Here is a 253962-nt window from a genome sequence, read left to right on the forward strand (position 1 = left end):
GCCGTGGGAGGGTAAAGACAGGCATCTACCACAAAGCGGTGCCTCCAAAGAGAGCGTCAGTCAGACGTCACCTTTCTTACCTCTCATCTAACCACGCGCATTCGGTGACATCCCATTCGGGGTCGCCCTGCAGCGGTCACGTGCAGCAACGGACAGCGGGGTGGGGGGCTGAAACCCATCCTGCTGTATGTACTGCCAACCAAAGGTCTGCTGTGACACCGACTCAGAGCCGGATCGCTGGCCGCCACAGAGATAAAGCAGCCGTCCGCGCCAGCTGAGGAACGCACGCGAGGAGCTGTCTGTAATAGGAAAACGTCCTCAATAAAAGTTGATCTGTCACTCTTCCTGGCCTGCGTCTAATTCCGCAGGCATGAGTCAAAGAACGTCCCAGCAGTCACAAAATCCCCATCTTGCCCTTTCAAAAGCTGCAGAGGAGGAAAGGAATGACTTACGCTGAAAGTGGAGTCCTGGGGACCCTCCTAGGGGACAGCAGTGGGGACCAGGACCAAACAGGTGGCTTCAATCTTCCTTCTAAAATGTTATATGGCCTGACCGGCGTGGCTCAGTGGTTGAGCGTCGACCTCTGAACCAGGAGGTCATGATTCCATTTCTGGTCAGGGCACATGCCCAGGTTGTGGGCTCGATCCCCAGTGCGGGGCGTGCGGGAGGCAGCACAACTCATCCTCAGTCTATGATGAAGGAACCGAGGCTGAGAGGTGAAGTAATTCGTCCAGAGTCACACAGCAGACATGTGATGGACCAGGATTCAAAGTGGGCCACCCAGCTCCTGAGCCTGAACACGCACCCCTACACCCCATCCTGCACCATTTCAAAGTGGGGAACCGGGGGCAGAAAGGGCCAACAGTGACTCTCGGGGGGCGTGAGATGGCAGGCCAGCAGCACTCAGCAGAAGCCAGGGGTTCCTAACCTTTTGGGGGTCACCGGTCCTGGGAGACTCCAGTGAGGGCTCTGGAACGGTCTCCACAAACACACACATGGGCACAGCACACACAACTCCCCATAGTCCGTGGACGGTCTGAAGTGCGCGGGACCCCGATCAGAAATGTGCCTGCTCCCCTCCCCCGATCCTGGAGGAATTGCACCTCATGCAGCCTTTCAGAATTTTTGATTCATTAATTCCAATAACCAAAATGTTTAGAAGAATAAAACACCTTTTTTTTCAAGACCAAAGACCCTACATCCTTGCCCCGCCGCCACGCCTCCCCATACAGAAGCATTCGGAGAGTAATTCTGAGAAGAAACCAAGGTTTGATCCCAGGAAGAAGTAGCATTGGTGGCAGGCTGGCAGCGCCCGGGATGATGGGCTGCGAGCGTTCATTCATTTGCTCACTCAGTTTATGAAGGGCCTGCTAGGGGCCCGGTGGGTGGGATACAGGGGGGACAAAACCCAAAACCGAGAAGACCCCTGCCCTGCTGAGCTTCCGCTCCAGCAGAGGGCGACAAAGAACAAAAAACGGACAGAAAGCAGCCGGTTAGGCAGTCAGGATAACACAGAGGAAGGGGGTCTATATGCCCAGTGCAGAGAGGATTGTACTCAGGCGGTCAGGGCAGACCTGGTGAGGAGGTGGCATTTAGAAAAAGACTTGGAGGAGGTGGTGGAGCTGGTCACGTGGACAGCTCGGAGGGACAAGCGCCTCCGGTTCAAGGGGCTGCTGTGTAAGGGCACAGGACAGAATATGCTGGGTGCACGCTAAAGACAGGTGGGGCTCTGGCCGGGGTGGCTCAGTGGTTGAGCGTCGACTTAGGAACCAGCAGGTCACAGTTCCATTCCTGGTCAGGGCACATGCCTGGGTTGCGGGCTCCATCCCCAGTGTGGGGCGTGCAGGAGGCAGCTGACCAATGATTCTCTCTCATCATTGATGTTTCTATCTCTCTTTTTCTCTCCCTTCCTCTCTGAAATCAATAAAAATATTTAAAAAATAAAATAAAAGGCCATGTGGCCCTGGCCAGTGTCACTCTATGGTTGTGTGGCGGCTATCGCACAGCAGGGTCGCAGGTTCAATTCTCGGTCAAGGGCACATACCCACCCCCAGTCTGGGCTGCTGTGTGAGGCAACCAATCGATGTGTCTCTCTCATATCAAGGTTTCTCTCTCTCCCTCCCCCCTCCTTCCTACTCCCTCTAAAAAGCAATGGGGAAAATATCCTCAGGTGAGGATTATAAAAATAATAATTAAAAGGCCGATGTGGCTAGAGGGCAAAGAGTAAGGTCAAGGTCAGCAGATGAGCTCAGAGAGGCACTGGGACTGGTGGCGAGAATCAGAAGCAACCAATGAATGTATAAATCAATGTTCCTCTCTGTCAAATCAATCAATCAATCAATCAGTAGAAAAGGAGAATCAGGGTGACGGGTGGAGGCATGATGGCAGTATTCCAGAGGAGAGGTACGGGCAGCTCCAGCTGGCTGGCAGCAATAGAAGTGGCAAGAAGTGGGCGGAGTCTGCATTTACTTTAATGCGGAGCCCATGGCATCTCAAGACAGACTGTGGCTGCGGTGAGAGAGGAGAAGGATGCGTGTAAGTAAGGGTTTGGGCCAGAGTGGTGGGGGCGAGGGAGGGGTACAGTCCCTGAGAGGCAGCAGGCCTGCGGGCATGACGGGATGTGTGGAGGGGACAGTCGAGATGGATGTGCAAGCCAGGCGCACGAGGGTGCTCAGGGGAGAGGGTCCGGCCAGAGACACCAAGGGCAGCAGCTGTCAGGCCTGATCAAAGCCGCTGCTGCTGCCAAAGGAGAGAAAAGGCAAAATTAAAAAATTAATGTCTGGTTCACACAGAACGTTCATGCCTTTCAGAGGGAGAAACCATGAATATATTCATTGTGACTTCACAGAAAAGCAAGTTCTCCTGTACAAATTTGGTGTAGGCTGGAACTGAGGGGATCTTTCAGCTCTCAGTTGGGCCTCTTTCCCTTCATCCTATCCTGATTTGTATTTTTAAAGTATGAAACAGCCTGGCTGGTTGGCTCAGTGGTTCAGCATCGACCTATGAACCAGGAGGTCACCATTCTAATTTCAGTCAGGGCACATGCCCGGGTTGCAGGCCCGATCCCCAGTGCGGGGCATGCAGGAAGGAGCCGATCAATGATTCTCTCTCATCATTGATGTTTCTATCTCTTCCTCTCACTTCCTCTCTGAAATCAATAAAAATATATGGAACAAAATTTTAAAAGCTATTTTCTTTTTTTTAAAATATATTTTATTGATTTTTCACAGAGACGAAGGGAGAGGGATAGAGAGTTAAAAACATGGATGGGAGAGAAACATCAATCAGCTGCCTCCTGCACACCTCCACTGGGGATGTGCCCGCAACCAAGGTACTTGCCCTTGACCGGAATTGAACCCGGGACCCTTCAGTCCGCAGGCCGACGCTCTATCCACTGAGCCATACCGGTTAGGGCTTAAAAGCTATATTCATCTACCATTTATTTTATGCCAGACACCGAGCCAGGCCTCGTACTGGCATTATCTCATTGACTCAATGATTCAATACAAGGTCCCAGAAGCGTGCGGGTCCCAGAAGCGTTCGGGACACAGCAAGTGCTCAGTAGCCATGTTTCTCTCACTTAATCTTCTTTACAATTGTTGACCCTGAAGTGGGCCCTGAGCCAAAAACGTTTGGAAACCTCCACCGAAGTGTCTGCGTTTCTCTCCATTTTCTCACACAAGGAGGGGGTTGGGGGAGGGGGCTAACTGTCCCTTTCTCTTTCATTCAAACCAGGAGCAGCCTAAGTGCCCAGGACAGCGCGCCTTAGAAGAGGCTCTGGTGGCGCGGGCCAGGGGCAGGGCTGCAGCCAGGCGAGGCGCCGACAGGGGGCGCTGCCGTCTTCCCGGGGCCGCCTGCGCCCGAGGTCCCGCGGCCCGGCTTTGGGCAAATGCCCGCTCGCGATCCCCTGCGCCCCTCGCCGCGTCCGTCCCCGTTTTGCTCGCGTTCACTTCAAACTCCGCGGCGCCGCCTCCATCCTCGCACCCGGCCCACCGCCTCGCCGCCCGAGCCGCTCAGAGAGGCCGAATTGGGGGTCTGCGAAAGGGCGGGCCTTCCTCTGACTCCCCAAAAGCCTCCGCAGACGCCGCCCCGCCGGTCTCACGTGTGGAAGCTCTTTCGCTAAAACAACTCGCACGTGTCTCGACCGGGATGGAGACGCGGCCCCCCGCAGGGTTTCAGAATGAGGGGGACTGGAGTTGGGGCGCAGTGGGGACGCCTACACACACACACACACACACACACACACACACACACACACACACACACGAGGCCGCCTACAACACACACGTGAGGACGCACACACACAGCTTCTGTTGCCTCCCGGGACGGGTGCCGCCTGCGCGCTCTCGCCCTGCCCCCACTCCCACCCGCACCCCCACCGCGGACCCAAGCGCGTGCGGGATCTCCCGCTGACCCCTCTCCCCGCGCCAGTACCGGAGCGCAGCCCGCCTTCCCCGCGCCCCCGTGGGCACCTGGCAGCAAATCAACGCCATGAATCCATCCGAAGGGAAGGGCGAGAGGATCGAGTGGAATCGAATTGAACCTCCGCCCGTGGGCAGCGTTTCCTCCCCCGCCCCCACCCCCACCCGGCCTCCGCCCCGCCCCCACCCGGCCTCCGCCCTAACCCCCACCCCCACCCGGACTCCGCCCCCACTCCCACCGGCCTCCGCCCTCACCCCCACCAGGCCTCCGCACTCACCCCCACCACCGCCCCCACCCGGCCTCCGCCCCCACTCCCACCCGGCCTCCGACCCGCCCCCACCCCCGCCCCCACTCCCACCGGCCTCCGCCCCGCCCCCACCCCCGCCCCCACTCCCACCTGGCCCGGCTGCGGCTTGGATGAAACGCTCAACTGGGTTCGGCAGTTGCAGCCTGGGGCTGGGGTGAAGTCTTTCTCTGGAGCCCGTCCCAGGGCCTCTGAGTGGTGCCTCCTTTAGCTGGAGACTTTTCCAGACTCTAAAAGGGGAAGGAGCCGCAGTGTCACCTGCGGGAATTCCTGGAGACAAGAACCAGGAGCCTTTGGGGTGGTGAACACACCACCGAATGTACAGATGATGGGTTCTAGGACTGCACACCTGGAACCTATGTAATGGTATTGACCAATGTCACCCCGATAAATTCAATACAATAGAAAGAGAATAAAGAAACAGGAGCCCAGGGGGAGGGCAGGGCTCACGCGCAGCCCGGACGAGGTGATGGCGAGAAGGATGAGAGGACGGAGCCCAGCTCTGGTGGACGCTCGGTCCGGTGAAGGGATGACGCCGAGCTGGGCAGAGCGCCTCACATCTGGTCCCCAGGGCCGTGGGGGGCTGTGTGAGGGAGATGCCCGGTAAAGATGTGGTGCCAAGGCCAAAGGTAGCCTCCCTCCCGAGGTTGCTCAGACCTGCCTGCCACACCTGAGGCCGCTCTGGTTGCTACTGTTTCCTTTAGTCAACAGTCCTTTAGCAGGCCCTGCGCTAGGCCCGCAGGAAGGAGTCCTCCCCATTGGCCACCAGGCTGCAGGGGAAGGTCTTACACTGAGCACAGGGAAAGCCAGAAAGATGGACAGAACTGGAGTGCACCAACAGTTAACAAGAAAATTGAATAGAGAAAATGCTCTCCCCTCCCTTTCCCTGTAAGAATGGCGGGCTTGCCCTGACCGGTTTGGCTCAATGGATAGAGCCTCGGCCTGCAGACTGAAGGGCCCCGGGTTGGATTCCAGTCAAGGGCATGTACCTCGGTTGTGGGCACATCCCCAGCAGGGGGTGTGCAGGAGGCAGCTGATTGATGTTTCTCTCTCATTGATGTTTCTAGCTCTCTATCCCTCTCCCTTCCTCTCTGTAAAATATCAATAAAAATATATATTTTTTAAAAATGGCAGGCTTGAGCAGGAAGAGAGATTGGTCTTGGCGAGGGAACCCGCCATTCTTGTGTGGCTCCTGAATAAAAACCTCTTTCCTTCTGCACCAGCACGTGCCTCAGGAGTCCGGCTTTTGTTGAGTTCCTTGGTCCATTAGGAACTATTCGCCGTCTTTCATTATTGTTCCGTGCCTTTTCAGTCTTCTGGTTAAGTTTCTGTCTTCCAGGTTACAACAGTTTCATGTAAAGGTGATGCCACTACAGATACTCCAGCCCACACCTCAACATCCGGGCGATGTAGAGCGCAGGCCCTTCGATCAGGCAGGAAGAGCTTGTTGACTCCAGTTTAGGCAGGGTCTGCACCTAATCTCAGCCCGAAGCAACTCCAGACCACAACCCTTCATCTTCCCAGATGTCTCCCCAGGGCCTGTGATACCCAAAACATTTCTGGAACTAATGGACCCCACTGTGCATGAACCCCTCAAAGAAATGGCTTTGCCAAGTCTCCCAAGACCATCCCCTCAAAATAAAGTCCCAACTCCCTAGGCCCACATGCAGCCCCTTCTCTACATTCTGGCTCCCCTGGCACAACCTCCCAGCCCCCTGTCCTGTGTTCCGCATCTGGCCCTGCCCCAGCCCCAGGGAGAATTCACTGCACAGCTCTCTCCCCAGTAATGCTGGACATTGGACGCCATTTAGCACCTGTGGCCTTAATCCGGCATCTGGAAGGGTTCAGCATCTGGAGAAGGGGCTGTGCGTAAATTAATATAGAGTCCATTGACAAAACATAATTTTGAAAGGCGTATGGGGGCGGGCAGAAGATACCAAGGAGCTTGGCTGAAGAAACCAAGTTCTCCTTGTCTCAGGACCCCTTGCTTTTTATTAACACAATTAGTCCTAAGGCAAGGTGGAGACATACACATCAAAGGGTAGGGTTTCATCTACAGAGTGCATTGTCAGAATGGGGAATAGCCTAGGACTGTTCAGGTGTTTGGCCAGTAGGAAGCAATAACATGTAGATTAAGATGCCCTGAGCTGTCTGGCAGCAAACAATCATCCTTTTCAGGTTTGGGGAAATGCCTTTAGCCATTCCCAACAGGTGATAACATATGTGACTCAGCCCCTTCATCCCTTCAGCCCTACAACCAATATTAAGGCTGGTTCTTGCTAGGCACTGACTGCCGAGGGCCCAGGCCGCGGTGGGAACGCGGTGCAGCCCCGGTGGACGTTAAACCAAAGTCACCCCACACTCAGCCCTAAGGTGCAGGCCCATGAGGGTCCAGGGGTTGCCCAGATCCCTGCGGCTGCTTCCCCAGCTGCCGCTCCAGCTCCCCCGCGGCGTCAGAGGCCATGGGCACAGCCCAGGGATCCGGGTCCCATCATCCACGTGCCAAGAAGAACCTTCTCCACTCCTGCGACGTGACCTGGACGAAGCCTGGAATTTTGGAGGCCGTTGGGCCACCATTCCCGGGCTCTCCTGCCGCCCGGCTCACAGCCTCCCCCCGAGGAGCGCAGTTTCCTACCGCACGCGGCGCCCCGAGCGCGGGCGCTGCACAGAACAGCGCGGCGAGCTCGCGCCGCGCCCCAGAAGGGTCCTCGGGCCGCGGGTCCGGCCTGGCCCGGAGCCGGGGCGGGGCGGGACCAGGAGGTGGGCATGGGCGGGGCCGTGGAACTGGGCGGGGCCTAGTCGGGAGGCGGGGCCTAGCCAGGGGGCGGGGCCGGCGCCCGGGAAGGGCTTAAACAGGCGTCCCTGCTCTTGGGAGCGACCTCAACGCGTGAAGCGACGGCCGCCGCGCGATCAAGGGACGCGACTATGGGTGAAGACACCCTGTCCAGGGACCCTTACACCCGAGCGGGATGGGGAGGCCACTCGCGCGCTGCCACCCGCCCACCCACTCAGAGGGACCACGGAGGGCAGGAGGGGGAGGGTTCGCCGCCCACGCCGTCCTCCCTCGCGTCGCATCTCCGAGCCGGGCCGGCAGCGGTGGTTGGTGGGAGGACTCGGGAGTCCCAGTTAGACAAGTTAAGCTCACGGCAGTTTAGGGGCGTGCAGGACCCCCAACCCCGTGGGAAGGGCAGCAGCGTAAAGGGGCCGCTCCGGGCGGTGGAGCAGGCAGCCCCGACCGCAGGCGGCAGCGTCGGGCGGTGAGGGCGGGGTCCTGCGTGAACCCTGGCTCCAGCTCTCCCTCCCTGACCTGGGGCTTGTACTGCACCCCCCATGCCTCAGTTTCCCGGTCTGCGGAGGGAGGGTGCTTAATATTAAGAACCAGCCTTAATATCTGTGTGGCTGAACGGATGAATGTATAACTTACTGTGAAGATGTGGGAGGTGGGCCACTTCATCTTACGTGATCTCAGTAAGTAAAGACTCAGTAAATGTTGCCTATTATTATTTTTATTATTACTTATTCCGGTTTCCAGAAAAGGAAACCGAGGCTGGGTTTTCAGAACTTTGCCCAAGGTTGCACAGGCAGCAAGTGGCAGAGGCCAGAGCTACCCAACTCCCAGACTATTCTGGAAAGTTCTGTGGTGAAGCCCTTTCAAGTTATTTCTCATTCAGTGACCCAGTTTATCTTCCCTGCCTCTGGGGATCCCCACGCCAACCTCCTGGTGCCCACCTCAGGGTCCCTCCCTGTAACCGCCAGGGGGGCAGCACAGGAATGCTGGGTATCTCTGAAGCCCTGCACACATGGGGGTGAGGGGCCAGGCCCACACCAAGGGCTCAGAAGTGGGGTTCCCGGACTGAGCTCCTGGCTCCTTCAGATCTGTTCTCCGAGCTGAAGATGGCTGTGCCCTGGGGCCACATCGCCGCCAAAGCCTGGGGATCCCAGAAAGGCTCCCCGGTTCTCTGCCTGCACGGCTTGCTGGACAATGCCAACTCCTTCGACAGACTCATCCCTCTCCTCCCAAGAGGTGGGCTGGGCAGGAGGAAGGCCAGGGCCAGGGGCTGCGCTGTGGGGAGTGAGCAGGGGAGAGGCAGAGTCAGACACCTCTCCTCCCTCTTCCCTCCTTCTCAGACTTTTACTACGTGGCCATGGATTTCGGGGGTCACGGGCTCTCATCCCATTACAGCCCAGGTCTTCCCTATCACTATCAAAACTTCGTGGGTGAGATCCGGAGAGTCTCGGCAGGTGAGTAAGGGGCAGAGTGTGTGTTGGGGAGCGGGGGCACCCCCTCTCAGTGTGGGAGTGAGTGTGGTAGTCAGGAAGCACGGCTGGCCTGGGGGTGACCTGCATCAGGCCCCAGCTCTGCCTGGAATCCATGGGTGACAGGGAAGCTGGAGGAAGCCAGCTGGAGGGCTCACTTCCTCCTGCGGGGTCCCTCCCTGCAGTGCAGCCCGGGCCCCTTAGCCTGGTCTCCTGAGGGGGGCGCCCCAGGGGCTGGGACAGAGGTGGGGAAGCTGGCCCCCCACACCTGGCTCTGTGCTTTCAGCCTTGAAATGGGATCGCTTTTCCATCCTGGGCCACAGTTTTGGTGAGTGCACTGGGCCGGGACGGGGCAGGGCTCCTGCGGTGGGCTGGAGGGAGCGGGAGGAGTTGGTACTCAGGGCCCTTTCCCCTGCACTTCTGGGAACTTCAAGGGAAATGAAGGGTTCATTCGACATTGACCTTTGGACACTGTGGCCTTTGGACTCAGGTAACTCCCTGGAGGCACATATGGCCCCTTAGGTAGTTGTCTCTTAATTTTAAAATGTATATTCTTATGGAATTCAGAGAGGAAGAGGGAGAGAGACAGAAATGTCAATGATGACAGAGAATCATTGATCGGCCGCCTCCTGCACAGCCCCACTGGGGATCGAACCGTGACCTCCTGGTTCATAGGTCAACACCCAACCGCTGAGCCATGCCAGCTGGGCAGTTGTCTCCAAATTTGATGAGGGAAATCGGGCCCCCTGAGTGGTCAGGTCTGATGAGGGGGCCATCTGGCCCCAGGGAGGGAGCCCCAAGATTGACGGCAAACAGGGAGCCGCGTCACTGGTGGGAGGAGCTGGAGGAAGGGCTGCGGGTTGGGATTGCTGCCAGCATCAGCCCAGTGCTGTCTGTCTCCTAGGTGGCACTGTGGGCGGAATGGTGAGTGGAAGGCTTTGCAGTGATGACCTCGGCCACCGTGGGTGCTCCTCCTAGTGGGGTGGGAGAGCAGGAGCGGAAGAAGAAGTTACCTGGCACAGGAACGGCCCTTGGGGTCACCGGGGTTGGATCAGCGTTTTGTTAGCTGTGCCAGCTGGCTGTGCAGATCCCAGCAGTAATCACAGTGGCAAACAGGAACCCAGGACGCAGCCACCCTCGGGGTTTGGAGCTGGTGCTGGGTGCGGACGGGGTGGGCAGGGGAGAGGAAGGTGCCCTGAGGGATAGAAGGTCTTGTTCCGGCCTCGGTCAGCAGCCTTGCCCCAGCCTGAGAGATGTTTGAGGAAACAGCAGGGGAAAGTATGAGTCCCTCTCCCTTCCAGGTCCTCTCCTCTTCATTCTTCCCTTTTTGTGCCGCATCGTAGTTTGCCTGTATGTTCCCCGAGATGGTGGATAAACTTATCTTGCTGGACTCATCCCCTTTTGCACCGGACTCTAATGTAAGAATGGGGCTGTCACGGGGGGACCCAGGTCCCAGGCAGGGCCCTGGGCACTGTCTCCTTTGGTGGGTAGAAGGGGGTGGGGGGGAGTGGCAGAGGGTAGACAAGAGGAGTCCGCCTCCCTCTCTCTCACTCTCTCTCTCACACATACACACACAGACACACACAGAACGGAGCTATGCTCTACATTGCTTGGCGTGGGGAGGGAAAGGGACACAGTGTCCTTTGTTATCAGTTTTGGAAACCCTGTGTGTGGCCTGGGATCTGCACAATGCCAGGTCACCCACCAAGGGCGGGGGCAGAGCAGGAGCGGTGGGTGAGGAAGCTCTGGGACGCACCGGCTGGCCAGCCCGCTGCGCTCACACTCAGCCAAATGCCTGTGTGCCCTGCGCACAGGACGCAGCAGCCCTGGGTGTGGACGGAGGGGAAAGTGCTGACCCCTCCCCCACCGCCACCAGTGACAGCAGCCAGTGCTGTCCCTGCATTGAGCCCTGCCCTGCCCTATGCCTGCTGTGTGACCCGGGCACTCACTCCCCCTCTCTGGGCCTGTTTTCTCACCTGTTCAAAATGACGGGTTGGGCCCTGGCCAGTGTGACTCGGTCGGTTGGAGCATCAGTCCATACAGGAGAGGTGGAGGGCATTCATGGTCAGGGGACTCGGAGCCCTGGGGGGCGCCCTGCAGCTCTGACGTTGCCCTGCTCCGAGGGCTCGGCTCTTCGGCTGTGGCACAACTCCTTCGTCAGCTTCAGTTTTCTTGTCCCTTAAGTGACCACAAACTCCGTAAGGTAGGAACCATGGTGTCTTTGCTATCGCCACACGCCCAATCCCGGCATAGCAAGTGCTCGGTGAAGGCTCGCTGCATCGTCCGTGGTTATCGTGAGGGTCCCACGAGATGGGTGGCCGCCACTCTCGCTGTTTGATCTACTTCACCCGCTGAGTAGACAAACACAGTGCCCGATCCTGCGCAAACCCGCACTGGGTCAGAAGGCATCCCCAGGGGCTGCTGAGGGCAGAGCCTGGGCTGGAGGAGGGGTGGGTCCCTCGTCTGCATGGGGGGCGCTGCCCAGAGAACCATGAATATGTAGGAACTGGAGAACCTGCTGACCTACAAGCGGAAGGTGCTAGAGCACACGCTGCTGCTGGAGCAGGCCGCCAAGGAGCCCTCGCATGCGCTCAGTCCTGAGGAGATGCTGCAGAGGTGGGCGCCATGGACACCATGGGCGAGATGGGTTGGGGGAGACGGTGGGAGGACATGGAGGGAGCCAGTCACGGGGCCGGAGGAAGGAGCTTCGGTGGCAAGTCCACACCAAGCCTGCTTCTCTCTGTGCCCACCTGGGCCTCAGGCTCCCTGGCACCATTGCAACTGCATCTGCCTCTCACTCTCCCCTGTGCAGCCACGCCCCCGCTCTCCCCTTGCGCACTCTCTCCTTCAGCACCTTTGCTCCCCCTGCGGCCCTCCCCAGACCTATCCCTGCACCTGGCTCACTGCCCTCCTCCTCTGGGCCTCAGCCAGATGGCACTTCCTCTGGCAGCCTGTCCTGACCCCTGCGCCCGCACAGCTGGCTGTCACATCTGTGCCTCCAGCACCTGTCTGAGCCTGGGTAGACAAGAGGAGTCCCACCACTCTCTCTCCCTCCCTCTCTCTGTCTCTCTCTCTCACACACACACACACACACACACACACACACACAGACACAGACACACAGAACGGAGCTATGCTGCTACATTGCTTGGGGTGGGGAGGGAAAGGGACAGTGTCCTTTGTTATTAGTTTTGGAAACCCTGTGTGTGGCCTGGGATCTGCACAATGCCAGGTCACCCACCAAGGGCGGGGACAGAGCAGGAGCGGTGGGTGAGGAAGCTCTGGGACGCACCGGCTGGCCAGCCCGCTGCGCTCACACTCAGCCAAATGCCTGTGTGCCCTGCGCACAGGACCCAGCAGCCCTGGGTGTGGACGGAGGGGAAAGTGCTGACGCCTCAGGGCTCCTTGACTATTTGGTGTCTGAGGAGTGGGAACACCCCACCCCCACGGATGTGAACATGCCCTCCACCCGCCTGCGTCCTTGCGGGGGGGCCTCCCTTCCCCTGCCCTCTCCTTCCCATCAGCCCCTCCTGACCCAAGGCATCCAGCACCCTCCGTCTCCCCAGGTTCCTGAAGAACAGACCTGTGGGCGAGGAGTGCGGGAAGCTGCTGCTGCAGCGGGGAGCCACCCAGGTGCCCACAGGTAAGGCGCTCTCCGCCCAAGGCCGCTCATGGGCTCGGCTCTTGGTGAGGAGCCATAGTGACTAAGCTGGTCCTGGACCAGGCGGTCCTGTGTGCTTTACGAGTAGTGTCTCCGTTCATCCTCCACTGCCCTCTGCTCCGCCTGACGGAAGTGGGGGAGGGTCCCAGGGGAGGTAGGGATGGACCCAGTGGATGGCTGGGGTGGTGACACTCCTCGGCCCCTGGTCCTCTGCTCTCCCAGCAGCCATGCTGCCTCCTGTCCCAGCCCAGGAGCAGGGGAAACTGAGGCTGGGGAAGGCCCAGTGACTTGTGCCCGCAGACAGTGCTGCTCACCCGGGAGGCCGCCCCTGTGGGCAGCATGGGCAGGCATCTCGGGACCAAACGCTGTGCCGGTGCCCGTGCCAGCTGAGTGTGACGGCAGCTTATCAAGTACCGAGGGGTCAAGAACCCAAAGCCGTGGGCGCTGGGCAAGTTGCAGAGTTAATCGGCTGCTGGGAGAGTGCCGATGGGCGTGGTGGGGGCGGTGGACCTGGCCCAGCCCGTTGTTCTTACAGGAGGAACTCGGGCCCAGTCTGGCCACAATTTTCAGTTGCTCCAGAGAAGCCAGAGGCCTGTTCTCTTGTCTTGTTTCCCAGAAACCAGAGGCCAAACGGACTGGACAAGACCTGGCACTGTTGTCCCTCGGCTGCCAGTCTGACCTGTCGGGGGGATGATCAGTTGTCATTTGAGCCTCTGCCTGGCCCTCCATGCAGATCCTCATGGAAAGAGGGAGTCCAGGGCACAGGGCTGGGCCAGGCTCCCCGATGTGCCCACACAGGTGCAAGACCCGGAGGGGCCCCTGGAGCAGAAGTGGGCTAATCGGGACGCACCGAGCCGATTAGGCCAGGCCAGGGTCACGTGCGGTGATGAGCACAGACGCTGACCCGGTGACTGGGGGTGGGAGAGGAGGAGGGCGGAGTGGCAGTTGCTGGATCAGGGTGTTGGGACCAGCCCCTCTGCAGGGGTCGTGGCCCTTTGGGTCCCGGGTTAACCTAAAAGAAGACGGAGCGGGTTCCCAGTTGCCACGGGCACGGGGTGGTGACATAGGGGGAGCTACACCCCTCCACCCCAGCCAGTCCCCGAGACCCTGACAGCCCCCATCCGTCGTGGAGCAGGGCAGGGGACTGGGACGGCTCATCATGGACCTGACCTCTGAACTCTGTGTTCGGTGCCTAGGGCTGCCGTTACCAATTCCAGACGGGGCGGCTTACCTCTCAGTCTGGAGGCCAGAATCCCCAGGTCAAGTGCTGGCAGGGCTGTGACAGACTCTGTGGACGCCTCTGTCCTAGCTTTCTGGTGGCCCTGGGCTGTGCGCACTCTCCCTCGGTGAGGCCAGCCCTAGCGGGATGCTGAGCATGGTGACCTAGGGGAGGTGCAGGGGTGGGCGGAGCTTACAGTGTGACCTTCAGGCAGAAGGGGCTGGGTTGGCCTCATAGAGAAGGTGACTTCTGAGCAGAGCAAAGTGGTGCAGGTGAGGGCGAGGTCACAGGACATCCAGGAGGGAGGTGGCCCGAGGAGAGGTGCCGCAAAGGCCTGTGGGAGAACCAGGGGGCTGTGAGCAGAAGGGAGGGCGGGTCCCTGGCTACCTTCTTATTTGCGTTCTGCCTGGGAAGGCCTAGGCCAGTGGTCGGCAAACTGCGGCTCACAAGCCACATGCGGTCTTTGGCCCCTTGAGTGTGGCTCTTCCACAAAATACCACGGGCGGGCACGCACGTACAGTGCGATTGAAACTTCATGGCCCATGCGCAGAAGTCAGCTTTCGGCTCTGAAAAGGAATTTCAATCGTTGAACTGCTGGTATTTGGCTCTGTTGACTAATGAGTTTGCCGACCACTGGCCTAGGCCCTAGGCCTCTGGGAACAGCTGGAGGTATTGGCCTGAAGGGGAGGACCCAGCTCTGGTTCCCTATTGACCGCACTGCCCGCCCCACAGGCTGCGTGGCCCCGGGGTTGCGGGCAGGATTGGTTTCACTTGTGTAGGTTAAACCCCAAAATTGGGCCTGGAGGGGATTTTGAACAGGTTGTTCATATATAAAACACAAAGGTTTTGTGTAAAAATGACATTTCCAGTTTCTGTTGAAAAATGGGAGACCTGGCAACATTCTGCGTTTCCCATGACCAGCAGCTGCTGGCACGGCCCGCCACGCAAGTGGCACTGCTGGCCGGAGTCTGCGACCTTGGCCTAGGCAGGCCCCGCAGAGGAAGAGGGAGGGAGCGGGTTGAAAGGTTTTCTGAGGTTTATTCTCTTACCTCTGACCTTGGGCCTCCTTAGTAGTCAGAAAGCCTCTGCCGGGGCCTGCTGGCTGGGGTGGCGACACTTCTCGGGCCCCTGGTCCTCTGCTCTCCCAGCAGCCATGCTGCCTCCTGTCTCAGCCCAGGGCTGCAACAGCGACCTCAGGGCCGAGGCCCCTTCGCTTGCAGATGAGAAAACTGAGGCCAGAGAGGGAGGGCCCAGGGCCTTCCTTCCCATTTCAGATGCCCACACCAGGCTGTCGCCTATACTCTGACCAACTGGTTAGGACTGGCGTTCCCACACCCCCGGGTTCAATCATTTCCTCCAATGGCTCAGAGCTCAGGAAAACGTTTGCTCACCCTTGGTTCACTGTAAAGGACACAGCACAGGCCCAGTAACATGGCAGCTACGGGGGGAAGGCCTGGGGCTCTCAGGCCTGCCTCCACCCCGCACATCTCCTGCTCCCCAGGCTGCCTCTCAGGTCAGGTGCTGTGCTCCAAGGGAGTGTATGGAGGTTTCATCACACAGGCCTGACTGATTAACTGGATCCCAGCTCTCCCCACTCCCCGGAGCACAGCTTCGTCTTTCAGGGGACCCCTCCCATCCCGTCACTCAGGAAACTCCAAGGAATCCGGGGCTGTGTCAGGAACTGGGCTCAGAGACCACAATCAGCACCAAAGATGCTCCTCGCACTTTTGTCAGTGAGAGTTCACACAGTTTCGTTTTTCTTTTCCAAACCACCAAAGGAAGTTCTACAACGTGGTGGCTATTGATGGACGGATGCATTGATGGGTCGATTGATGTTTTAGTTTTTTAAAAATTAATTTGAGAGAGAGAGGAAAGGAGACAAACATTGATTTGTTGTTCCGCTTAATGCATTCATTGGTTGAGCCTTGTATGCGCCCTGAGCGGGGATCAAACCCACAACCTTGGCGAAACCGGACAACCTCTAACCAGCTGAGCCACCCGACCCGGCCCTCCCTGCGGCCATTGCTCCAGGGGACATGGCCAGGCGGCTTATGTGGCACCCGCCCTCCCTGGTGAGGCCGAGCTGTCCACCATCGGGGTTGCGGCCGAGAACCCGGGCTCGGCCTGGAGCCGGGATCACTCGCCAACCTTTCCACCCTCCAACCTTCCTTTTTGTTCCATTTCTCTTGGACGAGTGGCGACGTGATTCCTCACTGTGGGGAACTTCATGGTGTTTGAAGACCCACAGGGTCACTTAAGGTTCTCGGGGACTCTGAGGCCAGGAGGGAGTTGTTCCTACGTCCTTCCTTCTGCGCTACCCTCTGAGGTGGCCGGGGAGGCCCCGGGGTGGCCACGTGGCCCGTGGCCCGGTGGTGGCGGATGAGCTCTGCCCCATCTGAATCCCCAGGGGAGGTCGGGGATGGTCCCTGCCAGTCCAGGCTGAAGAAGTGACCCTGGCGAGAGGGCCAGGCTCCCAGGGCAGCGGAGGCGAGGCCCCTACCCTGACCGGCACCGTCTGCTTCCCTCCCAGGCCTGGTGCTGAGCAGTGACCGGAGGATCACCGTGGTGAGTGCCCAGCCTTCCTCTCCCTTCCCGCTCCATCGGCCCCTCTGGTGGTGAGATACACACAGCACGGTATTTATCACTGGCAGCCATTTGTAAGGACACCACTCAGAGGCATAAACTCATGTTGCCAGGCAACCATCACCACCCCAACATGCCACATCTCCCCATATTAACTCCTTCCCCAGGAACCACGCACTCCCGCACCCCAGCACCTGGTGACCACGTTCTGTCAGTGGAGTCATGAGGGTGTGGCCTTCGTGTCCGGCTTATGTCACTGAGATACGTCCTCCAGGTTCACCCGTGGTGTGCCGTGTGGCAGAACGCTTCCTTTATGGCTGGAGAAGGCCCACTGCATGGCTACCCCATGCATCCGGGAGGGACACGGGAGCCTGTTGTGGAGAGCACCCAAGGCTATCTTAGTGGGAGAGTTGGAAATGGCCGGGAGGGGTCCGGGCAGAGCAGGGCAGTGAGTTTGGGGGCTGTGGCCAGCGTGTGTTCATAGGAATCGTGTCTTCACCGCCATGAACACAGTGACTTAGCGGGTCTTTCCGGGAGCCTTCGTGAATGAACCCACCGAGTACACCCTGACCCCCTCTGTCAGGCTGCGCGCTGAGCTCGGACACAGGAGACCCGGTGCCCTCAGAGGGCTCTGACTAGAGCACCAGCCCGACGGAAGTATGATGCCTCCTTCATTGCACCTCCCCAGTAGCCATGTGAAAGGAGCAGAGAGGAACCGGTGAAATCCCGGTGAATATTTTTAACTCAGGGTACCCAAGGTGTTGTCACCTCAGCACGTAGTCAACAGGAAACATTAAGGTAGCTGACTCCTTTCCTATTAGTCTTCCAAGTCCAGTGTGCGAGTCACACGGCAGCGCATCCGGTTTGGACCAGCTCCCCTTCCAGCACTACAGTCCCCGGCGGCGGGGGGTTGACTGGGGCAGCACAGGCCTAGACATCGCAGTGGTCAGAGACGGTGGTCAGGGCTGTGTGGGAGGCCAGCAGGGACTGGGCACCGAGGGGCACTCATTCTGCACTGTGTCTCCAGCAAACTTCTCACGGCAACTGTCCGAGCAGGCAGGCGGGCTGTGCTGGCAGAGCCAGGGCCAGGCTGGCAGGGCAGCACTGCAGGGCAGCCTGGGCCCAGGAGAGGGGGTGGGAAGGTGCCACACCTGAGACCTAAAATCTAGGCCCAGAAGCAGCCCAGACCGCTCTGCCTTCAGTCGCACGGCCACACCTGGCTGTAAGAGTCTGGGAAACATCGCCTGGATGGGCAGCCGCGAGCCCAGAGAGATTTAGGGGGAAGAGCCTCCGGCCTGTGCAGTGAGGCCTGTTGGGAAGGGCGTGTGATTGGGCCCTGGGCTCCGTCCTGGGGTAGGTGGGTGAGGTGCCCCACCAGGCTCCCCAGGGCCCTCAGGAGACAGGTCTCACACCCTCAGCAGTGCCCGGTGCCTGGCCAGTGGGTCGGAGCATCGTCCCAGGCACTGAAGGGTCAGTAGTTAGGTTCCTGGTCAGGGCATATACCCAGGATGCAGAATTCATCCCTGGTTGGGGTGCGTATGGGAGGCAACCCATTGGTGTTTCTCTCTCAAATAAATAAAATATATTTTTATTATTTTTATTTTTTTTAATATATATTTTATTAATTTTTTACAGAGAGGAAGAGAGAGGAGAGGGATAGAGAGCTAGAAACATCGATGAGAGAGAAACATCGATCAGCTGCCTCCTGCACACCCCCCACTGGGGATGTGCCCGCAACCAAGGTACGTGCCCTTGACCGGAATCGAACCTGGGACCTTTCAGTCCGCAGGCCGACACTCTATCCACTGAGCCAAACCGGTTTCGGCAATAAAATATATTTTTAAAAATATATCTTTTCATTGATTTCAGAGAGGAAGGCAGAGGGAGAGAGAGAAACATCAATGATGAGAGAGAATCATTGATCGGCTGCCTCCTGCACGCCTCATACTAGGGATCAAGCCAGCAACCCGGGATTGTGCCCTTGACCAGAATCAAACCCGGGACCCTTCAGTCCCCAGGCCGACACTCTGTCCACTGAGCCAAACTGGCTAGAGCAATGAAAAAAATATGTATTTTTAATGCCCGCTGGTGTGGCTCAATGGTTGAGCCCGGCCAGGAATCGAACCAGAAGGTCACGGTTTGATTCCCTGTCAGGGCACATGCCTGGGTGCTGGCTCAGACAGTCCCCAGTAGGGGGCATGAGGGAGGCAGCTGACCAATGATCCTCTTTCATCATTGATGTTTCTCTCCCTTCCTCTCCGAAATCAATAAAAATATATCTCAAAGCAGAAAACATAGCCTCGGGTGAGGATTAGAAATTACTCACTGTGGTTCCTGTCTCTTTAGCCCGAGCACTCCTTTGATTTCATGAGCAAGGAGCTGTGTGTGCACGCCATCAAGAAGTTGCAGGCCCACGTCCTGCTCGTGAAGTAAGTCTGAACCAGCAGCCGCGCCGTGAGCAGGGGAACCTGCAGGTCTCCCAGGCGTGCGGTCCCAGCCCCCCACGGCCACAGGCTGGGGAGGCCCTCGGCAGCTGGTGCGTGGCAGGAAGGCAAAGGCATCGCGGGGCTTGGGCAGCACACCTTCCAACAGGCGACGCTGGAGGGCACCCCAACCCTGTAGCCACCGGGGCCCCTCCCTTTCCCAGGCCTCTGCTGCCGCTCCTGTCTGCCTGTCTCCCCCAGGCCTGCACCTCAGGGTCTCACAGGGCGAACATCCTTTAATGTGGCCGACATGCCACTCCCCCCCACACACACTGCAGTCCTGCACCGTACACGCCCACGGCAGGATCTGTGACCCAGGGACACCTCTGTCTCTGGTGCCGAGCACAGGGCCTAGGAAGCAGGCACTCAGACACGCACATCCACACCCTGCACACCCGCCAGGGTGGCTACTCTCCCCTGAGCGCAGTGTGGCCAGCAGGATGGCCGGAGCCCCGGCCCTCAGAGCGACGGGCTGTCCAGTGGTGGGGCCACGGTGGCCAACAGTCTGGCGTCTCTCAAGCAGTTACCACAGGGCCCTCTGGCTGGCAGCCCCAGTCCAGGGGCAGCCCCAGCGAGGCCCACATTGGTGCAGGATGGTGCAGATTCCCATAACCACAAGGTGGGGCAGCCTAGATGCCGGCCCACCGCGGGCTGTTTCCGCCCTAAAAAGGAAGGACGCACTGACAGGACCAGAGCAGAGGGACCCTGAAAGCACTGGGCTCCGTGGAAGGCAGCGCGGAGTCCACACCACGGGACTCCCTTCCCCCGTAAGCCAGGGACGGAAAAAGGGGCAGAAGGTGGGCTGGACCTGCAGTGGTGTGTGGGAGGACACAGGTTTGGGGTTGTTTTTGAGGTGATGAAAATGCTCTAAAATTGACTTCTGGTGGATGCACATCTGAACATATTTAAAACCATGGGATTATGCACTTAAAATGGGTGAAATTATCTCAGTAAAGCTTTTTTTTTTTTATTTTTTTAAAGAAAGCTCAGCCAGCGTAGTTCAGTGGTTGAGGATCATCCCACGTACCAATGTTCGCCAGTTTGATTCCCCGTCAGGGCACATGCCCAGGACGGATCCCCAGTAGGGAGCATGCAGGAGGCAGCTAACTGATGTTTCTCTCTCTAAAAGTCAATTAAGAAAACCTTAAAAAAAAAGAAAAAGTACGGACTCGAGCCGTTCACTGGCTGTGACCACGGGCAAACTGGGACTTCAAGTGTGGGTGGGTACTGAGTGCCTGAATCTTGACTTAAACTTTAACTCAATGGGACCCAGCTGTGGACAGGGGGGAGGGTAGCCCCGGCCAGGGTGCAGGGCACTGCTGGAAGCGGACCTGAGATGAACCCTGGTTTCTTGCTTTCCAGAGCAACCGAAGGATATTTTGACGTGAGGGGAGAGTATGACACTGTCACGGGGCCCCTGCTTTTCATAACTGACACGCTGAAATCCACCCTAGGAGAGGTAGGTGTGGGGCTCAGGGTGGCTGGGGTGTGAGGGGGCATTATGCCCTCTGTGCTCCGCCATACTACCACTTCTTTTTTATTAAATATATTTTTATTGATTTCAGAGAGGAAGGAAGAGGGAGAGAGAGATAGAAACATCATAATAGAGAATCATGGATCAGCTGCCCCCTGCAAGTCCCCCACTGGGGATCAAGCCCACAGCCTGGGCATGTGCCCTTGACCGGAATCGAACCTGGGACCTTTCAGATCGCACGCCAATGCTCTATCCACTGAGCCAAACCAGCTAGGGCGCTACCTCTTCTTTAGATATCAGAGAGGAAGGGAGAGGGATGGAAGCATCAATGATGAGAACCACTGACTGGCTGCCTCCTGCACACCCCCTACTGGGGATTGAGCCTGCAACCCTGATGTGTGCCCTTGACCGGAATTGAACCTGGAACCCTTCAGTCCACAGGCCGACTCCCTAACCCAGCCGTGGGCAAACTACGGCCTGCGGGCCGGATCCGGCCCGTTCGGCTGTTCTATCCGGCCCGCGGAGCCGAAAGAGCGGAGAGATCTCTTGCTCTCCCCTCCGCTCCTTTACTTTGAATTTATATTAGTTCACACAAACACTCCATCCATGCTTTTGTTCCGGCCCTCGGGTCATATTTAAGAACCCATTGTGGCCCTCGAGTCAAAAAGTTTGCCCACCCCTGCTCTAACCACTGAGATAAGCCAGCTAGGGCACGCCATCTTTCCTGCACTGGGGCCCCTGGTCTGGCTCAGCCCCAGGTCCACCAGGTGACCCTCCGGGAGCTACCAGGCCTCACTCCCAGCTGTGGTCACATGCAGGTCGGCACAGAATAGACTGTTATTGGCAGACTCTCCGGATTTTATTGTCCTCACCCCCACCGGGCCAAGCCCGACTCAGGCAGCGGCCATCCCAGTTTCCTAGGGTCCAAATGGGAACAGATGACCAGTCCCCTCATTGCGTGCTGGCTGCAGGTGGGGGTGGGCCCCCAAGCTGGAGGGCTGGGACTTGTGCTGGGACTGTCCCTGGGAGCACCTGGCAGGAAACGGTCGTCGTTCCCCATGCACACCTGCCCCGGAAACGGGAAGCCTGAGTGGCTGGGTGGCCATCGGCGGCTCCCTCCCAGGCAGGAGCAGAGTGAAAAGCTGCTGGTTCTTCTCCTAGGCAGCCTGAGAGCCAGCAGCACCGCCACTTGCCCCGCCCAGCCTACTTCCCCAAGCTCACAGCTCAGCAGGCCCAGGGCCCCAGGGCTTGCACACTTCCCTCCCAGGAGGCCTTTCTCCTGGACTTAGAGCCAGGCCTGAGTCACCCAGGCACACTTCCAACCACCACAGGGGGGCCCCAGACCCCAGGAAAGCCCCACCAGACGGGCCCTTGGAGCCACGACCTGGGCGACCCCTCACCACCTGTCCCCTCCCTTCCCCAGCGGTTCCAGTATGTGGAAGTTCCAGGCAACCACTATGTGCACATGAACCAACCCGATCACGTGGCCGGTATCACTGGCTCCTTCTTACAGAGCGGGAACAGGATCCCAGCCCGGCTGTAGCCCTGGGCCTGGGCCACTCAGACCTTGTGCTCACCACTCACCACCGGACGCCCAGCGATGGGGCCGGGCCTCATTGATCTTGGGCAGCATGAGCTGGCCGAGCAGAGGGGGGGGTGAGATTTGTCTCCAACATTTGTGAGTTCACAGGGGAGACCGTGTCTGCATTCGGGTTGTCTGTGTTGTGGCTAGAACCCGGCAGTGAGCTGGGAGCGCAGGAAGGGCCGGATAGGCCGCCCGGCCTGCCGCCAGCAGCTCTTGCAGCCTTTCCTGTGCCGCCTGGATGAATAAATTGTCCTTTCCTCTCTCCTTTGAGGCTTTCATGGGTGCGGGGCTTGGCCACTGAGGGGAACGGGGAGAACATGGCGGACACTTACCTTTTGGCGGAAGATCCAGACAGTCTGGGAGGAGACAGGAGCAGAAGGAACCACTTCCTGGGCCGGTGGCTCCTGAGAGCCCAGTCCTCATGCTGGGCAGGCTCACCAGCTCCGGGCTCGGGGCTGCTGCAGACAAGGACTGAGGGTGGCACTGCCCTCTGCCCGCCGCCTGTGGGCTGACTCTTGGTGCTGTTTGACGTGGCAGATTCCGGGCCTGGGCAGTCGGGAAGCCTGCAGGCCTTCGTGCTCTCGCTGGCCACCCCCACCACCCTGTCCGTGCGGCTCAGTAGAGACGGAATTTGCGTTGGGCCCGCATCAGCTCAATCCTCTGCTTGTCCTCCTCGAACTTCTTACGCAGCTGCGCTAGATCTGGGGCGAGAAGGGGAGGGGGAACGGCCGCGATCAGACAACGTGCCCGCGGAAGCTGCACCCCATTGCCCCCATGAGCCCGCCTGGCCACACGCACACTCTCCACAGCAGCCTCTGTACCACAGCCGCACCCGAGACCCGCCTCCTGCAGTCTGGCCCAGCACAACTGCTCAGGGGTCTGGCTGTGGGTCCTACACCCCAGGTGCCTCTACAGCCCTAAGTAACCCAGAGGACCCCATAGCGACCTCTAGGGAGCAAAGTGGGACCAGCACACAGGTACTGCAGGGCTGGGATCCCCAACCCAAAGCCTGTTGGGAAGCCTTTGGCCACAGGCCTTGCCCAGGCAGCTGGGGCTCAAGCTAGTGGGGATGGCCGATGGGCTGGGTGGCCCAGGGGCTGGGGTGCGCCCTTACGTTCCAGCTCCATCTCGGTCTCAGGGTGCTGCCAGGCGTAGAAGTTGAGCAGCTCCTTGCGAGCGCGCTTCTGCTTCTCCCTCTCCAGCACCCGCAGGCTGGCTGCCTCCGTCCGGGGCAGCACAGGCCGCCGGCCACGGCTCGTCACCTTCACCCAGCCCTCATCGTCTGGGACCCCTTCCTCCTCCTTGGCCTTAGCTTCCTCCTGCAAGACATGACCCTGTGATGGTGCCGGGGACCCGCCTGCAGCCTCGGGAGCCGGTTGGGAAGAAGCTGGGCACCCAAGGGCACCTGCTGCCCACTCCGCCCCCAGCAGTGTGGGTGCCTAAGCGGGGGGAAGGGGAGCAGACAAGCCAATGCTGCTGCCTCCTCCAGCCTCGGACTGCCCCCTCTACAGACCTAGCAACTAGACGCCAGCAGCTCAGGTGACGGGAAGGGGCGTCTGGACTATACATGGTGACCAGGTCCGCGGCCTCCCCCACCCCTCAGGAGCCACCCCGCACCCATGGCACCGCCTTCCTTACAGCGACAGTGATGTGCGGCCCCTGTGAAGCCCTACCTCGGCCACCGCCCTGTCGTACGCCTCCATGAATGTGTCCACTTCCACTCGCAGGGCCTCCGGGTCCAGCACGGAGTCTGTGTAGTCACTGACCCACTCTGAGGGAGGGAGCGAGGCACACAACCTGCTCAGGCGCCCTGCCGGCCACCCCAGGACCCGCCGGGCCAGTTGGCTCCTCGCACCCGGGCCACAGGGACGGAGACTGGCCTGGGTTCTTCGGTAAGGAAGGTTCTGGTGGTCGCAAGCTGGGCCCCCCCTGTGCCCACCCCGTGCCAGGCTCAGACCTCCCACACGCTGCTCTCAGGGCAAGTGAACACAGCGATGCTGCCTCACAAGGACCCCCACCCACCCACCCAGGGCCCGGGAAGTAGGTACCCCCCATGCCCCCGGCAGCACTGACTGTGAATTCCGCTCTTCACGGGGTGACTCTCTGTTGAGACCAGCAAGGGGCCCTTCAGGGCTAAGGCAGCCGACACCCCATTCGGCTTCGGGAACACCACGAAGGCCACCTGGAAGCCCTGGAGGGAGGGAGATGTCACAGCGCTGGGTCCTTCCCGTTCTCCCAGCCACTCACACCCGGCACGTGGCATGCCCCTGCCCTCAGCCGGACTTGTCACTGGACCAGCGGAGAGGTGCAGGGCTGTCCCTGAACATGAAGATAACCAGGAGGTTGTCCTACTCCACAGGCGGGATGGCTGTGTGCCAGTTACCCTCCTGAGCCCCTAGTTACCCACCTGAGCCCCTAGTTACCCACTGTGCCCCTAATTACCCACCTGTGCCCCTAGTTTCCCACCTGTGCCCCTAGTTACCCACCTGTGTCCCTAGTTACCCACTGTGCCCATAGTTGCCCACCTGAGCCCCTAGCTACCCACCTGTGCCCATAGTTACCCACTGAGCCCCTAGTTACCCACAGTGCCCCCAGTTACCCTCTGTGCCCTAGTTACCCACTGTGCCCGATCCCACCAGGCCATTTTCCGTTATGGGAGGGACGGGGAACACCGTGCTGACCCCGGGCCAGGAATGGATGGACACACAGGGCACATATAGTTCTAATTCCACTGCAGCAGGGGGCGTGGCCCCAGGCCACAGGGCAATGACAGTGGGGCTCAGGGAGGCCCTCAGGCCGGGCGCAGAGATGGACCCTGAGCTTTCAGGACCCTGGAAAGAGGCAGCAGGAAGCCAAAGGAAGAGGCAAGTCTGGGGTAAGGCGTGGAGCGGTTTACCTGCCAGCCCTCCTGGACCACATGTCTGGCCTAGAAAGTCCCACGGCCACCCAGCTTCACCGTCCCCTCAGGGGGACCCTGCCCTAACCCGGTTGCCCCCATGCTGCAGACCCCAGGAATGGAGGCTCACCGGAACAGGCTTGGGGTGAAAAAACTTCGACTTTGGCTCCTTGGGGCTCTCGGTGAGCTCAGGATCCGCCACAATTCCACAGGGGACGGGGCCACAGGGGGAGAGGAGGCGGGCCAGGCACTCCTGCGAGGCGGAGGGAGCAGTGTGAGGGGCTGCAGGCCCTTCCAGGAGCCTCCCTCCCCTCTGCAGATCCGGAATCCCACATCTGTGCCCCAGCCGGGAACACGCAGGGAGGGCCTGGGCAAGCCACGGCCTCAGCACGGAGGTTAAAATCCTCTGTTCCTCTAATTCACCAGGGCCTCACATACCTGTACCCTTTACCGGAAAGAGCAACCCTCTCCTCTCTACCTGTTCTGCAAGTTTTCACTTCACTGTCTGCGAGGAGTCCTACCTGCCAGGTGAGACCCACCTGCTCTGCGCCTTCACAATTTCTCCTATGGCCCTACCTCTGTATTTGGAGGGTTCTCTGGGTAATCGCTCATATTCCCACACGTTTTAGTTCTCACAAAATTAGGGACTGTTCTCTGTTCCTCCCACCACCTTCTTCAGAGCACAGGGGGCCCAGCTGCAACCCTCCACGCAGCAGCTCCCCTGGCAGTGGGGGAGACAGTGAACAAGCATAAGCCAAGGCTGCATCCAATAGGAAAGAAACGGGGAGGCAGCACAGGGTGATGGTGGCAGAGGCCTTGGGTCAGTATCCTGAAGGCTTCTCTGAGGAAGGGAATGACAGTCAGGGCACAGCTGTTGGAGGAACTCTGAGAAGGGGCCACAGCAAGTGCAAACTCCCTGAGGTGTAAAGAGCTTGCTGCCTCGGCGGCACAGAAAGCTAGAGCTAAAATAGAGTCTGCGCCAGCAGAACACGCGGGGCCACGAGGGTCAATGGTAGCAAGTTTGGGTTTTACTTTAGGCCTAACTTTAGCCACTGGAGAGATTGGGGGGGGGGGGGCAGGGGGGGGAGACGACTAGAGGTAAGAGTGTGAAACAAAATCTGATTTAAGTCTGCCTTTAGCCCCGGCCGGTTTGGCTCAGTTGGTTGGGCTTCCTCCCGTACACCGGGAGGTTGGGGGTCCCACTCCCGGTGAAGGGCACGTGCGGGGGTTGCCGGCTGCAGGCTGATCCCCGGTAGGGAGTGTGCAAGAAACAGCACATCAATGTTTCTCTCTTTCCCTTCCCCTCTCTCTAAAAATCAACTAAAATATCTTAAAAACAAAGAGAAAAACAGACTTATAGACGCAGAGAACAGACTGGTGGCTGCCAAAAGGGAGGCTTTGGGGCACAGACCCGCCCAGGTGAGAGCTGAGGGGGCGACTAGGAACTGCAGAGGCAACGAGGAGTAGACGTGCTCCCCGAGGGGGAAGATGTGGGACACGCCCCGAGGGGGAGTGTGGACAGAGGCGGGTTCACCAAGGGAGGCGCTGGCCAAAGCCGGCTCGTCCCAGGAGAGTCTGTGCAAGGAGGCACGTGGGCCTCACGACCTGCGGGGGCACCGCCGACCCCGAGCCGCGTCTGGGCGAAGCCTGCCTGTACCCGGCCCCGCACCTTTCCCGCGGCCCCCCAACCAGCCCCGCGGCCCCCCACCCGTCTGGAGGCCCCCAACCTGTCCCGCGGCCCCTCACCTGTCCCGAGGCCCCCCCACCTGTCCCGAGACCCCCCACCTGTCCCGAAGCCACCCACCTGTCCCGAGGCCCCCCACCTGTCCCGCGGCCCCTCACCTGTCCCGAGGCACCCCACCTGTTCCGAGGCCCCTCACCTGTCCCGCGGTCCTTCACCTGAGTAGCCCGGGGGGCTCGGAATCCCCTTCTCGGCGTCCCGAGCCGCCAGCTTCCACTAGCGCGCCACCATCTTGCCGGCCGGAAACCGCGCGGGCCGCTGGGAGTTGTAGTTGGGAGCTGGGAGCTGCGTGTTTCCATGACAACAGCGCTGCGTGAGGTACCCACCCTTTCTTTGGCTACTGGCTTCCTTGCACAGAATAAAGTCAGCATATAATATAAATGTGGGAGTAAATGAGGGCGTGGACGGGTCGTTTAACCGGGATGTGATCTCTCTCAGTGATGTTTCTCTCTCTCCCTTCCTCTCTGAAATCAATATAAAATATATTTTTTTTAAAAAAGCACATTTTTAATTTTGATGAAAAATATTTTTTGGATACCCAATTGTCTTTAAAATATTTTATTTCATTTTATTTTAAGGAATATGAACATTTTCAATTTTTAAAAAAATTATTTTGGAGAAGGGTGAGAAATTTCGATATGAGAGAGAAACATCAATCTGTTGCCTTCCATATGCGCCCCAACCAGGGACTGAACCCACAACCTGGGTATGTGCCTCGACTGGGAATCAAAGCAGCAACTTTTTTCTTTCTTTTTTTTTATCTTTTAAAAATTTATTTTTAAGTTACAGATGACATACAATATATTAATTTCAGGTGTACAACATAGTGATTAGACATTTATATTTCTTACAAAGATCACTGTGATCAATCTAGTACCCATCTGACACGATTCACAGTTGTTATATAGCGCAGGGGGGCAATGTCCCTCAGCCTGGCCTGTGCCCTCTCGCAGTCCGGGAAGTGGGCCTAAGCTGGCAGTCGGTCATCCCTCTCACAGTCTGGCACCCATCGCTCCTTACCACCTGCCTGCTTGCTGCACCTTACTGCTCGCTCGCTGCTCCTTAGCACTGCTGTGGAGGCAGGAGGGGCTCCTGCCACTGCCCCTGCACTCACCAGCCATGAGCTCAGCTTCTGGCTGAGCAGTGCTCCGCCTGTGGGAGCACACTGACCACCAGGGGGCAGCTCCTGTGCTGAGCATCTACACACACACCCCCACTCCCGCCCATCAGTGCAGGACATAGCCATCAGTCGTTCCACTGTTTGGTTGAATTGCATATTGGACTTATATTAGATAGGATTATTTTTTTAAATTTCTCTATTGATTAAGGTATTACATATGGGTCCTTACTTCCCCATTACCCCCTACCTCCCATTCATGCCCCCACCCCCCTGTTGTCTGTGTCCATTGATTAGGCTTACATGCATGCATATAAGTCCTTTAAACCAGCAACTTTTCGATGTGACACTTATCCAACTGAATCACACCAGCCTGGGCTGAACCATTTATTGAAAAGATGATTCTTTCCCACACTGAACTGTCTTGGCACTCTTGTTGAAAATTAAATGACCAGATAGATGAGGCATTATTTCTGGACTCTCCATTCTATTCTATTGATCTATCTATATACTTTTTTACATTTTAAAATTGACTTTTTAGAGGAAGGGAGAGAAACATCGATTTGTTGTTCCACCTATCCGTGCACTCATTGGCTGATTCCTGTATGTGCCCTGACCGGGATAAAACCCGAAACCTTGGCAGATCAGGATGACACTTGGACCAACCGAGCCCCCTGGCCAGGGCTCATCTATATTTCCATCCTTACCCTAACACCACACTGTCTTCATTACTGTAGCTTTGTGGTTTCAGGTTTGAACTCAGAAGTGTGAGTCCTTCAACTCTCTTCAAGACTGTTTTGGTTACTAGGTCTGTTTCAACAATATTTTGCAGTTTTCAAAATATAAGTTTTGCATTTATTTTGCTAAAACCTTTTTAAAAATTTTTTTTATTGATTTCAGAGAGGAAGGGAGAGCGGGGGAGAGAGAGATAGAAACATCAATGATGAGAGAAAATCATTGATCGGTTGCTTCCGGCATGTCCCTTTCTGGGGATCAAGCCCACAACCCCGGACATGTGCCCTCGACCTGAATGGAACCCGGGACCCTTCAGTCCCCAGGCCAATGCTCTATCCACTGAGCCAAACTGGCTAGGGCTATTTTGCTAAATTTACATGTCAGTATTTTATTCTTTTTGACACTATGCTAAGTGGATTTTTTTAATTTTAGAGGCTGTTTATTAAAGCTGGGACAGTGAAACAAGGAAGGGCTGGGAAATGAGCCTAGGCTGGGCTGCTGTGGCTCACTAAGAAGTCAGAGAAAAGGGACCTTGGGGGCAGGTTCAGGGGGTGGAATCGTTTCCTTACTTTGGTTTTTAGATTGTTCATTGCAATTATTATCAATTGATTTTGTACCCTGTAACCCTGCTGCTTATTTGGTTCCAGTAATCTCTTGGAGGATTTCTTAGCATTTTCTGTATACAGACCATGCCATTACAGATAGATACTTTTACTTCTTTCTCTCCAATCTGGATGCTTTCCCTTTCACCCGAATTGTCCTGGCTAGAACCTCTTACACAATGTTAAATAGAAGTGATAAAAGCGGACATCTTTGTCTCTGATCTTAAGAGGGAAACGTTTCCATCTTGAACCCAGGGATTCATTCCACGGTGACCACAGAACACGCTCTAAGTTCAGTTCCTTTACATTTGTGGAGATTTGTTGTATGGCCCAGGCCATGGTCTCTCTTTATGTATGTTCCATGGGCGTTTGAAAAGAGTGTGTGTCCTGTTGTTGGGGAGTATTCTGTTGGTGGGATCCTGGTTGATGGTGTTAAGTTCTACATCCTTGCTGACTTTCTTCTAAATGTTCTACCAGTTGTTAAGAGGAGTTGGAGTCTCCACGTAAAAACGAGGATTTTCTGTTCTTCCCATTCTGCTAGGTTTTGCATCCTTTTGTAGCTCTGCTGTTCCGTGAGTACCTATTTAGGATTATGTCTTCTTGGTGCAGTGAGGCCTTTCTCATTAGGTAATGTCCTTCTCTGTACTGGTAATGTTTAAAAATATATAGTTTTATTGATTTCAGAGAGGAAGGGAAAGGGAGAGAGAGATGGAAGCATCAATGATGAGAGAGAATCACTGATGGGCTGGCTCCTGCACGGCCCCTACTGCGGACCGAGCCCACAACCTGGGCATGTGCCCTTGACCAGCATCCAACCTGGGACCCTTCAGTTGTCCACAGGCGGATGCTCCATCCACTGAGCCAAAGGGGCTAGGGCTGTACCTGGAGGGGGCCCGGCAAGGCCAGAGAGCAAAGTTCTGCCATGGGGAAGGCACCGGCCCAGGGAGGGAGGCCGAGCCCAGGCAGCTGGAAGGAGCAGAGGGAGGAGCAGGGACAGGAGTTCCCACCGGAAAAACAAAGCTTGGGAGTGAGCGGTGGGGGAGGGGAGGAGGGTCCTGGGCGGGCCCAACTAGCAAGAGCTCCCTAGCACGCAGGGTCAGTTGTAGCGGCCTCTCTACCCCACAAGCACCTCCGCTCCCTCCCCCTCTCAGCTCCTTTCATCAGACAACACTGGGGACATTGCTGAAGGAGGAAGAGGGCAAAGTAGGGGGTTTACTAGGAAAAGAGAGTTGGTGACTCTCCGCTGCTATGGCAACACTAGCTCACCTCCCAGCCCCTCCCCCAGACCGACAGAGGAGTCCTGAGAGCCCTGCCCCAGGTGTGGGGTGCTGAGGTCTGGGGTGCTGAGGTTTGGGGGTGCTGAGGTCTGGGGGTGCTGAGGTCTGGGGTGCTGAGGTCTGGGGTGCTGAGGCCTGGGGATGCTGAGGTCTTGGGGTGCTGAGGTCTGGGGTGACCACAGAGGACCGAGGAGGCTGCAGGGCCATGGAGAAGCACAGGCTCCAGGCTGCCTGGCCCCGGGGACGAAAGGGAATGTGACCTCCCTTGGGAAGGGGGCCTTGGCAGACATAATTAGTTCTTTCACCTGAAATCACCTGGGATTTAGGGGGGGGCCTGGATCCACTGGCTGGTGTCCTTGTTAGAAGAGGGGCGCACAGGGAGCCAGGCAGGAAGGCCCTGCGGAGCTGGAGGCGGAGCTGGAGCCAAGTGGTTACCAGCCCAGCCCCGCAGGGCCAGAGGCTGGACAGGTGAGAGGGGTCCTTCCCCAGCTCCTGGGTGGAGCACGGCCTGCTGGCGGCCAGAGTGGGACTGCTCACCCCTAGGGCTGAGGGAACAATGGGGGGGTGGGTGTGGGACTGCTAACCCCTAGAGCTGAGGGAACAATGGGGGGGGGGTGTGGGACTGCTAACCCCTACGGCTGAGGGAACAATGGGGGGGTGGGTGTGGGACTGCTAACCACTAGGGCTGAGGGAACAATCGGGGGTGTGGGACTGCTCACCCCTAGAGCTGAGGGAACAATCGGAGTGTGGGACTGCTAACCTCTCTCATCATTGATATTTCTATCTCTCTCTTCCTGTCCCTTCCTCACTGAAATTAAAATACATTGCCCTAACCGGTTTGGCTCAGTGGACAGAGTGTCGGCTTGTGGGCTCAAGGGTCCCAGGTTCGATTCCGGTCAAGGGCTTGTACCTTGGTTACAGGCACATCCCAGTAGGGAGTGTGCAGGAGGCAGCTGATCGATGTTTCTCTCTCATTGATGTTTCTAACTCTCTATCCCTCTCCCTTCCTCTCTGTAAAAAATAAGTAAAATATATTTAATAAAAATAAAAATATATTGAAAAAATTTTAAAGCTATTTTCATCTACCATTTATTTTATGCCAGACACCGAGCCAGGCCTCGTACTGGCATGATCTCATTGACTCAATGATTCAATACAAGGTCCCAGAAGCGTGCGGGACACAGCAAGTGCTCAGTAGCCATGTTCCTCTCACTTAATCTTCACATACCTCACAATTCCTAAGGAGGGAAGGACTGCTACGCCCCACCATAAAGGAGGACACGGTGCTGGGTCCAGAGTGGCCCAGCGAGGCCCAGCCAGGGTCGGGTCCGACACAGCCACTTCTCATTGCACACCTGATTCCAGAACATTCTGGGGAAGGATTTGGTGGCTGGTCAAAAACTATATGCACTGAATGTCGGTCCAGGTGAGACACGCAGCACCGTGCAGACTCCGTGTGGACTGGAGAACACTGACCCACTCCTGTGGGCCCTGGAGGAGATCGGGGGAGAGGCACCCGGGCGCAGAGATGCCAGAAAACCAAAGGCGGGTGCTACCACAGCTGCTGGGGGCTCCTGCCTCCAACACCCCCTTGCTGAGAGCCAGCTCTGCGCAGGCCCAGCCAGAGATGTGGACACTGAGGCAGAGAGAGGGTAAGTGGCCGGGACTCAGTCTAAGGTGACAAGTCAGTGGTGCTGACAGACTAGGCAAAACAGCCACAGACAAACAGAACCACTGCAAACTGGGTGAGTGGGGAAAGCAAACAGGGTGCCGGGTCAGGGACCAGGGTTGCACCTCTAGATGTTCAGGAAGCAGCTTCTTACAGTTTTCCATGAAATGCTTTATCATCCAATCCTACGGACAAGGAAGCGCCTTAAGACTTGGCAAGGTGGAAAGACGAGACATGTTCTTTACAATTGTTGACCCTGAAGTGGTCCCTGAGCCAAAAACGTTTGGAAACTTCCACCGAAGTGTCTGCGTTTCTCTCCATTTTCTCACACAAGGAGGGGGTTGGGGGAGGGGGCTAACTGTCCCTTTCTCTTTCATTCAAACCAGGAGCAGCCTAAGTGCCAAGGACAGCGCGCCTTAGAAGAGGCTCTGGTGGCGCGGGCCAGGGGCAGGGCTGCAGCCAGGCGAGGCGCCGACAGGGGGCGCCGACAGGGGGCGCCCGAGGTCCCGCGGCCCGGCTTTGGGCGGCTGCCCGCTCGCGATCCCCTGCGCCCCTCGCCGCGTCCGTCCCCGTTTTGCTCGCGTTCACTTCAAACTCCGCGGCGCCGCCTCCATCCTCGCACCCGGCCCACCGCCTCGCCGCCCGAGCCGCTCACAGAGGCCGAATTGGGGGTCTGCGAAAGGGCGGCTCTTCTTCTGACTCCCCAAAAGCCTCCCACAGACGCCGCCCCGCCGGTCTCACGTGTGGAAGCTCTTTCGCTAAAACAACTCGCACGTGTCTCGACCGGGATGGAGACGCGGCCCCCGCAGGGTTTCAGAATGAGGGGGACTGGAGTTGGGGCGCAGTGGGGACGCCTACACACACACACACACACACACACACACACACACACACACACACACGAGGCCGCCTACAACACACACGTGAGGACGCACACACGCAGCTTCTGTTGCCTCCCCGGGCGGGTGCCGCCTGCGCGCTCTCGCCCTGCCCCCACTCCTACCCGCACCCCCACCGCGGACCCCAAGGACGTGCGGGATCTCCCGCTGACCCCTCTCCCCGCCCCAGTACCGGCGCGCAGCCCGCCTTCCCCGCGTCCCCGTGGGCACCTGGCAGCAAATCAACGCCATGAATCCATCCGAAGGGAAGGGCGAGAGGATCGAGTGGAATCGAATTGAACCTCAGCCCGTGGGCAGCGTTTCCTCCCCCGCCGCCACTCCCACTCGGCCCTCGCCCCGCCCCCACCCGGCCTCCGCTCCCACCCCCATCCGGCCTCCGCCCCGCCCGCACCCCCGCCCCACCACAGCCCCCACCCGGCCTCCGCCCCCACTCCCACCCGGCCTCCGCCCCGCCCCCACCCCCACCCCCACCCGGCCTCCGCCCCGCCCCCACCCCCGCCCCCACTCCCACCCGGCCCGGCTGCGGCTTGGATGAAGCGCTCAACTGGGTTCGGCAGTTGCAGCCTGGGGCTGGGGTGAAGTCTTTCTCTGGAGCCCGTCCGAGGGCCTCTGAGCGGTGCCGCCTTCAGCTGGAGACTTTTCCAGACTCTAAAAGGGGAAGGAGCCGCAGTGTCACCTGCGGGAATTCCTTGAGACAAGAACCAGGAGCCTTTGGGGTGGTGAACACACCACCGAATACACAGACGATGTGTCCTAGGACTGCACACCTGGAACCTATGTAATGGTATTGACCAATGTCACCCCGATAAATTCAATACAATAGAAAGAGAATAAAGAAACGGGAGCCCAGGGGGAGGGCAGGGCTCACGCGCAGCCCGGACGAGGTGATGGCGAGAAGGATGAGAGGACGGAGCCCAGCTCTGGTGGACGCTCGGTCCGGTGGAGGGATGACGCCGAGCTGGACGGAGGGCCTCACATCTGGTCCCCAGGGCCGTGGGGGGCTGTGTGAGGGAGATGCCCGGTAAAGATGTGGTGCCAAGGCCAAACGTAGCCTCCCTCCCGAGGTTGCTCAGACCTGCCTGCCACACCTGAGGCCGCTGTGGTTGCTACTGTTTCCTTTAGTCAACAGCCCTTTAGCAGGCCCGGCGCTAGCCCCGCAGGAAGGAGTCCTCCCCATTGGCCACCAGGCTGCAGGGGAAGGTCTTACACTGAGCACAGGGAAAGCCAGAAACATGATGGACAGAACTGGAGTGCACCAACAGTTAACAAGAAAATTGGATAGAGAAAATGCTCTCCCCTCCCTTTCCCTGTAAGAATGGCGGGCTTGCCCTGACCGGTTTGGCTCAATGGATAGAGCCTCGGCCTGCAGACTGAAGGGCCCCGGGTTGGATTCCGGTCAAGGGCATGTACCTCGGTTGTGGGCACATCCCCAGTAGGAGGTGTGCAGGAGGCAGCTGATTGATGTTTCTCTCTCATCGATGTTTCTAGCTCTCTATCCCTCTCCCTTCCTTCCTGTAAAACATCAATAAAATATCTTAAAAGGAAAAAAAAAGAATGGCAGGCTGGAGCAGGAAGAGAGATTGGTCTTGGCGAGGGAACCCGCCATTCTTGTGTGGCTCCTGAATAAAACCTCTTTCCTTCTGCACCAGCACGTGCCTTAGGAATCCGGCTTTTGTTGCGTTCCTTGGTCCATTAGGGACTATTCGCCGTCTTTCATTATTGGTTTGTGCCTTTTTTGTCTTCTGGTTAAGTTTCTGTCTTCCAGGTTACAACAGTTTCATGTAAAGGTGATGCCATTCCAAATACTCCAGCCCACACCCCAACATCCGGACGATATAGAGCGCAGGCCCTTCGATCAGGCAGGAGGAGCTTGTTGACTCCAGTTCAGGCAGGGTCTGCACCTAATCTCAGCCCGTAGCAACTCCAGACCACAACCCTTCATCTTCCCATATGTCTCCCCAGGGCCTGTGATACCCAAAACATTTCTGGAACTCATGGACACCACTGTGCATGAACCCCTCAAAGAAATGGCTTTGCCAAGTCTCCCAAGACCATCCCCTCAAAATAAAGTCCAAACTCCTTAGCCCCACATGCAGCCCCTTCCCTACATTCTGGCTCCCCTGGCACAACCTCCCAGCCCCGTGTCCTGTGTTCCGGATCTGCCCCAGCCCCAGCCCCAGGGAGAATTCACTGCACAGCTCTCTCCCCAGTAATGCCGGACATTGGACGCCATTTAGCACCTGTGGCCTTAATCCGGCATCTGGAAGGGTTCAGCATCTGGAGAAGGGGCTGTGTGTAAATTAATATAGAGTCCATTGACAAAACATAATTTTGAAAGGCGGATGGGGGCGGGCAGAAGAAACCAAGGAGCTTGGCTGAAGAAACCAAGTTCTCCTTGTCTCAGGACCCCTTGCTTTTTATTAACACAAGTAGTCCTAAGGCAAGGTGGAGACATACACATCAAAGGGTAGGGTTTCATCTACAGAGTGCATTGTCAGAATGGGGAATAGCCTAAGACTGTTCAGGTGTTTGGCCAGTAGGAAGCAATAACATGTAGATTAAGATGCCCTGAGCTGTCTGGCAGCAAACAATCATCCTTTTCAGGTATGGGAAAATGCCTTTAGCCATTCCCAACAGATGATAACATATGTGACTCAGCCCATTCATCCATTCAACCCTACAACCAATATTAAGGCTGGTTCTTGCCAGGCGCTGAGTGCCGAGGGCCCAGGCCACGGTAGGAACGCGGTGAAGCTCCGGTGGACATTAAACCAAAGTCACCCCACACTCAGCCCTAAGGTGCAGGCCCATGAGGGTCCAGGGGTTGCCCAGATCCCTGCGGCTGCTTCCCCAGCTGCCGCTCCAGCTCCCCCGCGGGGTCGGAGGCCTTGGGCACAGCCCAGGGACCCGGGTCCCATCATCCACCTGCCAAGCAGAGCCTCCCCACTCCTGCAACGAGGCCTGGACAGAGCCTGGAATTTTGGAGGCCGTTGGGCCACCAATCCCGGGCTCTCCCGCCGCCCGGCTCACAGCCTCCCCGCGACGAGCCCAGTTTCCTACCGCACGCGGCGCCCCGGGGGCGGGCGCTGCATGGGACAGGCCGGAGAGCTGGCACAGGGCGCCAGAAGGGTCCTCGAGCCCGGACGCAGGTCCTGCCTGGCCCATAGCCGGGGCGGGGCGGGACCAGGAGGTGGGCAAGGGCGGGGCCGTGGACCGGGGCGGGGCCTACCGGGAGGCGTTGCCTGGGCCCGGGAAGGGCTTGAACAGGCGTCTGTGCTCTTGGGAGCGACCTCAACGCGTGAAGCGACGGCCGCCGCGCGATCAAGGGACGCGACTATGGGTGAAGACACCCTGTCCAGGGACCCTTACACCCGAGCGGGATGGGGAGGCCACTCGCGCGCTGCCACCCGCCCACCCACTCAGAGGGACCGCGGAGGGCAGGAGGGGGAGGGTTCGCCGGCCACGCCGTCCTCCCTCGCGTCGCATCTCCGAGCCGGGCCGGCAGCGGTGGTTGGTGGGAGGACTCGGGAGTCCCAGTTAGACAAGTTAAGCTCATGGCAGTTTAGGGGCGTGCAGGACCCCCAACCCCGTGGGAAGGGCAGCAGCGTAAAGGGGCCGCTCCGGGCGGTGGAGCAGGCAGCCCCGACCGCAGGCGGCAGCGTCGGGCGGGGTGAGGGCGGGGTCCTGCGTGAACCCTGGCTCCAGCTCTCCCTCCCTGACCTGGGGCTTGTACTGCACCCCCCATGCCTCAGTTTCCCGGTCTGCGGAGGGAGGGTGCTTAATATTAAGAACCAACCTTAATATCTGTGTGGCTGAACGGATGAATGTATAACTTACTGTGAAGATGTGGGAGGTGGGCCACTTCATCTTACGTGATCTCAGTAAAGACTCAGTAAATGTTGCCTATTATTATTATTATTATCACTGTTTACTCCGGTTTCCAGAAAAGGAAACCGAGGCTGGGTTTTCAGAACTTTGCCCAAGGTTGCACAGGCAGCAAGTGGCAGAGCCCAGAGCTAGCCAGCCCCCAGACTATTCTAGAAAGTTCAGTGGTGAAGCCCTTCCAAGGTTTTCCTCATTTAGTGACCCAGTTTATCTTCCCTGCCTCTGGGGATCCCCACGCCCACCTCCAGGGCCCACCTTAGGGTCTCTCCCTGTAACCGCCGGCGGGGGGGCGACGGTGGGGGGCAGCACAGGAATCCTGGGTATCGCTGATGCCCTGCACACATGGGGGTGAGGGGCCAGGCCCAGACCAAGGGCTCAGCAGTGGGGCTCCCGGACTGAGCTCCTGGCTCCTTCAGGTCTGTTCTCCCAGCTGAAGATGGCTGTGCCCTGGGGCCACATCGCTGCCAAAGCCTGGGGCTCCCAGAAGGGCTCCCCGGTTCTCTGCCTGCATGGCTGGCTGGACAATGCCAACTCCTTCGACAGACTCATCCCTCTCCTCCCAAGAGGTGGGCTGGGCAGGAGAAGGCCAGGGCGAGGGGCTGCGCTGTGGGGAGTGAGCAGGGGAGAGGCAGAGTCAGACACCTCTCCTCCCTCTTACCGCCATCTCAGACTTTTACTACTTGGCCATGGATTTCGGGGGTCACGGGCTCTCATCCCATTACAGCCCAGGTCTTCCCTATCACTATCAAAACTTCGTGGGTGAGATCCGGAGAGTCTCGGCAGGTGAGTAAGGGGCAGAGTGTGTGTTGGGGAGCGGGGGCACCCCCTCTCAGTGTGGGAGTGAGTGTGGTAGTCAGGAAGCACGGCTGGCCTGGGGGTGACCTGCATCAGGCCCCAGCTCTGCCTGGAATCCATGGGTGACAGGGAAGCTGGAGGAGGCCTGCAGGAGGGCTCACTTCCTCCTGCGGGGTCCCTCCCTGCAGTGCAGCCCGGACCCTTAGCCTGGTCTCCTGAGGGGGGCGCCCCAGGGGCTGGGACAGAGGTGGGGAAGCTGGCCCCCCACACCTGGCTCTGTGCTTTCAGCCTTGAAATGGGATCGCTTTTCCATCCTGGGCCACAGTTTTGGTGAGTGCACTGGGCCGGGACGGGGCAGGGCTCCTGCGGTGGGATGGAGGGAGCGGGAGGAGTTGGTACTCAGGGCCCTTTCCCCTGCACTTCTGGGAACTTCAAGGGAAATGAAGGGTTCATTCGACATTGACCTTTGGACACTGTGGCCTTTGGACTCAGGTAACTCCCTGGAAGCACAGATGGCCCTTAGGTAGTTGTCTCTTAATTTTAAAATGTATATTCTTATGGATTTCAGAGAGGAAGAGGGAGAGAGAGAGAGAAATGTCAATGCTGACAGAGAATCATTGATTGGCCGCCTCCTGCACGCCCCCCAACTGGGGATCGAGCCCACAACCCAGGCATGTGCCCTGAGTGGGAATCGAACCGTGACCTCCTGGTTCATAGGTCAACATCCAACCAGTGAGCCATACCGGCTGGGCAGTTTTCTCCAAATTTGATGAGGGAAATCGGGCCCCCTGAGTGGTCAGGTCTGATGAGGGGGCCATCTGGCCCCAGGGAGGGAGCCCCAAGATTGACAGCAAACAGGGAGCCGCGTCACTGGTGGGAGGAGCTGGAGGAAGGGCTGCGGGTTGGGATTGCTGCCAGCATCAGCCCAGTGCTGTCTGTCTCCTAGGTGGCAGTGTGGGCGGAATGGTGAGTGGAAGGCTTTGCAGTGATGACCTCGGCCACCGTGGGTGCTCCTGCAAGTGGGGTGGGAGAGCAGGAGCGGAAGAAGAAGTTACCTGGCACAGGAACGGCCCTTGGGGTCACCGGGGTTGGATCAGCGTTTTGTTAGCTGTGCCAGCTGGCTGTGCAGATCCCAGCAGTAATCACTGTGGCAAACAGGAACCCAGGACGCAGCCACCCTCGGGGTTTGGAGCTGGTGCTGGGTGCGGACGGGGTGGGCAGGGGAGAGGAAGGTGCCCTGAGGGATAGAAGGTCTTGTTCCGGCCTCGGTCAGCAGCCTTGCCCCAGCCTGAGAGATGTTTGAGGAAACAGCAGGGGAAAGTATGAGTCCCTCTCCCTTCCAGGTCCTCTCCTCTTCATTCTTCCCTTTTTGTGCCGCATCGTAGTTTGCCTGTATGTTCCCCGAGATGGTGGATAAACTTATCTTGCTGGACTCATCCCCTTTTGCACCGGACTCTAATGTAAGAATGGGGCTGTCACGGGGGGACCCAGGTCCCAGGCAGGGCCCTGGGCACTGTCTCCTTTGGTGGGTAGAAGGGGGTGGGGGGGAGTGGCAGAGGGTAGACAAGAGGAGTCCGCCTCCCTCTCTCTCACTCTCTCTCTCTCTCTCTCTCTCTCACACACGCACACACAGAACGGAGCTATGCTGCTACATTGCTTGGCGTGGGGAGGGAAAGGGACACAGTGTCCTTTGTTATCAGTTTTGGAAACCCTGTGTGTGGCCTGGGATCTGCACAATGCCAGGTCACCCACCAAGGGCTGGGGCAGAGCAGGAGCGGTGGGTGAGGAAGCTCTGGGACTCACCGGCTGGCCAGCCCGCTGCGCTCACACTCAGCCAAATGCCTGTGTGCCCTGCGCACAGGACGCAGCAGCCCTGGGTGTGGACGGAGGGGAAAGTGCTGACGCCTCCCCCACCGCCACCAGTGACAGCAGCCAGTGCTGTCCCTGCATTGAGCCCTCCCTGCCCTATGCCTGCTGTGTGACCCGGGCACTCACTCCCCCTCTCTGGGCCTGTTTTCTCACCTGTTCAAAATGACGGGTTGGGCCCTGGCCAGTGTGACTCGGTCGGTTGGAGCATCAGTCCATACAGGAGAGGTGGAGGGCATTCATGGTCAGGGGACTCGGAGCCCTGGGGGGCGCCCTGCAGCTCTGACGTTGCCCTGCTCCGAGGGCTCGGCTCTTCGGCTGTGGCACAACTCCTTCGTCAGCTTCAGTTTTCTTGTCCCTTAAGTGACCACACACTCGGTAAGGCAGGAACCACGGTGTCTTTGCTATCGCGACACGCCCAATCCCGGCATAGCAAGTGCTCGGTGAAGGCTCGGTGCCTCGTCCGTGGTTATCGTGAGGGTCCCAGGAGATGGGTGGCCGCCACTCTCGCTGTTTGATCTGCTTTACCCGCTCAGTAGACAAACACAGTGCCCGATCCTGCGCAAACCCGCACTGGTTCAGAAGGCATCCCCAGGGGCTGGGGAGGGCAGAGCCTGGGCTGGGGGAGGGGTGGGTCCCTTATCTGCTTGGAGGGCGCTGCCCAGAGAACAATGAATATTTAGGAACTGGAGAACCTGCTGACCTACAAGCTGAAGGTGCTAGAGCACACGCTGCTGCTGGAGCAGGCCGCCAAGGAGCCCTCGCATGCGCTCAGCCCTGAGGAGATGCTGCAGAGGTGGGCGCCATGGACACCATGGGCGAGACGGGTTGGGGGAGACGGTGGGAGGACATGGAGGGAGCCAGTCACGGGGCCGGAGGAAGGTGCTTCGGTGGCAAGTCCACACCAAGCCTGCTTCTCTCTGTGCCCACCTGGGCCTCAGGCTCCCTGGCACCATTGCAACTGCATCTGCCTCTCACTCTCCCCTGTGCAGCCATGCCCACGCTCTCCCCTTGCGCACTCTCTCCTTCAGCACCTTTGCTCCCCCTGCGGCCCTCCCCAGACCTGTCCCTGCACCTGGCTCACTGCCCTCCTCCTCTGGGCCTCAGCCAGATGGCACTTCCTCTGGCAGCCTGTCCTGACCCCTGCGCCCGCACAGCTGGCTGTCACATTTGTGCCTCCAGCACCTGTCTGAGCCTGGGTAGACAAGAGGAGTCCCACCTCTCTCCCTCCCTCTCTCTCTCTTACACACACACACACACAGACACAGACACACACAGAACGGAGCTATGCTGCTACATTGCTTGGGGTGGGGAGGGAAAGGGACAGTGTCCTTTGTTGTTAGTTTTGGAAACCCTGTGTGTGGCCTGGGATCTGCACAATGCCAGGTCACCCACCAAGGGCTGGGACAGAGCAGGAGCGGTGGGTGAGGAAGCTCTGGGATGCACCGGCTGGCCAGCCCGCTGCGCTCACACTCAGCCAAATGCCTGTGTGCCCTGCGCACAGGACTCAGCAGCCCTGGGTGTGGACGGAGGGGAAAGTGCTGACGCCTCAGGGCTCCTTGAGTATTTGGTGTCTGAGGAGGGGGAACACCCCACCCCCACGGATGTGAACATGCCCTCCACCCGCCTGCGTCCTTGCGGGGGGGCCTCCCTTCCCCTGCCCTCTCCTTCCCATCAGCCCCTCCTGACCCAAGGCATCCAGCACCCTCCGTCTCCCCAGGTTCCTGAAGAACAGACCTGTGGGCGAGGAGTGCGGGAAGCTGCTGCTGCAGCGGGGAGCCACCCAGGTGCCCACAGGTAAGGCGCTCCCCGCCCAAGGCCGCTCACGGGCTCGGCTCTTGGTGAGGAGCCATAATGACTAAGCTGGTCCTGGACCAGGCGGTCCTGTGTGCTTTCGGAGTAGTGTCTCCGTTCATCCTCCACTGCCCTCTGCTCCGCCTGACGGAGGTCGGGGAGGGTCCCAGGGGAGGTCGGGGAGGGTCCCAGTGGCTGGCTGGGGTGGTGACACTCCTCGGCCCCCTGGTCCTCTGCTCTCCCAGCAGCCATGCTGCCTCCTGTCCCAGCCCAGGAGCAGGAGAAACTGAGGCTGGGGAAGGCCCAGTGACTTGTGCCCGCAGACAGCGCTGCTCACCCTGGAGGCCGCTCCTGTGGGCGGCATGGGCAGGCATCTCGGGACCAAACGCTGTGCGGGTGCCCGTGCCAGCTGAGTGTGACGGCAGCTTATCAAGTACCGAGGGGTCAAGAACCCAAAGCCGTGGGCACTGGCCAAGTTGCGGGGTTAATCGGCTGCTGGGAGAGTGCCGATGGGGAGGTGGGGGCTGTGGACCTGGCCCAGCCCATTGTTCTTATGGGAGGAACTCGGGCCCAGTCTGGCCACAATTTTCAGTTGCTCCAGAGAAGCCAGAGGCCTGTTCTCTTGTATTGTTTCCCAGAAACCAGAGGCCAAATGGATTGGACAGGACCTGGCACTGTTTTCCCTCGGCTGCCAGTCTGACCTGTTGGGGGGATGATCAGTTGTCATTTGAGCCTCTGCCTGGCCCTCCCTGCAGATCCTCATGGAAAGAGGGAGTCAGGGCACAGGGCTGGGCCAGGCTCCCCGATGTGCCCACACAGGTGCAAGGCCCAGAGGGGCCCCTGGAGCAGAAGTGGGCTAATCGGGACGCACCGAGCCGACTAGGCCAGGCAGGGTCACGTGCGGTGATGAGCACAGACGCTGACCGGTGACTGGGGGTGGGAGAGGAGGGCGGAGTGGCAGTTGCTGGATCAGGGTGTTGGGACCAGCCCCTCTGCAGGGGTCGTGGCCCTTTGGGTCCCGGGTTCACCTAAAAGAAGACCGAGCGGGTTCCCAGATGCCACGGGCATGGGGTGGTGATATAGGGGGAGCTACACCCCTACACCCCAGCCAGTCCCCGAGACCCTGACAGCCCCCATCCGTCGTGGAGCAGGGCAGGGGACTGGGACGGCTCCATCACTGGACCTGACCTCTGAACTCTGTGTTCACTGCCTAGGGCTGCCGTTACCAATTCCAGACGGGGCGGCTTACCTCTCAGTCTGGAGGCCAGAAACCCCAGGTCAAGTGCTGGCAGGGCTGTGACAGACTCTGTGGACGCCTCTGTCCTAGCTTTCTGGTGGCCCTGGGCTGTGCGCACTCTCCCTCGGTGAGGCCAGCGCTAGCGGGATGCGGAGCATGGTGACCTAGGGGAGGTGCAGGGGTGGGCGGAGCTTGCAGTGTGACCTTCAGGCAGAAGGGGCTGGGTTGGCCTCATGGAGAAGGTGACTTCTGAGCAGAGCAAAGTGGTGCAGGTGAGGGCGAGGTCACAGGACATCCAGGAGGGAGGTGGCCCGAGGAGAGGTGCCCCAAAGGCCTGTGGGAGAACCAGGGGGCTGTGAGCAGAAGGGAGGGCGGGTCCCTGGCTACCTTCTTATTTGCATCCTGTCTGGGAAGGCCTAGGCCAGTGGTCGGCAAACTGCGGTTCACGAGCCACATGCAGTCTTTGGCCCCTTGAGTGTGGCTCTTCCACAAAATACCACGGGCGGGCACGCACGTACAGTGCGATTGAAACTTCATGGCCCATGCGCAGAAGGCGGCTTTCGGCTCTGAAAAGGAATTTCCATCGTTGAACTGCTGGTATTTGGCTCTGTTGACTAATGAGTTTGCCGACCACTGGCCTAGGCCCTAGGCCTCTGGGAACAGCTGGAGGTATTGGCCTGAAGGGGAGGACCCAGCTCTGGTTCCCTATTGACCGCAGTGCCCGCCCCACAGGCTGCGTGGCCCCGGGGTTGCGGGCAGGATTGGTTCCACTTGTGTAGGTTAAACCCCAAAATTGGGCCTGGAGGGGATTTTGAACAGGTTGTTCATCTATAAAACAGAAAGGTTTTGTGTAAAAATGGAATTTCCAGTTCCTGTTGAAAAAGGGGAGACCTGGCAACATTCTGCGTTTCCCACGACCAGCAGCTGCTGGCACGGCCCGCCGCCATGTGAGTGGCACTGCTGGCCGGAGTCTGCGACCTTGGCCTAGGCAGGCCCCGCAGAGGAAGAGGGAGGGAGCGGGTTGAAAGGTTTTCTGAGGTTTATTCTCTTACCTTTGACCTTGGGCCTCCTTAGTAGTCAGAAAGCCTCTGCCGGGGCCTGCTGGCTGGGGTGGCGACACTTCTCGGGCCCCTGGTCCTCTGCGCTCCCAGCAGCCATGCTGCCTCCTGTCCCAGCCCGGGGCTACAACAGGGACCTCAGGGCTGAGGCCCCTTCGCTTGCAGATGAGAAAACTGAGGCCAGAGAGGGAGGGCCCAGGGCCTTCCTTCCCATTTCAGATGCCCACACCAGGCTGTCGCCTGTACTCTGACCAACTGGTTAGGACTGGCGTTCCCACACCCCTGGTTCAATCATTTCCTCGAATGGCTCAGAGCTCAGGAGAATGTTTGCTCACCCCTGGTTCACTGTAAAGGACACAGCACAGGCCCAGTCACATGGCAGCTGCGGGGGGAAGGCCTGGGGCTCTCAGGCCTGCCTCTCAGGTCAGGTGCTGTGCTCCAAGGGACTGTATGGAGGTTTCATCACACAGGCCTGACTGATTAACTGGATCCCAGCTCTCCCCACTCCCCGGAGCACAGCTTCGTCTTTCAGGGGACCCCTCCCATCCCGTCACTCAGGAAACTCCAAGGAATCCGGGGCTGTGTCAGGAACTGGGCTCAGAGACCACGTATCAGCACCAAAGATGCTCCTCGCACTTTTGTCATTGAGAGTTCACACAGTTTTGTTTTTCTTTTCCAAACCACCAAAGGAAGTTCTATAAGGTGGTGGCTATTGATGGACGGATGCATTGATGGGTCGATTGATGTTTTAGTTTATTAAAAATTAATTTTAGAGAGAGAGGAAAGGAGACAAACATTGATTTGTTGTTCCGCTTAATGCATTCATTGGTTGAGCCTTGTATGCGCCCTGAGCGGGGATCAAACCCACAACCTTGGCGAAACCGGACAACCTCTAACCAGCTGAGCCACCCTACCCGGCCCTCCCTGCGGCCATTGCTCTAGGGGACATGGCCAGGCGGCTTATGTGGCACCCGCCCTCCCTGGTGAGGCCGAGCTGTCCACCATCGGGATTGCGGCCGAGAACCCGGGCTCGGCCTGGAGCCGGGATCACTCGCCAACCTTTCCACCCTCCAACCTTCCTTTTTGCTCCATTTCTCTTGGACGAGAGGCGATGTGATCCTTCACTGTGGGGAACTTCATGGTGTTTGAAGACCCACAGGGTCACTTAAGGTTCTCGGAGATTCTGAGGCCAGGAGGGAGTTGTCCTATGTCCGTCCTTCTGCGCTACCCTCTGAGGTGGCCAGGGAGGCCCCGGGGTGGCCCGGTGGTGGCGGAGGAGCTCTGCCCCAGCTGAACCCCAGGGGAGGTCGGGGATGGTCCCTGCCAGTCCAGGCTGAAGAAGTGAGCCCTGACGAGAGGGCCAGGCTCCCAGGGCAGCGGAGGCGAGGCCCCTGCCCTGACCGGCACCGTCTGCTTCCCTCCCAGGCCTGGTGCTGAGCAGTGACCGGAGGATCGCCGTGGTGAGTGCCCAGCCTTCCTCTCCCTTCCCGCTCCGTCGGCCTCTCTGGTGGTGAGATACACACAGCACGGTATTTATCACTGGCAGCCATTTGTAAGGACACCACTCAGAGGCATAAACTCATGTTGCCAGGCAACCATCACCACCCCAACATGCCACATCTCCCCATATTAACTCCTTCCCCAGGAACCACGTACTCCCGCACCCCAGCACCTGGTGACCACGTTCTGTCAGTGGAGTCATGCGGGTGTGGCCTTCGTGTCTGGCTTATGTCACTGAGATACGTCCTCCAGGTTCACCGTGGTGTGCCGTGTGGCAGAACGCTTCCTTTATGGCTGGAGAAGGCCCACGGCATGGCTACCCCATGCATCCGGGAGGGACACGGGAGCCTGTTGTGGAGAGCACCCAAGGCTATCTTAGTGAGAGAGTTGGAAAAGGCCGGGAGGGGTCCGGGCAGAGCAGGGCAGTGAGTTTGGGGGCTGTGGCCAGCGTGTGTTCATAGGAATCGTGTCTTCACCGCCATGAACACAGTGACTTAGCGGGTCCTTCCGGGAGCCTTCGTGAATGAACCCACCGAGTACACCCTGACCCCCTCTGTCAGGCTGCGCGCTGAGCTCAGACACAGGAGACCCGGTGCCCTCAGAGGGCTCCGACTAGAGCACCAGCCGACGGAAGTATGATGTGAGCCTCCTTCATTGCACCTCCCCAGTAGCCATGTGAAAGGAGCAGAGAGGAACCGGTGAAATCCCGGTGAATATTTTTAACTCAGGGTACCCAAGGTGTTGTCACCTCAGCACGTAGTCAACAGGAAACATTAAGGTAGCTGACTCCTTTCCTATTAGTCTTTCAAGTCCAGTGTGCGAGTCACACAGCAGCGCATCCAGTTTGGACCAGCTCCCCTTCCAGCACCACAGTCCCCGGCGGCGGGGGGTGACTGGGGCAGCACAGGCCTAGACATCGCAGTGGTCAGAGACGGTGGTCAGGGCTGTGTGGGAGGCCAGCAGGGACTGGGCACCGAGGGGCACTCATTCTGCACTGTGTCTCCAGCAAACTTCTCACGGCAACTGTCCGAGCAGGCAGGCGGGCTGTGCTGGCAGAGCCAGGGCCAGGCTGGCAGGGCAGCACTGCAGGGCAGCCTGGGCCCAGGAGAGGGGGGGGGAAGGCGCCACACCTGAGACCTAAAATCTAGGCCCAGAAGCAGCCCAGACCGCTCTGCCTTCAGTCGCACGGCCACACCTGGCTGTAAGAGTCTGGGAAACATCGCCTGGATGGGCAGCCGCGAGCCCAGAGAGATTTAGGGGGAAGAGCCTCATTCGTGTGCAGTGAGGCCTGTTGGGAAGGGCGTGTGATTGGGCCCTGGGCTCCGTCCTGGGGTAGGTGGGTGAGGTGCCCCACCAGGCTCCCCAGGGCCCTCAGGAGACAGGTCTCACACCCTCAGCAGTGCCTGGTGCCTGGCCAGTGGGTCGGAGCATCGTCCCAGGCACTGAAGGGTCAGTAGTTAGGTTCCTGGTCAGGGCATATACCCAGGAAGTAGAATTGATCCCTGGTTGGGGTGCGTATGGGAGGCAACCCATTGGTGTTTCTCTCTCAAATAAATAAAATATATTTTTAAAAATATATCTTTTCATTGATTTCAGAGAGGAAGGCAGAGGGAGAGAGAGAGAGAAACATCAATGATGAGAAAGAATCATTGATCGGCTGCCTCCTGCACGCCTCATACTAGGGATCAAGCCAGCAACCCGGGATTGTGCCCTTGACCAGAATCAAACCCGGGACCCTTCAGTCCCCAGGCTGACACTCTGTCCACTGAGCTAAACTAGCTAGAGCAATTAAAAAAATATGTATTTTTAATGCCCGCTGGTGTGGCTCAATGGTTGAGCCCGGCCAGGAATCGAACCAGAAGGTCACAGTTTGATTCCCTGTCAGGGCACATGCCTGGGTGCTGGCTCAGACAGTCCCCAGTCGGGGGCATGAGGGAGGCAGCGAAATCAATAAAAATATATCTCAAAGCAGAAAACATAGCCTCGGGTGAGGATTAGAAATGACTCACTGTGGTTCCTGTCTCTTTAGCCAGAGCACTCCTTTGATTTCATGAGCAAGGAGCTGTGTGTGCACGCCATCAAGAAGTTGCAGGCCCACGTCCTGCTCGTCAAGTAAGTCTGAGCCAGCAGCCGCGCCGTGAGCAGGGGAACCTGCAGGTCTCCCAGGCGTGCGGTCCCAGCCCCCACGGCCACAGGCTGGGGGGGCCCTCGGCAGCTGGTGCGTGGCAGGAAGGCAAAGGCATCGCCGGGCTTGGGCAGCACAGCTTCCAACAGGGACTCTGGAGGGCACCCCACCCTGTAGCCACCGGGGCCCCTCCCGTTCCCAGGCCTCTGCTGCAGCTCCTGTCTGCCTTTCTCGCCCCGGCCTGCACCTTAGGGTCTCACAGCGGCTAACATCCTTTAATGTGGCCGACATGCCACACACCCCCACACACCCTGCAGTCATGCATCGTACACGCCCACGGCAGGATCTGTGACCCAGGGACACCTCTGTCTCCGGTGCCGAGCACAGGGCCTAGGAAGCAGGCACTCAGACACGCACATCCACACCCTGCACACCCGCCAGGGTGGCTACTCTCCCCTGAGCGCAGTGTGGCCAGCAGGATGGCCGGAGCCCCGGCCCTCAGAGCGATGGGGCTGTCCACTGGTGGGGCCACGGTGGCCAACAGTCTGGCGTCTCTCAAGCAGTTAGCACAGGGCCCTCTGGCTGGCAGACCCAGTCTAGGGGCAGCCCCAGTGAGGCCCACACTGGTGCAGGATGGTGCAGATTCCCATAACCACAAGGTGGGGCAGCCCAGATGCCGGCCCACCACGGGCTGTTTCTGCCCTAAAAAGGAAGGGCGCACTGACACGACCAGAGCAGAGGGTCCCTGAAAGCACTGGGCTCCGTGGAAGGCAGCGCGGAGTCCACACCACGGGACTCCCTTCCCCCGCAAGCCAGGGACGGAGAAAGGGGCAGAAGGTGGGCTGGACCTGCAGTGGTGTGTGGGAGGACACAGGTTTGGGGTTGTTTTTGAGGTGATGAAAATGCTCTAAAATTGACTACTGGTGGGTGCACATCTGAACATATTTAAAACCATGGGATTATGCACTTAAAATGGGTGAAATTGTCTCAGTAAAGCTTTTTTTTTTTTTAAAGAAAGCCCGGCCAGTGTAGTTCAGTGGTTTAGCATCATCCCACGTACCCATGTTCACCAGTTTGATTCCCCGTCAGGGCACATGCCCAGGACGGATCCCCAGTAGGGAGCATGCAGGAGGCAGCTAACTGACGTTTCTCTCTCTAAAAGTCAATTAAGAAAAACTTAAAAGAAAAAGTACGGACTCGAGCCGTTCACTGCCTCTACATCCACTGGCTGTGACCCCGGGCAAACTGGGACTTCAAGTGTGGGTGGGTACTGAGGGCCTGAATCTTGACTTAAACTTGAACTCAATGGGACCCAGCTGTGCCCAAGGGGGAGGGTAGCCCCGGCCAGGGTGCAGGGCACTGTTGGAAGCGGACCTGAGAGGAACCCTGGTTTCTTGCTTTCCAGAGCAACCGAAGGATATTTTGACGTGAGGGGAGAGTATGACACTGTCACGGGGCGCCTGCTTTTCATAATTGACACGCTGAAATCCGCCCTAGGAGAGGTAGGTGTGGGTCTCAGGGTGGCTGGGGTGTGAGGGGGCATCATGCCCTCTGTGCTCCGCCATGCTACCTCTTTTTTTTTTTTTTAATATATTTTTATTGATTTCAGAGAGGAAGGAAGAGGGAGAGAGAGATAGAAACATCATGATGAGAGAGAAACATGGATCAGTTGCCCCCTGCAAGTCCCCCACTGGGGATCAAGGCCACAGCCTGGGCATGTGCCCTTGACCGGAACTGAACCTGGGACCTTTCAGTTCGCAGGCCAATGCTCTATCCCCTGAGCCAAACCAGCTAGGGCGCTACCTCTTCTTTTGATATCAGAGAGGAAGGGAGCGGGATGGAAGCATCAATGATGAGAATCACTGACTGGCTGCCTCCTGCACACCCCCTACTGGGGATTGAGCCTGCAACCCTGATGTGTGCCCGTGACCGGAATTGAACCTCGGACCCTTCAGTCCACAGGCCGACGCTCTAACCACTGAGATAAGCCAGCTAGGGCACGCCATCTTTCCTGCACTGGGGCCCCTGGTCTGGCTCAGCCCCAGGTCCACCAGGTGACCCTCCGGGAGCTACCAGGCCTCACTCCCAGCTGTGGTCACATGCAGATCAGCACAGAATAGACTTTTATTGGCAGACTCTCCCGATTTTATTGTCCTCACCCCCACCGGGCCAAGCCCGACTCAGGCAGCGGCCATCCCAGTTTCCTAGGGTCCCAAATGGGAACAGATGACCAGTCCCCTCATTGGGTGCTGGCTGCAGGTGGGGGTGGGCCCCCGAGCTGGAGGGCTGGGACTTGTGCTGTGACTGTCCCTGGGGAGCACCTGGCAGGAAACGGTCGTCGTTCCCCCATGCACACCTGCCCCGGAAACGGGAAGCCTGAGTGGCTGGGTGGCCATCGGCGGCCCCTTCCAGGCAGGAGCAGAGTGAAAAGCTGCTGGTTCTTCTCCCAGGCGGGCCGCAGAGCCAGCAGCACCGCCACTTGCCCCGCCCAGCCTACTTCCCCAAGCTCACAGCTCAGCAGGCCCAGGGCCCCAGGGCTTGCACACTTCCCTCCCAGGAGGCCTTTCTCCTGGACTTAGAGCCAGGCCTGAGTCACCCAGGCACACTTCCAACCACCACAGGGGGGCCCCAGACCCCAGGAAAGCCCCACCAGACGGGCCCTTGGAGCCACCACCTGGGCCACCCCTCACCACCTGTCCCCTCCCTTCCCCAGCGGTTCCAGTATGTGGAAGTTCCAGGCAACCACTATGTGCACATGAACCAACCGGATCACGTGGCCGGTATCACTGGCTCCTTCTTACAGAGCGGGAACAGGATCCCAGCCCGGCTGTAGCCCTGGGCCTGGGGCCACTCAGACCTGGTGCTCACCACTCACCACCGGACGCCCAGCGATGGGGCCGGGCCTCATTGATCTTGGGCAGCATGAGCTGGCAGAGCAGAGGTGTGGGGTGACATTTGTCTCCCACATTTGTGAGTTCACAGGGGAGACCGTGTCTGCATTCGGGTTGTCTGTGTTGTGGCTAGAACCCGGCAGTGAGCTGGGAGCGCAGGAAGGGCCAGATAGGCCGCCCGGCCTGCCGCCAGCAGCTCTTGCAGCCTTTCCTGTGCCCGCCTGGATGAATAAATTGTCCTTTCCTCTCTCACTGCCTTTGAGGCTTTCACGGGTGCGGGGCTTGGCCACTGAGGGGTACGGGGAGAACATGGCGGACACTTAGCTTTTGGTGGAAGATCCAGACAGTCTGGGAGGAGACAGGAGCAGAAGGAACCACTTCCTGGGCCCGTGGCTCCTGAGAGCCCAGTCCTCATGCTGGGCAGGCTCACCAGCTCCGGGCTCGGGGCTGCTGCAGACAAGGACTGAGGGCGGCACTGTCCTCTGCCCGCCGCCTGTGGGCTCACTCTTGGTGCTGTTTGACGTGGCAGCTGCCGGGCCTGGGCAGTCGGGAAGCCTCCAGGCCTTCGTGCTCTCGCTGGCCACCCTCACCACCCTGTCCGTGCGGCTCACTAGGGACGGAATTGGCGTTGGGCCCGCATCAGCTCAATCCTCTGCTTGTCCTCCTCGAACTTCTTACGCAGCTGCGCAAGATCTGGGGCGCGAGGGGGAGGGGGAACGGCCGCGATCAGACAACGTGCCCGCGGGAGCTGCACCCCATTGCCCCCCATTAGCCCACCTGGCCACACACACACTCTCCACAGCAGCCTCTGCACCACAGCCGCACCCGAGACCCGCCTCCTGCAGTCTGGCCCAGCACAACTGCTCAGGGGTCTGGCTGTGGGTCCTACACCCCGGGTGCCTCTACAGCCCTAAGTAACCCAGAGGACCCCACCGCGACCTCTAGGGAGCAAAGTGGGACCAGCACACAGGTGCTGCTGGGCTGGGATCCCCAACCCAAAGCCTGTTGGGAAGCCTTTGGCCACAGGCCTTGCCCCGGCAGCTGGGGCTCAAGGCTAGTGGGGCTGGCCGATGGGCTGGGTGGCCGAGGGGCTGGGGCGCGCCCTTATGCTCCATCTTGGTCTCGCGGTGCTGCCAGGCTTAGAAGTTGAGCAGCTCCTTGCGGGCGCGCTTCTGCTTCTCCCTCTCCAGCACCCGCAGGCTGGCTGCCTCTGTCGGGGGCAGCACGGGCCGCCGGCCACGGCGCGTCACCTTCACCCAGCCCTCATCGTCCGGGACCCCTTCCTCCTCCTTGGCCTTAGCTTCGTCCAGCAAGGACATGACCCTGTGATGGCACCAGGGACTCGCCTGCAGCCTCGGGAGCCGGTTGGGAAGAAGCTGGGCACCCAAGGGCACCTGCTGCCCACTCCGCCCCCAGCAGTGTGGGTGCCTAAGCGGGGGGTGGCGGGGGGCAGACATGCCAATGCTGCTGCCTCCTCCAGCCTCGGACTGCCCCCTCTACAGACCTAGCTACTAGTCGCCAGCAGCTCAGGTGACGGAAAGGGGCGTCTAGACTCTACATGGTGACCAGGTCCGCGGCCTCCCCCACCCCTCAGGAGCCACCCCGCACCCATGGCACCGCCTTCCCCACAGCGACAGTGATGTGCGGCGCCTGGGAAGCCCTACCTCGGCCACCGCCCTGTCGTACGCCTCCATGAATGTGTCCACTTCCACTCGCAGGGCCTCCGGGTCCAGCACGGAGTCTGTGTAGTCACTGACCCACTCTGAGGGAGGGAGCGAGGCACACAGGCCTCCTCAGCGCCCTGCCGGCCACCCCACGACCCACCGGGCCAGTTGGCTCCTCGCACCCGGGCCACAGGGACGGAGACTGGCCAGGGTTCTTCGGTAAGGAAGGTTCTGGCGGTCGCAGCTGGTCCCCCACTGTGCGCACCCCCTGCCAGGCTCAGACCTCCCACACGCTGCTCTCAGGGCAAGTGAACACAGCGATGCTGCCTCACAAGGACCCCCACCCACCCACCCAGGGCCCGGGAAGTAGGTACCCCCATCCCCCCGGCTGCACTGACTGTGAATGCCGCTCTTCACGGGGTGACTCTCTGTCGAGACCAGCAAAAGCCTTTCAGGGCTAAGGCAGCCGACACCCCATTCGGCTTCTGGAACACCACGTAGGCCACCTGGAAGCCCTGGAGGGAGGGAGATGTCACAGCGCTGGGTCCTTCCGTTTTCCCAGCTACTCACGCCAGACACGTGGGATGCCCCTGCCCTCAGCCGGACTTGTCACCGGACCAGCGGAGAGGTGCAGGGCTGTCCCTGAACGTGAAGATAACCAGGAGGTTGTCCTACTCCACAGGCGGGATGGCTGTGTGCCAGTTACCCTCCTGAGCCCCTAGTTTCCCATTGTGCCCCCAGTTACCCTCCTGAGCCCCTAGTTACCCACTGTGCCCCCAGTTACCCTCCTGAGCCCCTAGTTACCCACTGTGCCCCCAGTTACCCTCCTGAGCCCCTAGTTACCCACTGTGCCCTAGTTACCCACCTGAGCCTCTAGTTACCCTCCTGAGCCCCTAGTTACCCACCTGAGCCCCTAGTTACCCGCCTATGCCCCTTGTAATCCACCGTGCCCCCAGTTAGCCCATGCCCCCATTACCCACCTGAGCCCTCGGTTACCCACCTTAGCCCCCAGTAACCCACTGTGCCCCCAGTTGCCCTCTGTGCCCTAGTTACCCACTGTGCCCGTTCCCACCAGGCCATTTTCCGTTATGGGAGGGACGGGGAACAGCGTGCTGACCCCGGGCCAGGAATGGATGGACACACAGGGCACATATAGTTCCAATTCCACTGCAGCAGGGGGCGTGGGCCCCAGGCCACAGGGCAATGACAGTGGGGCTCAGGGAGGCCCTCAGGCCGGGCGCAGAGATGGACCCTGAGCTTTCAGGACCCTGGAAAGAGGCAGCAGGAAGCCAAAGGAAGTGGCAAGTCTGGGGTAAGAGTGGAGCGGTTTACCTGCCAGCCCTCCTGGACCACATGTCTGGCCTAGAAAGTCCCACGGCCACCCAGCTTCACCGTCCCCTCAGGGGGACCCTGCCCTAACCCTGTTGCCCCCATGCTGCAGACCCCAGGAATGGAGGCTCACCGGAACAGGCTTGGGGTGAAAAAACTTCGACTTTGGCTCCTTGGGGCTCTCGGTGAGCTCGGGCTTCCCCTGCAATTCCACAGGGGACGGGGCCACAGGGGGAGAGGAGGCGGGCCAGGCAGTCCTGCGAGGCGGAGGGAGCACAGTGTGAGGGCTGCAGGCCCTTCCAGGAGCCTCCCTCCCCCCTGGAGTTCCGGGATCCCACATCTGTGCCCCAGCCGGGGACACGCAGGGAGGGCCTGGGCAAGCCACGGCCTCTGCACGGAGGTTAAAATCCTCTGTTCCTCCAATTGGCCAGGGCCTCACATACCTGTACCCTTTCCCGGAAAGAGCAACCCTCTCCTCTCCACCTGTTCTGCAAGTTTTCACTTCACTTCCTGCGAGGAGTCCTACCTGCCAGGTGAGACCCACCTGCTCTGCGCCTTCACAATTTCTCCTATGGCCCTACCTCTGTATTTGGAGGGTTCTCTGGATAATCGCTCATATTCCCACACGTTTTAGTTCTCACAAAATTAGGGACTGTTCTCTGTTCCTCCCACCACCTTCTTCAGAGCACAGGGGGCCCAGCTGCAACCCTCCACGCAGCAGCTCCCCGGGCGGTGAGGGAGACTGTGAACAAGCATAAGCCGAGGCTGCATCCAATAGGAAAGAAACGGGGAGGCAGCACAGGGTGATGGTGGCAGAGGCCTTGGTCAGTATCCTGAAGGCTTCTCTGAGGAAGGGAATGACAGTCAGGGCACAGCTGTTGGAGGAACTCTGAGAAGGGGCCACAGCAAGTGCAAACTCCCTGAGGTGTAAGGAGCTTGCTGCCTCGGCGGCACAGAAAGCTAGAGCTAAAATAAAGTCTGCGCCAGCAGAACATGCGGGGCCACGAGGGTCAATGGTAACGAGTTTGGGTTTTACTTTAGGCCTAACTTTAGTCACTGGAGAGATTGGGGGGGCGCGGGGGGGAGACGACTAGAGGTAAGAGTGTGAAGCAAAATCTGATTTAAGTCTGCCTTTAGCCCCGGCCGGTTTGGCTCAGTTGGTTGGGCTTCCTCCCGTACACTGGGAGGTTGCGGGTCCCACTCCCGGTGAAGGGCACATGCGGGGGTTGCGGGCTGCAGGCTGATGCCCGGTAGGGAGCCTGCAAGAAACAGCACATCAATGTTTCTCTCTTTCCCTTCCCCTCTCTCTAAAAATCAACTAAAATATCTTAAAAACAAAGAGAAAAACAGACTTATAGACGCAGAGAACAGACTGGTGGCTGCCAAAAGGGAGGCTTTGGGGCACAGACCCGCCCAGGTGAGAGGTGCCGTGGCGACTAGGAACTGCAGAGGCGACCAGGAGTAGAAGGTGTGGGACACGCCCCGAGGGGGAGTGTGGACAGAGGCGGGTTCACCAAGGGAGGCGCTGGCCAAAGCGGGCTCTTCCCAGGAGAGTCTGTGCAAGGAGCCACGTGGGCCTCACGACCTGCGGGGGCACCGCCGACCCCGAGCCGCGTCCGGGCGAAGCCTGGCTGTACCCGGCCTCCCACCCGTCCCGCGGCCCCCCACCTGTCCCGCGGCCCCCCACCTGTCCCGCGGCCCCTCACCTGTCCCGCGGCCCCCCACCCGTCCCGCGGCCCCCAACCCGTCTGGAGGCCCCCCACCTGTCCCGAGGCCCCCCACCTGTCCCGAGGCCCCTCACCTGTCCCGAGGCCCCTCACCTGTCCCGCGGACCCTCACCTGTCCCGCGGTCCTTCACCTGTAGCACAGCCCCCACCTGTCCCGCGGCCCCCCACCTGTCCCGCGGCCCCCCACCTGTCCCGCGGCCCCTCACCTGTCCCGCGGCCCCCCACCCGTCCCGCGGCCCCCAACCCGTCTGGAGGCCCCTCACCTGTCCCGAGGCCCCCCACCTGTCCCGAGGCCCCCCACCTGTCCCGAGGCCCCCCACCTGTCCCGAGGCCCCTCACCTGTCCCGAGGCCCCTCACCTGTCCCGAGGCCCCTCACCTGTCCCGCGGTCCTTCACCTGAGTAGCCCGGGGGGCTAGAAATCCCCTTCTCAGTGTCCCGAGCCGCGAGCTTCCACTGGCGCGCCACCATCTTGCCGGCCGGAAACCGCGCGGGCGGCTGGGAGTTGTACTTGGGAGCTGGGAGCTGCGTGTTTCCATGACAACGGCGCTGCGTGGGGTACCCAAGCTTTCTTTGGCTACTGGCTTCCTTGCACAGAATAAAGTCAGCATATAATATAAATGTGGGAGTAAATGAGGGCGTGGACGGGTCGTTCAACCGGGATGTGATCTCTCTCAGTGATGTTTTTCTCTCTCCCTTCCTCTCTGAAATCAATATAAAATATATATTTTTTAAAAAGCACATTTTTAATTTTGATGAAGAATTTTTTGTGGATACCCAATTGTCTTTAAAATATTTTATTTCATTTTATTTTAAGGAATATGAACATTTTCAATTTTTAAAAAATTTATTTTGGAGAAGGGAGAGAAATTTCGATATGAGAGAGAAACATCAATCTGTTGCCTTTCGCATGCGCCCCAACCAGGGACTGAACCCATAACCTGGGTATGTGCCTCGACTGGGAATCAAAGCAGCAACTTTTCTTTTTTTTTTATCTTTAAAAGATTTATTTTTCAATTACAGATGACATACAATATTATATTAATTTCAGGTGTACAACATAGTGATTAGACATTTATATTTCTTACAAAGATCACTGTGATCAATCTAGTACCCATCTGACACCATTCACAGTTGTTATATAGCGCACGGGGGCCAGGTCCCTCAGCCTGGCCTGTGCCCTCTCGCAGTCCGGGAAGTGGGCCTAAGCTGGCAGTCGGTCATCCCTCTCACAGTCTGGCACCCATCGCTCCTTACCACCTGCCTGCTTGCTGCACCTTACTGCTCGCTCGCTGCTCCTTAGCACTGCTGTGGAGGCAGGAGGGGCTCCTGCCAGTGCCCCTGCACTCACCAGCCATGAGCTCAGCTTCTGGCTGAGCAGGGCCTGTGGGAGCACACTGACCACCAGGGGGCAGCTCCTGTGCTGAGCATCTGCCCACCCCACCCCCACCCCCCGCCCTGATCAGTGCATGTCATAGCTACCAGTCGTTCCACTGTTTGGTTGAATTGCATATTAGGCTTTTATTAGAAAGGATTATTTTTTTAAATTTCTTTATTGATTAAGGTATTACATATGTGTCCTTATTTCCCCATTACCCCCTACCTCCCATTCATGCCCCCACGCCCCTGTTGTCTCTGTCCATTGATGAGGCTTACATGCATGCATATAAGTCCTTTACACCAGCAACTTTTCGATGTGACACTCATCCAACTGAATCACACCAGCCGGGGCTGAACCATTTATTGAAAAGATGATTCTTTCCCGCACTGAACTGTCTTGGCACTCTTGTTGAAAATTAAATGACCAGATAGATGAGGCATTATTTCTGGACTCTCCAGTCTATTCCATTGATCTATCTATATACTTTTTTACATTTGAAAATTGACTTTTTAGAGGAAGGGAGAGAAACATCGATTTGTTGTTCCACCTATCCGTGCACTCATTGGCTGATTCCTGTATGTGCCCTGACCGGGATAAAACCCGAAACCTTGGCAGATCGGGATGACACTCGGACCAACCGAGCCCCCTGGCCAGGGCTCATCTATATTTCCATCCTTACCCTAACACCACACTGTCTTCATTACTGTAGCTTTGTGGTTTCAGGTTTGAACTCAGAAGTGTGAGTCCTTCAACTCTCTTCAAGACTGTTTTGGTTACTAGGTCTCTTTCAACAATATTTTGCAGTTTTCAAAATATAAGTTTTGCATTTATTTTGCTAAAACCTTTTTAAAAATATATTTTTATTGATTTCAGAGAGGAAGGGAGAGCGGGGGAGAGAGAGATAGAAACATCAATGATGAGAGAGAATCATTCATCTGTTGCCTCCGACATGTCCCCTACTGGGGATCAAGCCCACAACCCCGGACATGTGCCCTCGACCTGAATGGAACCCGGGACCCTTCAGTCCCCAGGCCAAAGCTCTATCCACTGAGCCAAACTGGCTAGGGCTATTTTGCTAAATTTACATGTCAGTATTTTATTCTTTTTGACACTATGCTAAGTGGATTTTTTTTTAATTTTAAAGGCTGTTTATTAAAGCTGGGGACAGTGAAACTAGGAAGGGTTGGGAAATGAGCCTAGGCTGGGGCTGCTGTGGCTCACTAAGAAGTCAGAGAAAAGGGGCCTTGGGGGCAGGTTCAGGGGGTGGAATTGTCTTGTTAATTTGGTTTTTAGATTGTTCATTGCACTTATTATCAATTGATTTTGTACCCTGTAACCCTGCTGCTTATTTGGTTCCAGTAATCTCTTGGAGGATTTCTTAGCATTTTCTGTATACAGACCATGCCATTACAGATAGATACTTTTACTTCTTTCTCTCCAATCTGGATGCTTTCCCTTTCACCCGAATTGTCCTGGCTAGGACCTCTTACACAATGTCAAATAGAAGTGATAAAAGCGGACATCTTTGTCTCTGATCTTAAGAGGGAAACGTTTCCATCTTGAACCCAGGGATTCATTCCACGGTGACCACAGAACACACTCTAAGTTCAGTTCCTTTACATTTGTGGAGATTTGTTGTATGGCCCAGGCCATGGTCTATCTTTATGTATGTTCCATGGGCATTTGAAAAGAGTGTGCGTCCTGTTGTTGGAAGTATTCTGTTGGTGGGATCCTGGTTGATGGTGTTAAGTTCTACATCCTTGCTGATTTTCTTCTAATTGTTCTACCAGTTGTTAAGAGGAGTTGGAGTCTCCACGTAAAAATGTGGATTTTCTGTTCTTTCCATTCTGCTAGGTTTTGCATCGTTTTGTAGCTCTGTTGTTCGGTGAGTACCTATTTAGGATTATGTCTCCTTGGTGCAGTGAGGCCTTTCTCATTATGTAATGTCCTTCTCTGTACCTGGTAATGTTTAAAAATATATAGTTTTATTGATTTCAGAGAGGAAGGGAAAGGGAGAGAGAGATGGAAGCATCAATGATGAGAATCACTGATGGGCTGCCTCCTGCACGGCCCCTACTGCGGACCGAGCCCACAACCTGGGCATGTGTCCTTGACCAGAATCCAACCTGGGACCCTTCAGTTGTCCACAGGCGGATGCTCCATCCACTGAGCCAAAGGGGCTAGGGCTGTACCTGGAGGGGCCAGGTAAAGGCTGGAGAGCAAAGTTCTGCCATGGGGAAGGCACGGGCCCAGGGAGGGAGGCCAAGCCCAGGGAGCTGGAAGGAGCAGAGGGAGGAGCCGGGGACAGGAGTCCCCATGGGAGAAGCAAAGCTTGGGAGTGAGCGGTGGGGGCGGGGAGGGGGTGCTGGGCGGGCCCAACTAGCAGGAGCTCCCTCCCCCTCTCAGCTCCTTTCATCACAGACACCACAGGGGACATTGCTGAAGGAGGAAGAGGGCAGGTAGTGGGTTTACTAGGAAAAGAGAGTTGGTGACTCTCCGCTGCTGTGGCAACTCTAGCTCACCTCCCAGCCCCTCCCCCAGACCGACAGAGGAGACGGGAGAGCCCTGCCCCAGGTGTGGGGTGCTGAGGTCTGGGGGTGCTGAGGTCTGGGGTGCTGAGGTCTGGGGGTGCTGAGGTCTGGGGGTGCTGAGGTCTGGGGTGCTGAGGTCTGTGGTGCTGAGGTCTGTGGTGCTGAGGTCTGGGGGTGCTGAGGTCTGAGGTGCTGAGGTCTGGGGTGACCGCAGAGGACAGAGGAGGCTGCAGGGCCATGGAGAAGCACAGGCTCCAGGCTGCCTGGCCCCGGGGACCAAAGGGAATGTGACCTCCCTTGGGAAGGGGCCCTTGGCAGACATAATTAGTTCTTTCACCTGAAATCACCTGGGATTTAGGGGGGGCCCTAGATCCCAATGGCTGGTGTCCTTGTTAGAAGAGGGGCGCACAGGGACCCAGGCAGGAAGGCCCTGCGGAGCTGGAGGCGGAGCTGGAGCCAAGTGGTTACCAGCCCAGTCCCGCAGGGCCAGAGGCTGGACAGGCCAGAGGGGTCCTTCCCCAGCTCCTCCACGGAGCACGGCCTGCTGGTGGCCAGAGTGGGACTGCTTTCCCCACCGCTGAGAGAACAAGGGGGGGTGGTAGGACTGCTAACCCCTAGGGCTGAGGGAACAAGGGGGGGTGTGGGACTGCTCACCCCTAGGGCTGAGGGAACAAGGCGGGGTGTGTGGGACTGCTCACCCCTAGGGCTGAGGGAACAAGGGGGGGTGTGGGACTGCTCACCCCTAGGGCTGAGGGAACAATCCGGGGTGTGGGACTGCTCACCCCTAGGGCTGAGGGAACAAGGCGGGGTGTGGGACTGCTCACCCCTAGGGCTGAGGGAACAATCCGGGGTGTGGGACTGCTCACCCCTAGGGCTGAGGGAACAATCGGGGGTGTGGGACTGCTCACCCCTAGGGCTGAGGGAACAAGGGGGGGTGTGGGACTGCTCACCCCTAGGGCTGAGGGAACAATCGCTGGGTGTGGGATTCACTGAATGTCAGTCCAGGTGAGACACGCAGCACCGTGCAGACTCCGTGTGGACTGGAGAACACTGACCCACTCCCGTGGGCCCTGGAGGAGATCGGGGGAGAGGCACCCGGGCGCAGAGATGCCAGAAAACCAAAGGCGGGTGCTACCACAGCTGCTGGGGGCTCCTGCCTCCAACACCCCCTTGCTGAGAGCCAGCTCTGCGCAGGCCCAGCCAGAGATGTGGACACTGAGGCAGAGAGAGGGTAAGTGGCCGGGACTCAGTCTAAGGTGACAAGTCAGTGGTGCTGACAGACTAGGCAAAACAGCCACAACAAACAGAACCACTGCAAACTGGGGGAGTGGGGAAAGCAAACAGGGTGCCGGGTCAGGGACCAGGGTTGCACCTCTAGATGTTCAGGAAGCAGCTTCTTACAGTTTTCCATGAAATGCTGTATCATCCAATCCTACGGACAAGGAAGCGCCTTAAGACACGGCAAGGTGGAAAGAGGAGAGATGTTCTTTACAATTGTTGACCCTGAAGTGGTCCCTGAGCCAAAAACGTTTGGAAACCTCCACCGAAGTGTCTGCGTTTCTCTCCATTTTCTCACACAAGGAGGGGGTTGGGGGAGGGGGCTAACTGTCCCTTTCTCTTTCATTCAAACCAGGAGCAGCCTAAGTGCCAAGGACAGCGCGCCTTAGAAGAGGCTCTGGTGGCGCCAGCCAGGGGCAGGGCTGCAGCCAGGCGAGGCGCCCACAAGGGGCGCTGCCGTCTTCCCGGGGCCGCCTGCGCCCGAGGTCCCGCGGCCCGGCTTTGGGCGGCTGCCGGCTCGCGATCCCCTGCGCCCCTCGCCGCGTCCGTCCCCGTTTTGCTCGCGTTCACTTCAAACTCCGCGGCGCCGCCTCCATCCTCGCACCCGGCCCTCCGCCTCGCCGCCCGAGCCGCTCACAGAGGCCGAATTGGGGGTCTGCGAAAGGGCGGCTCTTCTTCTGACTCCCCAAAAGCCTCCCACAGACGCCGCCCCGCCGGTCTCACGTGTGGAAGCTCTTTCGCTAAAACAACTCGCACGTGTCTCGACCGGGATGGAGACGCGGCCCCCGCAGGGTTTCAGAAGGAGGGAGACCGGGGTTGGGGCGCAGTGGGGACGCCTACACACACACACACACACACACACACACACACACACACACACACACACACGAGGCCGCCTACAACACACACGTGAGGACGCACACACGCAGCTTCTGTTGCCTCCCCGGGCGGGTGCCGCCTGCGCGCTCTCGCCCTGCCCCCACTCCTACCCGCACCCCCACCGCGGACCCCAAGGACGTGCGGGATCTCCCGCTGACCCCTCTCCCCGCCCCAGTACCGGCGCGCAGCCCGCCTTCCCCGCGTCCCCGTGGGCACCTGGCAGCAAATCAACGCCATGAATCCATCCGAAGGGAAGGGCGAGAGGATCGAGTGGAATCGAATTGAACCTCAGCCCGTGGGCAGCGTTTCCTCCCCCGCCGCCACTCCCACTCGGCCCTCGCCCCGCCCCCACCCGGCCTCCGCTCCCACCCCCATCCGGCCTCCGCCCCGCCCGCACCCCCGCCCCACCACAGCCCCCACCCGGCCTCCGCCCCCACTCCCACCCGGCCTCCGCCCCGCCCCCACCCCCACCCCCACCCGGCCTCCGCCCCGCCCCCACCCCCGCCCCCACTCCCACCCGGCCCGGCTGCGGCTTGGATGAAGCGCTCAACTGGGTTCGGCAGTTGCAGCCTGGGGCTGGGGTGAAGTCTTTCTCTGGAGCCCGTCCGAGGGCCTCTGAGCGGTGCCGCCTTCAGCTGGAGACTTTTCCAGACTCTAAAAGGGGAAGGAGCCGCAGTGTCACCTGCGGGAATTCCTTGAGACAAGAACCAGGAGCCTTTGGGGTGGTGAACACACCACCGAATACACAGACGATGTGTCCTAGGACTGCACACCTGGAACCTATGTAATGGTATTGACCAATGTCACCCCGATAAATTCAATACAATAGAAAGAGAATAAAGAAACGGGAGCCCAGGGGGAGGGCAGGGCTCACGCGCAGCCCGGACGAGGTGATGGCGAGAAGGATGAGAGGACGGAGCCCAGCTCTGGTGGACGCTCGGTCCGGTGGAGGGATGACGCCGAGCTGGACGGAGGGCCTCACATCTGGTCCCCAGGGCCGTGGGGGGCTGTGTGAGGGAGATGCCCGGTAAAGATGTGGTGCCAAGGCCAAACGTAGCCTCCCTCCCGAGGTTGCTCAGACCTGCCTGCCACACCTGAGGCCGCTGTGGTTGCTACTGTTTCCTTTAGTCAACAGCCCTTTAGCAGGCCCGGCGCTAGCCCCGCAGGAAGGAGTCCTCCCCATTGGCCACCAGGCTGCAGGGGAAGGTCTTACACTGAGCACAGGGAAAGCCAGAAACATGATGGACAGAACTGGAGTGCACCAACAGTTAACAAGAAAATTGGATAGAGAAAATGCTCTCCCCTCCCTTTCCCTGTAAGAATGGCGGGCTTGCCCTGACCGGTTTGGCTCAATGGATAGAGCCTCGGCCTGCAGACTGAAGGGCCCCGGGTTGGATTCCGGTCAAGGGCATGTACCTCGGTTGTGGGCACATCCCCAGTAGGAGGTGTGCAGGAGGCAGCTGATTGATGTTTCTCTCTCATCGATGTTTCTAGCTCTCTATCCCTCTCCCTTCCTTCCTGTAAAACATCAATAAAATATCTTAAAAGGAAAAAAAAAGAATGGCAGGCTGGAGCAGGAAGAGAGATTGGTCTTGGCGAGGGAACCCGCCATTCTTGTGTGGCTCCTGAATAAAACCTCTTTCCTTCTGCACCAGCACGTGCCTTAGGAATCCGGCTTTTGTTGCGTTCCTTGGTCCATTAGGGACTATTCGCCGTCTTTCATTATTGGTTTGTGCCTTTTTTGTCTTCTGGTTAAGTTTCTGTCTTCCAGGTTACAACAGTTTCATGTAAAGGTGATGCCATTCCAAATACTCCAGCCCACACCCCAACATCCGGACGATATAGAGCGCAGGCCCTTCGATCAGGCAGGAGGAGCTTGTTGACTCCAGTTCAGGCAGGGTCTGCACCTAATCTCAGCCCGTAGCAACTCCAGACCACAACCCTTCATCTTCCCATATGTCTCCCCAGGGCCTGTGATACCCAAAACATTTCTGGAACTCATGGACACCACTGTGCATGAACCCCTCAAAGAAATGGCTTTGCCAAGTCTCCCAAGACCATCCCCTCAAAATAAAGTCCAAACTCCTTAGCCCCACATGCAGCCCCTTCCCTACATTCTGGCTCCCCTGGCACAACCTCCCAGCCCCGTGTCCTGTGTTCCGGATCTGCCCCAGCCCCAGCCCCAGGGAGAATTCACTGCACAGCTCTCTCCCCAGTAATGCCGGACATTGGACGCCATTTAGCACCTGTGGCCTTAATCCGGCATCTGGAAGGGTTCAGCATCTGGAGAAGGGGCTGTGTGTAAATTAATATAGAGTCCATTGACAAAACATAATTTTGAAAGGCGGATGGGGGCGGGCAGAAGAAACCAAGGAGCTTGGCTGAAGAAACCAAGTTCTCCTTGTCTCAGGACCCCTTGCTTTTTATTAACACAAGTAGTCCTAAGGCAAGGTGGAGACATACACATCAAAGGGTAGGGTTTCATCTACAGAGTGCATTGTCAGAATGGGGAATAGCCTAAGACTGTTCAGGTGTTTGGCCAGTAGGAAGCAATAACATGTAGATTAAGATGCCCTGAGCTGTCTGGCAGCAAACAATCATCCTTTTCAGGTATGGGAAAATGCCTTTAGCCATTCCCAACAGATGATAACATATGTGACTCAGCCCATTCATCCATTCAACCCTACAACCAATATTAAGGCTGGTTCTTGCCAGGCGCTGAGTGCCGAGGGCCCAGGCCACGGTAGGAACGCGGTGAAGCTCCGGTGGACATTAAACCAAAGTCACCCCACACTCAGCCCTAAGGTGCAGGCCCATGAGGGTCCAGGGGTTGCCCAGATCCCTGCGGCTGCTTTCCCAGCTGCCGCTCCAGCTCCCCCGCGGGGTCGGAGGCCTTGGGCACAGCCCAGGGACCCGGGTCCCATCATCCACCTGCCAAGCAGAGCCTCCCCACTCCTGCAACGAGGCCTGGACAGAGCCTGGAATTTTGGAGGCCGTTGGGCCACCAATCCCGGGCTCTCCCGCCGCCCGGCTCACAGCCTCCCCGCGACGAGCCCAGTTTCCTACCGCATGCGGCGCCCCGGGGGCGGGCGCTGCATGGGACAGGCCGGAGAGCTGGCACAGGGCGCCAGAAGGGTCCTCGAGCCCGGACGCAGGTCCTGCCTGGCCCATAGCCGGGGCGGGGCGGGACCAGGAGGTGGGCAAGGGCGGGGCCGTGGACCGGGGCGGGGCCTACCGGGAGGCGTTGCCTGGGCCCGGGAAGGGCTTGAACAGGCGTCCCTGCTCTTGGGAGCGACCTCAACGCGTGAAGCGACGGCCCCTGCGCGATCAAGGGACGCGACTATGGGTGAAGACACCCTGTCCAGGGACCCTTACACCCGAGCGGGATGAGAGGCCACTCGCGCGCTGCCACCCGCCCACCCACTCAGAGGGACCGCGGAGGGCAGGAGGGGGAGGGTTCGCCGGCCACGCCGTCCTCCCTCGCGTCGCATCTCCGAGCCGGGCCGGCAGCGGTGGTTGGTGGGAGGACTGGGGAGTCCCAGTTAGACAAGTTAAGCTCACGGCAGTTTAGGGGCGTGCAGGACCCCCAACCCCGTGGGAAGGGCAGCAGCGTAAAGGGGCCGCTCCGGGCGGTGGAGCAGGCAGCCCCGACCGCAGGCGGCAGCGTCGGGCGGGGTGAGGGCGGGGTCCTGCGTGAACCCTGGCTCCAGCTCTCCCTCCCTGACCTGGGGCTTGTACTGCACCCCCCATGCCTCAGTTTCCCGGTCTGCGGAGGGAGGGTGCTTAATATTAAGAACCAACCTTAATATCTGTGTGGCTGAACGGATGAATGTATAACTTACTGTGAAGATGTGGGAGGTGGGCCACTTCATCTTACGTGATCTCAGTAAAGACTCAGTAAATGTTGCCTATTATTATTATTATTATCACTGTTTACTCCGGTTTCCAGAAAAGGAAACCGAGGCTGGGTTTTCAGAACTTTGCCCAAGGTTGCACAGGCAGCAAGTGGCAGAGCCCAGAGCTAGCCAGCCCCCAGACTATTCTAGAAAGTTCAGTGGTGAAGCCCTTCCAAGGTTTTCCTCATTTAGTGACCCAGTTTATCTTCCCTGCCTCTGGGGATCCCCACGCCCACCTCCAGGGCCCACCTTAGGGTCTCTCCCTGTAACCGCCGGCGGGGGGGCGACGGTGGGGGGCAGCACAGGAATCCTGGGTATCGCTGATGCCCTGCACACATGGGGGTGAGGGGCCAGGCCCAGACCAAGGGCTCAGCAGTGGGGCTCCCGGACTGAGCTCCTGGCTCCTTCAGGTCTGTTCTCCCAGCTGAAGATGGCTGTGCCCTGGGGCCACATCGCCGCCAAAGCCTGGGGCTCCCAGAAAGGCTCCCCGGTTCTCTGCCTGCATGGCTGGCTGGACAATGCCAACTCCTTCGACAGACTCATCCCTCTCCTCCCAAGAGGTGGGCTGGGCGGGAGGAAGGCCAGGGCGAGGGGCTGCGCTGTGGGGAGTGAGCAGGGGAGAGGCAGAGTCAGACACCTCTCCTCCCTCTTACCGCCATCTCAGACTTTTACTACGTGGCCATGGATTTCGGGGGTCACGGGCTCTCATCCCATTACAGCCCAGGTCTTCCCTATCACTATCAAAACTTCGTGGGTGAGATCCGGAGAGTCTCGGCAGGTGAGTAAGGGGCAGAGTGTGTGTTGGGGAGCGGGGGCACCCCCTCTCAGTGTGGGAGTGAGTGTGGTAGTCAGGAAGCACGGCTGGCCTGGGGGTGACCTGCATCAGGCCCCAGCTCTGCCTGGAATCCATGGGTGACAGGGAAGCTGGAGGAGGCCTGCAGGAGGGCTCACTTCCTCCTGCGGGGTCCCTCCCTGCAGTGCAGCCCGGACCCTTAGCCTGGTCTCCTGAGGGGGGCGCCCCAGGGGCTGGGACAGAGGTGGGGAAGCTGGCCCCCCACACCTGGCTCTGTGCTTTCAGCCTTGAAATGGGATCGCTTTTCCATCCTGGGCCACAGTTTTGGTGAGTGCACTGGGCCGGGACGGGGCAGGGCTCCTGCGGTGGGCTGGAGGGAGCGGGAGGAGTTGGTACTCAGGGCCCTTTCCCCTGCACTTCTGGGAACTTCAAGGGAAATGAAGGGTTCATTCGACATTGACCTTTGGACACTGTGGCCTTTGGACTCAGGTAACTCCCTGGAAGCACAGATGGCCCCTTAGGTAGTTGTCTCTTAATTTTAAAATGTATATTCTTATGGATTTCAGAGAGGAAGAGGGAGAGAGAGAGAGAAATGTCAATGCTGACAGAGAATCATTGATTGGCCGCCTCCTGCACGCCCCCCAACTGGGGATCGAGCCCACAACCCAGGCATGTGCCCTGAGTGGGAATCGAACCGTGACCTCCTGGTTCATAGGTCAACATCCAACCAGTGAGCCATACCGGCTGGGCAGTTGTCTCCAAATTTGATGAGGGAAATCGGGCCCCCTGAGTGGTCAGGTCTGATGAGGGGGCCATCTGGCCCCAGGGAGGGAGCCCCAAGATTGACAGCAAACAGGGAGCCGCGTCACTGGTGGGAGGAGCTGGAGGAAGGGCTGCGGGTTGGGATTGCTGCCAGCATCAGCCCAGTGCTGTCTGTCTCCTAGGTGGCACTGTGGGCGGAATGGTGAGTGGAAGGCTTTGCAGTGATGACCTCGGCCACCGTGGGTGCTCCTGCAAGTGGGGTGGGAGAGCAGGAGCGGAAGAAGAAGTTACCTGGCACAGGAACGGCCCTTGGGGTCACCGGGGTTGGATCAGCGTTTTGTTAGCTGTGCCAGCTGGCTGTGCAGATCCCAGCAGTAATCACTGTGGCAAACAGGAACCCAGGACGCAGCCACCCTCGGGGTTTGGAGCTGGTGCTGGGTGCGGACGGGGTGGGCAGGGGAGAGGAAGGTGCCCTGAGGGATAGAAGGTCTTGTTCCGGCCTCGGTCAGCAGCCTTGCCCCAGCCTGAGAGATGTTTGAGGAAACAGCAGGGGAAAGTATGAGTCCCTCTCCCTTCCAGGTCCTCTCCTCTTCATTCTTCCCTTTTTGTGCCGCATCGTAGTTTGCCTGTATGTTCCCCGAGATGGTGGATAAACTTATCTTGCTGGACGCAACCCCTTTTTTACTGGACTCTAATGTAAGAATGGGGCTGTCACGGGGGGACCCAGGTCCCAGGTAGGACCCTGGGCACTCTCTCCTTTTGTGGGTAGCAGGGGGGGGGGGGGGGAGTGGCAGAGGGTAGACAAGAGGAATCCGCCTCCCTCTCTCTCTCTCTCTCTCTCTCTCTCACACACACACACACACACACACACACAGAATGGAGCTATGCTGCTACATTGCTTGGCGTGGGGAGGGAAAGGGACACAGTGTCCTTTGTTATCAGTTTTGGAAACCCTGTGTGTGGCCTGGGATCTGCACAATGCCAGGTCACCCACCAAGGGCGGGGACAGAGCAGGAGCGGTGGGTGAGGAAGCTCTGGGACGCACCGGCTGGCCAGCCCGCTGCGCTCACACTCAGCCAAATGCCTGTGTGCCCTGCGCACAGGACGCAGCAGCCCTGGGTGTGGACAGAGGGGAAAGTGCTGACCCCTCCCCCACCGTCACCAGTGACAGCAGCCAGTGCTGTCCCTGCATTGAGCCCTGCCCTGCCCTATGCCTGCTGTGTGACCCGGGCACTCACTCCCCCTCTCTGGGCCTGTTTTCTCACCTGTTCAAAATGACGGGTTGGGCCCTGGCCAGTGTGACTCGGTCGGTTGGAGCATCAGTCCATACAGGAGAGGTGGAGGGCATTCATGGTCAGGGGACTCGGAGCCCTGGGGGGCGCCCTGCAGCTCTGACGTTGCCCTGCTCCGAGGGCTCGGCTCTTCGGCTGTGGCACAACTCCTTCGTCAGCTTCAGTTTTCTTGTCCCTTAAGTGACCCCAAACTCCGTAAGGCAGGAACCATGGTGTCTTTGCTATCGCCACACGCCCAATCCCGGCATAGCAAGTGCTCGGTGAAGGCTCGCTGCCTCGTCCGTGGTTATCGTGAGGGTCCCACGAGATGGGTGGCCGCCACTCTCGCTGTTTGATCTGCTTCACCCGCTGCGTAGACAAACACAGTGCCCGATCCTGCGGAAACCCGCACTGGGTCAGAAGGCATCCCCAGGGGCTGCTGAGGGCAGAGCCTGGGCTGGGGGAGGGGTGGGCCCTTGGTCTACATGGGGGCGCTGCCCAGAGATCCATGAATATGTAGGAACTGGAGAACCTGCTGACCTACAAGCGGAAGCTGCTAGAGCACACGCTGCTGCTGGAGCAGGCCGCCAAGGAGCCCTCGCATGCGCTCAGCCCTGAGGAGATGCTGCAGAGGTGGGCGCCATGGACACCATGGGCGAGACGGGTTGGGGGAGACGGTGGGAGGACATGGAGGGAGCCAGTCACGGGGCCGGAGGAAGGAGCTTCGGTGGCAAGTCCACACCAAGCCTGCTTCTCTCTGTGCCCACCTGGGCCTCAGGCTCCCTGGCACCATTGCAACTGCATCTGCCTCTCACTCTCCCCTGTGCAGCCACGCCCCCGCTCTCCCCTTCCGCACTCTCTCCTTCAGCACCTTTGCTCCCCCTGCGGCCCTCCCAGACCTGTCCCTGCACCTGGCTCACTGCCCTCCTCCTCTGGGCCTCAGCCAGATGGCACTTCCTCTGGCAGCCTGTCCTGACCCCTGCACCCGCACAGCTGGCTGTCACATCTGTGCCTCCAGCACCTGTCTGAGCCTGGGTAGACAAGAGGAGTCCCACCTCTCTCCCTCCCTCTCTCTCTCTCCCTCCCTCTCTCTGTCTCTCTCTCTCTCTCTCTCACACACACACACACACACACACACACACACACACAGAACGGAGCTATGCTGCTACATTGCTTGGGGTGGGGAGGGAAAGGGACAGTGTCCTTTGTTATTAGTTTTGGAAACCCTGTGTGTGGCCTGGGATCTGCACAATGCCAGGTCACCCACCAAGGGCGGGGACAGAGCAGGAGCGGTGGGTGAGGAAGCTCTGGGACGCACCGGCTCTCCAGCCCGCTGCGCTCACACTCAGCCAAATGCCTGTGTGCCCTGCGCACAGGACGCAGCAGCCCTGGGTGTGGACGGAGGGGAAAGTGCTGACGCCTCAGGGCTCCTTGACTATTTGGTGTCTGAGGAGGGGGAACACCCCACCCCACGGATGTGAACATGCCCTCCACCCGCCTGCGTCCTTGCGGGGGGCCTCCCTTCCCCTGCCCTCTCCTTCCCATCAGCCCCTCCTGACCCAAGGCATCCAGCACCCTCCGTCTCCCCAGGTTCCTGAAGAATAGACCTGTGGGCGAGGAGTGCGGGAAGCTGCTGCTGCAGCGGGGAGCCACCCAGGTGCCCACAGGTAAGGCGCTCACCGCCCAAGGCCGCTCACGGGCTCGGCTCTTGGTGAGGAGCCATAGTGACTAAGCTGGTCCTGGACCAGGCGGTCCTGTGTGCTTTCGGAGTAGTGTCTCCATTCATCCTCCACTGCCCTCTGCTCCGCCTGACGGAGGTCGGGGAGGGTCCCAGGGGAGGTCGGGGATGGTCTCAGTGGGTGGCTGGGGTGGTGACACTCCTCGGCCCCCTGGTCCTCTGCTCTCCCAGCAGCCATGCTGCCTCCTGTCCCAGCCCAGGAGCAGGAGAAACTGAGGCTGGGGAAGGCCCAGTGACTTGTGCCCGCAGACAGCGCTGCTCACCCCGGAGGCCGCTCCTGGGGGCGGCATGGGCAGGCATCTCGGGACCAAACGCTGTGCCGGTGCCCGTGCCAGCTGAGTGTGACGGCAGCTAATCAAGTACCGAGGGGTCAAGAACCCAAAGCCGTGGACACTGGCCAAGTTGCTGGGTTAATCGGCTGCTGGGAGAGTGCCGATGGGCGTGGTGGGGGCTGTGGACCTGGCCCAGCCCATTGTTCTTATGGGAGGAACTCCGGCCCAGTCTGGCCACAATTTTCAGTTGCTCCAGAGAAGCCAGAGGCCTGTTCTCTTGTATTGTTTCCCAGAAACCAGAGGCCAAATGGACTGGACAGGACCTGGCACTGTTTTCCCTCGGCTGCCAGTCTGACCTGTTGGGGGGATGATCAGTTGTCATTTGAGCCTCTGCCTGGCCCTCCCTGCAGATCCTCATGGAAAGAGGGAGTGGAGGGCACAGGGCTGGGCCAGGCTCCCGATGTGCCCACACAGGTGCAAGGCCCGGAGGGGCCCCTGGAGCAGAAGTGGGCTAATCGGGACGCACCGAGCCGATTAGGCCAGGCAGGGTCACGTGCGGTGATGAGCACAGACGCTGACCGCTGACTGGGGGTGGGAGAGGAGGAGGGCGGAGTGGCAGTTGCTGGATCAGGGTGTTGGGACCAGCCCCTCTGCAGGGGTCATGGCCCTTTGGGTCCCGGGTTAACCTAAAAGAAGACCGAGCGGGTTCCCAGATGCCACGGACACGGGGTGGTGACATAGGGGGAGCTACACCCCTCCACCCCAGCCAGTCCCCGAGACCCTGACAGCCCCCATCCGTCGTGGAGCAGGGCAGGGGACTGGGACGCCTCCATCATGGACCTGACCTCTGAACTCTGTGTTCGCTGCCTAGGGCTGCCGTTACCAATTCCAGACGGGGCGGCTTACCTCTCAGTCTGGAGGCCAGAATCCCCAGTCAAGTGCTGGCAGGGCTGTGACAGACTCTGTGGACGCCTCTGTCCTAGCTTTCTGGTGGCCCTGGGCTGTGCGCACTCTCCCTCGGTGAGGCCAGCGCTAGCGGGATGGGAGCATGGTGACCTAGGGGAGGTGCAGGGGTGGGCGGAGCTTACAGTGTGACCTTCAGGCAGAAGGGGCTGGGTTGGCCTCATGGAGAAGGTGACTTCTGAGCAGAGCAAAGTGGTGCAGGTGAGGGCGAGGTCACAGGACATCCAGGAGGGAGGTGGCCCGAGGAGAGGTGCCCCAAAGGCCTGTGGGAGAACCAGGGGGCTGTGAGCAGAAGGGAGGGTGGGTCCCTGGCTACCTTCTTATTTGCGTCCTGTCTGGGAAGGCCTAGGCCAGTGGTTGGCAAACTGCGGCTCACTAGCCACATGCGGTCTTTGGCCCCTTGAGTGTGGCTCTTCCACAAAATACCACGGGCGGGCACGCACGTACAGTGCGATTGAAACTTCGTGGCCCATGCGCAGAAGTCGGCTTTCGGCTCTGAAAAGGAATTTCAATCGTTGAACTGCTGGTATTTGGCTCTGTTGACTAATGAGTTTGCCGACCACTGGCCTAGGCCCTAGGCCTCTGGGAACAGCTGGAGGTATTGGCCTGAAGGGGAGGACCCAGCTCTGGTTCCCTATTGACCGCAGTGCCCGCCCCACAGGCTGCGTGGCCCCGGGGTTGCGGGCAGGATTGGTTTCACTTGTGTAGGTTAAACCCCAAAATTGGGCCTGGAGGGGATTTTGAACAGGTTGTTCATCTATAAAACAGAAAGGTTTTGTGTAAAAATGGAATTTCCAGTTCCTGTTGAAAAAGGGGAGACCTGGCAACATTCTGCGTTTCCCACGACCAGCAGCTGCTGGCACGGCCCGCCGCCATGTGAGTGGCACTGCTGGCCGGAGTCTGCGACCTTGGCCTAGGCAGGCCCCGCAGAGGAAGAGGGAGGGAGCGGGTTGAAAGGTTTTCTGAGGTTTATTCTCTTACCTTTGACCTTGGGCCTCCTTAGTAGTCAGAAAGCCTCTGCCGGGGCCTGCTGGCTGGGGTGGCGACACTCCTCGGCCCCCTGGTCCTCTGCTCTCCCAGCAGCCATGCTGCCTCCTGTCCCAGCCCGGGGCTACAACAGGGACCTCAGGGCTGAGGCCCCTTCGCTTGCAGATGAGAAAACTGAGGCCAGAGAGGGAGGGCCCAGGGCCTTCCTTCCCATTTCAGATGCCCACACCAGGCTGTCGCCTGTACTCTGACCAACTGGTTAGGACTGGCGTTCCCACACCCCCGGGTTCAATCATTTCCTCGAATGGCTCAGAGCTCAGGAGAATGTTTGCTCACCCCTGGTTCACTGTAAAGGACACAGCAAAGGCCCAGTCACATGGCAGCTGCGGGGGGAAGGCCTGGGGCTCTCAGGCCTGCCTCTCAGGTCAGGTGCTGTGCTCCAAGGGACTGTATGGAGGTTTCATCACACAGGCCTGACTGATTAACTGGATCCCAGCTCTCCCCACTCCCCGGAGCACAGCTTCGTCTTTCAGGGGACCCCTCCCATCCCGTCACTCAGGAAACTCCAAGGAATCCGGGGCTGTGTCAGGAACTGGGCTCAGAGACCACGTATCAGCACCAAAGATGCTCCTCGCACTTTTGTCATTGAGAGTTCACACAGTTTTGTTTTTCTTTTCCAAACCACCAAAGGAAGTTCTATAAGGTGGTGGCTATTGATGGACGGATGCATTGATGGGTCGATTGATGTTTTAGTTTTTTAAAAATTAATTTGAGAGAGAGAGGAAAGGAGACAAACATTGATTTGTTGTTCCGCTTAATGCATTCATTGGTTGAGCCTTGTATGCGCCCTGAGCGGGGATCAAACCCACAACCTTGGCGAAACCAGACAACCTCTCACCAGCTGAGCCACCCTACCCGGCTCTCCCTGCGGCCATTGCTCTAGGGGACATGGCCAGGCGGCTTATGTGGCACCCGCCCTCCCTGGTGAGGCCGAGCTGTCCACCATCGGGGTTGCGGCCGAGAACCCGGGCTCGGCCTGAAGCCGGGATCACTCGCCATCCTTTCCACCCTCCAACCTTCCTTTTTGTTCCATTTCTCTTGGACGAGTGGCGATGTGATCCTTCACTGTGGGGAACTTCATGGTGTTTGAAGACCCACAGGGTCACTTAAGGTTCTCGGAGACTCTGAGGCCAGGATGGAGTTGTTCCTACGTCCGTCCTTCTGCGCTACCCTCTGAGGTGGCCGGGGTGGCCCCGTGGCCCGTGGCCCGGTGGTGGCGGAGGAGCTCTGCCCCATCTGAATCCCCAGGGGAGGTCGGGGATGGTCCCTGCCAGTCCAGGCTGAAGAAGTGAGCCCTGGCGAGAGGGCCAAGCTCCCAGGGCAGCGGAGGCGTGGCCCCTGCCCTGACCGGCACCGTCTGCTTCCCTCCCAGGCCTGGTGCTGAGCAGTGACCGGAGGATCGCCGTGGTGAGTGCCCAGCCTTCCTCTCCCTTCCCGCTCCGTCGGCCTCTCTGGTGGTGAGATACACACAGCACGGTATTTATCACTGGCAGCCATTTGTAAGGACACCACTCAGAGGCATAAACTCATGTTGCCAGGCAACCATCACCACACCAACATGCCACATCTCCCCATATTAACTCCTTCCCCAGGAACCACGCACTCCCGCACCCCAGCACCTGGTGACCACGTTCTGTCAGTGGAGTCATGCGGGTGTGGCCTTCGTGTCTGGCTTATGTCACTGAGATACGTCCTCCAGGTTCACCGTGGTGTGCCGTGTGACAGAACGCTTCCTTTATGGCTGGAGAAGGCCCACTGCATGGCTACCCCATGCATCCGGGAGGGACACGGGAGCCTGTTGTGGAGAGCACCCGAGGCTATCTTAGTGAGAGAGTTGGAAATGGCCGGGAGGGGTCCGGGCAGAGCAGGGCAGTGAGTTTGGGGGCTGTGGCCAGCGTGTGTTCATAGGAATCGTGTCTTCACCGCCATGAACACAGTGACTTAGCGGGTCTTTCTGGGAGCCTTCGTGAATGAACCCACCGAGTACACCCTGACCCCCTCTGTCAGGCTGCGCGCTGAGCTCGGACACAGGAGACCCGGTGCCCTCAGAGGGCTCCGACTAGAGCACCAGCCCGACGGAAGTATGATGTGAGCCTCCTTCATTGCACCTCCCCAGTAGCCATGTGAAAGGAGCAGAGAGGAACCGGTGAAATCCCGGTGAATATTTTTAACTCAGGGTACCCAAGGTGTTGTCACCTCAGCACGTAGTCAACAGGAAACATTAAGGTAGCTGACTCCTTTCCTATTAGTCTTTCAAGTCCAGTGTGCGAGTCACACAGCAGCGCATCCAGTTTGGACCAGCTCCCCTTCCAGCACCACAGTCCCCGGCGGCGGGGGGTGACTGGGGCAGCACAGGCCTAGACATCGCAGTGGTCAGAGACGGTGGTCAGGGCTGTGTGGGAGGCCAGCAGGGACTGGGCACCGAGGGGCACTCATTCTGCACTGTGTCTCCAGCAAACTTCTCACGGCAACTGTCCGAGCAGGCAGGCGGGCTGTGCTGGCAGAGCCAGGGCCAGGCTGGCAGGGCAGCACTGCAGGGCAGCCTGGGCCCAGGAGAGGGGGTGGGAAGGTGCCACACCTGAGACCTAAAATCTAGGCCCAGAAGCAGCCCAGACCGCTCTGCCTTCAGTCGCACGGCCATACCTGGCTGTAAGAGTCTGGGAAACATCGCCTGGATGGGCAGCCGCGAGCCCAGAGAGATTTAGGGGGAAGAGCCTCATTCGTGTGCAGTGAGGCCTGTTGGGAAGGGCGTGTGATTGGGCCCTGGGCTCCGTCCTGGGGTAGGTGGGTGAGGTGCCCCACTAGGCTCCCCAGGGCCCTCAGGAGACAGGTCTCACACCCTCAGCAGTGCCCGGTGCCTGGCCAGTGGGTCGGAGCATCGTCCCAGGCACTGAAGGGTCAGTAGTTAGGTTCCTGGTCAGGGCATATACCCAGGAAGTAGAATTGATCCCTGGATGGGGTGCGTATGGGAGGCAACCCATTGGTGTTTCTCTCTCAAATAAATAAAATATATTTTTAAAAATAGATCTTTTCATTGATTTCAGAGAGGAAGGCAGAGGGAGAGAGAGAGAGAAACATCAATGATGAGAGAGAATCATTGATCCGCTGCCTCCTGCACGCCTCATACTAGGGATCAAGCCAGCAACCCGGGATTGTGCCCTTGACCAGAATCACACCCGAGACCCTTCAGTCCCCAGGCCGACACTCTGTCCACTGAGCTAAACTAGCTAGAGCAATTAAAAAAATATGTATTTTTAATGCCCGCTGGTGTGGCTCAATGGTTGAGCCCGGCCAGGAATCGAACCAGAAGGTCACAGTTTGATTCCCTGTCAGGGCACATGCCTGGGTGCTGGCTCAGACAGTCCCCAGTCGGGGGCATGAGGGAGGCAGCGAAATCAATAAAAATATATCTCAAAGCAGAAAACATAGCCTCGGGTGAGGATTAGAAATGACTCACTGTGGTTCCTGTCTCTTTAGCCCGAGCACTCCTTTGATTTCATGAGCAAGGAGCTGTGTGTACACGCCATCAAGAAGTTGCAGGCCCACGTCCTGCTCGTCAAGTAAGTCTGAGCCAGCAGCTGCGCCGTGAGCAGGGGAACCTGCAGGTCTCCCAGGCGTGCGGTCCCAGCCCCCACGGCCACAGGCTGGGGAGGCCCTCGGCAGCTGGTGCGAGGCAGGAAGGCAAAGGCATCGCCGGGCTTGGGCAGCACAGCTTCCAATAGGGACTCTGGAGGGCACCCCAGCCCTGTAGCCACCGGGGCCCCTCCCGTTCCCAGGCCTCTGCTGCAGCTCCTGTCTGCCTGTCTCCCCCAGGCCTGCACCTCAGGGTCCTACAGGGCGAACATCCTTTAATGTGGCCGACATGCCACTCCCCCCCACACACACTGCAGTCCTGCACCGTACACGCCCACGGCAGGATCTGTGACCCAGGGACACCTCTGTCTCTGGTGCCGAGCACAGGGCCTAGGAAGCAGGCACTCAGACACGCACATCCACACCCTGCACACCCGCCAGGGTGGCTACTCCCCTGAGCGCAGTGTGGCCAGCAGGATGGCCGGAGCCCCGGCCCTCAGAGCGATGGGCTGTCCAGTGGTGGGGCCACGGTGGCCAACAGTCTGGCGTCTCTCAAGCAGTTACCACAGGGCCCTCTGGCTGGCAGCCCCAGTCCAGGGGCAGCCCCAGCGAGGCCCACATTGGTGCAGGATGGTGCAGATTCCCATAACCACAAGGTGGGGCAGCCCACATGTCGACCCACCGCGGGCTGTTTCTGCCCTAAAAAGGAAGGACGCACTGACACGACCAGAGCAGAGGGTCCCTGAAAGCACTGGGCTCCGTGGAAGGCAGCGCGGAGTCCACACCACGGGACTCCCTTCCCCCGTAAGCCAGGGACGGAAAAAGGGGCAGAAGGTGGGCTGGACCTGCAGTGGTGTGTGGGAGGACACAGGTTTGGGGTTGTTTTTGAGGTGATGAAAATGCTCTAAAATTGACTACTGGTGGATGCACATCTGAACATATTTAAAACCATGGGATTATGCACTTAAAATGGGTGAAATTATCTCAGTAAAGCTTTTGGTTTTTTTTAAAGAAAGCCCGGCCAGTGTAGTTCAGTGGTTGAGGATCATCCCACGTACCAATGTTCGCCAGTTTGATTCCCCGTCAGGGCACATGCCCAGGACGGATCCCCAGTAGGGAGCATGCAGGAGGCAGCTAACTGATGTTTCTCTCTCTAAAAGTCAATTAAGAAAACCTTAAAAAAAAAGAAAAAGTACGGACTCAAGCCATTCACTGGCTGTGACCACGGGCAAACTGGGACTTCAAGTGTGGGTGGGTGCCTGAATCTTGACTTAAACTTGAACTCAATGGGACCCAGCTGTGCACAGGGGGAGGGTAGCCCCGGCCAGGGTGCAGGGCACTGCTGGAAGCGGACCTGAGATGAACCCTGGTTTCTTGCTTTCCAGAGCAACCGAAGGATATTTTGACGTGAGGGGAGAGTATGACACTGTCATGGGGCCCCTGCTTTTCATAATTGACACGCTGAAATCCACCCTAGGAGAGGTAGGTGTGGGGCTCAGGGTGGCTGGGGTGTGAGGGGGCATTATGCCTTCTGTGCTCAGCCATGCTACCACTTCTTTTTTATTAAATATATTTTTATTGATTTCAGAGAGGAAGGAAGAGGGAGAGATAGAAACATCATGATGAGAGAGAATCATGGATCAGCTGCCCCCTGCAAGTCCCCCACTGGGGATCAAGCCCACAGCCTAGGCATGTGCCCTTGACCGGAACTGAACCTGGGACCTTTCAAATCGCAGGCCAATGCTCTATCCACTGAGCCAAACCAGCTAGGGTGCTACCTCTTCTTTAGATATCAGAGAGGAAGGGAGAGGGATGGAAGCATCAATGATGAGAACCACTGACTGGCTGCCTCCTGCACACCCCCTACTGGGGATTGAGCCTGCAACCCTGATGTGTGCCCTTGACTGGAATTGAACCTGGAACCCTTCAGTCCACAGGCCGACTCCCTAACCCAGCCGTGGGCAAACTACGGCCTGCGGGCCGGATACGGCCCGTTCGGCTGTTCTATCCGGCCCGCGGAGCCGAAAGAGCGGAGGGATCTCTTGCTCTCCCCTCCGCTCCTTTACTTTGAATTTATATAAGTTCACACAAACACTCCATCCATGCTTTTGTTCCGGCCCTCCGGTCCAGTTTAAGAACCAATTGTGGCCCTCGAGTCAAAAAGTTTGCCCACCCCTGCTCTAACCACTGAGATAAGCCAGCTAGGGCACGCCATCTTCCCAGCTGTGGTCACATGCAGGTCGGCACAGAACAGACTGTTATTGGCAGTCTCTCCGGATTCTATCGTCCTCACCCCCACCGGGCCAAGCCCGACTCAGGCAGCGGCCATCCCAGTTTCCTAGGGTCCAAATGGGAACAGATGACCAGTCCCCTCATTGGGTGCTGGCTGCAGGTGGGGGTGGGCCCCCAAGCTGGAGGGCTGGGACTTGTGCTGGGACTGTCCCTGGGAGCACCTGGCAGGAAACGGTCGTCGTTCCCCATGCACACCTGCCCCGGAAACGAGAAGCCTGAGTGGCTGGGTGGCCATCGGCGGCTCCCTCCCAGGCAGGAGCAGAGTGAAAAGCTGCTGGTTCTTCTCCCAGGCGGGCCTGAGAGCCAGCAGCACCGCCACTTGCCCCGCCCAGCCTACTTCCCCAAGCTCACAGCTCAGCAGGCCCAGGCCCCCAGGGCTTGCACACTTCCCTCCCAGGAGGCCTTTCTCCTGGACTTAGAGCCAGGCCTGAGTCACCCAGGCACACTTCCAACCACCACAGGGGGGCCCCAGACCCCAGGAAAGCCCCACCAGACGGGCCCTTGGAGCCACCACCTGGGCCACCCCTCACCACCTGTCCCCTCCCTTCCCCAGCGGTTCCAGTATGTGGAAGTTCCAGGCAACCACTACATCCACATGAACCAACCGGATCACGTGGCCGGTATCACTGGCTCCTTCTTACAGAGCGGGAACAGGATCCCAGCCCGGCTGTAGCCCTGGGCCTGGGCCACTCAGACCTGGTGCTCACCACTCACCACCGGACGCCCAGCGATGGGGCCGGGCCTCATTGATCTTGGGCAGCATGAGCTGGCAGAGCAGAGGGGGGGTGAGATTTGTCTCCAACATTTGTGAGTTCACAGGGGAGACCGTGTCTGCATTCGGGTTGTCTGTGTTGTGGCTAGAACCCGGCAGTGAGCTGGGAGCGCAGGAAGGGCCGGATAGGCCGCCCGGCCTGCCGCCAGCAGCTCTTGCAGCCTTTCCTGTGCCCGCCTGGATGAATAAATTGTCCTTTCCTCTCTCACTGCCTTTGAGGCTTTCACGGGTGCGGGGCTTGGCCACTGAGGGGAACGGGGAGAACATGGCGGACACTTAGCTTTTGGTGGAAGATCCAGACAGTCTGGGAGGAGACAGGAGCAGAAGGAACCACTTCCTGGGCCGGTGGCTCCTGAGAGCCCATTCCTCATGCTGGGCAGGCTCACCAGCTCCGCCTCGGGGCTGCTGCAGACAAGGACTGAGGGCGGCACTGTCCTCTGCCCGCCGCCTGTGGGCTGACTCTTGGTGCTGTTTGATGTGGCAGCTTCCGGGCCTGGGCAGTCGGGAAGCCTGCAGGCCTTCGTGCTCTCGCTGGCCACCCCCACCACCCTGTCCGTGCGGCTCAGTAGGGACGGAATTTGCGTTGGGCCCGCATCAGCTCAATCCTCTGCTTGTCCTCCTCGAACTTCTTACGCAGCTGCGCTAGATCTGGGGCGAGAGGGGGAGGGGGAACCGCCGCGATCAGACAACGTGCCCGCGGAAGCTGCACCCCATTGCCCCCATGAGCCCACCTGGCCACACACACACTCTCCACAGCAGCCTCTGCACCACAGCCGCACCCGAGACCCGCCTCTGGGATCCCCAACCCAAAGCCTGTTGGGAAGCCTTTGGCCACAGGCCTTGCCCAGGCAGCTGGGGCTCAAGGCTAGTGGGGATGGCCGATGGGCTGGGCTGGCCGAGGGGCTGGGGGCGCTCCCTTACGCTCCATCTTGGTCTCGCGGTGCTGCCAGGCATAGAAGTTGAGCAGCTCCTTGCGGGCGCGCTTCTGCTTCTCCCTCTCCAGCACCCGCAGGCTGGCTGCCTCCGTCCGGGGCAGCACAGGCCGCCGGCCACGGCGCGTCACCTTCACCCAGCCCTCATCGTCTGGGACCCCTTCTTCCTCCTTGGCCTTAGCTTCCTCCTGAAAGGACATGACCCTGTGATGGCACCGGGGACCCGCCTGCAGCCTCGGGTGCCGGTTGGGAAGAAGCTGGGCACCCAAGGGCACCTGCTGCCCACTCCGCCCCCAGCAGTGTGGGTGCCTAAGCGGGGGGTGGCGGGGGGCAGACATGCCAATGCTGCTGCCTCCTCCAGCCTCGGACTGCCCCCTCTACAGACCTAGCGACTAGACGCCAGCAGCTCAGGTGACGGAAAGGGGCGTCTAGACTCTACATGGTGACCAGGTCCGCGGCCTCCCCCACCCCTCAGGAGCCACCCCGCACCCATGGCACCGCCTTCCTTACAGCGACAGTGATGTGCGGCGCCTGGGAAGCCCTACCTCGGCCACCTTCCTGTCGTACGCCTCCATGAATGTGTCCACTTCCACTCGCAGGGCCTCCGGGTCCAGCACGGAGTCTGTGTAGTCACTGATCCACTCTGAGGGAGGGAGCGAGGCACACAACCTCCTCAGGCGCCCTGCCGGCCACCCCAGGACCCACCGGGCCAGTTGGCTCCTCGCACCCGGGCCACAGGGACGGAGACTGGCCAGGGTTCTTCAGTAAGGAAGGTTCTGGTGGTCGTAAGCTGGGCCCCCTCTGTGCCCGCCCCCTGCCAGGCTCAGACCTCCCACACGCTGATCTCAGGGCAAGTGAACACAGGATGCAGCCTCACAAGGACCCCCACCCACCCACCCAGGGCCCGGGAAGTAGGTACCCCCCCATCCCCCGGCAGCACTGACTGTGAATGCCGCTCTTCACGGGGTGACTCTCTGTTGAGACCAGCAAAGGGCCCTTCAGGGCTAAGGCAGCCGACACCCCATTCGCCTTCTGGAACACCACGTAGGCCACCTGGAAGCCCTGGAGGGAGGGAGATGTCACAGCGCTGGGTCCTTCCCGTTCTCCCAGCCACTCACGCCCGGCACGTGGCATGCCCCTGCCCTCAGCCGGACTTGTCACTGGACCAGCGGAGAGGTGCAGGGCTGTCCCTGAACATGAAGATAACCAGGAGGTTGTCCTACTCCACAGGCGGGATGGCTGTGTGCCAGTTACCCTCCTGAGCCCCTAGTTACCCACTGTGCCCCCAGTTACCCTCCTGAGCCCCTAGTTACCCACCTGTGCCCCTAGTTACCCATCTGAGCCCCTACTTACCCACCTGTGCCCCTAGTTACCCACCTGTTTCCCTAGTTACCCGTCTGAGCCCCTAGTTACCCGTTGTGCCCTAGTTACCTGCCTGAGCCCCTAGTTACCACCACTGTCCCCAGTTACCCACTGTGCCCCTAGTTATCCACCTGAGCCCCTACTTACCCACTGTGCCCCTAGTTACCCACCTAAGCCCTCGGTTAACCACCTTAGCTCACAATAACCCACTGTGCCCCCAGTAACCCACTGTGCCCCCAGTTACCCTCTGTGCCCTAGTTACCCACTGTGCCCGATCCCACCAGGCCATTTTCCGTTTTGGGAGGGACGGGGAACACCGTGCTGACCCCGGGCCAGGAATGGATGGACACACAGGGCACATATAGTTCTAATTCCACTGCAGCAGGGGGCGTGGCCCCAGGCCACAGGGCAATGACAGTGGGGCTCAGGGAGGCCCTCAGGCCGGGCGCAGAGATGGACCCTGAGCTTTCAGGACCCTGGAAAGAGGCAGCAGGAAGCCAAAGGAAGTGGCAAGTCTGGGGTAAGGAGTGGAGCGGTTTACCTGCCAGCCCTCCTGGACCACATGTCTGGCCTAGAAAGTCCCACGGCCACCCAGCTTCACCGTCCCCTCAGGGGGACCCTGCCCTAACCCGGTTGCCCCCATGCTGCAGACCCCAGGAATGGAGGCTCACCGGAAGAGGCTTGGGGTGAAAAAACTTCGACTTTGGCTCCTTGGGGCTCTCGGTGAGCTCGGGCTTCCCCTGCAATTCCACTGACTGGACGGGGCCACAGGGGGAGAGGAGGCGGGCCAGGCACTCCTGCGAGGCGGAGGGAGCACAGTGTGAGGGCTGCCGGCCCTTCCAGGGGCCTCCCTCCCCCCTGGAGTTCCGGGATCCCACATCGGTGCCCCAGCCAGGAACACGCAGGGAGGGCCTGGGCAAGCCACAGCCTCAGCACAGAGGTTAAAATCCTTCTCCTCCCAGGGCCTGAGACAAAACCTTGTCAATGTACTCGTTAAACCTGGGGGGGGGGGGGTGAAGAGGGTAAGAAGCCACGCCTCCACTGGCCAGGGCCTCCGGAGGTGGGGGAGACAGAATTGAGGTGTAAGCGTTCTGGCTTTGGGACAGGACCCTGCAGGACCATATGCCCGGAACACATTGGCTTTCTCACCAGAGTGAAGGGATTCCTCACTTGGAAAGTACCTCTTGCTGAAAGATCAGTCTTTCCTATCAATTTCTCTGGGTAATGAGACTGAAAGAGGAATTAGGTTCTAAATTTCTTTTTAAAATTACTAGGAACCCTGGCCAAGTAGCTCAGTTGGTTAGAGCATCGTCCTAATCTGCCAAGGTTGCAGGTTCGATGAAGGTCGGGGCACATGAAGAATCAACTCCCGCCCTAACTGGTTTGGCTCAGTGGATAGAACATCGGCCTGCGGACTGAAAGGTCCCAGGTTCGATTCCGGTCAAGGGCATGTACCTTGGTTGCAGGCACATCCCCAGTAAGGGGTGTGCAGGAGGCAGCTGATCGATATTTCTCTCTCATCGATGTTTCTAACTCTCTATACCTCTCCCTTCCTCTATAAAAAAATCAATATATTTTTTTTAAAAAAGAATCAACTCCCTTTCCCTCTCTCTAAAATCTATGAATAAATGTTTTAAGTGTAAAAAAAATTATTGCAAGAATAGGTGGGGCATTTTTGGTGTAATTCCTAGTATTCTGATTTTATGAGCCAACCAAGTAAGTTTTACTACCTGAATTCGCCTTTTAAAAACAGAGTGAAACCTGTGCTGTTTGGAATCAGGATGATGGTTAGCCTGGGTTGCGGGAGGGGGGGGGGACGGGGACGAGGGATCCCTGGGTGGGGTGATACTGCTTCTTCCTCTCCTTTTCATGGTTTTTTCTCTCTTTAATTATAATCATTTAGCCTGGCCAGCATGGCTCAGTGATTGAGCACTGACCTATGAAAGACGAGGTCATGGTTCTATTCCCAGGGCACATGCTGGGGTTGTGGGCTCGATCCCCAGTGTGAGGTGTGCATGAGGCAGCCAACAGATGATTCTCTCCCATCACTGATGTTTCTATCTCTCCCTCTCCCTTCATCTGAGAAATCAGTAAAAAAGTATATATTTTTAAAACTGTAATCGTTTACAAACTAATTTCTTTTTTGAAAAAACAAAATTAGTTTCTCTTCTGCAAAGTTATATAATACTAAGTTTACCAACTCTGTGGAGAAAAAATAGACATGTCTGGAGAGATTTAGAAGTAATTTTCTTTTCTTACAGTTTTCCTATGGACATGTACTGTTTTTATAACCAGGGGAAACAGCATGCAGCTGAATTAATTCTAGGTAATAAAAAACTTTGGGTGCCAAAACCGGTTTGGCTCAGTGGATAGAGCGTCAGCCTGAGGACTGAAGGGTCCCAGGTTCGATTCCGGTCAAGGGCACGTAACTTGGTTGCGGGCACATCCCTAGTAGGAGGTGTGCAGGAGGCAGCTGATGGATGTTTCTCTCTCATTGATGTTTCTGACTCTCTATCCCTCTCCCTTCCTCTCTGTAAAAAATCAATAAAATATATTTAAAAACAAACAAACAAAAAAAAAACTTTGGGCTCCTCAGAATTAATATTTTTAAACACACCCCTTTAGCCCAGCTGGTGTGGCTCGGTGGTTGAGCATCGACCCATAAACTAGAAGGTCATAGTTCATTTCCCAGTGAGGGCACATGCCCAGGTTGCAGACTCCCCATGTGGGGAGTGCAGCAGGCAGCCAATCAATGATTCTCTCTCATCACTGATGTTTCTATCCCTCTCTTCCTCTCCCTTCCTCTCTGACGTCAATGAAAACAGATCTTTAAAAAGCAATCCTGTCCGGAGAGAGGCTGCCCTCTGGATTCCTGCCCTTGGGCTTCAGTGAGCTGTCTCCGTCTCACCACTAAGGCCGTGGTGGGGGCAGTGGAAGCACAGCTCTGCCTAGAGCCCCCCCCCCCCAGCCCGCAGCTGCCTCCCAGGTACCAGCTCACCTCGGTGCAGTAAGGGGGCACATTGAGGACAAAGAGGGTCCTCTTCGGAGGCCAGGAAGACTTGGTGCCTTCCCGAACTCGGTGCTCTCTCATGTACAGGTAATGGGAAGCCTTCTGCTTTTCAGAGAACTTGATCGGAATGGCTGGAAGGAAAATGGGGCAGGAAAGGATGGCAGGAAAGTCAGGGTCAGGCTGCCCCTTTCTAGTCCCATCTGTCTGTCCACCCACCCACCCACCCACCCTTCACTGAGCCCTTCCTCTAGGCGAGACCTGTGCAGGGTGCTCTTCAGTCTATGATAGTAGATGAGCCAAGAATCTGCCCACGACACCCCCCCCCCACCGACAACCCCCCCCCCCCCCCGCCCAAGCTAATGGAGGAGACAATGATTACAGGTGGGGAGTGAAGCAAGAGGAAATTTGTTGTTGCTGCTGCTGCTGCTCATGAGGTAAACACCGAACCCGCCCATGGCTGGAGGCCCACCTCAGTGGCTTTTCTCACGCCCTACACCCCCCCCCACCCCGCCCCCAGCCTGCAGGCCACTCTGGCCTTCCCTCTGATCCTCCAATAAGCCAGGGCCTCACATACCTGTACCCTTTACCGGAAAGAGCAACCCTCTCCTCTCCACCTGTTCTTCAAGTTTTCACTTCACTTCCTGCGAGGAGTCCTACCTGCCAGGTGAGACCCACCTGCTCTGCGCCTTCACAATTTCTCCTATGGCCCTACCTCTGTATTTGGAGGGTTCTCTGGATAATCGCTCATATTCCCACACGTTTTAGTTCTCTCAAAATTAGGGACTGTTCTCTGTTCCTCCCACCACCTTCTTCAGAGCACAGGGGGCCCAGCTGCAACCCTCCATGCAGCAGCTCCCCTGGCGGTGGGGGAGGCAGTGAACAAGCATAAGCCGAGGCTGCATCCAACAGGAAAGAAACGGGGAGGCAGCACAGGGTGATGGTGGCAGAGGCCTTGGGTCAGTATCCTGAAGGCTTCTCTGAGGAAGGGAATGACAGTCAGGGCACAGCTGTTGGAGGAACTCTGAGAAGGGGCCACAGCAAGTGCAAACTCCCCGAGGTGTAAAGAGCTTGCTGCCTCGCGGCACAGAAAGCTAGAGCTAAAATAGAGTCTGCGCCAGCAGATCACGCAGGGCCACGAGGGTCAATGGTAGCAAGTTTGGGTTTTACTTTAGGCCTAACTTTAGCCACTGGAGAGATTGGGGGGGGGGGGGCAGGGGGGGGAGACGACTAGAGGTAAGAGTGTGAAACAAAATCTGATTTAAGTCGGCCTTTAGCCCCGGCCGGTTTGGCTCAGTTGGTTGGGCTTCCTCCCGTACACCGGGAGGTTGCGGGTCCCACTCCCGGTGAAGGGCACATGCGGGGGTTGCGGGCTGCAGGCTGATGCCCGGTAGGGAGTGTGCAAGAAACAGCACATCAATGTTTCTCTCTTTCCCTTCCCCTCTCTCTAAAAATCAACTAAAATATCTTAAAAACAAAGTGAAAAACAGACTTATAGACGCAGAGAACAGACTGGTGGCTGCCAAAAGGGAGGCTTTGGGGCACAGACCCGCCTAGGTGAGAGGTGAAGGGGCGACTAGGAACTGCAGAGGCGACGAGGAGTAGACGTGCTCCCCGAGGGGGAAGGTGTGGGACACGCCCCGAGGGGGAGTGTGGACAGAGGCGGGTTCACCAAGGGAGGCGCTGGCCAAAGCGGGCTCGTCCCAGGAGAGTCTGTGCAAGGAGCCACGTGGGCCTCACAACCTGCGGGGGCACCGCCGACCCCGTGCCGCGCCTGGGCGAAGCCTGCCTGTACCCGGCCCCGCACCTGCCCCGCGGCCCCCCCGCCCACCCCGCGGGCCCCCACCCGTCCCGCGGCCCCCCACCCGTCCCGAGGCCCCCCACCCGTCCCGCGGAGCCCCACCCGTCCCGCGGCCACCCACCCGTCCCGAGGCCCCTCACCTGTCCCGCGGACCCTCACCTACCCGAGGCCCCACACCTGTAGCGCAGCCCCCACCTGTCCCGCAGCCCCCACCTGTCCCGCAGCCCCTCACCTGAGTAGCCCGGGGGGCTCGGAATCCCCTCTTCAGCGTTCCGCGCCGCACGCTTCCTCCGGCGCGCCACCATCTTGCCGGCCGGAAACCGCGCGGGTTGCTGGGAGTTGTAGTTGGGAGCTGGGAGCTGCGTGTTTCCATGACAATGGCGCAGCGTGGGGTTCCCACCCTTTCTTTGGCCACTTCCTTCCTTCCTAGCGCAGAATAAAGTCAGTACACGTGGGAGTAAATGAGGGCGTGGACGGGTCGTTCAACCTGGGTGTGATCTCTCTCTCATCAATGATGTTGTTCTCTCTCCCTTCATCTCTGAAATCAATAAAATACCTAATTTTATATATATATATATATTTAAAAGCACAATTTTTAATTTTGATTAAGAATTTTTGTGGATACCCAATTGTCTTTAAAATATTTTATTTCATTTTATTTTAAGGAATATGAACTTTTTAAATTTTTAAAAAATTTATTTTGGAGAAGGGAGAGAAATTTCGATATGAGAAACATCATTCTGTTGCCTTCCACATGCGCCCCAACCAGGGATTGAACCCACAACCTGGGTATGTGCCTCAACTGGGAATCAAACCAGCAACTTTTCGATGTGACACTCATCCAACTGAATCACACCAGCCGGGGCTGAACCATTTATTGAAAAGATGATTCTTTCCCGCACTGAACTGTCTTGGCACTCTTGTTGAAAATTAAATGACCAGATAGATGAGGCATTATTTCTGGACTCTCCAGTCTATTCCATTGATCTACCTATATACTTTTTTACATTTTAAAAATGACTTTTTAGAGGAAGGGAGAGAAACATCGATTTGTTGTTCCACCTATCCGTGCACTCATTGGCTGATTCCTGTATGTGCCCTGACCGGGATAAAACCCGAAACCTTGGCAGATCGGGATGACACTCAGACAACCGAGCCCCCTGGCCAGGGCTCATCTATATTTCCATCCTTACCCTAACACCACACTGTCTTCATTACTGTAGCTTTGTGGTTTCAGGTTTGAACTCAGAAGTGTGAGTCCTTCAACTCTCTTCAAGACTGTTTTGGTTACTAGGTCTCTTTCAACAATATTTTGCAGTTTTCAAAATATAAGTTTTGCATTTATTTATTTTGCTAAAACCTTTTTAAAAATATATTTTTATTGATTTCAGAGAGGAAGGGAGAGCGGGGGAGAGAGAGATAGAAACATCAATGATGAGAGAGAATCATTGATCGGTTGCTTCCGGCATGTCCCCTACTGGGGATCAAGCCCACAACCCCGGACATGTGCCCTCGACCTGAATGGAACCCGGGACCCTTCAGTCCCCAGGCCAAAGCTCTATCCACTGAGCCAAACTGGCTAGGGCTATTTTGCTAAATTTACATGTCAGTATTTTATTCTTTTTGACACTATGCTAAGTGGATTTTTTTAATTTTAGAGGCTATTTATTAAAGCTGGGGACAGTGAAACAAGGAAGGGCTGGGAAATGAGCCTAGGCTGGGCTGCTGTGGCTCACTAAGAAGTCAGAGAAAAGGGGCCTTGGGGGCAGGTTCAGGGGGTGAAATCGTTTTCTTAGTTTGGTTTTTAGATTGTTCATTGCAATTATTATCAATTGATTTTGTACCCTGTAACCCTGCTGCTTATTTGGTTCCAGTAATCTCTTGGAGGATTTCTTAGCATTTTCTGTACACAGACCATGCCATTACAGATAGATACTTTTACTTCTTTCTCTCCAATCTGGATGCTTTCCCTTTCACCCGAATTGTCCTGGCTAGAACCTCTTACACAATGTTAAATAGAAGTGATAAAAGCGGACATCTTTGTCTCTGATCTTAAGAGGGAAACGTTTCCATCTTGAACCCAGGGATTCATTCCACGGTGACCACAGAACACACTCTAAGTTCAGTTCCTTTACATTTGTTGAGATTTGTTGTATGTCCCAGGACATGGTCTATCTTTATGTATGTTCCATGGGCATTTGAAAAGAGTGTGTATCCTCTTTTTGGGGAGTATTCTGTTGATTGGATCCTGGTTGATGTTAAGTTCTACATCCTTGCTGACTTTCTTTTTTTTAAAAATATATTTTATTGATTTTTTACAGAGGAAAGGAGAGGGATAGAGAGCTAGAAACATCAATGAGAGAGAAACATCGATTAGCTGCCTCTTGCACGCCCCCTACTAGGGATGTGCCTGCAACCAAGGTACATGCCCTTGACCGGAACCGAACCTGGGACCCTTCAGTCTGCAGGCCGATGCTCTATCCACTGAACCAAACCGGTCAGGGCCCTTGCTGATTTTCTTCGAATTGTTCTACCAGTTGTTAAGAGGAGTTGGAGTCTCCAAGTAAAAATGTGGATTTTCTGTTCTTTCCATTCTGCTAGGTTTTGCATCGTTTTGTAGCTCTGCTGTTTGGTAAGTACCTATTTAGGATTATGTCTTCTTGGTGCAGTGAGCCCTTTTTCATTATGTAATGTCCTTCTCTGTACCTGGTAATTTTTTTTAAATATGAATTTTATTGATTTTTTTTTTTTTACAGAGAGGAAGGGAGAGGGATAGAGAGTTAGAAACTTCGATGAGAGAGAAACATCGATCAGCTGCCTCCTGCACACCTCCCACTAGGGATGTGCCCACAACCAAGGTACATTCCCTTGACTGGAATTGAACCTGGGACCTTTCAGACTGTAGGCTGATGCTCTATCCACTGAGCCAAACCAGTTAGGGCGCCACTTCTTTTTTGAGTAATGTTTGCGTATTTACCACTTTCCCATCCTTTTACTTTCAACCTACTTATCCTGTTATATTTGAAGTTAAGTTTCTCGTAGACAGCATATAGTTAGGTCACGTTTTTCACCCACTTTGCCTATTTCTGTCTTTCAATTGACACATGTATTTAGACCATTTATACTTAATGTACTTTGTGGTATGCTAGGGCTTAAGTCACTCACTTTTTTTGTTTTCTGCTGTTATTTGTGTTTTTTCCCCCCCGATTTCCAGTAGATTGCTTGAAAATTATTTTTAGAATTCCATTTTGATTTCTCTACAGTGTTTTTGGATGCATTGCTTATCACTTTAGTTGTTGGTCCAATAATCACATTATACATGTTACAATATAATTTGTCCAAATTTTACCAGTTTGAGAGAAGTGTAGAAATCTTCCCCGTTTAATCATCTTGCTCTCTCCCATTTATAAAGCAATTGCTTTAAATATTTCCTACGTTGAAAACCACATCGATGTTATAACACTTGCTTCAACCATCAACCATAATTTAGAAAACTGGAGTATTTTGTTTACCCAAGTTATGGTATTTGTTGTTTTTTTTGTGATATTCTAAGTTTCCTTTTTAAAAAAATATATATTTTTATTGATTTCAGAGAGGCAGGGAGAGGGATAGAAATACCATGATGAGAATCATGGATCAGCTGCCTCCTGCACGCCCCATACTGGGGATCGAGCCCGCAACCTGGGCCTGTGCCCTTGACTGGAATTGAAACTGGAACCCTTCAGTCCACAGGCCGATGCTCCTGTTTCCTTTTTAAAAATGTTTCCTTTATGTTTTAGAGAACTTCAACCATCTTCTCAGGATAGGTCTTACTGGCAACAAATTCTCTACTCTTCCTTCATCTGAGAATCCCTAAATTCTCCCTAATTCCTGAAGGATACATTTTGCTGGGTATAGATTCTTAGTTGACAGTAATTTTTTTTTGCTACTTGGTAAATGTACCATTCCTCTGACCTCATGGTTTCTGATGAGAAATGTCAAATTTTTTCCCTGCAGGCAAGGCATCATTTCTCTTGCTTTCAGATTTTTTTTTTTTAAATATTTTATTGATATTTTTGCAGAGAGGAAGGGAGAGGGATAGAAAGCTAGAAACATCGATGAGAGAGAAACGTCGATCAGCTGCCTCCTGCACACCCTCCACTGGGGATATGCCCGCAGCCAAGGCACATGCCCCCGACCGGAATCGAACCCGGGACCCTTCAGTCCACAGGCCGACGCTCTATCCATTGAGCCAAACCGGTTTTGGCTTGCTTTCAGATTTTTATCTGCCATTTCTGGGGAGTATAGTGGTGGGTTGCCAGTGGCTGGGGGAGGAAGAATGGGGAGTTATTGATTGCACAACAATGTGCACATATTTAATACCAATGAACTGTACACCCTCTCTGTAAAAAGTAAATAAAGTATATTTTTAAAAATTAAAAAAAAAAAAATGGTTGTCAGCCCCAGCCGGTTTGCCTTGGTGGATAGAGCGTTGGCCTGTGGACTGAAGGGTCCTGGGTTCAATTCTGGTCAAGGGCACGTACCTGGGTTGCAGGATTGATCCCTGGCCCTGGTCAGGGTGTGTGGCAGGCAACCAATCGATGTTTCTCTCTTGTCTCTTCCCCTCCTTTTCACTCTCTAAAAATCAATGCAGGCCCACCTGCTGTGGCTCAGCAGTTGAGTGTCGACCTATGAACCAGGAGGTCACGGTTCAATTCCCCGTCAGGGCACATGCTTGGGGATGCAGGCTCGATCCCCAGTGGGGTGTGCAGGAGGCAGCTGATCAATGATTCTTACTGTTTTTCTCTCTCCCTCCCTCTCTGAAATCAATAAAAATAAAGGGTGTCCTCGGGTGTGGATTAACAACCACAAAGGATGGTCAGTCAGTAAAATTTAGTGTATTCACTCCATCAGTCAGGCTGACCACGCTTCATACTCAGTGAGGCACTGCAGGTCCAGGAGGTAGAGTGCTGAGCCAGGTGCTCCCAGACACCACTGCTCGCATCCTCAGCCTTGGAGAATCAGGTTCGGGGAGTGCTGTGAGGGGCTGCTCCAAGGTCGGAGCAGGGGAGTAGGAAAGCCAAGGCAAATGCTTGCTTCTGGTTATTAAGGCCACTTAGTAAAACTTAAGAAATGACAGCTCAGAGGTAGGAATAACAAACTTTATTCAGAAATGTATTAAGTAACAGAGTCTCCTCCATCCCTTAATGCCTCTTCCTCTTCTTTTGAACAAGAGACACAGATGGGGAATGTAGGGGAGTGGGAAGTTAAGAGGGACACGAGGATGGCCCATCACCTTCTCTTCCGTGTTCCACGAGGCCATCCTGTAGACTAGGGGAGACAAACGGGCTTCACCCCACAATGTACCACATGGCTGTCCAGAGACCGGGTCCAGGTGACCAGGGGGCTGCAGCTAGCTCAACGACACTCTGCTACCAGAGCGGCCTGGCCTGGGACTGGGAGGAGGGGAGGGCAACACCACGCAGGCAGGACGTTTACCACCTCTGCTCGGAGCAGAGTCTGAGCGTGGCCTACTGTGCTCCGGGCCGCGGAACGAGGCCCTACGCCTGGGATGCTCTCTTGGGCCAAGAGTTTCGGGAAGTGTAGGAGGAATGTCTTCCAGCTGCTGAGAGAACTACATTGACACCCGTTCAAAGGGGAAAAGGGAACAAGAACCGCATTCCTTACAGAACCAGACAGGGAGCACCACCAAGCACATTCCTTGGACTTGCCAGGCCTGCGCAACCTCGGAGCTGGAGGACGGAGCTGGGTTCAAACCTTGGGGACTTCCTGCTTGACGGATTTAACTCTGGGGAAACGTGTTTCCAGGTCTGTCTGCACTGTGCTGGCCCCAAGCAGGTCGTAAGAGGTTCTCAGTGTCTCAGCCCCTTTACTTCCTTGGCCTGCGCCTTTCATAGCACTTGCTACTGATCCTGTGGAGCTCCCAGAACCCTGCTCCCCAACTCTCTTCAGCTCTGCCACCTGGACTCCCTTACAGCCCAGCAAACGGGCGGGCACTGATGGTGACTCTGGAGCAATGCTGACTGGGTACTCAGGGGCTGCCCTGAGGGCTCAAGTTTTGCCCCAACTCCCTGGAACCATTCTGAGAGGAACCGAGTGCTTGCCTGGAAGGGCTGCTTTGCTCTCTCTATTCCCTTCTTACCACCCCCCCCCCTCCCCCACTGCCAAGGCAGGAAAAGATCCCTCTGCTCATGGACCGATGGGCCACTTACAAAGGTGGTAGCTGCATATGTGCTCCCAGAATCCCTATTGTCCTGCAGACATCTGAGGCCAGATAGGAAGAGCCAGGAGCAAGCCAATATCTCCCCTTTTAATAATCCTCCAAACCCAGCGTCACGAAACTAGGGGAGAGCTGGCATTAACACCAGAACCAGGGTGTGATGAGCTCTGGTCTAGTGAAAACTTGAGGGACCAGCAAGCCCTCCCAGCAGTAATAACCAGAGGCCAAGAGAACGGGTGGAGCACTTGGCCTAACCCATGGGAAAAGGGACACGTGACCTCAGGATGAACTCTGAGCTGCCTGAAACAGCACGGGCCCGCCAGGCAGGAGCTGTGGTGCACACTTCCTGGCAGAGCAGCAGCCTCACCCTGCCCTTGCCAACAGGGCCCTCCCGACCACACTGGTGTGGAGACAATTGTGGGGAGAGGACAAGAGCCTGGGACCTGATGCCCACCCAGGCCCCTCCACTGGCCAGGCCGGTGAGTGGCACAGCGCTGGAGCTGACCCGGCTCCCATTGGGATGGCAGAACTTCCATTCTCCACTTCGTTCGAAAACTTTCAAAAATAAAAAGGGGAGGAAGCCCCTCACCCCTGGAAAAAGCAGTATCCTCCGAACAGCCCCGCCCTGAATTCCACGGAGCCACAAGAAATCACGCAGAGAATTCAGAACACCATTTCCAGGAAAGAAGCTGGTTTGGAACTGAGGTGAGGGGGAGAGACAATTTGAACAACACAAACCTACCTTGGAGAGAAGATGGAGGGAGAAGAAACACTACAGGAAATGGTAACGTACAGAGCACAGGGTAGAACGTATCACAGGAAGGCGGGTCTGTCCAGTGAGGAGCTCTTACCCCCGCCTGGGGCCTCCAGTCCAACGGCCCATTGGTCACAAGCTTTGCTTTGGGAAACAGAACCACCCTCCTTCCGCCCCGCTCTGGCTGCCTTGCTCCCCCGCTCAAAGTTTGATTTTGAATTCTGTGGGCTGTGTGGTCACAGAGGCCCCCGAGGACTTGAAGAGCGCCTTCAGGATGGTGTCGGGGTCCACCTCGGCCGGAGGGTTGGATGAGGCGGCAGAGTTCGCCCTGCGAGGCAGCTCACTCTCCTTTCTCACCGAGGGGCTGTCACTCAGCCGTCTGTGAGCAGAGAGGAGTCAAGATCTTTGTCAGTTTCCCTTAGATGCAGGGGGGCCACCGTTTACTGATCTGTTACAAGCTGGGCCCCGAATGGAGTGCTCTCTGTGGCCTGCATCTCACTTCATCTGCAGCAAACCTACCACCCTTCTTGTTTGCTGAGGAGGTGCAGCCTGCTGTCAGCTGGGGTGTGAAGTTTAGAAAACAATACACATCCCTCAGGGATGGTCACACACATATTAGCATGTTCTATATTCTGAGAAGTCTTGAAGTAAAGAAATAAATTTAACTCTGGTTAGCCCAATGGTTCTCAAACTTCTTAGGTCATAGGACACACTCTTTTTGGAATACAACTTAGTCCTGGAATAAGGCTTAAGAAACTTGTCCAAATCACACAATTCAATATGCAGGGTTCACATTCCGGTCTTTCTAAATTTCAGTCTACTTCAGGCCTGCCCGCACTACCCCGCCCGCCTTGGCGAGTCTAACATCCTCCCCAGGTCTCTGCCGCCTTGTCTATAAAAGGACAGTCTACACGTGAGGCCCCGCAGTCCTGTGCCCGGCACGTATGCCCAGACGTGTGACACAGAAGGAGGGCAGCAGCCAGCACCGTCTCCATCAGTCAATCACAGGAGGTGGGGCTCCCTGTCCCCTTGGACAATACACCCTTTTGCAAAGAGGGACACATCTGGCCTGCTCTCCACTTTCTTCTCAAGTGCTTCTAGATTATAGGCTGCGAACAAGTTTTAATGCTAGCCCGTGAGGCCAATCCCCTGTGGAAAAGGCGGGACAAGCCTCTTTGTACAAAGCTAAGCACCCTGATTGCCTGCCTGCCTGCCTGCCAGAAGAGCGCAGGAAGTGGGATGGAGCCGTGTGCCGGCCATGTACCCGTCAGGACAGAGAGGGGATCAGGCAGAGTCAGCCAGGAGAAAGCTCCACCCGCCCCGGCATGGCTGCCTTTGGGACTTACAGCAGGATGGGCTGGTCGGAGGTGATGACGTTCCCATTCATGTGAAGGTTGCACTTCATTGGCTGCCCTGAAAAACCAAAAAAGAAGGCTCTGCCATGAGATCACAGCTCTTCACACTAAAGGACAAGGCTGCCACCTTCACCCCGGCGGTCAAACACCCACCACTGGCAGCTCTCGCTCCACACTGGGGATGGAGCTGCTGGATTCTGAAGCAAAACCCGGGGACTAAGAGGATCCCAGTGTGTGAGGTCCATGACACCTCGGCAATAACAGCACCGAGAAGCAAACTGGCCCCAGACCTTGCTTCACACCGGAGGAGAGGGGCGTGGAAGGGAGGGAGAACCGGGACTCGGTGTGAAGCCATCCAACCTGGCTTTGAAGCAATTAGTAAGAGAAAATGTTATGCTATGAAATTAAGTGCAAAGAGGATTTAAAAGTCTATGTACAGGCTTCCACTTTGTCTTATGAAAGATTAACTGTACTGAGTACTACACTCCCAGTGTACATAAAATGGGACAGGGAGAATAACAAAAAAGAATAAGATAAAGAAAAAAATTTTAAGTGTAAACATTAAAAACAGAACAGCACAAAAAGAGGGAATGGAGTCATAGAGAAGTGACGTTTCTCTCTCTCAGTGGAATGAAGTTAGTATTAATCTGAAATAGATTCTGATATATTCTATCTACTGGAGATTAGATTCAAAGATACAAAAAGGTTGAAAGTAAAAGGAGATATTTATCGCCCAAACAGCAACCCTAAGAAACATGGAGTGGCTATATGAATATCAGCTAAAATGGACGTTAAAACGAAAAATGTTACTAGAGACAAAGAGGGATGTTTTGTAACTGACAAAAGGGTCCCTCCACTAGGAAGAAAACCATTAGAACAATTATAAACATTTATGAAACTAACAAAAGGCTCAAACACATGAAGCAAAAGCTGACAGAAGTGAAAGGAGAAGTAAAAAAACAATAGTTGAAGGTTTCAGCTCTGCACGCCCAGTAATGGACAGAACCACCAGGCAGAAGATGAACGAAGAAACAGAAGACTTGAACAACATAAACCAGTGGACCTGACAGACATCTATCCAACAGCAGCTAAACACATATTGTCCCACATACCCAGGAGGAAATTTGGAAAACTCACAAATATATGGAAATTAAACAGAACCACCCTAAATAACCAATGGGTCAAAAGAGAAAAACACTAGGTAACTTAGAAAATACTTTGAGATGAATGAAAATAAAAACACAACATATCAAAACTTATGAGATGTGGCTAATGCAGTGCTGAGAGGGAAATATATCGCTCTAAATGCATATGTTAAAAAAGGAGTGAAAAGACAAACTACATATTGGGAGAAATTATTGACAAACCATTTATCTAAGAGACCTATATCAAGAATACATAAAGAGCCTTGGCCCGTTTGGCTCAGTGGATAGAGCGTCAGCCTGTGGACTGAAGGGTCCTGGATTCAATTCCGGTCAAGGGCAGGCTCCAGGGCGAGTGCAAGAGGCAACCAATCAATGTTTCTCTCACATTGATATTTCTCTCTCTTTCCCTCTCTTTTCCATTCTCTCTAAAAATCAATGGAAAATACCCTCGGGTGAGGATAAAAAAAAAGATAAATAGCCCTAGCCTGTTTGGCTCAGTGGATAGAGCACCGGCCTGGGGACTGAAGGGTCCCAGGTTTGATTCCCGGTCAAGGGCACATATTAGCCACTGTCATTATTTGATAAGAGCCTGGGTTGCGAGCTCGATCCCCAGTAGGAGGCGTGCAAGAGGCAGCCAGTCAATGATTCCCTCTCATCACTGATGTTTCTATCTCTCTCTCCCTCTCTGAAATAAAAAAATATATATTAAAAAAAAAAAAAAAGATAATAAAATAAATTCTTAAAGAAAAGACTATATAAAGAACTCTGACAACTCAATGATAAAAGATAATTCAAAAAGTAAGCAAAGATTCTGAATAGACATTTCTCTAAGGAAGATGCACAAATGGCCAAAAAGCACATGAAAAGATGCTCAACATCATTAGTTACTAGGGAAATGCAAACTAAACTCCCAGTGACCGTGTTCTCTTAGTTTCTGCCCCTCCACTACAAGCACAGGGCCTTGCTCCACAGTAAGGACTCAACACACACCGAAAGCACAAATGGGCGGACAGGAGGACCGTGGCAGACAGCGTTCCTCTGTCTAGGCCGCCCCGGGATGAATAATGGGGAATCTGCACTCAGTGAAATCAGTGGTTTTCTCACTAGAAGCAGAGCTCATCGGGTGCCAATAGTCAGACGAGGCTCCAGGCCATGAAGGAGGCTGTGTCCTAGCACTGAGCAGACCAACAGCTAGCAGGGGGAGGCTATGGCTCACACAGCACTGCCGAGACTCCTCAAGAGGACCATCCACGGAGCAGGTGCCTCCCTGCTAGCTAGCTTAGGTGCTGGGCTAGGTGAAACCCAGGGCTTGTGGGACAGGAGCTGGCAGCTCAGCACCACCCAGACACTGCACCTCCCTGCCTGCTCTTGGTGCACAGAAGGCCCCAGCGGGTGACTGCACCAGGATGCCCTCCCACCCACTGCAGAGGAAGGCTTGCTCTGAAGGCCTGCTGCCCGACAGTAAGCAGTGAGGAGCAGGAAGGGGAAGTAGCTGCTTTCTCCTGACTTACCGTCCAGACACCGGTTGTTGTATTTCTTATATGCGGTGATGGCATCATCCTTCTTCACAAAAACCACCTCTGCTACCCCTGGATGGACCAGCCGAGCCCGCTTCAGGGCTCCACATACACAGAAAAGCTCCTGCAAAGCAGAGGGGACAGGGTTAGCGGAGAAGTTCAGGCCATCATCCTGCCTGCCATTCACACACTGCGAGGGCTCTGGGGTGACTGGTGGCCGCGCTATGGCGGAATATGCCCACGATTTCAGGGAAGCTCCATTCTAGGGGCGTTCTTGGGATATCCACAGGCCTCAGCATGGACCAGAAGAGGGGACAAGCTGTGCAGAAATGAGAAATGGGCCTGAGCTTACAGTCATGGGTCGCGCGACATTCAACAAGTCACGCCCAAAGTCCTCCTGCCTTGGTGCGCACTTCCTCCCTCAATGGGGATAACAGTTATGGAATTTCTCCGGGAACTCTGGCAGGAGAATGTATAGGCTTATCAAATAATGACAGTGGCTAATATGTCGCACAGGACTCTGTTAGAAATAAATTCTGGAGCTCTACGTAGAGTGACCAATTCCATTGACACAGAAGAGGTTGGGGATGGGAAATTCTGGCAGGGCACAGTACTTACAACAATGTCCTCCTCGGTGACCCTAGGGTGTAGGTTATTCACAGTCATCTTGGTCCCTTCCAAAGGGCTGAGGATAGGCTGCCGCAGACAAGAGTGTTACCGGAAGGCAGAGAACAGCTGTGCCAACAGCAGCACTCACTCTAGGCAAGTGACCTGGAGGCCCGCCTCCTACTGGGGACCCCAGCGCCCACCATGCCCCCTCCCCAAGCTAAGGGATGGAGCCTCCTGCTTCCCATAAGCAGAGCCCTCTCAGGCGCCTGTGCCTCTGCCTGCAAGGCCACTCCTATTTCCACACGCACCCAGCTCAGCCTTCCAGCCGTGCCCGGTGGACTCAGCCGCGCTCTCCCAGTGCTCCAGCAGCTCTCTGAGCACAACTGTTGTATCACCAGACACAGGCGGTTTCCCCCACTCGCCTGCGAGCTCTTTGCGCTCAGGGGCCGCTGGGTCTTGGTTTGCTCATTTGTAAAATGGGGGTGGCAACGCCTACCTCAGAGAGGCGCTGTGAGGACGCAACAGGGTACATACAGCCCACTGCCCACCCAGCACAGGCTGACTCTCAACTGGTGTGGTCACTTCCACTTCCTCTCCTTCACCTTCACCTTCACCTCACCTCAGCAGGCGGCAGCTCTTTGGGGGAATCCTCCTTGTTCACTAGTGTCCGGGACATGTTGGTCAAGGCTTTTGTTCGAACCGAGGAGGGGAGAGCAGGAGCTGTGTATGCATCGTTCTGAACCACTTTGGTGAGAGGGGGGGCCTTAGACATGGAAAGCTTGGAACTGCTCAGCCCGGCCTAAACGAAGAGGCAGACAGGAACCTGAGAGGCTAGCGACTTGAATGCCCCGTTAGGGACTGACCACCGCCACCCTTGAGGCCCCCACCGTCTCCCAATTCCATGAGTGGCCTGAAGCCAAAAGGCTGCCAGCGACATCCCCAGGGAAGGCACAGAAGGGAAGAAACACACAGCCTGCACACGTGCTCACGGGAGCCACTTTCCGGGGTTAGCAGCCCTTGGTGAGAAGCTGACACGCAGCCCTGACCAGGATCCACAGGCTCACTCATACCGTTTAGACCTCCTTTAACGAGGCATGTGGCCTGCGGGCCGCGAGTTTGACATGCTTTAGACTTTATAAAAATCCAATTCGGGGCTGGTCGGAAGGTCAAAAGCTTGGGATCAAGTACATTTCCACATATGCTTCTATCACAATGGACTGATCAGCTCCAGGCTGGCTGGGCCTAAGAACCCACTCCTAAGAAGGCCCAGACTCCCAGTTTTCTGGTCCCTGTTCTGGCTCTACAGGGGCACCAGACACAGGCCTGGCCCTAGCAGCTCCCAGAATGTCAGGGAACATGCAGACCTCCGCGATGTTCCCGATGTTGCTTTCTTTCCTGTGCTGCATGTATCTGACCAGTATCCCAGTTTAACAAGCTTTTCTTGCAAGACTGCACTGGTGGGTAAGGTTCAGATTGTTTTGCTAACCCACTAACCAAGGGAATCCAGATTTAAGAACGGAGGAAAGGGGAGCACATAGAATGTCCTGCTGCAAATGAAAGAACATGGATTCCTCCTGTGGGGTCACCACGTTTCTCACGAAGCGTCTCAAACCTGAATCAATGGGGAGCTGTAGCTCTCCACCTCACGACCTGTGGGACCTTGAACAAGTCACTAGACACTCTGGTCTCAGTATTGGTAAAATGAGGGGCTGGACAAGCTCCAGTTCTGAAGATCTTAAGACCCAAATGAAGAAATATATCTGAGTTGAAAGGCCGATTCTCCACCTCCTCTACCATCCACTAATCAGACACACACAGCAAGTGTGGGCAAAACACAAAACACCTACCATGTGGTGGAGAAAGCTGCTGGAGGCTGTCAACTTCATCTGTTTACTAGGAATGGGAGTTGCGATGTCATCATCTTCATCCAGGTCATACACATTCTGAAAACAAACCAACATAAGCTGATGTGGTATACAGGCTGCCAACAGCATTTGGAGCGAGGACAGCAGGGAGAGGGCTGCTGGAGCAATGGAGGTGGAGGGAGAAGCGGCGTGTGGGGTGCCTGAGGAGCTGAGTGAGGCTCAAGTCCTGACAGGTGGCTCCCTGCCCACAGGGGCAGATCAGTGCTGCGGCTTCCAGGTACCTCCTTTCTACAAGTGGACAATGCCTAGGAAGAGTCGCCCAAATGTCTGCTTATGTCCTTTGGCTTGGAAAGCCCCGCCCTGGCAATCTGGCCTATGGAAACAAACCCAAACCCTAGAAAGAACGTTATCCACAAAGATGTTCAGAGAATTTCTAACAGTGAAAAGTACAGTAAATGGTTTAAATCAACTGGAATGTCAGCACAATGGATTATGTGGTTATAAACCAGTTAATTGCCACGCGTCCAAAATGGAAACCATCCCGCTTGCGTCTATAGACGCTTACGGCATATAAAGGGTTAAAAATGTCCTTTACAATAAACGTAAATACACAAAAATGCTTGAGTTCTAAAGTGAAAAAAGAATGACACAAAATTGGATTAAGAATATAACCACATGCCGAAACCGGTTTGGCTCAGTGGATAGAGCATCGGCCTGCGGACTGAAGGGTCCCAGGTTCTATTCCGATCAAGGGCATGTACCTTGGTTGCGGGCACATCCCCAGTAGGGGGCGTGCAGGAGGCAGCTGATCGATGTTTCTCTCTCATCGATGTTTCTAGCTCTCTATCCCTCTCCCTTCCTCTCTGTGAAATATCAATAAAATATATTAAAAAAAAAAAAAAAAGAATATAACCACAGCCCTAATCGGTTTGGCTCAGTGGATAGAACTTCGGCCTGCGGACTCAAGGGTCCCAGGTTCGATTCCGGTCAAGGGCATGTACCTTGGTTGCGGGCACATCCCCAGTAGGGGGCGTGCAGGAGGCAGCTGATCGATGTTTCTCTCTCATCGATGTTTCTAGCTCTCTATCCCTCTCCCTTCCTCTCTGTGAAATATCAATAAAATATATTAAAAAAAAAAGAATATAACCACAGCCCTAATCAGTTTGGCTCAGTGGATAGAACTTCGGCCTGCGGACTCAAGGGTCCCAGGTTCGATTCCGGTCAAGGGCATGTACCTTCGTTGCGGGCACATCCCCAGTAGGGGGCCGTGCAGGAGGCAGCAGATCGATGTTTCTCTCTCATTGATGTTTCTAACTCTCTATCCTTCTCCCTTCCTCTCTGTAAAAAATCAATAAAATATATTTTTTAAAAAAAGAATATAACCACAGCTAAAACTATGCAATAATTAAATAATAATGCCGTTTAAAAAACAGGAAGGAACAGGGCAGAATTTCAACAATGGTTGCCTTAGGACAGTGGTCGGCAAACTCATTAGTCAACAGAGCGGCAAACTGCGGCTCGCGAGCCGCAGTTTGCCGACCACTGGCTTAGGAGAACAGAAGCATAAGAAACTTCTTAATCTTTCTCTAGTTTGTAAATTTTCTGTATTAAGCACATGTTAATTTAAAAAAAAATATTTTTTTCCAATTTGCTTCTGCCTCTTATGCCTCTCTCCTCAGTTATAAAATTTCTTCTTAAAACTCATAAAATACAGTCAAATGTAATTCCTCCCAATTCTTCAAATTGTGAACCTTGAAGTAGCATCAGTGAATCCACCTAGCAGGTCCAATCAAAACACATTTGTACACACACACACACACTCTACCTGTCTGGCCTGGTGATTGTTGACGACGTTAATCCTCATTCCAGCAGGATGGGCATGAGGTGGTGTCATGGCCTTCTGCTGTGGAACCTAGAAACACCTGCTGGTCACAATCCATCACACAGGGCCCACATCACTCTCTATGGTCACTGAACTCGAAATATGAGGGGCACTCAATTTGGTCTTTGGTGAAAGGCCCTACAGAGTACCTCTGACCAAAACAGGAGAGTGACAGGAAGCCTCGCCGGCCCAGAGATCACCTGGCAAGGCATGTGCAGGGCTCAATGAACCGGCTCAATGCATGCTTCCTGCTGCTGCTGTTCCCGTTACCAGTTGTGTGAAGATGAAATGATCTTGCTTCCCTTCCCTTTGGGGTGGTGGCTGTGCCGGTGGCCAGGGCACTGTATGAGGAGCTGTGTAACTCTGGGCATAATTCACATCTCCGAGACTGAGGTTCTTGGATAAAACTGAGGTAATAACTCCGGGGTTGCAGTGAGCAATATAGTGAGTGGGGGAAGTCATATATGGTGTGCCTGCCAGGTAGCACATGCTCTATAAATGTCTTGTCCCTTCCCCTCTCTTCCCTCCACCGCTAGCTCACCTGGGAAAGGCACTTCATTTCACTGGACCTCCCCCGCTTTTATATAAAACTGGGCAATGCCTTGCCTTCCTCATATGGTTACTATACAAACCCAGGAATGTTATGTTCCCCAACCATCCCTGCTCCCTGCTCCCTGCCAGAATCTGTAGTTGTTACTGGCTTCCTGGGATTTATGACAAGAGCCATACCTACCTGGATGGTTTTAGTGAGCTTCAGAGCTGGAGTCACCGTCCCGATGGGGGGACTCAGGAAGGAAGCAGGGGAACTCCGCTTCAAGCTGAGCTTCTCCCGGGCATCAGCTACCTGGTGGGGCCTCTGGGGAGCCATGCTCTGCTGCTTGCGGGAGTTCAACATCTCTCTGGCATCCTGCACTTTCCCTTTGATCCGGAAACGAGCATCTTTCTGCAAAAGCTTTTCTCGGGCATCCTTGACTCCCAGCTTGAGCCGGGCATCCGAGAGGCCAATCTTCTGCCGGGCATCAAACTTCTGCTGGAAGGTGGCTGTGCGTGCTGGCTGGCTGAGGAAGCTCTGCTGGATCCCAACATAAGATCGGACACCTCCAACTCCTGGTCTGACATTGAGCCTGCAAATAAAAATTGTAATATTAAGCCCAGCCGGCATGGCTCAGTAGTTGAGCATCAACCTATGAACCAGGAGGTTTCGGTCCATCCCCAGTCAGGGCACATGCCCGGGTTGTGGGCTTGATCCTCAGTGTGGGGTGTGCAGGAGGCAGCTGATCAGTGATTCTCTCTCATCATTGATGTTTCTATCTCTCTCTCTCCCTCTATCTTCCTCTGTGAAATCTATAAAAAAATACATATTTTAAAAAATTAAAAAATTTTCATGCTTATGTGAATTCCTCATGTGCATGTATTAAAATTTTATTTTCTTCTGTTAATCTGTCTCTGTTAATTTGATTAGCCCAGCTAGAAGAACTTCAAAGGTGCACTAGTGACCCGGTGCACGAAATTCGTGCACATTAAAAGGGGATTAGAGGAAATAATTTAATATTGCTATTTGCCCTTTCTCTATAATAGAAGTGTCAGAGATTAAAGAAAATTAGTAAAATGTATATGAAAACCTTCCTCCTGTCAGAGTCTGGGGCTCACCACGGGACCCAGAGTCAAGTCCCCGCCCACCCACATGCACCTCAAAATCACGTGAGACCCAGACACGGCCGCCTCCCCCCACCACTGGGCTAGATCCAGACCCGGCCAGTCCCACCCTTGTCAAGCCGTGCTGGGCAGGGGGCATAGCCTCAGGTTCCCTGGCCCAGCGTCAGGATGGGGGGCGAGGCCTGAGGTCCCCCAGCCCAGACCAGGGCGGGGGGGGGGGGGCGTGTCTTGAGGTCCTCCGTCAAGCCCCGCCAGGTGTGGGACACGGCCTGAGGTCCCCCATCAAGCCCCGCCAGGCAGGGTGGGGGGGCACAGCCTCAGGTCCCCTGTCAAGCCCCGCTGGGTGGGGGCGCGGCCGGAATTTCCCTGACCCAGCACTGGGGGTGCACCTTGAGGTCCCCCGTCAAGCCCTGCTGCGTCAGGGGCACAGCCTGAGATGACCTGTCAAGCCCAGCCAGGTAGAGGGGCGCAACCTCAGGTCCCCTGGCCCGGTGCTGGGGCCAGGGGCACGGCCTGAAGTCCCCTGTGAAGCCCTGCCAAGCAGGGGGTGCAGTCTGAGGTCCCCCGGCCTGGCGCTGGGGCAGGGGGAGCAGCCTGAGGTCCCCTAGCTCAGCACCAGGACGGGAAGCGCACCTTGAGGTCCCCTGTCAAGCCCTGCCGGGTGGGGGGCACAGCCCGAGGTCCCCTGTCACGCCCTGCTGGGTGGGGGGCATAGCCTGAGGTCCCCTGTCAAGCCCCACGGGGGTGGGGGCGGGCATAGCCTCAGGTCCCTGCTGATTGCTCGTTAAGGCTCCTTATGGGAACTTGGCCTCTCAGCTGTGGGTGCAGCCATCTTTGTGATGGAGTGATGGTCAATTAGCATATTCCCTCTTTATTAGATAGGATACTAGAGACCCAATGCATGCAATTCATGTAAGGTGGCCCTTGCAGCCCTGGCTTCATCTGGAAGGTTGTTTGGCATATTATGCTTTTATTATTATAGATTTTTAGCCCCACTGGTTTTATTTTTTAATGATTTCAACTCCCTACATCTGTTGATGATGCCCATCACAGGAAAGTAACAGACTATCAGTTCACACCAGGAGCTACTACTGAGGGCCTACTCATCAAATAGGGAAAAAATAATTTGATCAATACGTAAGGTCCAGATAGATAAAACTGAAGTTAGTGGAAAGCACTCCAGATGAATCCTTCACTCATCAGGCACTGAACGCCCCCGCGCCAGAGGTCCCGGGCCCAGCAATCACGTGACCAAAAGGGCAGGGCGAGGAACAGGTCTCCTGAGCTCTGACTTGGGGGTGGAGGCATACAGATACCCAAATAATCACCAGACTCCTGTTCTAGGAAAGTCCACAGTCTGTGGGGACACCACAAGCAAGTGGACACCTGCAGGGTGGTGGGCAGGCTTAAGAGGCCCAGGGTGTCTGGAAAGAGACGTGAGTCAAAGGGCATTGTAGGCAGACCAGGGAAATGTCCACTACAGCCCCGCTGGGGGCTTCTTTGCTCTTGCAGCTCTGGCAGCAGGCACAGTAAGCTCCCCGCCTCCCATTCTTCCACTTCCCCCATATCACTTCCACAGCGGGACAAGGCTTCCATTAAGGCACTTACCATGCTGCACCACAATGATTTGTTTACAAGCCTGCCTCTCCTGGGATGGACTAAGAGCTTCGCAGGGGCACACTCTGCAGCTCCTGACCAGTGTCTTCCTGGCACCAGGGGAATGACAAAGGCTCAAACAGCTTTTTGATCCTGAGATCCAGGGAAGTGTCAAGGCCCCTACAGGGCTCCGATCAATCATTAACCTTCCAGGCTCACAATCGCTGTTAGTTGCCATCACCTCATCTCCTCTGTAAGAACTAAATCATAGCACTAGTAGCATGGCTGGGACCGGACACTAGGTCCACCTGACTCCAGAGCCCACAATCTTTCCATTATAACAGGCCCCAAGCTTCCCTCCTTCCAACTCCAAGCTCCAGGGGAGGTGAGAGAGAAGTGATGGCTGCCCCGAAAGCGCTTCTCCTAGAGAAGACTGCCTCCACCGACCAGTCCAACACCCTGCTCGGAGCCTGGCTACCAAGGCTCCCCCCAGCTCCTCCCCATGCAGCCAGAGCACACCGAGTAACCCAGGGCTTGACCCTGAAAATGGGACCCACAAGGATCTTGCCTGCCCAAGTAGGGGCATTGCAAAGAGAACCAGGCTGCATACGAGCACGTCCACCAGTGGGGGTCGGACCCATCCTATCCAAACGCGAGCCTGTCCTGAAGCTTTCCTTTCTTCGTCTGCCTTCTCCAAATACCACCTCCTCCCCTCACCAGGCACCCTCATTACCAGAGGTTCCTGATATTTATAACTAAAGGAGGTAAGATGCTCTTGTCATGTGGTGCGCCCTGTGATTTTACAATACCATGAAATTGGGCAAATCCAGCCACCATGCCATCATTACACTTTCAACCAAGAAAACAATGTCCATAAAATAGGGGGCAAAAAGATAACCAACTGAAAGTGAATATTTTGAATAACTAAAGGAACAATGAGCTTCTTCTTTTTTTTTTTTTAGAGTAGCTTTTATTCACAATCACCAAAATCTGAAAACACACCAAATGCCAATCATCAGGTAATACATTATGATATACATTATGATATATCCATACGAAATATTACTCAGTGGTAAAAAAGAATGAACTATTGATACACCAACTAACACAGATGAAGCTCAAAAACACTGTGCTGAGTAAAAGAAGCCAGACATTAAGAGTTCATATTGAAAGACTCCGTTTCTATGAAGTTCTAGAAAAGGAAAGCATCTATAGCAAACATGTCAAACTCAAAGGCTAACACAGGCCAAATAAACGAGGCATGTGGCCCGGGGCTGCGAGTTTGACATGCTTGATCTACAGTAATAGTAATCAGATCAGTGGCTACAGAGAGAATGAGATTCTTGAAAACAAATTTCATATACCTGAACAGAGAATGGAGAAAAGGACAGATGAGTAAACCTACTTAGGAGGGGCAATGGAGAGAAGACCTCTATAACCTTAATTTATTCATATTCCTCAACAATTTCCCTCTCTGATGATCAGTAATGGCTCTTAAGTACTCTACTGAGAATTCACACGAGTCTATGGTTGATAAGCAATGTCTGCCATGGCCACATAGGGGCACTGGCCAGCAGGGTGCATGAAAGATTTTCTAAAGAAGATGATCTCAACTAACAGTCCTGAGCACTTACTAAAGGTCCATAGACTTTGACACACCTCCTTTAACCCTCACAACTCTGAGAATGAGGTTATTATCCACATTTTATAGAGGAGAAAACTGAGAACCCCAAATCACAGAGCTATAATGGTGAAGGCTGGATATGCACCTCACTATACCTAGTTAAAGTCCTAATAAATTAAGCATGGGTGAAAGATAAAGGCCAGAGTTTGAAGAGCTAAGGAAGGGTGAGTACTGCCGCCAGGCTAAGGAAAATCTCAGGACTTCAGTCATGTCGAGGGAGAAAGCACTCTCTCAGTGACTGGAGGGTGAGTGCGCACACCGAGGATGTCCACACACTGGGGACTCACACACCATACTGCTTGTCAGGCAAGAAAGACCACCAAAAATACCAGCCTTGCGCTACAGTGTTTTATCTACTGGAACAGCGCGAGGTCCATTTGGGGGAGGGAGGTGATGTCGTTGTGGTAAGCAAGCTACTTTCCCTCAATTCCATGCCTTCAGTTCTTTTCAACTCCTGTCATGAACAGCTTTAGGGGGTTCAATGTGCAGGCTTTTTATAATCACTGCTCCTCTTCCTGCATGAAAAGACAGCTATTCATCCCAGCAGGTAGCAGTAGTGGTTATAAAGCAGGCATTAGTCATCAGGAATTTTCCAAATAAACATTCCTGCTAGAAGCAGGTCTCTAAAACACAGAGTCAATTATGGTACCTCCTGCCCCAAGAACTGCTGAGGGTTCCCTAACAAAGCCCAACCTCCCTCGGTGGAGCCCCAACTTCGGCCTGCAGCCTCACCTCCAAATGCAGGCTCTCGGAGGTTCCTGAAACACATCCTGCACTTCTGGCCTCAGTAAACGTTTGCAGAGGGGAGAGGGACATTTTAAGCAAGTCTCTTAACTGCCCCACCTTGTCACACCCAAAACCGTGCACCGCTCCGCTTCAGCCCCTCGCTAGGCCTTCTCCGGGTCTCGGGAAGAGTGCTGTGGATTAAGAGGGCAAATGCCCCGCTGGAGTCTAAGCTCTTCCTCCCAGACCCCGACTGGAGCCGGGACACGTGATGCCCAAAAAGGGTTTGCATGGGGCTAGGAAGGCCTCGCTCTCTCGGTTCTATCGGTGGAGGGCAGAGTGGCAGCTGGCTCTGGACATAAGTCCAGACCAAAGGATGCAGGCCAATGATGGGGCACGGATTATTATAAAGTGGATTTGAACCCATGGGGATCTCTGGGGTAGAGCACATGTGTATTGAGGTCATCTTTGTAGGGAGAAAACACAGTTTCGTTCCATTACCCAGGGTCAATTCTCAATTAGGTACTTTATTATTTTTTTTTTAAATATGGAACACTTCACAAATTTGCACGTCATCCTTGCGCAGGGGCCATGCCTATCTTCTCTGCATCATCCAATTTCAGTATACGAGTTGCTGAAGGGAGCACTGAATTTAGGTACTTCAGAGACATAAAGAAAAATAACACACTACCTCTTACCCTCCGAGAGAGTCCTGTGCAGGTGTCTCATTTTAAATACTAATTCTTTCCCTCTGAGTTATGTAGTAACTAATTTTCCTCTGTTTTAGGCATACGTTTCCTTGATCCTTTTCAAGAGAAACAAGCACGGAGGACCCAGACCAGGGCCCTGGCCTGAACTGAAAAGCTCTCCACTCCCACCCTCCCTGGTTCCAAGGACCCCTCCCTCGGTCGGGGCATGCGGCCCAGGGCTGCTCAGCTCCAACACTCAAGGCCCAACTTTCCCACTAAGGCTGCCTGCCAGCTCATCGAACACACGGACTCAGTGGACAGACAGCTATGCCGAGGAGTCAACTGATCAAACCAGATGTTGTCCTGACAAACTCCATCAGGACGCTCTCACAGCTAAAGGAAGAAATGACCAGCTGGTGCCAGTGCTGTCCTGAGGAGACTCACCTATGGGTCTGGAGCAACTGAAGTCACTGGAGATGTGCTATGCGTGGGGAAAAACAGTGCCCACCATGGCCTGGATGGAGGAGCACTCAAAACTCTCCCCTCCCTTTCTGTAATTCCCACTTAATCAAGAAAACCTCCGATAATTCCTTGGAGTCAGGTAATAATGATAGTGAATGGGGCTCCAGGTAATAATAATGATAGTGACCCCTTTCTTGACTTACAAGGTGCAATGAACATGAAACAGAAAGGCTGTTTGTAAGTACAAGCACAGTCCATGCCCTGTGGGGAAAGAGGTTATTTACACTTCCACGGGCTGTCTTTTGCTATTTCCATCAAGAGGAAAGACATTTTCTGAGATAATCACAGGTTCTTCCTAAAGTTTTAAGATAGAAGTTCCTGGCCAAAACTGGTTTGGCTCAGTGGATAGAGCGTCAGCCTGTGGACAGAAGGGTCCCAGGTTCGATTCCGGTCAAGGGCATGTAACTTGGTTGCGGGCACATCCCCAGTGGGAGGTGTGCAAGAGGCAGCTGATCGGTGTTTCTCTCTCATCGATGTTTCTAGCTCTCTATCCCTCTTCCTTCCTCTCTGTAAAAAATCAATAAAATATATTTTAAAAAAAAAAGATAAAAGTTCCTGGGACATCCATGCAATGTTAAACCAAAGTTCCAAGGAAGGAATCGCCTAGTAAACATGTAGAACAGACTGTATTTACTGTTCAGAACTTGTACATTTCTTGACAGGACACCCAGGTCTAGCTTTTCTCTTTGTTGGCTGTGCAAGTAAAATAAAAATGGACGCCCAAGCGGGTTTGGCTCGGTGGATAGAGAGCCGGCCTGCGGACTGAAGGGTCCCAGGTTCCATTCTGACCAAGGACGCATGCCCAAGTTGTGGGCTCAATCCCCAGTGGGGGGCGTGCAGGAGGCAGCTGATCTATGATTCTCTCTCGTCACTGATGTTTCTCTCCCTCCCTCTCTGAAATCAATAAAAACATATTAAAAAATAAATAAATGAGGATGGAGGCCGGTCCGTCAGTGTTGTCAGCCTCCAGGGACTGCAGCTGCTTGGGCTGATCTTCATCTTGCATGACAGGCCGCAGCAGGAAAGGATGAACGGAGCTCTGGGGAAGGTTATGTGTTTGAAGAACGATATCATTTTTAAGAAAGCCTTTCCCCTCTTAAGGTTCAAAACTTCAGGAGAGAATCCCATTTGTTCTACAGATGGCATTCTGCTGAGTATCAGCCGGTACCTCAAGACAAAGCCCACCCATGGCATTGAAGATACAAGCACCCAATTCAAGCACAAGAGCCCAAGAAGAAGATGGGAACAGTGGAATTGAGACCCATTAATTTGGGGACAGATTATGAACATGGGGTTTTGAACATTCACGTGACTGCATATGACATGGCCCTGGCGGAGAGTTATGCCCAATATCATTTGTTCACAGCCTCTGCAACCATCTCGCCATTGAAGTGGGGGAAAGGTATGAAGGCTGTCTTTGCATGAAATATTCTTGGTGTGGGTAGCATGCTCTGCTTTGTTGTTGATAAATGAGGTTTTGAGATATAATTTACATGTGGTAAAATTCACCCTTTTTAGATATATACTTTGCCACAATCAAAATATAGAAGTTTTAATAACCCCAAAAGTTCCCTGGTGCCCAGGTGTAGTCAATCTCCTCCCCTTTCCCCTTCAAGTGCCTGGCAGCCACCGATTTTCTGTCCCTGTTGCTTTAGGGTCTCCAGAACATCATGTAAGTAGAATCACACAATCTGTAGCTGTTTGGCCTCTTTCACTTGGCATAATGTGTGTAAGATTTATCCATGTTTTTGTATTTTATTACTGAGTTTTCCATTAAATAGTGGATTTTAATTCAATAAATAAATAAACATGGAGTTTCCAGCAGATTTAACTCAAACACAGCATGCAGTCCAGTTTCTTTCTGCTGCCTTTCACTCTGCCTGCATTTCCCCCCAATCCAGTCTGCACATCATAGCAGAGCAATACTCTCATACTGGGAACTGCTAATGTCCTCGGAGCACTTAGTACTCATCGGACACTTCTGAAGTACTCCAGATATTAATTCTCTTAGTGCTGGCAACAGCCTAATGAAGTCAGGACTGCCCACACTTTATCGATAAGGAAATGGTTAAGTAACTTGCATAAGATTAATGGCAAGTGGGAGAAGCAGGGGATTGAACTCTGCATTCTGACTCTGGGCCCCAATGCATACCTAGCATGTTCCCAGGGGAGGGGGCCTGGCTTCTCCTCCTTTAAGGCCCATGATAATTGCCACCACTTACTGCCTGGTACAAACTTTAAAATACACTCTTACATTCTTATATTCAGACCTCTCCCTGATCTACCAGAAACCATCACTACAAATGAGGAAACTGCCCAGCTCAGAAGTAATCTGGCCGCGGGGTCTGCTGGGACCAGGTCTGCCCGGCTGCATGCACACACAGTGCCTGTGCTCCCCACGGATTCACCACCCGCTTCCCCGCAGCCCCATCCATTACCCCACGCGAGGCTCTGCACACATCCACAGCCAGACAGTCCGGACCCACAGGCAGGGCCCCCCTGCCATCAGCACTGAGGAGGGGCTCATTCAGCAACTATCCAGCAAACCTGTGAAACCAGGACGCCGTTACAAGTGGCAGAGGACCCAGCGCCAATGCCACACCAGTTACTAGAGGAAAAGACCCAGGAGAGGAATGCTCCCGAGGAATTGAGGAAATTAATACTGAGGGCGGGTCATGGGCCAGAAGCCGGGTGGGGTGCTGGCCGCTGAGCCGGGCGGGGGTGGTGGGACTCATTTTCGACAGCAAGGCAAAGAATCTATTTTCTAGCTTCAAGCACCAGGAGGTACTAAAAAACAACGGTATGTAACCTCTTCACAGCCTGGCTGTTTGCAAACAGTTCAACTACGGTAACGTGTGCAGGGAAACCACGGGCCAAGTTCCCCTCCTCCACACAGGGCGCTCCTGCAGGCTGGAGGTGACCAACAACACTGGAGGGTCCTGAGAAACTGTGGGGCAAGTCACCTCCGCGGCTCCCCGCTCAGCCCCAGCCACCTCTGAGAACGGGGAGCTACAGCCGTCGGGAAACTACCGAGCCCCAGCCGCCCCCTCCCCCCCCCCCGCGACCCCGGTTTTCCTCCCACGCCGAGGCCCCTCAGGCAGCAATTGAAGCGCACAGCCCCGCTCGCCGCGGCCTCGGACACGGCACTCTACCTCTGCCAGCCTCGAGTCCGCATCTGTAAAATGGGGACAACTTGCTGGCTGGCCGACAGGGCCGGGAAAAAGCCAACGAGGCAATGTGTACTCGAAAGCGCTCGGAGTACCGAGCACGCCGCACACGCGGAGGCGGGGTGAACAGAAGCGGCTCGGAGAGGGCGGTCGGCGCAGGAGGTGGAATAAGGTCCCCGCGGAGTCCGAGCCAGTCACTGCCCCGCTGCAGTCCGGTCGTCTAACTCTAAGGCCGAGCTGAGAGCGCGGAGGAGCGGGGCCCGAGCGCCAGTCTTCTCGGGGAGGGGGCTGCGCCGGGGAAGCTCTCGGGACCCGGAGGGCAGCCCCGCCCCCCTGAGGGTACCCCCTCAGCCGCTCTCACAATCCGCGTACCCCGGCCCCACCGCCGCCAGCGGCCACGCCAGCCTCCCCTGGCTCGCCGAAACAACGGTGCCTCTAGTCTGGCCAGTGGGCGGCCGGCGGCCGGGCCTGTGGCGGCGGCGGCGGCGGCGGCCGGGCCAATGAGCGGCGCGGCTACGGCAGGGGGCGGGCGCAGGAGGCCCTCCGTCGCCCCGGGCCGCTCCCTCCTCCACCCGGGGCCGCTCCCTCCTCCACCCCGAGCTGCGCTAAGCCACGGGCCCTAAACCCCGAAGGGAGAAAAGGCCACTTACCTCCCCTTTGCCGCAGCTCCCCGTTTCCGGATGAGCTCGTCCAGGGAGATGTCCGCCATCTTACACCACGGAGCAGCTTGGATCCCCTCACTCCTCGAGCCCGCCCCTTCAGCCGCTACGGAGGAGCTGTTTCCGGCGTTTCCTCGACGAATTCTCGCGACAGTTCAAAGTAGGCAAGAACCGGAAGTACACAGGCTGTGGGATCCGTGAGCCTTAGCGGCGCTAGCTGAATATCTGCATACGAAGTGTGGGATCATTATCATTCTCTATTCTCCCCCAGGACAAATAAAACGAAAAGCGACATAAAATATTAACGAGTATTAAGACCAACTTTAAAGAAACGGGGGTCTCAGTTTAACGGTCAACTTTTATACTCACCGTAGCACTAATGAGATTCGGAATCATCATGCAGCGAGTAGCGGAAGCGCTCCTTTATGCCTTAAACTTATGAGTAAGGAAAATAACGATTCGGGGTGACGCCCGAATCCTCACTGCTAATGTGAGACGAATTTTTGAGCGGGTAAAGGTTGCCCCTAAGGTGACCCGCCTACTTTGCGGGATGCCTGGGTGCTGCGATCTGCCCGACCCCCTCGCGCTTAAAGAACAGGCTGGTCTGAGGGTAGAAAGGAAACTGGGCCCGTGAGTCTTAGCCAGTTCTTTGAAACTTCACCCAGTAACTACTGTCGCTTTTTCGTGGCTGAGAAATACAGATAAGTGCGCCTTCCGGCTACACACAGTAGGCGCTCCTTTTGTGGCTGGGAGGACCGCCTGGCTCAGCCCCAGGGGCCACACTTGGCCCTGCAAATAGTTTAATGCTTTATGAGCTGTTTACTATTTTCTTAGTCCAAGACTGCCAGTGAAGTTATGTACTCTTTTTATTATTTTTTATTTTTATTTATTTATTTTTTTAATATATTTTATTGATTTTTTTCCAGAGAGGAAGGGAGAAGGACAGAGAGTTAGAAACATTGATGAGAGAGAAACATCGATCAGCTGCCTCCTGCACACCTCCTACTGGTGATGTGCCTGCAACCAAGGTACGTGCCCTTGACCGGAATCGAACCTGGGACCCTTGAGTCCGCAGGCCAACGCTCTGTCCACTGAGCCAAACCGGTTAGGGCTATTTTTTATTTTTTTAGTGTGACATTGGCCCTAGCCGGTTTGGCTCAGGGGATAGAGTGTCCCTCTGCGGACTGAAAGGTCCCGGGTTCAATTCCAGTCAAGAACACGTGCCTGGATTGTGGGCTCCATCCCCAGTAGGGGGCGTGCAGGAGGCAGCTGATCAATTATCTCAATCATCATTGATGTTTCTATCTTTCTTTCCCTCTTCCTTCCTCTCTGAATTCAATAAAAATGTATTTTAAAAGTATGACAAAGTCCACTTTAAAGAAAATAAAAATAAATTGTGATTTTGGTTAATGAGTTATGTGCGCTTGACAGAACATCACAGTACAATTAAAAATCTGGCATCAGGCCCAACTGGCGTGGCTCAGTGGTTGAGTGTCAACTGCCCATGAACCTGGAGGTCACGGTTCAATTCTCCGTCAGGCACATGCCCGGGGGTTGCGAGCTCGATCCCCAGAGTGGGGCATGCAGGAGGCAGCTGATCAATGATTCTCTCTCATCATTGATGATTCCATCTCTCTCTCTCTCTCACTTCCTCTCTGAAATAAAAAAATAATCATTAAAAGTCTGTCCCCAGAAGCTCCATGGAAAAACTGGGCAAGAGCTGGTAAAGAAATCCAGAGGGCCTGGGGTTGGGCACCAGCCAGAGCGGAATCCAGGTCCCACCTGGGCGGCTGTGATTGGTGCTGGCTGGCCTTCCTTTTCTCAGCTGCGAACAGCGGCCACTATCCCCTCCCTCCCCGGGGTGCAGGAGAAGGGAGGGCCAGGTTCCGCCCCAGCCTGGGCCAGCTGGACCATGGCAGGCAGGTACAGAACCAGGAAGCAGCCAGAGGGTGCAGAATTAAAGCCCTGTGGTGCCTTAAGTGAAAGGTATAAAAGCCACTTCAATGATTTTTAAAAGCCAGCACAACAGGGTCATTAACCGAGATCAACTAATTTTGGGATTCTCAGCGGGGTGGCCTCCCCCAGGGGCATTTCTGAGCTTTGTGGAGTGCAGAGCAGCAGTCGCCAACCTTTTGGACCTCATGGACCACCAGTGGTCCCCGGACCACCGGCTGGCAACCGCTGGCCCAGAGGACAGAGATCCAGTCACGTGGAGGTGGGACAGTCTCCCATCTCCAGTGACATTCCTGGAGCGGAGAGGCTGGTTGCGATTCTGAGCCAGGCTTCGCTCCAATTCTTGTCTGAACGTGCAGGACTTTTGTCCAGTGTGAAAAACATGGACTTGCCAGGAAGGCAGCTGTTTGGAAATTGACCAAGAATTGTGCCCGCCTGGGAGCCCGGCTGCAATTGGGGCTGAGACAGTTCAGGGACCTGGCATTTGGGCAAACCCTGACCTACCCCCATTGTATAAATTCCTTTTCTTTCTGGCTCTTTTATAACATAGAGCTGTGTGTGTGTGTGTGTGTGTGTGTGTGTGTGTGTGTGTGTGATATTACCTGTGAATTCACTTCAGCGGATAAAGGGCCTGTTATTTTAAAAGGATGTCAAGTCTAAGAGGGTGAAGAATCACTGACCTAGTTCATGCACCCATTTTACAGGTGGGGAAACTGAGACCAGGAGAGAGGGAAGACCAGATCCAATTCATGCCCTTCTTCCCTGCTCCAGGAGGCAGCTTCCAGCGGGCTCAGGCAGATGTGCATTCAGTTCCTGACCCGCAGGCCCCTCTTTTCACCCTCCAGATGGAGCAGGAGTGAGGAGACGGACTGTGTATCCGTGCTCAGCAGAGCCCAGCACACAGTGGGTGTGGAGAGGGGCCATGGGGCCTGGGGTTCCCAGGTCAGCCCCTTTCCTGCCCACTGGGGACAGAACAGAGGTGAGAGGGAAGGAAAAAGGGACGGCCCCGGTCCCCAAGTTTTTTCCCGTTAACTCGCCCGTCTCCTCCTCTTGCCCCTCCACTCCAGCCACACTGGCCTTTACTAGGATCCCTGCGCCTCCCGGCAGGTCCCTGCCCCAGGGCCTTTGCACTCGCTGGTCACCAATCCAACCTCATCTGCATTATCACCTCAGCCACCTGCCTCCTCTGACCTGCCTGGCTCTTCGCTTGCTGTTCCCACCACCTCCAACACCTACTACCTCAGCGGGGCGGATCCTTCCCGCCACATCCCGGCAGGTCGTCTCCTGGAAGGGCCTCCTCCCCTGGCATTTACCACCACCGCTTCCTTGCCTGGTGCCTTGCTCACTAGCTGCCCGGGGGCAGGGAAGCGCGCGTGGGGGCAGCCAGGGTCCCCAGCACCTGGAACGGCTGGTGAACCCGTGGGCTGGTGAACCCGTGAGCGCCCACAGGGCAGCGCCTCGGGCCTCACCAGGCCCCACCTCCAACCCCAAAGCCATTCGTTGCTGAGCCTGTCTCTGCAGCAGAGAGTGGGGCTAATGGCTTCTCCCTGCTCCTGTCAGGCAGAGAGAACAAAAAGGAAGCCACTGGGACAGGCGAGGACCCAAGACAGACCTCAAGTCCCGCAAGACCTGTCCCTCGGGAGGCGACATGAACAGGATGGGCACACGGGGAGTTTCAGTGCTGGCCTCCTGGGGTGCAGCCCCAGCCCCGCCCCGCCCCCAGGCATCTGTCCTAGGACACAGCCTGGAAGGAGGTAAAGCAGCCAGTTCCTCACGGAACCCAGCACCTGGAAACAGCCTCTGTCCCACCGTGGGGGTCAGTGAGTGAGGACAGGGAGAGCCCCCCACCCCCCAGGCATCGGGGAAAAGCAGGGCCCCTCGGCGGCTCACGTGGTGTCACTGGTCACCAGCGCTGGCCTGGGGGGGGAGGGGCGTTCTTCCTGTGCACTTTCCCGCACTAAGTGCCAGGCCCGCGCAGCCTGTCCCCCTCCCGCCACCCCCACAGGGACACAGGTCACAGCCTCAGGGAGCCGCGCGAGGGTTAACATAAGTTTTATTTCAACGTTTTTCCTGCTCATAAATGACTCTGAAAAAGCCGATATGCTAGAGGCTAACCCACCACTGTCTAAAGGCAACGACGCGGCCACTGAGAATGTGGCTCGGACAAGAGGCTCTGCTAAGTCTCCCCCACGCGGGGGCGGGGGCGCAGGCAGCAGGAGGGCGGGTTCGGGCAGAGGAAGAAATAAACATTAGCTCTGTCCTCCCTCTGCCATCAGGGCTGGGGCCCAGGGCCCTGAAGTGGTCGCTCTAACCACCGAGCCGACAGCTTGGAACTCCCAAAGCTGCCCAATGTCTGGGTGCACTGGGGGAAATGTGGAGGCTCCAGGAGGGGCCCCGTGCCAGCCAGGGGGGCCCTCAGCCGGCCCCTCCTCCCAGCCCTGGGGTGGGGCAGCCTCTCACGCCAGCAGTCCCGGCCAAGGGACTTTCGGGTGGTACCTGGCCTGGCCCCGAGGCAGGTAGTGAGGGGCGCAGGCGGGGATCCCCAGGTGGTGGCAGGGAGTCCCTGGCGCCCGCAGCTCTGACTGCCGTGTATTTGCGATCATTTCCGCCTGTGGTCTGCTCTGGGGGGGCGGTGGAGCTCGGTGCTGGCGACCTTGGCCCAGTAGTGTGTGGGGTGGGGCTGCGGGGGGGACCGAGCCCGGGCGGCCTTCACTGCAAGAACCAGTGCGGGTCCGACAGGAGCCTGTCCTGAAGGCGGCCGTGGCGGCCACAGTAATCGAACCCAGATCCCGAAGGGGCGCCTTGGGGGCCAGCCCAGCAGGGTGACCGCCCGAGCGGGCACGGGCAGGCCAGGCTGAGCCCCGGGCCACAGTGAGGGATGTGGGGGAGTGAGGGTAAAGGTGGCAGGGTGGCGGGTGCGGGCAGGGCATGAGGACGGGGGGCGGGCATGCACGCGGCAGTGCCCGGCCATCAGAAGCTGAAGAGGCGCTCCTTGGGGTGGCCCACGCGGTCCAGGTTGGGCAGGCAGGCGTACTGGATCATGGGCGGCGGCCCGCACATCAGTACCAGCGGCTCCTCCTCCGGCGGTGGGAGGTGGTCCCGGATCATCTCTTCGTTCACGAAGCCCTCGCTGTAGTCCCAAGCTGCAGAGGGGAGACTAGGTGAGTCCAAGCACGCCCCCGGGGCTGCCCACGACCGCCCCTGCCCAGCACCCCTCCCACGGCGGACACGGTCCCGGCCCTGGAGAGTGAGGAGGTTGATCCACGCCACCCCTCGCGCTGATGCCCGCCCAGCCTGGCCTGCCCACAGCACAGCACAAGCCCTCTGGGTCGCCAGCTCACAAAGCCTTTCGCTTCCATCTGGCCCTCAGAACCACCCCGGTGGGTGGACAGGGAGAGGGCTAATGATCCCATTTTACAGACGTGGAAACTGAGGCCCAGAGGACCCAGAAGTGAGCTGTCCGAGGTCACGCGCTGAGGCATGCGCTCGGCTAGATGTGGACTCCCGGTCCCAGGGGTCTGTCCCCAAGCCAGTGTCCAGCTCCAGGCCGGTCAAGGTGACCTTCTCTACCAACACCTCCCCCACGGGCCGCCTGCCTAACTCTTGCCCCCACCAGGGTGTCGGCCCATGCACTGGGTCCCCAGTGCCCAGACAGCCCGGCACATAGCACTTGCTCAATTAATAACGAAGGACGGAATGTGTCCCAAAGCAGCAGTGAATGAGCCAGCAAGACCCAGACAGACACGGTAGCTCCAGACGCAGCGGCCCCGGCCCCGTCTTGGTCCTGCCTGCACGCCCTCTCGTACGCAGTGTCTCCAGGTTCGCCTGAGATCTGGAACCTCCCTTCATTCCTCCTGGTGACTGACGGTGCCCCTGGTGAGAACCTGGCACCTAGGCTGGCAAGGGCTCTAGTCTAACACGGACCCTCAGGGACTGGCCCGCTGCAGGGGCTGCTCAGAGGGGTACAGTGGACTGATGGGGACCGAAGGCTGGCAGGAGTCTGATGGGAGGGTGGGGCTCTGATGGCTGGGCGCCGCCGGGGGCGGAAGAGAGGAAGAGGGGCCGCCCATCTCTCCGGTTCTGGCTTCCCACCTGCTGGGCATCCACCCGTCTGTGCCTCAGTGTCCACGTGTTCTCACAGTGCCATCCTGCCTACTGCACGGGGCCATGAGGTCCGGGGGGGGGGGCCCCACCTTTCAAACGTGCTGCCTAACCACTGCCTCCTCTTTCAGACGAGTAGGAGGGGCCCAGCGAGAAGTCCCCTTCCTTCTCGGCTCCCAGGTTCGGGCGGGACCAGCACTCCTTGGAGACTGAGGGCATCTGCTGGCCACGCAGCCACGGGCTCTCAAATGCCGAGCAGCTCAGCCCGAGACAGACAGATGGCTGCCTCCCCTCCAAGGAGCCCCCCTGGCCACCTCCTGATCCCACCGGGAGTGCCCACGCCCAGGCCGGCCCCTGCGCTCTGGCCCCTGGGTGGGGCGGTCACCCTGGCAGATCCTCTAGCTGAGCTCTGGGGGGAGGGGCGCGGGGCAGCGGGGATGGTGGGCGAGAAGCAGCAGGTGAGCGGGAGCGTGGGCAGCCGATGGGAGGGGGAGAGGAGACGGAGGGACGCTGGCTCAATCAGAGGACCCAGTGCTCCGCCAGGGCTGGCAGAGGCTGGGGACGGCTCTGTACCGAGTCCCTCCACCCGGAACCCCCGATTACCTGGCTGGTCTCTGTTTTCCGGCTGGAAAAGCCCTGGACACCAACAGAAACACAGCCCTGGAAGCCAAGGTCAGGCGGAGGAGACAGACCGAGGGACCTGGCTCGACGGACACTCACTGCCCCACTCTAGGGGTCCCTTGCCGGGGGCCAGCAGTCCCAGCTCGTCGTGGCAATGGAGTGCTGAGCACTGGAGCATTCTCTGTCGTACGGGCACTGATCTGAGTAACTGACCACATCCCCTTTGCACTTTGGCTGCTGGGAAGCTCAGGATCTGCAGCAAGCGTGCATCCCAGTCCATGGCTCTGTACAAACCTCATTCCTGATTCTATGTCACAGCCCGCCCTTGTCTCCTCACCCGCTCTGTCTGCGCCCCTGACTCACTCAGGGAGTCTTCTTAAGCTGCCCGACAGCCTCCTGGAGCGGGGCAGGGCACCGACACGTGGCATTGTCACAGCTGGGCAACGCATCTGAAAGGACCTCGTCAAAACTGCACGGACGGAACCGTGTCTGCCAACGAATGGAATGTGCAGGCGTGACACACCTCCGTTGTCACGGGCAGTGTGCTTTCTTCACGCGTGCACTGAGGTGGCTTTGTGGGGAGCATGTCAGCTGCATTTGCCACGTGGGCTGGCCCCGCTCCTGTCCCCCGCTGAGCTCTGCGATGGCTATGCTGCTCAGCTGCCATTTCTTCCTCAGCATCTGGAGTCCAGCTTATGCTAATGTTACAGCCACAGCTTAATGCCCTCGAAGCGTGGTCAGGGTAAGGCCAAACACAGGCCGAGAGGAGAGAGCCCACGGCACCTCCCTGGGCCCGGAACCCGTCCTGTTCAACCGTCCCTGGGAGGCGGCATTTGGTCTTGGCGTTGCCGTGTGCCACCAGCAGGGGACAGTGTTGGCCCCTCCTCCAGAGGACGGGCCTTCCAATGGCAACAGGCAAGGCGGTTCCCACGGTGGCTAGGGAGCCCCCCTACCACTCTTGGAACCTGCACCAGAACACAGTGCCTCCCCACCCACCCCCTTTGGTTGAGACCTGGGTACAAGAGAAAGGCTCCTTTCTTTGCTAGAACAGCAGCTCCGACCGGCAGAACCAGTGCCCCCGCCCGGCCTTCACTCAAGCCCTTGCCCGACCAACGGCACGGTCTTCCCTGGGTCTCACTGGCCACCCGCTACCATGCTCTGTGACTGACTAATAAGCCTGCTTCCTTCACCCGCTGGAACATCAGCCCGGGGCCAGGCTGCTTCATGAGCACACACAGCGGGGACCCGACCGGGAGGGAACCTGTAGCCCAGATGGGCTGGCCCCGGCCGGCCGGTCCAGCCACAGGCCCAGGACCCGCTTTGGTCGCCCAGGGGGGAGGCTCCTCTCCCGGGGATGGACCCAGAGGACGCAGCGCCTTAGACAGGCGCCAGCCCAGAGCCCGTCTGCTCGCTTCTGGGAGGAGCAGAGAGCGGCGTGTTCCCCACAACGTGGCTGAGTCCCAGTGAACTGTGGGGCTGGGTGAGAAGCTGGAGGCGTTCCCCACAACGTGGCTGAGTCCCAGTGAACTGTGGGGCTGGGTGAGAAGCTGGAGGCCACGCAAGGGGGGCTGGCAGAACGCGAACGAGATTACAAGCTGGCGTCTGCGTGGCTACTTAGAAAAGGTTATTTCTAACATTTAGAAATTCCCCAGGAAAATGCAGATCCAGCTCCTTTAAAGAGTGGAGAGGCCTGGTCTGCAGGGCTGAATTCCTGCACAGCTGACTGACATGGAGCCGAGGGGGCTGCCCACTTTGGACAGGGCAGATGCTCTCCAATTCGCCCCACTCCCCACCATGCCCAATTGTCTCCTATCCCCGAAGCAAACATCACCAGTATTATCTACCAAGAAGCCTGGCCTGCTGCTTTTCCCACAGCAAAGAAGGTAATTTTTTTTGCATCTGCATCTACCTACTCACTGTCTCCTATGTGGTTTTGGTTCCTCCACAATCAACTGTGTGAGCTTGGCAAACAGCTTAAACACCCGGACAGGCAGGGGTAACCGTCCATCAGTCTAGCCCACCCCGGGCTGATGACTGGATAGAAAAATGGGCCTAACGGGGTACAAACTACAGGGTGCGAGCAATCAGCACCCAGCTCTGCCCCAGACCTGCCCACGGCGAGTCCCAGCCCCAGGGGAAGGCCAGGCTCCTTCGTCCAGCAGGGGGCAGCGCAGCCAGGGCTCTAGAGGAGCATGCGAGTTCAGCTTGTCCCAGATGTTTTCCAGCTGTGTGACGGGGCGCTTACTTCCCCTCTCTGACCCTCCATCCTCACCTGGGAGACGGGGTCACCGGGTCACTGCGTTCCTCTCACAGGCCAAAGGACACCAGCGCCCCCACCCAGCCCGCCCGGCCCGGCTTCCACCACTCACCGTCAGGGGCTTTGTCCACCGTGAACCAGAGCTTGAAGCGCGCGGAATGTTCGTTCCTCAGTTCCTCCAGCTCGGGCCGCAGCAGGATGTCCTTCTCGGTCTGTGGGGGGACAAGTCCCGGGGTCAGGAGGATGGCGGCAGGGACAGCCCTTGGAGACACTCGCCCAACGGCTCGTCATCGCCCACCCATGGGCACACGCCTGGCACAGCTCCAGGAGAGCAGCGTGGCACCGCTCACCGGACTCCTAGAAGCATCACCCCTCCCATCTCGCACAGGAGCGGGTCAAGCTGCGATGGAGATGCTCACTGCAAGTGCAGCCTGCAAAGGGTTTGAGCGCTGTGGGAGTGCGCACGGTACAGTGGGAGTGGAGAGTGGGGAACAGAACTACAGATGGAGCGCTCAACGATCGGACAGAGGGCAGACTGGGAGGACACGGCCAACACCCTATCGTGACGGTCGCTAGGGGGTGACTATGATACTTAAACTAACAAGTGGCTCAGTGAAAGACGAAGGTCGCCATCCTCATCCCTGGGACAAGCCTTTAGGTTCCGGCATCTCAGGTTGCACATCCGTAAGTTAGGAAATCAGACGCCTGACAGCCCACACAGCCCCAGAGTTCAGCCCATGGCCCTCTCCTCCAGGAAGCCTTCCCAGACTTCGCAGGGGCACAACAGGGAGTGTCCATCCTCCCACACCATTGCCCACACTGGGCAGTAACTGTTTAATCTTTGCCAGTCAGACCGATAGAAGGTAAATCTCAGGTTTTATATTTTACTACTGACCCAGTACACGGATTAGTGCACATTGAAAGGAAATGATTTAGAAGATGGCCGGCGGGGCAGGACTGGGGGAGACAGGCCCGACACACCCTGGAGCCAACCTCTCGCAGTCCCTCCCCAGCCAGCCCCACCTGGGGCGGCGCCACAGCTCGAAGGGCGTCTGCGGAGTGAGCAGGGTCCCTCTGGCAGGTGGGGTCTAGCAGCCTGGTAGAATCTTGCAGCCCTGCTAGGAATTGGGGTCCCTCCTCTCTGGTTCAGGGGTGCATCACCTGAGAATTGCCACTGCCAAGTCACCGCAGCTCGGCAGCTCCTGCATTGACTGTCTGCCCCCTGGTGGTCAGTGTGCATCATACCTACCGGCTGGTTGCTTAGCCTTTTATATATATATAGACTAGTGGCCCGGTGCATGAAATTTGTACACATTAAAAGGGGATTAGAGGAAATAATTTAATATTGCTATTTGCCCTTTCTCTATAATAGAAGTGTCAGAGATAAAAGAAAATTAGTAAAATGTATATGAAAACCTTCCTCCTTTCAGAGTCTGGAGTGTACCATGGGACCCAGAGTCAAGTCCCTGCCCACTCACGTGCCTCAAAATCGCGTGAGACCCAGACCCAGCCGGCCCGCGCCTCCCCCCCTCATTGGGCTAGATCCAGACCTGGCCAGTCCCACCCTTGTCAAGCCCTGCTGGGCAGGGGACGTGACCTCAGGTCCCGTGGCCTGGCGCCAGGACGGGGAGCATGGCCTTAGGTCCCCCAGCCCAGACTGGGGTGGAGGCCATGCCTTGAGGTCCCCCCACCCCCTGTCAAGCCCCGCCAGGTGGGGGACACGGCCTGAGGTCCCCTGTCAAGCCCTGCCGGGTGGGGGGCGTGGCCTGAGATCCCGTCAAGCCCCACGGGGTGGGGAGGGCGTAGCCTCAGGTCCCTGCTGATTACTTGTTAAGGCTCCTTATGGGAACTTGGCTTCAGCTGTGGGTGCAGCCATCTTTGTGACGGAGTGATGGTCAATTAGCATATTCCCCCTTTATTAAATAGGATTTGTTAGATAAGATTAATATGTTTGTCATTGGTCTAGTCATAGTTCTTATTAGTTTATAAAGCTCTTTTAACATTAAGGATATGCATTTCTCTTGGTGATGTTATATGTTTTTTCTTGGTTCTGTATCTTTCTACCTTGTTAATATGTTTTTTCACCCAAATAAGAACATTGACACGTTTTTAATTTTCCGCAGAGAACTCACTCCTCCCGTCTTTCCTCGTGGCTCAGTCTTTCCTCTCCATCTGGCTTAGACGGCCGTCCCCGGCCATTCATTCACGCAACAGTAGTTCTTGGAAAAATGCTCCCCTACTTTTAAAGCTTCGGGTTGTTGTAGTGTTTTTTACATCTTTAACCTAAACTCCATTCTCCGGAAGGTAAAGGAGGGATCTACTTAGTTTTTCCCAAATGCATAGCAACTAACCCAACATTCCTTTTCTCCTTTTGTATTTCCTAATTGTTATTTAACAAGAGAACCTAGTCCTAAGCTCACAAATGCATGTTTCGTATTCAGGAACACGGGCCAGTGACAAAACGTCCATGGTTTCAACCCAAAGACATTCTTTTTCTTTTTCTTTTTTGGTCTGAAATTAAACTTTAACTAAACGCAGTTATGGTGGGCACCAAAGACATTCTTTACATCCCAAAGGTCACTCTGCCCTCAGAAAGTCCCGCCTCCTCAGCTCCTCAACCTTTCACGGCATCGTACTCTCTGGGGAAATATACTAACACTTCACCCATTTGCGTGTCATCCTTGTGCAGGGGCTGTGCTAATAATCTCTGTATCGTTCCAATTTTAGTACATGTGCTGCCGAAGCGAGCACTCAACACCCACTTATTTTTACGTTTCTTAATTTTTTAAAATACGTTTTCATTGATTTCAGAGAGGAAGGGAGAGGGAGACAGAGCTATAAACATCAAAGATGAGTGAGAATCACTGATCGGCTGCCTCCTGCATGCCCCCTACTGGGGATCAAGTCCGAAACCTGGGCCTGTGCCCTGACTGGGGATCGAGCCTGGGACCCTTCAGTCCACAGGTTGGCACTCTATCCACCGAGCCAAACCAGCTAGGGCCACCCAATACCCATTTAAAAAAATGTTTTTATTAATTTTAGAGAGAGGGAGAGAGGAAAAAAAAAAAAACCAATGTGAGAAACATCTATCGGCTGCCTCCTGCATGCCCCCCACTGAGGATCGAGCCTACAACCCAGGCCTGTGCCCTGACCAGGAACCCAACCAGCGACCTTCTGCCGCTCAGCCCGAGGCCCACCGGCCAGGGCCCAACACCACGTTCATCTCTCCTCAGGCTGCGATGTCCCTGCATCATATACAAAGTCTCATAGACACCTGGGCCTGCTTCCAGGTCAGACGTTACAGAACCTTCTGCAGTGATGGGAATGTTCCAGGCCTGCGTCATCCGATGCGGTAACCACTGGCCACGTGTGGCTACGGGACCCATGCAATGTGGCTAGTGAGACTGGAAAAGCAAGTTTTACATTCTGATCTTAATTTAAATGCGAATGGCCACATGTTCTAGCAGGTTCCAGCACCGTCTAGATGTTCGTTGTTACCAGAAACGCAGTAGGACCAGTGAGCCCAGGTCTCACGTGCGGCTCTAGAGCCACGGTTCCACCCCATGCTTTTCTAGTTCGTTGTCACATCGTGCGCTAAGTTCCTCCCGTTACTCTTCCTTTTCAGAACTCCCTTGGCTGTGCATGCCCCCGGCTCCCTGACCACTCTGCGTTGCTCTGTCATGTGAAAGGGGGGCGATACCCACCGGAAACGAGCATTACTTTATAAGGAACCGGCACCCTGAGAGTATCAGCCTCACTGCTCTTAACTCTCCTTTCATGTCCTCACTTGTTTTTATCCTTGTTTTTTTAGAGGGAGGGGAGGGGAGGGAGGAGTGGGAGAGAGAGAGAAACATCAATGTGAGACACAGTGACTGCTCTGGCACGTGCCCCGACCAGGGCTGGGATGGAGCCTGCACCTGAGGCACATGCCCTGACCAGGAATGGAATCCTCCACCTTCCGGCCGTGGGCTGATGCTCTAACCACTGGGCAACCGGTCAGGGCTAATGTCCTTCTGAAAGGCGTGTTCTCTTAGGAGGGGCTAGCCCCATGTCCTCCCTCTCAGGACGAAGCAAGATCTGGGTGGGCAAAGTGGCAATGCCCCCTCAGCATGGCCTGTGAGCCCTGGGGTCCTGGGGACCCTCCCGAGCGTCTGTGAGGTCAGACGATTTTTATCTTATACAAGGACTTGATCGGCATTGTCCACTCTTGTTCCCTCAGGAAGGCCAGGGACCTTCTAGGGGCATCGTGGCCTGAGCCACTGCACCGAGTGCAGAACAGGCATGGAGCCAGACACCACAAAGGCTTCCCAATGTGACACAAAACGACGTTCGCAAAAATATGGCTATTTTCCACAAAATATGCGTGGGTACCAGTGACTTTTCATAAAATGTGCCGTTTTTCATAAAATACACTGGCTCCACTTGCTGTAACACATGCAGGCCACACCCCTCTCTGGGTCTAGAGCTTAGAGGTAGGGCAACCGCACCACCGCCCCGGCTAACGGGCTAACGGGCGCGGGGATGCCCCGCTGGCGGACAGAGGGCTGATGGCCTCCACAGACGCACCCAGCACGACCAGGGCAGCTGCTGCCTGCCCTCCTGCGCCGCCAGCAGTTTGGGATTTCTGGCTCTTTCCACCCACCCCGGGCCCGGGAAGGCCGCCTTGGTTGGCCACAGGGCAACTTCCTGTAACTGTGCAGAGTCCAAGGACCTTAGGCCAGTCTCTGTCCCTCGGGGCTCAGTTTCCTCACAGACGGATGGTGCAGAGACTGGGCCAGAGCCAGCCCGCACCTGGCTCGGCCTCCACACTGCAGGGAAGGACTGCCTCATCTCGGCCTCCCCCTAACGGGCGTCACGACAAAACCCACATCCCCAGCCACGAAACACTGAACAGAAAAGACTTATGATGGCTCATTCCAGCTGAGGGATCAAAGCACAGAGAGGGAAAGTGACTTGTCCGAGGCCACACAGCAGGCCAGGGTGGGCAGGCAGCAGGCGCGGCGAGGAGGACATGCACTCAGGAGAGAGGCCGGGTCCAAACCCTGCCCCACCCCCCAGCTCAGGGCCCTGGTGCAGGTGGACCCCCGGCACCTCTCCTGTGACACGGCCCGTCTCCAGGGCTGCCCCAGCCCCAGCCAGCATCTGCCCACTTCACTGGTGGGTTCAGCTCTGCTCACGGAGGGAGCTCTGAGGTTGGGAGGAAGAAGCCAGGGGAGCAAGTCTCTGGTGGAGGTGCCCCAGGTGCCTGATGCTTCTCCAACCCCCAAGTGTCAGGCCAGACACGGGCTCTGGGCTGAAAAGCCCCACCCCCTCCCGCTGCTGCACAGGCTGCCGAGCACACGGCCTCAGAGCACCCCTCATGCTTGCTGCCCCGAGCATCTCACGCACCACGTCCCCCGAGGCCCTGCGCCCCTCTCAGCAGGGCCCGGGTCTGCACCCCTGGAACGCCCACTGACCTGGTTGGCAAAGAGCAGGTGGCACACGGTGTGGTCATCCGGGTCCTTCATGATGGCGCGAATCACCTGCAGCATCGGGGTGATACCTGCGGAACGGCAGCCCCGCAGGCTGGGTGAGCCCGCTGTACACACACAGGCCGGGGGCCGGGCAGGCGCCAGGGGAGGTGCCAGGACCTCGGGCAGCTCACAACTGCTCACATCTGTGCCCTGCCCCACACCCTCACCCCACCCACAGCATCCACGCACTGGGGACTCCGCGAGGGGCTCCGGGACCACACACCTGTCCCGCCCGCGATCATGCCCACAGACTTCACCGTCTTGATGACTGGGTTGGATTTCTTGTCCGGACGGATGGCGAACTTTCCTGGGGAGGAGAGAAGGGGTGAGGCCCGCTCTCCAACACGCTGTGTCTGGGGGTCAGATGGGCTGGAGAACCTGCCCCTGCTTGGGGGTCCGAGGTGCAGGCGCCCACCATCCCAACGCCAGCCAGGCAGGGTGAGGGAGGGGCGGTGGGCACGGGACCAACTCGAATGCTAGAGGAGCCCAGCATGGCTCCCTCGTGCAGACGGCGTGGGGAGCGGTAGCGGCGGGCGCACGGAGGCTTCCGGCACAACCTCCCGCTTGTTTTCAGCCAAACGAGGCTGGTCTGCGGGCTAGACGGGGCCTCCAGGGGCAGCCAGCTCAACCCCTGCGCTGGCCCACTCATGCCCTGTACAGCTGGGGAAACTGAGGCCCTGCAGAGGAGACAGCTTGTCTGACAAGTCACCCAGAAGCAGCAGTCAGGCCCTGCACCAGCACCCTCGGGCCTGCGGGTCCTCGGGGGGTCCAGCCCCGCTCACCTTTGCCCTGGTAGACCAGCAGCCCGTTCGGGCCCCGGAACTCGATGGTGTCTCCGATCTTCATGCCTTCCAGGTACTGGGACATCTTCCCTCCGCTGGGAAACTTGGGGTGGGTGTCTTTGAAGTAAACCTGCAAGACACACCCACAGGCCTCACTCCCGTTCCCAGGGTTGTGGGGGAGCTCTGGGCCTCATGGGAAGTGACTTTTGGGGGCTCCTCTGCAGCCTGGGGGTGGCCCTCTCACAGAGTGCCCCACCCACCCATCACAAGGTACCCGGCTGTGCCCAGGACCCCCAGGAGTCTGCCCGCCCCCAACGTGTCCTTGGAACGCAAAGCATCAGCCTGGTGTACACAGGGCAGCCGACCCCATGGCTTCATCTGACGTATTAACATTCCTCCAAGAACTTCTCCGTGACCTTCCGACGGGAGACTCCGAGGCTGTCAGCTCAGTAAAGGCCAGCGGCTCCGGGAAGTGGGCCGGCCACGCCCTCCCGTGATGGTCAGCTCTTCCATCCTCCGCTGTCATAAAAGCCTCACTCAGAACAACCTCCTGCCCCGCGCCCTCTGGGGCTTCAGCTTTGGAAAAAAGGAAGCGCTACAGCCCTCAGATAGAGACGCGGAGACAGAGGAGCACTCGCCCTGCCGGGCCGGGAAGCGGCACAGGCATGTTTCCTGGGCCTTGAAGGGCCCGCCAGGTGATGGGCAGACAGAAAGGCGCTGGGGAGGGAGGGAGTGCAAAGCCAGGCGGCCTGCCAGGGCTGGGGACTAGGGAGGGAGCAGCACCGGGCGGTATGTGGGGGATGTGAGGGGCAGGGAGTGCAGGGAGAGGGAAGGGCAGTCAGGGCACGCTGTGTGCCAGGCCAGGACTGTGACCCGTATCCTGGGCCAATGGCGGCCAGTGGGGCCTCCCAGCCAGGAGGGGCCTTTCAGCATGAGTTTTTTTATCCTCTACTTGAACCCCCCACACCTCCGCATTCGGCCGGAGTGTTTCAATGAGGACAGATGCTCGAACCCTCGCCCCTTCCCTTCGCTTCTGCACGAAGCTCCAGATCTTACAGCATCTCCCAGGCCCCCTGCCCGCTGACCTATTGGACTTGATCCACTGCCCTTTGGGGCTTTAGCCCTCGTGCTTCCTCCTGACCTCAGGGCCTTTGCACCTCTCCAGCTGTCGCTGCCTCCTCGCCCACCCACCCCTGCCCAGTGCCCATTCCAGGCTCGGTCCCGTGTCCCCTGGAGTGAGCACCGACCTGTGTGACCACATGCTCACTGTCGGCTCCCCAGCTAAAGACAGGGTCCCGAGACCAGGCTGGGCACCAGCAGGGGGACTAAAGGACACTGAGCTAAAGGGGGGACCCAGGCAGACCCAGCCCGGCCCCAGGACTCAGCGGGGCTCTGCCTCAGTCCCCCCACCTACCAATGGCCAGCGAGGGGGCCTGGGCCCACACAGTGCAGTTGAGAGAGTCAGCCAGGGCCCGGGGGCCTTGGTCCTTGACTGGGGATGGTCTCTGAAGCCCATGCCAACAGCCCAGCTGGTTCACACCCGCTGGATGTGTAATCAGAGACCGTGGATGGCTACTGTCAAGTTTGTGCTGCTGATTTTCATAAAAGGCCCCGCGCTGGTCATCACTTCTCTCTCCAGGTTTTTACAGTCCTGGCTGGTTGCCTATGTCTCGCTGGTCCACGGCCTGTAATGCTGGTCCGCGGCCTGTAATGGCTGGTCCGCGGCCTGTAAGCGGCCCCTCTCTGCAGCTCCCCAGACCACGCCCGTGCGCCCTCACACCGCACCCCCGCGAGTGTGCACGATGTTTCTCAGGGAACTGTGCCCAGAACGGGACCCGCTGGGCACGGAGCTTGTGTGGCTGAATGCAGTGCAGGGGAAAGCGAGCTGGGCCAGCTGCTTGGCCCTCAGCCCGAGCCCAGCCCTGCCCTCTGCCCAGACCCCACGCATGGCCGTTGCTGGTTGGGTACATCTGCTCCTCACACAGAACCAGGCGCAGGAGGCACCGGGCGCGAGGGGCACCAGGCCAGCAGAGACCAGGCTCAGGGGACACAGGTCCCCTGGAGGCCTCGGCTATGATGTGGTCACCCCCACACCTGTCTCCACGTGGCGTGGCCCCCAGACCTCACCTTGATGACCAGGTCCACGAAGCCCTTGTCGTCGTCACTGGAGACGGGCGTGTAGGGCCGAATGACCAGGTTTCCGTCGATCCGGGCCGAGAGGTAGATGTGCTGGCCTGCAGGATGCGCAGCAGTGACCTGGGTCAGGGACTAGCCCTGCAGGATCGCTGGGCCTTGTCAACCCACCTCCCGGTGCCCACCCAGCATTCACACCTGCCCGTGCTCGGCTCCCACTGCCACCTCAGGGATGCCCAGCTTGTGCTGAAGCCACTGCCAGGGCCACCAGGGTAACTCCTCTCTCATTCTGACACGTACTCTTAAGGCCACGGCAGCTGTCACCTCCTCCTTGAAGCCCTCCCTCGTTGAAGTGCAAAGTCCCCCCTCTGACCTAGCACCCGCCTCCGTTAGAGCTGGGTGGGCCACACTCACCAATAGGGAGGCCCAGGATATGCTGGGGTGACGGCAGGGCAAAGCGGAAGCGCCGGGTGTCATGGTTGATGATCTGCAAAGAGGCCGAGCTGTGGGGCGGCGCCCAGGGCAGAGGGGCCGCCAGGCCTCAGAGCCCCCCTCCTCGCCAGTGCCCCCAAGTCACTGAGGGGAGTGACACCGATGTCGCGTGCAGACCGTGTGTGAGGGCACAGAGGTCGGGCACACGCGGGTGAGCCACCGCTCTCGCTGGCCCTGGGGAGGGCAGTCACTGCCCAGGGCCCAGAGCAAGCCTGTCAGAGCAGGAGGGGAACTCAGGGTCCCAGAGGGAGGCTGAGATGGCCCAGAAAGTTCCAGGGGCAGGAGGGAGGGACCCACCTGTGCCATCAGCCTGAGCGGGGTCCTGGGGTGGCAGGAAGAACCCAGGGACTGGCTGGAAACTAGGGACAGAGCTGAGACAAGGCCCCACATGCCCTGGCCGAGGCTCCAGAGGGGCTCGGAAAGCACCGTGGCCCGAGGCGGCCATGGCTGCGCTGGCTGCACAGTCCACGGGCGGGAGGGTGGCGGCCGTTTCCCCTCCAAGGTGGGGCAGAGGCTAGTTAGGGGGAAGGAGCTGGGATCCAAGCCCCAGAAACCCCGCTAAGTGGTCTTAAACCGAGGCCAGGCAGGCTGCGGTCAGAGCTGGGACTGAACCTGGGCCCTGACCGCTGAACCTGGGCCCTGACCGCTGCCCCGCACCCGGTGCAGCCAGGAGGATGGGTGTGTGCGGCGGCTCGGAAGACAGCTGAGTGTCCAGCACGTGTTCACGGGAGGCTGGGAGACATGGCCAGGTCCACCCACAGGCAGTGTTCTCCCGGGTGGGGTGGGGCCCAGACTCCTCAGAGGGACAGAGCGGCTCTGAGCACCACTGGAGCGTGCAAGCGAGGCAGGTGGCCTGGGTCTCAGGAAAGATGGCTCCAGCCCCCGCTCAGGGCATGGGCTGCTGGTGGCTGGTGCCTCTACCCCAGCAGCCCAGGCCTGCGGCTGCCTCCACGGAAACCTTTGCCCTCTGGGCAACAGAGCCCAACGCTGCCTGCGAGCAGATTCCAGAACCACCGACTGGTCCTGAGGCTCCCGGTCAGAAACCCACACACCAGACCATTTTGGGAGGAAGGACAGAAATGAGAGACACTGGTCATTACTGTGCTGGGCAGCCGCTCTCGGGACCCAGAGGTCAGGAGGCCAGATCTGAGCACGGCTCAGCATGGGGCCGGCACCAGGAGGCTGCTGGCCGCGACGACCTGAGAATAGACTCGGCGCCTTGGGGACCTTCGGGTCACCTGTCAGGTCCAGTTCAGAGAGAAAGGCAGCAGCGGTCCCTTCCCCGGCCCATGGGGAGCACAGCAGAAGTGTCAAAAAGCAGGACCCCTGCTGACCGCACAAAGCCGGTAGGCTACTGCTCGGACATTTGCCACAAGCTCATCAAAGGGGACTGGAGATCTGCGGGGTGACATCCCTATGACCACAGACTAGACAGTCGTCAAAAATAAGGTATCAGTCGGCCGGTGTGGCTCAGTTGTCGAACGTCAACCTATGAACCAGGAGGTCATGGTTCGATTCTCAGTCAGGGCACATGCCCGGGTGGCGGGTTCAATCCTCAGTAGGGGGCGTGCAGGAGGCAGCCAATCAATGATTCTCGTCATTGATGTTTCTATCTTTCTCTCCCTCTCTGAAGTCAATAAAAATATATTTTTTAAAAAGAAGGAATCAGCTTTGGGATAGACATGGAAAAGTGTCCATGCTACATGGCTGGGTGAAACTATTAAAATTCATTGTACGCACACCTGGACCTCCACCACCAGGCGTATACAGACATGATGCCTGAGAAGGCTCAGGCTGACCGGCAATGGGACCCACTGCACAGTGTGGGATGGGGAGGGGGGCTGATGAATGGGACCCACTGCACAGTGTGGGTTGGGGAGGGGACTGGTGAATGGGACCCACTGCACAGTGTGGGGTTGGGGAGGGGGGCTGATGAATGGGACCCACTGCACAGTGTGGGGTTGGGGAGGGGGGACTGGTGAATGGGACCCACTGCACAGTGTGGGTTGGGGAGGGGACTGGTGAATGGGACCCACTGCACAGTGTGGGATGGGGAGGGGGGCTGATGAATGGGACCCACTGCACAGTGTGGGTTGGGGAGGGGACTGGTGAATGGGACCCACTGCACGAATATGAGGTGTGTGTGGGGGGATCACTCAGATTTCACACACAGAATTTTTATAGAGAGCACATATAAATCACACATCACTTCTAGAATTAAAAGGCAAGGAAAATGAATTTTAAGAAATCAAGTTTAAGAAAGGAAAGGATTTCAAAACCTTACGATTTCACCTGCGTGCGAAGGAAGTGTGTAGAACATACCAGAAGGACAGTGTGGCCTCACCTGGCGGAGTGGCTGCCCCTCTCTGGTTTTAACCTCTTCTATGGACTCCGGGCACAATCAACACACCTCCCACCAGTCGCAGGGAGCCCCGGCTCTGTGCCCTGGAGATCTGAGACTCGTGGAGCTCGGGGGAGGGACTTGGATCGGGCAGAGTAAGGGGCACAGGGCAAAGCAGGGGGGGGTGGTTTTCACTCCGGAGCAGAAATTGAAAAGGGAAACGTCAAAGGAGGGCTGGAGCGAGCCTCTCGGAGGGTCAGGTCTCACAGGGCGTCTGGGTAGAGACCCTGGGGCGGGAAGGAGGAGGGAGGAGCCTTTGTCTTCAAGGAAGGGGCACTGGGATCGGAAGCACCTGGGACCACCCGGAGGCCACAGCCCGGGTCCTGGCTCCACCTCTGACTGACAGTGTGACCTAAACGCCCTCTACTCCTCTCCCACCCTCTGTGTCCCCACCTGTTAAATGGGCGCCTGGACTCAAAAGTCCTGAGGGTCCCTCCCACTCGTACCGTCTGTGGGATAGTGAGTGTGGTTCAGAGAATGTGTTCTGTGGTCAGACCTGGGTTCAAACCCCTCTGCCACTTACTGGTAACCATAGAAACTGACATCACCTTGCTTTCCCCACCTGTTAAATGGGCAGATAACAGGACCTACACTTCAGAGGGGGCCATGTCCTGAGCACAGAGTAGGTGCCGGGGAAATGCTATGATGCTGACAAGGAGAGAGGTGCCTCTGGGGGGCCGCGCCCTGTGACCCCGCAGGGCCGGCACTCACCTCCTTGTCAATGAGCCGCAGCGGGTACTTGATGTCCGGGCTCTCGAGGGTGATGGCCGGGGTGGAGCGCTGGAACAGCTTCATGAGCAGGTTGTAGAGGAACCAGACTGGGGAGAGGACCACGTGGCCCAACTGAAACGACAGGGACAGACCCACAAGGTCAGTGCAGGCCTGGGGAGGGCCTGTCACCTGCCCTTCCCGCCAACACCAGCTGGTTCCCCCTGTCAAGAACCCCCACTCCTCACCTTCTGCACCCAGGGAACCCCAGCATGCATTCTGTGCCGGCTGGGAGCAGTTACAAAAACCAGACTCCTGAGCCCATCAGGGCATTACTGAGTCCCTGGAAACGCTCCCTTTGCCCCGAGGAACAGGGATGAAGAAAGCTAGTACGTGACGGAGCACGCCTCCCTTTTCACTCTGGCTGCCAGGAAGCTCGGAGTCAAGCTCCCAAGTAATGGTGCTTATTTTTTTTTTTTTTAATATATTTTATTGATATTTCACAGAGAGGAAGGGAGAGGGATAGAGAGCTAGAAACATCGATGAGAGAGAAACATCGATCAGCTGCCTCCTGCACACCCCCCACTGGGGATGTGCCCGCAACCAAGGTACATGCCCTTGACCGGAATCGAACCTGGGACCCCTTAGTCCGCAGGCCGACGCTCTATCCACTGAGCCACACCGGTTTCGGCGGTGCTTATTCTTGAGCACTGTGTATTTGTGCTCCCTCCCTCCTTTCTTCCTCAGTCCGCTTCCCTGGTCCGATTAAGCTCTATCTGGACAAGCAGACAACCCCGAGCCTGGGGCTCTGCCTTCAGGTGCGAGGGGCGGCTAACGCTCTGAGCTGGCACTAGAAGCTCTGGGCCTTGCTGGCTGTGTGACCCTGGGCAAGACCCTTTCCCTCTCTGAACTGAACGGGACCAGCCATCTGCAGGGTTCTGGAAGCTCTAAGACAGACGTCCTCAAACTACGGCCCGCGGGCCACATGCGGCCCGCCAAGGACATGGATCCGGCCCGCCGGGTGCCGCTGCCTGTCCTGCTTAGCAGCCGACGCGTCCTGGGCCCGCAGTGCGCATAGGAATTTGTTCATAGTTTTTTTTTAAACTATAGTCCGGCCCTCCCACGGTCTGAGGGACAGGGAACTGGCCCCCTGTTTAAAAAGTTTGAGGACCCCTGCTCTGAGAGGTCACTGCTCAGCACCATGCTGGGCCCCGCACAGGCGTTAAGTGAAGCTCATGACAACCCATGAGGCTGGCACTGTCCTCACCACCATCTTACAAATGAGGAGAAGCTCAGAGAGGTGAAGCAACTTGTCCAAGGGACCTGAGTCCACCTGCCTCCCCAGTCACACACTTAACCCTCAGGCCCACACTCACCCCCTTGCCTGGCCCTGAGCATCCTCCTTGCCAGCCTCCTGCCCCCCCCCCACCCCAAGCTCAGTCTCACAGAGACACTAAGGGGTGGTTTGGATTTTTTTAAAACAGAAAACCCAACAGCGATGGCAGGATAGCATTGCTTTACCTGGAGAGGACAGACACCCTGGCAAAGACAGACAACAGGCCTCCCGCCCTTTCTAGCTGTTTTTGTCCCGGGGCAGATCACTCAGCCTCGCTGAGCTCAGTTTCTCCATCTGTGAAATGGGGACCCTAAGCCGGACTCCCAGGTTGTGAAGAGGGAAATACACCATGGAAAGTGTCTAACCCAGGCCAGCTCCCCGGCGGGCCTGAGCCCACAGGGCATCCGCTGTGCCGCAGCTACGCCTTGGCCATCCGGAAGCCGGTCCTGAGAGGCCTCCGCTATCTGGGCCACAGGAAAGGGGCGGGATGTCATGAGCCTCCTGATGCCGCTTAATAAGGGCCCACTACTGCCCTGTGGGCTCCCCGTCTCCAACCACGAGGAGACGTGGGCCGTTCTCCAGAATAAGTGGCCACAACTTCCAAAAGTCAATGCCCCAAGCAACCAAGGAAGTCTGAGAAGATGGTCCAGCTTAAAGGAGGCTCTGGTAGGCTGAGTGTGGCCCCAGGAGAGACGTCCACCCAGAACCGGGGACTGGGACATCTGGAAAGGGTCTTTGCACATGTAACTAAACTAAGCATCTTGAGATGAGATCACCTTGGATTATCCCGGGGGCCCTAAGTCCCATGACAACCTTACTCATGAGAGAGAGAAGGAGACTCAGAGACGGCCAGGTGAAGTGATGGGGCCACAAGCCAAGGAAACCGAGGATGGCCAACAGCCATGAGGAGAAGCAGGAAGAGGCGGGAAGGGCTCCCCTCGACCTCCAGAGAGTGTGGCCCTCCCACCCTCGATTTCAGACGTGTGGCCCAGAACTGTGAGAGAATACATTTCTGCTGTCTCATGCCACCCAGTTCGCGCAGCCCTAGGAAACTAATACTGAGACCAAGAGACAGAACAACTGAATGCAATGTGCGGTTTTGGATTAGGTCATGGCCCGGGGTTGGGGGGCGGGGAAATAGGTATGAAGGGCAATCCTGAGACGATGGTGAAATATGAATTCGGGCCCATGGATCACACAATAGCATTGTATCCATGTTACTTCCATGATTTGCTCACTACCATGTGGTAGGCAACAGAATGTCCTTCTTCTTAGGAGAAAGATACTAAAGTATTTAGGGGCAAAGGAGCATCGTATCTCTTAACACTCTCAAATAGTTAAAAAAAATATGCCTTGACCGGTTTGGCTCAGTGGATAGAGCGTCGGCCTGCGGACTGAAGAGTCCCGGGTTCGATTCCGGTCAAGGGCATGTACCTGAGTTGCGGGCACATCCCCAGTAGGAGGTGTGCAGGAGGCAGCTGATCGATGTTTCTCTCTCATCGATGTTTCTGACTATCTATCCTCTCCCTTTCCTCTCTGTAAGAAATCAATAAAATATATTTAAAAAAAATATATATATACACACAAAAAAAAGCAAATACAGCACATGTTAACATTGGGTACATCTGCATGGAACGTATACAAGAGCCCTTTAGACAGTCTTTACTGTCAGCTTGAAATTATTTCAAAATAAAAAGTGGGGCATGGTGTAGGGGAGCCCACACTGGTGGTTCCAACAGGGAGGCTGAGACCCTAAAGTTCACACAGAACACTGGTTCTCAAGAAAGCTGTTTCAGCCGAAACCGGTTTGGCTCAGTGGATAGAGGATTGGCCTGCGGACTGAAGGGTCCCAGGTTCGATTCCGGTCAAGGGCATGTACCTTGGTTACGGGCACATCCCCAGTGGGGAGTGTGTAGGAGGCAGCTGATCGATGTTTCTCTTTCATTGATGTTTCTCTCTATCCCTCTCCCTTCTTCTCTGTAAAAACTCAATATAATATATATTTCTTAAAAAAAGCTGTTTCAGCCCTGGCCCGGAGTTCAGGTGGGTAGAGCATCATCCCGATACACCAAGATTTCAGTCAGGCACATATGAGAATCACCAATGAATGCATAAATAAGTGGAACAACAAGTCGATATTTCTCTCAAAGCAATCCTGTATAATAAAAGCCTAATATGCTAAGTGTCCAATCTGTTCAACCAAGCAAAGTGTAATATGCTAATGATATGCTAAGGCCACTCAACCGCTCGCTATGATGTGCACTAACCACCAGGGGGCAGACGCTCCGACTGGTAGGTTAGCTTGCTGCTGGGGTCCGGCCGATCTGGACTGAGCAAGATAGGCCGGACACGCCCTCAGAGCCTCCCATGGTCCCTCCCTGGCTGGCCAACCTCCCGCGTCCCTCCCTGGCCCCAAATGTGCACCAGTGGGGTCCCTTGGCCTGGCCTGCGCCCTCTCGCAATCCGGGACCCCTCGGGGATGTCGGAGAGCCGGTTTCAGCTGATCCCGCAGGCCAGGGGAGGTGCATGAATTTGTGCACCGGGCCTCTAACCAATAAATAAAAGTTTTTTAAAAAAGTTGTTTCACAGCTTATTCACTCACTCTCCCTAGGAAACCTCCGACTTCAGTTCTCTCAGCCAATGACTGTATGTTCTTATCATAATACTACAGATTCCCCTTTTTGCCTTGGCTGCCAGGAAGCTTAGACCCAAGTTCCTTACTTCCATGGCAGCCTCTCTGCTTCCTTTGTGGGACTCCTGAGGTGTTGTATTCTTTTTAAAAAATATATATTTTTATTGATTTCAGAGGGAAAGGAAGAGGGGGAGACAGAGAAATATCAAAGATGAGAGAGAATCATTGATCGCTGCCTCCTGCACACCCCCTACTGGAGACAGAGCCCACAACCTGTGGGCCCTTGACCAGAATCAAACCTGGGACCCTTCAGTCTGCAGGCCGACACTCTATCCAGGGAGCCAAACCGGCCAGGGCGAGGTATTGTATTCTGCAGAGCACAGACCTAGAAGTGGCCCCTGCCCTACTGCTCCCCACTTCCTGGAAACTCCCCCCACTCTCTATCAACCCGGGAGGCTCTCTGAGCCTCAATGTTCCCTTCTGTAGAAGGAAGGGGAGAGCCATTGCCCTGCCCACCTCCTAGGGGACCTGAGATGAGATGGGGCTGGCACAGGTCACCGAGCCGTCTATAACCTGAGAATTGTGGGTACACACACAGGAGCTTTTCCTGCCACCCTCATGGGGCCACTACCCCCTGGGAGTTGGAATACCCAAGCGAAGGAAGGGCAGAGGCTCCCAGATCCCACACCAGGCCTGGCCCTGCCTCCCAAACCGGTGCAGCAGCTTCAAGCTGCCTGGCTGCCGCTGAGGTTACAGCCCTTTGTTGGGCTCGGAACAATGTGTGTCTCTCCCAGGCAGGGCCTCCAGGCAGGGCAGCCAGGCCTTGCCCCATGGGGCCCCTGGCCTGTGACTGGAGGGTCTAAAGCAGCCGTGGGCAAACTACTGCCCGCGGGCGGCTGTTCTATCTGGTTCTCTTGCTCTCCCCTCCACTCCTTTACTTTGAATTTATATTAGTTCACACAAACACTCCATCCATGCTTTTGTTCCGGCCCTCCGGTCCAGTTTAAGAACCCATTGTGGCCCTCCAGTCAAAAAGTTTGCCCACCCCTGGTCTAAAAGGACAGCCTGCAGGAGCCGGGCCAGACCACCCCTGCCCGGGGCCACCTGCCCATCTAACTAGCACCCACCATGTCCTGGGAACCATGAGCCTTTCACCCCTCCTGGGTCTCATCTAAGCCCTGGACTCGGGTCCAGAGACCAGGGTTCGGGGCCCAGCTCCGGACTTCAGGAGAGACTCTGCCTCTCCAATCCCCACCTTTCTCAAGTGCAAGAGGGTGGCCCCATTTACGGCTGGCGAGGAAATGAGGCAGGAAAGGCAGACGCTGCTTCAGGTACGGGCCACGAGTTCCCTGGGATAACCCTCCCTCCAAGCCTCGGCCTCAGGTGCTGGCAGGAAACGGAGGCCCAGAGAGGACCAGTGACTTGCCCCAAGTCACACCACAGCCAGCCCTCGGAGGACTGCACGCGGTGACAAGTGATATGTTGTCCCTGTTTCTCAGTGAGATTAAGTGACTTGCCCATTGTCACGCAACAAGGCAGGGGCGGAGCCGGGATTCAAACCCAGGCCTGTCAAGCCCAAAGAATGGCTCTTCCCAAGCCGCCTCCCAGGGCAGGTGCCCTCTCTGGGCCCCAGTCACAGAGCCCAGAGCCCAGGTCCCCACTGACCCCCCACGTGGATCCTCTCTCCACGGTGGGGCCCCAGCTGCCCAAACCAACAGGCCGCTCCACCCCCTCCTCAAAAACCCACCATGGCTCCCCACTTCCTACACTCAAGGCCCCACTGATGACCATAACACCAGCCACAAGGCCTTCTTGCCTTAGGCCTTGGCATATTCTCCCCTCTGCCCAGAACACCCCTCCTCTTCCCTCAGCCAACCAGCAAACTCCTATTCATCCTGCAGAGCCCAGCTCAAATCTTCCCTGACCGGCACTCCCTAGCTACTCAGGCCTCAGCAGACTTCCACAGCCCCGCCTCCCTCCTGAACTCCCTGGGGGTGAGGACTATTCAGAAGATTCCTCTGCCGTAAGCCCCTCCCTTGTCCATCAGAAAAGCCACATCCTTGGGGAACGCGTTTAGGGGAAAGTTGATGGAGCTCCATTCCCAGGAAGTTGGGAGCCCTGGAAAGGAACGGAAACGGCCTTGAGAGCCGCTGGAGCTGTGTTGGTTCTTCCAGGAGCTGACCCCCGAGCACAGCTGTTTACATGCGCAGCCAAGTTCAAGAACACAAGACCCCGCGGCCTGCAGCTGGATTCAGCCTGAGAAGCACCTGCCCTCGCCATTCCTCGCTGACTCACCCTCGCCGGGTGGGAGACAGGCCAACTGTGTTCTTCACCGGACAAATGGGGAAACTGGAGCTCGGAGAGGCCCAGGGTGGAGTCTGGGCCTTGGTTCCCGATTTTCTGTCCCTCACCCCGAATCTCTCCTGCCCCAAGCCCACTAACGCCGGCCCATGGTTAGTGCTGGGCCACGAGAGACTCATATGTCAACAGCTCTGAAGGCAAGTCCAGGACACCACGGCCTCAGCCCTGGCACAGCCCTTCGAGATCCTGGACGCCAGCCCTGGGGGCAAACAGCCGGGCCAGCTCCCCACCCTGGTCACAGTCAACACCAAACAGCAGAGCCTCTAGCTGAGCCCCAGGAGGGCAGGGGCATGTGGCTCATCACCTGTGCATCCCCAGCGCTCAGACCAGGGACACTCGGTCAGTATTTGTGGGTAAACTTGTGAAGGGACAACAAGTCCCACCCGCATCTCTCTCTGACTCTCTGTGTCTGGAAGTTTCAGGAACGAGGGCAAGAGGCCAGATCCCTCCCCGGCGAGGGTGGGGCATGCACGGCCCATCCTGTGTGTCATCAAGCCCGGGGCCCTCCATGGAGCACGGGCGATGGGGTCTGGGATCCCGGCTTCCGGCTGTGCCCTCACCTGTCAGGCACACCCACTTCCCAGAGGTGGCACACTGGAGCCACTGTGGGAAGAATGCTCGCTGGGCGGCTGAAACATGCGGGGGGCCTTCCAGGCCCCGCTCCCAACAACGGGGGACTCCGCAGAGCTGGGAGGCGGGGCTGGACATCCCCTATTGCAGACGAGGCTTGGTGACAATCCCAAGGCCAGCATTTGAAGCCAGGTGTCTGGCTCCAGTCTGTGCCCTGAGCCATACCACACCACACGGCCTCTCTGCGCCCACAGACAGCGCCTGGCCTCAGAGAGCAGAGGGCTTCATGTACGAACAAATTCCTATCCGGGGAGGCCGCTGTGGGCAGGCCCGCAGGCCACAAACACCAATGGGCACACCTGCCAGGGCCTAGGCAGGACTTGGGGGTCACAGGCCAGGGGACCCCACCCTGAGGAGATCAGGTCAGCGGGGAAACAGACATAGCAGGGAAAAGGCGCAGTGGAGGGTGAGGGCTGTGTCTGCAGAATGTGGGAGGCGATACCAGACTCATAAGGGGTGAGACACAGTTCCCACACTTGGGGGTGAAACAGGCTCTGAGCCCCCTCCCTGTCTACGGCACCCTCCCGCCCCTGCACGCTGCAGGCAGAGTAAACAGGAGGCAGATGGCTGAGCCAAGGCCTCACCCCAGCTTCTCAGCTGTGCAGCTTGTACCCATAAACATATGTACACACACACACACACCACCTCGCCCCAGCCACCCGGGGTTCTAGGAACAGCTGCCTCCAGGGCCCTGACCTGTTGCTCCGTGGTCTGTGCTCTGCCCTGTGAGGGAATCCCCCACCTGCCTTTCCTCACTTCTGATAACACAGGGGGCGAGGGGTGAAGGAAGCGGGGTGCCAGAGTCCCAGGATGTCTCCAGGGAGCCCCCAGCTCACCCACTGTAGCTGAGGGGCTGGGTTGCCTTGCTCCCCACCACAGGGCACCATGCTCAAGCTGCTCACCCCCTGAATTCCCCACTGGGACCCTGGCATCCACTCTGCCCAGGTCAGGTCTGGGTGGGCAGAGGGATGTGCCAGGACCTCCTACCTGGCCGGCCCAGCCCTCCCCATGTGCCAGCTCTCTGCACTGAGGCTTACCTGCCTGCTCCCGGATTGCCAGCTGTCCCACTGGGATCTGAACGGCCACCCCTTCCTGGTCCCCTTCTCAGGAAATGGGAGGGAGTGGAGGAAGTCCTGCAGGGGGGTGCGGCTCCTTGCCTGGAGCCGCAGGAGAAGGGAACCCAGGAGGAGGGGCAGGTGACTGCAGAGCTGCCTTCTGCAGGGGAGACCACCCAGTTTCCCAGGGGCCACAGCTGAGGCCTGGGGCTGCCAGGGACAGCGCGGGGTGGGCCCACGGAGCACTCACAGCGGCTGAGGGCAGGGGAGCCAGGCCCCAACGCTCCCCTCAGGTGGCTGGTAGACTCAAGTGCCAACCCCTTGGCTGGGCCCCCCTGGAGGGTAGAAGGCCTCCCTCGGAGCCTGGAGCCTGGAGCCTGCACATCCCAGATAAGATGTCTGGCGCCCCAGGCTGGGCTGGCCTCCCTCAGACTGCGGGCAGCCCCTCACCAGGCGGCCCAGCTAGGTCTGCTGTGGGTGGGTATTCTGGGCCGGAACGGGGGGGGGGGGGGGGGGGGGGGATCCAGCAGGTCCCGCAAGGAAGGGGCAATTCCCACCAACCCCTGGACGGATCAGGTCTCCTGACCCCAAGACAGGGCTCTGCCCCTCACATGGGGGCTGCCAGGGGGCCCTGGCAGTTCAAACCATGTGTGGAACAGCCACGTGCTGGGGACCTAGCGACAAATCCAACCAACGCTGGGAGAAGGTGAGAACCCCATGGGGGTGGGGGGCGGGAAGGCAATTTCTGGGAGCATAGTCAGAAGTTAAACTGAGGCGGGGTGATGCCCACAGGTATGCCCTGGCCAAGGCTGCTTCTTGGTCTGAACATCCCCCAGAGTCCCGGCTGGGCCCTGGGACTGAGCACACACCCGGTCCTGGGGAGCCTCACAGTCTGAGGGAGGAGGCAGAGAGCTTGGCGTGGAGATGGAGGCAGAGGTGCTGGGCCAGTTCTCCCCCCTCAGTCCTCCCCCCCCCCACCCCCCGCATCCTACCCCCCAAGCCAGCAGGGTGATTGGGGGCTGCCCTCTGGCCACTGTCTCCACCACGGGAACACAAGCCCCAAGCCCGCTCTGTGCATCTTGGGAAATCCGAGAGAGGAGGTGGGCCTGGTGGGAGGGAGGGCAGCTTTGGGACAACCCCACAGTGACAGCATGACTGTGGACTTTGGAGCGCCACAAATTCAGGCCCGGCCACGAGCCGCTGGCCAAGCCTGAGTCCATTTCTTCATCTGTGAAACGGCTAAACAGGGGTGGGCAAACTTTTTGACTCGAGGGCCACCATGGGTTCTTAAAGTGGACCGGAGGGCCGGAACAAAAGCATGGATGGAGTGTTTGTGTGAACTAATATACATTCAAAGTAAAGGAGCGGAGGGGAGAGCAAGAGAACCGGATAGAACAGCCGGATCTGGCCCGCGGGCCGTAGTTTGCCCACGGCTGGTAAGAGCATGCCCCGGCAGGGAGCGGGCCGGCTGGGCTGGTGGAGGCGGCCCAGGGGTGGTGGTTGCTAAAGATGCATAAAACCCCTTCCATCCAGCGACATCACACCCCCCACACACTCACCCCCACACACACTCACACTCACACCCACACCCACACACTCACACACCCCCACCCCCACACACTCACACCCACTCACCCCCCCCCACATTCTCACCCCCCCACACCCTCACACCCACTCACACTTCCACTCAGCTGCTCCGCCTCACACATTCATCTCACTCAGCCTCACACCCTCACTCACACACACACACACGATGCACACACACCCTCACAGCCACCCCGTGTCACACACATCTGCACTCAGACCCACGTGCATTCACACTCACCCGTGTACACACTCACGTTCACACTTGCTCGGCTACACGCACTCACCAGTCACAGTCACACCATCACACGTCACGCACTGTCACACTCGGTCGCACGCAAACTTTCCAGGTCACAGACATTGGCTCTCACACTCGCGCGCGCACAGAAGCCTCTGTCCCTGCGTGAGGCGCGGCGGGGATGAGGGGGGCGGGCGGAGCCGCCCCCAAGTGCCCGCTGTCGCCCATCCGGGACAGGAGGGCTGGGTCCCCGGCAGAGGCCAGGGCGTGAGTCAGGGCGCCCGCGGGCACGCCCAGGCCGGGCGGGGCGGGGTGGGGTGGGGTGGGGTGCGGCGAGGTGGGATCCGCACCCCAGCACCCAGCACCCGGCACCCGGCCCCCGGGCTGGTCGCAGTGGGCGCCGCCCGCGCCCGAGGCCGCGTGCCTGCCGTCCCCAGCGCCGCCCACCCCGCCCCGCGCCCGCGCCTACCGTGCTCAGCTGGGCCCCCATCGTGCCGCCGCGTTCGCTCCGCTCGCTCCGCCGCCGGCACCGTCAGTCCACCGCCGCGCCCAGGCCCGCCCCGCGGCCGCGTCACCCCGAGGAGGGCGGGCCCGGCGGCCCAGTGGGTTCACCGGGCGGAGGCCTGGGTCTGGGCCCGCCCGCCGCCTCCACCGCCGGGTGCGCGGAGAGGGGGGCCGCGGGGTGCACGGAGGTGGGGGGGCCGCGGGGTGCGCGGAGCGGGCCGCGGGCCGCAGGGTGCAGACGCTCCACGCTCCGAGCGCGCCGGACTCCGCCTGCTGTGCGGCTCGGGTGGGGTGCGGGCCTCCTCTGGGCCCTGCGCCACCCTAAGGGCGGAAGATGGCGGTCCCCTTTACGGATCTAAAACTGAACCCGGAAACGCCCCGCAGCCTCCAGGCCCGCAGGCCCCGCCCCGCCCGCCCGCCTGGCCTCCGCTGGCGCCGCAGAGCCGCTGCGGCCTCGCGCATTCCCGCTCCTGGCGCCGCTCCGCTCGGTCCCTCCAGGCCTTTGACTCTGTTAACGTAAAAAGTCATTGCAATCTGTAAAGAATTTTGTGAGTTTATTTGAGCCAAACTGTCGACATATGCCGGAAAGCAGAACCTCAACGAACTGAGTAATGCTCCGGAGAATGGGGAGTTCATACCTTGTTTTTATAATTGTACCATCAAAAGGAAAATACGTAAGTGGGTTCCATGAAACCCATTGGCGATAGATTGGGGAGGTGGGAGAAAGCAAAGCGGGGAACCTCGGGGATAGGGTAACATGAAATGATGGACACATGCTTCTTTACATCGATGGATATAGGATAGTTAACACAGTGAACAGCTGACGATTATCTTGAAAAATCGTCATTGTTATTGTCATTGTTTTCCCTCATTGTTATTGTTTTCAAGTTAATCGTCAGCTGTTCACTGTGTTATCTGGGTGCCATTTGTTGTGCCCTGAGGGGTCCTGGGGGGAAAAAAAGGGAAGTTACAAGTTACCCCGACATCTCACAGGTATGTTATCTTAGAGGCAAAAAGACAAATGGGCTCAGTAAAGATCTAAGTTGATCTTTGTCAGAGAAAATACTGGCCTAGGACATGACTACCCACTATAACCTGTTTTTAGTTAAATATTTAATTTCAGACCATCCTTTGTGGTGACTCTAGGTCTCTGATTTTGCAAGACCACGTTGCAGGCCTCCCCTGAGCTTGTGAGGTTAGCATGTGGCCCCTTTTGTCCACACTCGCCTTCCCCTCCTCCCTCTGGGACTCTTGCCTACTGTGGGCGTCACATCAAGGGTCCCCTCCTCCACGAGGCTGCCCTAACCCCCCCACCTCCCACCCCCTCACCCCCCCACCCCCCGCAGCCGAGCGCCGCCTAGTACTGAGCTGAAGCCACCTGTGCACTTCCACCCCAGTGGACCAGGTCTCCCTGCGGGCAGGACTCTGCCTTGAAGTCCCTGCACATAGTAGGTGCTCAATAAACACTTGTTGAAGGAGTGAATGTAACAGACTGTGGACACCTCCTATGTGTGGGCCCACGCTGGCCCCACAAGCACTTCTGACCTCATCCTCCTGGAATGACCAGGATAGGAGTCCCTGGTACTCTGACCAGCCGGCCTTCCTGGGTGATGTGTCCCGCAGTGTGACGCTGGCCGGGCAGAGGGAGCTGGGCAGAGCCTGGAGGTGGGAACGGGGTGGACAGATAGGGTCAGCGAAGCCAAAGCTGGGAGCACAGTGGTGTAATGGGAGGTCACAGTGAGGCAGTGTGGGACCCCGGGTGGAGGGAGCTGGGGTGTGGGGGAACGCAGGAGGCCCTGGAAGATTTAGGCAGGTGGGGTGCGACTGCTGGCTTTGAAAGGGAGCTGGAACAGCCTGGAGGGAGGGGCTGGGAGAGGGTTCGACTACCATAGAATACAAGGGTAAATGAGAGAGCAGATCACTTAGGTTTTATTTCAGTGTACGGGATGATGCTTCAATCAACTGAGCCACACCGGCCAGGGTGCCTCTCTTAATATATTAACTGTCTATTTCTTCCCTTCTTTTTTTTTTTTTAAATATATTTTATTGATATTTTACAGAGAGGAAGGGAGAGGGATAGAGAGTTAGAAACATCGACGAGAGAGAAACATCGATCAGCTGCCTCCTGCACACCCCCCACTGGGGATGTGCCCGCAACCAAGGTACATGCCCTTGACCGGAATCGAACCTGGGACCCTTCAGTCCGCAGGCTGACGCTCCACCCACTGAGCCAAACCGGTTTCGGCTATTTCTTCCCTTCTTTCTCTGAATTTCTTCATGATTGTTTCTGTACAGAAAATTTAACGTTGTTCACAACATAAATGATTGAGGCATTTTGCTCTGCGTTTAAATCCTGCCTGCGTTTACACCACTGGCACATTTCACTGAGTAAAGCCCAAAGGGGGATTTTCACTCCCGGTTTTATCTGGAAGCCTCCCTTGAACGTGACCTGCCCGCCAGGCCTGGCCTTACACTGGCATTGGCTCCTGCTTGGCTGTGTGACCCTGTCCGTGGCCACACATGAACTTGAGGAGGTCACACACCTGGTGCAGAAGTGGACAAAGGCTGAACATGAAGCCAAAACTGGGGGTGGATTTTGTCTGCTTGGGGCCCCACGTGGTCAGGACAGTTGCTTATGAGCTCTGGACAGTCATGACTCCAGTGTCACTGGAAACCCCTTGCAGCCACACCCTCCAGCCTGCGTGGTCCCAGGCCCCATCCTCTTCCAACTGCCCCAGCCCTGGTGAGGGACTGGCCCAGGGGCGTTTATTTTGCTCAGTTACTGATCTGGGCCTCCACCCCCCAGTGTCTGCCCAGGGTTTGGACCTGCTGGCATAGCCGGTGAGACCCCAGGACTTGTTGCTTTCCAGGGGACACTGTTAGAATTCCTGTCCCCTCTTCTCGGGTCTCCCTCCTGGGTGATCCTGCCTGCACCTCGGGAGGCAGGTGGCTCTCCACGGGTGTTGGGCAGTGCAGGCTGAGGCAGTGATGGCCCAGTTTGGTTGGAGAGGGAGGGCAGATTTCTCCCCGGACCGCACGGGGCTGCTCACCTGTAGCAAAGTAGGGTGACCTCAGGGGGTGTCGGGTGGGGCGCAGGAAAGACCTGGGATGACATCGATGCGGTGCTTCCTCCTGCTCTTGGGACTCAGACCAAGTGAGGTGGGTTCTGTCGCCATTCACTGTGTGACCACAGGCCAAGACCTCTGTTCTCAGCCTCCTCCTCCAAGAGAGGGCGTTGGGTCATTAAGACGCTCCTATTTCTGATATTTTATTCTGGGTGTATGTTCCCGCAGACTTTTAAAAATATCTATTTTTTATTGATTTCAGAGAGGAGGGAGAGGGAGAGGAAGATAGAAACATCAACGATGAGAATCAGTGATTGGCTGCCTCCTGCACGCTCCACACTGGGGATCGAGCCTGCAATCTGGGCATGTGCCCTCACCTGGAATCGAACCCTGACCTCCTGGTTCAGAGGTCAACACTCAACCACTGAGCCATGCCGGCCAGACCCCTCAGGCTTTTTATTTTGAAAAATGTCCAATGTACAGAGAAGTTGCAAAAATAGTACAATGAACTCGCAGATTCTCCAATTGTTATCATGTGACCTCCCTCTCTCTCTCTCCCTCTCTCTCTTTCTCTCTCCTCTCTCTCTCTCTCTCCCTCTCCCTCCCCTCCTTCTGCTTTATCGACCTGTTTGCTTCTGCTGAACCGTGGAGAGTCAGTGGCAGGGAGGAGTGACCCTTTGCCTCCAGCACCGCGTAGCTCCTGAGACCAAGGCCGTTTGTTACACCGTGTGCGGTGCAGTGACCAAATGGAGGAAATTCACCATTGATACAGCACTGTTCCCCAATTCCCAGGCCACATTCCTCCTGCCCCGGTGCCCCATCATGCCCTGCTGGCTGTTATTTTTTCTGGTCGGGCTCTCATTTCAGATCAAGCGTGGCATTTACTAGGCAGGTCCCTTTGAGCTCCTTTAATCTGGAGACTTGGGTCAGAGGCCAGGTGATGAGTGGGCAGTGACGGAGCTCCTGTAAAGGGAACTTTCGCTTTGATACCGTGTGAAAATTTCATCGGCTGGTTTTAGCATCTGTTAATGATCCGTGCCTGAATCAATTATCACGGAGGTGGTGGAACAGGTTTGCAGGGTGCTTTGGGAGAAATGAAAGAGCTTTGTCCTGGTTCTTCAAGGTCCTTCGGCCAAAGGACAGAGCCGCCCCAGGCCCAGTTCCTCCTGGGCTGGTCCTGTCCACTGTGAAGCCCCTGCTCTCCTCAGGAAATCCCTGGAGAGGCTGGGAGGCGGGCAGAGAACCCACCAGGGTCTTGCAGAGGGGAGGAAACTGAGGCCCAGAGGGGGGGAAGTGGGCAGTACAGAGAAGCTCCTCCCAGGAGGCTCTGGGCTCCGGTCCCTCCCATGGACCGGAAGGGAGGCTTTGGGGCCAACTGGAGACCAAGTTTCAGGGTCCAGGATGGGGCCATCGGACCCCTGGCAGTCCCTCCGGTCCCCGTTACCTGTCCAGGAGACCTAGGTTATCAGATTTAGCAAATAAAAACACAAGGTTCCTGATTACATCCGGATTTCACATAAACAATGAATAATTGTGTGGTACATGCCCCAAATATTGCATTTAAATATACTTAAACTTAACACGCAGACACCATGTTGTGAGGGAGCCCATAGAGAGGCCCACGTGGAAAGGAACCTGGGCCTCTGACCCTGAGCTCAGCTGAGCTCCCAGCCAACGGCCACTCCACCTGACACCCCGTGGAGCAGAGATGTGCCCCCCCCACACACACACACACAGCCCTGCTCAGAACTCACATTCATGAACAAATGAACAGATTGTTATTTTTTATATCACTAAGGTGCAGTGGTTGGTTACACAATGATAGTTAACTGGGGAACACCTCATGAAGAAACTCTCCCCATTTTACAGGTGAGAAACTGAGGCACAGCGGATTCAAACAGTTCACCCGCGGTCTCACAGCCAGTTAGTGGGAACTGGCATTTGAAATCAAACTCTTAATGTTGTATTTTTTTTTTAAATATATTTTATTGATTTTTTACAGAGAGGAAGGGAGAGGGATAGAGAGCTAGAAACATCGATGAGAGAGAAACATCGATCAGCTGCCTCCTGCACACCTCCCACTGGGGATGTACCCGCAACCAAGGTACATGCCCTTGACCGGAATCGAACCCGGGACCTTTCAGTCCGCAGGCTGACGCTCTATCCACTGAGCCAAACCGGTTTCGGCTTAATGTTGTATTTTGATGAACAGACGTTCTTAATTTTAATGAAGTTCAAATTATCAGTTTTTTATGATTACTATGTTTTTATTGGTTTGAGAGAGAGAGAGAGGAAGGGAGAGGGAGATAGAAAAATCAATGATGAGAGAGAACCATTGAGCAGCTGCCTCCTGCACTCCCCCTACTGGGGATTGAACCCACAACTCATAATGGTCCTGGTATCTCATCTGACGTTCAACAATCAGGCGTCCTCAAACTACGGCCCGCGGGCCACATGCGGCCCGCCGAGGACATTTATCCGGCCCGCTGGGTGCCGCTGCCTGTCCTGCTTAGCAGCCGACTCGTCCCGGGCCCGCAGTGCGCATAGGAATTTGTTCATAGTTTTTTTTTTTAAACTATAGTCCGGCCCTCCAACGGTCTGAGGGACAGTGAACTGGCTCCCTGTTTAAAAAGTTTGAGGACCCCTGTTCAACATGTAAGGTCCTGGTATCCCAGCACATGGAGTGCTACCATGTATTTGACCAAGTTTCATTGAGAGACATTTAGTTTTTTCCTAATTTTTCACCATTTTGGACAAAACTGTGGGGAAGACCCTTGCAGGTATATCTTTGCATTTCCAAAAAATAAATGCTTAGACGTGGAATTTCTTGGGCAAAGAGAGAGCAAGGTTTAAAGATTCCTGGTAATACAGCCAGACTGCCGATGGGCACCGTGTGCGAGCAGGCATTTTCTAGGGGCGTCATAACCAATGATGACAAACTGGCTGCCTTCAAAAAAACAGACATTTATTCTCTCCCAAGTCCGGAGGCCAGAAGTCTGGAATCAAGGTTGGTTCCTCCTGGGGTCCCCGAGGGAGAAACTTCCCGATGCCTCTCCTGGCTCCTGGGGGCTGCCGCCAGCCTTGGTGTTTCTCGGCTTGCCGCCACACACAGACAACCTCCGCCTCCACCTTCTCTCTGTCCCCTCCTCTCCCATAAGGACGCCAGCCGTGGGATTTAGGGCCCATCCTCAGTCCAGGATGATTTAATCTTGAAATCTTTAAATTGAGATCCTGCAAAGACCTATTTCCCAATCAGGTCACAGCCTGAGGTTCCAGGTGGAGGAAATTTGTTGGTAGACAAGATGTTCCCAGCTTTGGTTCAGCTGTGGACTCCCCTGGGGCTCAGGCAGAGCTGGGCGGGTCTGGGCAGGTCGGCCCTGGATGACAGGAGCCTGGCTGAGAGCTATTTGTGTGAGGGGCTGAGCAGCCCCTGGGAGGGGAGCCAGCCTCTGGGGGGGGGGGGGAGGGGGGTCGAAAGAGCTGGGCACCTGGGCACCACAATTTCTGCCTTTTCGTTCCAAGTGCCACGTGTGGTTAGCTGGACCCAAAACAAAGTTAGTCATGGAGGGAAGAGGTATTCAGAGTCTGTCTCCCTGGCATTGGTCTCTGAGCCACCCCGGGGCCTGGGCTGCCTACTCTGTTCTTTGTTTGTTTGTTTTTAATCCTCACTCGAGGATTGTTTGTTTGTTTTTAACCCTCACCCGAGGATTGTTTGTTTGTTTTTAATCCTCACCCGAGGATTTTTTTTTAAGTGTTTATATATTTTTTTCTTTATACTTTATTGATATTTTACAGAGAGGAAGGGAGAGGGATAGAGAGCCAGAAACATCAATGAGAGAGAAACATCGATCAGCTGCCTCCTGCACACCTCCTACTGGGGATGTGCCCGCAACCAAGGTACGTGCCCTTGACCGGAATCGAACCTGGGACCTTTCAGTCCGCAGGCCAATGCTCTATCCACTGCGCCAAACCGGTTAGGGCAAGGCTCCATTCTTGACTTGCTGTGTGACCTTGGGCAAGGAGAGGATGGGAGGGTGCTCTGAGAACCTCAAAATGCTAAGTAAGTATATGCAAACGAAGGTGGAAGAGAGAAAGCCACCCTAGGACACTGCCCTGTGCCAGGTGCTCGGCTGTGTGGAGAGTCAGGATCACAGATAATCATCTGGGCTTCTCTCCACCTCTCCCTGTACTTCCCCCTTCCCTTCCTGCGCTCCCCGCCCCGGGGATCATCTAGAGACGGAGCTGAAAGCCAGCAGCCTGTCTGGAGTGGGGAGAGGATTCCCAGCACCGACAGAGCTCCCGAGGGAGGACGCAAACAGGAGGAAGAGCTCCCAGCCCTGACCAGGGAGGGGACCCAGGGCTGGGGCAAGTAGAGAGGGGCGAAGGGAGGTGCATAGACCCCGAGCCAAGGGGCCTGCCCCCAGCACCACTGCAGGCCCATCGGATGTCTTTTGCGAGTTGGAGAAAGGTGCTAGTGTTACCAGACAGGGCCCTGGCCCTGAGTGGGTCTGCCTAAGGCCAGCGGGTGGTGTGTGGGTTTCTGATTGCCTGCAAGAAAGATTGCACAATACAAAAGTAAATCTAATAATAAAATAAAATAAATAAAAAAGATTTCCCAATATAAGCCCAGGTGATCTTGGGAATATGTTTATTCACGTTGGGGACAGTGGCCCAGGGGAGGGGCTCAGTGGTTGAGTGTCAACATATGAACCAGGAGCCCTAGCCAGTTTGGCTCAGTGGATAGAGCGTCAGCCTGCGGACTGAAGGGTCCAGGGTTCGATTCCGGCCAAGGGCACATGCCCAAGTTGCAGGCTCAATCCCAGTAGGGGGCATACAGGAGGCAGCCAAGCAATGATTCTCTCTCATCATTGATGTGTCTATCTCTCCCTCTCCCTTCCTCTCTGAAATTAATAAAAATATTTTTTAAAAAAACAACAAAAAACATATGAACCAGGAGATCACGGTTGGATTCCTGGTCAAGGCACACCCCCGTGGGGGCGGGCAGGAGGCAGCCAATCAATGATTCCCTCTCATCATTGCTGTTCCACTCTCTCTCTCCTCCCTTCCTCTCTGAAGTCAATAAAAAAATATATTTTTAAAGAAGTTGGGGGCAGTGAAACAAGGAAGGACTTAGCTTAGAAGAAGCAACAAGAGAGCCCAGGCTTGCATGGTCCCAGGCCCCATCCTCTTCCAACTGCCCCAGCCCTGGTGAGGGCCTGGCCCAGGGGCATTTATTTATTTATTTTTTAAAAATACATTTTATTGATATTTTACAGAGAGGAAAGGAGAGGGATAGAGAGTTAGAAACATCGATCAGCTGCCTCCTGCACACCTCCTACTGGGGATGTGCCCGCAACCAAGGTACGTGCCCTTGACCGGAATCGAACCTGGGACCTTTCAGTCCGCAGGCTGACGCTCTATCCACTGAGCCAAACCGGTTTCAGCCAGGGGCATTTATTTTGCTCAATTACTGAAAGGTCCCAGGTTCGATTCCGGTCAAGGGCACGTACCTTGGTTGCGGGCACATCCCCAGTAGGAGGTATGCAGGAGGCAGCTGATCGATGTTTCTAACTCTCTATCCCTCTCCTTTCCTCAACTCCCCCGTGTCTGCCCATACCCCTCACTCACCCCAGACCTGTGTCCTGTGGCTTTAAAGGGGCCTTGGAGACAAGTTCAGGGTGCTAGCCTGGGACAAGCTGCCACCCTCCATTGCTCCCCTGGTTGCAAGTCTCACGGGGACCCTTAGCGTTTCGGAGATACGTGCCTGTGGGGGAAGAAGGGGTGGAGAAAGGCTCGGGCGTGCTCTCGGGAGGGAAAATGCCAACTGGGTCCTTTGTCTTGAGGGTTTTTATCTCTCTTCTGCTGGTGGGCATCTTCGGGGAAGTCTCAGCAGAACAGTCATCCGTTTTCCAGGTGTATTTTGTCAGGGTCCTGGTCTCTACTGATTGGTTGGTGCCAGGACAGGGTCATTGCTCATTGCAGCTGGGCCTGGCATCGCCCATCTGGTTTTGCTGCTTTTCTGGGCCTGGAGCTAAAATATGATGGAGGCCTAGATGTTATCTCTAGGGAGCGACCTTCTGGATCTGGCTGTAAATTGCTTGGCCGGTGTGTTCAGTGTCTCCGTTTTCGCATTCTACTTGCCCAGAGGTTTTCCCAGCTTCTTACTATTCAGCCTCACCGGCTCTGGGAGCTGCCCCAGGCTGGCATCCAGGGCTTGGTGAGTGGCCACGCCCACCTCGGCTGGGTCCTTGCGCAATAGGCCGAGATGGTTCTGCCTGCACTGCTTTCTGTGTGGGCTTTCTCGGGGTATGTGGGTCCCTGGGACCCAGACAGTCTCCCCAGGAAAGCCTCCGGGCCCCCCTTCGGGATAAGAAGGAAGCAGGGTGCTGTCCATGTCAGCCGCCCCGTGACGATGGGAGGCCACGGGCAGGACTAGCACCAGCCAGCCGGTCGGTCACTTGAAATTCCTAGGATTCTGGAGCTGAAACGTCTTTCCTGCCGTTGGGCAGAGGCGGGGTTTAGAGGCTGAAGCTGCCTTTTAGAAAACAGAAAACGGTGTTCCCTGCAAAGCTGTGTGCGTGGAGTGACCTCATTTTATTCTCATGTCGACCCCATGAGGCAGGAAAGACCATCCCATCTCCTAGATGAGGAAAGGGAGACCGATTCAGAGAGGTCAGGGGCCTGCCAGCGTCACACAGCCCACAGCAGCGGCACCGGCAGGCACCCCGTCTCTAATTCGACCTCTCTCGCTCCATTTCTGTCTCTCCTCTCTGTTTTTCCCTCCGTTCACTCATTTGACAATTTTAGTCACTAAATACCCCTCACACCCTTGTGAGATCCTAGGGCATACATAGGGCATGGACCAGGCCAAGCAGGAAGCAGTAAGCAGGATCAGGGGCTGAAAAGGGTGGCGTACAGGCTGGCCTCTCTGAGGCTTAGTGGCCTCATCTGTAAAATGGGTCTAATAATGGGGTGCACCTGATGGACTTCTGGAAAGGACCCAGTTCCTTCGGGAGAAGTTTCTATGCACAGCCATACTCGAGTGGGGATTCTGCTCCCCCTCCCGGAGGCCGGAGTGTCCACATGAGTGGTTTGGAATGCTTCTGCTGGGGAGATTTGTGTCCTCACTCTATTTACCTACTCAGTCATCTACACTAATAAAAGAGAAAGATGCAAATTGACCATACCTTTGCTACACCCACCAGCCAATCAGGAGTGAGTATGCAAATTAACCTCATCGCCTCCGTGGAGACTGACAGCAGGGAGGAGGCAGCTCCCAGCATGGCCTGCTTTGCCATCGCCAAGGTGTGGAACAGGCAGAGAACCATGGGGAGTGGGCCTAAGCTGTCAGTAGGACATCCCCTGAGGGCTCCTAGATTGGAGAGGGTGCAGGTCAGGCTGAGGGACACCACCCCCCACCCCATGCACGAATTTCGTGCATCGGGCCTCAAGTTCATTTATATCAGGCATGCTTTTATTTTTATGGGCATATTTTTATTTTTTTATTTTTTTTATTATTATTATTATTTTTTAAATATATTTTATTAATTTTTTACAGAGAGGAAGGAAGAGTGATAGATAGTCAGAAACATCGATGAGAGAGAAACATCGACCAGCTGCCTCCTGCACACCTCCCACTGGGGATGTGCCCGCAACCAAGTTACATGCCCTTGACCGGAATCGAACCTGGGACCTTTCAGTCCGCAGGCTGATGCTCTATCCACTGAGCCAAACCGGTTTTGGCCATATTTTTATTTTTATGGGTATATATTTTAGACCTTTTCCTACTTTTTGCTATAATCCAGTTCTTTCTTCCTCTCTCCCATTGTTCTATCTTTGGCCATCAGTAGCTCTATCCCTTGGCCCGTGTCCCTGGACATGGTAGGTGTGTGGTTCAGCACTTCCTCGGTTGCTGGTTTCTGGCACTACACGTGCTCCAGGCTCATTCTGTCTTTCCTACCCCAGGCCCAGAGCAGCCGTTTCTCCAAGGAGCCTTGGTTCCCTTCATTGGAGAGTGGTGTTAGAAACCACTGTCTGGCCCTAGCTGGTTTGGCTCAGTGAATAATGCATCAGCCTGTGGACTGAAGGGTCCCGGGTTCGATTCCTGTCAAGGGCACATGCCCAGATTGTGGGCTCGATCCCCAGAAGGAGGCGTGCAGGAGGCAGCCAATCAATGACTCTCATTATTGATGTTTCTATCTCTCTCTCCCTCTCCCTTCCTCTCGGAAATCAATAAAAAGAAACAAAAAAAGAAAAAAAAAAGAAAGGAGAAGAAAAGAAACCATGGTCTGGATAGGATATATACCTTGTCCCCTCATCATCTGTTTATGGACATTTAGGTTGTTTCCACGTTGGGGCTGTTATGACTCATGCTATGACATCTGTGTACAGGTTTTGGTGTGGCCATGCTTGCATTGCTCTTGGAGATACACCTAGACATGCGATTGTGGGGTCAGACAGTCATTCTATGTTTACTCACGGAGCAACTGTCAAACTACTTTCCACAGCGGCTGTACCGCTGTCCACGCCCCAGTGAGGGTTCCGATTGATGACAGCCACCCGGGTGGCTGGGAGGTGAGGCGGGGCAGGGGTGTCTCACTGTGGGTTTGATTTGCATTTCCCTGATGATCAGCGGCGTCGAGCACCTTTTCATGTGCTCCTTGGCTATCTGTGTGTCGTTGGAGAAATGTCTGTTCAGGTCACGTGCCGCTGTTAACTGGGTTGTTGGTCTTGACTGGTACTTTTCGGCGCCCCCTTCAATTTGGCGCCTGAGGGAGGGGATTGCTTCTCTCACATCATCCTGTCCCAACCTTAATCTGAAAGAAGAGGACGGGGTGCGGTGAGCCTTTGTGGGGGCACCTCCTCGGTTCCCAGAGGTTTTGGTGACTAGGTGTGGGATGGGAAAGGGGCAGTGATAAGGATGAGGGAGCTTAACTCTGGGAGGGGGAGGGTTCTGGTGTAAGGAGGGGAGGGCATGGTGTCATCCATTGAACACTAGGAGTGGGGACCCTCAGGGCACCTGTTCCTGCAGAGCTGACAGAGGCAGAACCTGCTCCCCACGGGCACCCACATGGCCTCCGGGATTCAGATCCTCCGCATCCTCCACACAGCTGGAGTCGGCAAAGGAGAGAGCACAGGTTCCGGCGTCAGTGTGACCTTGGCTGAGTCCGTTGGTATGAGATGGTGGTATCTTGGCTGAGATGATGGTATCTGGGTGGCACACGCCCCACTGGGCCTGGGCTCCCTCCTCCTTGAGGGGTCTCTTGCAGGGCCCGAGGTGAGTGCATTGGGGACAGAGCTGCCGCTCAGGCGGACCCTCAAGGGCTCCACCACCCCAGCCCCCCAGGCCCAGGCTGCCAGCCGAGAGGCTGCTGGCCCTGAGGGTAGGGGCTCAGGTGTGGCATGGGGGGGGCAGACTCCCCCCGGGCAAGGGGCTTCTCTGTCATGGTCACTTCCCCTCGCAGGGCCTAGCTTTCCTCCTCTGTGCCGGGGGAGGGGGGGGGGCGAGGGGGGGGGAGCTCCCAGCAGGGCCCCTGCGGGTGGCTGCGAGGCCCAGGGGAGCCCTTTCTCCATTTCCCAAACCTCAGGCACCCCAGGGCATCCCAGAGGCTCGTTTCATCGGAGCCCACTCTGTTACACCCTTAAATTCACCCACTTTTCCCTTAAAAAATAAACTTCATGTCATCACAAATAGAGAGCGAGGAGCCAGAAATAGGCAGTAACTATAGCGATCAGCACACGGAAATAATGAGATTAGTTCTGGCTGATGGATGCTGTGCCGCCGCCGAGGCCTGCGCAGGGCCTGCTGGGTTCGGGAGGAAGTGAGCGCTCAGCAGGGCTGCAGAGGCTGCAGGGGTCCAGCACCGAACAGAGGCCAGAAAGAGAGGCGAAGAGACAGGAACTTTCTCGCCATGGGCGTCCGCTTTAGTTAATGCTACATCCTTGAGGCATTAAATGACCCAAGGGCCCCAGCCCCAGGGGGACCCTTGCTCGGTGAACCTGAAGTGCCTCACACAGTGGAGCTGGGCTTGTGGCTAAGGGCCCCCCACCCCCCTCAGCAGCTCAACTGGGCAGGTCACCCGCAGGTATGCCCATCTGTGTGAATCAGGCCCTGGCCACCCCATGAGGCCCTGTCCCCCTGTCTCATCTAGACACACCCGCTACCCACCTGGGACCTGCTCCTTGTGCACTCAGCACACTGCACCGAGGCCTCCGTGGGCCTGCCTCCGAGGAGCTGAAGACTCGGGGGTCTCCGGCCCCGAAACAGTTGGTTATAGAGAGAAAGAGCGGGGAACACTGAGGAGGAGGGAAGGCTGCAGGTCCCCGTGAACCTGTGAGCAGCCCATGACATCAGAGGCAACCTCTGATATTAGAGGGAAGATGGAGAAGAAAAAGGAGGAGCTCTGGAGATGGCAGGGGAGCGGGGGCATGGCCGAGGGCCCAACTGGCCCCGTGAGAGGCTGCCAGACCCCCAGGTGCCGGTCGAGGCCCCATGTGTATCCTCAATCAGCACAGGCGAGGCATCCTGCTACCGAAAGTGGCACCTGAGGGTCGGCCGGACCCCTGGTGAGCGTGGGGGAGGTGCAGGTGAGCATCATGGGGAAGGAGCCATGGGCCCTGAGGGGAGACCCCCAGGCCAGCCATGCAGAGATCTCTCTGCAGAGCTCCAGTCACAGCTTTGTTATCCAGCGCCCCCAAGTGGACGATTGGAGAATGGGTGAAAATACTGAAGAAACATTGCCTTTTCTTCCCAGATAGGAATGAAGCTACCCCCCTGGAGCAGCGTCAGGCAGCTGCCCCTGAATCTCCACCACTTACCTGCTGGGGCCTCAGTTTTGTTCCATGTAGAATGGGGTCCAATTCCAGAGGCTCTCAGCTAAGGAGAGGTCTCCCCCGCCCCCCCACAGTTTGTTTTCACTGGCCTGGCCAACTGGTGACAGGATGCCAAAGCCACACCACTGTGACCTTGCAGGTCTCAGGAAATCTGCCGAAGGCTGAAATACTAACATTGCCGTCAAAGGCAGGGGACCCCGGCTCTGCCCGACATCCCTCCCCGGTAATGAGATGGCGTGTAGAGCACTCAACATTGAGAAGACCCTGTCTTCTTGCAGGTAGGATTACTCGGAAGAGGGTTTAATCACCGTAAGTTAATTTAGATTTAATGAGACAATGCATGCAAAACGTGGCCTAGGGCAGAGTCTCAATAATAATTGCCCTGTGGGGGGTCTCAGGCACCTCTGGGCTCAGCTGCTCCAGGTGGGGGCCCGGGAGGCAGGGCCTGGAGGTGGCACCAGACCAGCTCCTCCCTTGCTGCCTGCCTTGTGAGCCAGCCTGTCCCCCCGAGGGGCTTCCTCATGGTCTCTGTGCCTCCCTCAGGACCCAGAGGCATGGGCCCTGTCAGGTCACCCAGCAAAGCACGGGCGGGGACCTGGCATGGCCAGGATGAACTTGAATCAAAGCCTGAGGCTCTTCATCGGAGCCCAGATGCCTGCTGGCCGCCTCTGTGCCCACTTCAAACCCACCCCGGAAGCCGTGCCTCCGCCTGGAGGCACCCACGTGCTCCTCCCTGTGTTATGGAGCCTGGGAGAAGGGAAGAACAGTGTCTTTTCTTCTGCCCTCCTAGGCCTGTGACCCTGGGCCTGCCCAATACCCCCCACTCACCCAGGCCTGTGTCCTGTGGCTTTAAACTGTGTTCACGGGTGGGACATGGTGGCTGGTGAGGTGGGCCAGCTTCTCCTGCATGAGAATGGGGGCACGGGACTGTGGGCAAGGGCCCAGGGCTGAGATATCTCAGGAGCTGCAGGTCACAAGCGTTCAGAGCAGACAGGATGGGGGTCTGGGCAAAGAGCATGGCCTCTAGGAGAGAGTCGTAGCTCTGTCACCTGCCTGCTGTGTGACCCTGGGCCAGCGACTCACCTCTCTGAGCCTCATTACTGAATTGTGGAGAAGCCTAGCCTTCACCAAATGTACTGATTGTGGGAGAAACAGCAAATGAGTGTCTCGATAGGTGCTAAGGAGGCATCTGAGGAAACCCAACATCTAGTCCTAATGTTAGAAAAAGACTTTGTTAACACAGGGATAGATTTTATGCTTTCACATGATGAAATATGTAAACATATGCTACCACAGCCAGCATGATCTTCACTGGTGAGACCCCAGATGCCTTCCCATCACCTGGGAGCAGGGCAAGGATTTCCTGGCCCCACGGCTGTGTGACGCTGTGTTGGGGGAGCTAAGCCGCGCTATTAGACAGGACGCGTAAAGAAGGGTACGTGCCCTGACTGGTTTGGCTCAGTGGATAGAGCGTCGGCCTGCGGACTCAAGGGTCCCGGGTTCGATTCCGGTCAAGGGCATGTACCTTGGTTGCAGGCACATACCCAGTGGGGAGTGTGCAGGAGGCAGCTGATCGGTGTTTCTCTCTCATCGATGTTTCTGACTCTCTATCCCTCTCCCTTCCTTTCTGTAAAAAATCAATAAAATATATTTAAAAAAAAAAAAAGAAGGGTACGTAAGTGTGGGAAACGCAAAGGCAAATTCCACTGTTTTCAGATTATTCCCCAGAAAAGCTGAGAGAATCACGTAGAAAAAATAAATAAATAAAAACTTTAAGGCAATTTAAAAACATTAATATTTAAAAGTCAAGTGAGCCGAAACCGGTTTGGCTCAGTGGATAGAGCGTCGGCCTGCGGACTGAAGGGTCCCGGGTTCAATTCCGGTCAAGGGCATGTACCTTGGTTGCGGGCACATCCCCAGTGGGAGGTGTGCAGGAGGCAGCTGATCGATGTTTCTCTCTCATCGATGTTTCTAACTCTCTATCCCTCTCCTTTCCTCTCTGTGAAATATCAATAAAATATATTTTAAAAAAAAAGTCAAGTGAAACTAGTCTTTATGGTATTATAATGGTGGACACATGTCATTATACATTTGTCCAAACCTGTAGAATGTACACCACCAAGAGTGGCCCCTCATGGACTTTGGGGGACAATAATGTGTCATCGTAGGTTCGGCAGTTGTAACCAATCAGCCGCTCTGGCGGGGAACAGTGGTCATGGGGAGACTGTGCATGTGTGGGGCAGGGGGCATTTTCAATCTCTGTATGCTTCTCTCCATTTTGCTGTGAATCTGAAACTGCTTCAAAAATAAAGTCTATGAAAAAAATCAATTGCCTATGTATACCTTATAGATATATAGCAGTCAGTTGAAACATGTCTCTGATGAAAAGACCTCATTCATAATAGCATTTAAGAAAAAATAAGTGGCCGAAACCGGTTTGGCTCAGCGGATAGAGCGTCGGCCTGCGGACTGAAGGGTCCCGGGTTCGATTCCGGTCAAGGGCATGTACCTTGGTTGCGGGCACATCCCCAGTGGGGGGTGTGCAGGAGGCAGCTGATCGATGTTTCTTTCTCATCGATGTTTCTAGCTCTCTATCTCTCTCCCTTCCTCTCTGTAAAAAATCAATAAAATATATTTTAAAAAAAAAAGAAAAAAAATAAGTGGGGCGGGAGGAGAGATAGGGGTGAGTAACAAAGGGAAAAGAGAGAGAGAGAGTGAGGGAACTCATGTACACAAACAACAGTGTGGTGATTGGAGGGGAGGGCGATGGGGGGAGGCGGGAGAGAGTGTGGGAGGGATAAATGGTGATGGAAAATAAATTAAATTTAAAAAAAGAGAAAGGAAGTAAGATGTTAGGAAATACATTTAGCAAGGATTGATAAGTTCTATGTGGAGAAAAGGGGCATAAAGGAATACTTCGATTAAAAAAAAACAGGCTTTGCCGAAACCGGTTTGGCTCAGTGGATAGAGCGTCGGCCTGTGGACTGAAGGGTCCCGGGTTCGATTCCGGTTCAGGGCATGTACCTTGGTTGTGGGCACATCCCCAGTGGGGGGTGTGCGGGGGGGGGGCAGCTGATCGATGTTTCTAACTCTCTATCCCTCTCCCTTACTCTCTGTGAAAAATCAATAAAATATGTATTAAAAAAAACAAACAAAACAAAACAGGCTTTATTCTTGGATAAAAAACCCAACCTCATTAAAATGTTTGTTTTTTTCTAAATTACTTATGCATTTAATAAAATCCAAACAGGATATTGAAAAAAATTAATCAAAATGACTCATCCTGAAAGTGAACGTGTGAACATAGCTGGGGAAATTCTGAGATGGAAGAGCAAGGAGGAAGGACGGACTCCATTAAGCAGCTAGAAGATGGAATGCTTATTATGATAATCATCGGAGGTAATTGAGCACTTCACATGTTCCAGGCCCCGTTCCAAGGGCTTTAGAAACACTAACCCGTTTGTTCTTCATCACAACCCTGGAGGTGGTAGGTCTGCGGGTTTTAGAGGCTTAATCCATCTATCCTTTCCACCCGGTCAAGTTCAAACCCAGTAGAGGACAGGGAATCAGAGCCATGGAGATCAACACAGCCTTCCTATTGCTAATAGATGCGGAGTTAGAGGGCGAGGTGAAGTTCTAAAAGCAGAACTTTATCAGGAGAATGAAAAAAAAAAGGCAAGCCACAGGCAGGAAGAAAATATTGGCAAAACAGAGCTGATGAAGAATTGTATCCAAAACATGCCGAGGAATTGTACGACTGCACAATAAGAAAACACACTACCCAGTCTAAAAACGGGCAAAAGATCTAAGCAGACACCTCGCCAAAGATGCTATCCGGATGGCAAATAGTACATGAAAAGATGGCCAACATCATACATGCGCGGGACTTGCAAATTAAAACAACACACCTATTACATCCAAATGGCTAGAATCCAAAAATTAAAAAAAAAAAGAAACCCCAAATGCTGGTGAGGATGTGGAGCAACAGATACCCTGGGGCTGGTGGGAATGCAGACCAGGCAGTTTCTTACAAAAGCTAAATATAGTTTCCCACCTGCTCACCCAAACATTTACCACACAAAACCCTGCACAGAGAAACAAACAAAACACACCACAAAAACAAACCAAAAAACCCCTGCACGTTCACGTGTATAGTTGCTTTATTTATTTATAATTGTCAAAACTAAAGGCAGCCTGGCCACTGTGGCTCAGTGGTTGAATGTTAACCTGTTACCAGGAGGTCAGGGTTCGATTCCCGGTCAGGGCACAGGCAACGGGTTGTGGGCTCGATCCCCAGTGTGGGGCGTGCAGGAGGCAGCGATCCATGATTCTCTCTCATCATTGATGTTTCTCTCTGCCCCTCTCCCTTCCTCTCTGAAATCAATAAAAATATATTTTTAAAAAAAGAAAAAGAATGAACCCAGAGACAGACAGACTTCCTCCATCCAGTCACGCAGCCACGAATGCCATCGCCTCCCCTGAGGGAAAGGGAAGCGCTCTCTGGGGACAGCGGGGAGGGTACCGGATGAATGTCCCGTTCCTCATCCCAGCTCACCAGTCAGGGGTGCCTCTCTCCTTGGCTGGGGCTGGAGGCCTAAGTGCGGAGGGAATGCCTTTCCTGGTGAGGGGGTTCAGAACACGTCTCCCCAAACACGCTGCTCTGGCACGCTGAGGACTCCGAGCTGAAGGCCCGGGAAAGGGCCCCCCCTGCACCAGGAGGAGAGCGTTCTTGTCACCAGGGACTGCGTGTGGAGGACCAGACGGGCCTGCCCAGCAAACCGCAAGAAGAACCCTGTCTCTGTCAGCCCCCCATGCACTTGCTGGTCATCGTCCCACAACTCACTACCCGTCCCAGCCCCTTCGTCTGGTCACATCCCCATAAGCGCATTGCTCTCTGCGCAAAAGGTACGTGAGCTCGGGGCCCAATCGCTTATTCCGCTTATGTGGGTCCTCATTTTTCTTCTGAAGACTCCCGTATAAACGTAAAACTGTTAAATACATTTGTGTACTTTTCCCTGGTTAACCTGTGTTGTCCGTTAACCCTCAGGCCAGCCAGGGAACCAAGGGCTAGGGCAGTGGTCGGCAAACTCCTTGGTCAACAGAGCCAAATATCAACAGTACAACGATTGAAATTGCTTTTGAGAGCCGAAAACCGACGACTGTGCATGGGCCACGAAGTTTCAATCGCACTGTACATGCGCGCCCGCACGTGGTATTTTGTGGAAGAGCCACACTCAAGGGGACAAAGAGCCTCATGTGGCTCGCGAGCCTCAGTTTGCCGACCATGGGGCTAGGGGATTTTCCTCCCGCACAGGGAAACAGAAGCAGGAGGGGGGGGGGGGGAGGGCGGAGCTCCAAACCCCCCTGAGGTCCTATTGTGACCCCTGCAGGAGGAAACGCCTCCTTTCCCATGCAGAGTGGCCCTTGGGAGGGGGCGGGGGGAGGGACCTGGGAGTCCAGGGATAGACCTCAGTATAAAGGGGGCGTTTCAAAGTGGGGAGGGGAAGGTGAACCGGTTGGGAGAGGGAGGCTGCTGGGAGCCTCCCCCAGCTGCCGCTTCCCTCCAACGCCATCCCAGCCAGCACCTGGTTAAGGAAGGCCGCCCAGGACATCCCAGCCAGCACCGGGTTAAGGAAGGCCGCCCAGGACCAACCGCACCCTCAGAGCAGCGCCAGCTTAGCCCATCACGCACGGAGGTCTGGCCCTGAGTGGGTTATGGGGGAGCGGGGGCAGAGGGGCCTGGTCGGGAGGGTGAGCATTGCCTGGGTCCTGGGAAGCTGGGGCGTATACCTGGGCCCTGCAGCTGACCTGAGCAGCAGGAGGGATTTGGGGTGGCGACACAGCCTCATTTCCAATGTTGGGGGCGCACCAGCAATCCTGGTGATGAACCAGGTGAGGAGACGTGGGCAAAAGGGTGGCTCTCACAGAAAGGCCAGTGCGCGCGCACGCGGACGCACGGATGGGCTTGTGAGTGTGCGTGTGCGCAGGGGAGTGAGGGTTTGCCTGAGTGCCGTGGGCACGTGCGTGTGTACCCCCGTGTGCGCGTGTCACTCAGCGTGGGACAGGAGGAGTCTGGGGCCTACAGGCCTGGTCCGTGGCGGATTCAGATCTGCTGGCCCTGGAATGCTCCTCCCCTCCCTTCCCCCCAATGGAGGTACCCATGGAGGAGGCGCTCGGTCTTCTCAGACCCCAATCCGTCCTCCCAGACCGCGAAGCTTGGGAGGAGTCGAGGAGTCGGGGGAGCAGGGAGGAGAGACCCGGCCTAAGGGTCTCAGGAGGCGCCCTAGACCCTGAGATCAGATGTGGGGGCGTGCAGAGCCCGTACTGGGCCTCCAGGGGGACGCCCTCGAGCCAGGAAAGGGCTCCCTAAGGCCGCGCGCGGACCTTCGGTCCTTCCATCCCTAGTACCCACCCCTGGGAGGGGGTGCGCGCCTCCATGGGGCTTACCCACCCGCCCGCTCCCCGCTGCTCCAGATGTTCCAGTTCATTGGGCGCCCGTTCGCCCGAGTCCTGCGCTGCGCTCGCGGGGGGGTCCCCCAGCAGACCCCTGGGTGAGAGGAGAGGCCGCCGGACCCCGAGGGCGAAACTGTGTCCCGGGCTACGATGGTCGAGGAAACCCCAGGGTCGGAGCAGAAACCCGTCCAGGGGTGGGTGGACGGCGGGGAGGCTGCCCGGGAGGCCGGGCGGAGTCTCCTGCGTGGAGAGCGTTCCTGGCCCGGGCACAGCTGGAACGAAGGCCCGGTGGTGGGAGAGCTGGGGTGCCGGGGACACCTGAGCCCTGGGTGGGGGAGGCCACTGGGGCCCTGGCGACGGGCCGGGGTCCGCCTGCGGAGACCTGAGCCGCAACCCCGGCGGCCGCCAGTCCCGGGCTCTCACGGATTCCCGGGCAGGCGGCAGGGCGTCCCCGGAGTCCCCAGCCCGCCATCTCCATCCCCCGCGCCGCCTCCAGGCGGCAGCACCGAGTTTCCTGCGCTCGCGATCCAATCTGCCCTCGCCATCCCTTTATCCAGGTTATTCTCCTCCCCACCCCACCCCACCCCCCGCCGCTCTCAGCCCTCCTACCTCTGCGCCCCCCCAGTTCTCCCGCGCCCCATGGGCTCCATATGATGGTGGGAGGAGGCGCTGGGATGGATGGCAGGGCGTGCGGGGACGGGCATCAGGTTCAATGAGGTCCTGCTGGTCACTGCCGAGGAGGGAACCTGAGACAAAGACGGTGATTGAACACTGTCCCCCCACCCTCCATGGGTGCCAGACAGCTCCCTCCGGCTTTCACTCTGAATTCCTTCCATCCCTTTCCACCTCCCTCCCTCCAAGACAGACCCAGCGTCCTTTTACTAAAAGCCAAGAGAGACACCCAGCCCCTCCCTTTCCGTCTTCTACCTGACCATTAAGATCTCTTAGTAATGTCCCCTCGGGGTTACATGTTTTTTTTTTTTTTTAATATATTTTATTGATATTTTACAGAGAGGGAAGGGAGAGGGATAGAGAGTTAGAAACATTGATGAGAGAGAAACATCAATCAGCTGCCTCCTGCACACCCCCTACTGGGGATGTGCCCGCAACCAAGGTACATGCCCTTGACCGGAATCGAACCTGGGACCCTGGAGTCTGCAGGCCGACGCTCTATCCACTGAGCCAAACCGGTCTCGGCGGGGTTACATGTTTATGTTATGAGAAAGGAGGTCAGGCTAAGTGGCATCTGAAGCCCAAAGGCAGCGATCCTAACCTCTATCCAACCAGGTGAAGGTGGGGCCTGGGGGTCTATAGGTCGCGTCCTCCACCTCCTCTCACCCCGTCCAGGTCAGGCTCAGGTGCTGAGCCCTGTGTGGGGGGCTCTCCCGAACCAACATTTCCCAGGGCATTTCCTGCAGAGCTTGAGCAGGTGAGCCCTAAGTAGGTGAGGCCTGGGCAGGTGAGCCCGAAGTAGGTGAGGCCTGGGCAGGTGAGGCCTAAGTACGTGAGGCCTGGGCAGGTTTGGATGGAGGATGCAAGCGACACCATCTCAGGCTGGTGGTCCTCCTGGGCAGGGGTGATGAGGGCCACCTGTGACCTCTGTGATACCCTTTCCCATTAGTGCAAAATTCCAAAGAGAGGGATTTTACTGAGGGCAGAGGTGGGGCCTGGGCCTGGCTTTGACACTGACTCTGACCTTGAGCTTGTTACTGAAATCCCGAGCCTTAGTTTCCTGTCTGTAGAATGAGAATAGTTATGTTCTGTCTCTGGCAACGTTTTTAATGCCTCTAAGCTTCCATATTTTCACCTATAAAATGGACTTCAGTATAGCCTGACCCGTCTACCTCACAGTTTTGCAGTTAAATCCAGCCAGCCAGCCCTAGCTGGTTAGGCTCAGTGGATAGAGCGTTGGCCTGTAGACTGAAGGGTCCCGGGTTCGATTCCAGTGAAGGGCACATGCCTCAGTGACGGGCTCCTCCCCGGCCCAGGCGGGAAGCAACCAGTCGATGTGTTTCTCTCACATCGATATTTCTCTCTGTCTTTCCCTCTTTCTCCCGCTCTTTCTAAAAATCAATGGAAAATATCCTCCTTAGGTGAGGATTAAAAAAAAAAAACCCATCCGCCCTGACTGGTTTGGCTCAGTGGACAGAGCGTTGGCCTGCGGACTGGAGGGTCCCAGGTTCGATTCCAGTCAAGGGCATGTACCTTGGTTGCGGGCACATCCCCAGTCGGGGGTGTGCAGGAGGCAGCTGATTGAGGTTTCTCTCTCATCGATGTTTCTAACTCTCTATTCCTTTCCCTTCCTCTCTGTAAAAAAATCAATAAAAATATTTAAAAAAAAAAACAAAAAAAAACCCCATCCATCTACTCATCAAATAATAAGAATTAATAATAAGGACAGAGAGTGCCTGCTATCTCCCTGTATACATGCCTTAACTCATTCATCCCTTCTGTCCACTTGGAAGGTAAATGTCTGTATTACCACCACTCCGCAGATGAGAAAACTGAGGCCAGTGATTCTCTCACTCAGCTTCACACAGCTCAGTGTGAGTCAATCTGGCCCCATGGCCGCCTCTCTGGACACAGTCCACTGCGTGAGGGACGGTTGCATGGTACCCCAATAAATAGTCGTTCTGTTACAGGTTGGGAGGGAGGCTCATCTCCCCCATTTGGAACTGGGAATGGAGTTTTCTGAGACCCACAGACAGATTGGGGGTCTGTGGAGGCTGTGTGCCCCTCCATGGGGGATGTAGGAGAAAGCGTTACTTCTGTGGAATTACACCCTGGGTTGCCGAAGCCCCATTCCCTTAGCCCAGTCAGGGAAGAAGTGTAGCTGGGGTTTCAATAGAGCTAACATCAGGGTTCCTTTCCATGTTGGAGCCAGGTCTGTCCAGTGTCTGTCCAGCTCAGCCTGTGTTTCCCGCTCAGTCCATTAGTCCACCGCATGTGGGGTCCGTGGGGCCACGTGGCTATGGAAGAAACACGGGCAGCAGCAGAACGAGACAGCCCCACACGCCGAGAGCCAAGGCAACAAGAGCCCGAGAGAGCAAGCGTCTCTGCGTAGGGGATTACGTATTCCCAGGTGTGTGCATGCTCGCAGAGGCCGCGGGCATTCTGGCCAACCGTTACTGTCCTCAGGTGTGACTGACAAGCAAGTACCTTCCCGATGTCACCCTAACGTGGCTGGGCGTGCGTCTGTCTTCCCTAGGTGGTTCCCTGGGGGGTGCAAAATTGCAGCTTCCTGGTGAAACTGCCCAGTGCCATGCCTATGATGTCTGATGTTCCCTTCGCTCCTTTCCCATTATTGATACCCAGCTAGTTGCAATGGCACCAGTTCAGTGAATGACACGGCGAAAGTGCCCTTTGGAGAGAGGCAGGTCAGACTGGGGGCTGGGGGTGTCCACACCCCACCCTGCTCATTGGCACAGATGAGTGTTGTAGTTTTTTTGCATCGTCGTATACGAAGGATGGCATTTGCCATGCAGGCTCATCCCCATCTGGGCTCGGGGACTTTTTTTGGGGGGGGGCCTCTGGGTAGTTGCGGGGAGACAGGTTGGGACTCCCTGGTGTGGTAGAAAGAGCATGAATTTTATCCTCAGAGAGCCAGGAGTTCAAAGCTTGACGGTGTGGCCACCTCTCCGAGCCTCTATAGCCTCATCTCTAAAATGGGGGTATGTATGACAACTTAGTGAGGTGGTTGCGTGAATTAAATAAGAAAAGGCAGGTGAGGACACCTGCGACATGCCCATTGGCGCCCCGGAGGAAGCGCACAGAAACTAGCCCCTGAGCCCTCAGCGTCCTCTGTTGGATGCACAGACCATTTTCTCTGGGGAACAGTATTGCGGCTGCACCAGGACAAAATGAACAGCGCCTGGAAAACACCCTGTTGGTAGCTTTTGGTCATCTCAGCTTCCCGGATGCCCCGGTCGCTGCTGGGGTCACTGGCTCTGCTTTAGTAAGGTCTTTGCGGAAACAGGGTTTAATTTGCAGGTAAAACCCTGGCCAGTTTGGCTCAGTGGATAGAGTGTCAGCCTGTGGACTGAAGGGTCCCAGGTTGGATTTCGTTGGATTTCAAGGGCACATGCCCGGGTTGCGGGCTTGATCCCCAGTAGAGTGCGTGCAGGAGGCAGCCAATCAATGATTCTCTCTCATCATTGATGTTTCTCTCTCTCTCTCTCCCCCTCTCCCTTTCTCTCTAAAATCAATAAAAATATATTTTAAAAAATTTTGCAGGTAAAGAACCTGCCTCACTGACCCAGGGCCATGGCAGACGGAGGCATCGGATGGCATTTGTTTAAACATCGATGCAGAAGAGTCGCACGCCAGGCTCTGTCCCGGGCACAAAGATTTGTTTAAAGCCTTCATTCTAGTATCAATTATAAAAGAAATCGACCCCACAGTTTGAAACATGAAATTACAATATAGTTTAGGTCTCGGCTCCTTTATTTTATTTTTTTAAAAATATATTTTGTTGATTTTTTACAGAGAGGAAGGGAGAGGGATAGAGAGCTAGAAACATCGATGAGAGAGAAACATCGGTCAGCTGCCTCCTGCACACCTCCTACTGGGGATGTGCCGGCAACCAAGGTACATGCCCTGACCGGAATCGAACCCGGGACCCTGGAGTCCGCAGGCCGACGCTCTATCCACTGAGCCAAACCGGATTCGGCTAGGTGTTGTCTCCTTTATATTTCCTCTTAATTCTCCTGCAAACCTGAGCCGTTCCCCTTGTAGCTCCTCCCTCCCTTGTGTTTGGTCTCAGGCCGCTGAGCGCAGCCGGCATTGCTGACGTTCTGCTTGGAAACCCCTGGAACTAGATCTCCACGTTCATTGCACACCCTCTCCGTCGCTCGCCTCGCCGCCGGGGCAACAGCTTCGCTCAGTGTTACGAACCCTAAAGTTCCGGCCCCGTGTTGGGGACCGCCTTGATTTCTGGTGAAATCTGGAGGCCCTCCAACGACTTCAGGGGGAGGTCCCAGGGATTCCAACTCTACTCCCGCGGTCAGGCCCCCCAGCTCAGCAGCCCTGCCTGTCACAGGGACAAGGCACCATTCCTGTTTATCTCTGCGCGTTGGTTTGTTCCCAGCCAGCCCGGGGAATTAGTCAGACAAGCCCATCACGTCCTCCCAGAGGAACCGGGGCGCCACACCCTCGGTATTGCACAGCCTGCCTCCCAACACCCCCGTTGTCCACGCTGCTCCCAAGTGCAGCCCCGTGTGGCCTGCAATGTCCTCATTCTCCGAGCTCTGAGCACAGGGCATTCCCTAACCGCTTCCATGTCATCTGTCCGGTGTTGGGTGTCATGCTTCGGCCATTCCCACAACCCTACCGGGGAGATTCCTCCCTCGCCAGTGAGAGTAAAACAAGAGTCAGCTTTATTCTAACCGGGGTGACCTTTTCCTCCGCAGCCAATGGCAGGCTCCTCACTGCGCTGCGAGCCTGTAACTTTTTTTTTCCATTTTTAAAAAAATATATTTTTTATTGATTTTTTTTACAGAGAGGAAGGGAGAAGGATAGAGAGTTAGGAACATCGATGAGAGAGAAACATCGATCAGCTGCCTCCTGCACACCTCCTACTGGGGATGTGCCCGCAACCAAGGTACATGCCCTTGACTGGAATCGAACCTGGGACCCTTCAGTCGGCTGGCTGACGCTCTATCTACTGAGCCAAACTGGTCAGGGCAAGCCTGTAACTTTCACTAATTTCCTCAACGGCCTGACCCAGGCCACGTGTCCGACGTTGTTGGTTGCACGGCCTCCCACTTCTCCAAATCAGATGGTCTTGTGGGCATCGTCTCTCATGACAACCCCCTCACATGTGGTAGCTTAACACAAAGATCATCTACTTGCTCACAGTTCCATATTTCTGTCTTTTTTTTTTTTTTTTTTGCTTTGTTTTGTTAATCCTCACCCGAGGATATTCTTCTATTGATTTTTTTAGAGAGTGGGAGAAAGGGGAGAGACCGAGAGAAACATCCATGTGAGAGAGACACATGGATGGGTGCCTCCCGCATGTGCCCCGACCAGGGCTGGGGATCGAGCCTACAGTCTAGGTATGTGCCCTTGACTGGCACCAAACCTGGGACCCTTCAGTCCGCAGGCTGATGCTCTATCCACTGAGCCACACCGGCTAGGGCTCACAGCTCACAATTTCGTGGGCTGGGCGGGATCATCCCTCAGCTCCACGTGGCATCAGCTGAGACAGGGGGCTGCCTGCAAGACCCAGTTCCCGGATGGCTCACTCACGCACAGGGAGCCACACTCGTCCTCCACGTGGGCCTGTCCAGGCCACTGCTGGGCTTCCCCACAACATGGCGTTGGTTCCGAGCGGGAGGAAGTGGAAGCTGCCTGTTCTCTGAAGGGTCAGGCCCGAGTGGCACTGCCACTTTGCCCTCGGTGCAGACCAAACCCTCGGGGTTAGAACTAAGCTCCACACCTCCCCAGGAGGGTGGCGTGTGTATGGAGAGGGCAGGGATCGTTTGCAGCCACACCCCCCTGATTTTACATATGGGGAAACTGAGCCTGAGATGGGACCGCAGGCTCAGGGGCAGAGCAGAAACAGACTTCTTAACCGTGTTTATGGAGCTTTTCCTACACGCCCAGAACTGTGCCGGGCGCCTCCACATGCAATCTCACAACGGTCATACGAGGCAGGAATAGTTATTATCCCCAGGGTACCGATGAGGAAATGGAGGCACGAGTAGGTAGGTAACTTGCCCAAAGCCATGTGGCTTGTATGTAGGAAGGGAGCCGAGTCAAACCTGAGCAGTCTGACTACATAGCCTACCCTCGGAACTAGAGGCAAAATCCGAAAACCATTCTATTTTTGCCTCGGGACATGGTTTTGGACTAACAACAAGGTGGCACTGTGCCCAAGATGCTTGTGAGTTCCAAACAAAACAAAATGCGACATTCTTCATAATTCAGTTCCGTGCATTCTGGGAAGTTTTGCCATAGACTGGCCTGCATTTTCCCACAGGAACCCTCTGTGGAGACATGGCCGGTTTCTCCCAATACCCACCTCTCTGTCTCACACAGCAACAGACGTTATAGCTGGGCACCTGACTCCCCACCCAACAATGGTTTCTCTTTTTCAATATACACTGAGTGGCCAGATTATTATGATCTCTGAACGCATAATAATCTGGCCACTCAGTGTGTGTGTGTGTGTGTGTGTGTGTATATATATATATATATATTAGAGGCCCGGTGCATGAATTCGTGCATGGGTGGGGTCCGGCCAGCCTGGCCAGGGGGAGGGGACATGGGCGGTTGGCTGGCCTGCCTGCTGGTCAAACTCCTGGTCGAGGGGACAATTTGCATATTAGCCTTTTATTATATAGGATATACACTGAGTGGCAAGATTATTATGATCTCTGAATGCATAATCTGGCCACTCAGTATATTTTTATTGATTTCAAAGAGGAAGGGAGAGGGTGTGTGAGAGAGAAACATCAATGATGAGCGGGAATCATTGATCATCTGTCTCCTGCACACTCCTTCCTGGGGATCCAGCCCAAAACCTGGGCATGTGCCTTGACGGGAATCGGACCACAACCTTCTGGTTCATGGGTCGATGCTCCACGCCAGCCAGGACTTTGTCTTTTCTTCTTCTTCTTTTTAATATTTATCAAATTGACTGGGGTGACATTGGTCAACATGAATATATAGGTTTCAGGTGTGGGGTGGGTTTCTGTTACAAGATCTGTGTATTGCCCCGTGTGCCCACCACCCAAAGTCACATCTGTTCCTGTCACCTTACATTAGCAACGATTGCTTTTCACAGCTCCACTTCCAACGAAGGGGAGTGAGGGCTAGCCAATGGGGTCACAGCAAAAGGGATGAGTGCGACCTCGCGTCAGGTCTGCTGGCCGCGTGTGGTGCAATGGCAGGAGCTGCAGCAGCTACTTTGGACCATGAGGTGAAAACAGTGTCGAGGAGCAGAGCCGGGGAGCAGGAGCATGAGGTGTTTGGATGACTTTGGGGAGCAGCTCAATCCCTGAGCCCTGACGACCTGCCTCTGCCTCTTGCCTGAGGGGAGAAATAAAATTCTACCTTGAAAAAAAAAAAAAAATATATATATCTTATATAATAAAAGGGTAATATGCAAGTTGTCCCCTCGACTGGGAGTTCGACTGGAGTTTGACCAGGGAGTGGGGCCGACCCGCCAACTGCCTGGGCCCCTCCCCCCAGCCAGTCCCGCCCCCGATTGGCCCCCCCATCCCTGATCGGGGGTGGGGCTGGCCAGCCAACCTCCCACATCCTCTCCCCCCCGTGGGCCCATCCCTATTGGCCCTGATCAGGGCGGGCCAGCTAGACCCCACCTATGCACAGATTCATGCACCGGGTCTCTAGTATGTGTGTGTGTGTGTGTATATATATATATACATATATATATATATATACACTAGAGACATGTATATGTGTTTTTTTTTTGTTTTGTTTTGTTGTTGTTGTTGATTTCAGGGGGGAAGGGAGAGGGAGAGATGGAAACATCAATGATGAGAAAGAATCATTGATGGGCTGCCTCCTGCACACCCCTCACTGGGGATCAAGCCCAAAACCCAGGCATGTGCCCTGACCAGAAATTGAACTGTGACCTCCTGGTTCATAGGTCTATGCTCAACCACTGAGCCATGCTAGCTGGGCAAAATTCTATCTTCTTTTCTTCTTCTTTTTTTTAAATCCTCACCTGAGGATATTTTTCCATTGTTTTTTTAGAGAGAGTGGAAGAGAGAGGGAAAGACAGAGAAATATCAATGTGAGAGAAACACATCGATTGGTTGCCTCCTGCATGAGCTCCAACCAGGGCCCGGGCTGAGGAGGAGCCTGCAACTGAGGTACGTGCCTTTGACCAGAATCGAACCTGGGACCCTTTGGTCCACAAGCTGATGCTCTATCTACTGGGCCAAACTGGCCAGGGCAACTTCTTTAAAAAAGTTATTTTAAAAAAAATTGATTTCAGAGAGGAAGAGGGAGAGAGAGATAGAAACATCAATGATGAGAGAGAATCATTGATCAGCTGCCTCGTGCACCCCCCCTACTGAGGATCAAACCCGAAACCCGGACATGTGCCCTTAACGGGAATCGAACCCAGGACCCTTTGGTCTACAGGTGGACGCTCTACCCACTGAGCCAAACCTGCTAGGGCAAAAGTTCTACCCTTTTTAAGCCAGTGTTAATTTCAGTGTTTTTCATAACTTACAGACTATCTTAAAATAGAAGGTGAGTGCTTGTGCAGGGGTGCAGCAGCCGGGCCAGTCCCCAGGGTCCCTCCCAGTCCTGAAATTCCATGGCTTTGTGGTGGGAGAGGGGTGGCTGGGCTGAGTGCTTCCAGCAGTTTCTAGGCTCTGGACCGAATGCTGATCTGTTTCTCTTCTCTTCACGTGGACTATTTTCCCTCAACCTCCGTTCTGACCTTCTGTAACGGAGCTGGGGTGGGGCCGCGTTTCAAACCCAAATGGAAAGTAAGAAGCTGTGTGCAGATGAGTTTTCCTTTTGGATACTCTGGAAATGGGACAGTTTGTGACCATTTTGCGACGGCCAGAAATCCATTTTGTGACATGCTGTTTTTGTGCGTGTGTGGGTTTTTGTTTTTTTTTCCGTCTTTACCAAAACATCATGGAGTCATTTGTGTGTATTTTCCCGGACTCTGATTTTTTTTAAAAAAGGCTTTGTTTTCCTGGCATAGCCAGGGTGTGGAGTTTCCTGATGGAAAAATATTCAAGTTTATTTGGCTTCTCTGGGACTCATTGGGCATGTGGGGACTTCTCTGGGACAGGGGACAGGATGGGGAGACTCAGGGGTAGGGGGAGACAAAAGCAGAATTGAGACCTGGGAGGGCTGCCAGGGGATGGGGCCTGACCTCGCCAAGGCGAGGCTCGGGCAGAGGCAGAAGGAGAAGAGCGGGTGGCAGGGCAGAATCAGCTGAGGACAGAGGTCTGAGGGCCGAGGCCAGGAGCAGGTTCCAGGGACACAGCCTTGAGGCCTGGGGCCGCTCTTGGACGGGGTATTATTGTCCAAGGGCACACGCCTAGTGTGCCTCACCAGAGGAGTTAGGAGTCAGATCGGCCAAACAGGAAAAGCGGAAATTGGTTAAAGGCCAATGGCAGTTCTGGCCAGTTTGGTTCAGTGGATAGAGGATCGGCCCACAGACGGAGGGCTTGTGGGTTCAATTCTGGTCAAGGGCATGTACCTCAGTTGCAGACTCGATCCCTGACCCTGGTTGGGGCAGGTGTGGGAGGCAACCAATCGATGTGTCTCTCTCACATCGATGCTTCTCTCTGTCTCTCTCTCCCCCTCCTTCCCACTCTCTGAAAATCAGTGGAGAAAGTATCCTCTGGTGAGGATGAACAACCACCACAAAAAAGGCCGATGTCAGAATGACATTAACCATAAATGGGTCATCCTGACGGAGACATTGCTTCGAAATCTTGCAGAGTCAACAAAGACCCTTCCTCAAAGGGTGAGAGTGAGAACTGAGTTAAACATGTATGTAAGTGCTTACAGTAGTGCCTGGTTGAGAAGAAGGGCCCCAAAAAATTAGTTGCTACTGCCATCATCATCATCATCACCATCACCATCATCACCATCACCTGCCAGAAACTGATCATTGTCTCACTAATTAGAAAGGTGTGGACAAGGAACCCGGAAGGCTGGTCAACCTTGAAGGTCTGAAAGGTCAGAGCCAACCACTCCCTATCTAATTGAGACAATGGTAGCTGAAGCAAATTCCCCACCAAATAATCATAAATCCTTACTGATAAGATAATCTGCCTGTTACTGGAATTGTCTGCCTAAGGGCAATGGGTGTATCCCAAACCTGAATAAAAGGGATGGCAAGGCCAAAGCAAAGGTAGTCCTCCCACTAGAGTTGGGCTTCTGCCTGGGCCCCATTTCCCAAATTAATATTTTTCTAGTCTCTTTCATTTGTGTGTGGCCTTCTCCAGAACCCGAACCCTGAACCTGAACCCTGAACCACGCGGGACGTGAAAGGGGTTCCCACAATCACCATCACCATCATCACCATCACCACCATCATCATCATCATCACCATCATCACCACCACCACCATCATCATCATCACCATCATCATTATCACCATCACCATCATCATCACCATCACCACCATCACCATCATCATCATCATCATCACCATCATCATTTTAATCATCATCACCATCATCATTTTTAATCATCACCATCATCATCATTTTTAATCATCACCATCATCATCAATTTCCCCCTGTTGTTTCCTCCCAGACTCCAGGAGAATGAACTCTTCCTGAATACAGGGGTGGGCAAAAGTAGGTTTACAGTAGCTTGTATGGAAAGTCCTATAAAGAGGCAATATGCAAATTGACCCTCACACCCTCACGTCACAAGATGGCCACCCCGCTGAAACTGGTTTGGCTCAGTGGATAGAGTGTCGGCCTGCGGACTGAAGGGTCCCGGGTTCGATTCCGGTCAAGGGCATGTACCTTGGTTGCGGGCACATCCCCAGTGGGAGGTGTGCAGGAGGCAGCTGATCGATGTTTCTCTCTCATCGATGTTTCTAGCTCTCTATCCCTCTCCCTTCCTCTCTGTAAAATATCAATAAAATATATTAAAAAAAAACAACACAAGATGGCCACCCCCATGTTGTCACAAGATGGCCGCCATCATGTAATCACAAGAGTCGCCCTCACATCATCACAAAATGGCCACCACCACATTGTCACATGATGGCCACCCCCCACATCATCACAAGATGGCCACCCCCACATTGTCACAAGATGACCAGCAGGGGAGGGCAGTTGGAGGTGATTGGGTCAGCAGGGGAGCAGTTAGGTGTCTATCATACTGGCAGGGGAGCGGTTAGGGGCAATCAGGCAGCCAGACATCCCCTGAGGGGTCCCAGATTGGAGAGGGTGCAGGCTGGGCTGAGGGAACCCCCCACCCCCAGTGCATGAATTTCATGCACCGGGCCTCTAGTAATAGAATAATTAATAAATAACAATATAAGAATATACTCTGTGTTTCACTACAATACTACTTTTGCCCCATGCTGCATTTGAGCTTAGAGAGGGTCACATCTTGGGCCTTTAGACCAAGCTGGGGTCAAACCTGATGTCCCCCCACCCAGTCCCCAGCCCCCGCCCCTGCTCTGCAGCTGGAGAGCACAGTAGTGTGGACTTTACCCACAACCTAGCGGGGACTCTCCCAGGGCAGAGTGGGCCTTTATTAAGAGCGAAGATGCCCAGAAACAGTGGCAGGACCCACTGAAGACTCAGTTGGGAGGCCACAGGCAGAAAGGTGGGGTTCTGCCATAGCGGGTGCCGTGTTGGTGCCGAGTCCGAGACCAGCATGTCTCAGAACAGAGCACACAGGCAGGAACCATGACGACACCCAGTGCAGTCACGCACGGAATTTTTCTTTCGGATTCCCGGACCTCGACGTGGGGAGGGCGTCCACCGTGCCCAGAACAATGGCTCCACTGAGCTGAACGCCGAGCTGGAGCCGGCCTCCTAGCCACGCGGGCTCCTCGTCCACTGAGTCAGAAAAGAAGGGCGTGTACTATATTTAAACTAATAACATTATCGAGATGCCATAACATCTGCCTCGGTTTTTCCATGCACTCACAGAGTTGTGCAATCATCACCACTACGTTCAGAACCTCTCCATCTCTCCAACAGGAAACTCCGTGCCCATGAGCAAGCACTCCCCTGGCAACCAGGCCTACCTCCCGTCTCCATGGAGTCGTCTATTCAGAACATTTCACGTCAACGGAATCATACAACATGTGGCCTTTTCTGTCCGGCTTTCTCACTGAGCATGTTCGTCCATGTGGTAACGTGTATCTGTACTCCCTTTTCATTCTTGAATACTATTCCCTTGTTGTTGGATATTTGGGTCGTTTCCACCTTTTGGCTATTATAAACGACCGGAGGCCCGATGCACGAAATTGGTGCAAGAGGAGGCCTTCCTTCCCCCGGCTGCCAGCACCGGCTTCCCTCTGGCACCCAGGACCCGGGCTTCCCTCGCAGCCCTGGCTTCTTGGGGACGGTTGTCCGGTCTAATTAGCATATTATACTTTTATTATTATAGATAGTATACAGTGGCCTAATGGATAAGGCATTGGCCTCCTAAACAATAGTATGAACATTTACATACATGCTCTTTCGTGGACACATGTTTTCGGTTCTCTTGGGTATATACCTAGGAAGGGAATTTCTGGGTCACTTGGTAATTTTATGCTTAACTTTTTGAGGAACTGCCAAACAGTCTCCCAAAGTGGCTGCACCATTGTACACCCCCTCCAGCCAGGTATGAGGTTTACAGTGTCTGACATCTTTATTGACACTTGTCATTGCCTGTCTTCTTTAGGATAGCCATCCTAATGGGTATGAAGTGGTGACTCACTGTTTTATTTTATTTTTATTGATTTCAGAGTGGAAGGGAGAGGGAGAGAGAGATAGAAACATCCATGATGAGAGAGAATCATCAATCAGCTGCCTCCCACACGCCCCCTACTAGGGATTGAGCTCACACTGACGGGAATCAAACCGTGACCTCCTGGTTTATAGGTTGATGGTCACAGTTCAATTCCCTCACACTGGGGATCGAGCCCGCAACCCGGGCATGTGCCCTTGACCGGAATCGAACCGGGACGCTTCAGTCCGCAGGCCGATGCTCTATCCACTGAGCCAAACCAGCTAGGGCCTGATTTGTGCTTTTGGTGTCATATTTAAGAAACCATTACCTAACCTAAAATTATAAAAATGAATTCCTATATTTTCTTCTGAGAGTTTTATAGTTTTAGCTCTTACATACATTTTGCATTAAGCTCTTTGATACACCTTGAATTGATTTTGGTATACGGTGTGAGGAGGGAGGTCCAACCTCATTCTTTTGCATGTGGACATCCAGCTTTCTTTCCCTCACCGTATGTTGAAAAAATGATCTCCCCACTGGCTTGTCCTGGAACGCTTGTCAAAAACATTGATCGTGCCAAAACTGGTTTGGCTCAGTGGATAGAGCATCAGCCTGTGGACTGAAGGGTCCTGGGTTCGATTCCGGTCAAGGGCATGTGCCTTGGTTGCGGGTACATCCCCAGTGGGAGGTGTGCAGGAGGCAGCTGATCGATGTTTCTCTCTCATCGATGTTTCTAGCTCTCTATCCCTCTCCCTTCCTCTCTGTGAAATATCAATAAAATATATTTAAAAACAAAACAAAACAAAACATCGATCGACTGTGCGTGTTTGTTTCTGCGCTCTTCAGCCAGCAGTGGCACTCAGTCCCAGCTTCACTTTCCTCCCCACTCTGAGAACAGGCTGCGCCCCCTCCTCGGAGGCCTGGCTGGCTCGGAGGGACCATCCTCCACGCTCCAGAGGCAGCGTCCTTGCCGAGGGCTTCCAGGGCCTGGGGCCTCTCCTCCAAGCTTCCAGCTTCTAGTAATGCCCGCCTTTCCACGTGGTCCCCAGCTCTGGCTGTGGTAGCTGCTTCGGGGCGGGGGGGTGGGGGTGGGCGGGTAGGGCTGTCTCTGCTGACCTCGGGGTTCCCTTTGTCACTTTCCAGTTCCTCTTTAACCGACTCCTGATATAAAAATCCTTTACGATAAAACATCTGGTAAGGCTTCTGTTTTCCTGACTGGGCCCTGGGAGATGCATGGAGACTCTGCTTGCTTTCTCTCATGCATCCGCTCACTCATTCATTCCTTTCACAAATAGTCGCCTGACACCTGTGCTGTGACGGGGCCCAGGCAGGCTGACGCTGGGGCTCACAGATGGGTGAACCAGACGTGGGCCGACTGTCCCCTGGAGGAGCTCACAGTCCGAGGGGGAGGCACTCTCAGACACAAACAGAGTGAGGAGCGAGGGCACTCAGGGCCACACCCCGAAGGGCCACGTGAGCTGCGGAGCTTCCTTCCTCCTCCCTGTGCAGGGACTCGGGGGCTCTGCACCCCTTGAAGTTGTGGGGGTTGCGTCAGCCCAGCCTGTGGTCCTCTGGGGCTGTCTGGGCAGCTCAGTGCTAGGCAGCCCCCAGCAGGCTTATGGGATCCAGATGTGTTGGCACCTGCAGAGTCCGGCTGAGGCCTCACCGAGGAGCCGGGGGCGGGGCCAGGCTCGGGATGGCTGCCCACTGAGAAGGGGCTTCGCTCTGCCCGGCTTCTCCCATTAGAGAGCCCGCCTCTGGGCTCACAATGCCCCGTGGCTTACCTGCCGGGTGCACCTGGCGGTGGAAGGAGGGGGTCCTGCGAGACTCCCTGCGTCCCCGCAGGAAGGAGGTGAAGGGTGGCGCAGCAGCACCGGGCCTGGGCTCGGGGTCCCACAGCCTGAACAGCCTCCGCTAGCCGTGACGTAAGGCATCCGATGTCTGCCCGGCAAGCGGAGGTGACATTTGCCGCGTGGAGTCCTCGTGTAGAGGAGGAGAGGGACGCTCGTGAGGCGGAAACCCCTGCACCTGGGAGGGTTGCCTCCCTCTGTCCTGGTCCCGGGGGCTCTCCCGCCTGCAGGGGAGTCCGAGGGCATCTGTGCGTGGAGGGCCTGGGCCCGCAGTGGATGGAAAGGAACAGGCCGGAGGTGGGGCGTTTCTGTGCTCAAGACTGTGCTGTTCTGGCGGCAGGAGTTGGCTGTGTGACGGGGGGACACACCTGCCCTCTCTGGGGCAGAATGACAATCATGAGAGCCATCCCCGAGGGCTGGGTGAGGTGGCACGTGCGCTGAGCCTGCTGTCTGGGCACGTCACTCAGGCCGCCGCTGCCTTGAGACTTTGAGGTGTAGGGTCTCCAGGCCTGGGCGTGTGTGTGGGGGGGAGCTCTAATGGCTCTGTGGCTGCCGCCCAGGGGCTGATGCACCCCCGCCACCCCAGCCGGGCCTCACACAGACCCGTGGCTACCTCCCAGTTCTAGCTCCCACAGCCCCTGGAGATCCTCATTCACTGGGGATGTCAGGGCCAACAGCTGCTTAAAGATCCCATGGTCCACTGCCCCCATTTTGGAGATGAAAAATACTGAGGCTCACGGGAAATTGGGGCCCTAGAGCACTCTTTTCTGCATGACACGCAGGGCGGCCTTCCCGGGGTCTCCACTGAGTATGGCTTGCACACCCCCAAGTAACTCTCGACTTCCTCAGGTAATATTTGAGGTGACTATGCTAAGGGCCCCAGGCCCTGGGCCTGACATGGTCCTTCCCCTCCTGGCTGGTCTGGAGGCTACCCCAACCCCTCAACCCTCTTGTGGGGGCACTGAGGCCTTTAGGGCAACACTGCAGGACCCTGAGGAGCCAGGGAAGGCCTGGGCTCATGGGGGTTCCAGAGCAGGCCCTGCTTGCCTGTGGTCCCTGGGCCTTTGGAGGACAAGGCTTCCTCCTTTCTTCAACTCCCTGCAAGCGAGCATGTCCCACCCGGCCCTGCACCGGGCAAACACGCATGTCCCATCCGGCCCTGCACCGGGCAAACACACATGTCCCATTCGGCCCTGCACCGGGCAAACATGCATGTCCCACCTGGCCCTGCACCGGGCAAACACGCATGTCCCACCCGGCCCTGCATCGGGCAAGCACGCATGTTCCACCCGGCCCCGCACTGGGCAAACACGCATGTCCCGTCCAGCCCCGCACTGGGTGGGGCCAAGAGGGGGCAGGGCCCAGGCCCCCTGAGGAGCGCATTCTGGTGCCGAGGCAGGCAGGCAGGCAGGCAGGCAGGGAGGCAGGGAGGCAGGGAGGCAGGCAGGGAGGCAGGGAGGCAGGGAGGCAGGCAGGCAGGCAGGGAGGCAGGGAGGCAGGCAGGGAGGCAGGGAGGCAGGCAGGGAGGCAGGGAGGCAGGCAGGCAGGCAGGGAGGCAGGCAGGGAGGCAGGCAGGCAGGCAGGCAGGGAGGCAGGGAGGCAGGCAGGGAGGCAGGCAGGCAGGCAGGGAGGCAGGCAGGCAGGCAGGGAGGCAGGCAGGCAGGCAGGCAGGCAGGCAGGCTCTGGCCCCGGGGAAGGACTTGGAGGCCCAGAGAGGAAGAGCCGCATTGGCCGCAGAGCAGCGATGGGCCCGGCCAGTGCTTTCAGGCCAGCCCTGCCTCTGGCCCCAGTCACAGCGGCCCCTGCCTGTCCTCCCCTCCGAGGGCGCGGAGGGGCTGGCAAGGACCCCGCAGAGCCTCTAGCAGCCCCGCCGGCACTGCCTCCACCTGGCACCCCTGCCAGGCCCCCTGATGGCGGCAGCCCCTTCTAGAAATAGGCAGCTGTGGCCTGCTGGCTGCCTGAGCCCAAGGAGAGGGCCTGGGCCTGCTGACAGGGGCTCTGGGGGCCCAGTTTCTGGCTCTCCTCCTGAGGCCCCACCTGGCTCCCTTCTCGGACCCCACTGGCCCTGGTCCTCTCTCCCCCGCTGCCAGCTGCTTCTCCCGCACCCACTCTCTGGGTGCAGGCACCCTGTACGATGGGCCTTGGACCCTCTCATGCTGCACCTTCCCCAGGGCCGGCCATCCTTCCTGAGGCATCACTGGCCACGGCCTGGCGTCAGCTCCTCAGGCCAGGCTTCGTGGAGGCCCGAGCCGTGTCTCCAGGGGCCCCGCACACTCAGTCTCCATTGAGCTTTCCAGCTGCTCGTCCTCCATCCCCAGGCCTGAAGCCCGTGCACTGGTCCACAGCGTCCAGTCCTGCAGGCTCCCTGCCCGCGTCCCCAGCCCCGTCCCTCCACCCTCACGGTCTGTCTTACTGTTTTGTGTACGTGTTATTGAAGCACACGGCCCTCAGTGTGAGACCAGCGAGATCCACAAAGCAACACCCCCGTGTGTCCAGCACCAGACAGGGAAACAACGACCAGAGCCGAGGCCCCCTCCAGGGCAGCCGCGGCCCTGACTTCCCACACCGGGCAGGACTGCGCTGCCTTCGAGCCTCACCTAGGCCGGCCGCAGTGGTGGTGGTGGTGGGGGGGGTGGATGCTGTGATGCACAACCCAGGCTCCCTCCCGGGGGAGGAGGGTATCCCCAGCTGCGGGGACGCTGTCCTCGAGTCTTTAGGGCTGCCTGGGCTGAAGAGCGGCCTTGCCCGAGGTCATGTCTTCTTCCAGGGACAGCCTGTGCCCCTGACTCATCAATGGGCTAAACAGGCCCTGTCCCTTGCGCAACTCACAACTCGGAGCAACTCTGCAGGCCCTGCCGGCTCCAGGCCATGGTGGGCCTGGAGGGGGCCACGTCAGGGCTACGCGGTCCTCTGACTAACATCCTGCAAATGACGGGAAGCGCAGTTATCCGTGCCCCTTGGGAGCTCCCCCAGCCGGCAGGGAGTGCTGCCCCTTCATCCTGCCTTCTCCCTTCTGGCTGGAATGCAGATGTGATGCTGGCCCTGGAGCAGCCATCTTGGGCCACAAGGCGGGCGCCAGGAACTGGGGGTGGTGCAGCCACAAGCTAATGGGAACCCTGGTCCCCGCCCCCGCCCCGGCTGCCCGCCTCTCGACTTCTGTGGCTTCTACACAAGCCAGAGATGACCTCCTGTCTGGCTCAAGCCACCCTTCTGCTGTTGTCGCTCTCTGCAGCTGAGATAAATCCCGATCGATAATCCTCACAAGAAATGGGGTCAGCACCAACCAGTCCTGGGATGAGCCAGAGGCCAAAACAATGACACGGTGCCCTCATCTAGTAAACGAATGTAAAAGGATGGTTTTGCAGAGCCTGAGGGCACAGTGAGATGGGCAAGCAGTTTTCATGTAGGATAACATTTGTGTTTCTCCAAAAATACTCTGCCAGCGCCGCCACTGTGAGATACACTGAGTGGCCAGATGATTACGATCTCTGAACGCATAACAATCTGGCCACTCAGTATATATATATATTAGAGGCCCGGTGCATGAATTCGTGCATGGGTGGGGACCGGCCAGCCTGGCCAGGGGGAGGGGACATGAGCGGTTTGGCCAGCCTGCCTGCTGGTTGAACTCCTGGTCGAGGGGACAATTTGCACATTAGCCTTTTATTCTATAGGATAGACACTGAGTGGCCAGATGATTATGCGTTCAGAGGTCATAACAATCTGGCCGCTCAGTGTAGTTCACAGGTCTCATTCCGCTGGTCTCAGAACGAAGCGCCGGTCACAGGACGCCTGCGGGGCACCCTGCAGTGGGAAGGAGCCTGTCTTGAGAGTTCAACTCCCCTGGGCTGGCACGGCAGCTCTGCCAGGTACTGGCTGTGTGGCCTTAGGCAAGTCCCCGGCCTCCCTGAGCCTCAGTTTCCTCACGTGTCAAGTGCAGACGGTGTCCTCGGCACAAGGGTGGGGTGAGTGAAATCCTGTGCAGGAAAGATGGACACTGGGCTGGGGCCGAGCAGGTGGGCAGGAAGTGCCAGTGAGCACAGGGGTCCTTCCCCGCCGCCACCCCCTTCCCGCTTGCTGAAGGAAGCCTGATTTCCTTCGGCCCTCAGGTGAGCTTGTGCTGTCGAGGAAGTGGGGCCCTTCGCAGCTCCTGAGTCAGACCAACCTCAATTGGTGTAAACCAGTCCCGGGCATGCCATTCCCCTGGCTAGTCATTGAAGTAAGAATGGGCCAGTGAGTTAGGAGAAGTCGACTGAACCAGGGGGCTGCTCAGAAACTTTTCCTAGACGCCAGGGAGAAGCATTCTCTTTTCTGTCTTTTGGCACTAGTGCGTGAGGGTGAGGTGGTAGGGGCCGTGGCAGCCATCCTGAGGCCATGAGGGATAAGCCCAAGTCAACACACCGGATCCTTGAAGATATAAAAATGTTGGTGAGCCCTGGCTGGTTTGGCTCAATGGATAGAGCGTTGGCCTATAGACTGAGGGGTCCCGGGTTCGATTCCAGCCAAGGGCACGTGCCTGGGTTGCGGGCTCAATCCCCAGTGCGGGGCATGCAGGAGGCAGCCGATCAATGGTTCTCTCTCATCATTGATGTTTCTATCTCTCTTCCTATCCCTTCCTCTCTAAAATCAATAAAAAATATATTTTAAGAAATAAAATAAAAATGTTGATGAGTGCTGAATTAACTAACCCTGGAGGCCCCCTTCCCCCCTTTATGTGTGGGAGACACGGTGAACAGTCCCCTAGTGTCCATGCTTCCTGTCATCCACTTAGTAGTGGAACATACTGAGTTCTACCTGGGTATTTGGCCCCCTAGAATTCCGTGGTCGGCAAACTGCGGCTCGCGAGCCACACGCGGCTCTTTGGCCCCTTGAGTGTGGCTCTTCCACAAAATACCACCGCCTGGGCGAGTCTATTTTGAAGAAGTGGCGTTAGAAGAAGTTTCAGTTTAAACAATTTGGCTCTCAAAAGAAATTTCAATCGTTGTCCTGTGGATATTTGGCTCCGTTGGCTAATGAGTTTGCCGACCACTGGCCTAGATGCACACTACACTTCCCAACATGCTTGGCAGCTGGCTGTGGCCACGTGACTAAGTCCAGGCCAATGAGATGTGAGCAGAAGTGAGACTCGAAACTTTAGGATTATCTCCTTAAAAACATTTGCCTTGCATCCCCCCCCCCCCCCCCCCCCCCCCCGCCACGAGCTGGAAAATAGCAACAGCTGGCGCCCTTGGGAAGCCCCGTCTTGGGGGTGGCAGAGCAGTCCCATGGGTCTGGAGCACTCACCTTGGGGCTGTGGTGGGAGAGAAAGTCTCCTCCCTGGTTTACGGGGCTCCATTTTGGGGTCTTCCGTTCCAGCAGCTTCCCCAGTGCCTTAGCCGATGATAATGTCCTCAAGGTTTCAGCCACCCGAATTGTTTCTCGTCGCTGGAGGCCTCTGATCTTCTTTCTGTCCTTGGATGTTGCTGGGGACTGGGGCTGGGTCCCCACGTTGCTTGGTGGTGGACGAAGGCGGTGAAGGTGGACGAAGGCCGTGAGGATTGTCTTCCGATGGCGGATGCCCCGCCCCTGCCCCCAGGTGCAGTCTCACCCACCACCTGGGTTCCTTCCTGCTGCTGTCCCTGTCCGGCGAGTGGGTGCTCCCCCGACCCCACCCACCCCATCCCCGGTAGCCCAGCTCAAACCTGAGTCCTCGACCAGCTGTCAGGTCCCCAAACTGTGTCCAGTCCTGCCCCCCAACCTCACAGCAGGACTCCCAGCATGCCTTGCACGGGCTGGCCCTCGCTGGGACGGGCAGAGACTTAGGAACAAGTGAACTGTGAAACCTGACTTCCAGGAACGCAGCCCCAAGTTCCTCGCTCAGCCTGGCTTCCTGTGGGCACTCAGATGGAGGACATTCCATTTCATATTTAACATTTAACAAGAAGTTGAATATTGTTATAGCAACGTGGGATGTAGCCCCTTACCCAGAGCTGCTGGGAGGGCCGCTTCCCGGCCCGCCTGTGCTCGGCCAGCTGGGAAAGGTTCATGTTCATTAAATGACTGACTAAGCTTGCCCGCCTCGCCCGGCCAGCCACTCCCCTCCAGCCCCCCAACAAAGGGATGGGTCCTCATCTTCCCCAACCCCCAGACCAAAACATCAGCCAGCACTGGGCCAGGAGCCAGCCTCGGGGCTCCTGGATCTGATTATTGTCCCCAGGGCAGGCTTCCACCCGAGTCTGCCCCTCCCTTCTCCTTCCGAGAACTGAGAACGAGCTCCACCTCCTACTCCAAGGTGGGGGGTGGGGGCGCCTGAGGCTGCCGGGCACCAGGCACTGGGTTTGGGATGGGAGGGAACAAAGCGCAAGGCCTCCCTGGAATCAGAGCCAAGCAGGGGGAGGGCTCTGGGCTGTTCTGTGGGTGCCCCACCGAGGTGAGGAGCCCTCTCCAGCTCCCCCCACTGGCCTTCCTGTCCGGAGCTAGTCCTCAGGATGGCCAGGCCCTGGGCTCTAATCCCAGTGCTGCCACCTACCTGCCGAGCCTCAGTTTCCCCGCGAAGAGTGGAGCAGTGTTGTAATAACGGGCTCCACGCCAGGTGCTGGCTCATTCTATCGTGGCCGTGCTAGGAGCCAGGCACCATCCATCTCTGCAAAAGACGCAGCGCTCTGGCGGGGCCCGCGGCCAGGAGGCAGGGAAAGGGGGCTCTGGCTCCCCGACCCTGCCCTGGGCACGAGGACAGTTGCTCCAAGCCCAGAGGAGGGTGAGAACCTAGTACTGGGGTGGGGCCCCCCAGGCTGGTTGGCGAGGGCAGCAGAGGTCACCTTCCTGCCTCAGGGCCTGGACCTGAATCGCCTTTCTCCTGTTACCTCGCCCTGCCCACACGCACCCTCGGCCCTTGCTCCAGGATGCTGCTGTTATTTCTGGCCAGCTGGTCCCCGGGTGTACGGCTGCTGCCTTAACAGGCGGGCTCAGCAAGGTACAGCCCCTCCCGCCCTGCCCCCCACTGTCCCGGTGGGTGAATGTGGGGGGGGGGGCCTTCCTAGACCATGGGAGAGGAAAAATCAACCCCAAACCTCTGGAAGGCCATGCCCACTTTCTCAGAGACAAGACGCCAGGAACATCTGAGTTCTCCCTGCTTGGCCGCCTGGCAGGGCGGGAGGAGGCTGAGCCCAGGCTGCCTCCTGGACCGCGTCTCCAGAACAGGTCCCCTGTGAAGGTCTGGACACACGCGGGGGGCTTGCATCCTGCAGAGCTGGCCGGGCCTGGCCCTCTGGGTTAGTGTCGGGGTAGCTGAGGGCCCAAGGCTCTCTTTCTGATGCCCCCAGGGAAGTGGGGTCCAGAGTTGCTGCCTCTGGGCCCTCAGCTCTTCATGGACTGATAGGAACTTCTGGAGGCCCTGGCAAAGCGACATGGGTGTCCCCCACTGGGAGCCCGAGTCCCACCCCAGGAGTGACCCCGAGAGGGACTTGACACGGCTCTGCCCTTCAAGATGTTTAGATGGCCCGGCCGGTGTGGCTCCGTGGTTGAGCATCAGCCCAACGAACCAGGAGGTCATGGCTTGATTCCCAGTCAGGGCATAGGTTGTGGGCGCGATTCCCAGTAGGGGGCGTGCTGGAGGCAGTGGATTGAGGATTCTCATCACTGATGTTTCTATTTCTCTCTCCCTTTCCCTTCCTCTCTCTGAAATCAATAAAAACATTAAAAAAAAAAAAAGATGTTTAGAGGAATGGGCCAAGAACCCAACGGTCATGGAGGGTGCCTGGGGGCTGTGGGGCTGGAGGAGGGGCAATCAGGGAAGGCCTTCCAGAGGGGACATCCATCAGTCTTATGGGAAGGAACAAGAGTTTTGGGTGAAGATGAAGATGTTGAGAAGGGCACTGCCGGCAGCAGCAAAGGCATAGAGAGCATCAACATGTGGACATGAGGTGGGGGAAGGGGGTCAAGAATATCCAGTTAAAAAAAAAAAAAAAGAATATACAGTTCAATGTGGATGGAGAGGGAGGTGGGGCCAGATCATGGAGACCCTTGAATGCTGGACCCAGGGGTAGACACTCACTACATGATGACCAAATGACTAATTAAATGATGCTTGGCCCTAAGACAGGGGTGGGCAAACTTTTTGACTGGAGGGCCACAATGGGTTCTTAAACTGGACCGGAGGGCCGGAACAAAAGCATGGATGGAGTGTTTGTGTGAACTAATATAAATTCAAAGTAAAGGAGCGGAGGGGAGAGCAAGAGAATCCTCCGCTCTTTCGGCTCCGCGGGCCGGATAGAACAGCCGAACGGGCCGGATCCGGCTCACGGGCCGTAGTTTGCCCACGGCTGCCCTAAGAGGTCATCTCACTCGTTATGTGTGTGTGTGTGTGTAATTAAAGTAAAATCTGCTTATTCTAAAGAAAATTAAGACAGGTGAAATGTTGTGGTTGGAGAAATAACTGACATGTAATCCACTGTTTGCATCAAAAGCATCACCTGTTCTTGAATACCCCTAGAGCCAGGGAGCTCACCACCTTACCAGGCTGCCCAAGAGTCTGCAGGCAGAACCCAGAGGCCTCTGAACACTCCCCGCTCCGCTGGCAAAGAGCATCACGCAGAGACCCAGAGTTCCTGGCAGCACCCCGAGTCCCGCGGGAGCTACCGGCCAGCTTTCTCTACGCCCAGCAGCGCGGCCGCGCCCTTCCGCCCTCCCGGAGCAGATTTCCCTCTGGCGCAGGCCTCCGATCCAGGCAGGTTGCATGACCTCAGGGAAGTCTCCTCCCGCCCTGCGCTTCTCCATCTGCGGAAGGAGTCGAAGGGCCCTTCGAGCGAGTGTGTTTCAGCGACCACAAAGCACTAGCTGTTGGCGATCACTTTTGTTATATTTATTAGTTGCCTGTGTTTATGACCAGCAGGGTGGGAGTGTTTCCTTTCAAATGCTTTTCCCGAGCCAAAAATACTCCACACGCCCATGCCCCTGGAGTGGGCAGCTGTCACCCTCGCAGCATCTGTGGAAAGAATCAAGGATGGGCGGCCGGCAGGGCCTCCCCCCAAATGCTCCCCAGGCCCCCTCTGCCAGCCTCAGCCTCTCTGACAACAAAAACACAAAACCAGGAAGGAACAGAGCGCCGCCCGGGGCTCAGGCTCAGGCTAGGGAGGCTGGGTGTGCACACTGCTCTCCGACTCGGCCTCCTCTCCCTTCCCCTCAGGCCCGCCTCCCTCTCCCCTTTCCCTGGACTCCCCTGAGGCTGCTCCCCTGACGGGCACCTGGGCCCAAATGGCCTGTCTTCCCTGGAGGATGATGCTGTGATGTTCATGTGCCCACGTGCTGTCCAGTAGGCCTGGGGTGTACCCCGCACCCCGCTCACTCCAGCTGATTCTGGCTGGGGGCCCTTCCCCACCACTTGTCGCTTCTACCCTGAGACAGCAATCCGGCTGAGGGGTGTCCCACCAGCCTCACGCTGGCTTGGAGGGAGCACACCCCAGGGCTTGCAGCAAGTCCTGCAATAACACCTAGTTCCCTGCCCTTCATCCCTCATCTCATCCCCGCCCCCAGGAAGGGAGGCTGGGGGCCCTTCTCCAGCCGGATGCTGGGCGTGGGGAGGCGGCCTGGCAGGCCCCTCACAAGTACATCTTCATGGCCTCGTGCGTCGTGGGGCAGTAGCGGGCGTGCAGCTGGGCCAGCAGCGCCCGGGACGTGGCCTCGAAGCGCGTGCCCTGGCTCTTCTTGTTCCACACGTGGACGGCGTAGGTGGCATTGAGCAGCCGGGGCAGCTCCTCGGGGCTGATCTCCTCGAAGTACTTCTTCCAGTCCTGCCAGGGGATGGGGTAGAAGGCCTCGCAGGGCAGGGCGCGCACGCCGCGGCACGCGTGGCTCTCGCCCAGGCTGCGGATGGAGCACCACTTCTTGAAGACCCGCGTGAGGAGCTGCGGGCCCTGGTGGCCCCAGATCCAGCCGTTGTAGTGGGCCACGAAGTCCCGCATGCACAGCGCCACGAACTCATGGTGGCGCTCGAAAGCCAGGAAGGCGCCGTTGAGGACGTAGCGGGACTGGGTGCCCAGCGTGTTGGTCAGGTTCCGCAGGTTCTTGAGGACGATGAAGTCCGTGTCCAGGTAGATGCCGCCGAACTTCCACATGAGCGCCAGCCTGGCGGCGTCGGACAGCACGGGCAGCGGGTAGGGCTCCCAGCGCCCTGGCATGGCCGCGTGCCAGGCGGCCAGCGGCGTGGCCCGGAACAGCTCGTGCAGGTCCAGTGGCAGCACCCGCACGTTGGGGAAGCAGCGCAGCAGCGAGAGGCCCAGGTGCCGCGGCAGGGAGGCGTTGCGGCCGCGCAGCCCCTTCATCAGCACCGCCACCTGCGACTCGGGGTGCGCCCGGGCGGCCGACTCCACCGAGCACATGAACAGGAAGTTGGGGTTGGTCCGGTCTGAGGTCTCCAGGAAGAAGATGTTGCCCGGAGGCGGGGTGCCGGAGGGCTGCTTGGGGGGCTCCAGCTGGGGGCAGGGGATGTCGGCAGGCAGGTTAGAGAACTGTGCTGGGCTCCCGGGCTCCCCCATGATGTGCCAGTAGATCATGACGGAGACCAAGCACATGAAATTGAAGCTGATGAGGAACAGGGTGCAGCCCCGCTGGCTCGGGGCACCCCGGAGCAGCCCCAGCAGGTAGTCCGGGGGCCTGGACATGGTCTCCCCGGTGCCGCCAGGAGCCTCCAGCAGGAACTGGATGGTCTGCAAGAGAGGACACCACATTCGGACGGGCTGCTGGCATCCCTGACCCAAGAACACGCTTCCTACACACAGCGGCCAACGCCAAGGCCAACTCTGGCTTCCGGAGCCCACAGGGCTGCCAGCGGCTCATTGCTCCTCTCCTTCCTCACCTGGGCGCGGTGGCCGTGGACTGAGGGCTGGTCCCTTTCACGCTGTGACACATCGGGGAGCTCCCCGAGCACTGGGCCAGTGCCACCTACAACCTGTGGCCATCAGTGGCCAGGCCAGGGTTTGGCAGGCGCAGGAGTGGTCAGAAGTCAAGCCTTTGCCACAGGCCTCTCTGCCCGGCCCTGCCTGGCCCCTCGGCATGCTAGGCTGGCAGCCTGTGATGGGAGGCCCGGTGCCCGGACCCCTCAGCTCTGCAAAGCAGGCCTGGCGCTGGCATGCAAGCTCGCTCACGGGCAGGACGGGTGACCTGTAGGCACACGGGGATGCTCGCCAGGTCCTGAGGCCCCGGGCTCAGACACGCGGGGTGTCCTGGGCCCCTGGCTTCCCCAGCCCGGCCCTGGGTGGTGCTTTCTCTGGACACAGGTCTGGAGAAGAAGGGCCAGGGGAGTTTGCTGGCACTGCTGACCTTGGGCCCTCACTCTCTGGGTAGCGCCCACTGGGCCAGCAGCCAGGAACATTCCTGGGTGCCCTGCAGGTGGCTGGGAGGAACAAGATAGGCTTGGGCCTCATCCCCAAGGGTGGGACTGTGAATGCCTGGGATGCAGGTGACCCCGAGTCTGTCTGAAGCAGCGGAGAGACCTGGGGCAAGTCACTCAGCTGTCTGAGCCTCAACCTTCCCACCTGCAAGACAGGAACACTAGCACCCACGAACGGGGTGTATGTATGTATTCATTCATTCACTCACATATTCAATAAATATTGCCTGCGCATGCCAGGCGACCTCCTCAGCATCGAACATATATTCACTCATTAAGTCCTAACGCTACCCTATCGGGTGGCAATCATCACCCCACTTTACAGGTGAGAAAACGGAGGCACAGAGCAGTCTGATAACTCACGCAGAATCCCACAGCCAGCAAGTGGCAGGACTGGGTCTGAACCCTGGCCACCTGGCTCCAGAGTCTGTGCTCTCACCACTGCGCCATCCTGCCTGGGAGTGAGTCAGCGCAGCCAATGCACACCGTGCCTGGCGCTGGGGTGGGGGGTTCCGAGCTCACGGGCCTGGACTCCGCTCCCTGTTAGCAGAACCGGCCACCATTTCCTCGGGGCCTGCTGAGTGCACAGAGACAAAGCCACACCCCCCTGGCTCTTAGCAACCCCAGGGGGCAGTTGCATCATTTCTACTTTAGAGGCTTGGAAACTTGGGCTGGAAGGGGTGGAGGGACCAGACACAGTCTGGGGACCCCAGGGGGCCGGAGACAGCCCCTCCCAGGACAGTTGGGTCTCATGGCCCGAGAGCGGTGCCAGGAGCCTAGGATGTGAGCAATGGGCCGGCCCTCCCCCAGGGCCCCGGGCAGGGAACCGCGATGACATCAAGAGCTGGAACTGACCAGCCTGGGCGGCCCATGGTGGTGAGGCGGGGATCCGGGCAGCCTGGCAGCCTCCTGTCGACACGCCCTGGCTCAGCGATCAGCCTCCTCTGCCAAGGCGAACACGGCCCTTCCACCCGCTCTCGGCGCCCGCAAATCCATCTGCAAAAGATGAGGGACAGTGAGGTGGGCGCGGGCTCCTATGTTCATTGATTCTCGCACTCGCTCGGCCCCAGGGGGAAGGGAACAGTGAGGTGCAGACCTACCCTGGAGGGGCGCTCAGCCTGGGGGAGACCTCTGGCAAAGAGCCGAGGATAATAAACGAGATGAGGTGGAAATGCAGCCAAAGGCCCGCAGAATCCAGAGAAGGTGGCTTCCCGGGAAGATGGCTCTGGATGAGAAGGGAGTTGCCCAGATGGACCTCCCTAAGTGCCACTGGGCCTGCACACCTTCTCTCCCCCGAGCCCGGCTCCGTGCCCCATGCCCCGTGCATAGTCACACAGGAAAATGACCGTCTCATCCATTCGCTCACTCACTGACTCACTCACTCAGCTGCCAGAGGGACACTGAAAGGACGTGGCGGCCAGTCATTCCTCTGTTCAGACCCTGAGATGTGGGCGGTCCACCGGGTCCCGTGTGTCCCCCACTCCCTGACCGCATCCCCCACTTCTCTCCCCATCGTCTGCTCTGCCCCAGCCACACCAGGCCTCCTTGCTCTTTCCCAAACCCATCCCCCATGCGCCGCCTCAGGGCCTCTGCAGCTGCTGTTCCTTCTGCTTGGAACACTGTTCCCCATAGCTGTTCCCTCACCTCCCTCAGAAGTCACCTTCCCTAAAATGCCAACTCCGCCATCACTTCAGAGCCTCCTGCTGGGGTCTGTTCTCCCCGGGACGTAGGCTAACATCCTGTGCTTTTTGTACTTGCTTGTGTTGGTTATTTATTTGGAACATAACCCCACGGGGTCAATGAATATTGTGCACAGGTGAGAAGTGAGTGGACGGAGCATCAACGAGTGAGTGGATCAATGGGTGATCAATGAGTGGATTAATGAGTGAGCGAGTGGTCAGTGAGTTAGCACATCAGTGAGTGACCAAATGAACCAGTGAGCATGTGAGTGAGGAGACTGGGGGTCAGAGGTCGGGTGAGCTGCCTGGACCCGCCCCCCCCCCCCCCCGCCCCCCGGCACCGGCTCCTGAATGGCAGAGCCCTGATGTAAACCAAGAGCCTTGTGCTTCCTGCCCTGGCTTCCCCTGCAGGGAGAGAGGCTATTCTGGTCCTGAGTCTTCTTAACCCAACGTGAACCATCTGAGGAGTGGACGGACAGACAGAGGGATGGAGTGAGGCCCTGGCTGCTTGGCGGCCCGGGGGCCCTGGGGGATGGGGCTCTGCCACGGTGTGGGGCAAGCACCGGGCCTTTAGGGGAGGCAGGCTGTGCCACGGGAGCCAGGCCTGCCACAGCCGAGGGTGCCAGAGGCAGGCAGCACCGTATTTGGTGCCGGAGCCCAGGACCCAGGAATAGAAACCGTGCATGGGCCAAGTTGGCCACAGCCCAATACCCGTGTGACCTCAGGCCCCAAGCACGCTCCTGGCCCCCTGGATGGGCTGGCAGCTGCGGCCGAAGTCCTGGCCCTTGTCAAACAAGCCTGGCACATCGCTGCCACCGCCCCCTCCCGCCTCCCCCTTCAGCCCCGCACCGGGAGGTAGTCCAGTTAGCAGTTCACTGTGGGGCATCCCTGTGGCTCCCGTCGTCACCCTCACCCCATCTTTCTCAGGCAGGAAGTGGGAGTGAGAAGGGATGGCTGGTGGAGACAGAGGGCACGGGCCTGGCCAGACCCCCCTGGCCTCCCACCTCGGGGGCATCGGCATCAGGGGTCCATTGGAAAGGTCCCCTGCCGGGCACCTGGCACCTCTCGTGGCCCACACCCAGCTCTGGCTCCGCAGTGGGGCACGCCCCCTCTGACCCTCTCTGGGCTCCCGGCTCCCGCCCAGCGCGGGCTGACCAGGCCCCCGCAGAAGAGTCACAGGGTTGGTCAGACCCGGGCCATCCCGAACCCCAGGCTGGGTGCTGAACGCCAGGGATCCCGATGTTCGAATGGGGACAGAGGCCCAGGGAAGGGAAGGGACGCAGCCAAGGCCCCACAGCAGCGGAGGTGGTGGCTGCACAGGAACCTGGGGCAGCTCAGGGAGCCCCTCCTGTCCCCCCTCGGCTGTCCCGTGCCCTCGGGGGCTTCTGCGAGGCAGCAGGAGGCAGACATCTCAGAAGTCTCAACCGGAAAACCATGCCGGCGCAGGGACCAGGCCCTGGCGGGCTCGGGGTTAGCTTCCGGGCTGGTCTGGGGCTAACTCAGGCGCCTGTTTCCCCATCGCAGGACCCACGCCTGAGGTCAAGGTGTGGGCGGGCCCTGTTCCCTCTCGGCTCGCGGGGAGGGGAGAGGGCTCCTGCCACTTCCTGTGTCTGGGGGCCCCCGGCTCCTGAGCGCATACCGCGTCCCTCCGGCCCGGCCTCTGTCTCCACGCGGCTCTCCGTGTCCCCGCCTCCCCTCCTCTGTCTCTGGTGCATGGCCCACCTGGGCGATGGGCTCGGTCCTGATCTTTTTTTTTTTTTTTTTTTTAATGTATTTTATTGATTTTTTTTACAGAGAAGAAGAGAGAGGGATAGAAAGTTAGAAACATCGATGAGAGAGACATCAATCAGCTGCCTCCTGCACGCCCCCTACTGGGGATGTGCCCGCAACCACAGTACATGCCCTTGACCGGAATCGAACCTGGGACCTTTCAGTCCGCAGGCTGATGCTCTATCCACTGAGCCAACCCGGTTAGGGCTCGGTCCTGATCTTTAACGCACCAGCTGCAAAGACCCTTTCTTTCCCCAAACAGGTCGCATCCACAGGTGCCGGGGTCAGGACAGGGCAGGAGGCCACTGGTCGCCCCCTGCGCCCCTCTGTGTCCCCGGTGCCTCGGGCCGCCTCATGAAGAAGGAGGCTGTGGCCCGGCCGGCGTGGCTCAGTGGTTGAGCATTGACCTATGAGCCAGGAGGTCAGGGTTCCATTCCCGGTCAGGACACATGTTGCTTTCTCCCTCTCCCTCTCCCTTCCTCTCTGAAATCCATAAAGATATATTTTTTAAAAAGAAAAAGAAGGAAGCTTTGTTCTCAATCACAGCCGAGGACGGAGGAGCGCGTCCCCAGGTCCCGCCAGGGGCCGACAAGGAGTCGTGAGCGGAGCCTGGGTCTGACCTGGGGTCTGAGGTTTGCGGCCTCACCCGCTGGGCGCGGACGTCTTGGGTGGCGGGTGGGGAGGGGGGGTGTCTCGGCTTTAAGGGTCCCCTCTGCAGAGCGCCCCCTCTGTGTCCATCACTCTCGGTCACATTGCCGGAGCTCCCGCCAGGGCCCAGTCACAGGCCTGTCCCCCGTGGGCTGTGACGTGGAGAGCCACCTGCAAGGCCTTGGGGGGGGTGGGGGGCGGGGACCCAGGACCTGCCGGAGAAGAGCTGGTCCCACGGGAGCCCTGGCGCCCCGGCCTTCAGATGTCGGTTTCCCACCCTGACCCCCTGGACGGGGGCTGTTCCCAGGATGGGGGCCTGAACTGGGTGGGCCTCCCTCCAGCCAAGGACAGTTCCCCCCGGGGAACAAGTGCCCCCCAAGGAAGGTGCTCGCCCTGCCAGGAAGACAAATGCCTCACCCCTGCCGGCAGGAGTGAGCACCGGGGAGGACACCGGGATTCCTTGTGTCCCGGCACGGCTGGGGCTGGGGTCGCAGGCGCAGAGGAGACAGTGGCGTCCTCTGTGTTCAGTAACATATATTTTTATTGATTTCAGAGGGGAAGGGAGAGGGAGCAGGAGAGAGAGAGAAACCTCAATGCGAGAGAGACACATCGATTGGTTGCCTCCCACACGCACCCCAACCAGCGCCAGTGATTGAGCCCACAACCAAGGTATGTGCCCTTGACGGGAATCAAACCCGGGGCCCTTCAGGCCTGGGGCTCTACCCACTGAGCCACACCGGCCAGGGCAGCCTGCCTCCTGAACCAGGTGGGGTTCTGAGAGGCCAAAAGGGGAGTGGGTCCAGAGGGCCATCTTTTATTTATTCCTTTTTTCTTTTTTCCTTTTCCTTTTTTTTTTTTTTAAAGGGCCACCTTTTAAATTCATTCCCATAAAAACAGAGGAAGGAGCCTTTCATCAGGGAAACCTCTCTCCCAGTTCCCACCAAGACTTCCTGTTGATAGCGGATCCAGGGAAATTCAACCAATTCAAATACAGAAAAAAAAAATTGGCACACCACAAATAAAAATTCTAATCCATAATTACAACATGAATTAAAAAAGAAACACAAACCTGAAGGAGGACCAAAGGGCAGGAATACAAGTGGAGAAGAAACGGATAGGTAACGTGAGACATGAGGACGACGTGCGAGAATGGACAGACCTCAGGAAAGAATGGAAAGAAAAAGACAAACGCATTTTAGAAGTGAAGACCACGCTGCAAGAAATATAAGGGCGAGTGCACGCCATACAAAGAGGAACAGAAAATAGTAGAGATTACAATAGGAAAACTGAACAAAAATCGAGAGGCAATAGTCAAGGAGATCAAAGAATTCAAGAAGAAAAACAGACAGATGGGAGATGCAATGATGGTATAACTGGAGTTTCTAAAGAAGAAAACTCTTTCAAAAATATTTTTATTGATTTCAGAGAGGAAGGGAGAGGGAGAGAGAGATAGAAACATCAATGATGAGAGAGGATCATTGATTGGCTGCCTCCTGCACGCCCCTCACTGGGGATCAACCCCTCAACTCGGGCATGCGCTCTGACCGGGAATCAAAGCGTGACCTCCTGGTTCATAGGTCGATGCTCAACCGCTGAGCCATGCCAGCTCGGCATAAAGAAGAAAGCTCAAACAACTGAACAGAAGAAATATTTACAACTGTAATTCAGGGAAACTTTCATGAATCGAAAAGGGACACTATGGCCCAGCGGGTGTGGCTTCGTGGCTGAGCGCCGACCTGTGAACCAGGAGGTCACGGTTTGATTCCCGGTCAGGGCACATGCTGGATTGTGGGCTCGGTCCCCGGTGGGGGGCGTGCAGGAGGCAGTCGGTCAATGATTCTTTCTCATCATTGATGTTTCTATCTCTCTCTTCCTCTCTCTCTAAAAGTCAATAAAAACATATTTAAAAAGCGGTATTGCTCACAGAAGAGAAGCAATAGATAGTGTAGAAAGAAAAAACTAGGAATCTATACTAATAAAAGGGTAATATGCTAATTAGACTGGGAGACCTTCCGGACGTCCTTCCAGACAAAGCCATGGTGGCGGGGCCGAGGCAGAGGCGGTTAGGGGCTATCAGGCTGGTGGGGGCAGTTGGTGGTGATCAGGCCAGCAGGGGGGGCAGTTGGGGGCAAGCAGGCCGGCAGAGGGGGGCAATTTGGGGCGATCAGGCCAGCAGGGGGGGCAGTTGGAGGCGATCAGGCTGGCAGGCAGACAGGTGAGCAGTTAGGAGCCAGCGGTCCCGGATTGCAGTCAGACATCCCCCGAGAGGTCCCAGATTGGAGAGGGTGCAGGCTGGGCTGAGGGACACCCCTGCCCTGTGTACAAATTTCGTGCCCCAGGCCACTAGTATTATATACACATAAATATAATGGTAACCACTAGAACCAAAATACAAGCTTTCCTGAGTATCAGAAGGGCTATAGTATTTTCAAAAGTGAAGAGAACAGACCACACTTGAAAGAATAAGGAATACAGCCTTCCCACGTGCACAGAGACATGTACATGTGCACGCACGCACACGGTGCCGGGAAGAAGACCGGATACACCTGCCACGTCAATAAGTAGATAGGTTTAACTCACTGATCTTGAGGAAAGTTTTTTCCGTTAAGATCCCAAGCAAAACCCAACTTTATCCTGCATTCAAGAGACAACCGTCAAACCAAGCGATTCAGAACGGTTAAAAGTAAGAGGATGAGCAAAGGCGTAAAGACAAATACAAACAAAAACAAAGCGGCCCTGGCTGGGTTGCTCCATGGTCAGAGCGTCGTCCCACTACGCCAAGGTTGTGGGTTCGATCCCAGGGCAGGGCACAGACAAGAATCAACCAAGGAATGCACACGTCTCTCTCTCTCTTCCTCTTTCTCGAAATCAATTTTAAGACATTTTCTTAAAAATCTAGGGCCATAATCTTAACGTCAGACAAGGAGGATTCAAGCCAAACATCACTAAGGGAACCAAAGAAGGGCCATTTATAATGCCAAAATGGGACAGCTGACAAGGCACCGGACAACACAGCAGCCATGGTCAGGGAGACGGCGCAGAGTACTAGGACAGACCAACAGAACACGCAGGCCGGCAGAGGGGGGCAATTTGGGGCGATCAGGCCAGCAGTGGGGGCAGGAGATTTTAATTCACCTCTCAGCCCAAGGAACATAAAGTAGATCAAACATAAAGACGAGTTCAAAAGACCTCAGTAAAATAATCAGTAAAGTACAACAACCTATCAAACTCTCTATGCTAATAATAGATGATGTACGTTCTTTTTAAGAGCTGATAGAACATTCATGAAAACTGAAAACCTCAAGAACATACAAAAAAATACAGATTATTTTATGATCACAAGGCAGGATGACTAGAAATTAATTTAAAAGTCTAGAAATTGGGGGGGGGGGGGACAACACACACCTCTCTTGGACAATTCTCAAAACAAAAGAGAAATACAAACTGAATTTGTAGGATTTCCATAAAATAATGACAATCAAAACAGCATGAATCTTAATCTAAGGGATGCAGCTGCCGCAGGCAGAGAGATGTTTACAGTTTCCAACACATGTAATAATTACAACAGATAAAAATATTAGAAAAAAAAGAGTCATAAAGTGAACAGAAAGAATGAGGGAAGCATTAGTAAAGATGAAAGCAGAAATAAATTTGAAAAACAGATAAACCTCCTAAGAAATATGGCAAAAAGCTGGCTCTTTGGGGAAAAGTTCAGTAAAATATATAAACCACCATTAAACCTAATTAAGAAAACAAGGGGGTGGGGAGGGAAGCGAACTAAGAAATGCCGCCTGGGAAAGCAGCCAAAGAAGGAGAGGAAAACACTTTAATCAGGATAGTACTTTGCAAATAAAATTTAAAACCTGAAAAAAATAATTTCTAGACAAATATCATAAATCAAGACTGTTCCTGGAAGAGATAGATCATCTAGAGACAGACCAACTTTCACACAAGAAAGAGAATGATAAAAGAGCATTAAGACCAAAAGCGCCAGCCCTGACTGGTGTGGCTAAGTGGGTTGGGCCTCATTCCCTGCACCAGGAGGCCGCTGGTTCTATTCCTGGTCAGGGCACATGCCCGGGTTGCAGCGTCAATCCCCAGTCAGGGGCGTGCAGGAGGCAGCTGATGCATCTCTCTCTCTCTCTCTCTCTCTCTCTCTCTCTCTCTCTCTCTCTCCCTCTATAAAATCAATAAAAACATTTTTAAAAAGCACCAGAGCAAGATATTTTTAGAGAAAATTTCTAGCAAACTCTTAAATGACAGAAACACAATGTTTTTTACAGTGTCCAACAGCAAAATATGAGAGAAAACTTCAAAACACTTTTGAAGTGTAACAGATATGGAAACCCGAAAAAGAGTTCATAAGGTACCCTACAATACCACTTATGAATATTATTGTAATAACCCTAAATATAACACAGCGAATAAAATTCAGTGGCATGTTAAAAGAATAAAATATCAAAGCTGCCCTGGCTGGTTTGGCTCAGTGGATAGAGCGTCAGCCTGCGGACTGAAGGGTCCCGGGTTTGATTCTGGTCAAGGGCACATGCAGGGGTTGGGGGCTCGATCCCCAGTAGGGGGCACGCAGGAGGCAGTCAATCAATGATTCTCTCTCATCATGAATGTTTCTCTCTCTCCCTTCTTCTCTGAAATCAATAAAAACACATTAAAAAAAAAAGAATGCTGAAACGTGGTAACACACACACACACACACACACACACACACACACACGCTTAAATATAAACAAGGAGGTGGAAGCAGAAGTTGGAATGAAAGAGAAGACCCGAGTCATGACAACTATCACTCCAGTACTCAGCGTTCAACTTAACAAAAGATGTTCAAAATCGGCGAGCACGTATGAAAAGTCCCGAAAGGCACAAAATAAAACTTGAACGCGTGGAAAGACAAACCATGGTTTCAGGACTGATGACTCAGCTTCACAAAGATGCCGCTTTTCTCTAAGCCACTGTATAAACCGTGTGTGATCCTGGAATGCCATGTATTGATCCGAGAGCTCATACAGAAAAGTAAACAAGCAAGAACGCACAGGACAAGTCTGAGAAGGAGGCCCAAACGAGGAAGGACTGGCCTTTTAGGTTGCGAAACGTCCTACACAGCTTCAATAATTAAAACAACATCGTCACAGGAGCCGCCAAACAGGGCGGCAAAACAAAGGAAATCACACACGTCACGTGGTCCGAGCACAGCCAGCAAGGCAGCGTCTCCCCTCCGTAAAGCAGACGGAGCTTTTCACAGATGTTGGCAGCTGGAGCAGCTTCTAGGGCGAGCGTGTCAAACGCGCGGCCCGAGTTGGCGGCCCAGCCGATATAGAGGTGTATCAGCGACGTTTTAATAAAAATTTCGTAGCTTGATGTTTAGACTATCCTGCTACACATAATTATTAATAACGAACAACAACATTCACTAATGACTGATGACTACAATTGTGCTGCGTTCATTTCCCTTACGCGCCTTACATGCAGACGCACCATTTCTCTCCACTAATACCAGCAGCAAATATTTTAGCAGCCATGTCATTAGTCCTTTTTTTAAAAAAATATATTTTATTGATTTTTTACAGAGAGGAAGGGAGAGGGATAGAGAGTTAGAAACATCGATGAGAGAGAAACATCGATCAGCTGCCTCCTGCACACCCCCTACTGGGGATCTGCCCGCAACCAAGGTACATGCCCTTGACCGGAATCGAACCTGGGACCCTTCAGTCCACAGGCCGGTGCTCTATCCACTGAGCCACACCGGCTAGGGCAGTCCTTTTTTTAAAAAAATAGATTTTTATTGATTTCAGAGAGGAAGGGAGAGGGAGAGAGAGATAGAAACATCAATGATGAGAAAGAATCATTGACTGGCTTCCTCCTGCACACCCCCTACTGGGGATCAAGCCCACAACCCGGGCATGTGCCCTTGACTGCAACAGGACCCGGGACCCTTCAGGCCCCAGGCTGATGCTCTATCCACTGAGCCAAACCAGCCAGGGCATGTCATTAGTCTTGGACTGACTTGTTTGGCGTGCGCAACAGGAAATAGTTCGCTTTCCGAGAACAAGAAAAATAGGTTTATTTGTGTTACGCTTATTAATTTGTGCAGTTATTCAGTGTCTGATAAGTTAATGTTCAAGAAAAAAATATTGATTTTTATTAAAATGTCCTAATATTTTATGTTAACGATTACTCACTTATTTCAGCCCTTTGTATTCAACATGTCTCTATTAAAATAAACCTACGTGTCTATGAAAATTGAAGCTTTTGTTTTTTTGCAACCCATATGAAATTAAACCTTGTTTATTTAGCCCGTGTTAGCCTTTGAGTTTGACATGCTTGTTCTAGTGGGAACAAGAACAAGCTGAGTTCCTCAGAGGGAAGGAGGGGGGAGGGTGGGTGGGAGGCAATCAACCAAAGACCTTGTATGCATATAAACATAACTCATGGACACAGACAATGGGGTGGTGAAGGCCTGGGGCGGGGTGGCCTAGAGGGGGGTCAATGGGGGAAAAGGGGGGACATATGTAATACTCTCAGCAATGAAGATTTTAAAAAATAAAATTAGAAGCTCCGTTCATATTCCCCCCCAAAAAAGCACAGCCAAGTTCATACCTCAGAACACGCCCCAGGATAAAATCCCAATGAAAACCCATAAAACTTTAGAACAAAACATGGGTAAATTCCTTTATAACCTTAGAGTTGGCAATGATTTCTGAATTATGTATGAAATCCAGAAGCCATGAAAGAAAACATGAATAAACTTGACTCCTTGAAAAAACAAACTTCTCCTCGTCCTCCCCCCAAAAATGCCAGCAGGGAAAACTCCCTATGTCAGACATGACCCTGAAACCCGCAAGCAAGACTGAGGATCTCTTTGTGAGAGGAAGAAATGCAAATGGACACTCAGATAGCATCTCGCCCGGTGGGGCTGGCCAAGGGCCAGAACCTGGACACTTCTCCCCACGGGGCGGGGGCAGGACCTCACGGGGCGGGGGCAGGACCGCACACACGGCTGGTGGGCAGCTTCTGTACCGCTCCGGCGGGGAGGGCGGCGTGAACCCCATCTGTCAAGGTTACATGCAGTTGCCCTTCGTCACGCAATCCTGCTCTGTGACCTTAGCCTACAGAGAAGTGATATTTGTACAGGTCACAGATTTGTTTGCAATTGCAAACGATTAGAAACCACCCTCAAGGTCTTTCCTGAGGGGACTGACTACACACAGTGACACGCTGATAGCCGGGACACAGTGTCAGCTGGCGGGGACCAAGACTGATTTTACTCACTGTCGAGTCCATGTGGCCAGCACAGACCCCAGCACACGTGTGCGCGCACCACACACACACACACACACACACACACACACACACACACACGCACACACGCACACACTTTGTCAATCCTCACCTGAGGATATTTTCCTATTGATTTTTAGAGAAAGTGGAAGGGAGGGGGGGGAGAGAGAGAGAGAAACATCAATGTGAGAGGGACACATTGACTGGTTGCTTCCTGCACATGCCCCGACCAGGCCTGGGGATGGAGCCTGCAAACCGAGGTACATGCCCTTGACTGGAATCGAACCCGGGACCCTTCAGTTCGTGGGTCGACGCTCTATCCACTGAGCCAAACCTACAGCTCACATACCTATTTTCTAAACGAATCAGTAAGTGACAAAGCCAGGATCAACTGTGGTCACGGACCCAGGGGAGTCCTTTGGCAACCTGGAAACCGTGAGCGATGCGGGTTACAGCTGTGTCACTGGTTTGTCCTGCCTCGCTGTCTGAGGCTACAAATAACGCCGCTGCCTTGGACCTCCGTATGAAAGCACCTGCGTATTCACTGGCCCCAAGACCTTCCCGACCTGCCCAGCGAGTGACCGGGATTTGCACCCAGCTCCGCCTGCCCGGTCTCAGACCCTCTTCCCTCCCCCGAGGCCATCCCCTCCCCTGCTCACTCCAGCTCTGCCCTGGAGGCTGGACTGACATCCGCTGCCTGGGGTGGGCTTCTTGGGGTCAGCATGACATCACCCTCGCTGAGCTTCAGGCTGAGTTCAGGAAGCAGTAGGTCACTGTGAGCCCCGACTCCCACCCGCTTGCTCTGGGCATGTGCACACACACACACACACCAGGACCTCCTGGCGTGCCAAGGTGGCCAGTGGAGCGGAGATTCCTGTGCCCAGATCCCAGAGGCGTTCTAGCAGGGAAAACTCCAGATCAGATAAAAACGTGTTTAGCCAATGAAATGCCACCACAGAGGCACCTGGACATTCTGGCCTGAACCAGGAGTCCCCGGTTCACTCCCCGGGGGAGCAAGTTCCCAGGCTGCCTGGCCTACTCCTGTTTTACCGTAGGCATTAAAGCAAAAAATAATGGGCAGCAAAAGAGAGGGCCACCCCACCCCCAAACACAGATGCACAGCATTGCCAATATGGGGTATTCATTAAAAAATATATATATTTTTATTGTTTGCAGAAAGGAAGGGAGAGGGAGCGATAGAAACATCAATGATGAGAATCAAGGATCGGCTGCCTCCGGCACGCCCCCTACTGGGGATTGAGCCTGCAACCCGGGCATGTGCCCTGATCGGAATCAAACCAGTGACCTCCTGGTTCATAGGTAGATGCTCAACCTCTGAGCCACACTGACCAGGCTCTTTTTTAAAATTTTATTTTACAAAACAATTTCTTATTTCAGTGCTGACTAGTCACTTGAGGTTCTGCCCTACAAATGGGATGTGAGTGTGTCCACATGGCCATCTCCGTTGCAAAGGAGGCTGTTCTTATTGTGAACAGTCTTGCTAACTGGATCCTGCCTGAGCTAGGGGCCTGGATTCTATCTGTCCACACTTGCTCTGTGACCTTGGGAGTCTGACCCCCGCCCCCCTCGGCCCCCCATTCTGAGCCTCAAGTTCTTCATCTGTAACATGAGGAGCTTGGGAAGGACAATGCCTACGGACTCCTCTAGAAAGACTTTCCGGATCTGCTCTCTGGCACCGGTTCTGTCCATCCCGCCAGAGGCAGTCATCACTGGCATCTTTGGACAGGGTACCTCAGGGCCACCTGCCCCGGGGGCCGGGCCAAGGGCACAGACAGATGCCGAGGCCAGAGGGACGGCCACGCACGGGTAAGAGCATCCTTGCTCGACCTGATATAAAGCATCATCTTGGAAAGAAACTGCTCACGCCCTTGGCATCACTCCCGCACCTCGATCATTCATGCAACAAATGCTTGAGCACCTACTACGTGCCGGCCCCACGCCAAGGTCTGGAAAAACACACAGCAGTGAACCAATCGGACAGAGTCTTTGGCTTCCTTCATGGAGCTGACATTGTGGTGGGAGAACAGGAACAAGTAAATATCTCAGGTGGTGAGACGTGCTACGGAGAAAAAGGCAGCAGGGAAACTGGGCAGGGAGGCTGTGGGGGGGGGGGCGGAGTGGGGCTTTATACAGTTAGGGATAGTCTCTCTGAAAAGCTGACATTTGTGCAAACCTCGGGGGTGCCTGAGGGAAAGTGTCCAGGGAGGGGACAGTGAGTGCAAAGGCCCTGGGGCCATGTGCCCAGAAGGTGTTGATGGAACAGCTGGGTGAGCAAGGCAGGGCAGGGGGATACGGGAGAGGAGGGAAGAGAGAGAACGGGGAGGCTGGGCCTTGGGGGCCCTGGGGCCACTGGAAGGACTTGCCTCTCTGACTGGGAGGAGGTGCCGCTGGGAGACCCTGAGGAGGAAAGGCTACAGTGTGACTTAGATCGTAGAGATCTTTCCTGCCTGGCTGCATCTGAGACTCGACCGCAGAGGACACGTGGCAACAAGAAAGCAGTCATGAGGCCCCTGTGACAAACCAGAGAGCAAGGCGCAGGGTGGGGGGTGGGGGAGGCCCCTCGTCACCCAGATCCCCCCACCTCTCCCTCTCCACCAGCCACGGCCCCAGCGCACTCCCCCCCGGCTCAGGTCTCTCCCTGTCTCTGTCTCTGTCTCACCACCCCAGCCGCCCCCCTGGCTTCCTGCCTCAGCCCACAATGCTGAGGCCTCGTGGGCACTTCCCCTCGGCCCCGGCCCGCCCCCGGCCCCCGGCTTCCAGACCAGCCACCCTGACCTCTGCTTCGCTGCTCAGACCACCAGGCTCTGGGAATTGCAGGTTTTTGCAATAAGCTCTTTCCTCTTCCCAATACCCCTCTCCTCCCCGCCACCCCCCCGCCCCCGCCCAGGACCCTCCAACCACAGTCCAGAGGAAGAGCTTGCCATCTGCCAAGAACCAAGCCCGCGGCAGGCGACCTGGCCGGCCACACCGCTACCACTGCAGCCCCGCTTTACAAACGAGGAGACCAAGGTGCAGAGGAAAGGGACCTTCCCAGAGCGTGGCTAGTCTGCGAGAGGCAGGGTGTGTCTGCTCCCAAGTCTCAGACCCCCCTTCTCCGCGAGTCTCTCCTGACCTATGTGAGCAGAGCAGCCACCTCCAGGGAGCCACCTGGATTGCAGCACAGCTCCCACCAAGGCTGTGGACTGGGGCCCCCGTGCTGCACACACTGGCACACGGTAAGGTAGGAGCGTGTGATCCCTGGCCGGTGTGGCTCAGTGGATAGAGCAGCGGCCTGCGGACCGGAGGGTCCCAGGTTCGAGTCTGGTCAAGGGCACATGCCCGATCCCCAGTAGAGGGCCGTGCAGGAGGCAGCCCATTGATGATTCTCTCTCATCATTGATGTTCCTATCTCTCTCTCCCTTCCCTTCCTCTCTGAGATCAATAAAAGTATATTTTTAAAAAAATGAGTGGGTGAGTGAGCAGCACGCCCCCCACACCCTGGGCCTCACCCACAGACCGTGGCAGACCCTGAAGCGGCGGGGGTGGGTCCTGATGGGAATGACCAGGGTGAGTCTGGCCTTGGAGTGAACAGGCAGCAGAGGAACGCGGCCGCTGAGCCCGAGGCTGCCCGCCCAGCCTAAGACTGTAAATGACGCTGACTTGGGGAGGGCCTGGCACACGGTGGGCACCCGATGCCCGAGCGACGGGGGAGGAAGGAAAACCGTCCTGATACTCTCAATGCCTCTGACAACGAGGGTGAAGCCGTGAAAGGAAAACCACGCTCCTCCGGCTCAGAGCCACCAGCTTCTTGGAATTCTACGCGTCGGCAACGTGCAGGGTCCCCCTCCCAGCGTCCCTCCCTCTGCCCGCGGCCTCCGAACCAGAGAGGTCAGAAGAGTTGCTGTTTGCCCAGAATCCACTAAAATGCCAGGCCGTTTCCTCCTGGCTGAAAGGGCGATGGGCGGCTTTCGCTGTCTTCGTACCTGGGAGTCTTGTCTGTATGTGCACAACGTGAGTACACCAGCTTTAGCCACAGCCTTAAAAGAAGGTGCGTGTGTGTGCGGGGGGCAGGCACCACCCCGCGGGACACCCCTTGCTCCGCTCTTCATCTTTTTTTTTTTTTTAAATATATTTTATTGATATTTCACAGAGAGGAAGGGAGAGGGATAGAGAGTTAGAAACATTGATGAGAGAGAAACATCGATCAGCTGCCTCCTGCACACCTCCCACTGGGGATGTGCCCGCAACCAAGGTACATGCCCTTGACCGGAATCGAATCTGGGACCTCTCAGTCCACAGGCTGACGCTCTATCCACGGAGCCAAACCAGTTAGGGCTGGCTTATGTTTCATTTAAAAAGATGCTGGCCGCCCTAACTGGTTTGGCTCAGTGGATAGAGCGTCGGCCTGCGGACTAAAGGGTCCCGGGTTCGATTCCGGTCAAGGGCATGTACCTTGGTTGCGGGCACATCCCCAGTGGGAGGTGTGCAGGAGGCAGCTGATCGATGTTTCTATCTCTCTATCCCTCTCCCTTCCTCTCTGTAAAAAATCAGTAAAATATATTTTAAAAATAAATAAATAAAAAGATGCTGGCGCCCTCGCCGGTTTGGCTCCGTGGATAGAGCTGCAGGCTCCTCCCTGGCCCGGGCCCTGGTCGGGGCTCGTGCAGAAGGCAACCCATCCATGTGTTTCTCTCTCATTGATGTTTCTCTCTGTCTTTCCGTCTCTCTTCCACTCTCTCTAAGAATCAATGGGAAAATATCCTGAGGCGAGGATGAATGAATGAGCGAGTGACTAATGAATGGATAAATATACAAAGATTCGGGGCCCCTGTGTTCTCAAACAGGTGCTGGGGTTGCACAACTGGGCGCGTTTGCTAAGACGCAGCCACTGTCCAGGTGCGAGTCAGACCTGAGGAAAGCTGCTGGAAAACGAAGGCTCTGCCCTCCCCGTCAACAAACCCGCGCGAGCCCTGGTTCCCGGGGCTTTGTGTCCCCCTCCCCCACTCACGGGGCAGTGCCAGACTTCACGTCACCTATTCCCGTCTCGACGGTCGGAAATGTGCCGCCACCGCTTTGCTTTTGTGGCCAACACCGTGGTGAGTGCCTCACGCCACGTCCGTTCTGAGCACACCTTCGTCACCTGCTTCCTGGAAGAAGCTCCTGAGGCAAAGGAAGTGCAACTGAAGGTTTAGATGCAGATCACGAACTTTACGTGCAGATCCAGGAAGGTTTTAAAAAGTCCACGTTCTCGCCCTGGCCGGTTTGGCTCAGTAGACAGAGCGTCGGCCCATGGACTGAAGGGTCCAGGGTTCCATTCTGGTCAAGGACACGTACCTTGGTTACAGGTTCCCTGGCCCTGATCAGGGTGCATGCAGGAGGCAACCAATTGATGTGTCTCTCTCACATCGATGTTTCTCTCTGTCTCTCCCTCTCCCTTCCACTCTCTCAAAATCAATGGGAAAATATCTAGACATGGGGGTCTGTCCAGAAAGAAGGTTAGGATTAACACCAACAACAAAAAGTCCACGTTCTCTCCAGGGTTGGGTGCCCCATCCTCTCATCCCGGGCGGGAGGCAGGTGGCCGAGTTAACACACATGGAAAGCTCCCCGGTAGGCGTGGAGCTACATGATCCAACAACAACATGTTTCTTTTTCTTTTTCTTTTTTTTTTAAATATATTTTATTGATATTTCACAGAGAGGAAGGGAGAGGGATAGAGAGCTAGAAACATCGATGAGAGAGAAACATCGATCAGCTGCCTCCTGCACACCTCCCACTGAGGATGTGCCTGCAACCAAGGTACATGCCCTTGACCGGAATCGAACCCGGGACCTTTCAGTCCGCAGGCCGACGCTCTATCCACTGAGCCAAACCAGTTTCAGCAACAACGTGTTTCTTAAGGGCTTCCTGGCCCCGCCACTGGTCAACGTGCTTAATTGTCCCAACGGTCCCGAGGAAACCGAGGCGCCGCTGGGATTCAAACCCCCTTTGCCAGGGCAGAGGGGTCTGCCTGTGACCCAGCCTAGTTCCCGGGGACCGCACGGGGGCCAGGGGCCCAAGTCTCACTGAGACCAAGAAGGGCGCTTGACTCTGAGTCTCAGCTTTCTCGTCTCTAAAATGGGAAGAACAGCACAGGGTGGCTGGGAGGGTTCAACGAGACCAGGCAACCAAGTGTCCGGCACCTGGCTGGGGCTCAGCTGGTGGAAGCCTGCCCTCCACTCCAGGGGTTGCCTGGAGACCGTGGGAGGGAGCAAATGAAGCCGAGAGACACCTGGAGGTGGGGGCCCTCTCCCCGCCGTGTCCACAGCCAGGCCAATGGCTCCTGCTCTTTCGAATCCAGCCAGTTCTCAGAAGGGAGACCCCTTCCTGCTTCCCCCCGGTGCCGGTGCCTGTCCCCCGGGCTCCGTGTTCGCCAGCTCAGACTTTGCACAGGTGTGGCTGCAGAAGGCTGTGTGGCTTCTGGAGCTACCGGTGGGCGAGAGTGGGCACAGAGAGGGTGTGCGGGCGCCCGCCTGGGAAGGAAGGGGGCCCTCCTAGTCCTGGGGTCCACTCGGCTTCTGCTGGAAGCCCCTGCACCCACGGGGGTCTGTCCAGAAAGAAGACAAAGGCAGAAGGAGAGGAAGGGACAGGCTCACCCAGCTGCAGACAGGGGGAGGCAGGTGTGCGTCCCGATAGCCACCAGGCATGGAGGCCAGAGGAAGGGTTCTCAAGGGCACCAGCCCTGCCACTCATCAGCTGACTGGCCCTGAACGAGGCGCTCCCCCTCCCTCTCCCTCCGGGAACCTGTCAAAGGGGATAACACCTGCTGTTTCCCAGGGCAGCAGGGAGGGCTCGAGGGACGGGGCCAGCAAACAGCACAGGGAGCTGGGACTCAGTTCCAGAACCCTCTCTCTCTGACGCTTTCCGCCTCCTCGCTAGGAAGATCAAAGCCATTTCATAAGGTGTCCTCCCAGCCCCCATTCATAAGGTGTCCTCCCACAGCCCCCATTCATAAGGTAAACTCCCAGCCCCCATTCATAAGGTGTCCTCCCAGCCCCCATTCATAAGGTGTCCTCCCAGCCCCCATTCATAAGGTGTCCTCCCAGCCCCCCATTCATAAGGTGTGCTCCCAGCCCCCAATTCATAAGGTGTTCTCCCAGCCCCCCATTCATAAGGTAAACTCCCAGCCCCCCATTCATGAGGTGTCCTCCCAGCCCCCAATTCATGAGGTGTGCTCCCAGCCCCCAATTCATGAGGTGTCCTCCCAGCCCCCAATTCATAAGGTGTCCTCCCAGCCAATTCATAAGGTGAACTCCCAGCCCCCAATTCATAAGGTGAACTCCCAGCCCCCAATTCATAAGGTGTCCTCCCAGCCAATTCATAAGGTGTGCTCCCAGCTCCCGCCTCCTGTCCTCACCAGCTCAGGTCCCTCCAGACCAAGGCCAGACCCCTCCCACCTCCCCGCATCTCCTGGGACCTCGGTCTGTGCACCTGCCCTCCTTCTCAGCTGACCCCTTTTGGCTCTTTCCCATCAGCTCACAAATGTCTCCTTTGTCACAAAGCACACACACAGATCACGTAAAACAAAATAAAAGCTAAACCACAACCTGGGGAAGCTGCTGGCCAGGGAGACAAGGGGCAAGGACCTCACTGATGAGCCCCAGCAAGTGAACAGTGAACACCCCGAGATCAGGGTCTTGCATACCCTTTGCAGAACTTCGTTCCTAGGAAGTAACGAGACGCACACTCTCCCCACCCCGAAGCCCGGTGCCTCCCGAGAGCCAGCTGCTCTGGTGCAGCCCTCCTAGCTCCTAGGCCCTGGACGCCGAGACAGCCAGCAGCATATGCACTTACACATACACTCAGTGCAAGCACCAACTATAAAAACACCACATGTCAGCGACCCATTAACTGGATATGATGTAACAATATGTGAGTGCTGAAAAATATAAAAAAACCATGTTGAGAGCGGGGAGGAGTTTGAAACATTTATAGAGCCAAGATATTCAAATATGTCAAAAAGTGTCTGGCAAAAGGGGCAAACTGTAACAATATTATCTCTGAGTGATGCAAATATGGAGTGTGTCTTCCTGCTTCTTTTCTTAATTCCTTTGAGCACATATGATGGCTGGGCTGGGCACAGCAGCACCGTGTTAGGAGGAAGTGCATTCCAGAGACACAGGGCAGAGCTCCGTGGACGGTTCCCAAGCGTAGCCCACCCGGCCCGCAGGAGACAGACCCCAGAGGGGCAGCAGCTGGGGGGAGGGAGGGGGGGGGAAGAGCTGTTTCAAGCTTCCTTTTTTTAAAAAAAAAATATATTTTTATTGATTTCAGAGAGGAAGGGAGAGGGAGAGAGAGAGAGAGAGAGAGAGAGAGAGAGAGAGAGAGAGATAAACATCAATGTTGAGAGAGAATCACTGATCGGCTTCCTCCTCCACACCCCCTACTGGGGATCCCACCCGCAACCCGGGCATGTGCCCTGGACCAGAATCGAACCCGGAACCTTCCAGTCTGCAGGCCGATGCTCTATCCACTGAGCCAAACCGGCTAGGGCCATGTTTCCCTTTCTCATCCGCCCCTTCTCTCAGACTGGCGGCAAATGTCCCAGGCAGCCACCTCCTCTCACCCGTCTGGTCCCAACACAGACCTTGGTGGGGGGGGGGGACTTACATCCTCTGAGGCCTGGGTGCTTGGAGCAGAGCTGCTGGGCAGGGCTGATGTTGGTGAGCTGGGTCCCAAGCTCCTGATGTTGCAAGTAACGTGAGAGACTCTGCAGACCCTGCCACACAGGGGGCTGGGTCCCTCACACACCCCTCCGGCACAACCCCGCTAACCCAGGTAGCTAGAAGGCTTCGAGGGGTACGGGGAAACAAAACACGTTTTTAAGAAGTTTCATTGGGGCCCTAGCTGGTGTGGCTCAGTGGATAGAGCGTCAGACTGTGGACTGAAGGGTCCCGGGTTTGATTCTGGTCCGGGCACATGCCTGAGTTGGGGGCTCGATCCCCAGTAGGGGGCGTGCAGGAGGCAGCCGATCAGTGGTTCTCTCTCATCGTTGATGTTTCTATCTCTCCCTCTCCCTTCTTCTCTGAAATCAATAAAAATATATTAAAAAAGAAGTTTCATTTGGGAGTTGGTCCTCTGATCCTGAGATGTCCCGGCAGACAAGCAGGGCCAGGCGCCCAGGCACAAGAGGAAAAGAACAGCATCGAGGGTTCCCTCTGGACTCGCCCCGTCTTTCCCTTTGTATTTGGGCCTGATCGGGCTCCCTCTTGGGGGATCTCAGCAGTGGGAACCCCGAGTGCAGGCTTGAGCATGGAGGGGTGCAGTCCTGGCCAGCCTGGGCCCTGCTTTGTCACCGGGGCAGGATGGTCCCCTTCTTTGGGAGGAGGTGACTAAAGGGAGGAGAGAACAGGGTCGCCCAGGTGCTCCAGGGCGTTTTGTGAGTGAGGGTAAGAGGCTTTCGGTGACTGCGGGGGGGGGGGGGGGGGCGATCGTTCAGTACCTGGGGGAGATGAGAGTCCTCCTGAGAGCCGTGGGCGCCAGGGAGGTGGCTTTTAACCCTCTCGGAGCCAGAGGCTCAGCTGAGTCTGGCAAGGCGGTGGGAACTGCCACCCCCAGGGGTCAGATGGGGAAACTGAGGCCAGGGCACTCCCCAGCAGTGCAGAGGGGTGGACTCCGAGACGGAGACCGGACCTCCGCGCGCACATCCCAGCTCCCAGTCCCCTCGACCTCCCCTCTGGAGGCAGGTAGGGAGAGAAGTCGCCGGAAGGAAGGGTCCCCGCGGATCCGGGTCGGAGAGGCAGCGCTGAGGCCTGACTTCCCGACGTCCCAGCTCCTACCCGGGCCGGTCCCCCACCTGAAGGGCCGTTCCTTCCCCGCAGCATCTCCCGCCCCAGCAGCCGCTCCCGGCCACACTTATGGGGGTCGGGGGCGAGCACCGAGGGGCCAGGCCTCCCGCGACCGCCTGCGCCCTCAGACACCGCGGCGCAGCTCACCCAGGTCGGCCCGTTGGGCGGGCGGGGCCCGCGCTGGGACCCCGGCCCCTCGCCCCCCGGCCCCTCTCCCACCGCGGTCCCCGGCCGTGTGGGGCTGCCCGAGGGCTCGGGGCGGGGCGCGCTCCGCAGAAGGGCTGGGGCTCCCGGTCCAGCCGCGCGCCGCGCTGAACTTCGGGGCGCAGTGGGGTGGAGGCGGCAGCGGCCGAGGGGGCCCTCCGCGCCCAGTCGGTGCGCACTCCCGTGTCCCCCGGAGCAGGTGGCCGGGCAGCGGCCGAGCCCTCCCCGTCCCTCCCCACCTGGGCCGGGCGCACCCAGGCCGGCGTCCGGACCCCCGGCCGCGCACCCTCCGCGCGGCCCCCGTACCTTCGGCTCCCGCGGCGGCCGGCGGCGGACAAGACTGCCCGGAGCCCCGCCGGCCGAGCGCCGCCCCGCCGGCCCGGGGCGTGGTCAGAGCCGCCCCGCCCCGCCCCGCCCGCCCGCCGCCCCCGCTGGGTCCCCGCGCCCCGGCGCGCGCGGGGCTGGACCGGCACCGGCCCGCAGGCCAGAGGCTGGGAGCGCTCCGTGCCTCCAGCCGCCTGCTCTGCGGGTGCATAACCCCATCCTCCCCGTTTAACAGCTGAGGAAACGGAGGCTCAGAGCGGTGCAGCTGGGCAGGGGCCGTGTCCACGTTGGAGGCTTGGCGCGCCTGGCGTCTCCGCTTGGGGTACATCCGTTAACTCCCCAGGCCCACCTGCGCCCCTGCCCGCACGGCTTCCGGGACGCTGGCGGCTGCCGGTCCTTTCGCTCCCGCTCCTCCCGCTCCTCCCGGTCGGCCCGCTGCACGTCCGCTCCTCCTGCCCATCCTCTCGCCCAGTTGATGACCCGGTGCCCAGGCCACTGAGAACACGGAGACACGCCCCAGCCCCAGGAGCGGCCTGGCAACTAGGGGTGCCCAGGATTGTCCTTTGAATGAATGAATCCGAAGAGAATTCCCCCCAGGACCAGGCTGGCCCCGGCCTCCCCGCGGGTCCTCCCGATCCGCCCCTGGAGCCAGCACTGACCCAGCATTCTGCCCTCTCCCCGGCATTCCCAGCCCTCCACGCGGCGCTGCTTCTCCCACCTTAAAACTGAAACAGAAAACAGAAACCCCCTCTTCTCTGCCCCGCCAGCTACTGCGGCCTCACTTTCTCCTTTAAAAAAAAAAGTTTTTATTGATTTCAGAGCGAGAGGAAGGGAGAAGGAGAGAGAGAAAGCATCCATGATGAGAATCACTGATGGGCTGCCTCCTGCACGCCCCCTACTGGGGTTCGAGCCTGCAACCCCCGGCATGTGCCTGACCAGGGATCCAGTAGTGACCTCCCGGTTCCTAGATGGCCGCCCAGCCACTGAGCCACGCAGGCCCGGCGCTTCCTCCTTTCTTTCTAGCCAGAGTCGGGCCAGAGCGGTCTCTCCACCGTCTGCAGGCTGTCTCCTCCCATCTGCCCGTATCCCCTCCCATCTAGCTCTTGTCCACCGCGCCCCCCTCCCCCCAGTCTACCAAATCCGCCCTTCTTGGCCCCGGCGATGCCTGTCCCTAGGTGCGGGCGAGTCTCCATCCCTGTCTACAGACACCCCAGGGAGCTTCCCCCTTGGAGCACCTTCCTCTCTGGCTTCCCAGACACCACACTGGCCTCTCCTCCTCCTCCACTTCCTCCTTCTTTCTCCCTGGCCACCCCCAGGCTCCTCTGCGGACCCCTCCCCTCCGAGCCCCTCCCCCCACCCCAACACTCTACCCTGATGCTGTCGCAAGGTCCCCCGGCTTTGGAGACGTGACCAGGAGATGCCCAAGCGTGGCCGGCAGCCACACATCCCACCTCACCCCTTGTCCACGCCTCAGACTCGCCCCAGGCTGAGAGCAGGGAGCGCTCCCACGGGCATTCCTGCCTCTCCCGCGCCCTCGTCCAAATAGCACCAACGGGTGATGGTGGACCCAGGGCAGACCCCATCCCTCCGCTGCCCCGGCCCCACCAGCGGCTCCTCCCTGAACACAGAAGAGCCCCGATGCCTCCGACCTCATCCCTTTCTTCTCCACCCGCTCCGCCCAGCCCAACTGGCCTCCTCGCCGCCGCCACTGGCTCTCAGCCTCTCCAGGGCCTCTCCCCGCTGCCCCTGCCGGGAACAGCCTTGGCCAGATACTGACGGAGCTCCCTCCCTCACCTCCTTCAGGTTCAACCGTCAATGTCCGCGGCCCTGATCTCCCCATTCCAACCCGGACACCCCCACCCTGCACTCCCCAGGCCTGCCTTCCCTCCTGGCCTTCCCCTCCCCACACACGCATCGCCCCCACGACACGCTTTACATTTCAGTCACGCGTTTATTTTCTCGCCAGTCTCCCGCACTAGACTGTGAGCTCCGCGGGGCCGGGGTTCCTGCTGAGTGCTCACTGCTGTGTCTCCCTCCTGGAACAGGGTCTGGAACAGAGCAGCGGGCTCTCAGCAAACACGTGTGGCACGAGTAAACGTGCGCGCCTTCCCCGTGGGTAACGCCCGCGAGGCCTTTTCTTTATGGTGGCTTTTTCACAGAGAGCACCACGGCCGCGAAGCTCGAGTAGAAGGCAACATGGAAATGACACTAACGTGCCTCGTGGCTCGGTGGCTGAGGGTTGACCTATTGTGACAACCCCCTTCCCGTCCCGCGTGGTTCAGGGTTCAGGTTCAGGGTTCGGGTTCGGGTTCTGAAGGAGGCCGCACACAAATGAAAGAGACTAGAAAATACTAATTTGGGAAATGGGGGCCAGGCGGGAGCCCAAGAGAGGACTACACCCCGCTCTGGCCTTGCTATCCCTTTTATTAAGATTAGGGGATACACCCATAGCCCTTAGGCAGGCAATTCCAATAACAGCCAATCAGCAAGAATTTACATAAGACTAACAGGTGGAGACTGCTTCAGCTACCAATGTCGCAGCTAAACAGTGAGTGATTAGCCCTGACCTTTCAGAGCTTCCAAGGTTAACCAGCTTTCCGGGTTCCCTGTCCACACCTTTCTGCTCGTGGGACGATGATCGGTTTCTGACAACCTATGAACCAGGAGGTCTAAGTTCGATTCCCAGTCAGGCATATGCCCCAGTTTTGGGCTCGATCCCCAGTGTGGGGTGTGCAGGAGGCGGCCGATCAAGGATTCTCTCTCATTAGGGATGTTTCTATCTCTCTCTCCCTCTCCTTTCTTCTCTGAAATCATTTAAAAAAATTAAAGAGGAGAAATGAGAATAGAGCAATGCTCTCAGGCTCTGGGGGTCCCGGTGCCTGTCTGAGGCTGAGCCCCTCCTGCCCTCTCCTTGCTGTAAAGTGAGAGTCCCCAGGTGGGGCAGGAGGTCCCCCAGGTCAGCACCGGCAGCCACTTGCCCCTGGACTTCCGTTCAGCCGAGGGGAGAAGAGAACTGAGAAGGAGATGGCTTTCTCCAGGGAGCCGCCTGGGCTGTGCCAGCCCCACCAGCTCTTCCAGCTCTCCCGGGCGAAACTGCCTCCCAGCTGGTCAATCGCATGTGCTCTGAAGTCATGCTGTCACCACTCCTACTTCACAGACAAAGAAACTGAGGCCAAGGTGGGGACTTGCCCAAGCCCCCAGGTCCTATTAAAGTGGGCAGAGACTAGAATTCCAGTTTATCTGACCCTAAGCCCTCAGGAGACCCTGAGGCCAAGTCCCTTCTAGTCTGACCTGGCCTGGCTGTTGGGGACGGTGTGGGGAGGGAGGGCATGGAGGAAGAGGCCTGCTCTGGCCTCAGTTTACCCATCTGTAAACTGGCCTTCCGTGGAAGTCTGGGGGACAGATGTGTCCTTTCTCTCGCACGGGCCCTGGGTGCACGGTCTTTCCCCTGAATGAGGAGTGGGGTGGGGGGGGGTGGGTGTACACTAGAGCTTCCTGGTGTCTCGCCACCACACGAGGGGGGGTCCATCTCAGAACTAAGCCCACCCCTGGGAGACCGGGCCAGGGGTCACACAGAGGGGAACTGGGCCCCCCCAGGAGCCTCTGTGCCCGCGGGGCTGCCCGAGGGGCCCCTGGGCTTCCTATCACACAGCTCGGTTTAACCAGATGAGCTAGATTCTTTTCCCTCCACACAGAAGAACCCTAATGGACACTTCCCAGCTGCCCGCATTTCTCCCCGCCCATGAGCAGTGGACCCCCTCCCGTCTTCATAAAGAAGACAAAACAGGAAAAAGCAACCCCCCCCCCCCCGCCCCGCCTTGTGACCTCTAATTCTCTTCTCCCTTCAGCGGTGCCCAGAAGGAGTCACCTCCTCTCGCTGCTCTGATCCTTCCCTCCCTAGTCTTCCCCCCTGCCCCGCAACCCCCCTGCACCCCTCCACGCCTGCTCTCTGCTTCCGGTTCCTACTGAGCCCAGAGACCTGGCCAGTGTCACAGTGATCTGCTTGCTGGCACCAGATCCTGTCAATATCGGATTAATGACAGTATTGTTAACCTTTGTTAACAAAACCACAAGCTGAAAGAACTTACTGCAAACTTCTGACCTTACTAAGACAGAGGTATTTCTGGCCAGAGTGGCCCAAAAGCCGCAGTCACCTCGGCCCCATCTCCACCCCAAGGCTCGTGAGCATCCATATGCCTGCTCCTTCCTCGCCAGGAGACCGGGATTCCTCGGAGCAAACAAGGAAAACGAGGCCACCCTCAGAAAGTTTAGGGGAGCAGAGGAGAGACAAGGGGCCACGGGAAGTTTCCCCCAAGCCTAGCCAAGCTATGATGATGTGCGCATCAAAAATTAGTCGTTGAAATAATGACAGTTAATTGGAATAAATTCACTCTGTGAAAGGTTATGGCTATAAGGAAACTCAAAAAAGTTAGCGTAAAGCATTTGAAGAGACTTGTTAATAGAAGAAAGATGACTGTCATATGACTCTTTTGAATTTTTATTGACCTTAATCCGTGGGGATGTGTGTTTTGCTTCTTTTATTGTTGTTAACAAATTAGAGCCCTGGCTGGTGTGGTTCAGTGGTTAGAGCGTCACCCCGGAGCACCGAAGGGTCTCGGGTTCGATTCCTGATCAAGGGCATGTACCTGGGTTGCAGGTTTGATCCCCGGCCTGGTCAGGGCGGGTGCAGGAGGCAACCACTCAATGTATCTCTCTCACATGGATGTTTCTGTCTCTCTCTCTCTCCCTGCTCCCTTCCACTCTCTCTAAAATCAATGGAAAACATATCCTGGGGTGAGGATTAACAAACAAGCGAACACAAATAGAGAGGTGTGTTTGCTTTACCTGTGTAACCAAAAAGCATGAATTCCAAGCCGTGGGCTGGGGACTTAGGGATGCTGAGGGTCTGGCGGGGGCGGGGGGTGCTCTGGGGCAGGAACTGTGTCATGGAAAAGAAGGACAGACTCATGGCCACTGGTGGCCGCACAAAACGGCCGGTGGACGAGGCTCCTTCAGGCCCATGGCGGGGCCACCTCGGCTGCCCAGGAGGAGGATTCAACAGAAAAGGTCCAACGTGATCACCTAGGAAGTGTCCCCGGGGAGAGGCAGCGTCCTGTGTCCCAGCAAGGACGGAGGCCAAACATCCAGACCAGTGACCTCAGCTCGTCTTGGGAGAGTATTTATCCCCAACACGAGCGGGTATCCAAATTCCAGCAGCAAAGCCCCGGGGAGAAACCAAAACAAACAGAGCAAATTCCTGAGCAGAAATACAGGCGGCTGCCCGGCTGGAGAGGCAGACGCAGGCCCTGCCTTGGCATTCCAGGGAGTTTTAAGAACAAACGTTCTGACCGTATTGTTCTCGGATCAGCCGTTCAGAAATCCGTAATTACAGTTTACATTGCCGAAAGGAATTCACTTCACCACGTTTGGGATGGGGTTGGAGTGCGCAGGGAAAACTGGGTTTCTGCATCTCCTTGATGAGATAGAGGAGCTTTAGGGGTGGGTGGCTGCACCCTCGGGGGACCAAGGTCTCCCGAGAGAAACAGCTCCGTGGGTGTTCGCAGGCTGAGGCTCTGACTTCCTGGTGGCATTGGACAGCTGACCAGGAACTCTCGGTGTCCTCGGGCTCCTGTCCCACCGACTGGTCACCCTCAGGGGACTCTGGTTCTCAACCTATCCCTCCCTCAGGGGCGCCCCTAGGCCCTTCCCGGGGGGCCCTCTCCCCTTGCCCAGCGCCCAGCGCTGCACAGGCGGCCTCGGGCATGGGTGGCCTGGCCTCCGTCCTGAGCGGAGCCTGTTGCAGCTGCCCAGGAGCTGCGGGTTCCCATCTCAACCCCTCGCCACGGTGGCATCAACCCTGTTGGGCCCTCATCTCCCCCACATCCCACCCACCGACCAGCAAGTCTTTTGGATTTCACCTCTTCGCTCTCTCAGACACGTCTTCTCCTTTCAGTCCTCCCACGCCAGCCCTCAGCCCGTCAGTCCCTCATTTGGTCATTAAAAAAAAAAAAAAAAAAAAAAAAAATATATATATATATATATATATATATATATATATATATATATATGTAATTGATTTCAGAGAGGAAGGGAGAGGGAGAGAGAGATGGAAACATCAATGATGAGAGAGAGTCATTGATCGGCTGCCTCCTGCATACCCTACACTGGGGACCAAGCCCGCAACCCGCGCATGAGCCCTTGACCGGAAATGGAACGGTGACCTCCTGGTTCACAGCTGGACTCTCAACCACTGAGGCACAAAGATCGGGCTGGAATCAATACTTTGATCGAGGGGGATGCTTTGATGTGAGCTGAGTGGAGGCTCATCCACCAGCTGTGAGCTGGAACCGACTCGTATCAGCTGAGGAGAGCTGATGGCGAACACCTCTTGCCAACTCGTGTTCAGTGACGTCACACTGGGAGGGTGACATTGGCCATGGTGGGAGCATTTACGCCAGGGAAACTGGCAAATGCTACAAATCAGGGCTTCCTTCCTGGAGAGCAAGTGGTTAAATGTGTGCCAGCATCGCTGGTCTGGGGGCCAGGAGGTGACATCTGAACAGAACCTGGGGGGATGGGCGGGAGGTGGCCAGGTGAGCAGCGTTGCCAGAATATTCTATCGCCTGCTGAAGTTTCACACAGGGAGGTCGGGGAGGAGCAAGAGCAGGTGGTCTATTCTAGAAAAGAAGTTTCCGTGGAGAAGAGGCTGGAACACGGAAGGGGCTCCACTTGGGGGTCAGAAGGGAGAGGGTCCTTGAAACTTGTGTTTCCACCCAGAAGAAATGGCGTCGAGTTTGTCCTGCACAACCTGGGGCTGGGGGTGGTTTGCACGCAGGGAGGGGCGCACATGGATGTCTTTGGGGGAGATCTGGTAGCAGTGGGAGGAGGAGAAGATGGATGAGAGGGGCTATGAAGAGGCCACTCCTATCAGCCGAAGAGGCGCTGAGGCCGCTCTCGGACAACGCCTGTGAGCGAACTGGCCAGCTGTGAGCGTCATAAAACCTGGTGACCGCCCTGGCTGGGTGGCTCAGTTGGTCTGAGCATCACCCCGATATGCCAAGGTTACAGGTTTGATCTCCAGTCACATACAAGAATTAACCAATGAGCCCTAACTGGTTTGGCTCAGTGGATAGAGCGTCAGCCTGTGGACTCAAGGGTCCCAGGTTTGATTCCGGTCAAGGGCATGTACCTTGGTTGTGGTCACACCCCCAGTGGGGGGTGTGCAGGAGGCAGCCGATTGATCTTTCTCTCTCATCGATGTTTCTAACTCTCTCCCTCTCCCTTCCTCTCTGTAAAAAATCAATAAAATATATTTTTTTAAAAAAAGAATTAACCAATGAGCCCTAGCTGGGTGTTCAGTGGTTAGAGCATCAGCCATGGGGTGGAAGGGTCTCTGGTTGGATTCCAGTCAAGGGCGCGTACCTGGGTGTCAGGCTCGATCCCCGGCCCCAGTCAGGGCGCATGTGGAAGGCAACCAATCCATGTGTCTCTCAAGTGGATGTTTCTCTCTCTCTGTCTCTCCCCCTCCTTTCCACTCTCTCTTAAAAAAAAAATCAAGGAAAAATATCCTTTGGTGAAGATTAACAAAAAAAGAATCAACCAATAAATGCATAAATAACTGGAATAACAAATCGATATTTCTGTCTCTCTCCTTCATCAATAAAAACAAAACCTGGTGACTGACAGGTGCTACAGGGTGAGGAGAGGCAAGGACGAAGACGGAAGCTTAGATTTCTGACGTGGGCTCCGGGGTGCCAATCACTGGAGACGGGCACCGAGCGGTGGATTCGTTTTACGGGGAAAGACGGCGAGTTCCGGCTGGGCACGTGTTTGAGACGTGCGTGCAGCAGCCTGGTGGGCGTCACGGCCGCTGGACGGTGGAGCTAGAGCACCGGACGAGGGCTGGGCACCCGCCGTCAGAGGTCATTGCCTTACAGAGATGGACACCCGGCCAGGGCGGGTGGGGCGCGGAGCAGGGTCTGGACAATCGGCAGGGGTTTCCGTCAGGGTGGAGGGGCTTTTCCTCTTAAACAAACGGGGCTTTCCAGTTTTCAGCCCAGCATGTAAAGAACTGGAAGTCACCTCTCTCATTCTCACAAGAAAAAAGCGTAATAAGCTGAAAGTCAATGACTTTCGGAGAACGGAGAGAACGCAGGTCACAGGGCAAACCAGTGGCCCCCAAACTGGAGAGAGGCAGACAGTCGCAGCTGCCCGGGGCACAGGCCGCTCTGGCCGGAAGGGCCCGCTCTGGGCACAGCGAGGCCTGGCTGACAGCTTTGGAGGCTCACTAGCTTGAGTTAGAACTTGCAGAGACCCCACGCTTGCCCGCACGTGGGGCTGTGGGCAGGGAGAGGGCAAGGCCAGCATTGGAGACACAGCACGAGCATTCGGTCCTCTGCCAGGAGGGAAGTAGCCGTTCCTCTGCCGCTCAGGGCGCCCGCTGGGACCGACAAAGACAGACACTCCCACCACGGGAGCCCGCAGGGACAGCGGAGCGGGGAGGGGAGGAGGCCAAGTCCCGTACACCCGAGGTGAAGGAAAAGCAGCAAGTTGGAGAAGCAACACAGTATAGGCGAGACCACAGGCAGGGAGAGTGGCTGTGAGAAGGCGTGCACGTGCCTCTGGGTGAGAATGGTGCCTTCCTCCTGCAGAGACGGCTCCTTCTAATGCCGCTCTACACGTGCCTTCACTCCGAGTGCGCACCGCCCGAAGGGACACACGTGGGGGAGGGGATGTCCTGAACGTCCTCCCGGACGCAGGCCAGCCCCGAGGGAGGGCCAGGACTCCCCAGAGCCGCCTGCCACCTGGGCGCTGGGAGGTGGCTGAGGGGCAGGGACTAGTAGTTGGCACCGGATTCGAAGTTTGGAGTGGAAGCTCTGGAGTCTCCGTGTGTCCGTGTGCCCATCTATGTCTGTGTGTCTGTCTGTGCTTGTGTGCCCATCTGTGTCTGTGTGTCCGTGTGTCTGTGTCTATGTGTCTATCTGTGTCTGTGTGTCCGTGTGTCTGTGTGTCCGTTTGTCTGTCTGTGCTTGTGTGCCCATCTGTGTCTGTGTGTCCATCTGTGTCTGTGTGTCCGTGTGCCCATCTGTGTCTGTGTGTCCATCTGTGCCTGTGTGTCCGTGTGCCCATCTGTGTCTGTGTGTCCATCTGTGTCTGTGTGTCCGTGTGCCCATCTGTGTCTGTGTGTCCGTGTGTCTGTGTGCCCATCTGTGTCTGTGTGTCCATCTGTGTCTGTGTGTCCGTGTGTCCGTGTGTCTGTGTGTCCGTTTGTCTGTCTGTGCTTGTGTGCCCATCTGTGTCTGTGTGTCCATCTGTGTTTGTGTGTCCGTGTGCCCATCTGTGTCTGTGTGTCCATCTGTGTCTGTGTGTCCGTGTGCCCATCTGTGTCTGTGTGTCTGTCTGTGCTTGTGTGCCCATCTGTGTCTGTGTGTCCATCTGTGTCTGTGTGTCCGTGTGTCTGTGTCTATGTGTCTATCTGTGTCTGTGTGTCCGTGTGTCTGTGTCCGTGGTCCGTGTGTCTGTCTGTGCTTGTGTGCCCATCTGTGCTTGTGTGCCCATCTGTGTCTGTGTGTCCGTGTGTCCGTGTGTCTGTGTGTCTGTGTGTCCGTTTGTCTGTCTGTGCTTGTGTGCCCATCTGTGTCTGTGTGTCCATCTGTGTCTGTGTGTCCGTGTGTCTGTGTCTATGTGCCTATCTGTGTCTGTGTGACCGTGTGTCTGTGTGTCCATGTGTCCATGTGTCTGTGTATCCGTGTGTCTGTGTGACCGTGTGTCCATCTGTGTCTGCATGTCCGTGTGTCTGTGTATCTGTGTGTCCGTGTGCCCGTGTGTCTGTGTATCTGTGTGTCTGTGTGTGTCCATGTGTCCGTGTGTCTGTGGATGAATGTGATGTATATGTGATGCTTTTCTACCTCCGAGGGCATCGCCCACATCATCCTGTAGAGCTCTATTTGACTGGCTTTAAGAAACACTGAGCTTTGCCCTGGCTGGTTTGGCCCAGTGGATAGAGCGTTGGCCTGAGGACTGAGGGGTTCCGGGTTCGATTCCAGCCAGGGGCACATGCCGGGGTTGCAGGCTCGATCCCCAGTGGGGGGCGTGCAGGAGGCAGCCAATCAGTGATTCTCTCTCATCATTGATGTTTCCATTTCTACCTCTCTCTACCTCTCCCTTCCTCTCTGAAATTAATAAAAATATATTTTTAAAAAGAAACACTGAGCTTTCCTGTCAATAATGCAAACAAGTTTCTCCCACCTGCTGGGAGGACAAGGTTTTCTTGGACTATTTTCTTGGTCTGTTGTGGATAAGATTGCGGAAGGTTCTCCTTCGCCTCTAAGTTATCTGCCCAGAAAGCACCGATTGGGCGTTCCATCAGAGCAATTTCCTGTGCTGCTGATCACCGTCATGCAGTCTTTGATGGTTAAGAAAACTGGAGTCTTCACTCAGAGACCTCCGCTGTTTTTACCCTGTAAGGCCCTGCACTTGCCTTTTCCACGGGGGGCCACTGGCACACCCATCACAGAAAGCAGACCAACTGTGGGGGTGGGCGCGCCCCTCTCCAGCTCGTCAGGATCGCCCTGCTGGGTATCTGGGCATCGCCCTTCCAAGCCTGGGTGATGCACTCCCTTTGTGTTAAGGAAAAACAAACTAGGACCAGTACGTTTAATCCATGGGTACCCATCCCACACCTGCCTCTGGCACTCGCTGTCAATCAAACCACACCGCAGCCCATCAGACTGCGTGCGGGAAGGGTCCTAGACATACGGCCGAGGTGGCTACGCTCAGACGTGGGGTGTTTGTGTGGCACACAACATTGGCTGTGCTTCCACCTGGGAGGCTGGGCGCCTACACCCTGGCTTCCCGGGCCCGAGGGAGAACTGCGCCACGGAACAGTAATTGCCAGCGCCTCTCCTCCAGGCCAGGTGGGCGCCTCCCTCTTCACTGGACAATGATGCGTCTGCTGTTCTTTCCCTCCATGGGCCTGGGGAAGGCCTAGCACGTGGACCAGCCCTGACTGCGTTCACCGCCAGCCTCGAGGGGAGCCACGGCCTGTCCCTACGCTGCTATGTCCCCGTGCAGAAAGCCGGCCTCCTGAACGGGGAGGCCGGGGCCGCGCTCGCTGCCATCGTCCAAACAGAATGCCGGGCGCACCTGCTGTGTCTGCCAACGGGTCCTCGCCAGGAAACCACCCGACACAAGTGAGCGCCCCGAGGGGTCCCACCCGGCCCGGGGACGTGCTAAACCACGGTTCGGATCCTGGGGCGCTTGGTGGGAGAAACTAGTCCTCATTCTGGGAACCGCCGGCTTAACCTGTTTTCTCTTACATGTGTCTACGCTGTTGCTGTGGCTGCTGCCTCCGGTGCCGCCAGGGAGCTGCCAAACAGCTCACCTTCATGCCAGTCAAGCCCCTCACTGACCACCCAGAGCACCCAGGGACGACCGCCGGACCCCTGAGCTGGACCTGGGCGGCCGGAGGCTCCTGGCCGCGCCCCGTCCCGGGAATGTGGGTTCTGCTGCCTCCCCTGGGCTCCCAGGACGCGGCCTGGAGGGCAAGGTGCTGCTGGGACCATCGGGGCGGCCTGCGTGACGGAACCCGCTGCGGCTTCTGCATAAACTTGCAAGATCCTGGTGGATGGTGTGGAGACCTACGTGTCTCACGCGGCCCGAGACAAGCCTGTGCGCCCCCTGGCTTATCAACCCTGTCCCCCCGCCGACCCCATCAGAGTGTCTGCTCTCCTCACCCTCCAGGCTGGGGGCTGGTTTCAGATTTCACCCGGGACGCTCCCAGGTGGCAAACCAAACCCTGGGAAAAGGGAATCAGCCAACCCCACCCCCTCTGGCCCTTTGGTCCACTTAAAGGAAGAAAAAAAACGGCTAAGAAACTCCTCTGATGCCCTGGCCGGTGTGGCTCAGTGGATAGAGCATCGGCCTGTGGACTGAAGGGGCCCAGGTTCGATTCCAGTCAAGGGCACATGCCTGAGTTGCGGGCTTGATTCCCAGTGTGGAGCGTGCAGGAGGCAGCCGGTCAATGATTCTCTCTCATCACTGATGTTTCTATCTCTCTCTCCCTTCCTCTCTGAAATCAATAAAAACGAGGCTTCTAAATATGCCTTCAGATCACAGTTCCCCTCCCCCCCCTCAAAAAGCCCATGGCGATTTAATCATAAATTATAGAACGTTTCCCTTCCTAAGCTTCTGAAATCGTAAGCACCGGGCCCAGATGGGTTCACTGAACTCGGCCAAACGTGGGAGGAAGAAGTGACAGAGATTCTCTCCAATAGCTTCTGGGAAACAGAAGCAGAGGGACACACCCCTGACCGTCTGCGAGGCAGCATTCCCCGAAGGCCCAAACCAATGAAGACTTGATGAGAAAGGGGAACTATAGACCAGTACCTCCAATGAACACAGATGCAAAAAGCTCCAATGAGCCAAAACCGGTTTGGCTCAGTGGATAGAGCGTCAGCCTGCGGACTGAAGGGTCCCGGGTTCGATTCCGGTCAAGGGCATGTACCTTGGTTGCGGGCACATCCCCAGTAGGAGGTGTGCAGGAGGCAGCTGATCGATGTTTCTCTCTCATCGATGTTTCTAGCTCTCTATCCCTCTCCCTTCTTCTCTGTAAAATATCAATAAAATATATTAAAAAAAAAAAAAAAGCTCCAATGAAATATTCGCAAACTGGACCCAACACTGCATAAAAAAATCACACGCCACAGCCAAGTGGGATGCGTCCCAGGCACGCAAGGCTCGTTCAGCGTTCAGAAGTCCATTCCTGGGAGCCGTCACGTCACAGGCGAAAGAAGAGAAAGCGTACGATCACACCTATAGGTGCAGAAAAAGCATTTGACACCCCCCCCCCCCGCCGCAGCCAGCAAAGGGGCACAGGGGGGCTTCCTCCACCTGACAGAGAACGTGTACTGTCACTCGATTTTCTGCTCTCTTACAACTGCTCCAAAATTTAAAATGTGTTCATTAGCCCTAGCCAGTGTGGCTCAGTGGATAGAGCACTGGCCCGCAGACGGAGGGGTCCCAGGTTCTAGTCCAGTCCAGGGCACTTGCCTCGGTTGCAGGCTTGTTTCCCGGCCCCAGTCGGGGCACATGCAGGAGGCAACCAATGGATGCGTCTCTCTCACATCGATGTTTCTCTCTGTCTCTCCCCCTCCCTTCCACTCGCTCTGAAAAAATCAATGAAAAAGTATCCTCAGGTGAGGATTAACAACAACAGAAAATTTAAAATTTGTTCATGAAAAATACTTAAAAAAAACAACAACCACCAATACATAGCGATTTATTGGGGCGGGTAATCGTGCATATGGTACAAAATGCAAAAAGTTTGGAGGGGAGCAGTGAGCCTCCTTCCCACCCAAACCCCAGTTACCCAACTTCCCTCCAGGGGCAGCTCTTAGCCGACTCTGTGTCCTCGGAGAGCTATCTTTTGCATATACCAACTTATCGATCCTTCAAATGCAACACGTGTGCGCACGCACACACACACACACACACACGCACACACACACACACGCACACACACACACACACACAGTGTGTTCTGGGTGCACTGTTCTGCACTCGCTTTTCCCTTAACAATACATACACCTCGGAGGTTTTCCTCACACAACACGCAGCCAAGTCTCCCTCACCCAGGCCCCCGAGGGTTAAGCCCCACAGGAAAGGATGTGGAGGGCGATTTTCTCAAGGGTCCCAAGGACGGACATCAGTCACGTTACCTGCTAGATGCAGAGAGAAGCCGGTTCGTGACCTAGTGCTCCTCTGCACTGGGCTGGGCGGGTGCGCATGCCCTGTGTGCTGCTGCCGGGTGCCTCCGCGCGCGGCTACTGTATGGTTGTTTAAATGGGGCTCTGTTGATGGACACCTTTTTTAAAAATATATTTTATTGATTTTTTACAGAGAGGAAAGGAGAGGGATAGAGTTAGAAACATCGATGAGAGAGAAACATCGATTCAGCTGCCTCTGGCACACTCCCTACTGGGGTTGTGCCCGCAACCAAGGTACATACCCTTGACCGGAATCGAACCTGGGACCCTTCAGTCTGCAGGCCGACGCTCTATCCACTGAGCCAAACCGGTCAGGGCGATGGACACCTTTTTAATGCTTTTTTCTTTCCTGTATGTGTATGTGTGTGTGTGTGTGCGCGCGCCTAGGAGGGGATGGCTATTACAGTGTCGCAATTAAATCCTTGTGCTGTCAAACGTAAGAAACATTTAAACCTAGAGAGAATTTTTGTGAGCTTATTTGAGCCAAACTGTCATCAGTTGTGGGGGTGGGGAGGGTTGGAACAAATATAAGCACCTTATTTTATACATTATAATAAAACAGGATATGTTGAGTGGGTTTCATGAAATCTATTGGTGATGGGTTAGGGAGGCGGGAGAAAGCAAAGTAGGGAAGCCTCTGGATTGGATGGAAAGTAAAATGATGGACACATGCACCTTTTCCGTAGGTGGGTCCAGGAGAGTTAACCGTCAACAAGGAACATGAGGACAGCAGTAACCAGGGGAGGATTTTTGCCTCCCTCCCAGGCGCCCTGGCTGTGTGCGGTGAGGTCTGGAAAGGGAGAGCTACCCTGACATTCCAAAGGAATGGTATCTTAGATGCAAAAGACAGGAGAAGGCTCAGTTAAGGGAAAGGTCACCTTTGTCCGGGAAGAGACCGGGACGTGACTACCTGCCGTAAACTGCTTTCGGTTAAAAAGCTTTAATTTTTGTGATGACTTGAGGTCTCTGAGTTCGCAGGGCTGCCACACAGGCCTTCCCTGAGCTGGTCAGTTAGCGTGTGGCCCACGGCGCCTATTCTGACCTCTCTGAGCCTCCACTGGTTCTGGGTCCTTCTGTTCTGTTAGGTAACCAGCTCCTGTCCTTTCAGCGCTGTCTTCTGGATCTTCTGCGGCTTGGATTGGATTCCTCCCCCTGCCCGCCCCCCCTCCCCCCCCCCGCCCCACCAAGTATAGTTTAAGAGGGTGTAACACTTTCTGGGTGATAGAAACTCTGGGAGTTTATTTTGCTGTCTGCTAGGGGCTGCATTGTGTCCCCCAAATGTCTGTGTTGGAGCCCTGGCCTCCTCGGAATGCGGCTGTGTTTGAAGAAGGGGCCTTAAAGAGGTGATAAGGAAAATGAAGTCACACAGATGGGCCCTAAGCCAATAGGACGGGTGTTCTCAGAAGAAGAGATGAAGACACAGACCGAGGGAAGCCCACGGGAGGGGACGGGAGCGCCCCTCCTGGGCTCGGCCCCCCGGACTCCGCCCCCGACTCCGCCCGCATGGGCCTCTCCAGCCTCCTGAGGAGGTAGGACCATCGCCTCCCTCCCGCTTCCCTGGCCCCATGGGCGTCTCCTCTCCTGGGATTTCTGTCTGGAGGGCTTGTGCCTTTAACAACATCCCTCTTGTGTCACTTCGGTTGCGTTTTGGAGCAAAGTGGAGGTGGTTCTTGTTTTTTAGTTTGTTTGTTTGTTTGTTTGTTTTGTTTTGTTTTTGTTTTTTAAATATATTTTTTTATTGATTTTTTTACAGAGAGGAAGGGAGAGGGATAGAGAGTTAGAAACATCGATGAGAGAGAAACATCCATCAGCTGCCTCCTGCACACCTCCCACTGGGGATGTGCCCGCAACCAAGGTACATGCCCTTGACTGGAATTGAACCTGGGACCTCTCAGTCCGCAGGCTGACGCTCTATCCACTGAGCCAAACCAGTCAGGGCTGCTTTTTTTTTTTTTTTTTTTTTAAATAAATCTTTATGATCATTTTTTAAAATTGGCTTTCTCTTTTTTAAATGTAATTTTATTTATTTGTTTGTTTTATTATTTTTTGTGTTAATCCTCACCCGAGGATATCTTTTCACTGATTTTTAAAAAATATATATTTTTATTGATTTCAGAGAGGAAGAGAGAGGGAGAGATAACACATCAGTGATGAGAGAATGGCTGCCTCCTGCACGCTCTCTATCGGGGATCGAGCCCGCAATCTGAGCATGTGCTGTTGACCGGAATCGAACCCGGGACCCTTCGGTCTGCAGGACGAGCTCTATCCACTGAGCCATACCGGCTAGGGCTATAAGTCTCTATTATTGGAAGTATTACATATGTTCCCCTTCCCCCCACCCCCACCCCCACCCCCACTGATCCTTCCAGCCCGCCCCGCCCCCGCCCCAGGCCTGCACCTGGAGGTGGGAATAGAAAAGGCTTTATCAAGGCTTTTCTCGGGGAACATCCTGCCTAGGAAACAGAAAGGGGCCCAAGAAGCTGAGCAAACTGGGAGGATTTTATAGGCAGAAACTGGGGGAGGGAGGTCGAGAAAGGGATTAGCAACAGAAAAGGAGGCTGCCTCAGGCAGGGCACCTGTCTTGGGGGGAGGGGGAGGGGTCTCAGGCAGATTACCTGGGGAGTGGAGGGGGGTTGAGCCGGAAATTCCAGGCAGATTGGTTTAAGGTCACAGTCCTGGGAGGGCTGAGGCAGCAGTGAAGTCTGGGTTTGCCATCTTGGGGGCCTGTCATTTCCTTCTCTCTTTGTAAAGAATTTTTTAAAAATGTATTTTCATTGCGGGTCTGGCTTGGTGGACGGAGTCCTGTGGGATGACGTCAGGAACAGGTGGTTCCTGAGGACTTGGCTAACGAGGAGCTGCCGGGGCAGGAACGGGAAGGCAGAGCTGAAGCAGAAGTAAGAAAAGGAACCGGCAGGAGAAAGGGGAACCCCGAGGAAGTCGAGGGAAGTGCAGCAGAAGCCCAGTGCCGACCTCCACCGGCTCCGTGGGGCCTGCAGGCCGGCCCAGCACCAGCAGGCTCACCAGCAGAGGCGGGCTCACCAGGCGTTAGCTGCTCAGGGCAAATCCAAGACGAGGACCAGGAACAGACCAAGCAAACCACCGACATCCTTCCGGAAAGAGACACTTCGGGGGATGCCCAGAAGGCGTTGCCATGGGAGACGCCGCTCCTATTGCCCTCCAGACCGGCGGCAGCCAACCAATCGATGTGTCTCTCTCTCCCACTCCTCTGTCCTCCCTTCCACTCTCTCTAGAAATCAATGGGAAAAATGTCCTCTGGTGAGAATTTTTTAAAAAGTGCTGGCCCGGCCCGTGTGGCTCAGTGGTTGAGTGTCAACCTATGAACCAGTAGGTCACGGTTTGATTCCCAGTCAGGGCACATGCCTGGCTGGGCTCGATCCCCCGTGGGGGGCGTGCAGGAGGCAGCCGATCCATGATTCTCTCTCATCACTGATGTGTCTATCTCTCTCTCCCTCTCCCATCCTCTCTGAAATCAATAAAAATGTATTAAAACATAAAAATAAACTGGGTGTAGCCTACGTGGCCAGTGTTTACAAAGCCTTCACACTCACTCACTGACTCCCCAGAGCGACCTCCAGTCCCGCAGGATCCATGCAGGGGAAGTGCCCAGTACAGGTGAACCATCCTTTTAATCTTTTACAGCGCTTTAAAAAAAAATATATATATATATTTTTTATTTATTTCAGAGAAGAAGGGAGAGGGAGAGAGGATAGAAACATCCCTAATGAGAGAGAATCATTGATCGGCTGCCTCCTGCACGTCCCACACTGGGGATCGAGCCTGAAACCCGGGCATGTGCCCCGACCTTGAATGGAACCGTGACCTCTTGGTTGAAAGGTCTATGCTCAACCACTGAGCCACACCGGCCATGCTAGCGCTTTTTAAACAATCCTCATCCGAGGACATTTTCCCCACTGATTTCTAGAGATAGTGGGAGGGAGGGAGGAGGGGGAGAGAGACACACATCCATGGGTTGTCTGCCGCACGTACCTCTAGCTGGGGAACCTGCCAAGGAGGTACACATCGAACCTGGGACCCTTCGGTCTGAGAGCGGCTGCTCTAACCACTGAGCAGCCGGCCAGGGCCTCTATCGCGTTTCCTGTATCCACCCTACGCGCAGGTACACAGGCCGTCACCACTGTGTTACAGTTGCCGCACGGTTCCCCACGGTAACACGCCCAACAGGTGGTAGCCTGGGAGCCGTGGGCGAGAGCACCCAGCCCGCGGTCGGCGCCTCCTCTGCCGGGAGCCCTCCTGCCTGAAAGGTGCGTGGCCGGGGCGGCCGTCCTGGGAAACCCCTGCCCAGGGCCACCCTGGGCCGGAGGCTAAAACCTGGTTTGTGCCCCAGCCCTGCCTCCCTCCTTGGGGACGGCAGAGGTCCTGCCTGCCTTGCCCCTCCCCACCGCCTGGGACCCCGATGACACAGTGGGAACACGGCCTGCTTTCTCCTCTCGGCCCCACTGACCAAGAGCTCCCGGAGGGCGGGCCCACGTTCGGTTCAAGCCCAGCGCGTGATGAGTGAACGAAGGAAGGAAGGAAGGCGGCTTCTCGAAAAGGGTCACTCCCAGTGCCTTCCCATGAGGAGGTGGTCCGGCCGGTGTCACCCCCTTTCTGGTCTCTACGGACAGGAAATCTAGCCTTGCTTCCCGCGTGCAGGGCCAGGCTCAGTCCTGCTCTGGATTGCAGGTGGCCCGGGAAGCAGGTGCGATGGAGGTCCCTGGCCCTACTCTGCAATGGAGAGGCTGGCCCGGGGTGCTGAGCCCCCAGCCTGCGGGCTCCTGGCGGCCTCCTCCCCAGCTCAGGCAGAGGCACGGTCAGTCTCAGTCGGTAGGAGTTGCCCATGTCAGGAGTCTGAAATCTGATCCACTACGAAGGAGGGAGTGCCCGTCTCTGCTCCACCAAAGGCATTTGTTCGTGATGGTTCAGGGTGTCTCAGGCCCCGCCGAGGGAGCAGGCGCAGAGGCGTGGGGAGCACAGCTGTGATGGGCCGCCCCCGGGCCGGCTCCTCTGCCTCCGGGATGTGGCTGTGAGGGAGGAGCCCCTGAGCCCGGAGGTCACAGAGCCCACGGGCTGGGCTGCCTACGGGGGTCGGTGGACACACTGCCCTGGGACTGGTGAGGGGGGAGGAGATGAGAACCACCCAGAGCCCCAGGCGGACAGCATTCCCGGACCGGACCGGCCAGGGCAGGAGCGCCCTGGGGGCAGGGCCCAGGGGGATGACTGAGAGACGGGCATGTGAGGCAACAGCTGCAGCTGATGAAAGCAACAGGAACTGTCCACAGGAAGTAAGACACCCCCCCCCCACACACACACACAGTGGATTTATGGCTTAAAACCAGCAGAGACCAGCTCCATCCCACATGGTGACTAATCTCACCTAAAGGTCACCCAGCCTCACCATGGCTCACTGCAATGCATTCTCGGGCGAAGGACATACTCTTCGAACATCTATATAAGGACACAAAATGGCCCCCGAACTCCTCCGAGAAATCTCCACCCCTTTCCCAGGAAGATCCCTCATTCCCCCTCTCATTGAACACCCTACCCCCCCCCTTCTCCATAAAGGAGACACATTCTGCAAGGGGGCTGCTCTGCCTGGGCGTGGCCCTCTCTGCCTCCAGGCTTCACTCATCAACTCACTGTCGCTTCAAAGGCTACCTTGGGCCCTAACCGGGACTGAAGGGTCCCAGGTTCGATTCCGGTCAAGGGCATGTACCTTGGTTGCGGGCACATCCCCAGTAGGAGGTGTGCAGGAGGCAGCTGATCGATGTTTCTCTCTCATCGATGTTTCTAACTCTCTATCCCTCTCCCTTCCTCTCTGTAAAAAATCAATAAAATATATTAAAAAAAAAAAAAAAAGGCTACGTTGGCGGAGAACCCACAGTGGGTCATGGCCCCTGGGGTACCCGTACCACCAGCCTGCCCGCCTCTCTCTGCAGGGAGCAGCGGCCAGAGGGGGCGGGGCGGGTGGCAGGCCCCAGGGCAGAATGACATGCTTTTGGTTTCTGTTTGTTTCAGGGTTGGGAGCCCTGGGGCCCTGAGGACAGTGGTCCCCCCTTTCTCACGGCTTCACTTTCTGCCGTCACCCCGCAGTCGAAAATATTAAATGGAAAAATCAAGAAATAAGCAATTCATGTTTTAAATTGGGTGCCGTTCCGAGGAGCAGGATGAAACCTTGGCCGTCCAGCTCTGTCACCGCCCCTCCCCGCCCCCCTCCATCCCATCCCTGCCCCCGCAGCGAGTCCTCTCTTTGTCCGGGAACCCAGGCTGCAGACGCCCTGCCCTGCTCGCCCATCAGCCACTAGCCGCCTCCCAGGCCCCAGAGCAGTTATAGGAGGACATGCTCACATGCCTTTACTGCCGTCACTGCTATTCTTGGGCTATTTTATAACCGGTTCCTGTTGCCGATCTCTTACTGGGCCTAAATTATAGGCCACACTTCATCACAAGGGTGTGCGTACGGGGACAAACACAGCACACACAGGGCTCAGCACCATCGCTGGCTTCAGGCACCCATGGGGGTCTTGGAACATGTCAGGGACCGCTGCAATCAGGCACCTTTTATTGGCGGTATCAGAACCCGCTCTGCCCGTGGCTCCGTGGTGGAGCATCGACCTGTGAACCAGGAGCTCACGGTTCGATTCCCGGTCAGGGCACCTGTCCTGGTTGCGGGCTCCATGCCCAGTGAGGGGCGTGCAGGAGGCAGCCGATCAGTGATTCTCTCTCATCATGGATGTTTCTATCTCTCCCTCTCCCTTCCGCTCTGACATCAATAAAAATATTTTTAAAAAAAGAAAGAAAAGGAAACCCGGTTCCCACTTGCCTGGGCCCCAAGGGGACTCACTGGCTGGTGGAACCTCGTGAAGAGTCCAAGCTGCAGGGAGGAACCCCGGTGCGCTGGCTCCGAGGCGGCCTGGGACTCAGCAGGCAGCACGTGAACAGGAGAAAGCACATGCGGTTTCCCTGTGTGCGCGGGCGTCTTCGGAAGGAAAACGCAGACCCCAGAAGCTGTGGGCCCCGAGCTCACGTACCTTTTGCGCAGAGAGCAATGCGCTTATGGGGATGTGACCAGACCAAGGGGCTGGGACGGGTAGTGAGTTGTGGGACGATGACCAGCAAGTGCCTGGGGGGCTGACAGAGACAGGGTTCCTCCTGCGGTTCGCTGGGCAGGCCCGTCTGGTCCTCCACACGCAGTCCCTGGTGACAAGAACGCTCTCCTCCTGGTGCAGGGGGGGCCTTCTCGGGGAGATTGCACCGCCCACTTTCAGGGAGAAGAGGGGGTGATGGGGGGGGTGACAGAGAGCCCCTCCTGCACCTGCTGCTTCTCCAGGGCCTTCAGCTCAGAGTCAACGCACACGCTGCAGGTAGGCGTGTCCTGAACCCCTCAACACCAAGCCTTGGGGTGCTCCCAAGTGTGGGCTGCAATGCCCAGCCAGGAGAGGAGGGGGCGCCTGTCCTTCCTCGGGGGCGTCCTGATCAGGCCCGTTGGCCCTGCCGAAGGCGCCCCAGGTCCACCTGGGACCCTTCCCACGTGGCAACTTGGGGACCTGAGCGCAGCCACTCCCTTCCTCAGCTCCAGGTCACAGTCCCGGATCTAGGCTCTGATTGGCCTTCCCGAGCACACCCCCCGGACAACCCGCTGTGCAGGGAGCGTTCCAGGCGCCGGGCAGGCACTCCCCGTGGCTGACCAGTGTCCTCTCCCGCGGGGGGACTGCAGGCCCCACAGTCACAGGTGTGGCAGGAAGTGGAAAGACGGACATGCAGAATGGGCGGGGCCAGAGTGCCTCAGCCCTGGGCTTCTCGCTGGCCCCCCAGAGGACAGACTGGATGCTTCCGTCATGCCAGTGCCCCTGCCTGCCTGACCTGCTGGGGTCCCCGGGGGTCAGAGGGGACATCTGGGGTCCCCTGCCTAAGACCCCCCTCCCTGCCTCCTGGGGCAGGAAGCCCTGGTTAGGGGGGGCGTCTGGAACCCGCTCAGGCTCAGCCCTGGGGACAGCCCAGCAGGAGACCCACTGGCCACCCCTCTGGGCCTCTGTTCTTCTCTGTTCTTTCCATTGTTTGGCCTTGTTTGCCCCCAGTTTCCTAGGAAATGTGCTTCGGGGAGACTCCAGCTGGTTGGTCTCAGCCTAAGAGAGTGCTCACACCGCAAAGCTCCCTGGTCTACAGTCTACGTCCCTGGGGCCGGCAGGCTGGGGGGCTCCCTGGAGGCTGGGGGGGCGCTGCAGGGTCTGCAGTGGGAGAGGGAGGGGGCAGGGAGAGTGAGATGGAGGGGAGAGAGTCAGGGGGGGAAGAAAGAGGATGAAACAGTGAGAAAGAGACACAGAAAGAGGACCAGAGATGGGGCGGGGGGGAGGAGAGAGATGGGAAAGGGTCAGGAGGGAGGACTGAGACCAGGACCAGAGGGAGGGAGAGGAGGCCTGGGGAGGGAGCCCCAGGACGGTCCCGTGCCCCCCATGTGCACACACTCCCTCCCCAGGTGCCCGAGGCCATCTCAGCTCCAAGCAGGGGGGCCTTCCACTGCTTGGCCAGAGCTGAGAGCCTGGCGTCCCCTTTGGCCCCGGAGCCCGGAGCCCGGAGCCCAGGGGGTTGGGAGCAGCTGGGCCAGGCCCCCGGGGTGGACCCGTTTGGGAGGGAGGCTCGCAGGCTGCTGCACCCACGGGAGCACATGAGCTCCACATGGGAGCACTGTGTCACTGGGCTGACCGGCCACACACCACGGGGGGCTGCTGGCCCTGGGCCCCTCAGTGTGACCCCCTCGAGGGCAGGGCTGTGGCCACGGACCAGGGGAGCGGGCGACACCAGCACAGGGCACGCTAAGCAGCCGAGCCCCCCCTGCTCCCCACTCCGCTCCCCCTGCCCCCGAGCAGCCTCTGAGCCCGCTGTGCCGCCCGCCGGGGACGGCGACGGGGACGGGGCCACACCAGAGGCTTGCAGCTCAGGGAGGGGACAGGCCAAGGTCAGGGCAGCACGGTGTGTCTGGGCCACGGGAGCCCCGAGGAGGTGTCTGACCCAGCAAGGCATCGGCGGAGGCTTCTTGGTGAGGCAAGGAGGGGAAAGTTGCCCTGGCTCAGTGGCTGAGCATCGACCTATGAACCAGGAGGTCACGTTCTATTCCTGCTCAGGGCACATGCCCGGGTTATGGCTCTGTCCCCGGTGTGGGGCGGGCGTGCAGGAGGCAGCTGATTCATGATTCTCCCTCATCATTGATGTTTCATCTCATTCTCTCTCTCCCTTCCTCTCTGAAATCAATTTTTTAAAAAAATGTACATTTTTAAAGGAAAAAAGAGTTGGCTGGGAAGGGCCCGGAGGTGGGAATGCACAGTGTGTGCCAGAGCACCTGCAGGTTGGATTCTCAAACTGGGGGACAAACCAAGGCCTGCCCGGGGCCCAGAGCAGGGTGGGGCCCAGGAGAGCGGCGTGAGGGTGGGGGACACCGAGACCATCGAGCACCACCCCGAGGGACCAGAAGAGGACGCCCCGCAGAGCAGAGCTGGGAGAAGGGCAGGGAGAAGAACGGGGTGACGCTGAGGTAGCCCCACACGAAGCTGAGGTCTCCCAGGGGCCACGAAAGTCACACACAAGGGGCGACGTGACACAACATTCATCCCTAGCTGGCGCCTCCAGGTCAACACGCCTTTGAAATTCGCCCCATCACCCTCCAGAGCACGTCATCTTAACCCCCGCCTGGCTTCCTCCCACCTCCTCATGGTCCCTCCTTAAAAGAAGTTGCAAAGCGGCCATTCTCTGGGGCATCTGAGATCTTGCTTCCTGGCAATGTCCTCCGTTTGGCTCAAGTAAACGCATGAAAATTCTCGGCAGGTTTGACATTTCTAGTTCCACAGTGATGACCGGGCTCCTGGGTCCTGGCAGAAGCAGGTGCGAATTCTCTCAGGAGGAAAACATCCCCGATGTAGCCCTCTGGTTTCCAGACAAATTCAACAGTGTGTGTACTCACAGCACACACACACGCGCACATGTACACACACGCGCACATGTACACACACGTGTGCGTGCGCGCACACACACACACACACAGAAACAAGCCACCATGAGTGAGTCAGCTGAAATAAAACACCAGAAATGTAGACATAGCCCCCCATGGCCCCTTCCCCCCAATGCCTATGAACAGTCAATATCAGATTGTGGACAAAAAAGGGATTTCAGGTGAAGTAACCGCACAGGGTGATCCGATCGTGAGTTCCTGGGGGGCAGGCCATGTGGACAGGCTCGGCCCAGATGGGTAACGTCCTTAGCTGGCCTTTGCCTGGAGCGAGCCCGCCCTGGTTTCCGTGCATCGAGGGGGACTCGCCGGCTCAGGGGCACACTCGGTCGCCTCCCTTGCCGTCCCGCCTCGATCCCAAACGCGGAGAGAGACTGCGCACTCCTGTCCAGGCCATTGGAGCGCCTGCTTCCCGACAGTTGTCAGTTTGGGCTCAGATAAGCCCCTAGGAAAATGCTCTGCAGGTCTGGGTGTTCCTACATTGACGAGGTTTCTATACAGAGAAAAGCCAAGCGGCCAAAACGCCGGAACGACTGGTCACTACAACCGCACTGCGGCGGCCAACCTGCGGATCTGGGCCCCGATCAGCCCCCGCAACCCCGACGGGGGCAGGTCTGACCGGCCAACCTCCCGCGTCCCCTCCTCCGCACCGGCCTGGCCCCGATCAGCTCCCATCGGGACAGGCCAGCTGGCCCCCACCCGTACACAAATCCGTGCACCGGGCCTCTAGTAGACTATAAAACAACCACTTTCACATGTTTAGAGACAAACAGGATGAAATAAAAACAGTGACCAGAGGACAAGGGACCCTAAGAAATGGCCAGGCTGATTTAAAATTAAACCAAATAGGACTTGTATGGATTAAAAATATGATTTTTAAAATTACATTCTTGCTGGAGAGGGCCCCACACAGCAGATGAGACGCGATGGAGAGTCAGCTGCAAGAGACTCGTGGACACGTGCAGCCCAGGGAGTAGACCCTGAAAATGTGAGGGCCCTGAGACGGAGGGCAGACCAGAGGCGGGGGTGCAGGAGAGGTGGCCAGTGAAGAGAATTTCCCAGAAACGCGGAAAGTCCTCAATCTACAAATAGAGGCACCGCAACATCTATTGAGCAGAATAAAGACAAATAGTTGAAACCTACGTGTGCTTTCCGCAAACTGCGAAGGTCAGACGCCTGTGGGCCCCCGTGGTCCCTGCACCCCCGGCCTCACTTCCTGCCCCCCGCACCTCACTACCTGCCCCCCGCAGGGTCGGGGGCTTGCTCCCAGCCCCGTCTGTTCCCAGAGCTGCCTGTCTGCCCTCCCCAGCCCTCTAGGCCAAGCGGCTGGCCCTCCCACCCCCATGCCAGTTAGGGGTGCTGTTGCCTCCCTGCCCAGTCCTGGGGCCCACCTGAGCCCACCCCTCTTTGTCCTCAGCCTCAGCAGCTGGGCCCAAGTCCCGCCCCTGATGCTGTGTGTCCTGGCCAAGTCCCTTGCCCTCTCTGGGCCTTCGCTTTCTCCCCCTGAACGTGGAGTTAGGCAATCTGCCCAGCTTGCCTGACTGCTGTGAGCACAGCCCTGGGCTGCTGGGTGCGGCCCCAGAGGGAGCCGGGTTCTCTGGCCGGGGCGGGTGTCTGCCTCAGGACCAGCTTTTACCTCCCCAGCCTTGGGTATCACCCACAAACCCCACTCAGCAGAGCACCCCAATCTTCGGGGAAAGAATTATAATCAAACACTGACCGTCATGAATGATCGGGCCTGTGCTAGGGATTTTTTCCTACATCCCTTTTTTCCCTACATCCCTTCTTAGCAGGAGACAGAGTTCTCCTCACAACATGGACCGCCGCGTGGACGGGACCGTGGGACGTGCGTCTCACCACTCCAGCTGCTCCGAAGCTGGCGGGGGGACGCCCGGGTCCATCACCCCAGAGTGCAGAGGGCACCGGAAAGGGCCGAATAGGTGACAGGCGCCAGTAGGTTTGGCTCCGTGGATAGAGCGTTGGCCTGCGGACTGAAGGGTCCCGGGTTCGATTCCGGTCAAGGGCACGTACCTCAGCTGCAGGCCCGATCCCTGGCCCTGGTTGGGGCACGTGCAAGGAAGCAACCAATGATGTGTCTTTCACATTGATGTTTCTCTCTCTGTCTCTCCCCCTCCCCTCCACTCTCTCTAATAAATCAGTGGGAAAACATCCCTGGGTGAGGGTTAAGGAAAAAAAAAAAGGAAAAGCATAGGTGGCTGAACCCCAGGAGCACCTCAAGGAGGAACCGATGCGGAACAGACTTCCCTCTTGCCTCTAGGAGCCGGGTCACCTATGGCGACTGCACAGAATTATGCTCATCCTCGTCACGTTGGAAGAAAGTCACATACGGGGACTTTGATGTGCTGGGAGCCCCTGGCCGGGAAAGGGATGCAGGACGCTCTCCCTGAAGGTTGCGTCAGTAGCTCCCGTGTCTGACTTTGGCCCGGTGTTCTAGTTATTATTTATTTTATTTTATTTTTATTTTTTTTTCTAGTTATTATTTTAAAAAATATGTCTTTATTGATTTCAGAGAGGAAGGGAGAGGGAGAGAGAGATAGAAACATCAATGACGGGAGAGAATCATTGATGGGCTGCTCCCTGCACGCCCCCCACTGGGGACTGAGCCACCACCCAGGCAGGTGTCCTGATCTGACCGGGAATCAAACCGTGACCTCCTAGCTCATAGGTCACTGCCCAACCACTGAGCCACACGGCCCGGCAGGGTGCTGGAGTTACTGTCTTTCAGTGTCTCACAGCCACAGTATGAATTGTTCCATGATTTCCTTCCCCTAGAGAGACGGACGTGCTGGTCTCCGATGTGTGGGTCACTGCTTACTCCTCTACCCCTGCCGCCCGCATTGGGACGTCCTGTTCCTCAGGATGACAGACAGAACATGGAGACCTTCGCCCGATGGAGAATAGTTACTAACAAACAGAGAGGAGGGAGTGTGAGGCCCCAGGACAGCAAAGACCAGGAAACGCAGGAGTCGGACCCGCAAGGGCCGGAGCCTGCCCCAGGGCACCTGGCCGCACACCTGCGAGCCCCGCGCCCCAGCCCAGCGCAGCCCCGACCACTGGCCACGCGTTCCAGCAGCGGCTGCACCTCGGGGTGAACCGCCAGCTCCTGGGCCTGCCATCATCACCCCACACCCTGGCTCAGGGCCGCGCAGCCCGCCCCTTTGGATCCCCACCCCCATCCCTTCCCGCAAGTGAATTCAATTTTCATCAGAAATAAACAAACAGCAACGTGAGGGCTGCTGGGAGAGGGTGCTTGGCCTGGCTCTCCCTCCGCCCCCCCCCCCCCCCCCCCCCCGCTCCGCTGTGGGAGAATCGCTTCCCCTCCATGAGCCCAAAGGAGCAGGAGTGCTGCTGACTGTGGGGGGGGGGGGGTGCGTGGGTGTGGGGGTGCAGGAGGCTCCAGCTCCCAGGGCCTGGTAAAGCTTGTCTTTTTCCTCCCCCTCCCCTGCCCCTCCCTCCCCCTCCCCCACCCTCCCCTCCCCCCTCCACTCCCCCACCCCACCCCCTCCTTCATTCCCGCCCTCCCTCCCTCCCTCCCTCCCTCCCTCCCTCCTTCCTTAGAGGATGTACCACCAGCACTGCTATTAAGCTCAGATGGGATCATCCTGTTAAGCCCGGAAGCGGAAGCCGAGTTGTCAAAGGGGCTGTGAGTGTCGGAGTCACCTCCAGACCCCCACGTGGAGGGGCCCAGAGCGATGGGAATGGGGAGCGATGGGAATGGGGAGCGATGGGGAGCGATGGGAATGGGGAGCGATGGGAATGGGGAGCGATGGGAATGGGGGGCGATGGGAATGGGGAGCGATGGGAATGGGGAGTGATGGGAATGGGGGGCGATGGGAATGGGGGGCGGTGGGAATGGGGAGCGGTGGGAATGGGGAGTGATGGGAATGGGGAGCGATGGGGAGCGATGGGAATGGGGAGCGATGGGGAATGGGGAGCGATGGGGAGCGATGGGAATGGGGAGTGATGGGAATGGGGGGCGATGGGGAATGGGGAGCGATGGGGAGCGATGGGAATGGGGAGTGATGGGAATGGGGAGCGGTGGGAATGGGGAGCGTTCTGGGCACCAAGTTGCTGCCCCCCCCCTCCAGCTGCCTTCTCTCTCAGCAGACCCTCCTCTCTCTTTGGGGTGATGAGTGTGTCCCCAGCTGTCCTTCCCGCTGGGTGACCTCGGGTGCCGTCCTGCCCCCATCACAGCTGGGCACACACCCAGCCAGGCCTCTTCTGGGCATTGGGTGCCCGGGCTGAGGGTGCGGGCCACAGCCAGCAGTGACTGTCGCCCGCAGCCTGGCACCCAGAGAGAGGTCCCTCATCGCTCTAAGCTCGGTCCGTGGTGCCGTCCATCCGCCAGACCTCTGGCTCGGCCACGTATTCCTGGCTCCCAGCCACTGAGCACCCCGGGGGCCCAGCGTCAAGCTCTGGGCACCAAGCAGGTGGCCTCCGGGAGGTGAAACTGGGAACACGCACAGGAGGGAGCCGGGCGCTTGGCCCTCATCAGGCACAGCCTCCCCGGGGCAGGATGACTGACGTCTCCACGCTGGAGAGGAGGCCGGCTGCAGGGGGGGCGGGGGGACCCTGGGGGCCAGCGCCTGGGGCCCCAGTTCCGTGATGGAGCCAAGGCCAGGCCCCGGCCCGCGGCCAGCCTCTCACAGGAGGACATTCCCGCACCGGCTCCTCCCTCGAGCGGATCCGCCTCCCGCCTCCCTCCTCCAGGCTGCTCTGACCTGGTGTTTGGAAGTACAACAAGGAAGACAGAGCCGCCCGCTAATCCACCTAAAATGTGCTGCAGAAAGGAGGGCAGAGGTCACGCTGCCCAGGCTGCCGTCAGCGCTTGGGAACCAAGAGAGGACTTCACACTGTCCCCCAGTCAACCGCTGACCGGGGAGGGGGTGACCGCACCTCCACACACAGGCAGCACCGAGAGAGGCCGGCTCCCTGAGCTGCCTCTGTTCCTGGTCTGCGGGGTGGGGGTGGGGGTGGGGGGCAGAAATGCCAGGGCCCTCAGCCCCCCTGGGCCAGAGGGCAGGAGGGGGCAGGGGCTGGAGCTGTGCACCCACCCCCGGTCCTCCCTGCCTGGGCTCAGCATCACTCAGGGACCGGCGGGCCACTCGGAGCCTCGGTTTCCTCATCTGCTAACGAGGGAGAATGCTCACGCTTCCCTCCCGGCGCGGGTGGAGGGCTGGTACCTGGGGGCCTGCGCAGGGAGGACGCCAGGGAGGCGGACAGGGTGACCCCGCAGCCACGAGGGCCTGTGGGTCTGCAGCCCGTGGCCTCCCCCCCCGCCCCGCCCCCCCCCACCCCGCTCCCAGGACACCTGGCAGGCGGCCGCCGTGCATCTGGACTAACCGCATTACCGGGCATCTGGCTCCAGCTCTGGCAGATTCCCCGGCTGCTCCGCCTGGCCTAACGGATGGGCAGCAGATTAAGGACCAATTATTTCCCTGGGACCCGGGCGGGCTTTCCTGGCCGGACACACGGACACACGGGCTTTCTCTAAGTGAGAGGAAGCAAGGAGGCAGCCTCCTGCCAATTCCAAAGCGCCCCGGGCTCTGGGTGAGTCCCGGATGCACCCCCAGGCCCCAGGCCCCTCCTGCAGGAGCTTCGGGAATGTGTGGGGAACACCCCCCCAGGCCCCAGGCCCCGTGGCACCTCCGGCAGGAGCTTCGGGAATGTCTGGGGAACACCCCCCAGGCCCCAGGCCCCTCCTGCAGGAGCTTCGGGAATGTCTGGGGAACACCCCCCAGGCCCCAGGCCCCTCCTGCAGGAGCTTCGGGAATGTCTGTCTCCACCGACTGTCTGAGACCTGCCCTCCTGGGCTCTGAGCTCCTGCCTCCAGCTGGGCCGTCAGGGCCCGCTTCTGGGGTCACCAGCCCCTGTCGGCGCAGAGTGCTCTGAAAGCCGTAGAGTCACCCCCAAAGCACAGGCTCCTCAGTCACCACAGCCTGGGAGCTGGGCGGCTGCACTGCAGTCCCAGGTCTGCCCAGTCCCCGCCCCGGTTCCCGAGCCTCAGTCCCCGCGCCTGCAGGAGGGGGGCGGCATGCAGCAGGCAGGGCGGCCCCGGGGGAGAAGGGCCCAGCTCCCGGGGCAGCTGCCGGCCTGCTTGTGACCCCAACCGCCCCCTCCGCCCCGCCCCGTCCTTCAGTTTTCAGTAAATCTTTAAGAAGCCACACGGCTGTTGAAATAGAGGGGAAGGTAAGAGCTCACAAACTCACTATAGCGACAATAGCACGTCTGTAATAACGTGTGGATGTGAGTTCCCCGCCATTCCCCCCCCCCCACCCCCCAACACACACAGCACTCAAGTCCCAGTGGGCCGAGGAGTGAAACAGGAACACCCCGCTCCTAGGAGGGAACAAGGGGTCACGCAAAGAGGCTGCAAACACCACTCACCACAGAGGAGATGGTGGCGCTTCAGCTCCATTGAAGTTAAAACGTGCTGAGGTGGCCCACGGAACGCGGAGGGCCTGCTGTGTGGATTTGTGACCAACGAGAACGCCTCCCCCTCGCCACGACGAGGAGAAGGGAAAAGTGGACACATGAGCCCGGCCGGTGGCTCAGTGGCTGAGCGTGGACCCATGAACCAGGGGGTCACCTTTCCATTCCTGGTCAAGGGCACATGCCCGGGTTGGGGCTCAGTCCCCAGAGTGGGGCCTGCAGGAGGCAGCCAATCAATGATTCTCTCTCGTCATTGATGTTTCTGTCTCTCCCTCTCCCTTCCTCTCTGAAATCAATAAAAATATATTTTTAGCCCTAACCGGTTTGGCTCAGTGGATAGAGCGTCGGCCTGCGGACTGAAGGGTCCCAGGTTCGATTCCGGTCAAGGGCATGTACCTGGGTTGTGGGCACATCCCCAGTAAGGGGTGTGCAGGAGGCAGCTGATCGATGTTTCTCTCTCATCGATGTTTCTGACTCTCTATCCCTCTCCCTTCCTCTCTGTAAAAAATCAATAATATATAAATATAAATATAAATATATATATATATATATATATTTTTTTTTAAAGGGAAAGTGGGCAAATGACTTCACAAAACAGGGTCTGGAAATGGCCGGCAAACAGATGCGCACAGGCATTTGTCATCAGGAACACGGGAATGACAAACACAACGCCATCGCAGCCCTGTACAGCCCCCGGCAGGGTTCGAGGGAAAAGACGGCCGCCAAGAGCTGCAGGTGAAGGTGTGTGGGGTTGGAACACCTGCTGGGGGTGCGAGTGGCTGCAGTCTCCTTGGAGAACCTTCTGGCAATTATCTACCATCAACATACTCCGACCCAGCAATGTCGCCCCCAGGTCTATACAACAGAGAGCTCCCCCAAAATCTTGGACCTGAAGGTTCGCAGCAGCTTCATGCGTGATAACCCCAGGCCAGAAACAACCGGAAGTCTCTCAGCGGGAGAATGGAGACACACAGGGGCCCGTTCACACAGTGGGACCGCGTTCACACAGTGGGACCGCATTCACACAGTGGGACCGCGTTCACACAGGGGCCCGTTCACACAGTGGGACCGCATTCACACAGGGGCCCGTTCACACAGTGGGACCGCGTTCACACAGGGGCCCGTTCACACAGTGGGACCGCGTTCACACAGTGGGCCCGTTCACACAGTGGGACCGCGTTCACACAGGGGCCCATTCACACAGGGGCCCGTTCACACAGTGGGCCTGCGTTCACACAGTGGGACCGCGTTCACACAGGGGCCGTTCACACAGTGGGATCGCGTTCACACAGTGGTACCGCGTTCATACAGTGGGACCGCAGTCGCCATTGAGAATAAGCAAACCACACTTGCACACAGCCACGTGGCCGAAGCTCGCCGGCGGTGTGAACAGTGAGCGAGGAAAGCCAGACCCGAGCCCACAGGCAGGTGATGCTGAGGGGGTTTTGTATTTTGTAGTTACAGACCATCTTAACTCAAAATAAAGCAACAGTTGTCATCGAAAAGCCAGACCAGCGCCTGTCCCCGGATGGAGCTGACCTGGTGGGCAGTTTTCCTAGACGCACCTTGGCCGGGTTTCAGCGCGCACGTTCAGCCGGAAGGTCTGGCGCCCCCTGCGCCTCCATTTCTGCTCGGGTGGAAAACCCTGGGGGCCGTGAGGCCGTGCTGATGCCCTGGGCCGGCTGAGCCGGGGATCAGCCTGACACCACCCACGTGCCGCTGCGAAGGTGTTTGGCAGAAGCGATTAACATCCAGGATCTGTGGCCTTTTGTGGAGGAGATGATCCTGGGAGCTGTGGGCGGGCCGGGTCCTGCCGACGGAAAGGCCTTAGACTCGAGCCAAACAGAGGTTTTCGGAGGAAGAAGAAATTCCGCCGCGGACTGGACGGCCCATGAGTGTCCTGCTCCCCCTTCCTGGCGGCTCCCGGCACGGTCCCCACCCGAGTCCCACAGGGCCCTCTGGGTGCTCAGGTCACATCTGGGCTCAGAAGCTGGGACGTCTCCCCGGGAGACTATTTCGATGCCACCTCACCCTCCCCACCTGGGACCTGGGTGTCTGCGCCTTTCCGATGGCGAGTGGCTGCGGAGAGAGTTTCTCCAAGTTCGGCCGCGGCCTGTAGGCACAGCTGACATTTCATTATTGGTTAATCCTGGGCCTGCAAACAGAGAGAAGAGGTGGCGCTCATGATGCAGAGCTGGGCACTGGGGTGCTGGCTGGGGTCCCCGCTTCGCGGCTGTGGGACTGTGAGCAAGTCATTTGCCTGTGGCCTTAGCTTCCTCACCCGGAAATCCAGATAGACGAGCCTCTCTCAGACACCCACGGCACGGGTTAAATGTGTGGAAATATGAGGTGCTTAGCACCCAGCACGTGGGGAGGAAGGCTTTGCTAAAAGCTAAAGTTATTGTTTAACATATTTATTTTTAAAAATATATATTTTTTATTGATTTCAGAGAGGAAGGGAGAGGGAGAGAGAGATAGAAAAACAACGATGGGAGAGAATCACTGATCAGCTGCCTCCTGCACGCCCCCCACTGGGGATCGAGCCCACAACCCGGGCAGGTGCCCTGACTGGGAACCGGACCATAACCTCCTGGTCATAGGCTGATGCTCAACCACTGAGCCACGCCGGCCAGACTATAATCACATTTTTTTATTTATTTTTTTTTTTAATATATTTTATTGATTTTTTTACAGAGAGGAAGGAAGAGGGATAGATAGTCAGAAACATCGATGAGAGAGAAACATCGATCAGCTGCCTCCTGCACACCTCCTACTGGGGATGTGCCCGCAACCAAGTTACATGCCCTTGACCGGAATCGAACCTGGGAACTTTCAGTCTACAGGCCGACGCTCTATCCACTGAGCCAAACCGGTTTTGGCATCACATTTTTTTAAAAAATATATTTTACTGATTTTTTACAGAGAGGAAGGGAGAGGGATAGAGAGTTAGAAACATCGATGAGAGAGAAACATCGATCAGCTGCCTCCTGCACACCTCCTACTGGGGATGTGCCCGCAACCAAGTTACATGCCCTTGACCGGAATCGAACCTGGGACCTTTCAGTCTACAGGCCGACGCTCTATCCACTGAGCCAAACTGGTTTTGGCATCACATTTTTTTAAAAAATATATTTTACTGATTTTTTACAGAGAGGAAGGGAGAGGGATAGAGAGTTAGAAACATCGATGAGAGAGAAACATCGATCAGCTGCCTCCTGCACACCTCCTACTGGGGATGTGCCCGCAACCAAGGTACATGCCCTTGACCGGAATCGAACCCGGGACCCTTCAGTCCGCAGGCCAACGCTCTATCCACCGAGCCAGACCGGTTTCGGCTATAATCACATTTTGAGGTCCTGGGGTCAGGACTTCAACTTATGAATTTTGGGGGGACACAGTACGGCCCCTCACAGGCAGGTTCCCTGCTTTCTCAGCAACAGGGCGGCCTGCGTTCGCTCCGCTTGCTAGAAGGCGCGCAGTGCTGACGTGTCTCCGCGTTTTGAACATCTTCTCTGTCTTCGGCGTCACAGTGAATCCATTTTGTGCTGGAAAGAACTATGGTTTGCTCGTTCCAGAAACCGCACTGCGGGTTCACCTGGGGAAGCCGTGGCGCCGCCCTTGACCACGAGCTCCGGCCACTCGCGACCCTGCCGGCCTGGAAAGCCGCGCAGTCGCTGCCCTGGGCCGTGCACCCGTGTCGACCCCGCCGCCCCCTTCTGAGTGGCTCCGTTTCCAGCTGCTTCGCGGAAGCAGTGCGCCTGCGGGTTTGGACAGGCTTTACTGGTTTGAGAGAGAGGAAGGAGAGGTGGGAGGGAGGAAAGAGAGAGAGAGACATCGATGTGAGAGTGAATCACCCATTGGTCGCCTCCTGACTGCACCCCGACGGGGGCGTGAACCCACCACCTGGGTGTGTGCCCTGACCGGGAATCGAACCCACGAGCTTTTGATGCACGGAGGACGCTCCAACCAGCTGAGCCACAGCCGCCAGGCTCTCTCTCCCGTGCCCTCACCTCCTGCCTGGGCGCCCTGTCTGGGGGGATAATGCACCCCCATGGTAACAGGGAAAACGCACATTCCACACACGGAGACCCAACAGGCGAATGGCAGGGAAACACACAGCCGAGGGCAGCCCTCGTGGACGGTGATGGCCGGAAAGGGCGTGGGGAGCGACGCCCTCGCGGTCCCAGCGCTGCCTCTTGCGTGAGCAGGGTTTGGCCGGAGCAGACCCCGGCGCCCCGTCTTCCCGCCTCCACCGTCGTTCCCGGTCGCCACCTTCGGAGCCATCTCTGCCTGCGAGACCAGCCAACAGCGTTTTTTGAGCTTCACTCCTTACTGCTGAGCAGCCATGAGCCCCCAGCTCAGCAGAATTGCCCACGAGTGGAGACTCCACACCCACCCCTCCCTGGGCTTCTGGTTCTGCGATGACGCGGCTCCGGAGGGCGTGGGCCCTTCCTGGCCAGTTGCCCAGGAGAAGCAGGAGGGCACTGGCTTCTCTGAAAGATGCAGGCCCGGGCGCCAGCCACGCCCTCTCCCAGGACGGCAGGAGCCCCCCTCCCCCGTGAGTGGGTCAAAGTCAGGACGCCCGGAAGCTGCCGTGGTGCTGGAGAGGAGCCTGACCAGGCCCTGGTGGACCTGCAGCCCCTCAGCTCTGTGACTTCCTGCAGATCCACAGGTCCCTGACACACAGTAGGTGCTCAGGCAACTTCCCGCCTCCCTCTGGAGGGCACCTGCCATTCTGCTGCCCTGGCCCCTCCCCTTTTCCTAGGGACACCCCACCCAACTGTGTGGTTCCCACAGGAGCACATGACTCTACCCTCAGGCTGCTCATGATTGGTCAGGGGCTGGGTCCTGACTGGAGCAAAGCCAATCAGAGCCCTTTCCTGGGAGTTGATTCCAGCCCGGGCTCCTGTAGAGGGAGGTGCTGTTGGCAGTCCTGCCCCTGGCTCCGGTGGCTCAGGCCCTCCCTGGTGGAGACGGCGCTCTAGTGAGAGAGAATAAGCCGGTGGCTGAGACCCAGGGAGGACACTGCTGGCCCTAGAGATCCTGCTTCCAGCTGTTTCCGAGCCCCCCGCCCCCCGCAACTCCACTGCCCACCCCTTCCATGGCGTCTCTCACTCACCCCCCGCCCCAGAGGCCACCTCCACATTTGTCACACTCTTCCTCCCCCCATAAAACAAAACAGAAGCTTTGGTGAGTAATGGAGGTTTACAGGAGACTCAAGAGGTGAGACGTCACCCAGCACTTCGCCCATTTCCTCTTTCTCTCTCTAGCACCCCCCCCCGACATCCCCCCCAGGCCCCTGTCCAAGTCTCTCCTCTGCCCCGCGCCCCCCCCACCCCCCCGCCACCACTGGGGTCTCCTCCTTCTCTCTGTCTGTCCATGTGCAGCAACTCAGCTGCAGAAATGGCTGAGGCAAAACCCACAGGGACGGGGCTGGGGTGCCTCTGCTCACCTGACCCCTGACCCTGGAGAAACTTGGAGGCTCCCCCCGCAGAGGCTGTGCAGGGTTCCCGAGGCCTCAGCACCCCCTCCGGCTGCGGTCCAGCCTCCCCGCTCCCCCAAGTCGCTAGGGCGATGGTTTCTGCTGGGCCCGGCTGGCCGGAAGGGGACCCTGCAGCCCAGTCCCCAGGGAAGCTCACGGGGCCACGGCGTTGGTTTCTGTCAGGGTCAAGTGCGGCTGGGTCAGTCCTGCTCGAGCCCTTGGCCCCCCCACGTCCCGGTGGCTCAGGCCCTCCCTGGCTCCTGGAAGGCGAGAGGGGAGAGGGCGCGGGCGCTCAGGCAGTGCCCAGCCCTGCACAGGAATGGAACCCGCCTGCCTCCTCCCAGCCCCAGAAGCCTCTTGTCCCCGACTTTGCCTTCCGCCTGCTGTGCCCTGGCCTGCCCCACGGAAGGGACGCAGGTGTGGTCTCTGAGCCGTCTGGTGGGTGGGGACCGCCTCCAGGCCTGAGCCGCCTGCCCCAGGGCCACCCAGGGGCCACTCGATTGTAACCAGCATCTGGCTTTGTCCTCGGGCAGCGGCCAGCGGCCTCTCCCGTCCTTTCCTGGTTTAGCCTCACGGACAAGAGAGGCGAGAGGGTGGGTGGCCTCGGGCCTCCATCAAGTCCTCACGTTCCTCCGAAGCTTCCCTCTAACTGCCGCCCACACCTCCTGCCAGGCCCGGCCCACAGACCCGCTCCCCAGGCACCGTGGGCTGGCCGCCGTGGGCTGGCCGCCGTGGGCTCGCTGCCGTGGGCTCGCCGCCGTGGGCTCGCCACCGTGGGCTCGCCGCCGTGGGCTGGCCGCCGTGGGCTTGCTGCTGACGTTTCTCTGGTCTGGAGAGACCCGTGAGCCAGAGCACCTCTTTCCCCGCACTGGCGAGTCCCTTTCAAAGGCGTTGGGCCCCGGGACAGGACCTGCATCTGAGTCCCCGTGGACCCCAGCCTTCCTGGGGTCTGTCTCCAGGGCACCCCCACGCCCTGTCCTGCGAAGACACCTCGGTAGCTCATTTCTAACGGTGACTCGGGGACCTCTGCCTCTGCGCCCCGCCTCAGGCCACCCGGACGTCCCGAGGCTCTCGCCTGGACGGGACTGCCCTGGCGGTCACCACGGGGCGGGCCCGGAGCACCAGCCAGGCATCTGCTGCTGCCCTCTTGGCTGGAGGTCAGACACGGTGTTGCTCTGCCTTAAACGCAGCCCAGGACCTGACGGGAAAGCTGCTGCTGCTTTATTTTTCTTAGAAATATCCTTGTTACTTTTCTTTACTTTTTAAAAATGTATTTTAATTGATTTCAGAGAGGAAAGGAGAGGGAGAGAGAGACAGAAACATCAATGATGAGAGAGAATCACTGATCAGCTGCCTCCTGCACGCCCCACACTGGGGATGGAGCCCACAACCTGGGCACGTGCCCTGGCTGGTAATTGAACCGTGGCCTCTTGGTTCATAGATCGATGCTCAACCCCTGAGCCACGCAAGGGGAAAGATTCTTGAACTCCTTTGACCAAGTGACCACAGCACAGAGCCAGGGGGACGCTCTTGCGAAGCCAGGAGGCCCGAACCTTAGGACAGGCCCTCAGCCAACTGGAGGCCACAGGGCCACAGGCTTTTGCAAATTTGAGGTACTAAGACATTCCCACCCACTCTGACCCCGCCCCTCCCACGTCATCCCCTGGGTGTGGGCACAGGCATTTTGGAATTTCAGCTAAAGGAGGGTGGGGTCAGGGTGTATTAGGTTTGGGTGAGTGGAATACATTTATGTGGTCTACACTGGCCACTGAGTCCCCCCAAACACAGCTACCCACATAGTATGCTACGGCGATACAGGGGGCTCCCAGGCCAGGCCAGAGGGAATGTGGGTAAAAGGGGAGAAATGTACAGTTTCAACAATGTGCGATGTATAGTGTTGGACAAAGGCTGAAATAGATGCTAGCTGGTGGAACACGCTTCGTCCAAACAGAGGCAGGCCAAAGTGCATGCAGGGAATTCGGTTCTTACGGATGCCTGGTCAAAATAGCTATTGAAAAAACTCCAATTAAGATGCTGGAGGAAAGGCAGAACTTATATTCTTTAAATGAAAAATAGAATATTACAGAGTTTCCATTTTACAAAGAAGCAACGAGAGGCCCAGGGGGAACAGAGACGAAGGACAGAGGTGTTAGCGGCTTCAGGCCCGCTGATACAAGCAGTCAGGTGCTTTTCGGGATCTTATGTTTGTGCTGTTTACTGGATTTTCAAGTTTTGCGATTCGTTGTGACTTCTTTACTCTTAATATTCACTTTCACACCTAGTTTCATATTCACAGTCTTGAGGGGTTTTTGTTTTGTTTTCTCTTAAAGAGGCATCCAAACAGCCTGCTTACTGCCCAGCTGACCCCTCCTGCGGGGCACTGCTCGCCCGGGGTAGTTCCTGCCGGGGGTCTTAATCCAGCATCTAGAAGGGTTCAGGAATCTGGAGAAGGCGCTGTGTGTAAATTAATCAAGAGTCCAGAGATGAAACATAATTTTGGAAGGCATTTTGGGGGCCAGAGAAGACTTAGCTAAAGGAACCAAGTTCTCCTGTCTCTCTGGACCCCTTGCTTTTTATTAACACAAATTGTCCTAAGGCAAGGTAGATATACACATCAAAGGCCAGGGTTTAGTATACAGAATCCATTGTCAGATTGGGGGAAATCGCCTATGGCTGTTCAGGTGTTTGGCCAGTAGGAGGCGCTAACATGTAGATTGAAATGCGCTCCGCTGTCTGTCAGCAAGCAATCGTTTATGCATCCTTTTCAGGTTTGGGGAAATGCCCTCAGCCATTTCCAACAGGCAATAACATAGGTGATTCAGCCCTTGCTGCGTCCCAAGTTCCATCAACCTTTTGATGAAACTCTTGCATTTATGACATGTTGGGATTAGCTTCCAGCAAGTTCCCACTGTTCCCTGGGGATGAGGGTGTGGGGACCCTCCGGGGTCACCTGTATCTCCCTCTCCTTGACAGTCACAGGGAGGGTTTGCTGGGGGTTCACGGCCAAGGGGCTCAACTGAACCCAAGGCAGGTGGGTGCTGCCCAGGGGAGGAGCCCTGCTGAGCCGCACGCAGGAGACGGGGAGAGTCACTGCTGGTCCCCCTGAGGCTCTCTAATGGCCCATCCGTGAGCATCTTCTGCTGCCTCGGTTCCTCCATTTGTAAAGGCAGCTGATAAGGTGCGGACCACACAGAGCAGTTGTGAGGATGAAATAAATCAACAATGGCCCGTGCCCTGCAAATCCGGTAAAAGCTTGATACATAAATGTGGACACGTGTTTGCCACTCTCACTCTCTGCTCTCCGAAGGGATCGACCCCTGGCTCTGAGCCACGTGGGGACTTTTCGTGGGAAGGTGGGGGGAGGATCACATCACCCTCCCCCGCAGCACCCTCGTTAGCCATCTGTCCCTCTGCAAGTCTCCCTGCCCACACCGATCTCCCTCCGCATACCCCTTGTAGCGAGCCCGCACGGCCATGGCATACTCAGCCCCACGTTGGGCGCCTTATATGCGGCACCAGCTCAGCCAGGTGCGGTAACCCTGAGAGGTGGCGGTGAAGGATTGAGAAAAGACAGACGAGAAGAAAGCTGGGTCTGGGTGGGACGCTGCCCTCTGTGATGGAGAGCGAGCGACAGCGCCACGGACTACAAGCTGTGTCTTTATTTTATAGCAGATTCCACGAGGCAAAGTAAGGGCGTGGTCAAGGTGTTCACAACATTCTCGTGGGTTCAATCCTACTCAATTACATGCACCTGAACTCTATCAAGCCCACATCACTCAGGCACGTGGGGCCACAAGTTCGGACCATAGGTTCAAGCTGACAACCACAGCTGTTGGCTATCAATGTGACAGGAGGGCTCTGCCTTCCAAGCTGGGACTTGCACGTGGCCATGAGAAGACTGTGCCCTCTCATTAGTCTGAGGCTTGAACCTGTCCAAACTCTGTAGCCGCTCTCCACACCCCCCTCTCCCAAGGCCTCCTCATGCAGCACCGTTCCCCTCCCCCGCCCCCCCCGCCCCGTCCCCAGCAGGCAGCTCTATTACTCACCACTCTGGTTTCCTGGCTTGAACCCCTCTGACGGTCACTTACAGGATGATCCCCGGTTTCTCTTCCACATTTCCTGCCCGCAGCCCCACAGCCTGACCCAGCCGGTTTCTCGGGAAACCGTCTTACCAGGGACAGCCAGGAGACCTGGGCTCAAGTCTTGACCTTGGACAAGCCCTTGCTTTTCTGGGCTTCAGTTTTGGTTTGTGAAACAAGGTGGAGCGGGTCCTCAGATCCCTCCCGGACCCACAGGTGGGAGGGTGAACCTGGACAAGGTGGAGGCCCGAGGCCTCGGGCCTCTGCTGCCTCATCTCAGGTTTGGCTGCATCAAACCCCAGGTCCATCATCCAGGTCTGAGAGTGAAGGCTGCAGAGAGAGCTAAGGCCTCGGCCCGGACACAGGGGCCGCAGCTCAGGGGATGGGGGGGTGGGGGGCGGGGGGAGGTGGACCTGTGCCAGGCTGGTTAGGGAGGTCTGGGCAGGGCCTGGGCCCCCTCTGAGGTGATTGTGACCAAGCTCTTTAATACCTTGGTATCTCTGAACCTGTTTCCTCATGGCCCCACCTGGCCTAAGGGCCCGAGGCTGTACACCTACTGTGTGCTGGGGCCCGCCAGGTGAGCTCAGCTGTTTCCTATGGTTCCTCCCCCGCCCCCTTGAGGTGGTGGTACTGCTCTTCTCTCCACAGGAAGGGGTGAGCGGCGAGGGTGTCTGCACCCCTCATGCCTGTTCACCCCCAGAAACAGCTCCTAATTCTCCCTCTGAGGGCTCCTGACTGGCAGAGGTGTTGCTGGGGGACGGCAGGGAAGAGAGATGAAGCTGACCGCTGGGCTGGCGAGGGCAGGGGTGGGGGAGGCCCCTGGGGTCTGGGGCCCTCGCTGAGCGCTCAGGCTCTGGAGCAGAAAGGAGCCGGTGGGGTCTCGGCGGGGAGGAAGGAGCAGTGTGTTGTCACAGGGCCACTCGGGGCCAGAGAGGGGCAGCTGGGGGCCGGGCTGGAGGAGGGAGACGCTGGGCCCAGGTCCGGTGATGGGGGCTGGGGATACTCAGGCAGTGAAGGCCACAGACCCACAGGCTGTTCCCATGGACGGGAACGGGGGGGTGGGGGGGCGCGCGCGCAGCCACTGGGCTGAGCAGCTGGGCAGGGGGTGGGTGGTGGTGGGGTGCTCCAGGAGTAAGTGGGGGCTCCGGGGCCCCATTGATCCCAGTAGTGAGGCCCAGTGCTGGTAGTGAGGATCTAAAATCGGGTGGAGTCCTGGGTGCCGAGCAGACACGCCACCTTCCCCAGCTGGTCCCTGAGGGAGGCCAGCACCCACGCCCACAGTGTGTGGTGGGGACCGGGGCGCAGCCGCCAGGTGGCAGGAAGGGCAGTGGGTGGAGAGAGGAACTGGGCTCAGGGGGCAGGGTCATGTCTGGTACAGGCGGCGCTGCAGGGCCTGAGTCAGGGGAAGGGCCGTTCCGAGGCCGGGGCCCCTCCGCACAGCGGGGCCACTCACCTGGGGCCGGACAGGGTCCCCACTACCCACTGCCTTAGGGGGTGCACCCAGGCCCCAGAGAGGGACCAGCACAGACGGAGGGGAGGGAGGGAGACCCGGCCACGGAAGCTTGTTTGCAAGACCAGCCTGTGTGGCCGGAGACCCCTGGTGTCCGCTGCCCACTACCCCTGCCCGTCCACCATCCATCCATCCGTGCCAGGTCCCGCTGGCCTTCCTGCCCGCGGCCCTGGCTTTAGGTGAGACAAATGGCCTGGGCGAGGCACCGATGAGAACTACGGAGGAAAGGGGACCGGGGAAGGGACGGGGGGGGGGGGGGGGGAGGGGAGGGGCACGTGGCCTCACAACCACCCACAGACTCAGCACAAGCCGCTGGCTGGGTCCTGTGACTGCAGAGAGCAGAGCAGAGGTCAGGGCTGGGAGGGTCAGCGTTGGGTCCTCAGAGCCTGACTCTGGGAGGTCACTGGCACCCCGACTCCCAGTGGCAGGCTTCCCCGATGCCAGGGTGAGAGTCCTGCCCCCCTGCCTCCGCCCGCCATGCATCCTGGGAGATGGGTGCAAGTCCACCCACCTCAGCAGCCTCCTAGGTAGGGCCATGGGCTCCCCGTGGGCACTGGGCCAGGTGTGGGCAGGAGGGGCTGCGGACGAATGACATGAGTGGCGACGGACTGCCCGGGCGGTGCCGCAGGACCGTGGGAGCTCACGTGCAACGCCAGGTGTCCCGGCAGAGCAGGTGCTGGGGGCTCGTGGGGGGAGCGGGACTGGGAGGAGCGGGGCTGGCTCTGTCCCCGCGCCCCCAGCGCTCCTCCCTGTCTCTGGACGCCCGAGTCTCTGCTGTCCGGTGAAACCTCGTCTCCAAAGCAGCTCCGACACCTGTTCATACCTGCTCACCCACATCCCCAACAGCCCTTCAAGGCGAAGAAGGCACTCAGAGCAAAGCGCTGCGGGAACACTCCCTTCCCTTCCCGCCCTCTGCCTCCCCAGTTCCCCAGAAACAACGTCTGGCCCTTGGATTGTCAAATCACCTTGTTCCTTACTACGTAAGCACTCACGCCGCTGATTCTCACACACACTGAGGCCCAAGGATAAAGGGCCAGGAATGCAAAGTCTCACACACACACACACACACAGGCACATGCATGGACACACACACACACAGGCACATGCATGGACATACACACACAGGCACATGCATGGACACACACACACGTACACGCAAGCTCACAGAGGCACCCGTGCTGGGGGCTATGAGCCCTGCTCTGCTCAGAAACACCTCCCGGCCAGGCCCTAAAGCTGCGCCCCT

The 253962-nt window shown here is 56.8% G+C and overlaps 8 protein-coding genes, 1 long non-coding RNA gene and 1 pseudogene across 13 annotated transcripts; 3 read left to right on the plus strand and 7 right to left on the minus strand.

Moving 5' to 3' along the window:
* Positions 1 to 7608: 7608 nt before the first annotated feature.
* On the plus strand, positions 7609 to 22252 carry LOC308245176 (serine hydrolase-like protein). The gene is made up of 12 exons (XM_080662046.1): positions 7609 to 7655; positions 8601 to 8750; positions 8855 to 8968; positions 9270 to 9311; positions 9888 to 9907; positions 10327 to 10401; positions 11487 to 11599; positions 12550 to 12626; positions 16394 to 16428; positions 18793 to 18875; positions 20292 to 20388; positions 21827 to 22252. The coding sequence occupies exons 1-12, from the start codon at positions 7652 to 7654 to the stop codon at positions 21944 to 21946; spliced, it is 930 nt and encodes a 309-aa protein (XP_080518172.1). The 5' UTR covers positions 7609 to 7651; the 3' UTR covers positions 21947 to 22252.
* On the minus strand, positions 20472 to 26924 carry LOC308244340 (ribosomal RNA-processing protein 7 homolog A-like; the record flags this gene model as incomplete). The annotated part of the gene is made up of 6 exons (XM_080660271.1): positions 20472 to 22689; positions 23103 to 23307; positions 23662 to 23759; positions 24062 to 24179; positions 25015 to 25137; positions 26784 to 26924. 6 exons carry the CDS (start codon positions 26922 to 26924, stop codon positions 22604 to 22606), a joined length of 771 nt encoding a protein of 256 aa, XP_080516397.1. The 3' UTR covers positions 20472 to 22603.
* A 9258-nt stretch (positions 26925 to 36182) lies between these two features.
* Positions 36183 to 50326, plus strand: LOC308245175 (serine hydrolase-like protein). The gene is made up of 12 exons (XM_080662045.1): positions 36183 to 36264; positions 37226 to 37375; positions 37479 to 37592; positions 37893 to 37934; positions 38551 to 38570; positions 38990 to 39064; positions 40154 to 40266; positions 41191 to 41267; positions 44985 to 45019; positions 47089 to 47171; positions 48590 to 48686; positions 49898 to 50326. The coding sequence occupies exons 1-12, from the start codon at positions 36261 to 36263 to the stop codon at positions 50015 to 50017; spliced, it is 930 nt and encodes a 309-aa protein (XP_080518171.1). The 5' UTR covers positions 36183 to 36260; the 3' UTR covers positions 50018 to 50326.
* On the minus strand, positions 38134 to 43826 carry LOC308245177. Its single transcript, XR_013960221.1, has 4 exons — positions 43554 to 43826; positions 42514 to 42835; positions 39627 to 39828; positions 38134 to 38892 (listed from the first exon to the last, which is right to left on the minus strand). It is a non-coding gene; the product is annotated as an uncharacterized lncRNA (long non-coding RNA).
* Positions 50311 to 53685, minus strand: LOC308244341 (ribosomal RNA-processing protein 7 homolog A-like; annotated as a pseudogene). Its single transcript has 6 exons — positions 53650 to 53685; positions 53202 to 53325; positions 52138 to 52254; positions 51740 to 51837; positions 51184 to 51382; positions 50311 to 50768 (listed from the first exon to the last, which is right to left on the minus strand). The product of its transcript is annotated as a ribosomal RNA-processing protein 7 homolog A-like (transcript).
* Positions 53686 to 64096: 10411 nt separating this feature from the next.
* LOC308245172 (serine hydrolase-like protein 2) lies at positions 64097 to 78450 on the plus strand. The gene is made up of 11 exons (XM_080662040.1): positions 64097 to 64208; positions 65169 to 65318; positions 65423 to 65536; positions 65837 to 65878; positions 66496 to 66515; positions 68105 to 68217; positions 69175 to 69251; positions 72977 to 73011; positions 75082 to 75164; positions 76563 to 76659; positions 78023 to 78450. The coding sequence occupies exons 1-11, from the start codon at positions 64205 to 64207 to the stop codon at positions 78140 to 78142; spliced, it is 855 nt and encodes a 284-aa protein (XP_080518166.1). The 5' UTR covers positions 64097 to 64204; the 3' UTR covers positions 78143 to 78450.
* Positions 76723 to 85664, minus strand: LOC308245173 (ribosomal RNA-processing protein 7 homolog A). Its single transcript, XM_080662041.1, has 7 exons — positions 85576 to 85664; positions 83534 to 83676; positions 81207 to 81332; positions 80118 to 80235; positions 79719 to 79816; positions 79163 to 79361; positions 76723 to 78889 (listed from the first exon to the last, which is right to left on the minus strand). Exons 1-7 carry the CDS (start codon positions 85646 to 85648, stop codon positions 78804 to 78806), a joined length of 843 nt encoding a protein of 280 aa, XP_080518167.1. The 5' UTR covers positions 85649 to 85664; the 3' UTR covers positions 76723 to 78803.
* Positions 85665 to 90470: 4806 nt separating this feature from the next.
* Positions 90471 to 111509, minus strand: POLDIP3 (DNA polymerase delta interacting protein 3). 2 transcript variants are annotated; one of them, XM_080659512.1, is made up of 9 exons: positions 111378 to 111509; positions 101424 to 101814; positions 100634 to 100720; positions 98791 to 98886; positions 97563 to 97742; positions 96953 to 97030; positions 96329 to 96458; positions 93664 to 93730; positions 90471 to 92696 (listed from the first exon to the last, which is right to left on the minus strand). In XM_080659512.1, the coding sequence occupies exons 1-9, from the start codon at positions 111434 to 111436 to the stop codon at positions 92519 to 92521; spliced, it is 1266 nt and encodes a 421-aa protein (XP_080515638.1). In that variant the 5' UTR covers positions 111437 to 111509; the 3' UTR covers positions 90471 to 92518. The 2 variants fall into 2 exon arrangements, with proteins under 2 accessions (XP_080515638.1, XP_080515639.1); XM_080659513.1 differs by lacking the exon at positions 100634 to 100720.
* A 3866-nt stretch (positions 111510 to 115375) lies between these two features.
* Positions 115376 to 143043, minus strand: CYB5R3 (cytochrome b5 reductase 3). The gene is made up of 9 exons (XM_080662424.1): positions 142653 to 143043; positions 132351 to 132482; positions 129161 to 129233; positions 128741 to 128847; positions 126614 to 126743; positions 126055 to 126138; positions 125775 to 125860; positions 120431 to 120530; positions 115376 to 116482 (listed from the first exon to the last, which is right to left on the minus strand). Exons 1-9 carry the CDS (start codon positions 142671 to 142673, stop codon positions 116310 to 116312), a joined length of 906 nt encoding a protein of 301 aa, XP_080518550.1. The 5' UTR covers positions 142674 to 143043; the 3' UTR covers positions 115376 to 116309.
* Positions 143044 to 187126: 44083 nt separating this feature from the next.
* On the minus strand, positions 187127 to 211454 carry A4GALT (alpha 1,4-galactosyltransferase (P1PK blood group)). Of its 3 annotated transcripts, XM_080662791.1 has the most exons (4): positions 211394 to 211454; positions 190522 to 190662; positions 187881 to 188983; positions 187151 to 187263 (listed from the first exon to the last, which is right to left on the minus strand). In XM_080662791.1, exons 3-4 carry the CDS (start codon positions 188936 to 188938, stop codon positions 187188 to 187190), a joined length of 1134 nt encoding a protein of 377 aa, XP_080518917.1. In that variant the 5' UTR covers positions 188939 to 188983; positions 190522 to 190662; positions 211394 to 211454; the 3' UTR covers positions 187151 to 187187. The 3 variants fall into 3 exon arrangements, with proteins under 3 accessions (XP_080518919.1, XP_080518917.1, XP_080518918.1); XM_080662793.1 differs by having other exon boundaries at positions 187127 to 188983; XM_080662792.1 differs by lacking the exons at positions 190522 to 190662; positions 211394 to 211454 and adding an exon at positions 189133 to 189194.
* Positions 211455 to 253962: the final 42508 nt, after the last annotated feature.

Source organism: Plecotus auritus, assembly GCF_963455305.1.
Source record: "Plecotus auritus genome assembly, chromosome: 3".
Taxonomy (NCBI): Eukaryota; Metazoa; Chordata; class Mammalia; order Chiroptera; family Vespertilionidae; genus Plecotus; species Plecotus auritus.

Bases quoted from the DNA above. Each gene is read 5' to 3' on its own strand.
- LOC308245176 (XM_080662046.1), top strand. The intron at 9,312-9,887 runs GTGAGTGCACTG...TCTGTCTCCTAG, and splicing joins CATCCTGGGCCACAGTTTTG to GTGGCACTGTGGGCGGAATG. The intron at 9,908-10,326 runs GTGAGTGGAAGG...GCCGCATCGTAG, and splicing joins GTGGCACTGTGGGCGGAATG to TTTGCCTGTATGTTCCCCGA.
- LOC308245175 (XM_080662045.1), top strand. The intron at 37,593-37,892 runs GTGAGTAAGGGG...CTGTGCTTTCAG, and splicing joins GATCCGGAGAGTCTCGGCAG to CCTTGAAATGGGATCGCTTT. The intron at 39,065-40,153 runs GTAAGAATGGGG...ATGAATATTTAG, and splicing joins CTTTTGCACCGGACTCTAAT to GAACTGGAGAACCTGCTGAC.
- LOC308245172 (XM_080662040.1), top strand. The intron at 66,516-68,104 runs GTGAGTGGAAGG...ATGAATATGTAG, and splicing joins GTGGCACTGTGGGCGGAATG to GAACTGGAGAACCTGCTGAC. The intron at 69,252-72,976 runs GTAAGGCGCTCA...CTTCCCTCCCAG, and splicing joins AGCCACCCAGGTGCCCACAG to GCCTGGTGCTGAGCAGTGAC.
- LOC308245173 (XM_080662041.1), bottom strand. From the start codon at position 85,648: ATGGTGGCGCGCCGGAGGAAGCGTGCGGCGCGGAACGCTGAAGAGGGG. The intron at 79,817-80,117 runs GTCAGTGCTGCC...TCCCTCCCTCAG, and splicing joins CGTGAAGAGCGGCATTCACA to AGTGGATCAGTGACTACACA. The intron at 78,890-79,162 runs GTAAGGGAGCGC...CTCTCGCCCCAG, and splicing joins CCGCGAGACCAAGATGGAGC to ATCTAGCGCAGCTGCGTAAG.
- POLDIP3 (XM_080659512.1), bottom strand. From the start codon at position 111,436: ATGGCGGACATCTCCCTGGACGAGCTCATCCGGAAACGGGGAGCTGCG. The intron at 101,815-111,377 runs GTAAGTGGCCTT...TTTTATTTGCAG, and splicing joins GGAGCTGCGGCAAAGGGGAG to GCTCAATGTCAGACCAGGAG. The intron at 96,459-96,952 runs GTAAGTACTGTG...TCTGCTTTGCAG, and splicing joins TCACCGAGGAGGACATTGTT to GAGCTTTTCTGTGTATGTGG.
- CYB5R3 (XM_080662424.1), bottom strand. From the start codon at position 142,673: ATGGGGGCCCAGCTGAGCACG. The intron at 132,483-142,652 runs GTAGGCGCGGGC...CTGTCGTTTCAG, and splicing joins TGGGGGCCCAGCTGAGCACG to TTGGGCCACGTGGTCCTCTC. The intron at 128,848-129,160 runs GTGAGTGTGGCC...CGCATCCTGCAG, and splicing joins TATCCTGGGCCTCCCTATTG to GCCAGCACATCTACCTCTCG.
- A4GALT (XM_080662791.1), bottom strand. From the start codon at position 188,938: ATGTCCAGGCCCCCGGACTACCTGCTGGGGCTGCTCCGGGGTGCCCCG. The intron at 187,264-187,880 runs GTGAGGGGCCTG...TTCTTTCCACAG, and splicing joins GAGGCCATGAAGATGTACTT to ATGCTGCGAGGGTGACAGCT.